At 41.5% G+C, this 284149-nt stretch overlaps 21 protein-coding genes and 1 long non-coding RNA gene across 26 annotated transcripts; 14 read left to right on the top strand and 8 right to left on the bottom strand.

The window, feature by feature from the left end:
- Positions 1-1518: 1518 nt before the first annotated feature.
- Positions 1519-19485, top strand: xirp2b (xin actin binding repeat containing 2b). 2 transcript variants are annotated; one of them, XM_079277690.1, is made up of 9 exons: positions 1519-1656; positions 4476-4637; positions 4935-5063; positions 5709-5798; positions 6077-6134; positions 6237-6325; positions 6890-16352; positions 17674-17804; positions 17960-19485. In XM_079277690.1, the coding sequence occupies exons 3-8, from the start codon at positions 4938-4940 to the stop codon at positions 17763-17765; spliced, it is 9918 nt and encodes a 3305-aa protein (XP_079133816.1). In that variant the 5' UTR covers positions 1519-1656; positions 4476-4637; positions 4935-4937; the 3' UTR covers positions 17766-17804; positions 17960-19485. The 2 variants fall into 2 exon arrangements, with proteins under 2 accessions (XP_079133816.1, XP_079133817.1); XM_079277691.1 differs by lacking the exon at positions 4476-4637 and having other exon boundaries at positions 1576-1656.
- Positions 19486-56985: 37500 nt separating this feature from the next.
- Positions 56986-57981, top strand: b3galt1b (UDP-Gal:betaGlcNAc beta 1,3-galactosyltransferase, polypeptide 1b; the record flags this gene model as incomplete). The annotated part of the gene is made up of 1 exon (XM_079276363.1): positions 56986-57981. Exon 1 carries the CDS (start codon positions 56995-56997, stop codon positions 57979-57981), a length of 987 nt encoding a protein of 328 aa, XP_079132489.1. The 5' UTR covers positions 56986-56994.
- Positions 57982-61526: 3545 nt separating this feature from the next.
- stk39 (serine threonine kinase 39) lies at positions 61527-81267 on the bottom strand (the record flags this gene model as incomplete). The annotated part of the gene is made up of 18 exons (XM_079276630.1): positions 61527-61601; positions 63966-64030; positions 65348-65416; positions 65606-65658; positions 70154-70215; positions 71197-71253; positions 71725-71754; positions 72526-72648; positions 75378-75443; positions 76293-76341; positions 76481-76614; positions 77023-77124; positions 77359-77468; positions 77779-77834; positions 78228-78366; positions 78824-78932; positions 79250-79362; positions 81162-81267. The coding sequence occupies 18 exons, from the start codon at positions 81265-81267 to the stop codon at positions 61527-61529; spliced, it is 1518 nt and encodes a 505-aa protein (XP_079132756.1).
- A 1971-nt stretch (positions 81268-83238) lies between these two features.
- Positions 83239-97450, top strand: cers6 (ceramide synthase 6). Its single transcript, XM_079277532.1, has 11 exons — positions 83239-83483; positions 84625-84730; positions 84844-84974; positions 89155-89212; positions 90352-90402; positions 90523-90615; positions 93337-93465; positions 93763-93869; positions 95120-95276; positions 95408-95431; positions 96568-97450. Exons 1-11 carry the CDS (start codon positions 83314-83316, stop codon positions 96733-96735), a joined length of 1194 nt encoding a protein of 397 aa, XP_079133658.1. The 5' UTR covers positions 83239-83313; the 3' UTR covers positions 96736-97450.
- A 977-nt stretch (positions 97451-98427) lies between these two features.
- Positions 98428-103704, top strand: nostrin (nitric oxide synthase trafficking; the record flags this gene model as incomplete). Its single annotated transcript, XM_079277631.1, has 16 exons — positions 98428-98523; positions 98695-98780; positions 98884-98967; positions 99178-99240; positions 99335-99416; positions 99511-99573; positions 100271-100369; positions 100457-100582; positions 101078-101176; positions 101258-101383; positions 101810-101918; positions 102035-102123; positions 102226-102351; positions 103051-103303; positions 103390-103482; positions 103568-103704. 16 exons carry the CDS (start codon positions 98428-98430, stop codon positions 103702-103704), a joined length of 1731 nt encoding a protein of 576 aa, XP_079133757.1.
- A 708-nt stretch (positions 103705-104412) lies between these two features.
- On the bottom strand, positions 104413-106928 carry spc25 (SPC25 component of NDC80 kinetochore complex). Its single transcript, XM_079277683.1, has 7 exons — positions 106838-106928; positions 106382-106544; positions 106171-106236; positions 105830-105976; positions 105608-105733; positions 105339-105437; positions 104413-104624 (listed from the first exon to the last, which is right to left on the bottom strand). Exons 2-7 carry the CDS (start codon positions 106530-106532, stop codon positions 104500-104502), a joined length of 714 nt encoding a protein of 237 aa, XP_079133809.1. The 5' UTR covers positions 106533-106544; positions 106838-106928; the 3' UTR covers positions 104413-104499.
- Positions 106929-110318: 3390 nt separating this feature from the next.
- abcb11a (ATP-binding cassette, sub-family B (MDR/TAP), member 11a) lies at positions 110319-119114 on the bottom strand (the record flags this gene model as incomplete). Its single annotated transcript, XM_079276629.1, has 25 exons — positions 110319-110519; positions 110634-110780; positions 112002-112208; positions 112302-112499; positions 112600-112756; positions 112882-113123; positions 113215-113418; positions 113541-113702; positions 113811-113915; positions 114005-114169; positions 114263-114359; positions 114462-114528; positions 115171-115360; positions 115469-115639; positions 115753-115956; positions 116050-116175; positions 116283-116393; positions 116511-116624; positions 116732-116906; positions 117013-117137; positions 117455-117626; positions 117715-117848; positions 117956-118040; positions 118115-118356; positions 119055-119114. The coding sequence occupies 25 exons, from the start codon at positions 119112-119114 to the stop codon at positions 110319-110321; spliced, it is 3861 nt and encodes a 1286-aa protein (XP_079132755.1).
- A 6937-nt stretch (positions 119115-126051) lies between these two features.
- LOC306783102 (uncharacterized protein) lies at positions 126052-133337 on the top strand (the record flags this gene model as incomplete). The annotated part of the gene is made up of 10 exons (XM_079276628.1): positions 126052-126150; positions 127441-127770; positions 128465-128723; positions 128821-128984; positions 129450-129664; positions 130941-130976; positions 131120-131450; positions 132407-132665; positions 132854-133017; positions 133111-133337. The coding sequence occupies exons 2-10, from the start codon at positions 127458-127460 to the stop codon at positions 133335-133337; spliced, it is 1968 nt and encodes a 655-aa protein (XP_079132754.1). The 5' UTR covers positions 126052-126150; positions 127441-127457.
- Positions 133338-133774: 437 nt separating this feature from the next.
- lrp2a (low density lipoprotein receptor-related protein 2a) lies at positions 133775-177505 on the bottom strand (the record flags this gene model as incomplete). Its single annotated transcript, XM_079277230.1, has 79 exons — positions 133775-134515; positions 134626-134697; positions 134806-134922; positions 135589-135699; positions 135923-136043; positions 136151-136268; positions 136752-136819; positions 136981-137071; positions 137251-137370; positions 137785-137964; positions 138083-138306; positions 138422-138550; positions 138637-138802; positions 138891-139034; positions 139113-139244; positions 139366-139497; positions 139748-139876; positions 139997-140119; positions 140251-140388; positions 140475-140591; positions 140997-141113; positions 141806-141925; positions 143382-143510; positions 143688-143933; positions 144081-144277; positions 144946-145123; positions 145305-145528; positions 145618-145788; positions 146387-147053; positions 147463-147758; positions 147856-148057; positions 148900-149031; positions 149575-149694; positions 150382-150507; positions 150591-150833; positions 151276-151539; positions 151653-151942; positions 152041-152199; positions 152282-152447; positions 152579-153511; positions 154218-154406; positions 154495-154734; positions 154821-155034; positions 155173-155350; positions 155884-155993; positions 156189-156332; positions 156434-156600; positions 157467-157595; positions 157843-158020; positions 158172-158400; positions 158504-158688; positions 158801-159012; positions 159616-159864; positions 160227-160241; positions 160578-160958; positions 161110-161226; positions 161720-161839; positions 162262-162501; positions 162644-162925; positions 163013-163150; positions 163316-163446; positions 163592-163717; positions 163905-164097; positions 164721-164924; positions 165160-165300; positions 165473-165675; positions 165826-166032; positions 166471-166694; positions 168376-168545; positions 169042-169170; positions 169762-169881; positions 169974-170117; positions 170649-170765; positions 170854-170967; positions 171118-171228; positions 171650-171766; positions 171973-172095; positions 172575-172682; positions 177436-177505. The coding sequence occupies 79 exons, from the start codon at positions 177503-177505 to the stop codon at positions 134348-134350; spliced, it is 14049 nt and encodes a 4682-aa protein (XP_079133356.1). The 3' UTR covers positions 133775-134347.
- Positions 177506-178394: 889 nt separating this feature from the next.
- On the top strand, positions 178395-180592 carry LOC306783100 (coiled-coil domain-containing protein 89; the record flags this gene model as incomplete). Its single annotated transcript, XM_079276626.1, has 7 exons — positions 178395-178448; positions 178917-179310; positions 179795-179869; positions 179950-180086; positions 180166-180242; positions 180322-180421; positions 180515-180592. 7 exons carry the CDS (start codon positions 178395-178397, stop codon positions 180590-180592), a joined length of 915 nt encoding a protein of 304 aa, XP_079132752.1.
- Positions 180593-180786: 194 nt separating this feature from the next.
- On the bottom strand, positions 180787-181654 carry LOC306783443. The gene is made up of 3 exons (XR_013772297.1): positions 181346-181654; positions 181052-181153; positions 180787-180921 (listed from the first exon to the last, which is right to left on the bottom strand). It is a non-coding gene; the product is annotated as an uncharacterized lncRNA (long non-coding RNA).
- Positions 181655-183988: 2334 nt separating this feature from the next.
- On the top strand, positions 183989-202422 carry col28a2a (collagen, type XXVIII, alpha 2a). 2 transcript variants are annotated; one of them, XM_079277086.1, is made up of 36 exons: positions 183989-184266; positions 184482-184628; positions 184840-185414; positions 185796-185816; positions 185940-185999; positions 191502-191555; positions 192512-192556; positions 192643-192669; positions 192758-192802; positions 192928-192972; positions 193319-193372; positions 194556-194624; positions 194743-194811; positions 194954-195022; positions 195604-195672; positions 196044-196112; positions 196220-196288; positions 196592-196660; positions 196749-196820; positions 196978-197046; positions 197135-197206; positions 197454-197522; positions 197675-197743; positions 197986-198054; positions 198153-198221; positions 198305-198373; positions 198562-198630; positions 198830-198898; positions 198974-199054; positions 199154-199189; positions 199275-199311; positions 199785-200342; positions 200468-200784; positions 200897-201152; positions 201490-201681; positions 201763-202422. In XM_079277086.1, exons 2-36 carry the CDS (start codon positions 184493-184495, stop codon positions 201765-201767), a joined length of 3723 nt encoding a protein of 1240 aa, XP_079133212.1. In that variant the 5' UTR covers positions 183989-184266; positions 184482-184492; the 3' UTR covers positions 201768-202422. The 2 variants fall into 2 exon arrangements, with proteins under 2 accessions (XP_079133212.1, XP_079133211.1); XM_079277085.1 differs by having other exon boundaries at positions 201760-202422.
- Positions 202423-203307: 885 nt separating this feature from the next.
- On the top strand, positions 203308-206791 carry bbs5 (Bardet-Biedl syndrome 5). Its single transcript, XM_079277064.1, has 12 exons — positions 203308-203444; positions 203565-203647; positions 203737-203802; positions 203974-204023; positions 204347-204474; positions 204565-204700; positions 205008-205103; positions 205578-205640; positions 205747-205881; positions 206145-206228; positions 206436-206459; positions 206555-206791. The coding sequence occupies exons 1-12, from the start codon at positions 203383-203385 to the stop codon at positions 206654-206656; spliced, it is 1029 nt and encodes a 342-aa protein (XP_079133190.1). The 5' UTR covers positions 203308-203382; the 3' UTR covers positions 206657-206791.
- A 710-nt stretch (positions 206792-207501) lies between these two features.
- On the top strand, positions 207502-210896 carry klhl41a (kelch-like family member 41a). Its single transcript, XM_079276489.1, has 6 exons — positions 207502-208622; positions 208719-208876; positions 208978-209085; positions 209176-209361; positions 209755-209901; positions 210037-210896. Exons 1-6 carry the CDS (start codon positions 207537-207539, stop codon positions 210146-210148), a joined length of 1797 nt encoding a protein of 598 aa, XP_079132615.1. The 5' UTR covers positions 207502-207536; the 3' UTR covers positions 210149-210896.
- Positions 210897-210947: 51 nt separating this feature from the next.
- fastkd1 (FAST kinase domains 1) lies at positions 210948-216315 on the bottom strand. Its single transcript, XM_079276488.1, has 15 exons — positions 216198-216315; positions 215568-216068; positions 215410-215478; positions 214928-215053; positions 214449-214847; positions 214235-214345; positions 213876-214007; positions 213299-213785; positions 213085-213199; positions 212878-213006; positions 212628-212759; positions 212423-212536; positions 211353-211497; positions 211147-211261; positions 210948-211062 (listed from the first exon to the last, which is right to left on the bottom strand). The coding sequence occupies exons 2-15, from the start codon at positions 215912-215914 to the stop codon at positions 210967-210969; spliced, it is 2517 nt and encodes an 838-aa protein (XP_079132614.1). The 5' UTR covers positions 215915-216068; positions 216198-216315; the 3' UTR covers positions 210948-210966.
- A 501-nt stretch (positions 216316-216816) lies between these two features.
- On the top strand, positions 216817-221597 carry ppig (peptidylprolyl isomerase G (cyclophilin G)). The gene is made up of 13 exons (XM_079277046.1): positions 216817-216934; positions 217324-217407; positions 217497-217571; positions 217666-217773; positions 217983-218027; positions 218116-218203; positions 218307-218336; positions 218451-218590; positions 218677-218854; positions 218939-219124; positions 219419-219509; positions 219724-219857; positions 219958-221597. The coding sequence occupies exons 2-13, from the start codon at positions 217347-217349 to the stop codon at positions 220940-220942; spliced, it is 2121 nt and encodes a 706-aa protein (XP_079133172.1). The 5' UTR covers positions 216817-216934; positions 217324-217346; the 3' UTR covers positions 220943-221597.
- A 633-nt stretch (positions 221598-222230) lies between these two features.
- On the bottom strand, positions 222231-224856 carry cfap210 (cilia and flagella associated protein 210; the record flags this gene model as incomplete). The annotated part of the gene is made up of 9 exons (XM_079276625.1): positions 222231-222524; positions 222610-222774; positions 222908-223097; positions 223225-223364; positions 223444-223600; positions 223698-223903; positions 223999-224172; positions 224303-224502; positions 224808-224856. The coding sequence occupies 9 exons, from the start codon at positions 224854-224856 to the stop codon at positions 222231-222233; spliced, it is 1575 nt and encodes a 524-aa protein (XP_079132751.1).
- Positions 224857-225988: 1132 nt separating this feature from the next.
- On the top strand, positions 225989-233306 carry phgdh (phosphoglycerate dehydrogenase). Its single transcript, XM_079277540.1, has 12 exons — positions 225989-226214; positions 227652-227803; positions 227891-227956; positions 228070-228124; positions 228279-228377; positions 228481-228613; positions 228699-228847; positions 228942-229094; positions 231362-231500; positions 231732-231859; positions 231936-232158; positions 232750-233306. The coding sequence occupies exons 1-12, from the start codon at positions 226077-226079 to the stop codon at positions 232902-232904; spliced, it is 1590 nt and encodes a 529-aa protein (XP_079133666.1). The 5' UTR covers positions 225989-226076; the 3' UTR covers positions 232905-233306.
- A 1891-nt stretch (positions 233307-235197) lies between these two features.
- Positions 235198-238646, top strand: klhl23 (kelch-like family member 23). The gene is made up of 4 exons (XM_079276923.1): positions 235198-235299; positions 235412-236638; positions 237717-237869; positions 237947-238646. Exons 1-4 carry the CDS (start codon positions 235290-235292, stop codon positions 238255-238257), a joined length of 1701 nt encoding a protein of 566 aa, XP_079133049.1. The 5' UTR covers positions 235198-235289; the 3' UTR covers positions 238258-238646.
- Positions 238647-239539: 893 nt separating this feature from the next.
- On the top strand, positions 239540-246275 carry ssb (small RNA binding exonuclease protection factor La). Its single transcript, XM_079276720.1, has 12 exons — positions 239540-239643; positions 240580-240910; positions 240998-241101; positions 242887-243061; positions 243522-243629; positions 243724-243827; positions 244751-244822; positions 244906-244948; positions 245032-245172; positions 245259-245445; positions 245535-245657; positions 245734-246275. The coding sequence occupies exons 2-12, from the start codon at positions 240587-240589 to the stop codon at positions 245814-245816; spliced, it is 1464 nt and encodes a 487-aa protein (XP_079132846.1). The 5' UTR covers positions 239540-239643; positions 240580-240586; the 3' UTR covers positions 245817-246275.
- mettl5 (methyltransferase 5, N6-adenosine) lies at positions 245862-248039 on the bottom strand. Its single transcript, XM_079276721.1, has 7 exons — positions 247821-248039; positions 247626-247740; positions 247351-247535; positions 246986-247068; positions 246453-246504; positions 246332-246381; positions 245862-245945 (listed from the first exon to the last, which is right to left on the bottom strand). Exons 1-7 carry the CDS (start codon positions 247918-247920, stop codon positions 245904-245906), a joined length of 627 nt encoding a protein of 208 aa, XP_079132847.1. The 5' UTR covers positions 247921-248039; the 3' UTR covers positions 245862-245903.
- An 869-nt stretch (positions 248040-248908) lies between these two features.
- On the top strand, positions 248909-279346 carry ubr3 (ubiquitin protein ligase E3 component n-recognin 3). 3 transcript variants are annotated; one of them, XM_079277453.1, is made up of 40 exons: positions 248909-249387; positions 250092-250231; positions 250483-250635; positions 250973-251131; positions 251370-251410; positions 251661-251727; positions 251807-251937; positions 252218-252446; positions 252653-252832; positions 253456-253589; positions 253728-253814; positions 253898-253963; positions 254050-254139; positions 254247-254375; positions 254474-254526; positions 254602-254735; positions 255033-255118; positions 255210-255351; positions 255994-256090; positions 256869-257010; positions 257266-257370; positions 257451-257621; positions 258431-258463; positions 259278-259723; positions 260599-260687; positions 263538-263687; positions 264421-264554; positions 265241-265351; positions 265614-265814; positions 266265-266401; positions 268547-268632; positions 271180-271285; positions 272946-273046; positions 274063-274187; positions 275172-275279; positions 275523-275648; positions 275792-275971; positions 276609-276818; positions 276964-277103; positions 277401-279346. In XM_079277453.1, exons 1-40 carry the CDS (start codon positions 248951-248953, stop codon positions 277516-277518), a joined length of 5574 nt encoding a protein of 1857 aa, XP_079133579.1. In that variant the 5' UTR covers positions 248909-248950; the 3' UTR covers positions 277519-279346. The 3 variants fall into 3 exon arrangements, with proteins under 3 accessions (XP_079133579.1, XP_079133580.1, XP_079133581.1); XM_079277454.1 differs by lacking the exon at positions 258431-258463; XM_079277455.1 differs by lacking the exons at positions 271180-271285; positions 272946-273046; positions 274063-274187; ... (4 more) ...; positions 276964-277103; positions 277401-279346 and adding an exon at positions 268894-269008.
- Positions 279347-284149: the final 4803 nt, after the last annotated feature.

Below are 284149 nucleotides of genomic sequence, written 5' to 3'. Positions count from 1 at the left end.
AAAGAGATCAGAGATATTTACATACTGTAGTAGTTAGAGGAGTGAGGTTTACAAATTGACACGATAAGGCTCTCCACCAAACACTGGTGTTGGTTGGCAATGCGCCATTTCTCGGGAGGGAGCGGCCAAGGGTTTAGTGCCTTGCTTAAGGGCATGTTGATGGACGTTATTGAGAAAGCAAAGACAATTTTCTCACCTAGCCTGTCGTCTCTTTGTTATTCATTGCAAATGACTCTCTCTTTGCATGGATGTTATAAATTACCAACATATTCTGTTTTTCCAAACTAGGAGACATTCGGTGTACTTACAGCCAGCGTTGACCAATATTGAATGCCATTTACAGTACTGGTCATGGGTATTTTTTTGTATTTAATGTACTCCAGCATATTGGGCTGAAAATTAAATAATGACTGTTACTACAGTGCCGACTTTCAGATTTGAGTGTGTTGTGTTGTGTAACATTGTAACTTTCCTGCTGAACTCCTGAAAAACTTGCTTCATTTCAAATTAATACAAAATGTGTGAATGTCCAAAAATACTGTATAATGGACTACACTGGAAAAACTACATCCTTCTTATACATTCATTGTTGGTTTTGTTCTTTTAATGGGATTTGTTGAAAATATGAAAATAGAACAACAGCATCCTGTGATGTTCCATTCCACATACAAGCGTTATCATTTATCATTTCTCTTTCCTTTATAAGCTACATTATATTACCTAAGATGGCAAAAGAAATATTTTTTCTGACCGGATTTATTTTCTTGTATGTAAGAGATAGGATAGGATATGAGAGAGAGAGAGAGAGAATTCCTATTTTTCCTTTCCTTTCACCCTCACTGCATGACTTAGCTCTGTTCTGGATCACAGAGGACTGGCTTCAAGCTGAATAAAGCAGGGTCATCATGAAAAGAACATGAGACCTCGAAACACTGACACAAATGTTCAGACTGTTTTTTACATTCTTGGACAGGATCATTTGCATTTCAGTCTAGGGAGGTTTGGTGGGAGCAGCAGAGTGTCTCTTTAAAACAGGTGGTCAATGGAAAATGCAGGTATGAGTTACACATGCTGAGGAAGAACAGGGTTGCGCAGATGCCTTGGCAGACACTGACTACCAGAGTCCGGCTGGCGCCACCGTCTCCAACTGGGCCAACTGTTTAGGTAGTTACAGAAACCGTGAAAATGAGAGATTTTCACAGTATTTGTTGTGGATTTGTACGTGCATAATTTGGCTCATAGTGACAGGCGGTAACAGCTGCTGGAGTATGCAGTGCACTCTGATGAGAGCTGTGATGATGAAACCAGGGTGACCTGATTTATTAGTACACATGCGCCTGCAGAAGGGTCACAGGAAGTATTTCCATGTGGATTTTCTGGGGACTTGACATCAGAGGCATGGGGGTTTCGCTCTCTAAAAAAAACACACTCTAGGCCCATCTTTTGCAAGTGGGCGGAGGGTCTAAAATAAAATCAGCTGCCACTGTCTGCTAGTTGGACAGAGGTGAACACATAGTACTGGAGCTGGTCTCCAACACTGACTGGGGATTTGCTTTTGGCTTGGAACGACCCTGCAGGTTGGGGGTGCAGTGGCCTTCAAGTGGGATTTTTATATGCTGAGCTCATATTTTTACATTTCAACATCCTCCTTACCTGGTAGGTGATGAGATCTCTGAGAGCTGAGTTGAGTGGAACGTTTAAGTGTGAATGTTTGGGCTTTTCAAATGATGTTTTTATGTTAATCATTTTCCAATGCGAAAGCACTAATGCATTTTAAAATCCTTTAATCCTCCTTTAGTATCTGCAGAGAAAAACATGAAAGGCTGGCACTGAATTCTTGATTGTACTCCAAAATCAATTAACATTGTCCTCATGTTGAGTGCACTTCCATTCAAAATACAGAGCAAAATATGAATCTTATGTCAGGCATAAAATATCAAATTAATGATAATTCCCAAATAGATGGAGTTCTGAGCTGTTTGTACCAAGGCCAGTACCTAGTTGTTATGTCACTCTGCTTCATTGTCTCCGGGCAAGCCACGAAATGACAAATACTGCAGAGTAATTACAAAAACAAAACACTAAAAATGATCAAATCAGAAAATCTAAAAGCTTTTAGAAAGGAAAGCTTTGCCCTCCCAGCTTTCCTCTATTTTTCACTGAGAAACACGAGCCTTGATGGTTAAGTTTAAAATAGGCTTGATTTATTTTTGCAAGTACATGGCGCCTGGATTACTTCACTTTCTTGTTATTTGAGCTCTCAGCCCAACCTAACGTGTCATGAGATAGCCTCAGACTGTTGACAGATTTTCTTTGGCAACTTTATAATTTCAGTTCCAACCACAATAAATTACGGTCTATAAGTCCATCTCCTCAAGACCTGAACTTTAATATGCTGCAGTGCAGAATTTTCCACTTGAGTTTCACTGCAAGTCAAGATTTGAAGTATATCTAACTATAATTCTCTCATTTTAAGAGCTGTGTATTACAAACATACTTACCATTCCTGGCTAAAATAGACAGTAGGGGACTGTAGGGGACTGGTAAACTACAAATCCAAATATGCCAAGGGAAAGCAGCTAACAACAGTGCACTATACTAATATTTGTATATATTACTTTTACATGACTTTTTGCCATGCAATTTAGAGAGTAGCATTAACGGGTATCAATTTCAGGTTTCATTATTCAGCTTACTTAATAATAAAATAGCGTATCACCTCCAGCTGTCTGTAGCTCAAAGAACTGATTAAAAAATTGATTTGGTGTTTTTTTGAGTCTGTACTTTATTCAGTTTTCACTACTTTGAAAAAAATGGTATTCAGTGATTAAATCTGTCATTTGCTGCCAGAAATTATATTAAAGATGTCCCCTTTCTAGCAGCTCTGCTGACATTATTCTTGATATTATAGTGACTTTAATATACGAATGGCTTCAAGTGCTAATACAATATGTCGAACTGGCAAACATAGACAAAAGTGTCATCAACTGGCCTGATGGAGATAACACAGTCTAACAGTTGGAAAAGGTAACAACTGACTATCTTTTCAGCAGATTGCAATACCCTGCAGGTCAACAATAATGGTCCTTTCAGTCTGGACTGTTGGCTGATTTTATTCCAGTCATAACTTGTAATGGTTATGCGTAAAATAAAAAGGAAAGATCGGAATGACTGCTAATTCAACTTCCTGTACGATCCTCTAAACCCCATAATACATTTATATGCTGATTATAATCAATCCCTTTATTGACAGAATATGAGACTTTATGTAAATCATCTTAAGTGACCATTTTAAGGGGACATCAAACCATGGGGTACACCGTTAGAGAAGAATTATTTTGGACGAAAGCATCCCTTGTCTCTAAATGCTTCCACTTAAAGTCGGCATGGACGAGACTCACCTCACATCACGGTAAAATAACTGCATTTATAAATAGAATTATACATCCTGTACATCCTGTGAGTAACTGAATGTCAGGAGGCAGCTGTGTTATTGGTTAAAATTGTAAACAACGCCACAAAGACAAAGGGGTCTGACACCCTTATCAGTGCAGTTTAGTTGCATGGGTTTACACCGCTAAGTATGGTATGCTACCTCTTTATAACTGAATGATACTTAAAGGAACAGTGTGTAACATTTAGGGGGATTTATTGGCAGATATTGAATATAATATTCATAACTACGTTTTAATCAGTGTATAATCACCCGAAACTAAGAATTGTTGTGTTTTCCTATCTATCTACCTGGGGGAGCAGGTCCTCTTCCATGTAGTCGGCCATCTTGCACCACCATGCAGCCCAGAAAGGACACTGGCTCTGACGAGTGCCATTCGCGTTTTTACGTTATTTGAAGATAGGGATGCGTTCCGAAATTACTGAAGATCGTAGTATTGACATGCCCCGACATTACTGGTGTTTTTTTATGAGTACTTTTTGATGTTTTGATGTAATATATGTTCACGCTGAAGCTCGCATCTGCTCTTCTCTCTCTGTCGGGCTGAGCTCCTCCAACTACACACACACATACATAGACACAAACACACACTCACAAAGCACGAGCAGAGAGGCAGCTGTGGTGAAGTGAACTAAAGTGAAGGATACTCAAGTTGAGGGCAACTACTACTTGTTACTGTACGTGCAATAAAATATTTGCGAGTAAAAAGTAAATGCTTTATCGATGCATCAACAACAACTTCTCTGCTGGCTGAGACAAAGCAGCCAGGTGCACGGAAGACGGGAGGAGTGACTGATACTGACTGATGTCCATGTTCTTCTTTCTTTATAAACTTTACGATACCGATCCTGACCTGTAGACCACTGTAGTTCTCCAACATGCTTAGGAAGGAAGGGGTGAGCTGAGGGCTATTTAGTTGGTTGCAACCTGTCACAAACCACTCGATAAAACTTACACACTGTTCCTTTAATAACACACTCAAGCATTTTGTTGTAAAGTTGATTGGGTATTTGTGCCATAGCTGCTGGCAGAGCAGGTTGAAACAGGGCAGGGCTTCCTGAAAGAGATATAAACCAGAGGAACCGGATTCACTCTGTGGGCTCAGAGGTCATCCCACTGACCAACTGTAAGGCCGTGTACCAGCCAGCTGTCTCCAAGCAGACACCACCTCCAGCACTGCGGGGTACTTTAGTTTGTGCATGGACATTGTGCATTGTTTCTACTACAGAATACAGAGGAGGGCTGCAGAAAACATATTGTTGGCTGTATTTTGAGAGCTCTCTCACAGTTCCTTATGTAAATCTGAATCCATTACAGCATATTATGAGAGTTTGTGTACGTGAGAGAGCGATCCGCATGTAGCATTAGTTGCATCACGTTTAACGGTGGCCTGTACTGCAGAATAGCCTTATTAAGCACCAGTTTGATTTCTGGGGCATGTAGAAATGGAGGCAGCTAATGATATTTCCTGCTTCATTAGGTCATGGAGGAGTCGGAGGTTTGTTCCCTGCCTGGGGGAGTTGCCAGTGTGAGGAAACAATTTGAGACCCAGGAAACTGCAACATCCTACAATGTAACCCAGTTCCATTTTCATCACAGAACTGTGCAGGTATGCAGAGCACAGTATATTCATTCATGAGGCTAAGAGCATGAAAGAGATGACTGTGGTTAAATGATGGTCACGTTTCTTCTGACCTGAGCCTGTTTCCATCATTTAGCTTTGGAATTGTGTGACTGCGATGGAGAGCTTTGCAAGTAAAATACGAAATTTAGGCTGAAGATTAACACTGAGGCTCTTATTAAATCTTGCACCAATACTAAAGTGTGTGGGTTTAAGTCACAGGCATGACTTGACATTTCTAACAGCTTCCAGGAAAAACTTCAGGGTGCTTTAAATAACACTTATATTGGAGCTCCGTTCAGTCGAGAGAAACTTCACAAAGAAGTGGAAAAGAATGGTATTTTTTATTTTGCTATGGTACAGTGTGAGTGACCAGCTTGATCACAGATCATCATGCCTCCATCTGTGATTAGTCATTTCAATCTGCTGTGAGCAATCTGGTCTAGCATCTTCTCTACATGGTATTCAGTTGTGTAATATTAAGCTGTGGCTGGTGAAGTAAATTGGAGTGGACTAAACTCACATCTGTGGCGGCAGGGGCACTGTGGTGAAGCGAGACTGAGAGATGTATCTGTGTGTTTGCATGCACACATTTTTCACTGTGTTTGACAATCACTGTCTTCATCTTCACAGGAAATGTCCAACTCTGACGTGACAGTGTCAAGCAGCAGCAGGCATGTCGTCCCAGGCAGTCAGCAGCAAGATGTCAACCAAGAAGAGATGGTATTTAACTTTGTCTGTCACTGTTTCTGCAGGCAGAACGAGAAGGCTTTGCTAATGAGAAACACTTTGAGTGCCTTGTTGGTTAAAACTTTGAGTAATTGCAATCAATCACATTTGTGTAATTGATGTTTTTGGGAAGTCTCTGAGAGCTTGGGCTGAGATGAAACAAAAGAAACATGACATTTAATGGAAAACGTGTAGTATTCATAAGTAAATGGAGAATTTCTGTATTTCCTTTTTTATCATCAATATCTTTTTTTTCATTTTTTAATATTTAGGTGTCTTACAGTGACAGTAACGTTGCATCCAGTTTTGAAAACCATCAAAATGAAACAGGTAGGATGTCGTTTGGATATTTTTATTCTCTGCCATATACGCTGTCACATGCCTGACTAATTTAAGGCCTGCCTTTATACTTGGTTCTGTGCTGACTTTTAGAAGAGAAGTTTCCCAGGTACACTACAAAAGAACTGAGGGATCTCTTTGAAAAATCAATAGAAGAGGCTGCTCCACACAAACCAATCAAAGTAAGTATTTCCATTTCACTTGAGCAAAGCAGTATATACTAAGATATGAAAATACATCATGTTTAAGTGAACAGGAGTGGGCCTTGTATAAATTAGATACCATTATATAACATACATGCATCATTTCCTGTGAATCCCTCGTGTGTGAGGGCAATTTGAATCTAGCGGAGGAATGGCGGACTCCAACAATGAAATTTCTAAATAGAGGTAATAACAGAATGTAAATTTACCAAATTGCCACTGCTTAAAATATGCAATCCATGAATAGTATTAATGGGGTTTGACTTCATGAGAATCTTAAGGAGTATAACTTTAACTCATAGATTTATAGATAGATTCGATAAAAGCATTGTAAGAAAGCAATTTATTCAGGTCAATTAATCTTGGATTGACAGGTGTTCTGCTATGTGAGATCATTCATGTTTTATGATCAAATTTCCACAATGTATCAGTAAGTGTTGCAAATGTAGCAATTAGCAAATGTAAAATACATATAACTGTTATGGGTAATGTTATGGATTTATAGTTATTCCCCCGTAATTATTATTTTTGTTCCTTAAAAAGATTGGACGTGATATCAATCGAGCTAAGTGGTCCTCAAATGTGACACAAAACAACACTGTGACTCGTAATGTCTATGAAGCATCCACTAATGAGGCAGCAGAAGACACATTGGCTGAAGTGATGGATTATGAGGACTTTCCGCCCCCACCAGCTGAGGATTGTGACTATCTTCCACCCCCGCCTCCAGAATTACTCGAAATGCCATCAGACAGTGAAGATATTCCGGCATGCCCTTACTCACCCGAGCCTCCAGAACCGACAAACCTCTCCAAATACCCACTCAACAAAGAAGCTTACTGCAAGCAGAGGAGTATGTATGAGCTGAAACGTCTTTACAAGCACATTCATCCTGAGGTTCGTAAGAATATAGAAAAGGAATACTACAGTGATTACACTGAAACTGAGAACAACCAGTTAGAGAACCAGGAGTATGAGGATGATGGTGGCAGTCCCGATGATATCGACGATGAAGACTACATGGAATGGGAGGAGATTCTCCCCGGGGAGGTGCAGGCAATGCGATGGATGTTTGAAAATAAGCCACTGGACACCATTAAGGATGAAACTCCTGACGAGGATGACGAAAACAACAAAATAAGTGAACAGGAAATGATACTTGGAAAAGATGTGAGACGTACAGCTTGGATGTTTGAGACCAAGGCAATGGATGAGCTGAGTTCACACAATATCAACTCAACAGAATATAAAAACAAATTCAACAAATTTGATAAAGGAGATGTCTGTGGTGCAGCGTGGCTGTTTGAAACCCAGACAATGGATACTCTCAATAAAATGCATAAGGAGGAAGATTTAACAAAAGAGATTGTGTTTACAGAGGAGGATGGTAATGCTACTATTTATATGATTGACAATAAGTACATGGAAAGCCTTGGCCATACTGAGACCATTGACGAGAGCCACCTGTTGAGACTGAGGTCAGTGTTAGAGGAAATTCATGGAGAAGTGAAAACTGTTACGAGTACTTTTGACACTCAGTTTAAATGCATCATCATGGGACAATCGAGCCAAATGCTGGAGATTAAGTCCGTGCGAAAAATTGAAAGTGAATTGGAGAACTCCATTGCTTCACGTTGGCTTTTCGATACCCAACCCCTGGACATGACAAACAGAGAATCTACGTCTTTGAAACTTGTTTGTAGTCTTTCCATGGAGGACAGCAATAAGGGAGACTGGGCCAGGTGGTTGTTTGAGATAAAGACATTAGATTCTCTCAATGAGTGGGAAAGCTCAAAAATGGAGAAGAACGACGTTACTGGAGCTGATGTGCGCAAGCACTGCTTAGTGTTTGAAACCCAGCCAATGGATTCTCTGAAGGATGACTCCAATGCGAGACCCCAGTCTATTGAAGAAATTATCGGGGGCAATGTTAGATCTGCGAGGCACTTTTTTGAAAGCAGCCCTCGAGCAGAGAGGAAAACTGACCCCGAGGTCAGAAAACTTCAAAAGGCAACAGTAAATGAAGAAATGAAAGGAGATGTGAGACACCAAAAATGGCGCTTTGAGAGTCAAAATCTAGAGCACATAAGAGAGGAGAAGAAAGAGATTACTCGCACTGTGAATGTTGAGGACGACCTCACACAGGAGGATGGCACAAGCTGCGGGGCAGATGTTCGCAAGAACTGCTGGGTATTTGAGACCAAGCCAATGGATACGTTAAACGATGATTCAAATACTCAGCTACTGACAAAAGAGGACATTATTGCAGGTGATGTGAGATCAGCCAGAAATTATTTTGAAACAGCTCCAGCTGAGGAGTTGAAGGACCTTGCAGAGGTGGGCAAACTGAAAAAAGCTGTCGCTCTTAATGAGGAGAAGGGTGATGTCAGACATCAGAAATGGCGATTTGAAAGCCAACCCCTGGAGCAGATCAGACAAGAAAAGAAAGAAGTCATCCGAACGATTGACCTGGAAGAAATTGATAGAGTTGACGTCTTGAACTACAAACAAATCTTCGAGAGCACAGATTTAAACTGGAGGGATGAATCTCAAAAGATTATCATAGAGGGTGTAACATCCGGTTCTGTAAAAGCAAATACAAACCTGTTTGAGTCTACCTCCCTGTATGCCATGCAAGACAGCTCAGGGCACTTTCATGAGGTGAAAACAGTGCGGCGGGAAGAGGTTGTGAAAGGAGATGTAACAACGTGCAAGTGGATGTTTGAAACCCGACCAATCGACCAGTTTGATGAAAGCATTGATAAATACCAAATTATCAAGGGCATATCGAAACAAGAAATAGAGTCTGGCGATGTGAAAACCGCAAAGTGGTTGTTTGAAACACAGCCTCTAGATGCTATTAAGTACTTCAGCAATATTGAAGATGAAGAGGTTATGGGGACAAAAAGAAATCTGGACCACATGAAGGGTGACGTGAAAACCTGCAAGTGGCTGTTTGAGACAAAACCAATGGACGTCCTTTATGAGAGATCGGAGTTAAAGGGTGAAAATGTATCTGAAGAAATGCAAAAGGGGGATGTCAAAACCTGCACATGGCTTTTTGAGACACAAGCACTCGATACTATCCACGATGAGACAGAGACTATTCTGAAAATGTGCACGGTCAATCAAGAGGACATTAAAGGAAAGGATGTGAGAACAGCTTGTTTTCTCTTTGAGACAGAGAAATTGGAGAACCTTTCTGAGGAGGAGACGGGCTCTTTCAAGTGCGTTACTGAGATAGACATTGCGTCTGGAGACGTGTCCGGGATGAAGTATATTTTTGAAAACCAAACATCCGATATCATGACTTCTACATCTGAGGAAGTAATGCAAAAGCTCAAGACAGTTCAGACTGAGGACATACAAAAAGGAAACGTAGTGAACTGCAAATGGCTCTTTGAAAACCAATCGATAGATACAATACACGATAGCCAAGAGGAATTCATGAGCAGCCGCACAGTGAATGATGTACAAGGAGGAGATGTAGATAAGGGCCGTTTCATTTTTGAGACTTACTCCTTCGATGAAATTCAGGAGACGGACAAAGAGCTGATGAAAATGCGAAAAATTGTCCGCGATGAAGATGAAAGGGGCAATGTGACAAATTACACCATGATGTTTGAAAATCAGCCCCTTTACGCCATTCAGGACAAAGAGGGACTTTACCACGAGGTCACCACCGTCACAAGCCAAGAAGTAACACGAGGAGATGTTGTCGGAACCCGGTGGAAGTTTGAAACCAAGCCCCTTGACGCTATCAAGGACACTGAAGAGGTCTATATAATTAAATCTGTCACACAAGAGGATGTGCAAAAAGGCGATGTCAGCTCTGCGAAGTGGAGATTTGAGACACAACCACTTGACAGGATTTCTGAAGAAACGAAGACTCTCATAAAAACGGTGAATGATATTCAGGGAGGCAATGTTAGGATAAACAAAGATCGTTTTGAGTCTGACGCACTGTCGCAGGAATCTGTTAGAACGGTTAATGTGAGTGAAATACAAAAAGGTGATGTCAGGTCTGCGAAATGGAGATTTGAAACCCAGTCCATTGACAAAATAAGAAGCATGAGCTCTGAAAATCTGATTGAAACGGTTAAAAAAGAGGAGGTTGAAAAGGGAAATGTTAAACATTCAGTCTGGCTCTTTGAGGAAAATCCCCTTGATCACATTAAAGAGGTAGATGAGGACGAAGGTACAACCATCACATCACTAGATATGATTTCCAATGCGGATGTAAAGTCAACAACGTGGTTATTTGAAACAACACCATTTGATGACTTTAACGAGACAAAAGTGGAGAAGACTAAAATTCTGGGCAAGAGTGTCAAAGGAACTCTGGAGGAACTTTATAGTCAGAAAATGGTGAGGTCGAAGGGAATACTCATTGAAGCTGATGAAGTAGGCGACGTTAGGATGGCAAAATACCAGCTAATGAATAAGCAGGCTCCGGAAATTCAACGAGAGGATGTCATCAGGGGAGATCTGCAGACTATTATGATGAACCTGCTTAACAGACAGGAAAGACAGGAGCAGCAGATAGTTATAGATTCAGAAGAGAAGGGTGACATCAGATCTACGGTGCATCAACTATTCAACCAAGAGAGTGACAGCAGTATTGAAAGAGAGGAAATACTACGAGGTGACATTCAGGAAGCTATAAACAATCTTTTTGATGAGAGCGGTTCAGCAAAACATGGAATACTCATCCAGGAGGATGAAAAAGGAGACGTCCAGATGACATTATATTCCCTTCTTAATAAACAAGAGAATGTTAATGTTGAAAAAGAGGACATCGTAAGAGGGGATATAAAGAGTGCTCTGCAAAGACTGTCCAGTTCAGACAAGAAAGATCAGGCAGTAAAGATAAGGATAGACGAGACTGAAAAAGGAAATGTCAACTTTTACTCCACATGCATCGAATCTGGGGCTCTCGACTATCTTAAACAGCTTCACGTAGGATCTGATGAGACTCTGTCTGACAGAGTAGAAAAAGAGAAGATCCTTGGAGGCGACATCAAGGGCACTAAACTCATCCTCGGCCGTAATTCAACGCAAATTGATCGTACAGTGGAGGATGTTATACCTGGTGATGTTCAAAGCACAGTAAAAGTTTTCATGTCAGAGCCAACGCTCTCATTGGAAAGACACCAAACGGAGGAGATAGTCAAAGGCAATTTAAAAGCTGCTTTAAATCTATTGTCTGAATCAGCAAATCAAACGGTTGTTGTAGAGAAAGAGGTGGTGGTGAAAGGCAACATACCGAAAACCCTGCGGTGCCTGGAGAAGGCTCAAGAACGATACAAAGAGGTGGAGAAGCCAGATATCATACGGGGAAATATCAAAGCGGCTCTGAGATCGCTTGAAAAATCATCGACTTCTCGAGTTGAAGCTGTTCTGGAGGATTTAGTTCCTGGAGATGTGAGGGCCACCCTGAAATCTCTGGAGCTGGCAAAGCAAGCGGTAAAGGAAGTCGAAAAGGAGGAAATTGTGAGGGGCGATATTCGCACAGCAATGCAAAGTCTGCACGATGCCTCCAGTGAGAGGAAGACGTGTCAACAGGAAATAGATGTTCAGGGCAACGTCAGAGAAACAATTCAGCTCTTAATGGAGCCTCCGCCTTCACCAAGGATGGAAAGGAGCCCAAGCCTCGAGCGCGACGTAAAGGGTGATGTGAAGATGTCAATTAAGTCATTGTATCAGACGCAGGAGCAATCCCAGCTGGAGAAAGAAGAAGTGATAAAGGGTAATGTTAAAGGCACAATTAAATCGCTGTTGGAAACAGCACAGCGTGAATCTCCCAAAGTCAGACTTGGATCATACAGAAGAGTTCGAGTCAAGCAGAGCCCCCCGGTAAAACACTTAAATGATGATGCAAAAAGGAACATACAAAAGATAAAAACTGCTCATTCAGTTGAGACATCAAAAGAAAAGCACTCCATCTCTAATGACACTGAAATTGTTAGAACAATGTCAAGTTCCGTGGAGCGGTCTGCTCAGCAATCACAAACTGTGGTGGAGCATAAAACGATTATCCAAAATCACGGCATCAAAACATTAAAGACAGAGTTTCGTAATCTAAAGTCGAAGGGAAAGGGAATGAAAAAAGTCGATAAAACCAAAGTAAAAACTGAATCTTACATCCTAAAACCACATGCGCCAGAGCCTGATCTGCCTCTCCCACCTCCACCAGAGACAGACGCTGACCTTCCTCCTCCTCCTCCCAGTGTTTATTCTGACATTGATCGTCTTCCTCCTCCTCCACCACCACTAACCAGTGAGCAGGACTTTCTCCCACCTCCTCCCTCTCAACAGGAACTAGACAGCATGCCAGCACAGGCAATTTATCCCTCACCAGCAAAAGCAACAAAGATGACAGTCAGAAAAGTGAAAGCTCCGGTCTTACACCCGGTCCCAAAGCTGGAGCCTAAAGTGGAATTCAGTAAAACACAGCAGGTGGAGCTCACATCCGAGAAAGTGGTAGAAATCAGCCAAACCAAATCAAAAACAACAACACGTACATCAAAAACAGTTTCATGTGAATTCCCTCCACTGCCTGAGTCACCAAAACGGCTAAAGAAAGTTTACATCGCTCCTGTGAAATTCACCCCTCCACCCTCTCCTCCGCCTTCCATGAGAGGGAAAATGACTAAATTTACCACTCCATTAATAAAAGCAGAAGAAAAGTACCGGAAGCTGGTGGAGGACAACACCCCCCCAACCACTCCAACACCCACTTACATACATGACTCAGTTACCGCTGCTCTTGAAATGCTCTCCACCGTCGATACAGAGCAGTCGAATAACAATGCATCAGAAATCACAAAGGAGAGAGCTGAGAAGAAGGCATTGAGTGTCCATTCAGACTCTCTATCATGTGATTTATCCAAGCATGTCGTAGTTTTAAATACCACCCACAGCAATGTCAGCGCTCGCCATGAGAAAACCTGCACTGATTCAACAGTTATATCTTCTGCCAAACAGGAAATTGTCTCTAATGAGACATCGAAGGTTATCTCTATTCAAAAGACCTCATCAGTATCAGCTGTTAAACAACAGATGCATACGACTACACAGAACTCTATTTATGTTTCCTCCGAGCAGTCTGCTCAGTCTGTCATGGCTGACAAGGTCCAGACCTCGCTGACTGATGTCGCAAAAACTGAAAACATGTTGGCTGAAAGAAAGGATTCTAAAAATCAGAAAACAAAGCGCTCCAACAAGCCCTATGATAAAAACGAAGATGAAATGTATTCTGATAAAAGCCATATAGAAAAGAATGAAAGCAAATCGCAATCTGAGAAAAAAGACAAAAATGTGAAAGAGTCCAGATCACCACCACCAGATAGCAAGAAGAAAACTGATCATTCTCCTACCAAGAGCCAAGAGAAAGTTTCGGATCAGCCAATGCAAACAGGAACGGCAGCTGCCAATACAAATGGAAAAGCAGGTAAATCTAATCAAAAGGGGAAAAAGAACCATAAGCAAGAACAGCAAGTCGAGACAAAAAGGTCCAGTGAGAGTGAGAAACAGAGTGTTTCACAAGATGTCAAGGTGAATGTGAAGGCAGCTGCTGAGGTGAAAGTGATCAGTGAACTTAAAGAAGTTAAAACAGAGTTAAAACAGGGGATTAAGAATGTTACTTCCTCTCCTGCTGCCGCCCCTAAGCCTGCTGTTACGGATAGCATAACTGACAGCCAACCGGAAACTCCAACTCCCGCAAAAAAGAAAAAGAAGTCCAAAAAGTCCAAAGTGGGTGCACAGCCAGGTCAAGGTAAAGAGATTTCCACAGACTCAAAGACAGACATCATATACACCAATACAGCAACGTCTGAAAAATCACACCAAACTCATGAAACAATTGCAATTTCCCAAATTAAAAAAAGTAGAAATGAAGAGCAGATTCAAGTTGACAGAGAAGTCATTACCACAGAAAGCAAATACGATCAAAATTTACAGCAACAAAAAAGAGTTCAAAAGCAAGTGAAGGGATCTCAAAAGAAGAAAGAAGTGACAGCTATTCAGCAGAGCGAAGAGAATCCTCCAGAAGAAAGTCGGGCTGTCCCAATTACAGTGACAGGCAAGTCGGAGCAAAATGAACGGGTAAAGCCCACATCAGGGAAAACAGAAGAATCTCAGAGGCGAGAGGCCCAAGTGTTAATCTCTCACATCACAGAGATACAAAGAGTTTCGGAGAAGACTGATTCTAAATATGTGAAGACTCCGGTCAACACAGTTCCAGATTGGCTGATGAGTCCCGAAAGAAAGTGTGAACTGGAGGAATCTGTGGTGGAAAAAAAAAGAGAAGAAATTCTTTCTCGTGCGAGGAAACTAGCAGAGGCTAAACTAATGCATCTAGAAGATAATGAAACAATGGAGAAGCATGAATGTGAGCCAATATCGGAGAAATCTGTTTCTGCTGGGGCAACGCCAAGAATATCCAAGATCAGTATTGGTTCTGCCAAAATTGAGAAGCAAACAAAGAAGAAGACCTCCCATGAAAGGCGCAAAGAAGAAGTCAGTCAGTGCAAGTCTGTCGACCTGCGGGCTCCCTCTCCGTTGCTGAGGATGCGATCGCCCTCGCCAACGTTTATCACCATTGAATCCACACGAAAAACTGACTCACCCCACAGAGTTACGCCATCACCCACCCTGCTGCATAGGCCACACACACCTCCCACACCACCCCCACGCAGGTGTGACACCCCAACATCATGGCTCACTAGAATCACACCCTCTCCGACTTTTGACAGGGCAGAAAATTTGGCTCGACTCAAAGACACAACAGCCAAACTCTCGCGTGGCGTCACCCCACCACCGCTGCTCCCCCAACAAATCTCAGAGAGCAGATCTGAGATTGTGGAATCGCCTGCGTCTTTCCATCGGCAAATCAAAATTGATTCGAAACTTGTGGAGGCTACAGAGACTATTGCAACAGCAAAGCTTAAAGAAAGTTTATGTAGGGAGGCTCAGTGGGCTGATGTAAATTCTGCACATGTAGAAGAAGATCAAGCTAATATTTTGGACGGTTTGAATGCAAGTGGAATACAAAGTAAGTCCCACATGTCATTTTGTCAAAATGACCCATATCTTATTGATGCTTTTGATATTCCAGAGCCATTATCTCTATCCGTCAAAGAAAAGAGAGAATTTTTTGAAGAAGCACAAAAGGCTGAAATTCACAAGACCTATGTGCGAAAGGAGCCCATTGCTATCCCTGAACGACTGGGTCCAGACATGGAGGACTTAGAGGCAGAAAATGAGAACAAAGAAGACGAGGAGCTTCCCAGGGCGGACCTGTATGGTCTTGTAAACAAATTTGAATCACCAGAAGAGGAATTCTTTATCAGAAAAGAGCTTATCCCACTCACAGAGTGGCTTCACACTGACACTGAAAACATAGATTTTGACAAAGAGAAAGCAAACATCCTGGAACAAGAAATGCCAGCTTTTGACATCCAGGCTATTAAAAATGTTTTTGAACTGGGTGAGCAAAGTTCCTCATTCAGAGAGGAGAAAGAGGATCAGGAGGAGACTGTGTCAAGCCTGAGTGAAACAACAGCAGACACTTCAAAGCGGGAAAGTCCTCAAGAGACACAGAAAGGCTCACGGCGGAGCACCCCTCTCCCTCCTCAGAAAACTGAGGCAGAAATTGGGCCAGCAGAACCATCAGCCTTTTCTGAAACCAAATCAATCACAGAACATTTCTCAGATGTTGATGACTTTGGTAACAACGTCACCGGAATAAGGACAGCTGTCTCTGAGCACTCTGAGAGTGTGTCAACCCAACGGGCTCCTTTTTCCTACGCTGATGCGGTTAAAAAAAAAGCCGCATCAGCAAAGCAAACGGAAACCATCAATGACGATGCCACTGACAAGTTGATGAGCAATTTCCAGAAAACATGGACAGAGAGTGAATCCGTTTTCAAGAGTCTTGGCTACACCATTTCTGAGGAGACAACATCACAAGTTGTGTCACATCAGACGAAGATCGTCTCATCTGGTAAAGACGTATGCAGCATGAAGCAACGTAAACTAATGGCATGGACTATGGATGGATGGGATTTGTTTCAATCAATTCAGTTTGTGGTGTGTTACAAAAGCAGTATTTCTAATCACTGCATTGGATGAATTGCGAAGGCTTTCTATAAAACAAAAAGTGTTTGTAATAGCCAACGACTCTAAGAAGCTACAGCCAAGCTAGCAGTTCTGTGAGGCTCAACATAGGGACAGCAGTGTTTTGAGCCAAATTAGCATGCTAGCATGCTCACAATGGCAATGGTTACAGGCTAATGTTTAGCAGGTAATTATTCTTAGTTTAGGGTGTTCGCATGCTTACATGTACTATTTGGAACTAACCACAAAGTACAGCTGAGGCTGATGGGGATGTCATGACAATCGTACTTGAGGAAAAGTGGAGGGTTCACTGAAGAGATTATAATTCATCCTCTGGGGACCATGAATGTCTGGACCAAATTTCATGTTGGTCCTTCCAATAGCAGTCCTCTGAACACAGCTTCAATAACACATAACAAAATTATCCTTGACAGAAGGTACATCCGTTTTCTGGCGCTTTTAACGACATCTCGTGATCAGTGGAGTTGTTTAAGGATGGTATTTACACTGCCTCTGACATCCAACAGCAACAACAAACCTTGTACAGAAACGATCGTCCTCCCTGTATGACCACCTATCATGTGATGGCAACTCAACCAACTCTATTCACTAATAGACCATGACATTCAATTGAAAGATCTGGGGAAAAAAACAAGCACACCTTTAATGAATGTGTTGAACGTTTTCTGCAGTGCATACAATAAGGATGATGTCAATTTTAAATATAATTGATTAATATAATAGAACTGCAGCCTTTTCAAGAGGCTGTCCATTAGCCGACCAGAATGAAGCCAGCATACAGTGTAATGTTACAGTACAGTACACGCTGGCTGAGGGCTTGCACTCAACCGGATGACACCTTATTTTTCGTGCTCACAAAGTGCAGTTGAGAGATGCATGGAAATCTGTGCATGCATGTAAGTAGGTAGATGAGTGAATACAATAAAATCCTGACTGATACACTGAAGCATTCACTCTCATGACCATTATGAATGTTTTATTCAAACAACTGAATTAACCGTATGAGGTACGCATTTAAATGCATATGTCATATATTTGTTTGCTTTGTACTAACAAGATTAACCATAATAGAAAAATGAAAGAAAAGCCGTTGTTGCATGGTGAGCAAAAAAAGGAAATGCTCTTCACATGGGATGAACGGCGGGGAAAAAAAATCCAATAATTTGTATTCTATCTCTTTCAAACAGGTTCGAGTTCCAAAGTCAGAGCTCTGCACAGTATGTCAGAGGAGAGCTTATCCGATGGATGCTCTGATAGTGGACAAAAAGAAGTACCATAAATCCTGTTTCTGCTGTGAGCACTGTGGAAATAAATTAAGGTAAATATTACATTCATTCAAATCAATGGTCATCATGGGCACGATTAATCACTGCAATATTCATTTGTAAATGCCTTGTTGTTTTAATGGCAGTATAATGTATTATTATTATTCATTATTTATTCTAAAAGAAAAAATGTTCTTTCCTCTTGTAGCTTAGGGAATTCCGTCTCTCTCCATGGACACTTCTACTGTCTACATCATTACAGACAACTCCTCAAATCCAAAGGGAACTACGATAATGGACTTGGGCAGAATCCTCCCGCAGGAAGTGGTGGACCGATCCCCTCGGATGAGAAACTTGAATGGAGATATTCCATGAGCAGCCTAAGTTCAGTAGACAAAACACACAGCGGTGAAAACAATCTGACAAAAATGTGCGATGAAAGCAAACGTCAGAGCAACAAAATATCTGTAGTTTGGCCCCCACAGGTGGATCCCCTGCAGAAAGCCTTTAAAATAGAAGATGACGTTCAGCTAACTAAACCACAGTGGCCCCCTTCTGACAACACGCCCATGTCACCGAAACAACAGCACAGAAAGGCTGTTCCTAAAAGTGTCGTTTGAAATGTAATCACCACCCATCAACTAGACAGATAAGTTAAAGGAACCCAAAGAAGAAGCACAAACGAACGAATGGTTAAATAAGCTGCTGCGAAAGGACTGTCCAATTGGTGCAATTAAGGTTGTGTATGTTTGAAGGGCATGCAGTCAAGGGATTTAAAAAAGGAACATGAAAAGTGAGGACATGAAAGGAAACCGTATATACTTGTAAATGGAGCGTGAACGGGAAAAAAGATTGTAACTGGAATAGTAAGTACGATAGAGATAGACGTGGAGAAAGTGTGGAACGTGGATGTAGACATGGAGCAGTATGCCTTGAAACGACAGGCTTATCTAACGTGTCATTTTTCATTTGTTGTATTTCATCTTTATTTGTCCTGACTTTCAGCATTCACACTAATGTAACAGTTAGTATTTGACACAACGAGATCTCATTTAACTGACAATGTAATTTGTTAGATAAGTTAAACACATTATGGCTAAAAACGGCATCACGACAAGTTTTAAGATCTGAGTGTAATAAAACAATGTTGGTTTCAATCTACATTTCTGGGCGATAATAAGTCAGAGGTTTCGTCACTTTGTAATCAACTGAATGTCTAAACTGTATTCCCACTGCACTTAAAAGGAGCACGGTAAAAAATCCCATATAATTCGGCCCGGTTTCTTTTTCATCCCCTTTGTTTTATTCTAAAATGAATTGGTTTATTGTATAATTCACTCCATTATTTTGCTACTGTATGCCGGTTAATGGAAATAGTTTCAGTCGGTGGACTCTGTTGTATTATTCTGTCCGGCCTTTTGTCTTTCAACATATCAACATTTTTGGATTTGCCTCTTTTTTTAGCACCTGGTGTGCAGACTACTAAAATAATCTTGGAATTATTTTATTTATAACATTGAAAGTATATAATGTAAACAAGTGAATTGGTGATAATCATGTTTGTTTTGGACATTTGTATCCTATTTTGAACAACAAATATTTTGCAATGAAGAATTTTATTTTTTAGATTAGTTATACCTTGCTTTGTACAAGAAAATTCCTGATTCTGTTGTGCTGTCAGGCTGGTTCACTTACTTAATTGCTGATCGAAGGGCAATAAAATATTGAATTTAATTGTTTCATTTGTCTCTTTGAAAGTCTGTTACTCTGTCATCAAAGATGAAGTAGTGTTACAGAGCTTGTCAGGTGTGTGTCTGGTTGAAGCAAGAAGACAGGAGCAGGTCAGCAGATCCCTTTCACACCGTTAGTATAATCTCCGATAGAAGCTGTCTCCACCCTGGAGGGGATTTCCGAGCTCGAACCACAGGTGTTCTTACAGCAGACTATAAACCTTTTCCAAGTGGGGAAAGTTTTGAAATTGAGCATGAAAAAAAGGCAGATGAGGAACAGCTTGAACACGTGTGATGCAGCGGCAGAGGATACAGTGTATGCTCTCATTGAATTTTACAGTCAGTTCTAAAATAAGCTTATGGCCAAATGTGGTTATACTCATCCTCTTACTGCTCCTCAATGTAAACAAGCTTAGCGTACAGTTTGCTGACTTGCACCTATAGCTGTAAGACTATTAATATATATTTGAATTTATATTATACGGTTAGTGTGTTAACATGTGAAGAAGTATATCAAAAGAGAATTGAGGGTCTGAATAAGCTGATATTTTAAACGGTGACACAGATAAGGTTATTGTGCGGTCTAGAGTTTGCCTACAGCTATGACATAAGTGCAAATTAAATTTAGCATACTGACTATTGCACAGTCCACCTACACACTGGGCCAAGATACTGTATGCTTTCCCATTTTAATCATTTTTGAATTGTATTTTTCTATCTTTCTTATTCCTTTTTTTAAAGTATGTATTATTATTATTAGAAATAGCCTTGAAGCACAGTCTTAAGAATATACCACCCTGTATGGAGATATGCACACACGCTTTATGAAGCCCTATTTATGAGAACACAATGTAACATATATGATGAGAACAGACTTGTTTGGCTCATTCCACTATTCTGTGTGTGCATGATTTCCCAGCTGGACAGGACGAGAGCTAAATGTGTGAAACAGTTTGACGGTAAATTCTCGCACAGCGTCAATCTACCTTGCTGCCACTGTCTGCGGGCAGCCCTGGCTTTCGCCCTTTGAGCGGATTGGTCAGGGATCTCTCGGATTACACTCTGATTGGTCGGCTCTGGCTCGACAGGCGATACGTCAGCTCGGTTGCACTAACCATCACGCTTCCTCGTAGAATAACAGTGCTTTAGGATGCTGGAGCGGAGCAGCAGCGTATCATCAGGACCAGAAGTGTGAGTGGGATGAAGACACTGAGTGAGGTAGGCATATCTAGAGCGCTTTCTGTCTTCTAATGGCGTGTGCAATGCAGGTCGAGCTTCACTTATCTTGCGGAATGCAGTGCAATGTGGCGCTTCTACTTTTTTTTCGTAATTTCTGCAATGTTTGTAGATTCGCCTATCCGCAGATAATAATCGGTCCTTCCTCATTTCCTCGTGCTCATCGCGGGTTTTCGAGGGTCCCGGTTATTGTGGGGCTTTGATCTCTGCCTTGCGGTTTTAACCGTCTGGGTCTTTAGCGATGCAGCTACTTTATGCTCAATCCCCGTTGAGCACATACTGATCTCCATCCTATGGAGTGGTCTCGTGTGACACGCGCTGTTACCGCTGCATTTACGGTTAGAAATGCGTAGGTTGTCCAGGACGATGGGAGGTGCAGGTGGCCAAGTTACACTAGCACATCAAACTTTAAACACATATTTTATTCATTTGAATGTCTTTTTTTTTATCATCCCTCTTTTGCAGAGTGCTCGAGTCCTACCTCTTAAATATGATTAATTCACTCGTGTTTCACTCTAACATCTCTCCAACTGCATGTTTATGTGTCCTGACTGCAGTCTGTGCATATGTGTATTTCGGCCCTGAGTGTGTGTTTTTGTGCAAACCCCCCCCCCCAGAGATTGATAAAGTAATTCAAAAAGTAGCCGTGCATTTGGCTTGACTGGGGAATAATAACATATGATTTAAAGAGATAATTTACTGAAGCAAATGTTCATTTCGGTCCTTCCCTAAATTGTTAGCTTGCTAAATATTATTTTTTTATTTTTAACAAACAATGCTCAGAGTCAGACTCGTATGCCCAGTTGCAATATTAGCCCACTAAAACATGGAAAATTAAAAAAGCTGTGACGCTTTCTACGGTGATGATAATGTTTTGTGTATCGATAGAAACTGTGGGAACTTGTTTTGTATCCTTGATTTATTGTGGTACATGAAAATGTACTGTACTTGTACATATACCTTAAGATATGGAAGCCTGGGTTAAAATGTGCATGATCTTAAAGACATTTAAAAGTCACTTTTAGCATATTTTAGTTTATCACATACCCAACATTATTTACTCTTTATCACTATCTGACTCCAGCCATTCTTCCGGTTATTTCATTTACTGTATATGGCAAACAATTTGATGAGATTGTCATGAGCAAGCAATCTAGTGGAGCTTTTTTTTTTTTTTCTTGCTGCCATTACTTGGACATTTTAGATCAATATATAGATCAAACGCAAATCCCCTTCTCCTTTAACCACACGGTGGTTTCCATTACATGTCCATCTGCTGGTACAGCGAGTAACATTCTGTGCCAGACTGCCCGTGCATGTGTCCGGAAGCATCTTTACATTCATTTTGTTTGCTGCAGAGCTTTAGCTAATACTATAACTACAATGTCCGTGTCTGTGTCCTGCTTGCTTCGACTGCTCTCACTAATCACATTTCTGCAAGGTGTAATTAGTCTTGGGAGTCTAAAGCCTTAATCCCTGGTTTAAATACGGGATCTTTGCTTAATCAGTGTTGCTTCCCTTGTTACACTGGGCTTATAATCAGCATTTATTTCGGAGTTTGTTAATTTGTTTTGGATGTAGCTTTTGTTTTGAATTAATGACAGCAGCAAGTGAAACATTATTCTGTACTTATAATGTCATAATGTTACACAATGCATCATGTCCATATAGGTCTATAATGGATATTATATCCAGTCAAGACATCAGTGCAACATTCACTTGAGCATTGGCTTGCTAATAATAGGTTCACATGTGCACAGCTTTGTTTCTTCTGGCAGCTCTTCCTCTTCTCTAAAAGCACAGTCTGACACATTATTTACTTACAAATGTATGACACCTCCAGACCTATTTGAGAATGGCAAAATGCCAGTATGTATGGCAACAACTTCGATAGAACTTCTCCTCTCCACCCTCACAGCCACGCACAAAATGCAGCCGGTATGGAAGCCCATTTTTGCGATTATGAAGAAGAAAAAAAAGAGCCTGTAAGTCATTATAATGAGAAACTGTCTCAAAATAATGAGTTAGCATCTCAAAAGAACGACTTAGTATCTCGAGATAATGACTTAGTATCTCAAAATAATGACAAACGTTGGTATTTTGACTTAAGCTTAACACCACAAAGTACTTCTTCTAATTTTCTGTAATGATCAAATGTAGTAAAATGATGCTACGTTGTTCTAGGGCCTACAAGATATTATCCAGAGTAACGCCAAGGATAGCAGGCACCATGCGGGTGACCGACCATTCTCTGCCAGACGCCTTTACGTTTCTGACACATTTGATTGGCGTTAATCTGGATAATATCGTGTAGGCCAACAACAACACCATTGTTTTACTACATTTTGTCATTTGAACAAGTAGATGCATGATGCCTTCATGAAACTCACATATAATTCTAGCTTAGTGTCGAAAGCGCGACATCTGCTTCCTCTACATCAGCGCTCCGACACCAAAACCATGCTTGCTCTTTTCCGATAGCAATGACAGAAAGCTAGCTAGTGCACGCACTTTGTGGTGGTAGGCCAAAGTCTAAATATTGAGAACGTTTCTCATTCTTGGGAGATTGTCGAGATGGGAGCCGAACAGTAGATTGACCTTTTGGAGCATCCTTTGAGTAGGTGCGACTCGTTGACATTATTTGTAGAAGGTATAGAAACAATTTGAACAGAGCTACAGTTCAGAGTGAGTCCCAGCTTCATACTAAGCTAACATTATATGAACTATGCTTTTTTGGCTTCTCAGGTTGAAGTAAGACAGAGACATGCTACAAAACTGCTAACAAAATCATCTCCACATACTCAAAATAATCATAAAATTGCTATTTGTTCAATTCTAACATGTGCAATAAAAGTCACATGACAGAGTGAGGGAGATGTGTCAATCTAAGCCTGTACAGTACACGCCCCCATCGCCCTGACAAAAGGTTTAATCAGCCAAAATAACTGAAATACATGTGTGATCGTACAGAACCTGTAGCTGTTCATCATTCATGTGAAATGGCAGAGAAGCTATTGTAGACCAGTGGGTAGCTCCAAAAGCTGCTGTGCAGTCCTCAGAAGTTGTACAATTTGGTTGTGCATGTTGAAATTGTATGCATTTGTGAATATGCTGCGATATGACTTTGTGTATTTCCATATTGCAGCATTTCCCGGGTTGTAATGGTCCAGTATCCTTTAATTCCCTAATGTGCAATAAGAGGCACCAGTTTATATGATCTGAGGCTTTTCCCATCAGAATATAGATGGATATGGTTGGCTTATAGACATTAGGGAAATGCTCCGGTGGTAACAGTGCTTGTTTTATGATTTTGTTTAGTGATACGCAGCTGTAGACATGCTGTGTTTTTAATGTTGTAGCTTTGTATCTCATGCAACTAACAATCATTTTCATTATTGATGAATTCAACAATTGTTTTGTCTATTTAATGCTCGGAAATTGTGTAATGTTGTCTTTAAAGTCATAGGTGACATTTTGAATTTCATTTTTTCTTCAGATCAACAATCCAAACTATTATATCGTTGACATAAAATATTCATATTACTACCAGACAGATAAGACAATGGAAAAACACTTCAACAATGAATTGATTCAAGACTGTTCCATGTATGTTGAATAGGATTGTAATTTGCACAGTGTCGGGTCAACATTATCAGTTATCAGAGACACATAGAGGCTCGTTCATATTGATTATCAGATAGTGAGCTTCAGGCAATGTGCAAATAGTTTGTATTGTTTCATCGTAAAATGTGGCGTACAGACAAATTCAAAACCACGTTTTATTTTTAAGGACCCTGCACCGTCGTGTGGGTGGAGGTGGAAGGAAGCAATAGGAGAGGTATGCAGACACAGGGTAGTTGGGGGAGAAGTGGGAAGGACAATTGAAGGGATGAAAGGAAGGATGAGAGGGTGAATGGATATGAATAGGGATGGATGAAGTTGGAAGGTGGCTTAGGCCAGAGAGGATGGGTATAAATAGGCTTGACAGGTGATAGGAAGTGGTCGAGGTGAGGCCTGCTCCTGAAACTAAATAAAAGTCAAACAGATATACAGTGTAGGTCCCGGTTTTGATACTATCTAGATGCAGAATTCAATCTTTGAATGTTGTTTACTACAAGCTGCTTGCTCTTACACTGAAGAACATCTTAAGAGCTTTTCCTCCTGGGAAAATACCCAAAATGGTTCAGAAGTGATGATTAGTCCTCTTGCCAAATGATCAGTTGGCACTAAAACTGTGATATTGTCTTTTCTGTGTCTTGAAGAACGCCAGGCGTACACAGCCTCCTCCCACTTCCTATAAGAGCACTTAAACAGGCTTTCCAGGAATACAAATGTTTTGTTCTTAGTTTCTCAAACTGCTGATCTGTCCAGTTTTCTAAATAGTATTAAGTGGTGTTTTATGATACCTTTAATTGCAAAATGATATGACATAGCCAATGCTTGTTTCATATTTACTCTAGAAATGCAAACATTGCCATGACATTTTCACCAAAACAGCATATTGCAGAAATAGTGAGAATGCATTGAGCTGAACCTCATCGGCAAACACAAAACATAATGTTTTCAAGGTCCTTTCCCACCCTGTAACTATTTTATTTCCTGCATTCAATTAATATATAGCATTTACCTGCTATAAAGTCTTTTGTGCATTCAAATATGCTCCCAGCTTGAATCAGTCCGATCCTCCTACACACATACTGTAATTACTTTTGATTCTTTCTTTTACGTGACTCTGGAGCAGCCTCCAGCTGTAGTGATATTTTTCTTCTCACTTATAAGAATGCAGTGAGGAAGAATAAAAAATAAAGTTAAAACAAAATGCACTACCCATATTTGCAGCAGGCAAACAGGTTTACATTTTAAACAAATACAACAAGTATACTCACAATAGGACACTGTTTTGAGCTTTGTATCTGTTCCCACATTTATGCATTCAGTATTCAGTGACATTGAGTAACAATTGCAGCCCATGACTGTTTTTTCCCTACCTTATCAGAGGGATGAGTGTGAACTGCAGCTTGTTGTAGTTTGACTTGATTTCCAGTGACCAGCAGACCAAACCATTTTATTGCTGTGACAAGCAGCTTTTAACATCGGAACTTCTCCTGCCATGAGCTGCAGGATCGTGTCTCCTTTGATTTTAATTGAAGCGTATACGCATTGTCTTTTCTGCAAGAAAAGCAGAGGAGCATGTATCGCTCTCTTGTTGTGAGTGTGAAGGTAACAGGTGATTATTTTGTAGTATTTCTGACTCCTTTGTGAAAAAGTGTTATTTTGTCTCTAGAATACAGTGTATTCAGACTAAAGCACCTAAATCGATGCTTCTCTTTTATTTTGTTTCATTGAAATTTGTGTAACAGAGTCAAAGAAAAGTGCTATTAGATTTCTGTTTAATTAATTAATTAATGAAATTACATTTTTGGTTAATGCCTTATAGAGGAAATAATATAATAAGACATGACAATGGGAATGCTAATTTTAATACCACTACTACTGTAAAAATAATAATATTTTTCAGACAAAACTTGAAGTCAATATTTATTATTGTCCACTCTGTAACTGCTGCTATATTTGACTCATAGATTTAGGCTGTTTCCTGTCGAGCTGGTACAGTAAGATACTCTGTATTCTAGCATAACAGAGCTGTGTTGTAATCCTTTAACGTAATGCTCTCTGACTGACAGTCTGTCTCACTCAGCTGAGCAACTTTATAGTCAGTAACAGTCTTTGAGCTGAGCCCAAATCTGATTGATTTTCCTCACGCTATTCTGAATGCCTCAAAAACCAACTTGTACATTCTGAGGTAACAAATGGCTCTCTGAGGGAACAATGGGCCAACGCAAAAATCTATGCAGAACTAGAAACATCTTTCTCGACCTTCTGATCAAAAAAACAAAAGGGTAAAAATGTAATCTGATGCAGTGTGTGATTTTTCAAAGTCAGTTCTATTTTGCCAGTAGAGACTATATTCCCTCTGGAGCGCTGAGGGTCTCATTTAAACCCCCACTGAAGTCCCAATGCTGGACACACTGTCCGGCAGCTGAATATGCAATAAGGCACACTGGTATTAGCAAACGTTTTCATTACATGTCACTGGCTTCGGTTTATCCTGCTTCATTTCACAGAGCAGGTTATTGGCGTATTTGTAGCCACATGAAAAATGCCTGTCCTTCTATTTAGTGCCACATGTGTTTGACAAGTAATTGATTCATTAACTTCATGAAAGACATTTAACAGAAATACCATACATTGCCTTTTCCTGTTGTGACAGGTTTGTGCTATTGCCAAAAGGCAAAAGCAAAAAAAAAGCACACAAATTGTTATTAATTTATATTATGTCAGACACCTTTTAGCTGTTTAGCGTGTGTGTGTGTGACGATGAGTATGAAGTTATATCCCTACTATATATCTAACCATCTTGTATAGAAGGAATTCTTTTCAAAGGCTGACCTTTGGGTCATTACATGTTACAGTTATCCCCTCAAGATACTCCTGTCTCTCCTCCCTCAAGGTGCTGTGCATGAAGATAATATCATGTTTTACCTTTCTTTATTTCTGCAAAGTTAAGACAAATGTGAGACCATCTGTGAAGACAAAAAGTGTTAAAAGTGCTAAAATGTGAAAATCACAGGTGCTGTGTACAGTATATGTGCATATTATAAAGCAGGTGCAGAACTTTGTTTTTTAGTTACTGTGCACAATGAATGCAGGACAAAGGACAAAATGTAGCAGGATGTCATGCATAAAGAAGACACACTCATATCAACAACAACAGCAAAATGTTGAACACGTTGTGCTAGTTTACATATTATTGTTCATTTGAGTTGACAAATGTTTTGGGTTGGCCTCAAGAAGAGAGCATGTCTTAAAAACATGCATTTGCATTACAAAAGAGAGTAAGCTCGTGCTTTTCCACATCTATATTTAAAGCTGTGTCATCTAGAGCCAAAAGTGCAAAACAAAACAGATCTGCCCGTAAGAACACAGAGTAGAGCGTGTCAGAGAGAGAATAAGTTTTCTGATGCTAGTAAAACGTGGATTCAGTGTCTTTGTGTGTGTTATGTGTGGCAGTGTTCTGTGTGTTTTGGTCTTTATGGTGACGTTAGTGTCAACATCATTAAGCCAAGCCTCCGTGCTGTGCCCTGCACTATGACTAGTGAGTCAAACGCGTCTTCTGAATCCCTCCCACTTGGTCCAGGGCAGTTATCACAGACAATATGAGGATCGATGCCAGTGATATCAGTGCTCCTTCCCTCTCTCTCTCTCTCTGGGGCACAGAGCATCAGGACAGCATGTGAAGGTGACACTGTACCAGCACCTTGCAGTGCACAGCCTGCCTGGAATTGATATTCCTCAAAATCCCTACAGCCAGTTACTGGAGTGGAGCCTCGCCGGTGACTGCAGAAAACGTGTGAGGCATTGCTCCGTAGGATGACAAGTGCTTCGGTCCTGAAACATATACAGTATGATGTGCTTTAAGTGTAACATCAATTCGAACTTTTGTTGAACAAGTGGATGGGTGTCCTGAATCTATAGAACCCAAAGCACTGGAGCTGTCAGTGCAGCGGCTGCTTGAAAAAGAGCTTTCAGTTGAAACTTGATTGAAATAGAAACATTTTAGCCAAAGGAATCGAGGAGACCTAACTATTCGATCATTCCCCGATGTATTCCTCCAGCGTTTCTTCACTTGTTATTCTGGCGTGCCTGTGAAAAGCTCTCGGGAAGTTGGTATTGCATTTCTTTTGCTTTATAAAAACTTTTTCACCTCATCACCTTAATGTTTCTATTTGATGTTTCTTTTTTTTTTTAGCAATGTGACGACACCTTCAGATTTTCTTAAACAGCATCATTTGCTATTCCGGAGGTATTCTCTTCCTTTAGAGAAGCGAAAAGGTTGACTCCACTGCAACATGCTAGGCAACATCTGTTCAGTGATATGTTGGGAGAGCTCTCCAGTTCGACCTGCTTAATGAGGAAACGTGATTGAAATCAACTGAGACCAGGGATGCTATTGATTTGTTGGGGGGGATATGTGTCTGCGAAAAATGACAAAATGTCGTCCCGTTTGTTGAAGCTATAGGCCTAGGCAGTGAAAGGAACTGAATTAGACCATTTCATTTGATAAAGAAACACTGAAGCACGGAACAAGCTTTTGAAAAAATATGATGGCGGCATTTGATAGAGGAAGATAAATGCACATGGTTTCATCAGTCCATTTGCTGTAGTATCATCGCAAGATTAAAGATCTTGACTGGAAGGCTATTGAAAGCAGAATTCATATTTTCCAAAAAAGTGAGGCTTTTTGTTTTAGCTTAAAGGATCTCTCGTCAAATTAAAATATCTTTTGTAAACAGGATATTTTTTTAAGTCAAATTTAGCTTTGCAGCTATTTGGATTGCTTGACCAGCCTGGGGTCTTAAACTTAAACCGAGAGTCTAGCTGGGTCAAAGTTGTCTGTCAACATCTCAAAAGGTAACATGTTGCTGGAGGAGCATCTTGTCAAACTGGAGCAAAAGATGTGCCCTGTAAAGCAGCGCTTCATGGTAATGTTAACTTGTTATTATCACGATCATCTCCACCAGGAGATCATATACTCGGTCGCGTATGTGCATATCTCGGGGATAGGTATAGCCTTGTCGATTATGCATGATGATTTGAGATCTCAACATATTCAAATATCAAAGTTTGATTTGATAAAATCCTATGACCTGCTAAAAGCATAAACTTAAGTATTGCTGTAAGTCATTGTTATAAGTTGTGACTGAAGCTGTTTCTTCCAGGTATGAATGACATACTTTTACTTTTAACGTTTAAAAAATCCTGTGATATATTTAAACATGTCCTGTCATGTGAGAAGGAATTCTGTAAAATGTTCCGAAGCGTCTTTGTGTAGAAAACTCCTGAATAGGAAAACGTAATGGGCAATGATTAACTGACAGTTCTTCAAAATACTTTTTTTTGTTTCCCCTGTCAAATAGCTTTTAACACCATTTCCTCCAATTGGCCTGAGACGTATTCATGCATTTTTACATTTTAATGTGACGGGTATGTAAATTAATAATTCTTTCATCCGTCAAAGTTATTTTCTGCTGCCTGCAATAAATGACTAGCCTGTCGAGATGTCTTTTTACTTAACATGGATTGGACCAATCTGTAATAACTTACATTAGGGATGCTTTTTTTTTAAACTGTTGTCTCTGAGGTGGAGACAATTCAAGAAGCAATATTCCAGTTAGCTGGTTTAATTGAAAAAAAGATTCAGAGCAATAATATTCTTTCAGTATCCTTTTTTGATCCTGTGCCAGGCATATTAATCTGAACAGGTCCCAGTGTGATCTTAAAGTATGGGTGTAAGAGACACGGTGAGTTTTTTCTCCATTCCTGTGTTTATTCGGCATCACACACTAAATCAGCAGCTATTCTTCGGTTGCAGCAATAGAGGTTACCAGTTCAGGGTATCTGAACTCTGAGGGCATCAAGCCCCAAAAGGAGAGTGCTTTTGATTGCACACGAAGTCCACAATAGAATATAACATACCTTTCTTTCCACACACAATGTAATAATTGTGCATAATGGTGAGTTTTGTTCATCCTCTTAGTTGCAGATAACAGGTTTTGGTGAGGAACATATTTATCATGCTGAGTTGATATTACTATGAGCAGGAGAAACAATTAATGTGGCCTTTTAAGATGCTGCAAAATATTCTCTCTACCTTTTTAGCATCCATTATCTTGATTAACTCAATTTTCTTAATGTTCTGATTTGTGGTGTTTCCTGCCTGTTTGACCTGCTTTGCAAACAAAACAACACGTTTGATGTACAACAGTGGTTCTCAACTGGTCTGGCTGCGGGACCCACCATCACCCCCTAATGACAAGCCGGGACCCACGCCCCAAATTATATATATATATATATAATCATTTATATATATATATATATATATATATATATATATATATATATATATATATATATATATATATATATATATATACCATTTACATCATTATACATATCTATATTCAAGACGTCTAGTAGTAGTAACGTCTCTGTGTAGTAAACTGTCAAATCAAATAAAGAAAGCACACATTATATTTTAACAAATATTATTCTCATTTTTTCAAATTGAACTGGATGGATTATAAATACATAGAAATACATGAACACATGTTCTTCTCATTTCAAGTAAAATAATGGCTGGATTAAAAAATAAATTATGTAATGAAATTCTTTTTAGAAAAAATATTTTCACTGAATCGCCCTGCAGCTTTAAATTCAGTTCATTCAGGGTGAAGTGAAAAATCCACAATATTATATTTTTCTCATCTTCCAAAAAGAGAAAGTAGTGTTGGAATAATTCACCTCTATGAGTCTGTCCAGTCAGAGTCTAATGACTGGTCTCTCTGGACATTTCTCTCTTTTGGAGATCGTCCTATGATTTGACTTTCACAACCCACACCACAAGTGCCGTAAATGCTGGAATAATTCCGCTGCATTTTTTTTTTTTGTCAGGCAAAGGCCCGCGACCCGCTGAAAACGGGTCCGCGACCCACTTTTGGGTCGCGACCCACCAGTTGAGAATCACTGATGTACAACATACCTCCAGTCAGAGACTGCAACGGGCCGCACAGTGCTGCCTCTGTGTTGATAAATCTTGTGCACAACGTGGAAACGTTTTCATTAAATTGAGGCTACAAATTACTATCTTGTGTGCACAAGTTAATCAAAACGTGAGAACGATTTCATTAAAATGAAGAAAAAAAAATGTATCTGGTGCATGCAAATAAAATTGTAAATTGTGGCCTCAATATACATGTCTTGTTTTCTCTATGGCCACTCCCGAGCTCCGTACTGCAGTGAAAGGTTTGATTGAAAATAGATTTTCGGTGAATGGGAAATTTCTTATGGTGCTCTGTTATGATGTAGATGCTTCTGCACAGGGAAGTCGATCGTAATGTAGCATGCAAGTAGTCTGAAAAATGAGCTCTATCGGAGATGATGGACACTTAAATCACAGCACTCTGTATCAAAAGCCAGGACCAGCAGGGCTTTGTATATGTCTGTAGTGGCTGAGCCTGTATTTTAATATAAATTGCACTGGATAAGTTGTTATATATATATATATATATATATATATATATATTTTGAATATAATAAAAACCATGGAATAGTTGTGTATAGTACATTCGTAGGCCACTTTAACAATGGCACTTGCCTGTAATGAGCCCAGCTCTGATGATAATGTGGTGGAAAGAAAACTGCCTTCACCTGCTACAGCTTCCTCATTAGCGTGGCCTTGTCTGTTCCAGAGGTTATGGAGTCATATTGTGTAAGGCAAGTTATGACATGATGTCCTTGAGACCACCATGGAACAAGCTTCCAGACAATCGAGGTCCAGGGAAGGAAAAGCATGTTCTTTACCTTTAGTCGGACTAATGAAAAGCAATAAGTGCACTAACAAAACACCTCAAATAAAACATGGCAAATACACTTTTAAATGGTGTTATTTGGGTTATTTGAACTCAACTTATTCATGGTGGATTTACGAATCTATAATATACGACTGCTTGTTTTCAGCACCACGTGGTATATTAGCATGTCATAACACATTCCATCTCTTGTCAAAATGAACTGGATGTGCACACATCCTTGTTCCATACCATCGTTTCCTGTCAGCGTCACTAATGATGTCTGACGGAGACAGGTTGAAAGATAAAGGTTAATCACTCTGTGTCCAAGTGCTCAAAGACATGAATCCTTTCTGCAGAGCCGTCCTTTGTATTCCAGAAGAGTCCCTGCGGATCCTCGTTTCCCTCTGTAATTGCTTTGTAGAAGGGCAATGTTTCAGGACAAAGTGTAGATGAAGGCTTGTTTTTGGGTGTGTTTGTACTGGCTTCAGCAGAAAAGGCTTTTGCTCACCAGGATGTCAAATTATTTTTTCATGCTCATTAAGTATTTTTGCCACGACAGCCTTATTATGGATTGGATGCCGTCCTTCTCAATAAATAAGCTGTAACATGTCACAAATACAGTTTTTACATTACAAGATACTTTCTCAAGTGTACTAACCGAGTAGTAACCCTGCAGTGTTATCAATCTTGAAATGTACTGAAAAGTAGTCAAGAGCATATCAGATGATATAGAACAATATAGTAGGTTGAAATGAACACAAACACAGCACATGTTTTAAGTTTGTTACATGCAGAGAAAACCTCAGTGAGAAGTTAAAATACTGGTCCTTTAACAGAATATCTTGCTGTTGGGGGACATTTGTGTCTCACTGCCATCCATCAAATATTGTTCCTTCTGCTTTATGTGCTGTGTGATCCAACCAATAATCCCTGTTTCATTAATTATCATAATATTAAGTCTGTGGTGGAACCTTTGTTTTCGTTGAACTGGAAATTATAAGCAAACACTGAAGTAGATGTGGAAGTCACAGATCACTTTGCTAATTCGGAGTACGGAGATTTGTAGTAATAGACTACCGGTACGTACTTCGTCTACTTTGTTTTACTCAGCGAAACGTCATGAGGCTCGACGTTGAGCAATGATACTGACTGTGTTCAGTTCAGTCGTTCATTCAGCTCGTCCAAGCTGTCACGTTCAGCTCTGTACAAAAGTACTTCTGTAGCCTATAAGCACGCGACATAAAATGTAAATAGCTCCACAGCCTGGTAACACTTTTAACGAGGCGGTCACTGACATAGCGTGTCTGAAAATACAGGGGATTGACACTTAAGACCTCCTGAAAGCCTCAACAGCAACATTTTGGTGGGTCTTTGGTAAAATCCCTTGCAATTGTCACTAAAAATATCTTTAAAAAGCTCACTATGCCCAGCAGTTTTTACCATTCAAATTACAAAACATCAATATGAAAACAGAAAAATCCGGTTGTAGTGTTTCCTCTTATACAGCCATTGAATACCAGGTTGTTTCTGGTGAGGCTTTCTTCCATGGCGCTGTTGCAAATGATCAGCAACGCAAATGTTGTGTTGTGTAGTAAACCTGAAAAGCAGTGGGTTCCTGCACAAGGTAAAAAGTTGCACAGCGAAAGACAATTGTGTGTCCGTGGGGTTCCAGTGTGCGTCAGTGCTTCTGTGGCTGTTGGGTTAGAGAGAGAGAGGCGAGCGTGCTGTGTGGATTATGTTGCAGGGCATAGCGTGGTTGTGAGAAGCGTTATTGTTGACGATATTAGCCTTGGTGATGTGTGTGCAAGGCGTGTATAGCCTATAGTGGATTTCCTTGGTTTGCATCCGTAGAATCTTGGAGGCTATATTGCTGATTGAGTCTGTGTCAGACTTCAGCATGACACCGGAGCACTTGGTAGGGGGGACCGCCGGATTGCCCCCGGATATTTTGCACTGTGAATATCCATTGGTAAAGATTTGTTCGTACTTGTACTGAACACCGAAAGTGAAGTTCAGAATTAAGCCATACAATTCTGTTTAAAATTAAAAAAAGAGCTAAGCCTCCATCTTTCTCATGTCTTAGAACAAAGAGTTCACATTAAAGCACCAATTCAGCAGCCCTTAGATAGTGCCTTTTAGGTTTGACTGTGCTTTATTTTTGGAAGCTAGTGGTGAACATAGCGCAACAGCTCCATTGGCCACTGGCCTTTATCCAGAAGCCTCACTTTGCAGCTTACATGGACCACCACTGGCTTTGGGGGAACTTTGATCGACTCGATCAGGGTTTGTATCCTGGGTAAGATTGCTCTATTTGAGCTGGCCCCAGATTGTTTACGCTTTTTTTACTGTAATCGTTTATTTTCTTATTATTTTATGCAGAGTTGTTCTTTATCTTCCTAACCTAGCATTGGATGCACAGTAATGCCGTCTGGGATGAGCTTGTGATTTGGGGATATATAAATAAAATCGACTCAATGTGACTTGCTGCAACACCTTGTTATGTGAACAAGAGAAGCGAGGTAAACAAAGCTGAACTATACAGTGACAGCGCAGCGTGTGTTGAGGGTACAGTCTTGCTCACAGATTTGTTTTTAGACTGCTCTTGGCGGTTTGGCCTTGAAGAAACGTGAATAAACATTCACCCGAAACATAGGCTGTTCTTCTGTCTTTGCCTTTTCTACTCTGATGTTCCAACCTCCAAGTTGGAACAAAACATGATGTGAGATTAAAGGGGGATGTAGTAATACCATCTATTTACAACTGAGGGAACTGACTTTTAGAAAATGCGTCAGCCATCACTCTGGTTTTGATGTTAGAAAGTACCAGAAAATGTTATTATAAATCTTAATGTCACACATTGAAGCACAGAGGAGCCAATATCTTTATATAACATGCCACACATGATCTACTTCCATGATAATACTGCGGCAAATGCTCTCTGAAGCCCCTTGCACTCTCCAATCTGCCTTATTACTGAATTACAGTAAGACTGCCAGGACATAATTACAGACAGTAACTATGACGGATACTCCACAGTTGTAGTTCACTCATCATTGACTGTCTGCGCCAATTAGTATCTGCAAAATGTAACAATGTAGAGCTGTAACATTATAAAGGAATCATGAATGCTTAGTCGTATGATCATAACGTACATCTGGAGAGTACAGGTCAAATTGTGAAATGAATTGATTTGCATAGTAAGAAATAGTAATTTTAAGTTTACGTTTTTTTTAACCACTAAAACAAATTTCTGCTGGATTAATTTTCAAAAACATTGCTTTTTAAAGCTCCATATTCCATTTAGTGATTGCTTTTGGCTTCTAACACCATAAACCTCCCCCTTTTGTGGGGAATAGATTCTTTAAAAAACAAAAGTAAATTTAACAAATTCTGACAATTTGTAATTTTGGTGATCTTCATAAGAAAAAGTCCTCTCAGTGAAATATGTGCAGTGATGTGCTATGGTGTGTCTACATTTATCTTCGTACTGTTTCATAACCGTTTGCTACCTTTAAGTGTTGCAGTCACCCAGTCTTCAGGGCGTATAAGGGTTGGCGGACCACAATAGCGTCCTGATGACCAAGCCGCTGAAAGGAATAGGAGTTTGGAAAATATAACTTATGTGCTTTCTTGCCTAGAGTTACATGTGAAGACAGTGTTGTGCGTAGTTTGCTCATCAAATTCTCTGCAATAAATCGAAAAAGTAATCCCCCCCAAAAATGGCTAACTATTCTTCTCCTTTCTGTCTCTCATCATTCCAGTAAATAAGGGTAAAACAAATGCCCCAAAAGATGTTATGGTAACATGCGATGTTTGGATTGGTGTCCCCCACATTTGTGTTCCCAGCGGGTGGAGGAGATGGACTTTATACTTCCAGTCATGCACAGCAGCTCTGGATAATGGACCGTAGATGAAGCAGTTTGTTACTGAGCTCTCCATGGATGGAGAGGACCACCTAGATCAGCAGGAAGGATTTTCCTTTTGGCACTGATGATCAAACACAAGCAGGCCCTGAGGGAGAGAGTGGCTAATTTTGAGGACATTGGCCTTTCCTTTAAAAAACGTGCCATAAAACAATGTACTGCTGTTCTCCACTGGAGGATTGTTCCCAGAGCTATTGCTACAAGCAGACACATGAAACAGTCTGATCGAGCTGTGGGGGAAGTAGAGCACCAGAGTTTATGGATCGAGTTTGATTCTAGAGCTTTGAACACAAGAGGTGCTAAATTATTTAAAAAAAACAGATATTGTGTCGACTCAAGGTTGTGTGAAGCCAGACCAAGTTTGTGACATGCAAATTGTCAGTTAGTGTTTACAATGCTGTACTAGCGGCAGAAAAAAACATGACAAACATCAACAAGTTACCAGCAACACTCTCTCGCGGCTGTTCGAGCCTGGAATTCACCTAGTGAGTCTACTGCAGCGGAAACTACCACCGAGGCAATTTTGAGGATACTTTGCCAGGTGTTTTTCTGTCTGACACAGTCACAAAACGTTACAGGTGAGTTGAGATAAAAATGAAGGCAGAGATGGTTATGGTCCGAGCAAGGGCGCTGGAAGTAGGGTGGTACGAAGTGGGGAAGCGGCCATTGCAGCAACTCAAACTTTAAGCCCCTGGCCCAATTTGGCCTTGCTGCTGGTGTGTCATCCCATCTCAAGAATGTCTAGTTGTTACTGACCCTGGATTGAGAAGGCAAAGCCCGAATGTGGGAACAGAATGAGCCGGCTGCTCAGGAAAACTGTTTTGACTCAAGTGTGGAAACGCAGCTGCACACAATCCTAATGAACATAAACAGTAACTATAGCAGGTATAGAAGCCTGCTCTTTTCTCTGTTCTCATGGATTGTTCGTTGTGATATAGTTGTGAAATGATTTAACAACATCTAACTGCTAGTCTGAGACAATATTTTTCCTCTCACAGTAATAGTGGGAGTTAGGAGGCAGATTCTCATAATTGTATTCATTGTTGTGGTCTTGCCTTAGCCTTACTCACCCTCAATTTAGCAAACAGTTCATCTTTTCTGTCTTTTTTTTTTGGGGGGGGGGGGGTGCTGTAATTAACTAAGGGAGACAGGCTGGACAGGGACAAATTAAGGATATCACAGAGTTTCCCATTCCAGCCACCTGACACACACTGAGACGGTTCCACGGCATGGCTGGTTATGACCAGGATTTCTGTGGGAACTTTTCCACCGTGGTTCACCCTTCACTAGCCTTGCCGGTCCGAGATTCACAACGGGCGGCTGTGGTTATTATTGAATCATTCGTTAACTCGGTTCTTTTTTATATATAACAGGGTGTCATCTGAGATGCAGTTTTGTGGTTTTGGGACTTGGCAGAGATTTGTTTTCGTGGTTTGTATTTTGTTTTCTGTTATTTTGCATTGACAGTTGTTGCTTCTTTGGTTAATATAGATATGTATTTGTTCTGCTTCTATTTTTTTTTGTTTTCTTTTTTTTGATAACACCAGCATATGTTCTTCCCCTAAGCCTAGACTTCATAGGGACCTAACACTGTGCTTCAAGCTCTTTTTTGAGTTGATACGTGTTTGTTTTCATGTCTAAAACCTTGGTTTAAGATTCATTAGTGGCATTTAATTCTCTTAAGATTCTGAACTTGCTTTTGTCTGTTCTTAGTCTTTGCAGAGTCATCAATTTTGTAGCCAGATTTAAATTCTGGAAAAGTACACACAGCGTCTTTTCTTTTCATTATTATCAGTTGAATATACGCTTAATAATGCACCATTTTCCTGGCCTCAGAGGCTCCGTGTCTCTAGAGGATCTTTACTTCTCTGTGCTCAGGAGTAGAAGAACATTTTAGCCGTCCCTGTGGGTGAGCCAGGCTGTGCAGCCAAACTGCCAAATGAAAACAAATGGCAATGTGTATTTTCAAGTCTTGAGTTTCAATTCCACTGGACAAACAACACAAAGCCGTGCAGAGAAGCAGAAGGTGTCCATGCAGGCTATTGAAAAGGAGTAGAAAGTATGTCACAGTGAGTAATATAATTCGCAAACATGTCTCTCACATGGTTAAGATTCTGGGACTTGACTTTCTGCAGCAAACGAGGGGACACGGCGTTGGGCCTGTTATTTGCTCTTTTCAGCACCAAAGCGACACAAACCAGCAGCATTGTCTTTCATTCCTGACATAAAACCACATTTTCTCTGAACCTGAAGCATTGGCATTTGATGAATGGAGGCTGTTGTTGTGCTGTCTTGGCATGAGTTCTGTGGCCTCTCCCTTTTGAAAAGTAAGAGACTTTCTTCGCTGTGATGGATATAGATTTTCTCTGTTGAGTCAGATCAGACCCAGGTTTTTTAACCTTTCACAGAATTCTCAATGATGTGTTTGTATAGAGCTGACATTTTGGGATGTATGCTTGCTTTCTCATTGAGAGTTAGATGAGCTATACTGTTCAATATTAAGCTTCAGCCAGGAGGTGGTTAATGAAGCTAAGCATAAAGACTGGAAGCAGGGGAAACGGCTTGGCTCGCTCTGCCCAAAGGTAAAAAAAATATCAGATAAGACATAACATGAACTTTAGATCAACTTTTTCTTTAATATTTGAGCCATGCGAGCCACTTCTTCTTCCCAGTCTTTATGCTAGGCTAAGCTTACCTTCAGATGAGCGTAGTATCGATCTTCTCATGTAACCATCAGCAAGAATAGGCGTGTTTCTAAAAATGTCTCGTTAATGTCACTTGTGGTTGCAGGAGGCAGCTGTTTTCAGCAAAAAAAGATCTGTATGCTACCTGTCCAGCACCAAAACAGCCGACAGACAAAGCAAGGTTAACTGCTGACCAAAGTTTGGCATTTAGTCGCTGGTGGAGACCAAAAACAGAGCTAAAAGGAGAGTGAATATTGGACTTATGTTTGCCAAGTGGCCAGAAACGCAACTCTAAATGATAAAGCTGCTCTGTGTCTTTTTCTAAGCTAACGAAAACATTCTTAGTTTTAGGTGAATATACACTGATTAATAAAGCATATAATATAATTAATATCTGCCAATAAACCCCCCTAAATGTAACACACTGTTCCTTTAAGTATTTTTCATGCTGAATCAGGTTTTATCTCAATCACAGTTCCTTGAAACTACCGATTCATTGGGTGGGTCAAAGCATGCAATTTCCATAAAGGGCCTTCAGTGGTTATATCCTTGGAGGCCTTTCACACAATTTACTGTGAATAGCATTTGAAAACAGCTTTTGGCTCAGCACGAGCTTCTTTTTTGATGCTCTGTGTTCTGTCATGTCCTTGGTGCCTTTTACCACACCCAGAAACTTGGTATTATGGTAATTTACTTTCTCTATGTACACACCACTCAGCAGGCTCCCAACCAGAGTGGCTTAGTGGAAGCATATATTTTTACTGTGTGTGCACTTTTGACTTAAAGCAGAATAACTACAATCCTTAACAGCCTTGAGTGCTAAATAGCAGCAGCAGAAGGTTTGTATAAATATTGATTGGGCTGAAAATACAAATAAATAAAGCACACAAAAGTCACCAAGATTAACTCGTGGGTTCTGTCACTTTCAATTTGAGATGAAGGCTTTGTGCACAATTGGGCTTGGACATTTCAGGTGGAAGAAAAAGGAATTGGACATGTGGATTTGATGCAACATATACCACGTCTTCCTCCACTTTTCTTTTCATTCATCATCTCAGGCAACTGTGCCCATTGAACTGAATACATCACCTTGAACAACACTTCAGATGGGGCAAGCCTTTTCTCTGATGATGTGGACATGAATCACTTTGTAGCTGCATCACAGAGAGCAAAGATAGTATTGATTTTACTTGTGTCGCTTGGCATGTTTCTTTTCATGATAGAGGAGACTTACTGCATTTCAGTTATGCCTAGAAATCTAAAATCACGTCTGTTTGTAGCTGTGAATATGTCATTTTTCAGAATGTCCAAGTTAATTTGAATCTTGAATGTCCATTATTCATCGAGTCACTGTAGGGATGCTGTGTGGCCACATGGCCAACTGCTTGAAGTACATGTATTTCTGGGGCAGGGCTGGAATTTGCATCTTCGTCTCGATGGCTACTGCCATCTGTTTGTAAAGAAGAGGTGTATTCATTTAGAACACCTAGCTGGAGAGCATTATTAATAAGGTTTCTGAGTACCTCTTCCTCACCTTCTCTGAGTACCACTTTTGCCTTAACTAGTGCATGTGGAAAATACCTGGTCATTTTAAGTGCATTTATAAACAATGGACTCAGTATGTGGCTAATAGTTCTCAGAATTCCACCTCTGCACTGATTCAAACTGGATCCATTTACTTTCTGAATTGTTTGGGTTTCACAATGGTCTCTTTCATCTCACGTAGCACTGACACGCTGTTTCAGAGCAGTTCCTCTGGAGACACCTGACTGCTGCTGGCTTTCTATAACCTGGACCTGTAATGGGAGCCCGAGAGCTGAACGTTTCCCATGCTCTGCTTTCAGTGTTGCTTGAGTCTCCGAAACAGCCACGCTGGATCTCTGCTTTATGCTTTCACAAATACACAGCCAAGTTGCATGATGCGACCCATACAAATTACAAACACGTACAACATTCACTGCATTATGATATATATGAAAAGTATGCGTTTAGTGCTGATTTATCATCAAAGTGTCCCATTTTTCATTTGATGATCAATGGAGACAAAAGGTCTGAGTCTGTGATAGAGTGACTCACGGTGGTGAACTGTAATTGTGTTTGCTTCATACCCTTAACTTATGTCGTAAATGATCCACCCTGATGAAAAGGGGCTGGAAGCTAAAAGTGGGAGGTTTTTGCTACTGCGATTGGTAAAGGAAGCGTGCTGTTATTTTGGTTCTGTGCATTGACTCTGGTTCCCAACATATGTGAATACATATTTCATGACTGAGCTTTGGGAGTGAGGGAGAGGGAAGGTTGGTGAATGAAAGAGAACCTGCTGTACACACAGAGACAGCATTTTTATCACAAAAGAAACTGATGTATCTTGCATTTTGCATGCAGTGTGATTGTGTTCGTGTGGGTGCAAATGATAATAAAAACACTTTTGTGTGGGTGTTAAGTGTGACATCATGTTTTTCATTCAGTTGTCTGACACCAGTGCAGCGCATCACACGTGTAACTGCGGACAACAGCATGTGTCATGGTGAAGGGCTTTATAAGAAGGATTGGTGTTCTTCTTCACATTCCCAACGGAGCTGAAGGATAATAGGATTCAGACAGAGGTGTCTTTGGGGTTGACGGGGGAGCTGCAGCCTGTCAGAAAGTGACACAAAAGGGCAGATTCCACTGCATAATGATTCATCATTAATGCTGATGTTACCACAGAAGGGAAAGGCTGCGGTGACAGGAGGGTCACGCTTGGCTATTTACATTACCGGTAACTGTGACCATGCATGAAGAACATCTTTCAAGTGCATGAATGGTGCGCCGAGATGAGCAACTCTGCGTGGTGGAAGCTTAATTACTTCCTGTCACGTGCAGGTCCCACAGCTGCTGTTATTCTATCAATACATCAATGCCTGGCTTCATAAACCACACATTTACGGACCCCTATTAAACTGGAGATGACAACCTTATTAGGACCATGTTTGGTAACAATTTTCCCAGTCAACTCGATAAATTACCTTTTGCTTTTACTATTCTCAGCAATCGGCATATAAAACGATTTACAATCATCCACGCAAGGTACAGTATCTGCAGCACTGGTTGAGTTTATCATTAATTATGTTGTTTAACATTAAGAGGAAATGTTACACAGCTGCTTGACAGGCTAAAAACTGTGCTCATACTGAAGCAACTTCTGTGCTATAAACTCCCACCACTATTAACATTTTACTTCATTGGTCCATTAAAATTACTGGATCTTTCAATATATTTGTGAACCAGATGTGTATCAACTGGACAGCTTGGGTTTAGGCTTCGTGTCAGGAAGCATTTCCTTGTGGAAGTGTGTTTGTAGAAATCGCTGCCAGCTCTGGGGTTGATGATGTGCAGCTGATTCTCCCATCTGACCGCTGGCGGAGGGCATCCATTTCATACCCAGTGGAAAATCACATGGTCATTTTGCCACATGAGTTGCCACATGATACAGTCAGTACAGCGTTTCAGCGGCCATCTGGCCAGATAACCTACCCACCCCAAGAGCGGTTGAACGGAGGAGTTGTTGTACATATAATGCATTTAGCGTCCAGCATTACAATGAAATATAGATACCATAGCTCAGAAGGACAAATCTTTTTGGGTCAGGAAAAACTTAAATTGATTGACCCTGGCATTGCTGTGGAGAAGAAAATGCTTTACATTCTGTATTATATCATCTGTTCGGATGAAGCAATCTTTCTTACAATCGAAACAGTTTAAAAACATTAAAGAGTAGTGCAATGGAGGATATCATTAGATCAGGCAGAACCCTGAAGCTGTGCTTGCATTAGCTGATTGGTATCAGCTGCTTCATCCATGCTTTACAATCATTGGCTGCTTGGCTATCAGCTGATTAGTAACATCCAATCTAACTCATGCAGGTGTGCAGTGCAGCCATTATAACGTGACACTTCTCAGTTTCCCCTCCACTGCCCCACCCTACTGCTTATGCGCTTCATATTTGTTTTGTCAATTCAATACGTGTTAATGTTTATGTATGTTTATTGAGGACAGTTTGGTTCTTCCAGCTGAATGCTCATGCTGACTGGAGTCTTTGAAAGCTCCCTAACCTCGTAACCTTTGCTATCGATCAGCGGTTCCCAAACTTTTTAGGCCACGCACCCCCTTCTACATCCCGACCGGGTTCACGCACCCCCAATCCCCCACACCTTAAAAAACAGAAGCAACAGAGCCTATTTATAGCCGCATAGAAATCGGACCAATGAGAGAACAGTTTGCTCGCGCGTGGCGTTTGTTTACAATCTTTAGTCCGCTGTTAAATGTTGCAGTGTGAACACAAACCGAACAAAGGGGAAACTGCAACGTTGTATCATATTAATCCCTGAATCAGAACAAAGCAAACGAACTGAAGGTGTGAGAACGCCCTGAAACACTGCAACAAAGTTTCAATAACTTTCAGTTCCACAATGCGTCACTTTTAAAGAGCAATCAGGGTGGCGACACACGCACAGGCTCAGAGGCAGATTGCATCACATTTCATTTACAATTAACCACACATAGAATGAGAGTGCACTTATTTTTGGCTGTTTTGTAACTCCTCCAATTTGGATATAAACAATGTAAGGGGCTTTTGACTTGCACTGGCATGCTTGGTGTTCAGGTGGCGACGTAAATAAGAGGGCTTCAGACTGTTAGCCAGAACCTCACTGCACACCACGCACTGTGGCTTTGGGCAATCTGCATTGGCAATCCAAGTGAAGCCCAGACACAGATCATTTTCATCATATTTCCTCTTTTTTTCCAGTCTGATGCCCTCTCGTTTCCTCTTTTTTACCTTGACTCCGCGATGGGCCTATGTGCTCCCGCTTTGTCTGTGCTATCCCTTCCTCCTTCCTCCGTCTCATCTTCCTCTGACTCCTGTTCGATTTCTTCTCCCGGTCTCTCTCCAACACACCTCTCCGTTCCTCTCGCCTCCGATTCCTCTCTCTCTCTCTCTCTGTCCCTCTCTCTCTCTCTCTCTCTCTCTCTCTCTCTCTGTCCCTCTCCTATTTTATGACTGATAGCTTCAGATGTCCCACCTGACAGTTTCCCAGATTTTCAGCCAGTTTATCATATTTGCATGAATGTTGCTGAATGAATGAAGTTAGCTGTTAGCTGACGTTAGCTGCACAAACTAGGCTAGCTAGTGTACGTAAAAGACAGTCTGGCGGCAGGAGCGCACCACACTTTGGGAATTCCTGCTACAGATAATCAATACTATACCTTGACATACTGTAAGTGTCTCTGATTAGAATTTCATCTTGAAATGTTAGGTGCTGAGATGATAAATTAAGGAGCTAGCCAGGGTTATCATATTCGAGGAAAATCTGCTTTTACACATCCTGTTGCCTTCACGATGTGTGGTAACATATTGCAGCCTTGCAGTAGCACAAGGAGGCACAGATGTCTATTTATTGTCACATGTTCCATGCACCATACAATGATATATGGCCACTACCAATCTCTCACACACAAGGCAGTCTAAATAAACAAATCTTTACTGTATACTTCAGTTCACCACTGACTTCCTGACTGAAATAAAGGAATGGCCACCATTAGAGAAGGTGGTGTAGTAGTACTTTTACACAATAAAGTTCAGGTAGCCATTTCATTTTTTTGTTTTTTACCACAGACAGATTTATTTTGAGGTTATAGTTGTCAAATATAAATGCTGTGATCATTTTCTTTTTCTGTGTCCAGTTCTATATCCATTCTGAAAGAACACTACATTTAATATTGCAAAGTTAGAAACCCTCAGTCAACTCAGTGTAACAAATTGTGTGAATACAGAGTATATATTTAGTATCATGGCTCTGACCTCCTCACTCCCCACCAGCACATGCCAAGCTCTGCAGAAAAACATTCCTTCAGCAACAATGCACAATATAACTAGAGAGCAGTCTAACGTGAGCAACTTGGAGGCCTCTCCGTAACAACAACAACAACCGTAGGAGAAATGCTATGCAGCATGACACAGCAGGAAAGCATCATATTGCAAATCACGAATCAACAAGAGAAAAATAAGCTTAGCCACTACAATAAATTCAAAATAGCAATGCATATAATAAAATAAACAGCAACACACATGCAGAAATTAGCACCCAGCCAAGGGCCATAGCCCAAATCTAGAACAATGTAATTAAACAGCCAGCAACATTAACGGCATTACATTGCCAATTTGATTTGTGCCAAGCACACAAACAAAAGCAGAGCCAAGACAATAATTGAGCTAACTATCAAAACTTCAGCTTGCATGTTTGAAGCTGGCAGACAATGTGACAAATGGCATCACCAAATACCGGCAGCAGGGAGCGCACCTCAAAACATGTACTGATATTTCCTCCACAGTGCCATCCTGTTCAGAGACATTATTTGGCTGTTGGCAGGTGAGGTTCCTTATGAAATGCTACATGAGCAGCAGCCATGGGAAGCTACTTTAATACCGTAGCTGTAGTGAAGCTATACATGCTATACTCGTCATTAGTTAGGCTACAGTACACTTTGCGAATAGAAGTCTACACTGGAAGCTCCTCAGAGAGAAAGAAGCTTAATAGATTGAAGCCATTTTACTTTGAAAATAACAAACAAATGTGCATAATAATTTAAGCTACCCCACTACCGGTACTTAGTGGAACATTTGCTTGCTACTTTACAACATTAGAAAAGTAGCTACTCTCAAACACGACTGGGAAAATGAACGAGTGGTGAGCTACTCCCCAACCCAGGCAGCAGTTTTAACAAAGCAAAGTTGTGGGCAGAGCATTAACAGCTTAAAGACCCAACCTTATTGTAAAGGATGCTTTATTGCTGCCAGTAGAGTTTGTCATGTGTGAATATATACACTAGCTAACTTGAGCTAACTCAAGTGGCTCCAAGGCTTTACTCCATTTACACAGAAAAGGTTAATCGAACTATAAAGCACAGATTCTCTGTATGTGTGTGTCCTTCGCATATCTCGAGAACTATTCATCTATCTATCACATGACACATTCAATATTATTAAACTTTGAATAAACTGTGAACAGTGCTCTGTGGGGGGCCCTAAAGCTCAGCGGGGGCGGGGCTTTAGGGCTCTGCAGATTGAGTCAAGCATGCCGTCATAGAGGGCTTTTTCAGGCCGCGGCTCATTGACTGCTGGATGCTGGATATACTAACGTTACAACCAAGCGCTTCTTCACTTCCCTGGAGTCAAGCAGCACTGAGCGGTTCTTGACCGAGCTGCAAGCAGCACTTTTCCCGGGACCAAGCAATCGGCCCATGCTGAAAGTGCATGCTGTCCAAACTAGCACGTCCCAAATGACACTGCTTTTGTTCTTCATTTTAATCCATCACACGACATTTAAAATAGTCTTGTTGAATGGACATAAATTCAACACATAAATTCACCACAATCAAAAATATATCTAAAGAAATTTGTATACATGATACTTCAAGGTGCCTCCTGTTGAAAACACCATCCATGACTAATTTGGGTGTTTGTCAAGCTCTGTTTGTCAACCTTGCCCCCCCCCTCACAAGATTTATTTTGTGTTTTTTTGTAGGAGACAGTGAAATTGTAGATTCCTTCATTCAATGGATTCAAGGCAAGGCAAGGCAAGGCAAGGCAAGTTTATTTGTATAGCACATTTCAACAACAAGGTAATTCAAAGTGCTTCACATAAAACCATTAAAAGCATCAAAACATAAGGCAAAAGAAAAGGAGATTTAAAAACAATTAAAGAAACAGTGTAAGAAATACAATTCAGTAGTAAAATTGTAGCAAAAGTAGCAAAATGTTCTGAATTTTGTCAGTAAAAAAGGAGGCAAATTCATTGCATGCCCAGGTGGATTGGAGTTCAGCAGCTACCGACACTGTTCACCATCTGGTTTACTCAGATCATGGCTTTGAGAAAAAGGTTCCTCCTCATCCTTTGCTTCGTCTTTTGATGTCAGATATGCAGTGACAGCCACTATGGAAGTGACCCATAATTCATCTTTCCTCCATCTAGCCTTCATTATTCCTGCAGTAGCTGTTGCATCCTGTTTCATCCAAATGCTGCAAAAAGAAATAGAAATCCTGCAACATGAAACTCTTGTCTGTTCATCTCCTGGTTGCTGTGTTATTTTTAGTGCAAGGCGAAATGTATGGCTTCAAATGTAAATGCAGAAGTCATCAAGACAGATTACTGGTTTAAGGTTGTTTTAAGACTCTATTTGTTGAAATCAGGTTGTTAAGGAGATAAAAGGGATCTGTCGCCTCTCAGTTAGTGACACAGCTTTCCCCTTTGCTCTGCATTGCATATTTCATTCAGCAAAACCCTTTTTGTAGCACAGACCTATGTAAAATCATCTTTGCTTTTTCATACAATTTTCCATTTAATTTTCAGATTACTGATTACTGATTACTTTTGTGCAAAAGAAACATTTTAAGATAGCAAAGTGACAGTTGGGATTCCTTTCAGGTCGGTACAACACATCGATATGGGGATTGCGTCCTTGCAAGACCACCCTGAAGAACCTCTCTTAAAAACACATGTCAAGGCCAATGAGACTTTTTACACACAGGAAGCTTTAAAAGACCCTGCTCAGTCCCTCCTCCTCAATCTATTTGCCCTCCACCTTGCTTAACCTTATTCTTGTCGAACCCTTGCTGAAGATTTAACTATCTTACTGGAGGTGAGCTAGCTCCCTATACCCAAGGTGTCGATATCAAGGCTCGTTCCTGTTACACTTATTCAGCTTTAACCACATTTCCTGCCTCTTAATGGATACTTGATCCGCCTCGTTAACGTGTCTCCACACCTCTTTAGAATTATACCACCTACAAGTAGCTTGCTTAGTATGCTAACTCGCGTAGTGCAATAGCCCTAGAGAAAGAGAAAAAGCTCTCTCAGGGAGACCATACAGATGATGGTTGCCCAGTGTGTCTGCATTGTATATGCAAAATCTGCACTTACCGTAGCTAGTCCGGAGACCTGTGGGCACTAACGTCTACTCTAAAAGCCAACCCTGGAGAGATTGTAACATTCTTGTCGAAGGAAGTTAGGAGGCTCAGCCTCTAGCGGAGATCCTCTGTTGTCCGAAGCCACTGATGTAAGTCACTGAAGTGTTGTACCGAGTGTACAGACCAAAAAGGAACTGGGGGTTATGCACAACACAGGTCAGACCCTCCCAACCTTCCAGCTCGGTGAAGCGCAGTTTAGGAGGAGAGACTGCACTGGGTCTTTTGTAGCCCTGCCTGCAACATTCTCATTGGCCTTGACAGGCATTTTCAGAAAGGTTCTTCAGGTTGATCTAGTGAGACAGTCCTCATACTGATGATGTGTTGCGCCTCATTGGTTATAAGCATACCCCCATAGTTAAATGGCTTCCTGTGATAAGAGGACATGTTTTTCATTTTTATTCATGACTAATTCACAAGCTCATTGAGCCCCTGAGAGACTCCCACACATCAAAGATGCAATAGGTATCCTGTAGCTTGATGAAGTGTTCTTGGCGTTTCTGTCTTTATTTGAGGTTATCTATTGCCTACATTGCTAACTACTTCTAAGGACAGGCACGATGAGGAAACACATGCTCAAATAGGTCAGCAGAGAGACCAATCAGCCACAGTACCATCTGTCCCTCTAATGACTACCTGGCTGCTCTGTGATGTGACACGGTTGGCTGGGGAGGCTCCATAGCAAACATCCTCTCATTAAGTCTCTGCATACCCATCTCTGCACAACTGACTGCCTGCATCTCTAACGCACAGACATATACCATGCGCCTTTATCAATAGTCTGTGCTGCTCGGCCATCCTGTTGCTGCTGAAACAGTACACAATGGGCGGTTAGTGGTGACTGTCAGTCTTTTAAAGCCGGAAAACCACATGCCTGAAACCACTTTTAGTGCATTTGACCAGCATGTAAACAATACTTCTTTGTTTCCACAGTAGAAAGGTATGAGTGAATAATTTCGCTGTTGATAGAGGATATGTCAGGCCTTAGTTGAGCCTGATGTTGTCTGGGAGCCTGTGTGCCATGGCCCGGATAGCCCCGATCCACTTTATCCCCTGGCTGTGTGTTAATGCCAAAAATCCAGGGCACTCTCTGTAACTTTGAACACATCACTCAAAATGGTGCTCTCTTGACATTTGAGAGCTGATATGCATGCAGTTGGCATTTTGTGTAACATAATCTTCTGCATAATAATGTCTTTGCTAGGAGCTCTAGAATCCTCGTCTGTTTCTTTATTTTTCATTATTTGGTGCATGGAGTAACTACCGGTACTTAATCTTAATCAAAGGGTGTCAGTCATTTTCGGGATGGTATTATGATATCACATTGTGTTTTTTATGCTTTTAAATGTCTGCTCTGTTAAGCACTTTGTGATACTACTGTCTGTGAAAAGCGCTATATGAATAAAATTCATTCATTCATTCATTCATTATGCTGTTTGTTGTTAAAGGATAAGGCTGAAGTTACTGTCAGGCACATCCTCCGGGTCTAAAAAGTGAAGCTAACTCGCATTATTTTCAAATAGCCATCAGGGTTGAAAGCAAAGTCTGATTGTATAGAAGTCCATGAGAAAATGACCATACTTACGCTTGATTTATTCCTACAGTAAACATTGTGAACATGAGTTTATGGTATCAATTACTAGTTTTAAGTCTTCTTCAATACAGCATGATGTTCATTTAGTAAATTATGTTACCACATAGAGTTCAATAGATGCAGGGTAAGGGTGTGTCTACCTTGTGATTGACAGGGCGCTGCCGCGGCATTGTCCGGTTTGGAAATTGTATGTGTTTTCGTCTCATAAAAGTTAACTGTGACCTTTTTGATCGGCTAAAAAAGTCTTTATTAACGTACGAAGCTCCACCTTCTTGAGTTATTTCTGGTCAGGGGAGGTTCTACGGTTCTCTATTCTTCTTAATATCGAATATTGCAACCTTATCAATGAATTGATGAAACACTTACTATGCAGCACTTATGCAGTAGAGAGTAAAGAGGAATGGTGGCTGAATATGTTGTACTTGTACTTGCTGTCCCCGCTGCTATTTAATAGCCTACCGTAATATAATAAAAGTAGTTTCAAATTCACTATGGAAACACTGTTCCTTGGTAACAAAGAAACTTGTGTTCAAGAAGGAAAAAAGGTCTGATGTACTGATGTACTATGTAAAGCCATGTACTGCTTTTTTGTTCTTCTTTCATACAACTGTATTTTTTTTTTGTTTGGATTAAGATATTTTTCTGTTCTGGAAGAGACCAGTTCTTCATATACAATGGTCATCATTCATTCTGGTCAGACCTATAAACTCCTGCCAGAGCTCATAGACTCACATATTAATTCCGTCGGCATTAACTTATTGCTCTGGTTAGATGGAGTTCAAAGACAAAAGTCTAATAAATCAGTTGGGCTGCCATCTCTTTGACACGTAATAGCGTTTCCTCTAGCCGCACTTAATCATGAACACGTATGACCGCTTATTTCATGGAGTAACTTCTCAAGACTAATTTGCAAAAAATAAAAAACGAGAGTCAGAAAAACTCTCAACTATGTATATTTCCTTGTCTATTTTTAACAATACTTTGAAAAAACAAATGCAGAGTCTTGAAATGATATAGGTCAAAAGATGAGATAGCATTGTCATCAGTATTTCTTTCTATTTCTGTTCTGTTGGATCAAGGATCAGAGGTTTGCAGTTTGCCCCGTCCTGTTTAATTTAGTGCCTTCGCCTCAGTGATTATGGTCCTTCACATCATATTACTTGGGACAAGATACAGAAACAGACAGCACAGGACTCGATCCAGAGAATACTGAAACTAGACACAGTACAGCCACTAACCCAACGACCGTATCTTCTCTTGTGGGAGAGAGTCACAGCGTTTCTCACTAAAGTTTTTTGTATTAAATACAACAAATAAAATGCTCAATTTCTTGTTGGCTTATTTTTATTTAATGAACATCCCAAAACACAGTCATTATTGAGTTATTCAGGTCCTTAACTACATTCTAACACAATGTACTCTTAATCGTCTCATGTGAAGAAATCAGTAATTATAACACAATCACATCAACGGTCAGATTAATTACTCTATTATCGTCACTTCATTTATTTATTGCTCATTATTTTGTCGTTACTCTGTGCATGCAAATTAACGTTATTGACAATCACAATGTTAAATTGGCAGCCTGTGTGTGGACAGATATCCTTAATGCACTTGCTGTTTTCTGATGTTTGCAGAGATGATCATTGAAACATTGGTTCACAGAGCGGTTTATCTGATTGATGCCGGGTAGTGGACCCCATGGATGTACAACTAATTAACTGTCCCCTTGTAATAGATAGTATTTCTATTGAATCAGCAAAATGCAATGCATTTGCAATCTTGTCGTATATTCTTCAGTTTTTCATTAATTGAGAAATGAATACAAGCTCATTTTGTCGCAAGGCAGATGCTTCCTATAAGGCCGGTAATGGAGAGAAAGGTTGCATTTCAGCTCTCACATATCTTGATGTTTTGTCAGCGCAACGATCCAGTTCTGTGGCATAAAACAGCCATCAAGCCAGCTGTGCGTAATAACGACACATCGCTGGGATACTTTCAAACTGAGCCATGCATTTATACAGATATTTATGAAAGTAGCTCTCCAGAAAGTCATTTTTGCTTACACCAAGTTTCAGAAGTATAGCTCATCACAAATTAAGGAAACGGTTGATGGCTTAAAACTGGCAAGAGGATGTATTTATTATCCTTTTCTGCCCAAGTCATGTACTGAAGGAGCATTTTTATTCTGTGTGCGTCATGCAAGACAGCATGCCTTTGGAGATAGGAACAAAGAATAGTGGGTACTGGGCAGCATCTGTTCAGGGAGAAAGAATGCTGGCATCTTCCCAGCAGGATGCCAGCTTCCTGTTTGTCTGCAGCTCTGCTTTGAACACCTCCTACTCACCCTGGCTCATCGCTAATATTATTGGGCAATACCTGATGGCAGAAAGGTGCAAGCAATCCCCCGTGGTAACCATTGGCTCAGGATCTTTGACTCGACTCTTCATCCTCTAGTCCCCCTGTCACCGTTATTACTCCTCTGGCACCAACCGCCTGCCTGTCATCTTCCAGTCAAACATAGAAATGAATCTTATTGTTCCAGAAGCAGCTAATGATTTATTCACAGACTCTGCTGTGGCCGGGCTTCAAATTAGTTTTAACAGTTTTACCAGCAAGTGTCTGAAGATTCACTTCACATGATGTCTGACCACTTCCAAAACTAGTCACAATGTCTGACCACTTCCAAACTAGACATGTCAGACCACTTCACACTTTTCCTCATACAGCCTTTGTCTACGAGTCACGACGAACCAGTGATGTGTTCGCTATCGCCTCAGCCCGAATAGGTGCACATTCAATGAATAGCATTGTGAAATTAAAACTGACATTGGAAAAAATAAATCATCATAATTCATTTCACAAGTTCGTGTTGTTTAACACTGCGGGTAACCATAGAAACATGGCGAGATAGACCTACAGCAAAGAATGATCGACACAGGACAGAAAGAAAAGGCAAATAATGATATAAATGCAACACTATAGTGATTGATGGATCTAACAGGGCTGTCCCTTAAAGCGATGCCTCATTATTTAGCAGAAGTGTCTCTTTTTCTCAATTGATCTTTGCCATCAGCCATCTGTTGTTTCCAGAACAACAGATCTTACGGTACACAATGGTCTTTCGTAGACAGGATGATGAAAAAGCTTTACAGGCACAGGCTGGTATAGTTTAAAAAAAATGTGTCTTTTCAACTTTTTCATTTGTGTTTTATGATGAGAGTACCAGAAAAATGGCTCATAAACTGCAGAGAGGATCAAGTAAATGTAGTGCGAAGCATCTTTTAATGGATTTGAAAATGTGTGCACGGTCACTTTCTTCTATGTCGATGAAATCTCATCTATCGGCTTACAAATGTGGCTTTTATCAGGGTGCTTGCAAGGGAGATTTAAGACTCTGCCACTTGCTGTGCCACAATTTTCACATCATTTTTCACACGTCTCTGCTATTAGGCAGTCGTGTCATCGGTATTCATATGTCATTCAGTTATATGTTATTGGTAAAAAGAAATCTCAGCTGTGGTTGTAATCCACATTTAGAATTAAAACTCTGAGGGGAGGAGGAACCCCACCTTCATACTGAACACTTTTATTATTATTAAAACAGCATGGTGTGTAGATAAACTGTGAGTAAGATATTAAAATGCAAATCGTGTGTCATCTCTTAAGGTCTGTCATTAGTGTGCTGTGTAATTAAAAGTATAACCAGCATTATTCAAAGAGTGTTGTGTCAAATGAAAGCCACGGTAATTAATTAAAATGTTGAGCTCAGGCTCTCCTCGATACTCCAGCTTTGTATGAACCAGTTAATTCAATCTGGCAATCTATTTGCTCTGAGACATTTTGTTATTGGAAAAACACTTTGGAGACCCGTCTATAGGTCGTGATGGGGCCATGAATCAAAACATGTTTGTTGTGTGCAGAGCAGAGTGTAATAGACCCTTTTTAGAAACCAGTCCGCCAAACAGTCAACCCAGAGGCCTGGAAAAAGAAATGTCATGTCTGATGAATGGCTGTCTTTTGAGCTGTGCTCCCCATACAAGTTTACCTCTTGCTGTATCATAAATCATGATAAATTGGGTCTCCGTTGGAAGTATAGGCTAATTATATCCTTATTTCAGTCCCCTCCCTGTTATGTTGCTGGAGTACGTGTCATGTCCTGAATGTCCAGTGCTCAACAGTTGTGTGTCCATGTTTTATGTGTTACTGTCCTTTCTGACAGTCACCTGCCCCAATCTGGTCCCACAGAGTGGGGAGTTTTTTATGACTGACTCTGTGTGACATCCAGGGTGATGGAGACTGATTAGGATAATAGCTCTGTAAAGGTCTGGCGGCCTGCCTGCAGGCTCCGCTCCATGCTACAGTCATCGAACCACAAGCGAGATCAGCCACATCTCTGCCACAGAGAACCAGAGACACAAACTACAGAACAGAGCTGTGAAAAAGAAAACTGATAGATATTTTAGCGTGTATCCAGCAGGAGATATGTATTATTATTGCAGTTGGTCATTGTTTAATGTCACTTGCAATGCGACACAATCCAATGCGATACAATACAACTTTATTTTCAGCTTACACTGAAATTCACTTAATGAGCTGTTGAACAAAGTGGGGCCCAAAGAGCACGTTTTGGATATGATGACTAATTCTGACAGACGAGATGTTTTGAGTTCATTTCTTTTGAGTCACATCAAGTGGAGAGTTGTGCTAATCATCATCCCTGGTGTTTTGATTTGTTGGTGTTCACTGGATCCTTATTAACTCACCTGCCATCAAAATATGCTTTTCAAAAGTTAATCATCATTGTATTGTTCTAAAACACTGATGCAATTACATGCCTCAGTAGCTGTGACTCCTCTGAAGTTTCTCTTTCTGTTTAAAAGGGAAAAAAAAGCCTTTGATCATATTATTATTGTGATGCTCTAAGAAAATCCACAATCTTTGTGAATGGCAGCTTTTCTGTAGAAAATCTTCACTTTGGCATTTTATCTTTTCGAGGTCAAACGAGGCAGCGGAGCAAAAAGCATAATTGCGTCAGGTCTCTTCTGTTGAGAGCAGGTTGTCGAGCAAAATTCAGCCAGCTTAATAAATCTCTCATAATCAGGACGTCTAGCTCTCTGTCTCTCCCCCTTCCATCTCTCTCTTATATCTTGTTAATATCTCACCAACTGATATATGCTGCCACCCGACTCAAGAGCAAATAGACCCATTTATATCTCTGTCTCACCCATGGAGACAAAAACCACACACAGAAACGTCTGATGTTGAATATAAAGGGATGCACTGAATGATGCACAGTAATCATGGCCGTTATAGTCGCACGGATTAGCGATTCATCATTTGGTTCGATTGATCGGCGCTAAAAAATAAATGACTGCACGGAGATGTAACGCTAGCCTTCTCTCCGAGCCACGGCTCGTCAGTACACGAGTCATTGAAGAGACAAGGCATTATGTCATTTCTCTCACTTCAGGTTTGCTTAGGCACAGAGCATCTGGTCTTAAAATGGAATTCAGAAGAAGCAAAATGTGCTGTCTTCAGCATCAGTCAGAGTCTGGGACAAACTGAGTTGTCTATCTAATCTGGTGGTGAGTCTGTTTGCACATGAGGAACCCAGACCAGCTTAGAAGTGTTTGTTCTGGGAGGTTCTGTCTCATAAATATTCTTTGCTTCATTCTGAAAAGTGAGATTTTAAAGTGACAATGTGGGACATAGTGACTGCTTGCTGCTTGCTGGCCCTGGTTATTGTGTATTTGAACATGTGTACATGTACACACACTGCCTTGTTTTGTGTCGGTTTCTGTTTTCCCCTTGTTATTAACCTCAGAGCAAACAGTCAAACAGGCCTGTTATTCTGTCCTCCCTCTGCCTTACCCTCCTCTGGATTTAGAAACTATTGTCGTCTCCGTGTAAACTGCTGGTAAAGGGAACGATTGTTTGCTTCTCTAAATCCTGTGAGATATTACTGTAACAGCACAAGGGGAGGAGAAGTCTGATATTGTGAGCAAATACTCTCAACATAAGAGTTTTGCTGAAAGACTCCGGTGAAAAGGGAACATAAACTGAGCGCAACAACATTTGTAAGACTCTGTTCTCAAACTGACACCAAATAAATAGTATAGATGTAGTCACAGTGCAAGATGAGAAGGTTTTTTCCTCACAGTTCACGGGCATAAAGTCCACTGCTTCACGTAAGAGATTGCCTTTCTACACAGAAGAAGTCATTGTTTTCAAAGCATGTACTATATTCTCTGATGTTAATGTCATGTCTCTCAGTCTAACAAAGTACCTTGCTTTACAATATGGAACTAATTGCAGTCTATGTTTAAATGGAATTCAAATCATGTCATTACGGCTAAATGTTTCTGCTCAGCCCGGGTTTTCTACTTTCCAGCTTTGAAAATGGAAATGTAGGGTTTCATTACATTACGACCATTCTCCTGTCAAGTGCTTTTTCTGTTCTGGCTTCCCTGAATAAAAAAAAAGCTTCAAAAGCCAGGATACATGATATACATGCTAACATAGTACACTGCTCAGTTACTGCGCAAATGAATGCCATTTCAGTGTCTGTGCCGGAGAACTACTGCTAAAGAAAATAGACATGCCAATTTCTGTCACAGGCAGCCAGTATACAGCAGCGCAGCTTTGAACTGACAGGGAGGGGGGAAAATCCCCCCAGGGGAGAAGTTGATCATGGCATCGTGTTTCCTTTGTGCCACCATATCACACTGTTATGCAGAATGCTGCCTTTGAGCCACAGGCCCGGTTCTAGACTGCTTTTTGAAGGGGGGGGGGGGGGGGGTGGTATCACCAATGTCTAGTGTTAATACGAGTGCCTTTTAGGACTGTAAGCTATAAAGCATACAGTTCCTTATTTTGTATCTCAAACTGTGTCTCAATAGGCTGTGTACGGTGATTTGGACCTTCCACAAGAATATGGAGTAAAGTAGCCAGCTGAGGGGGGTTCAGGGGGCATCTCGGGGCATGCTCTATTGATATACCGGTACTTTGCACCTAAATACTCTCTCCCAGTCACATCACTGGTCTCATAGCTCTGAAACAGCAGTGCCAATCACAGTTAATCGTGACATTCAGAATCAATACTTTCTAAATTGCTTTTGGACTGACAAACAAAAAATTACAATTGTAGGTACTGTGTACACATTCATGTATCAGCTATAATAATCCAATATGTTTTGATACTAAAGCACTCACAGGGGTATGCTTTGGTATGCTTTAACTTTCCTTGAGTAAATACTCTCAATACTTTCTTCTGCATTGTTTCTACAGTACTTCAATACTTTTATATATATATATACATATATATTGAATAAATATATTATGATAGTCAGCATTTCCTTATTTGGTTAACTTATTGCTAAACCTATACATATACAAACATGTAATGTATTTATCTCTCTCTCTTTCAGATGTAAATGGGGAAGAAGAATGTCATCAAGAGAAATTGGATATCCATATGCTGTTAAAGTGCTTTGCATTAAAACACAAACAGCATCACTTCTCTCTGAAGTAATCCATTACTGACAATTAATGTCAAACTGCACGCTGGAGCAGCTTCATGCTGCCTCGCTGGGTGAAACATTGCTAATGGAAAGAAAGCTTTATAAGATCCTGCTGATCAAAACACACCTAAATGCAGCATAATGCCTTCAAAAGTCTCATGTTTATACCTGTTGACTGTGGTCTGCTGGGCGAGCGCTCTGTGGTACCTGAGTATCTCTCGCCCGATGGGCACCTATGTCGGCCACATGTCTGTGCCTATACGCAAGGCTGCGAAACCCCCAAAAAACATCACCTTCACCAACATCCACACCCGCTCCCTTAACCCACATGCCTTTGAATTTGTCATCAATGAGCCGAAGAAGTGCGAAAGTGACGCTCCCTTCCTGGTCATCCTCATTAGCACCACACACAAGGAGTTCGATGCGCGACAGGCCATCCGGGAGACCTGGGGGGATGAGAGCACCTTCGGCGACATCAACATCCTCACCATCTTTCTGCTGGGCAGGAACACAGACCCCGTCCTGAACCAGATGGTGGAGCAGGAGAGCCAGATCTTCCATGACATTGTGGTGGAGGACTTTATTGATTCCTACCACAACCTCACCCTCAAGACCATGATGGGCATGCGCTGGGTGGCTACCTTCTGCCCCAAAGCGCAGTATGTCATGAAGACCGACAGCGACATCTTTGTCAACATGGACAATCTGATCTACAAGCTCCTGAAGCCCACCACCAAGCCAAGGCGGAGATATTTTACTGGCTATGTTATAAACGGTGGTCCCATAAGGGATATGCGCAGTAAGTGGTATATGTCCAGGGACTTGTATCCCGACAGTAGGTACCCGCCTTTCTGCTCGGGCACCGGCTACGTGTTCTCAACGGACGTTGCTGAGCTCATCTTCAAGACTTCATTACACACAAGACTGTTGCACCTGGAGGATGTGTACGTGGGACTGTGTTTGCGTAAGCTGGGTATACACCCCTATCAGAACAGTGGTTTTAATCACTGGAAAATGGCCTACAGTCTCTGCAGGTACAGGCGGGTTATCACCGTGCACCAGATCTCCCCGGAGGAGATGCACCGCATTTGGAACGACATGTCCAGCAAGAAGCACCTGAGATGTTAAGAGACCCAAGGGCCACTGAACAACAACTTCTTTTTCTTTGCCTTTTTCCTCCTTTTCAAATCTCATCACAGTGAGTAATGTAAAAACACTGACGGCTGCTGCAAGTCTCTATTTGATGACAAATGTTTTCATTCGCATCCATCTATGTCTATCTCTGCTGATCATGCATCACGATTGTTAATGAATGCATGAGGCTTGTAAAGCGCGTACTCTCTCACGCATCATCAAAACGTGGCGTTTGTTGCTGAAAAGTCATTTTGTATTCCAGGCACAAAATTTAAGCAGATTATTCCTTCTAAGCATTAAGTCAATCAGTGTGAAGCATTCAGTAGTGTGGCCTGATGGGTAGAGACTGTGTTTGAAAGCAGACAACCTTGGTTCAAGCCCTGCTAAAGTGTCCTTGAGCAAGACACTGGATCTCTACCAGCTGCATGGCTGCTGAGTAAGCACTCTGATGTTCCTGCAAGCTAAAAAGACAATTTCTGTGCAGGAATCAATTAGGCACTAAATTACTATATCACAACTATAATATTATACGAGAGCGCAAACAGTAATCATATCGAACAACGAACCAGGTTGTCTGTGGAGGTAAAACAGACACGCGAGCTGCTCTGCCCTTTTTTCATCTTTATAATAAACACAGTTGAATATATGCAGTATATTACCTCCCAACAGACCAAACCACGATGAAAGTTCATTTGATATTTTTTTTTTGCTAAAAGTGAAACCACGTAGGATGTTCTTTTATTCATGAATTTTGCCTGATGTTTTTGTTTACATACTTTTATAAGTTATAAACTGCCTCTTCTCTCCGATAAAGCCAGATGTATATTTTGTTTTTTTTAGATGCATTCAGTTTTTTTTCTCCTCTTTGACATTTTTTTGTACTTGAGGTAATTGTGTGTGTCAGCTACCAGCTCGTTACTCCAGCTGCTGCTCTTGGTTAATGATTTCTGTATGTCAGCAACTATCGCAGCGCATCGCCTCCTCCATATATCAAGAGAAATACAGTGTCACGTCGTGCAAGTAGGAGTTTAGCTGTAGCTAAGGCCATTACAGACTGGATGTATCAGTGGATGTATCTGGCATATCAGTCATTACTGAAAGCGCTGCTACTGACATCATGGAAAGATTTTGTGCTTCTCAGAAAATGTGGCTTTCATGGTCAAATTTTCATTTCTTTTTTTCAAAGGGTTTTGTAGTATTAAAAGCTAATGTGACATTTACTGTGAAAAGCATCCATCCCTCAAGGGGTTGTTATATATTGTATGTTTTTTATATTAAAAAACAAATAATTAAAGTTACATTACTGCTTTCACTTGTTGCCTGTTTTGAGTTCCCCGTTATACATTTACAGGAGGTTACTTTACGTTTATTGAAGAAGAAGTCAGTGTGTTTGTAATTAAAGAACAGGTTGTTTTGTGGTCACAGAAGGGAGTATTTTAAATTATTTAGCTATTTCAAGCCAAATGCGTAGCTTCTTGAGCAACGGATTTGGCTACAAATCTAAAATTATAGTTTAACAAAAGCATAACTAGAGATGAGGCTTTAAAGTCATCAAACTCACTCTATATCGTTGGTTACACAGTAATATATATCTAAAGTTTGCCAAGTTTGGATAACAAGGATTGTATTAAATTGAGCAATGGTGCATTTCGTTGCTCATGAATTCAACTTCTCATTTGTAACAAGAAAAATATTACTTTTGCTCATAATTATTTTTTCTACATAAAACATCTATTTTATATCATTCCATCCTGGAAGAGGGATCCCTTCTGTGAAGCTCTTCCTGAGGTTTCCTCCCTGTTTATTTCCCTGTTAGAGAGGTTTGTGGGAACGTTTTCCTTAATCGCATGAAAGGTCTAAGGGCAGAGGGTATTGCATCCTCTGCAGATTGTAAAACCCCTTGAAGCAAATTTGTGATATTGGGCCATCTAAAAAAATGTACTTGATTTAAAAGTCCATGCTGTAAAATTGGCAAATGCTGCCGTGAGGAAAATTTAGAGTTGTGCCTTTTATGACCAATATCTCCACGAAATCATAAAAAAATCAACCTCAAAATCATGATATTTGAGTTTTACGGTAGGTGGTATCAAGTTATGACTGAGTATGTTATGACACTGCGAGCAAATAGTAAAAACTCCACACTTTTCTTTTTTAAATAATAGCAATTCTTTATTGTGGCTCTTCGTCAGAAATTTGACATCAGCTGATTATAGAGAGGGAACAGGGGTTATATGCTGAAATGGGACACATACTGTACATAGAAAACACAATCAATTACTTCATAATAAAGAATTAAGTAGAAGTTAATATTTACCATCTCAACACTTAATAAAAAATAATTTAGAGCTGGACTTGTTTGGACAAACAAATGGCTTGTCACCCTTTCAATAGTTGCCTTTTGGTTTCATCTCCAGATGCATTGTCATACAGTACATTTTAGCAACTACTACATTTTGTTTGGGAACAAAGGGTTTTGTAGTGCAGCAGGACAGTGCAAGAAAATTAAACTGACGTATTTCATCTGAATACACGTCAACCAGAGCTGATTACGTGACTGCAGGTTCTGTTGTGTTTCATTTGTCTGATGACAAAAGCACACTAGTTAAACTTGTCTCCAGGGGCTAAGCATCTGCTTGTTGGGTGCACACACGAAGCCCAAAAGTGCATTGTAGCTTGTCTCATTATGTTAAAATACTTGACTCGAACTGAAATGGTAATCAGCAGGTTCAGCTCTTTGTGTACGCTCATTCATTGTCTACTTTCTTAGGCACAGAAAAATTAACAAGGCACCTCTAACATTTTTGAAGCATTAGCACTGTCAAGAGCAGCAAATTAAACACAGTCAGGTCTCTTCTATTTGTTTCCCCTGCACTCTCAAGCACACGGTTCCCTTCTTGTCAGTGTAAAACAGGTCTCGACACAGAAATACAACTCGTTCTCTTTTTAGACATTCATTATGTTGTTGTGAAAATGTGCTTTCCCCCCATGAATTAACTAAATCTTACATTCTGTCAAAGACCCCGGGGAAACTTCACAACTGAGTGCGTTTGTGAGATGCCAGTCAATTTGTTTTCACTATGGCAACAAAACAGCACGAGAAACATCATAAAAATACTTTCTCATGTCAATAAATAATGAGAGCTTCGCTGAACACAAAGGTATGATGTGACGTAAAACAAGTCAAAGAAAAAAATAAATAAAACATTCAAAGCTACATCTCAATCACCTTATGTCACCACCTGAGTACATCTTTAAGTTCCTGGGCTGTCTCCTGATCCCGCTTTGTGCGCTAGGCCGTGGAATGTGTTTAAGGTTAAAGGTCAGGGGACGGTAAGGAGGGAAGTTGGCGCTAAGGAGGTGTAGGTGGGGCGGTGGCCGAGCTTGGGGGTCAGGGATGGTGAAAAGGAGTGAGGGGGGGGGGGGTGTTTTCAGGTTGGGTGCTGGGGAAGATGTTGCAGGAAGTGATGGCGTGTTCCTCAGTCTGTCTGCCCTGAACTGTCTCCCCCACTGTCTCACCTGCTTCAGGCATGAAGAGGGCATCAGCTAACACTTAGCTGTGCAAAGCCGATCAGCTTCACCTCGTCCGGGATCTCCGTGTCGTCGCAGCCCGAAGCCTGCGTGAGGAGGAAGACATGGCGAGGGTCAACGTTGCTAATCAACATCAACAACACGAATCCTGCAAAAGCTCTCGACCCGCTGTGGTGTTACACCCTGGATTCATCAAGGGATTGAAACAACTGCAAGTTAATTACTTCCCAAAATGTGTTTTTTTCAAAAACTCAACAAAGAAACAACAATGAATTGATCCCAACAATGAATTGATCCCACCATCTAATAGTGTGTCTGTATAGCCAAAGCCTGAATAATCAATTATCTCCTGTTCAGTAACATTTTCTAAAAACCAGAGTACCCAGCTGTTTTAGGAACGTACGTATATTTCTATCAAAGTATTTGGAAACTATTATTTTATGAGAAACTATTATTTTATGAGTTATTATTTATAATTGATAACAGTAGAACAATTATTACTTAAAGTAAGTATTGAGAAATGGACTAAAGCGTGGCTGGTTTTGGTCATGAGTATTATTGACAATGACAGAAATATAAAATATTGCAAGCATTATTTTCGAACTATCATTTTTAGGCCGTGCAAACTTTAATGATATCGTTCTAAAAGGTTTTTAAAAATTGCACACTTACAATTGTATAATGTCAGTGAGTGTTTTTTAATGTGGATGGTAACATCTGGCCAAGAGCCAATCTGATGCATTTTAGTGCTATGTCAGCAGAACCTTATCCGGTCACAACATCGCTATTCTGCAGTTGGATTAAATGTGTAAATAAAACATTTTGAAGTTTAAGTGCTTGGATCTCTGCATATCTGTACATTTATATCACTTATCATATATCATCAAACTGTATGTATCATACAAACAATCAATACGTCTACTTTTGGTCAGGGGTTGCTTTTCATGGTTTGAGCTCGTCTCCTTAGTTCCAATGCAGAATTCTTAATGCAATGACATACAATGATATTCAATGTAATAGTGTGTTTCTAACTTTATTGGCTACAGTTTGGGTGAGGTTCTTTCCTGTTTTATGTATTGCATCATCCCTAAACTTACCAGCTGCCAGTGAAAAAGCACACTATTTATTTTACCCACAGTTCAACCTTCCAGCACCTGCATCTCACCCCAATTTCAGGCGGCTTAGATGCTATTCGCAGAGGCAATATTGAAGGCAGTGTGCATTTAGATCTGTCGAAGGAAGTTTTTCTTTCTCATTCAGCTCTCCTCCCGTGGAGAAGCCAGTGTGAATGGGTGGCCTAACACCTGCCTGCCTTTTGCAATTCACACCTGATTGGGAAGAGACACTCCATCTCTGTGGGGGACTGAGAGCTCTGCAGTTGTCTGATCAACATGGAGGGATGTGAAAAACAGGTAGTCTATAGTGACCTCTTCTTCACTTAGGTCATTAAGTTGCTCTCGTGCCACCCACACCATAAAGTGGCCTGCATAAAGTGTCATGAACAGTCCCCGTGGCGAGGGTAATTATTCACACTTCCTGGGTTTTGGGACCCTGTACCTGGAACTCTTGGTTTAGAAAGCCCCAGTTGAGCCGCAGTGAGGTTTTTACAATGTGTGCAGTGGAACAGGGTTAACATATGGAAACGGCAGCCTCACTCTGCCTCTCTAGAGACTGGTCCACCGGCAACACTCACTAGCTGCCGATGAGGCAAACATGGCAGAGAGGTAAAGCACTGTGATCCAAAGCACAGACGTTGTTTGCCCACAATCACAGAAAGGTCAATAAGACAGAATTTACATATTTTTGTAAAATCCAAAAGAATTCACCTTTTTTCCCAAAATAATTGTCATTGTTTTTCTAATAGTCATACAAAGGTGACTTCTTGAAATGGCACATAGGCGACATGCCTATGTCTTTCTCTGTCTGTGCATTTTGAAAAAAGGTGGAGAACATCTTCTCTTCTGCAACGTTAGTACCAGGCAAAGCCACTGTCATCTAAAAAGCTTCTTTTGAAACGGAGTGTGGATGGAGTTATTTTCTTCACCCGATCCGGTAGCTGGGAGTTTTCTTCATAGTCACTTACGTCATGCAAAGCTAATTAAGTTGTTTTATCTAAAATACACCCAAACGCTTGCCTTTTTTGCTGCAAATGATCTGCGTGCTTTACTTTGCTTGGTTGAGTTCTGCTTTTTTTTTGTTTCCGCCTACATAACTTAATTAACAACGCCCCCTCCTATGAATAAGTAACACTAACAAAACATTCTCAAAATAATTTATGAACTGAAAAACATTCAGCAACAGATGTTGGTTCATGCTGAAGCTTTTCTAATAACTCAAACCCTCACATTCCTCACTGAACCTTTCATTAAAAAGCTGTTTATTTCTTGACTTTGTGGACCAGGATGAACCCAGGAGGGTTGTCATCAGCCGTCAATCACTTGGAAACTCACCAGCTTAAAGGTCAATACTTTGTAGGTAGTTGGGTCATCTACAATCTTCTGAAGGTTCGCAGAAACTGTAATGTAGAGGGCGTACGATAACATTATGTTCAAATAGCATCAAACATTTCAGTACATGTTGTAGAACAGAAGAACAGAACTTTAGTGTCACTAATAACACCAGAAGATATTTTAAACCAAATTAATATATATACTGTCTTTAGTACATGGGCTAAAAAAGGATTTGTTAATTCTGGCAAATGTTCACTGAATATGAGATGGATTCTTTTGATATAATATACCAAATAATCATTTTATAGATACTTGCAAATAAGAAGTTATTAAAAAGTAAACAGATACAAGAATATTCTTCCACTTTTGAAACATGTCATGAGCTATTACAATGGAACATTTAAAAATGCAACGGCCACGAGTATACAATCTTACAAGAGAAAGAAGAGACAACAGCTGGGAACACAAATAACAGATGAAGAATGGAAACAGATGTCTAATTAAATTTAAACAAATTCACCAATTCCTTATTTTTGAAGAGAATTTGCTTGGAAAATAAATATGAGATACTTCGTCACGCCAGAAATGATTTATTTTATTATATTAAATATATAAAAAGATTAAGCTTGCAGTGCTGAAAGAACTGTGCGGAAAGTAATACAAATTATTAAACACATTTTGGTTAGATGTCTTTAAGTTCATAGAGGGGTATTTTTTTAACAGAAAAACTCTGTATATGAAGCCAGCGCATATCAGACTAGGACAACTTCCAACTGCTCTTAGTCAAGATGAAAATAATCTGTTAATAATCTTGAGAATTACAGCAATGAAGGAAATGACGAAGAGAAAAAACTAAAATCCCAGATTTAATGAAATTAAAAAAGTAAGATTCAAGAAGTACAAAAAAAAGGGACTCACATAGTAAGGAATATGGAAGGTGTGTTTGAAATAGAGGTGGATTTTAGATGATGGGAAATTATAATTACATCATCAAAATGTATCAGGTTAGTCACCAGTTAGTCACCTCTGCTTATCAGATGGACGGACAAACTATGTTACTAAATATCTAACCACTTCCTGTAATTAGCATGTATGCTCTGGCATGCATACACACATGTATATATGAAGCATCGAGCTGCATATATAAACATCATACTAAAAAAAATATATATGGTATATACAGTATGTGTATATATATATTTATATAAAATATATATCTGATCTGATCATTTCCCATACCATATCTGAGACGCAATGTATACAAAAAAATATTAATTTCTATGTATTTTAGCTATGTCAGGTTATGTGGACAAATGCAATCAAACGCCATGTCATCTCAGTATGGCAACGCAATTCACCAGAATAAAAATGTGTGACATTACCAACTACAACATCAAGCCCGTTGACCAGGCCGGCCGAGATCAGTTCCTGGGAAACGCCTTCAGCCGTGTCTAGTGAGGGAGTAAAATGACAAATATTAGGCCTGCAGCATTCCCCTGAGAAGGTAATTGTGTTAGATATTGAATAAGATACTGTCAAGAGCACAAACACTGCCATTACCGACACAACAATTCACAGTACCTGAAGATGTTATCACAAAGGGAATAGCACAATTAAATCCATATAGGCAGAGCTCTTACCTCGGCCAGGAGTGAATTCAAACCGGATGTCATTGAGCTCCTTCCTAGAGTTCCTGAAAGAAGAGTCAGAAAAGTGTGATTGCACAAGGAGTATCGAAAATGTCAGACATGCATTTTTTTGCCGCTCTGTCTATTAACAGCTGAGTTTTTATGGGTCTCCTGTGGCAGCAAAAAACAAGGAGCAACAGCTGCAGAACATTAGGAAACAACCATGAGACAGGGGCTGAGTGGAGACATGAAAATGACTTATGTGAACTTGCTGAACCTGCATTCAATTATTTTTTGTGGCCACTTGGGGGCAGTGGAAAGAAGCTGTAAACACAACATTGACATACTATCATGAATTGATGTGGGGAACATGCTGCCAACAGTGGTATATTTACTCACCAAGCAGCGATATTAACATTCATTTTGAGTCGTGTTTGTGTTCACCTAACAAATGGCAGTCTAATATTTGCTCTACTTTAGACGCTGTTTTTGGAAAATATAATAATAACTGCCACATTTTTGCTCCCCTATGTACACCTGCCAGTCACAATCTTTGTCTGTGTGTCATTTGGTGCTGGACAGGATTTTATTGGGGGTTTTTTTTGCTAGAAAGGGCACTGATAGGAGCTGTGAGAGTGAACTAAAAGAGTAAATTCACTGGCAAGAAAACCAAATAAATGAGCTGAAAGGCACTAAAATGCTCCGAAGAGATGGTGTCACTACCAGCTACTCCTTTCATGTCACAGTCAGTTTGATTCATTGTTTGAAATAGATGTAAATCACCTTTTTACAATGATTAGGTAAATGAGTTACCACAAAAAGGTAATGGACATTATACTGAAAATGAATTTTTCCTCACGATGTCATTTTAGTTTTTACATAATGCTATAATGTAGCTGCAACTGTGAGGTGGTACGTCATATCCTCAACCCTAGACTGCAGTAAAATGTAAAAAAAAAAAGAAGAAGGCCCGTATTGCTTGATTGCATCAATGAAATGTGCCCTGCAGCCTCTTTGCAGCATCAGTTTGCATTCATTTGCATCACTTGCATTTGAAATCTGTCTTCAGAATTTGTGTGTGACGGGGGAGTAGCCGGGTGCTGATAAATGCAGGACGTGCAGTGCTGCCCAAAAGAAGTGTGGCAGGAGAAGATTAATTCGGTTTGTAGGTTAAATAAATCACACGGCCAGCCCACGACTTTCAGTTGAGATTGGAGCCATAATTCAACACATTCATAAGTAAAGACATATCTGCAATGAGTTTGTTAGTAGAAAGTCTATACAACATGGTGGGAGTGAGAATTTCGTATCAACCTGACTTTTTTTCGAGAGTTGCATTTTGAAAAAGGAAAAAACGGTAAAAAGCAGAGCAGCAGTGGAGCAGATGGACGTCAACAACATTTATTTTTCCAGGAGAAGAAGCGGAGGGTGCACATTGCCAAGGCTGTCAAGGCAACATGTATGTAAATAGGATGGAAATCGTTCCCAAATAAATCACGACTATAATCTGCATCCTTTTTAAATACCACTCTGAAGAGTGAATGTTTCTCTCAACAGCAGTAAAATTAGCATTTCACCCACCAACCCAACATTTTAGTTTTGACCCATTGTGGACTGACTTGCGTTAGTATGTGAGATGACTGGACAATGACAGGTTCATGACAAATCATTTTGAACAAAAAACGTACAGCGTGATCATACTGCCTTCTCACTACCAAACATGTCTGTGCTTTCAGGTGAAGGCTTCAAAACACATTTAATTGGCAAACAATCTTTTAAAATAGTCCCACGTGTACACCAGGTATATGGTTTGTCAATACATCCCAGACATGCATTTGCTGGCTGTCACAGAGGTGGCAGCGGAGCCAACTGGGATTTTCAGGCAGGAAAAATAAATATATATCGCAGAAAAATGCAACACACAGATGCCCTACTGTGTTGATGCACAGCTTTACTCCACACTTCATGTCACACTGACAGAGAGGCACATTTCTTACGCACACTAACAAAACAGCTAAAATAGAGAATCCACTGTTATGACATGAAAAAGTACCTAAATCTCATATCTTAATAGCATATCACATGGCAGAAAGCACATGCAAAGGAATACGTTCAGGCAAGCAATTATATGCACTAATTAGAGATTAAATCCAGGTTTTGCACAGATTAAAAAAAAGTTTTGTTCTTGCAAAAAAACTCTGTGTTGAAACATTAAAAGGGAAAAGGGATGCAACTAACCCTTACTGGTAAAGCTACATTTTAAGGATCAATAATTTCCCTATATTTTCCTTATCATTTCCAAGCATCTTCCTGGAAAGAACCATGGTATTTGTTATTAATTATTGGAAAAAAATCCTCTAGTCTCTCAACGATCTATTTTCTTTGGTGAAAAAAGATATGACAGATGAAACCAGTCAAGACATAAGTAAATGCATTGGGTGACGTGATATCGGAGCCATGTTGTGGTATTTTTTTGTCACCTCTGTATTGTCTTTATTTCTTTCATTACCCATTTTCTTCTCAATTTTGATAATAACTTTACTTATGCTGCGTGAGACAGGGGTTTCCCTTCGTTAGCCGCCCCCAGGCACTGGAGAGGAAGCTGGCTGTCAGAGGTCACATACAGTTAATTAATTCTAACTAATTGCTAGCGGATCCCGAGGGTTTATAGCGAATGAGGGATCATGGACTTGTTATTGTACTAGCAGTGAGATGGCAGCAAGCTGCAAACTTCAGGCTAATGGCTGACATTGCAGGCACCAACCTTTCTCTAAAATTGATGAAGAAGCTATTTTAGGAGCTACTATGACATAATTAAGTCGAGTTCTAGTTACCCTATTTCATAGAAGAACCTTTAGAAAACATGTAAGTGTCACCTCCAGACTGAACTGCTTCGTGAAATCAATTTGCATCTGTGCTATTTTGGCCATTTAAGCTCCAATGACAATGCACCAACAGCAAGCATATTATGCAAGTCTGAACTTCTCCTTCAAACTGCTGACTATACTGTTCTCAGGAGACCTCTGTGCCTTTGTAAAAAAAAAAGAAAGGAAAAAAAGGAAAAAGATTGAATGAGTTCCAAGCTAAATGTTGACAAATATCCAATCATGCTGCTGATCCCCCATTTCCGCTACACAGATGGGATCGTATTACCATAAATTCATGTTAATCAGCTAAACTCCCTCATCAGAAGAGAGCGGAGACAATCCAGCTGTTTATTTTGCTCTCTCAGATGCAATTATCTTTCATGGATTCACTATTTAACATTATGATTTTCCCAATTGGGGTTGATTGGTTGTTTTTTTCCCAACTTACTTATGTGTTCGTTTTATATCTTACCTGACAACTGACAACCTGACCCAGATATTAATCTGTTCAAAAGGTTTTTTGTATCTTGCTGCTACTTCAAATATCATGTGATGTTCTTTCAACTGTATTATTTTTAGTCAAGAGGAATACAAAGCACAATGGGAAAATCCTATCCTATATCATACTGGCGAGCATGTCAAAGAAGAGTGTATATAGTGAAAGGCCATGATAATCCACCAGGGCATATATTAGCCTTTGAAAACCTCATATGTTGAAGAACAAATGTGATCAGGCTTCATGGCTTCACATCTAAGAAGGCATCCGTCACATGTTTGCATCTCTAATACTGAATATTCCATCTGACAGACCAGAGAGATGATCTGACAGCCTAATCCTGGGATTATATTAAATACAGTGAACGCATTTATCTGTAGAAATGAATTCATTTTCCACCCAACTCTGCTTTGACACCTTTTTAAAAACTCATTCTCAAGTTAACAGGATAACAGTATTTCTATTATTTTGTTAAACAGTGAGCTGCCCCCTGTTGCATGCCGGCAGAGTGTGTTTCAGATGTCTGTTCAACCATGAGTGTGCTCTGCGACCAGCTCATCGGAGAAATACAGGCAACGCTATTGTCTGTGTGTTGAACCCCTAAAATGTCCTCTCTCTTTCTCTATCGGTGTGTTTGCATACCTACTAAGCCTTCGTAAGAGAGACGATATAATGTGCATGATATACAGGTATTATATTTCTAACGTGTACACTTGCCTTTCATTCCCTTATTACATATGTTAAAGTAAAAGGGAGCAAAATGTTGTTGTTTTCCAACAGGAAGTGTCCACATTGATCATTCTGAGGCCAAATCACAAGCCTCCACTTTTCCATTCAAATGTATTGGTGAACAGTAACGCCTGGGATACTAAAGCAAGAAGCAACGGGTGCTTTGAAAGAAGGAAAGCAGCTTGTGGAGCACAGCCAGAAAACCAATGGAGTGTACCCCACTCCTCCCTACAACACAACCGGTGAGGCAAAGGGAGATGAAAGGATCCAGATCCCCTCCCTAGCAGGCAAAGATCATTAGGTCTATTAATGGCCTGCATGTTTAGCACAAAGCGAAGTGATGATTCATGCAGAAACATAACAACTAATTTCATGCATTTCAGCTTGTACTCCACAGAAACGGCGAAGATTGCCTTGTGTATCAACCAATGATTGAGAAAACGATCTGAAAACAACAATCTGTCTCACCTTAGCCGGAGCACCATGTTCACAGCACCTTCAATGTAGGGTGTGTTCCCGTACGGTTCCACCTGCACGAGAAAACATCTGATGATGGGGCAGTTTACGTGGCACACTAATGGACGCAGAGATCAGACCAACAAAAACATTTTAAAGAAGCTTTAGGCACAGCTTGTGCTGCATAGAAAGAGGTTCTGGAAGATGAAAATACAGTCAGAACATTCTTTAATGACGGCACACTGTGCCCATGCGGTTTATTTTTCTGGAAAATGTCTCATGTCTGTCGCAGCTGCAGGAAAAGTTGTGTGGGAAAAGAAAAGGAAGAATACATAAGGGACGATAGCGATACCTGGGCTTTGGATATTGGCCAATAACGAGCACCGATCTGATACCAGTGTTGACTTTAACATTGCATTGCTAACTATGTAAAACAAAATGTAACAAATAAATACATAGATACAAATGTACTGAATTGTTATATATGAAGATAATGGTGTCCAATACGGTCAATAATACTCAATCCAGGTAAGTGAGTCAGTATTGGGCTGATATCAGTATTTGTACATCTTTACAATACATAAAGTTGTATGTGTGATAATATATCACCGTTGTGAATACTATATTACTAATTGTCTCTTTGTATGGCAAAGAATGGACTTTAGGGGCAAGGAATGACTGCTGAGTAACTCTCTGACTGGAGAAGAAGATGACGCCTCAAACTGCTTTGGCTTCTTTTCAAGAAAGACGACGGCCTTAGAAAATCGGTTGCAATGGCAGTGAGTCTTTAGACACTGAGTTGGCACAGTCAGGCAGACAGCCATTCACTCGGAGTTACTGGTGCTGAGAGCATCCCTCCAGGAGACCAACATTCATACATGTACACACGCACATATCCTCCTACCGACACGCATGTCAGCCACACACACACACAAGCAAGCACAGCGCAGTATGCACACCCACGGACGTACACACGCACACACACACACAGGCAATCACGGTGGCATCAAGGTTGGTGAATCATGACAAATTAGTGATGCTGCTGAATCCCTCACCTGGGGATGCTGAATAGACAACCCTTCAATAGGGACATTGTTGGCATTCTCCTCATTCTAGGAGGAACATAATGAGATGCATTATTGTGAAAATGCTATTACATCCATGGTAAAAAGAAATTAAAAAAAAAAATATATATATATATATATATATATATACAAATATAATATATATATCTTTAAAACATGTTGGCACAGGAAAGTCATCCCAAAATGATCAATGAGGAGCAATTTGCTGGCTTTGTCAGACTCTAAAACAGGTGCTTGACTGTTTTGATTAAACTGCATAAAAGTGTGTGTGGTGCAATAAACATTCATAATTAAGTTCATTATTCTTACGCAAGCTTCAGCCAAAGTAGGCAATTTAATTGCATTTCCAAAAATACCCTCCTGCCAAGATATCACGTTATACAGCAGCAGAAAGGATACGGCTTATTTGTCTCCTTGACTTTTAACCAAAATGAAAAGCAAAAAGTATTTATATTGCTGGTTGCATTTTAAAATTGGTATATGAGAGAGCTAACTTACATCTTTGGCCTCATCTCTGACCCTTCGTGACTGGAGGGAAAAATCAAACACACATTTAGATTGTTTTATATCACACAGCAATAATAATGACTTATTTCCTTTTTCAGTTTCTCAATGGGCAAAAATCTTGTAATGTACACCTTAGTTTTTATATATATCTGTTTCTCCAGCGTTCAGTCAAAAACTATTTTTCGCTTTTCTTTTTTTCTGAAAGAATAACTACAACTGCTATCATTAGAAACAAGCCTGTGATCGATGCAAAGAAGCTAAAAACACAACCTTGTAAAACGCTATCATCCACAACGTAAATCATCTTAAACTTCATCTTATTTCTGGTAACATGTGATTTGTTGCATCACACATTGAAGCTGGGAATCTCTATCAAAGGGCTCTTTGATCATGGCTGCCTACTTCCTCCTGTCTCAAATCCTTGCAGCTGTCCTCCAGCTCATTACAGCGACCTTATGACGGGCTCTCAGAGATAAGCCATCTGCTCTCCCAAAAAAAACAAAAAAAACCTACTGATCAGGGAGGGAAGGAATGTGCAGGTTCAAAGACAGAGTGGAGGCCACATAACGTACGGGTAACAACACCTTAACGACTCAAAGTCTGAACATCAATGTGCATGTCGCAGCTCTGTTACAATGACAAATGAAGCTGAATCGAACAAATAATCTCGATGATGAATGCTGTGTTGTAAAACTTAATAACACCTGTTCATTTGAAGATGACTATAAGAATCCTGAGTAAATATGAAAGAATATACGCTGCTGCGGCTGGCCTTGGTGGAGTCCCACTCACCCTGCCCTGATTCACCGCGGCCTTGCCCTCCTCACTGCTCTCGTGCAGCTCGTCGTCGCTCCACTCCCAGTCTCCGTCTTCTGTCTTGTGAAGGTGGCCGCTGGAGCCCGGGACTCTCCGCACCTGGAACGTGACACACAGCCAGCACACTTCATGACGTCATTCACAGTTATTAATTGAACACGTATGTACATTGTGGTTTGCCCATGATTCTCGTACAGGCCCTTCAATTTAGAGCCCTGTGATGAGCGGAGAAAAACAACTGGCAACCCGAGCTGCATGTTTGTAACATACGTTTATTTGCAAAGACACATTCAACTCACTGAGCCTGTTTAATAAATCTGACTGCAACATATTGCTGCCGACAAAGAATCTGGCCGGTTTCTCGCTATTACTACATACCAAATGATGCAGTTTTTACAAAAACAATGTCTTGTTATTTCACAAAATCTACAAATACTATTGGAAAAAAAACGTGTAACAAGATAAATGACATTGTAGCCTACATCGGTAAAGCTAAAGTGTTCCGTTAACAAAAAAAGTTTATTTTAAAATAATAAAAAAAATATCTCTAAACAACATAAAACATATTGTAGGTTGTATTTACTGTTGGCTCATTTTCAAAGGTTACTGGTATGAACGTCATCACAACATTGGCGGTATACACTTTGCTGACATACGAAACTGCTCAGTACCACAGTAGAAACCATACAGTTGCTTTAAGTAATTGGATCAGTTTGGCTCAGGTTGGGTACAGCACAATGAGTACAGCATAGTACGAGGAAAAACTCCATAAATCAGAGTCATTGGTAAAGCCTGTGACTTGTTGCAGCACTACAGTCTGGAGGAGTGTGTAAGGCAAGGAACACGTGACTAGTGTAGCAGTATGAGGTAAGATATGAGAACACCAGCTTTGCAGAAAAGACAGCATCTATGTAACTGTAAGGGCCAGGGTATATAAATGCCCCAGCGTTAAACTGAGTGAAAGTTAAAGAAGCACTAACGCTGTGGTACTGTCAGGTTATTTTTCCAAACCAGACATAGAGCCAAGGTTCCCCCAGTCCTTCTCAGGGTCCTTAAGCAGAACAGACACAGATCAATGCACCCAGCAGCCACACGTGATCACCAGACCGACACCAAACACGCAGCTCACAAAACCATCCCACTGTAAAATGTATGAAAACATATTTGAGTGAGAATAGAAACGTTGTTCCGAATGTGAAAGTGTTGATAAATGCTGATATCAGAACAATAACTGATGACAACGGAAGCCCCTTCAGGTAAAATGTCCTGTATTTCAAATCAAGCTTTAAAAGGCTTCCATACAGAACTTAATCAGTATTCCACAATGACCATACACATTTGGACTCAATACCAATCCTTTTATAAGTTCCATCTTTTCATGAAGGAACAAATCATTTATTCAAGCCCACATCGGTTGTAAGCCACAATAAAGACTGTATTGTGGGTGTCAGGGTGCCCTCTGCTGGTTACTCAACTCACATGTACCGAGTTCATAACTTCATATTAAATTACTCTGAACATGATGTTTTTTTACAGTCACATTTCAAATAAGAGGCAATTATAGAGACTATTCCTGAGTTTCTCGCTCCTTTTCATACAAGTATTCATTTCAAATGACTTTGTTGGTGACAGCTGACCGGAGGATCTGTCATCTCCTTTTCATTCAATAATGGAGGAGAAGTTGGGTATCATTTAAAGTGCGGCTATGTATCAGCAGTCTGGCTCTGCAAGCTTTGGGTAATGTTTGCTTCATGAATAAGGTGGATGACTCCGCAGGTCAAATCAGCACAAAACAACAAGGTCAGTGGCTCTGTGGCTCGTACAGTTCATCCACCGAACATATCAAGTGAACCAGACGTTAACCTGGCTGCGTTTGCTGTGCATGCTGCCTATTTTTCACGCAGCAGAATAAAGTGTATTAATAACAGTAAAGCGTTCAGCAACTGTGCATTTCTATTTTGGGCTAAAATGACTCCACAGCATATAAGTTCTACTCCTAACAGTGCATTCGCAAAGCTCCACCGTTTTGGATCCAATCTCTCCAATCCAATTGATTCAGAGACGTAAATACAGTCCAAATTGTGGCAGCTGTAAATACACATAAGTGCCTTTCCATTCATTGTAGTGACTGCTCAATGTGCCTGTAGTTACCGCTTTACCCGTCAACAAACCTCAACAGCATTGTGCCACGCCCACAACAGTTGCCTCCCTCTTTATTGACACCCTGTCCTGTCTGTGCGTAGCATTAACGTCATACACAGTAGGAGCCCTGCTGTCCACCATGCCCTCCATTTACTCCCCCAGCAGTCAGTGAATTTCCACCCCACCACGTGGCCACTCTCGCCTTCCGGCAACGGCCCTCTGATCCCATCCCTGTCCTGGGCATCCAGGCGGAGTGTTATGTGAAGCCAATATCAGCTGTGCCTGAAAACTGAACTTCCTCCCATTACACTGTGACCAGTGGGCAACTGAAGCAAGCAACCTTGACAATAGAGTGCTCCTTTGTTGTTATCTCATGTTATCAATTCATTTGATCCTGTTTGTCTTTTAGTGTGCCACGTACAGAGCGCCGCACTGATGCAAGATGTAAGTGCATCTATGCCGTTTGACTCTCCTGCTGCTGTGGCCCATATTGTTAGATAATCTACACAACAGTTTAGGCACAAAGTGTTTTAAGGTCCTGAAGGAAGTCAAGGGTGCGTAGCTTTGTGTTGACTGTAAATGCGACACTCTGGTGGACTTCAGTCGAGTCCCAGCACTCTGCCGTAATTCGTTCATGTTTAGTCAATAACTGAGTTATTTTACAGGGACTGTTTGTGTAAACATACCTTCTTCGCTCTCTGGGAAATCTTTGGGGCGCGACACAAAAGCTTTTCAATCAAATATTCTTTGTTCTGCAGGAGAAAAATACAAATACAAATCAAAATATCATCATTTAAATGACTGAATTGACAGATTCAATTCATCAAAACCTAATGACGAGTCACAAAAATCTAACGTGTTCTGTTTTGAAGTATATTTTCTCTAAAGTTTGAATGGTGTCTGAACGGTTTTGAAGGTTAAGTTATCTCTTTAAAATGTTCAAAGTTAGACCAGAGGCTAAACCAGGTTGCAGTACTAGATCCTGCTAGATCCTAGACCATACAGATAATTACTCCATTTTGCATTCATGATATTCAGCTTTTGAAAAGCTTTTCATGCCTCTGAACTAGAACATCAGGAAAATGTAAAATCGTTATGTTAAATATTGACGAAGACGTGGACAATAAGTTTACACTACAAGCGACAACAGCAACAAAACGGCCAAGTGTTGCCCGGACGGAACAAAACGGGGTGAAACAAAAGCATATGATTGGTTGACGCCACCAGTAGAGACCAGCTCCACTTTGATTGGCGGCGTCTCACGCCCATCACACGGCGACAAGTGCTGAGGCTCAGTTTATAGTTTCACGTCACCGGCTTCCATTGAAAGTGACCTCTAGATTGCTGTCATGTCGCTCGTAGTGCGAACACGGTAAAATATATAGAACTGAGGGAAAGATTTAAGTTTTGCTTTTACCATCATTATTGCTACAACAGTATATGATGACAAATGCAGTGTCCTTGTACACTTTGTATGCTGTATGATGTATCAAAGTAGGTATAACCTCAACATACAGGGTTAAACCATTGTTGGAGTTGGCATGAGGCCATAAGTGAAATAACAAAACAACAAAACCTTCAAAGATGGATAAAGCAAATACCTTGGCCTTTTGGAACAATTTACACTTCAAAAGCTCTGCGGCCGTCGGCCTAAAGATGGAGCAAAGCACACTGTTGAAAAGACATCACAACACAGCTCTCTCTGAGTGTTAATCGGTGCTTTTGACCACGAGATGCATTCGCTCTCTTCACTGAAATATGTGGTCGATACGCGGAAAGTGGCGCTAACCTTTTGGCAGGATCCTTCTGAAGGCACATAGTTATTAGCTTTCTAAACGATTTGCCGTATCTTTTTAGCATTTCCTTGTCTTCTACTCCCGTCTCTAGAGTGGGCGGATCATTCTGCAGGGTCAGCATTAAAACCTGACAGGACAAAATAAGAAATGGTCAAAAACCGCAGCCCTCGCATGTCAGCAGCAACACAAATAGTGTCGATGAGGAAAATAAAGTCAAAGCAGGAAACTAAAGAAGAAATGTTGCGGAAAGCAAAAGCAACGGCTTCCTTTAAATAACAGGTTGCCTCTTGATTAGTTGCTTAGTTTTTCCAATTTGAGGCAAAAGAAGCACGTCAGAATGTGTCAAGTCTCTCCACGTTTTGTTCTTTGCTGATGATGAAACTTCACAGAAACAAGTTGGTTTCGAGGAAAGTTTAGTGAGCCATGAGTTCTTTCTTCTTTCCTTTGAGAGTGCTGCTGAAAGCTACAAAAATAGCTGTGATCAGGACACCACGCTGATTAAATATCACCTTATAATAACATCCAGAACACTCACCTTCATGGGAGGGTAGCGGTGATAGGGCGCAGAGCCTGTTGCTAACTCTATGGCTGTAATCCCAAAGCTCCATATATCTGCTTTGAAATCATAGCCTCGAACCTGTGGGTGTAGAATTACAATAATCTGTAACATAAAACACACTCGGGCTTCATGTTTGTCGTAACTTCAGTGGTTTATGTGTCAAAATAATTCAACTAATAGCATTACAACAGGAAATGGATTTACGCAAAGCGTAGCAGCAGCAAGCTCAGGCAAACACATCTGGAGTGAGATAAGTTGAAGTGTGTGACGTCACCAGCAGCTGCCTCTTCGTACGGGTAGAGATAGACTCACGTGTTCCATCACCTCCGGCGCCATCCAACATGGCGTGCCGACAAAGGTCTTTCGTACTTTATTTCTGGTCATATCTCCCCCTGTGGCTAGGAATGCGCTTACTCCAAAATCTGAAAATATAGATCAACAACCAACTGATACCTGAATCCAACGGGTATGTCGAAATGAACACGGGCTGCAGTCAAGGCTTTTTTTTTTTTATCCAACATAAAAGAGACAATATATATGTATATAAATTCAAAATTCAATGTCAAACTACCTTCATGTGTACACTAATCTAAAGATGAATCACTTTCCTTATTAGTTCCTAAAATCTGTGAATTCAGTTCCATCTTTTAGGCAGTCGTGCCTTTTAGTTTGATTAACTTAAAGAAGGGTGAGGGTTAACTTAACAACAGGAGTATCACGCGCTCAACACACCTGCAATCTGAACAGATCCGTCTTCTCCGAGTAGTATGTTCCCAGCTTTCACATCCCTGAGGTCAACAAAACACAAACACAGTCAGACAACACAGTCACGTGGAGCAGCATTGATTCTTCCGTTGGTGTAAGCGAGTCCCACCACAGCCCACCACCACCTGGACCTCTGCCCAACGGGCTGACGGGGGCTTAAGCCTGCCGCTCAGTGACCTTGCAATACAGAGAACACAACCACTGCACTGCTTGCCAAGAAATATAATTACCCGATTTTAACTTTAACTTTAGGCATTTGTTTGTTCTCTTATCCAGAGAGTGACAGCATATGTTTATACATTCTTACATTTGTACATTTTCCACTGGGATCGTCGTTGCTAAGTTGTCTTCAAATGAGTTTCTTAATTCTTACAATAAAACTAACAATCAACAAGATGTAATGTTAAAAGTGTTACCGGTGAATCTGCCCATTTCTGTGCAGATAGTCCAGGCCTTCGAGGACTTCTTTTAATATAGAAGCAATTATAGGCTCATCGAGAGCTCGATTTCTGGCCTCTTCTTTGTTTGTGTGCTTAATTATATCCAGCATGGAGCCTAAAAAAGACACCGCAGAGCAACAAAGACATTCAGTTTCTTTTTACAATAACATGCAACCAAGTCTGTGCTGCTGCTTCCTAATAACTTCAATCAAGCCAGTCTGAAAGAAGACTTTTTAAAGATTTAAATCTGATGTTTTTTTTAGGATATATAATGGGAACTAGTGGTTAAATGCTAATTGGACGTCTCTTTTTGATTCTTTTTTGCAAACAAAACTTTTCAACAATCATTTGAATCATAAGTACCTGATGGTAATTAAAGTAGTCAAAAGACAATTAGCACACAGTGAATGGCTGCACCATTTGAGACAAGTATACAGTATAAAGGAGTTATAACACAGACAGCTGTTGTATTGTCATCAGCAGATCAAAGCACAATCATGTGTTATCATCACATTCACTGAGCTTTCATGTATTATCAAGCCAGAGGATAGGATTTGGCAGCAGACGCTTACCTCCACTCAGAAGCTTCATGACTAACCAAAGTTCATCCTTCACCACAAAGGAGGTGTAGTAGGTGACAACATTGGGATGGTTGCACTGGCTCATTGCCTGGATCTCTTTCTATTGTGAGAGAGAAAGAACAGGATGACATGTCAAATGATGTTAAAATGGACAGTGGACTCGTCTTTTAATCACAGCTTGTACTTTGTTTGTAACGATCTAAAAGAAGCCTTAGCAACAGGACCTTTTCCAACGAAGCACACAACCTTGCAGCAAATGATTCAGTACCACAATCTCTGAGGTGTATTAATGAATATCGTGATTCAAACGTACACGGAACAATAATTATACGTATCAGACGAAAAGCAGCAGCACAGCATTCGATAGTAATACGAAAACACCCACTTAGAAAATAAGCCTGTGTTTATTGTACTCACCAATAGCTCATCCATGCTGGTCTGGCATTTTTCCAGGTTTATTCTCTTTATGGCGACGCGCTCCTGTCTGGGGGTACAGAGGGCCGCCTGCACCACAGCTGTGGCACCGCTGCCTGGAATCACAGGCACAACAGAGTCCAGACAAAGTGTTTCGGAGCAAAGAGGGACTCACAGCACGCACAGCTGTAAGCGTACTACCTCTAAACTCTTAAACTCTTGAATTCAGCGTCGCTCTGTGGCTTTCTGGTATTTGTCTGGCCCTCTGTTCCTCGGCTTTCGTGTTTATGTTATGGTATTCATCTTTCATGCGTGCCGGCTGACAATGACACAAGCTGACTTTGAGAGCAGCACTATTTCTTTCTGCAGTGTGACGGGTTGTTTACTTGGCTTATTACAAATCAGGCCACGCTGGGGTATGGGGGAAACCAAGAAGCTGTGATACACAGCATGTTACCTTTCCAACTGTTAGTGGTAGATAAGGTGAGAACACATGAGATCTGACTGCCTAACAGTCGATTATGAGAACAGAGAGGGGGGACAGTCAGCAGCACACAGCTGTGGCGCTACTTCTTATCAGTAATGATATGACACGTTAGCTCATCTGCACTGTGCAGGCCATGTGCCAAAAATATTCAGGCAACTTCCTTTTGTGCCCTTTGAGGACATTTGAGATTTTCATCGTTGGGTTATTTCGAAATGAATATTTCTAAAAATAAGCAAGTTCACGATAAGACTGGAATTGAGCATTCTGTGATTTATGCTGGGACACAATAACTTTTTTAAACTCCAAAAAAAGTTGAATTACAGGAAGAAAATACAGAAGAAAGTACTACAGTAGGCTATATATAACTATTTCATAATCTACAGGCGCAACCACAGTCTCCCAAGTGATAGTGCCAGAAACAACCACAAGGTCAACCCTGATAACAACATGCAGACTGCATATTGTTAAATGGGTTTATTCGAGCATATGGATATAAACCTTAACAAGTGAGTGATCGTGTGTAAATTCACTCTGCCTTTGACCCATGGCTTTTGTGATTGTAAGAGCTTAAACAATAAGTAAATGAATCAATTACAGAAGATTAATTGCCAACAATTAAATAAAAAAAATCATAAAATGTGTTTGTTGCAGCTTCTCCAATGTAAAGACTTGCGTCCTTTCTCTGTTCTGTATGATTGGGAATTAAATATATATTTTTAGACTGTCGGACATAAAAGGCACATTTTTAAGACATCACTCTACGGCTCAGTGAAAATGTGATGGGCATTTTTCACTCTTTTTGAACATTTAACAGACTAAAGTATTCATGTGAAAAATAAACCATGGGGTAATAATAGTTTAATTATACATTTAATTATAGTACAGCCCTGCTAGGAGTCAAGTCTCTCACTTATCTTTTAGGTTTTAAGTTTTAGTGATGTTAAAATAGTTTTACTATTGAACTCACTCGCCATTAAATTAGACATAATTAGACATGTTACATTTGAAACATTGCCCACTTGTCTTGAGTTGATGGGCTATTTAATGCTGTTTAAGTGCCATCACAGACAACCCAAGTGAAATAACACATTGTGCGCTTTACACAGCATCTGTGATGTTACTAATGGCTAAAAGACTGGACACGTGCCATAAACGCGCATCGAGCGGCGGAGATCGCACTGAGTGAAAGAGACATTTACGACCACGTGCAGTAAGCTGCATTTCAACCGATTTGACTTGATCGGGGTCACAAACAGTTGATGTAGACCGCTGCTGTCTGTTCACATCCGCATTGCAAAGCATTGGAGGAGGCTACTGAATATGAAAAAAAAGCCGGTAGGCCCCTCATCTTCATCCACAGCTCACAACCCGCCGCGTAATGCCTTTCCGTGATCATGTACAGCATGCGTCGCATCTCCGGGTACTAACCTATGACTTCCTGCAGCTCGTACGACTCCCTGGTAATTGGCCAGCTGGTTGTCAGCGCTGGTTGCGGGTGGAGGACGGGAGCCGGAGCTTCGCCTTGATCCGCCATGATGAGGATGATTCTGCGCCAGCTAGAAGCCTCTCTCACAGACAAACGGAGAAAGGGAGAGAGAGAGCGAGAGCGAGAGCGAGAGCGAGAGAGAGAGAGCGAGAGAGAGAGAGAGAGAGAGAGAGAGAGAGAGAGAGAGAGAGAGAGAGAGAGAGAGAGAGAGAGAGAGAGTCAAACTTGACCTCACCTCCTCACTACAAATGTCATCTGGCGGCTGCAGCAGAGCGATGAGACACAACCCGGAAAATAACGGATCGTACACATGCGCACACACGCACACTGTAACGTTGCCGCACCAGTGACATGCCAGTTTACTTCACAATGTTATATACAATTTATAATATAATCTTAGGAGACTACCAGGCGATTCAAAGGCACCCTAATTTAAACTAATTCAATTTATTGAATTTATTGAGCAGCTGTTAGATTAAAACACTGCCCCTGGAGTTGATTTATTCATATCAGGTAAAACGACTTGGCAGCTGCTTTGTGTGAGACAGTAATACGTATGTGTGACGATTTCATAATGTCACATGTAGTCAAGACTGCAAGAGACGTTGTCGACACTGGCCAGTAGATGGCGCCACTACCTCGTTATATTGTCTCGTAGTGTGTGACGGTGACTGCGGGACGTCACCACTGCTCCATACTGGACATTTGAGCATACATTGTTGATTGACTCATCGATTGAAAAGTCAATTGGAATATGAATATGTGTTTTCAGAATCAGAACAGTTTATTGACACGGTATGTTGCACATACAAGGAATTTGACATGACGGGCGGTGCATAACATTAAACAATCAATAACAATCAACACAATGCAAAAAGCAGAACCATTTTAAAAATTACAGTAAAATATAAAATAAAGTAAAATATAAAATAAAGTGAAATATAATTTCCCAAATTAACATTTTGGAATGCTATTTGTAATTTGTCTGCCATTATACTGCAGATTATGAATGTACAATTTAGCAGAAAGTGTACTATATTTTATGATAGTATATATTATATTACTCATTAACATTTAGGCAAATTATTATTCCGTGTTATGTGAGGCATGCAGCATATATAAAACAAAAATAATAATATTGTGTATTCTAATGTTTTGTACTGTGCTCGTGGAACATATAGTTGCCAGTTTGCACCAAGCTGAATCGAATGCAGTTTCATATAGCAACTATGCAATAAATCCTACCTTCATGAAGTTATGATATTCAATGTGCGTTAACTGTTTCATGATATTTTGACTGAACGTCAAGGTCATTTTGGAGTATGTAGCTCTGATAAACTGCCTTGTATTGGAAGAAGATATTGGACAAGATATTACACCTCTCTGTAGAATCAATATAGTCCAAGAGCACCACAAACTGTCGCCTCACTGCATATATACCTTTGGTTTTCTTTCTCTGACAAAACATCAGAATACTAGGTCACATTATTTATGAATCGTACTTCCCGGAGGTCAACTACAGGCTGTCAAACTGTCAGTAGGTGGCGTAGTTTGCCACGTCTGGTCTTGTTTGAAGCCCATTTCTAAAGTGTTGCCATATAAATTGCGTTTACATTTCAGTTTTACTGAAAGATTTTTAAAAAAAATGAACGTTTAGTTTGAGTTTGGTAATAATAATTAATTAACGGAGAATTCTCACGTGGTCGGCAGGTCATTGTGCGTTTCCCACGTTAATCTAACAGCAATATGTGTAAAACTATCGAAAACAGAAAAAAAACAAAAAAACATTCAGTCTTCTGCAGTCAGCTCATAAGGGAGACGTGAGTGGGACTCGAAACAAACATGATTTTCTGGCATAACGCACACCGACCGTACTGCATGACATTTCAACGCACCAATCACTTGCTGAGGAGCTGATTGAGTCGACTTCCCTGCACTGGAATAGCTGAGGGGGAAGCGGACGGACGGCGATCTCGAACGGATATCTCAACATCAGCCGAGTCTGCACGGTCAGATCGCCTGTGAGGGACCTCCGGGATACAGCGGGCCGTCGATTTCTCTTTCCACCCGGTCACGGTGTCCTGCTGCAGGGAGATGGCCGGTATTTTGGCGTGGTTTTGGAACGAGAGGTTCTGGCTCCCGCACAATGTAACCTGGGCTGACTTAAAAAACACAGATGAAGCAACGTTCCCGCAAGCGGAGGACCTCTATCTGGCGTGTCCTTTAGCATTCTGCATCTTTATGATCCGGCTGGTTTTCGAAAGGTGAGTCGAAGCACACGCGATAATAACCCAGGTGGCATGTGATCGGGGGTTTGTTGTGTCGATGAAACGCTCCCCGGGGCCGAACGATGCAGCACGCGCCGCTTTCCACGTTTGCCAGTCTGTCATCTAAACAATGGCATCTTATCTGGTTAGCCCACAAATCACCACGGTCGATCACCGTACTTTCTGCAGGCCCCGCAGCATCACGCGCTGTCTTGCATTTGATGCATCTGTCAGAGCACACACAGTGCAGCCAAGTTGTCCATACCTGCCCAAATGCAGTTACTGTCCTCTCAACTTAACCCCCCCCCCCCCCCCCCCCATCTCTACAAAGACGCGTGCTGGACAAAGGCTCTTTTATCCGGGGGGGGGGGGGGGGGGGGGGGGGGCTACTGTTGTGATATGGTGCACGTTGCATCGTCTTATCTGTGACTATTATTGCGCAATCATCAGCACACAGTAAAGCACAGAGCCATGCTAGTCACAACAATGCGTGCATATGTGGGTCAGAAATCTCTTGAGGGAGTAGTGAGTGAGGCCTTTAAATTTCCCCAATAAACTCCTCACGAATGTTCGGTATTTACCCCTGCAAATACAGTGTGTTACAATAAAGTGAAGATGATCTGAAACCGAGAAGGAAACAGCGATAATGTATGAATTAAAAGTGTTAAATCCGTGAGATTAATATATTTCTTGCATATATCGTTTATTTGGCTAGAGTTGCTATTAGCCAAAACAAATGTAATTCATGTGTTTTATCAGAAATTTGCCGACTGCACATGATTTGTTAAATGGCTTATAATGCCAGATGCTTTGTGTCAAAACGACAACAAAGCACACCGCTGTGTCGTTCCCAATTGTTCCTTTTATTCTGCGTGGAAATGTCACCGTTTCAACCAAAAATAGTCTTCCTCAAGACGATCTGTGGAAGACCACTTGTGGTCAAAACATTGTTGAGTAAAAGAAGAATTGGGAGCAAGCAGATACAGATAACCCGTACCCAGCACCTGCAAATGGTTATGCATGTGCTTCCTGTTGATTGGTGTCCCCATCATTAAATATGAACAATTCACATTAAATTAACCTCAAAGAGAATGTCTATGTGTTGATATAGAAGTGCATTATGATATTTTAATTGCAGGTTTATTGCAAGACCATGTGCCATGGGCCTGAAGATCCAAACCAACGGGCCACAAAAAGCACAACCCAACGCTATCCTGGAGAAGGTTTTCACTGCTATAACCAAGGTGGCGCATGTGTTCTCTTCATTCATTTCATTATTTTTAAAGTTTCATCTCATGTGCCACGTTGAAAACTACATCTAAGATATGGAGGTTTTTTTTGTATCTTGTTTCGCCAGCACCCAGATGAGAAGAGATTGGAGGGCCTGTCCAAGCAGCTCGACTGGGATGTGCGGACCATCCAGCGCTGGTTCAGACAACGTCGAAACCAGGAGAAGCCCAGCACTCTCGCCCGATTCTGTGAAAGCATGTAAGGCAAATCCCTTTTAACGGCATACAGTATACCCTTACTTGGCTGAAAGCAAGTTGGTGGATATAAAGTTGCACAGACCTTTAAATTGCCTGAGGTAGTGAAGATGATATCTGCTTTATTGATGTCATTTGTAGAATGACTATTGTTGGTTACAGTTGCAAGTGAAACAGGTTTAAATAGGCGGCGTGACGGGGGTAAAAGCAGGCATGATGTTCAGAGAAGTTTCATGTTTCTGCAAGTTCATTTTCATATTGGTTGGAAATGAACATAACCACCACAGCTGCTTAGAATCATTTACAAAAACAGCATGTTTTACTCAATGGTGGCAGTAATGTAAAGCTGACATTTGGGTCATTATCTTAATTGATTCATCTACAAAATGTGGAAAATTGGTGTTAAAATGGCCATTACAATTCCTGAGTGACGTCTCTATATTGCTTAGTTTGTATCACCAACACTCCAAACCCCGAAGATTTTCATGACACAATGTTACAACAAGAGAAAAGCAGCAAGTCCTCACATTTTAGAAACTGGAATCAGTGAATGTTTCAGTCATTTTTGCTTGAAAAATGACTGAAACAATAAATCAATTATCAAAGTGGCCGATTGACGAGCCAATTAATCTTCCAGTCGTTTCAGCTCTATGGACAAACGGAAGCGTGAACTCCGGTATGGTCCTTTAACATCCGTTATGATGGTACTTCAGCTCCGGTTAACTGTATCTTTTATGGCTTATCGTAACTTGGATGCTGGTGCGGCTGTGGGATAACAGTGAAATGTGTCCCAGTGCGAACCAACAAACGCACTCACGCTGTAACGGAGGACTGGCTAATCTGCAGGAGAGCATTTGCCATCAAAGGGGATTGTAGTTACTTCGCAGTGTGATGTTAAAAGGCCAACAAACGAGTGGGGCTGTCAGCGCAGAGTCATGTCTGACACCAGAAGAGCCAATCCGTCAGTTTGAGACACAGGGAGCCTCACATCCTCCGCTCCGCCTGAGGCTGCTGTTCACTCAGGAGAACACTGCTAACTGATAGAACCACTGCACTGCAATTACAACCTCACAGACGAGTCTGTGAAGACAGACCTGCTTTCTTACACACCAGAAGAGCCTGAGCGTGTCCTCCTCTGTAATATGTGTGTGAGCTCTTTGAGTGTACTTAGCTGCAAGTCAATCTGTTTAAGCAGCAACTGTAGCAAAGCTGTTATCTGCCCGCAGCTTAATTGACTGCGGAGACGATATTGGGCTTTGCAATAGTTTGGCCAGGTTGTCCGTCTCAGTGCAACTCTCCAAACGGGGCCGACGTCGGTCCTTCCAGCAGTGATTGCGCTCTAATTAGGGCCTCGTGCACAGCTGTTGCAGACCGACAGCATTGTTTGTCCGTCGGTCGTCAGGACGGCTGATCTGTTGTCTCTTCTTTTCATTATGCAAACAGAGAGTATGTAGCAGACACATTTGGTCTGGAAATAATGAAGACTCTTCATCGAGTTTGTTTCCCAGCGATTGTTGCTGCGTCTCTTTTTCCGAGATATACAGCAAATAAACATTCCAACAAGTTCACACAGGGCATTTCTGTGACAAGATTTGACGTTACTAAATATATTTTCTATTTTTAAGCTGTAGTGCCTATCTTTGGCTTCAGTTGATGTTTGATGTATGATAAAGTGGAATGGTTTTCAATGTTTTTGGAGTAATCTTTTAGTTCTAGTTTTATTTCCTGTTTGCTAAGAGTGAGATGAGAAGATTGATTACGACCTTTTCTTGGACTGTTTCACTTCCTGCAGTCGTATCATCACTGTGAGGTTGCCAACGCAATCAGCTGAGACTCAGAAAGTCACAACACACAAGTGAGGTCGCACTATTACTGCGACCTCTTCATTTGCCATTCCTCTTCTTTACTCTCATCATATACAAAATGAAAGTAAAAAACCGGAAACATGCTATTTGTACCAACCTCATTGTTGCTCTTCAAATTATCAATATGTTGGTGTTTGATTTTCATTACTGTCAACAAACACACCTCCCCAGAAGCAGCTCTCGGTAGACACCAAGCCAACAAGTAATTAGCATGTTTGTGCTCAGCAGATGGTTAGAGGACAGCTCAGAGATGAGCCATTAACATGTGTTCTTGAGAGAGGAAAGCCACACCATGTTTTTCCTTAAATTAGTTGCGGCCTTTTAGAAGCACATTAAAATAGCTGTCTGTTAACACCCCTTTTTCTTTTACGCAATTTAAAATGACGAGCCTTGTAATCGAAACCAAATTAGACAAATACACAAAAGGTGGAAGGGCCAACTATTACTGCCTGAAGGGTGAAGGAGGTGTTGCTGCTGATTTAACAGCAGAGAGGGAATATATATCGAGGCGTTTACGCAACTGAAGTTTGATCAAAAGCATCAGCTTAGTGACTAATTGTTATGTTTAACCATCCAAATGCAAACGGTTGCAGCCAGCTGGTGCTCGGACTACCCACCTGAAGAAGTGAGATGGAATTAAAGGAGCCAGCATGACCTCCTTTTTATTTATTTTTAATACACTCAGAATGAAGCCAGCCTCATTATTGAGTTTTTGATCAAATCACAGTTGGTCCCCTCCCCCCCCTACAATCTTTCCTTTGCCTGAAGCGATGCTTTTTCCAAACAGGTATGTTTTAATTGAATAGCGATCACTGAATCTGTCCTAGTTTAAACGCACTGTCTCATCGGATATCGTGAACGATTCATTAATGTATCATCAAGCTACTGAAAGGATGGCGTTATGTACCATAACACATTGCATAAGCCCTCTCTCACTGTGCCTTATAAACTACAATTTGTAAGTTGTTTACAGGACAAGTTCATCATAACACGTGAACATAATTCTGTTAACCACAGTTACAATCCAGCACTAATGAATTTAAACGAGTAATTGGCAAGTTTCCGCTGCATCATGTGCAGAAAATAAACAGCAGTTCACTTTAGGATGATTAAATGCGGAACATTTTAATTTCCCCACCGCCAATGTTTATCAGCACTGTATCTAAAAAAAGAAAGATAACTCACAATGCTAAAGAAAAAAACCATCTGTGCCTGGCTTCAGAGAAAATAGAAACTATTCTCTGGAAGCACTCGTGAGCATTGTGATTGTACATATATATATATATATATATAGCAGTGATTCAACAGGACTTGAAAAAGGAGTCCTGTTGAAGTCCTGTTGCAGGCTTGATGAGCCAGTTGCCATGCAACAGTCTTAACCGTGTGCCAGGTAGACTTGTCCAATTAATTTGGTTTTACAATTATGTCGATCAAGCACGAAAAAGCAGTTTAATGACGGCTTCCACGGGCCTTGTGTTAACATGCTTCAATTTTCTCGAGTGTTTAATTTAAGAGTTACACTGAATATCTTGAACGAACATCAAACGGCTCTCTGGTGGATGTTCCTGCACTGAGAAGCTGGTTTATCCTGCTCTCATGTCGTGTTGGGAGGCTGTGGATGTGAAAATGTGTTTGATATGAGGTCCGATAGCACAACCACACGGCAAAACCTCTGAAGTATGCAAAACCTTATCCGACATGAGGTTATACAGCCTCTGTCACAGCCATGAGCGTCTTCAGCTGTATATTTTACTTCATGAAGTCATTGCACTGAATTACAAAGTGTATGTTTCCTAGAATATATGCTATATATATATATATATATATATATATAACGCATTCCCATTTTCAGTGACTCACCCCTGACTGCAGATGTGGGGAAGTGAGAGAGTCTCACACCCCCCTTCACATTTCTGATTATAGCCATGAGAGCCACAGAGTGAACTTCAGTGTGCTACACCTATAGGGACAAAGCTGCATAAGGAGTATACAGAACAAGTTCATGAACACGGCTCCTGGTAATGTTCATATTTTGGGATATATTACATTGTGCTTTTCTCTTTAATTGACTAAGAAATCGAATTGGAAAAGAGAAAGGAAAAAAAATGGTTGAATAAAAAGACATACTGCTCAGTTAAGCTAGTGTCTTGAACACTTGGAATTTCATGGTATAGGGTTCCTTCCCATTTAGCCTTTGGCCCACTAAAAACCACTACCCTGATGACCAAAAACAAAAAGACTGCAAAAGTCTTTGGTACAGATAAATGTTGAGCATTTTGAGCTTCATATTCATTTTATTTCTTCATTTGTGTCTTTCAGGTGGAGATTTACATTCTATCTATACATATTTACTTATGGAGTACGTTTCCTTAAAAAGGTAAGTTTTCCTTAGAGACAAAATGAGCAGCAGCTTGCTGTTATGACAGCTTTGCTGTTAGTATGAGTCACTGAGGGTTGAATCCATTTCCGACAGCACATTTGGAAGCATGGAAATCTTGTGGTTTCTGGCATAGTTAGTGCCTAGTTATACGACTGACAAGTAAAATTGATGTTCTGAGGTAAGGGACTCATTTTAAAAGGGCTATTTGTAATAAAGCCTAAAGCAAACAGGGTTCATTAATAATGGATTTTACAAGGAAAAGGGGAAGTAGTTCAATTCAAGCAGTCTCGATATAACAGCTCTCCTTGTTTATAAAGTGTAATCCGCACTTGAGGAAATTCAGAAATTGTGCTCATTTTGTCCAATGTGCCAGCTAAATATTCCTAAAATAAGTGACTGAGATATATTCATCTATTTCATTCATATATTCATGAAAATGAATGCATCTATATTCATTCTACAAAGCAATAATTGAGATATCAGAGTAGGGAGAAGTCTCTCGAAGACACGAGTTGCACGACGAGGCACTTAAAAAAAGTAGTTCTTTCCCCGGCAATTCCTGCAGCAGACCCCGGCCTCTGTGGGATGTATTAATAGAGCAGGTCTGGAGAAGAGTGCAGGAGACATAAACTCAGTGTCCCCGAGTCAGTCACAGTGATGGGTCACTGTTTGCGTATACAAAGTTGTTATGTATCACAGTTACCGTTGCTCGTGTCGTACTGATGCCGTTATGGCATCACTCTGGACTTTACATGGGAATGAACCCTTTTGGGTCCCTTTTTAATTCAGCGTCCCTTTTATCAAATCTATTTTAACAGCCATTCGGTATTTTCAAACCCCTTTGATTTTATTCAGAATCCATCAAGGGAATTATTCATTTTTTCAGAGTTCACATTGATATTCATGTGTTAGATCTGAAATTACATCTTGAGTTGAACTCCAACAGTGTGTGTGGGAGCAGCGTAACACTGCATTCATATTGTAGTTAATGGAGCTTGCTCTTTCTAGGTTTTATTCAAATACAACATATGAGATTTGTCACGGATCGAACAACAACGTTGTGCCCGGAGTATTGACTGAAATATTTATCGGTTAAAAAGTATTCATTTTTGAGGTACTAATTTCGTTTTCTGCAGACTGCATGGCTTTGGAACACTAAAGAGTGCTGGTACAACTACCCTTACCAGGTAAAAGTATTGAATGCACCCATCCTCAGTGATCACCATACGACAAGATGGCTTGCATTACCAAAACGAATCACTTCTCAAATACTTATTTTACCTTTTTGCTTTTTTTTGTTCATGCAGCCGCTGACTGTGGACATCCATTATTACTATATACTGGAGCTGTCTTTCTACCTGTCCTTAATCTTTTCCCAATTCACAGACATCAGGAGGAAGGTAAGAGTGACTGCAAGTCACACCAAGACATACATCACATATCTCCAATAACCGGGATCATTGAATGTTGTCTTTGATAGATCGACTGTAAGGCAAAAAGTGACACTTTCTGTCGCTATTTTGTCTTGAAAAAAAATAACTTTCTGTTCCGTTTATGCCGTTGTAAGTAGTTCTGTCACAGAAAATACGTTATATTTACCTCACAATCTATTTTCTTACTGCCATTACTCTGTAAGGTTCGTCTATTTGCTTGTGATCATTTGCGTTCCGCCTCAGTGTATTCTCACTGATGTGTGAAATCACAAAATATGGGCGAAAAGGATGAACACTTTTTCAAACATTCAGAAATCGCCTCTGTCAAACCTCAAACTTTCCCCACCTATTAGTGTAGTTTGTTTTTGTTTGATGTTATGGAAGCTTTTGTGTAACCACAGCACGTAAAGCAAATACTTTTATAATCTGTTAGGTGGTGTCGTACAATACTCAGATATCACACAGAAGTATAAAGAATAGATCAACTTACATGGTTTTTTCTTTGAGTAACAACTTATTTCAAGTTAAGACCGTGATTTATATACATAATTATATCAGACGAGAATTAATCCCGATAGCAGTAGCAATAGGAAAATGTCTAGTTTTATAACACATTCATGCATACTCCACAATCAACACACATACCATAACACAAGTATTTACATGTCATTGACAGCACTGCGTTCTTTCATGTATTAACCATTGAAACATACTTCCAGCAAGCTACTGCAGGTGACATTTACTTTACGTTCATGATTTCAAACCAAAATATTAACTTCTACTGCGTTCACATGATGCACTTTGTACTATAAATACAGTTTAAAGGGTCCAACTTGGTGAGGATGGGTTTGTAAGAACTGAGAACCGCTTGTTCAACCATTATTCAACCCACTTTCATCTTCTTCTTTTTTTGTTATGAAAATGGCTACACTTTTGGTTCATTGAGTGTCATCTGCATGCTATCCGGCCATGATCTTACCCCCGTCTGCAGTCCATCCCCAGCTCCGCCCTCTCCACAAACACACTGCACTCGCAGCAGCCCCCATGATTCCATGCTGTGTATGCCGTCACTCTGTCATCTCTCTGTTGACTGTTGGCATGTTGTCTGTTTTTGTTTCTCCTTTCAGTTTTTTCATGCACAGTACTGCACTGAGGAGGTCCTCTGCATCCCCTGCCAATTCCAGTATGTTCTCCCCGCACACTCTTGCCTTGCTTTCATTCTGTATCTTGCGTCGTTATTCTTCCTTCTCATCTTCATTGTCATGCTGTCTCCATTTCGGACTGGTTCTGGTTGCTTTGAGCCGAGTCATTTCTTCAGATGTGCTCGAGGAATGTTTCCCCATGCCACTCGTCTGCATTGTTCGTCACCTGGAGGTTCATTCGAGGCTATCCCAAACCTAATGGCTCCACCAAGACAGGACCAGAGCCACACTGTCATATAGTTTCACTTTAATTACAGCTACAGCAATGTAATTGCTTTAAGTCATGGTGAGCTGAGATGATCTTCCTTCCTGCTTGATTTTGATTTCACAGAGACGTCTCTAAGTACAGTACTTGAGTATTTCATGCTGCTTTATACTTCTATTCCATCGCAGTTCAGAGGGAAATATATACTTTTCACTCCAATACATTGATTTAACATCTATAGTCACTAGTTACTTGAAACTAGTGACTATAGATGTCAGATAAATTAACAATAAATTAAGATTTTAGATATAAAACATATAAGCTTATAAAATATGATGCATTGCTAGAGATTAAAATGCCCCACAGTATAGAATCATTAAAAAGTAGCTTCTCCTTGACCAGCTACAACAGTAAACTCCTGTTTTTTTTGTATTTATGCATCAGTCATAAGGGTCTAAAGACATGATATATAATAATAGTCACAGGGGCATTTTTTCTGCATTGGGTACTTTTGATACTTTTTTAGTACATTTGGTTAATACTACGTACCGAGTATTGAGTGTGGACTGGTAGCTTTAGAGGTGCTAGTTCACCTCCATGGCACTGCCTATCACCATGGGCATCCCCATCACTCTAACATCTCTCCAACTGCATGGCTATGGGTCCTGTACGTATTTTGGCCCTATGTGTGGAGTGAAAACATTTCTTTTACCTCCGGGGATTTATGAAGCCATTATTTGTGGGCTATATTGTAGTTTGACACAAGATAAACCAAAAGCAACACATTCAGTAGATGAACACGTATTTCAACCACGCGTTTGCATCGATGTGCACGAATGCTCGGACGCTGAAGCCGCACTTGCTGTGTTTGTTCGTGTAAGCGATGATGAATGATTGCCTTGTCATAACTTTTTATATCCTTTCAATAGCGTTGTCAATCACAGTGGCATATGACGAACACAGCTCACCAAGACAGAGGTTTTATTTGGGAAGATGTCGATCCACACAGCAATCGCATGTGCAGCTACTGACTTGGGCAAAGCACACCTCAATTTCATGAATAATGGCAGTTTTGAAAATAGGTACCATTGTGTTGCACAGTAGTTCCAAATATTCAGTCGTCAGTCGGGGCCTTTTGTGAAATACAGACGTATTACAAAATGTTCTTTATTTCTGCAAAAGACACAAAGCTATTGTATGTACCTCATGCAGTGACTCAAACTGCTGTGAGGCAGTACTTTCCCTAGTTGTGTGACTTCTCCTTGGCAACTGTGTCCCCAGGACTTCCTGATCATGTTCCTGCACCATGTTGCAACAATCTCCCTCATCACCTTTTCCTACGTGAACAACATGGCACGTGTGGGAACTCTGGTCATGTGTCTCCATGACGCAGCCGACGTGCTGATCGAGGTGGGGATGGGCGAGAGAATAAAAGGCTGTGGATGGAAAAGAATGGCAAGGCCAAGATGGTTGGGTGTGTGGGTGGAGTGTTTGGAGTGTCCATGCTCAGCGATCCATCTTTATCTAAATTGAACTACAGTCGTCCATTATAAAAAAATGATGTCAGATGGTATCGTACAGGCACAGTGCATGTTGAATATACTCTTTGTTGGAAACGAGAGCTTTTTATTTATTCTATTGACCGAGATATGTTAAGTAGTTGCTAGCATGATAAGATTAATGATTGTTTCTTTTTTTTCTATCAAGGCTGCCAAGATGGCCAACTATGCCAAATGTCAGATATTGTGCAACCTCTTGTTTGCAATGTTTGCAATTCTCTTCGTAAGTTCCAGGCTGGGAGTTTATCCTGTCTGGTAAGTGTTATCCTCTTTCTTATATACTATAATTAGCATCCTTCTAAAGGCTGACTTAACTGAAGCAGTGTTAGCCTTTAGTCATTTGTATACAAAACATTACATGAAGACAGCCAAGGACTTAAAAACCTTCAGCGGCAGATGCCTAAGAGATGCTCTGCACATTTTGACACACCATCCCTGACAATGCATGCCAATGCCATGAAGATCTCAGATCTTGTTTTTATTACTTTCTCCACAAGCATTCGTAGTTCACACACCTCTCTGTGAATTTTGTTGCTAAGTAATAGTTACTATGGATACAGCAGCTTTAACCGTTCAAAAGCTCAACAAATGAAAAGCAGTATGTTATGGTGATTGCTTTGTCATTGAAAACAGCGTCGAGCGTTTCATCTGATTATTAAAACATCAAAGGTTTCTGTTACCCATAAGGATCTTTTATCATTTTGAGGTGTTGCTATATTCAAGTTGTAGCCGTTTATAAAGACCCTTCCTGATTGTATTTGCCCGAGATACCACAAATATATTTGTGTCCTTGACAGCACAGTACAGCAGTCTTCTTGTTGTATTATCAGCAGTATTATCACAGCTTTAGTTTGAGTCGGGCAGCTCCAGTTGTCTGCTCATTGATACTTTATCAGCACAAAAAAATATATATTTCAGTGATCTAGATGCAAGTTTGTCGTCTTTAATAATTATTCTGAAGAAAGCATTTGTGAACAACACAGTCTGTACAGCATTGTAAGACAGTTTGCTTTTTTTAAGCTCTCCACCTTTGTTTCACTGTAATATAACGATCCCACATCACATTTTAGTCAACCCCCACCACGTCAGTTTTAAAGTCATTACTGTAAAGCTGTTGCCATGGCTTCAGTATCTGGAGGATGATTCACAGACTTTTCTCGGGGATATATTTCACACCAATCCTTGAAGTTTTGATTGCATGCTATGTGAAGCCAGGTAACTGCTTTTTCATTACATTACATTAAGGTTTATCGAGTGTACATATATTGGACTATAACCAAAATGCTTTTTCAAAGACACACATCTGTTGCTGCCACAAATACATGATTAAATGGCCTCTGTTCCATGAAAGACGAGGAGCTGGAGCAGAGCCCGCCGCATTTCTTTTCACTTGCTTGGTCATACAAGAATCCCCCCACAAAGAGAGAGAGAGAGTGCTTTTACCCCTTTTATTTTCTAATGAAACAAGTCAAGTTACTTATCGCCCTCTCCCTCTGTTATGGAAGGATATTAAATACCACCTTCTTCGAGAGTTGGGAGATCGTAGGGCCCTACCCGTCCTGGTGGGTCTTCAACCTTCTTCTGATCCTGCTGCAGCTTCTTCACTCCTTCTGGTCCTACCTCATAGTGAAGACCGCGTGCCGAGCCATCTCCAAAGGAAAGGTGAGTCGCTGCACTCTGCATAATGGGGTGTTTTTCTGCTAGTACACATATAGATGCTGTGGAGTGTTCTCAATAGCCACTTTTGACTTTTCCTTTTTATTCTCTATGTGCGCTAACCTCCATCCTTCAAGGTGGGAAAATGGAATCCGTTGCATGTAAGTAGCCTGAAAGGGGAACATTTCAATCTAAGTGGTGTGCTTAGTTTAATTACATGCCTTTAGCAGCCATGTAATCATTTGCATTCATCTTGATGATCCTGGTTGTCAATCAACCTTAACCTAATCAATGCATATTTAGCTATGCACGATAGCTCCGGGTATGGCAACATTAGTCCTTTGGTCGATCTACCACTTCAGTCCAGACTGATACATCTCAACCCTTGTGTGAATTGCCCCAAAATATTTAGATTCCCAGAAAATGAATGCCATGATGTTTCCTCTGGCGCCACCATTTTTGGCTTTCAGTGAAATATCCCAGCAGCTATATCATCGACTTCTATCGAATGTTGCACAAACAATCACGGGCCCCCTCAGGATGAATTTAAATAACTTCGGTGATCGTCAGATTTTTCATCATCAGGTCAAAATGGCCAGCAAAACTATTGGCATTCCCATCAGCCTCATGCTAATTAGCTAACATTAGCCTCACAGAGCTGTTGGCATGGCTGTAGACTCTTCTATCTCATCATTACCATTAGTTGCAGCTCTTCAGTATTCCTGCAATTATTTTGTCAATTTATTTGGAAAACCATATTCCATTGATGAATCTACACTTGGCCTGTTTTAATTATATAATGTCGATGCAAATATATATTAGTTGATCGACAAAAACTAACATATATTTGGTAATTGATTCATCATTAATAAGGTAAAAGCATTCACTGGTCCCAGCTTGTCAAATGGGACGGTTTTATGCTTTTCTCTGTTTGATATCATTGTGAATTTAATCTCTATAGGTTTTGGACTGTTAGTCGGACAAAACAAGGTTAGCTTCTGTAAAATTGCGATGTGCATTTCCCATTATTTTCGGACATTTTACATACTAAATAGTGAAACATCAATCGGAAAAACAATGGGGAGATTAGCCAAAATAATGTCATGTTCCGAGGTCTCTGCAAAAAAGATTGTAAAGCTTTTTTTCAACCTATTTTCTGATATTGATTGGCAGAACCGCTCCCGGTTTGTCACAAAAGCCCATTTGTGTCACCAACGCGCATGGCTGCCACAGATAATGACCCAGATGAGAATTTTAATGAGAAAAATGTAATCTCCAACCATCCGTCTCAATGCAGGTGTCAAAAGATGACCGCAGCGACATCGAATCCAGCTCCGATGAGGATGACAGCCCCCCGCCCAATCACAAGCACCACAGCAGCAGCAGCAGCAGCACCAACGGGACCAACAAAAATCACGGGACCAACGGCTACCTGACGGGGGCCCCGTATCCCGACGAACACTGACTAACACGGGAGCCATGCTACAGACACCATACGTGTGCGTGTGTGTGTGTGTGTGTGTGTGTGTGCGTGCGTGTGTATGGTCGAGACATGAACATCGCCTGTCTGGTACTGGAAATTCTTGATCGATTTATGTGAATGCAGTTTTGTTATCAATTTGATTCTTTACTAATTTCCATGCGCAATTTCTTCTCTTCATCTATATATTTGCATTGAACTGCACTCAGTGAAATATCAAAGCACTCCTATCGGTACAACCCACTCTGTTTGGCCAACAGATGAAAGCATTCCACTTTATGGCGTAAGCGTGCTACTTTAACATACAGTAGTCTGGCATACTGGGGGTGAGTTTTTTTTTCTTATGTTTGCATCTTTCTATGTTATTTATTTTTGTTGTTTGCAGATGGTGAGACGTCTTTTTTTACATTGATGTCAGAGTTAAAGAGATAATAACACAGCTGGTTTTTTCACGCCACACATTATGACGAGTATTAGCAAAATACTGAAGACTGGGTTTACTTTTAATGCTACACCCCCAAAGATATGCCAAAATGTGTGAGGTTTACTCACATTTTAAAACACATTCTCCACTCAAACTGTATATGAGATGTCAATGACAGTGTTATGTTTGTGCATCAGATATGGCTAGATGCTGTATTCCATATTAAAGCATTTTGTTAAGTATTCTGGTACATTTCCGGTCAGCATTTCATGAAAGGCCATTTGTCCTCTTAGGAGGCGGACATGAGATGTTTGAGTTATTCAATAAAAAAACATGACAATTGCAAATGTGTGTGGGTCTGTTCAATAAGAGAAGCCTAATCAGCAAAAAAAAAACTAGTTATCAAACCGTGGCTGTGAATTTTAATTTTATAAAGAAAATCATTTTGGCATAAATAATGACTTGAGATTTAATAATATGCATTGATTTATAATGAATAAACATTAAGATATGACGAGTCGCATAAGGAGTCAGAACAGGAACAGAGCCATCGTTATTGGTTTTAGTGACTAATCATTTTTATATATTAAAGGAATTACATGACTGATTGTATGTGAAAGGGGCCGCTCATAGTGACGAACCCAAAGAGAATTATCCTCGACTCTACTGTTCCCCTTTGATCGTTTTAATGTATTTCAGCTTGTTTCGTTTTTCATGTTTATTGTTTTCGTTCAGTCTGCAGCTATCATAATGTTGTCTTCATAAAGTGAGACTGAATATTGGACATATATTCATCATGTCAACTGCAAATGAATGCAGTTTTTCTCCATGTCAGCTGGTTGTGGGAATTGGCAAATGTTTGCTCACAAGATTTGCATCTCAACGTCAAGGGTGATAAATGTCAATGTTGTGTTTACACCTTGGTTTTGCTGCTTCCAAATAACCAAATAAGCATCGTTATTGCTGGTTTAATGAGGCACAAGGAAGCCTTTTACCTATATGTATAGCTGTTTGGGGCCAGTTAGTGAGGCCTATTCTTTTCAACATGAAATAATAAAGCAACTTTTGTTTTGTTTGGAACTTGTATTAGTTAGCAGTGAATGACAGATAAGCGCCTGCATTCACCTTTGTATTGTGTTTGTATTCCCTTTATATCTGCAGCAGACTGACTTGCCATGATGCTTGAGTTTATATTTGTTTTTTTTTCCCTCTCACTGGAATTTTCCTTTGTATTGGGCTCAGGTGATTTCCGCATGAGTGACTTTGGGAGGAGGTGGGTCAAAGTTCCAGGTACAAAGTCAACAAACAGCCACAGTCTTACAATGAAGGATCCTATCAGCACCTGCTCTGTGAGTATTTCTTTGAAAAATCCACTTCTTCTTGTTCCACAATACTTCTGGAAGGCACTGGGGTAAAATATAAGACTTGAATGTGCATTTGATTCGCAACTAACTTTGTATGGGTTTGAACTCCGTGGATTCAGGCCATTATTCCTTCATAGAGCCTTCTCTGTCTTTCAGTACAACCAACTCTATCAAAATGTGAAACAATTTTCAAAAACCGGGGAGTACTTCTGCAAAGAACTTATGACAGTTTTTCAGCAAAGGTAGGTTCAGTACAGTTGTGGCCGTCAGACTAACTATTAATGTCGGCAGGAGTTATTGTTTGACTCAGTTATTGTCTCTCGCTGCAACCTCTTCCTGTTTTAGGGCTGAGCTGGAACTTACTTATGCCAAAGGACTACAAAAACTTGCTGGCAAACTCATCAGGGCCTCCAAAGGAATGTCAAATAAGTAAGAGAGACACGGTGCTGAGTTTTGAATTGGCTCTGTCTTTTGCCTGTTTTGTGTTCCACATGACCTCTTCCTGCCAAGTGGTGTACAGAAATAATGGCATCATGGGAAATAATATGCACCTAGCAAGTTAAATGTGATCAAAACACAGGCAGTTGGCAGGCTTATGAGCCTACAGCGCTAACCTTTTCATGCTGGCTCCCCACTCAGTACCACCTACAGTGCCTGGTGTCACGTGTCAGATGAGATGTACTCGAGAGCAGATGCCCACAGGTAGTTGTCAACCCGAGTTCACCTCATAACTGTGCCTGTCCACCGATTAAACCAAAGACGTGGAGTTAAATAAGGTGTGTTGTTCTCATTTCAGATCATTGGGAAATGCATTTCAGCAAGAAGCAATCCTGGAAATACGACAAGTCTTAGACGAGCACAATAAGAGGAAGAGACCTGTATGGAATGATTTCTTTATCTTTGTATCAGGCTATTTGTGTGTTGAAAGCTTCCTGTCATAACGTGCCTCTGACCTTTTCTGTGCTTCGATAGCTTGACAATGCCATTGAAAGAACTGGAAAATGTGTGACGACTAATTGGAGCGAGCAACTCAAGGTAAAGAAGGAAAAAAACATGTAGCAGAAATATGAATCAGTTAGATATGTATTATCCTACTGCTGATCCATAAATACTTAATTCATAAGGTTTGTGTGACGATCAATGTTATGCAAAATATAGTGAAACCTTTGATGTATAATACTGTAGATGCATGTAATGCTAGGTTGACAATGCATCATGATGTGTTGAAACAGTTACAAGCTCTTAAAAGTAAAATCACAATACTGTTGCATGACAGGTTATGAAGCCTTACAGGCCTCTTGGTACTGTTAAGGAAGTATTATGACGGCACCATGATGCTTATATGACTTCATCACATGTTATGCACAATGTGTAAATTATGAAACACCGAGGTTTACAGCAACTATAACACCACAGTGTGAATGTGTTGTTTTGCATTATGTAACTGTTACAGATGAGGGATTTATAGAAAGCTCTATTGTTATTCATACAGAGCAACATATATGTCTATTTCAATTTACATGAAGTATCTAAAATGTGCAATAATTGAATAAATGGAATAAAAGACTGACAGAAATATAAATAAAGAGATATTGATCATATAAATAATCCAGCAGGCATCCATTTAATGGACTATACACCTTGCCACTAATGACATTTAGAATTTCCCAATATGATTTGTTATATCACTGATATGTTAACGTGGATTCTTGTCTTTCCTCGTCTAAAACAGGTAAAGAAGAAATTGCTTGGATTAACAAGAGAGCATGAGGCTTTGTTCAACTTTGTTGAGAACAACCGGCAAATGTGCACGGAAAAAGAAAAACAAAAGGTTCCGTATATGTTGACCAATCTACAGCTCTATTTATTAAAAGCTGCTAGGAAGCTTGCGAAATTGTTGTCCTGCTCTTGACTACAGATGCTGAACAGGCTGACTAAGTCTGCAGAGCTGCAGGCGCGGGTGGACGAGGAGTACTTTAATGTCAACATGGAGGGTCATCGGATGAGGCTCAAGTGGGAAAACACACTGAAAAACTGCTACCAGGTGCGGAAAAAAATAAATGCTCTCCTGATTCTCGCACTGTAGGCGTTTAGTTGTTCTGCTTATCCAGAGTGCCTTTTTGTGAGTGAACAGGTAGGTTTAGTGTCTTGCTCAATGACACCTCATTTGTGAGAAGAGCTGAACCAGTGAGCTTTTGGTTGCAGAAAAAGCTCTACAAGCAAGGCAAGGCAGGTTTATTTGTAGAGCACATTTCAACAACAAGGTAATTCAAAGTGCTTCACATAAAACCATTAAAAGCATCAAAACACAAGGCAAAAGAAAAGGAGATTTAAAAACAATTAAGAACATTCATTGCATTAAAACATTTTTAAACAGTGTGAGAAATAAAATACAGTAGTAAAATTCAGAAATGCAGGAAATTGATTAATATAGGAATTGAATGTGGTTCAATTAAAGGCAGCAGCAAACGGAATATAAAGCAGTATGTCAGTTGTCTGTAGACAAGGCATCACGGTGCTACTTCTGCTTTTTTTTCAGATCATACAGGAGGTGGAGAAACAGCGGGTTGAAGTTCTTTGCAACATTTTGAGTAGATACAACCTCCACATGTCCAGCTTTGGGCAGACCCTCAAACATGTAAAGACACCCTGACCCCCATCCTGCTCAATGTTCACAGAATCATCGATGGATGTTATAACTTATATCTGCCACTTCCAGGGCCAGAGACAGATGGAGCAGACGGTCCAAAGGGTGGACATGGATAAAGACATACAAACCCTGGTGAAGGAAAACAGCATCACAGCTGAAGACCACAAAGCTGAGTTTTTGATGGCTGATTATTTTGTAAGTCTGAAATGTTTAGCTCTGAGAAAGCTTGTCTGCAGGCCACAGACTCACCCAGTCATCTCTGCAGGGGGTGTCCTTCTGATGGGGGGCCCAGTTTGCAAGCCACAGAAATGTATTTATCATTTTCTGACAGGGCCTGACATGAAGGTTTTAGTGTGCTCTTATAGATATATATATTACTGCTTTTAACATTATGTTGTGTTATGAATTGTTTTATGTATTTGTCAGGTTGTTCTCAGGTCTCACTTGAAAACGTGATATTAACCTAATCCCAATGGATATGAATGTGCAGTGCCGTAGTGACAACAGCATGTTTCAATGTCCAGGAAATGATCACAGTCCACATGACCTTGTAGCTTTGGCTCAGTGGTAAGATGTAGACCATCAGTTGCTGACGCGTGATCTGTGTTCTGGATGCCTCAGGAGGAGGACAGCAAATCACTGATGGCCAAAGGCCGAAGAAAAGAGGCCATAAAGCTCAAACTGCAGCGTCTGGAGGACAGTATTACAAAAACAAAGAAAGACCGTGAAGGCGAGTTGAGCACATGATCCCGGAATCGTTTTTTAGTAAAGCTTAGTGATTCATGGACAGCACCGCGGGAGGACATTCATTTTGTTTCTAAGTCACCTTCAACATTGTCGTTGCAGGAATTGAAAAACTGATGAGAACATATTCTGAAAATCCATCTTTTTCAAACCAAAAGAACCTCGAGGAAACTGAACTGCAGATTGATGAGGTAAGCAGGTGTACAGCGTGTCGAGTGGATGGATATTTACTTTCAATTGATCATAAATTAGATTTGCTGTAGCCTTCACTCACGCCACCTTGTTACTTGTAGAGTACTCTAAAGCTGGATCTCCTTGACGCCACTCGCTACAAACTCTCTGCATCACTGTCTGAATTAGAGGGCAAACCCAAGACCTTTCACCGATTTAGTGAAAGCATTGTGAAATGGAAAGACAAGGTAAGACTACATGCATCACTTTCAAGACATGAAGGTATGTTCTGGAGTAGTGGTTAAGCGTAACAGCATTTAAGAGGATATATTGGCAGCAATGGAATATATAATATGAACAATCAATAAAGCATTAAAAGCAGACCAATTGAAACCACAGTGACATACATGATTGGAATAATGGACAGACGATGTGAGAAAGAGTATTTGACTTTTCTTAAAAGGATAGTGTGAAAGGTGTTTTGCTAATTGTGAAACAGCCTTTTATACTTCATATGTCATGTGATCATGCAAGAATAGCTGGATTAAAAAACAGCTGTGTGGGAGACTTTGATTATATTTAAAGATACAGGTATAAGACTGATTCCCAAGACCACCTAAAAGTGTTTTAAATCGTTAAAAGTACGATCATCTCATACTTTTACTTACACAACATGGATATGGTTCTTATTTTGTATGCAACACATTGTATTCCTTTTAGTAAGTTTGCATTCGTACTACAACCACCGGTTGTTGAGGCTTGATCTTGAATATAGTCGATACAGCCCACCATCACAAGTTGACCTCAAAGGGCTTTAACGATCTGTACAGCATACAATAACCTCTATATTTAGACGTGTTCATATTAGCTAAAGTATGTGCAGAAGTACCTCCAGTTAGGAACCACAACTATTGCATTTTATGTAAGAAACTATGCTTCTGTTTAAGGACTGCGAGCACAGCGTTGTTCAACTGACTCGTCCAGTCAAACTCAGGAGGACCCCGTTCAGATCCCGACAATCCCTGAGAGCCTCCATCATTTACAAAGGGCCTGTTCAGTTTGAGGCACAGCTCAAGTCCGCGGAGGCTTCGCCGCCGAGTGCCAACGACCAAGTCCCTTCACCAGCTACAACACATGAAACTGTAGAGGGCGGCAGGACTGTTAATGGATACCTGCCTCACAATGATGACGAAGAACAAGGTAGTACTACAAAGATTTATTTCAATTCAGCACATTTGGAATTTCATCCTGAAATTAAAGCAATGAAAAATATCAACATCGAACAGCTCAAGTAACACCGGAGCTGTGCAGTATCGGGAAATGCAAGGCCCTGTACAGTTACACACCTGGACAGGACGATGAGCTGACTTTGAAAGAAGGTAAGTGGCAACTCAAGGGCAGAATATCTTAGACAGTAGAGGTTTATCAATGATCTAATGAAAGGACTGGATTTCTGTGTCACAGGAGATCTTCTAGACATTTACGGAAAGGAAGAGAACGGTTGGTGGTTTGGCAAACTTCACGGGAAGAAAGGCCATTTCCCTTCAACCTATGTTGAGGAGCTGCCTGTGTTGAGCAGCGTCAAATCATCCGATGCCTGACGGACACAACTAATCTACAACTACATAGAACTCACCCTCAATCAAAAAGATTCAGTCATAAAGAGCCGAACATGTAATGACAACTGGACGCCTCATACAAACTAGAACATGTTTGTACGGACTGATGATATCCATGGCTTTAAAATGTTAATAAAAACAAAAGCATTGAGTTTAATAAATGCTCCTCTGTCAGGATCTATGATGTTCTCACTGCTCTCTAGAGATATTTTGTAGTGCAGTTAGAACTAAAGTCTTTTAATTCCAATATTGTGTTTTTCATTATTTATGCCACATTGTGTACAGATGAACTACTATAGTGAACATGTATTTTAATAGATTAATATGATTTACACAAGTAAAAAAAAAAGCCCCGCTAAATAAAACTAAACTTATCCCCACCCGCTTTAAACTGAGTAATGACTTGAGAAAATAAATGAAAACTGTTTACCTCATATGTGAATGATCAATTAATACTTTAACATTTACTTCTGGACATCTACAGTAAACTGGTGAGCCTTTCAGGACTTAGAGACCCCAGAACACCTGTTGTCTCGAGGCCAAACTCCAAAGTTTCAACCAATGCCAATTAGCAGTATCCAATGAACTGTAATACCACCATGCTCAATAATGACAGGACATTTCTGCATAAAATAAACACCAGTGTTGATATATTAATTACATTTTCTTTATTCATTCTTATAAGCATTTTCCATTATCCTCCCTCCAAATTCACAGAGGACCCCCCCGCCCTTTCAAAATCACTGCATGGCATTTTATTCTCCCATTCATTCTATTTTAGCAGCGAGCCTGAGAGATAAACTTATTCCTGACGTTTGCCAGGAATGCTGCCAAGTTATTGGTCTCCTGAAGCCGGCTTTCCAAGACTGGCAAACACTCAAGCGCGGGGTCACTGGACACAACTGTGGAAAATGAAAAACGTAATTATAGAAGCCATTTACAATAGAGGATAAAACTGGTGATATTCTATTTGTATTATTGTCAATAAATACCATGAAAAGACCAAAAACTGTGAAGGACTCTCAATACTTTAAAACGGTCAGTGGAACTGCCATGATTACTTCATAATTAAAACTTTAATATTCAAAATATATAGTTTATTTCTAAATAATTTCCCAAATCAGCTGGGTAATGTAGTTTTAGGTAAAATCTTAGTCAAACAGGAGTACACACTGCCTTTGTTAGGGACTAGAAATGCTACATTTGTAAGTTGTAGATTAAGACACATCTGGTGCTCCAGTGTGTATCTATAGCATCGAGGCAGTGCATACAGGATTCAATCCATAATAAACTACAGTGGTCGTGTTCATGGGAAGGAACACATCAGCCAGTGCAACACATTTATATGATTTTAATCGTTTTTGGATAATAGTGGAGCACTATGACACAGAGAAATGTTAAGACATACGAGGCTTTGGCTACACAGGAGATACTTGAGTGTATGATCAGTTAATTGTTGTTTTGGTTTTCTTATGGCATTAGTGACAATAAGACAAATATAGAATATTGTGAGCAACATCGTTTCAGTGAAGGCAAAGTCATAGTTTCATTCAACTGCATTAAATGATGCTATTACAGAAGAGTTTTCTGATATACAGTATGTGTGCGGAACTTACTCTGGTACGATAAGTCCTCTTTAATCCCCATTGTGACGACATAGGCGCTCTCCTGCTCCGACCGGTTGATATTTCGGAAAACAAACTGCAGCTTTTCCCCTTTACAACGACAACAAACACATTCTGTAGGATCTGAAGTCATAGTTACTTCAATTAAAGAGAGTCAAGTCATTACCTGAGACAAAATACAATTATGTGTATTAATTGCTATTAATTCATATTTAGAAAAGCAAAAAGATACTGAATACAAATATTCATGTTTGGCATACCTTTAGCCAATTGTGTTTTGCCGAGGATTGTTCGCATCTCCATCCCTAAATGGTCTTGAAAGACTGCTCTGGATTTCTGGAGATTCCTCAGTCTGTTTTTGTTTGCCTTGTTTTGAGACTGTATTACTGAAAAGCGAAAGGTGCACGGGTCAGTTACTAAATGTTACTCACAAATGAATGTGTGATCTACGCCATTCATTTTATTTTGAAATACAAACGTACACTCCTTTCTCTTAGCTTGTTCCTCTTTAAGTTTCTCTATCTTCTGGATGGTGTCATCTTTCTGCATTTCCTTCTGCTGATTCTCAGATATCATTTCAGAAACAGCATGCTGTTTCCCTTTCAATGACGCCTTTTTCTGTACCAAGTCTGAGGACAAAAATACACTCACATAAAACAATGAAGCTGCATTACAACTTGTTGTTCCATCTGTTTGTATCGGATAATGAGGAATTATTCAGCACATGAAAATTATGGAAAATAAAATCTTGATCAATAACTTGTAAACATAGAAACACACTGATGGCAAGCATGTAAGGCCCATATGCAATGCATAAACTCACCTCTTTTGAATATCTGTATTGTCTCAAACAGCATCTCATCATCCTTACATTTCTTTAAACACATATCTGTACAAAAGGAAAAAACGTTGTGTAACTATATACTGTATGAAGTATGAGTGTAAACATTACTGCCTATATTTGATTTGAATATAGACCCCGGGAACAAGGCAACAACTACTTTGGGTCCCAATAAACAATGTCTCAAACATACCAAGTGCAGACTTCACAAATTGTTTGTGGGACTGGCCCAGCTCTGTAGTCATGTCGGTGATCTGCCCGTATGTCGTAAGATGTGTATTGTGGATCTCCTCCATAGCACTAATGAACCCGTCACTCGTTTTTTTATCGGTGATGGACGTCATGATGTTCACAATCTGCAATAAAACAGATAGCACAATGCTAATCCTGTAGCTACATGCAACAACAAAAACATTACTCTCAGCTTGCATTGCACTTATGCAATATAATATATATTTTATAGTACTTTATGTTGAGGTTGAAGCTGAGAAATAAATACAAACGTTAACGGTTAACGTTAGCCCTAGCGTGCCCAACATTCGCGTTACTTCTCGTTAGCTACGCAGGAAATTAAGTCAATGGACTTTTACAAATTGATATCGGATTAGCTAACAGATTACGTAGATGTGGATGACATTGCGGTACTCACATGTTTCAATGGACGGCCGTTGATCTTTGTGAGTTAATGTCTTACTACTGAACCAGTCGTTATTTTCAAATATCCGCGGTCTGCATACAGGAGGCGGGGAAAGAACACCGGAAATGACGTTTATGTATCTTCTTCTTTTCTTGTTTTAATGGTGGTTGGCACAAAGAACTATTTTCGCCATCTAGCGAAAATAGTTTTAAACTACAATAGACCTTTACTAAATAAAATCATATTAATAAAATATTTAAAAAATAGTTGCTGACTAAACTAACGTTAGGTGTGTATTGAAGTCTATGCTTGTGTGACCACGGGCGACGACAAGGCTCTGGTTGGGATTTTGTATTTACCGTGCACTGCACCGTTAATACCGGCTCAAACCACTCAAAAGCCCACAGATTATCTTTTAGGGTACATGTGGCGGTGAATGACTTACTGAGACAAAGGATTACCCCAAGATTAAAACATTTATTACAACAAACAATTTAATATTAAAAGACAATAAAAATGTATACATCTAATATACCTGTGAGATAGGTTATAATAGAGGCAAAACCATGTAAAACAAAACCAAGCAACGCATAACCATGCAAAACAAAACCAAGCAAAACAAAACCACGAATACAACTAAATTGACAAGTTAAACAAAACAGCAGTGGCAGTCAACATCTCCTGCCTGCTCACTGCACAACACCCATCTGGAGGGCTTGACGGGGAAGTGGGAGTCTCTTTGGAGCTGGACCTAGAGTAAAATAAGACACGGGTGAAACCCACGGCAAATATGTCTCACTTACAAAGCTAAAGTTCACACCTACCGAGAGCCTGGAGTTCCGAGAAAGGGAAAAATGCACCCAATGGTATGGCTATTTATGGTGGAACAAACAAATTGGGAACCAGGAAGTGGGAGGGGCTAAGGCATATCCAGCTCCACAGTAGCCCAGGAGGGACATTTCATTGCCGGCTACACTTGCATTACTCGGATTTCATGTGTTTTTATGCACCATCCAAAATCCCTGACAGTAATGTAGTGTGCCTGTGTAAATGTAATAGGCCAGGCTGAACACCCATACACAATGTGCAAGTCCTCTTTGTTTACCTTTTTTTTATTTAGCGCCTCCGAGCTTGCATTTCAAGGCTCGTATAAAGGTGATATGTCCATGAATGAATGTATGAATGTTTAGTACTGTGCACTATTGCAGGTCAATTTTTTTTTCTTCTTTCGCCTACAAATCAGTAAATAACACTTTTTACAATTTAGAGTTTTTTATTTCGTAACTCATTTCCTGCAAAACATTTAAATATAGCCAAGGGCACCTTGGAGTTCCCACAATACAACTTTTATCTTTATTGAGAAATTATACCACCTTGTGGTGAAACTGAGGAAGTTTGAGTGGGCCCAAAATACCCAACATCAAGTTCAGAATACTGAAGCCTACAAGCTTTCATAACACCAATTTTGAATGTCCAAGTACTCTGACATAGATGACTGTGCTTTTTAAATGGGACAAAAAACATGACGATAGATCCGCTGAACTGTGGATGTCAGATGGACTGTGTTTTGCAGTATTATGGAAAGTCCATTTTGTTGCTTCACTGAGAAAGAGAATATAAATGAGGCTGAAGGGATCAAGGGATCTCTTCTAGTGTGTACAATGGCTAATATGTAACAACTATAAAAGCAATGGTCTGTAAAACTTCTAAAGGCTTCGCAGCTTGTAAACAGCTTTTGTAACATCTCTTAAAATGTGGAGCTCTCACGACTTGGGAACACATTATTTTATATCGTGTGGGCTCAAACTGAATAGCTTGCAGTTGTTGCCATCGCTCTGTTGAATGATTTATACCAGGTTGAGATATAAAGCTATCCCCGGTGTAGAAGGGGTTCATGGAGAAGCAGCTGGGTCACTCAGGCACACAGAAAGGGAATGGATTTAGCCTACAGCCGTGGGGTGCTCGTTATACAGCCCCTCCAAAACAACTGCAGGGAATACCATGACTTCCTCAACTGCATGTCAACTCTGGGAGACCCTCGAAATATTTTCTCTGTTTATTTCCCTCTCTGGTTCCATCTCATCTCATAATGTGGGCACCAAGAAGATATGGGCGACTGTTATCGGTGACTGGTTCAGTCTTGTTTTCAAATGGTAAGCCAACACTATATCTAATATTCAAACTTTCAGAGCTTTTTTTTAAATTATAGATTTGAATCTGATACTTATTTTTCATGATTCTGTTTGGGCAGCGACCTTATTGGTGGGTTGTGTGTCTGTGAAAAGGCCTGAAGGGATACTACCACATCAGTAGAGCACTAATGGAGCCTCACCCTGATTCTCATTAAATTACAACTTTAGTCTTGCAATATTGCTCAGTTGGGATATTATGACAAAAATCTGAAAGTAATACAGAATGCATGAGAGCCCTACTGTTGTAATTGTAACTTGGCACTTGAATTTGGTGTTTTCCTTGAGATAGATGAAGACATTTCCACCAAATTGATGCATACAATGCTAAGTTATGTTTCTTTATTTGAACAGGGACAATGCACACATGAACCTTATTGAAAATAAGGACAAATATAACGTAACAGGTTTTAGCATATTGCTATTTTCAGCCCATATAGTCCCTGGGCAGGAAGGTAGAATAGTGAAACTGTAAGAAAAATTAGACATTAAAAAAATATTTGACATTAAAAGGGCACAAAAATACCCCTAAACAGACACAATTACATCAAAGGAGTCTCAAATACAGAACCATGGTAGTCAATAAAGGTATACACACACACACACACACGCAATTCTATAGTCTATTTAACAAACTAATGTTAGAGTCGATAAAGGGTAGGCTGCTGATTGGTCCTAGGACAAATACTCAGACACACAGATGTTTCTTCAAGCTCGGCTTAGCAAGTACCCTTCGCATTTAGAACAGTTGCCTCATTTACCAGACCTCGGGAATTATCCAAAATGATACTGTATGTCCGATGTGTTGTTGAACTGACACAGACGCATATTACTTGAAGCCGAGCAAGATGGATTTTAGTGTGATCTGTCATCCCGCGATTCCCTCGCGATCTTGTGATATGGAGATATGGAGATATTCCAGATGCTGTGCAAGGTAAAAAAAAACACATAACTCTGCAAATGAAAGGGTTTATTTCAACCAAACCACAAAGTTTTAACGAATTGGTGATTATTGGAACAGTGAAAAGATTAACATAGACGGTTGTAATGACTATTTAGTTTCTGTCGAGTTTGAATGAAGTTTTACGATGATCGGACAAGTAAAAACACAATTTGAAGATGAAGTCAATTTATTTGGACTAATATGGAAAGGTATGCATCGATTGAAATGTTGTCTTTGAAAGCTATTTTAAAGGAGAGGTATGACGGCATTGCATGATGCACAAATGTAAAATTATACATATATATATATATTCTTATACATTTCATCATATGCTCATCATAACCTATGTGTCTGCAGGCGTCTAGCTGATAGGAGCGCCTGTTGTGACCAATTTATAATAGGCGCCCCTCTTGGCCATGAGATTATCATGAGTGTCTTGCTCTATGACGACTCCATTAGACATCACTGCTATGATGTCAGCATTCTGGATTGTAGACAGCCGGTGAGCGATGGTTATGCAGGTTCGTCCTTTTCTCGCCTCATCCAGAGCTGACTGGACAATCTAACGGGAAAACAGAGCTTTGTCAGGATTGTTATATCGTAAAAAGATACACCTGTACAAAGGAATACCTCGCTCTATGTTCATGTTGTTTGGGGGTGTTTTTAAATGCATTACCTGTTCACTCTCTGTGTCCAGGGCAGAGGTAGCTTCATCAAGTAGCAGGACCTTGGGGTTTCTGACGATGGCCCGGGCAATGGCGATGCGTTGTTTTTGTCCTCTTGACAGCTGGGAGCCCTGGGCACCAACCTGGGTCTCATATTTCTTTAAATTCGTAAATGTATTGAGAGAAGGAGAGAAAGCGAAAGGTCACAAAGTCAACAATGCTGTAAACCTGTACCATTTCAGACATGGAAGGAGCAGTGTGTAGGATTTAGGGGGATCTATTGGCAGAAATGTAATATAATATGAATTATTGTTTTCATTGGTGTATGATCACTTGAAACTAAGAATCGCTGTGTTTGTAAGCTTAGAATGAGCCCTTCGTATCTACATAGGGAGCGTGTCCTCTTTCAAGGAGTCTGCCATGTCGCACCACCATGTTTCTACAGCAACCCAGAACAGACAAACCGAACACATGGCTCTAGAGAGGGCCTTTAGCTTTTTTACGTTACCTGAAGGCTGAGCAGAGGGGTATTCAGTTCGTTGCAAGTTGAGATTTAAATGTAATTCTTGAACATGGAAACAGCAGTTGAAAAAACATCCTCACTACTATTTAGTATCTGTTCTGGAGTTTTCATATCACGTGCTCTTCCTCAGCAGATGGAGTTTGCCCAGTTGCTCAACTGATCATCTCGACAAACTCAATCAGATGCAGAAGATCATGTGACACCTAAGGACAGAGAGTTTAAACTAAATAGGGCAAACATAGGCTAATATGCATCTCTTTGAGATGTGCCAAAAAGGTGAGAAGTTAAGGTGTCTCTCCTTACTGGGAGAACACCCTTTTTACAATATTGTTATATACTGTACATGAAGTATATTTAAGTTCTTTCCCATGGGGAGTTCAAAGGCTTTCACCCACAGGAGCCTATCATTGAAGTGTTCCTTCTCAAGCCATATAGAAAGGCAGGTACCTAATCTAGATACCAATTAAAAAAAATCAAATTAAGTCAAAACTATGAAGTATTTATTCTCCTTTATAGCTGCAGTTTTTGGAGCAACTTAAAATGAGAATGCTCTCTGTATTAATGCAGCATATAATTCATATCACAGTCAAATTAGCTACCAACAAAACCACAATATGCTGTATGTGCTTGTGTGTTGTTTGCAGGTCAACCTAATTGGGAACACCTGGCCAGTGTTCTTAATCTTTTTAACCCCCGCCTGCCCAGACGCCAGTGTCGTCAGTCCGTCCTCACCAACCTGTTGTTTCTTTGTTGCTTTGATATACTTTAATACATTTAAGATTGTTACTGCAAACTAACAACCAGGATTTGTAATGGCAATGTATGCAAAGTTGTGTCCTTAAGTGTTTCCACTCACATCTGGTAGCGTCATCACAAAGTCGTGAAGGTAGGCTTTCTTTGCAGCCTCAACAGTCGCTTCCATGCTGACACTGCATGTGTTATCTCCATACTGAATATTCTCCGCTATGCTGCAGTCAAACAAGACTGGCTCCTGGGACACTATGCCAATCTGAGATCGTAGGAAGGGCACATTGACTCTATGAGATGGGCGACCATCAATCAACTGAAAATAAAAAAGATTACATATTTAAGACGTTGGCATCGATTAAACTCACTTTGTGATCCATGAAATTAACTTCTAAATCAGTGTACATACCACTCTCCCTTCATCAGGGTCATAGAACCTTTCCAACAGTTGAACACTTGTGCTCTTCCCACAGCCGCTGTTCCCAACAAACGCCAAAGTCTGACCAGGCTTCACAGACACAACCAGGCCGTTCAACACCTGGACATCTGGCCGAGTTGGATAGGTGAAGTTGCAATTGAGGAACTCTATTTTACCTCTGAAGTCATCCTAAAGATGGATACCATAGGCTTAATCATTTGAAAGTAACATCGTGGCAGAGTGACATCCCATTGGGTATTATTCGGTCTTATTTATGAAATCAACCAACCCATTTCTCTCCATCTGCGTGGCTTATGTTGATTTTAGGAACTCGGTCCAACAGTTTGAAAAGCCGAGCAGCAGCAATTTTGGCTTTGGCATAATCTGGAGTGAAGGAGGAAGCTTTGCCCAGTGCTGTCCCACTGGTTACTACAGCTGTAATCACTCTGGAGGAACACCATACAAGCACTGGGTTGATGTTTGGTAATCACATCACAACACATAAAAAAAGATTTCAATATGGGATCTGAAAAAGACAGATTTTCTCATTGAAAGAAACAATTTTACCAACCTGAAAACAATCATGTATTGCAACCCCTCAGACATAACCAGATGGCCTCCATATCTAAACGAAGCAGCATATGCCATGAAGATGACACACTGGGAAAAACCGAAACAAAGCCCGTAGATGTTGGCTCTCTTCCTCTCAAATTTAAATGGAAGAACAAGTTTCTGCTCATATAATTCCACAAATGAGCTCTCTTTGGCCAAGCCTGCAATGGTCCTGATGTTGGCAAGAGCCTCACTGGAAACCTGCGGGAGAAATTTAAGATTTTATATCTTTAGCTTTCTCAGAGAAATGTATATCAATGGGCCTAGATAGCAAATGCTCTTTGGAGCTTACCTGACCTGCTGCTTCCATGGCTTTGTTGTCTTCATTTGCAAAACCTGTCAGCATTTTAGCTTGGAACACACCACACAGCCCGATGAGTGGCAGGAAGCACAAAATTACTAAAGTTAACTTCCAACTGAAGTATATAGCAATGATGAAAGACGCTCCAATGCTGGTCAATGAGCTCACGATCATGCCAATCTGAGATCCTGTTGCCTGAAAAAGCAATACCAGCCCCAAAATAATGCTGTAAATTACTGTACAATACCAAACCTATATCGTTAATATGTTATAAACAATGTGAAATAAGCATACAGGCCTTTAAATATGTAACTTACCCCCTTCACCATTGATGCATCAGTGGCCAGTCTAGTGGTCAGAGCTCCAGGGCTGTTTTTGGGGTCATCAAACCAACCGATCTCCTGTCTCAACATGGCCTGGAAGCCTAATTTTCTTAAACGGCGGGTCAGCAGCTCTCCAGACTTGGCAAAAGCATATCCCTTAAAACATTAAATCAGAGTCAGTCTACATGTATGTATTATATCAAATTGACAATGAGATTATGTACTCTAAAATGACTTAATAATTCAGCAAATTGTGACGCAAACCTGCAAAAACTGGGAGAAGAAACTAATCACAGCCACAATGCAAAACAGAATACACATCTCGTTGATCTGTTTCGTCTGTTCGTTCAAGTCACTAATCGCGAACGTCTGCAAATACAAAGATCATATGAGTCATTTGCACTTCAGCAAACTACATCAGCTTGTAAAAAAGAATATATGAAATACGCAACCCCCACCCCAAGAATTTGGCTGAACAGGATAGCATAGATGGGGTTGACAGAGCCATTGAAAGCAGCTCCCACCGAGCCCAGCAGCATGTAGGGCCATTCTGGTTGGTTGTATTTGAGGATACGTTGTACTGGGGCAGGCTCAACATGTTCGTCTGTCTCGTCCTCACACGTCTGTTAAACAATACGCACTGCAGCTATTCATTTCCACAAGACAGTTAGAGATAAAGTAAATGTATTACACGGCATAAAAGAAAACCTCAGTACATTTTCTGTTGTGAACTGCTTGTCCGAAAGGATCGTGAGGCTGTCTGTTAATGTGCCATTTGACAATTTGCTTTGAGATCTCAGCCGACAAGACCACCTACAGGAGTGATATTGAGAACATCAGATTATTATTTTTTTATGACTATTTTATACTGTATTTTGTCTCATTGGATCTTTTTGAGCTGGATTTTTACATTACCTTTTACTGGATGTGCGGCTCCCCACTTTTAGATCAAAGTCTTCCTCGAGAGCGTCCCTATTCTCATCTGGAAGTTAAAAAAAAGCAATACAGCTTTAATACAAGTTTTGAAGCTTCTGTTTTCCTTTAACATAAACAGGAAGAACCTTTCTAGGATTGCCCACTAACTCCTGCCGACTGCTGAGGGCTTTGAAATGTGCTGTTTGAAACAATCTCTTGTGATACTGGGAGGAATGTGTGGGTACAGGGAGACAGGATTAAAGTCCCATAGAGCGGCAACAGCTGATAACGCCGCCTGACCGACGGTGTCAACACAGTTAGCGTAACACCACCCTCCGGTTCCCTCTCAGGTTAACACTGTTAGCTCTGTCAGGAGCATTATTTATGCTGTTAGCACTGTTAACGTCGGGCCGCCAATTCAGGCGTCACCATGTTGAGAGCCGTGTAGAGGCAATAGATACGCTTTGACTTTGGAAATTGAGCACCTTTTAGAGATTATAAGCAACAATAGCAACCGCTCTGTCTCTCCAGCAAACTAACTATATTTGAGTTTTGGACATAAGATAGACATAAGATAGAAATATGTCACTGTTTTCTGGAATTTTATACATAGAAAGATCCAAAATTTAAAATCCACAGATGAATCTATAAGGACCAGTAGTTGCATGCAACCCTACTGTAATGATGAGCAGCCCTAAATACATCTTACCTTTAGTTGTGTTGGATGTGCCTTGAGTCTGCAGGGTGACCAGAGTGAAGAAGACACCTTGCCTTTCTATGAGCTCACTTTGTGTTCCCCTCTCCACAGCCCGTCCATGGTCAAATCCAATAATGACATCTGCATTTCTAATTGTGGAAAGACGATGGGCTATAGAGATTGTTGTCCTGCCCATGCACACCTGCACAAATACCAGCTATTAGGGTAATTCCACAAAACAGGATGTGTTGCTGAAGTTCATGGTCAAAGTGCACTCAATGATGTAGTCTATGGACAGAAAGTGGCTCACCTTGTCCAGTGCCTTCTGGACCACAGCCTCACTCTCATTGTCTAACGCAGATGTGGCCATATCTAGCAGCAGGATCCTGGGGTTTCGGATCAGAGCTCGAGCGATAGCAATCCTCTGCTTCTGTCCTCCACTCAACTGTCCTCCACCTTCTCCCACCAGAGTATGAAATGTCTGGTGGGAGAAGTAGCAACATGTTAATGTTAGGCTGCCCAAATTCACATATTTGACTGTGAAACTGTATGCACTGTAATTATTCTGTATCATATTTAAATACGTAAGTGTACCTGTGGCAGATCCATGATAAAATCATAGGCATTAGCCTCTTTTGTCGCCTGGATGATGTCTGCCATGGTTACTCCAGGTCGACCAAACTGGATGTTGTCTGCAATGGTTGTAGCAAACAGCGTTGGCTCCTGCTCTACAATACCAATGAGAGATCGGAGCCACTGGACGTTTAAAGTGCGAATGTCATGGCCGTCCAAAGTCACCTGAGAACGACAATTAAATATGTGACATTACACCGAAGCCTTCAACTTCTCCAGCGATATCCTGTGTGTCTGTGCAGTTGCTCAGATTGTTACCATTCCTTCCTTTGGGTCATAAAACCTTTGGAGGAGCTGGATTGTGGTGCTCTTCCCAGATCCACTTGGTCCCACAAAAGCAACGGTTTCTCCTGCGTTGATCTGCATGCTCAGATCATTTAAAATCTGAAAAAAAAGTCGTTTGCTCTTAAGGACTAGTGACCCTTAAGGACTCTTTGTGAGTTACATTTTTGAAACGGGAAAAATTGACACAAAGAAATGTGTTAATGTACCTTAACTTCAGGCCGGGATGGGTAGTAGAAAGTGACATTATGGAACTCAATGTCACCTTTTACTTTGTCTAATTTGTGACCTTCTTTTGAGAAACAATCAATTTCTGGTTCCTGTGAGCATAACAGAACAGAATGTTATTTTACATTGAAGGTTATTTCTCTTCAAATGTTCTGTTTCAAATCTGTATTATATCTGCAATAAAGTCTTGAGTAGCATTCAGATTTTACCCGGTCAAGCGTGTCAAAGATGTTTTTCGCTGCAGCACAACCACAAACGAATGTCTCCAGGCAGGGTGAGGCCTGGCCCAGGTTAATGGCTGCCATGAGTACTCCAAAGAACACCTGGAAAGAAACATAGCAGCTTCATGGTGAAACAAAGGCCTGACTTTCAAACACTCATATTATATGATGTAGAGTATCAGAAGTTGAATTAATTCATTTTCACATACCTGAATAAGAGCACCAGGAGACAGCTCCTTGGTGTCTATGACCAACTTAGATCCATACCAAAAGGCCAAAGCGAAACACAATAAAACGATGCACCACATGTATCCTTGAAAAACGCCCACGATCGTGCCCTTTTTCACTCCCCAGATCTGAGCTTCTGCAAGGTTTCTGTCATATCTGTACAAATGTCACATTTCAGTTTAATTCAGACTCATGGGGTTATGGCTCATCATCATTTGCAAAGCAGAACAACTTCTTGTGATCTTACAAAATTACGAAATACCTCTCAGTTTCTTTTTCCTCCCCACCGAACGCTGCTACTGTCCTGATGGATGACAGGACCTCGTCAGCCACCGCCCCTGCCTTTGCATAGGACGTTAGCTCTCGTCCTGTCAGCCTGGCCACAGCCTTCAGCAACAAGAATTACACAAAAACATTAGAAAGCATATTTAAAAGGTGCAATCCGAAGATCTCCAAAACAATTTTCTATGGCGGCACCGATGCCGATAAGCGGTCGATCTCACTTCCCAGAGATCTCAACAGTGGGCCATCGGCTCAATCACCATCGCGTTACCTCATTCGGCGATAGATAGGGGCTTAGCAGACATTTATTCGTATGATAATCTTCAAGATGATTACATTTTTTTGTGACATATGATACCACACACTGTAGCAATGTACTCCCTTCCAGTACTAAGAAATCATTGTTTGATTCACAACTTTACCATGGCCATTAGTGCAGCAGCTATGCCAATCAGCGGGCTCACTGATATGACCACCAAAGTCAGCTTCCATCCACCAATGAATCCAACCATGAAGCCAAACACGAACGTAGAGATCCTCTCGATGAAGATAGACACCTGGTCCGCGATGGCATTGTTGATCTTGTTGACATCACTGTAAAGGAACAGAGAGACTATTCTGTATGAAACACTCTCCCAGCTATGAATTGATAAGAGCCTGATCTTTAAGAGCCCCAACTCACTCTGACATCCTTGTGTTCAGTTCACCGACAGAGTTGCAGTCAAACCATCCGATCTCCATTTGCATTACTTTTCTGAAATAAGTCTTTCTCATTTTATCAATTTGTCTTGCAGCTGCTGACATCCAGAAGAAAATCTACGGTGAACAAAGTTATTTTTGTGAGAGATGTGCAACAATGGCATGAGTCATACTTTCTTAAGATGGTTTTAAAATTGAGCCTGAATATGGCAATAAATACATACCTGAAAATAACTAACAAACATAACTCCTAATCCAATCCCAACATAGTAATATGCAAACATGGTCATCTCTGCTTCAATATCCACCCTGCAGAGAGAATAAATGAGTAACAGCCGCATTTCAACTGCAACAACAATCACATGAACAGTCTAACAACTTACCCGCAGTAGACAGAGCTGTTTTCAGCTGTTTCATATATGGAGCCATTTTTCCAATAGATAGTGTGGTTGTTGCATGTCCTATTTTCATCTTTCAGTGCTTGCACCTCAATCTCATAAGACACAAATGTGTTTGTCATCCTGCTATATACCAGAAGCATGAGAGGTGAAGCTGCACCGTGTATGATGGCACACAAACCCCCTACTACCATCATCAAGGTGTCTTTGCAAGTGGCAAAGCGAAACTGCAAAAACAAATTTGAATTCAATTTGCAACCCATTTTGTTTTAATATTTAGTATTGATGATCAAATCAAAGAAGAGGTAAATAACAGTGGTGTAGAGGGGTACATAAATGACTCCGATCCTTTACATAATTAAAAGAATCAATGCAACAATGTGAAATAGTCCATCACGAGTAAAGGTCTGACAAACTAAATCCTACTTATGTAAAGGTACATGAGTAATATAAGCTGTCAAGTACATGATTATTATAACAAGTTGAAGTTCCAAAGTACTCCTTCTGTAGGAAAATGCCCTCTGTAACGGATAACATAACATTTTAACAGCTTATAGCATGTTTTTATGTTAAATCTTAATATGTTAACCAGTAACAAAGGCAGAAAGAAAATATAGTGGAATAGAGATACTCAAGTAGCTCAACATTGATACACAGGACTGATGTAAATATCTTCATCAAGCTAAAAACCCACCTTTATAGATTACATCTCAACAACCTTGCTAGCACTGAACAGGCTTTTAGTTATCCGTGTGAAAGCGATACCCTCCCCATTTTGGGGATAGCTCGTGGTCCTACGTTGTGTAAAAGCACCTATTTTGTCCCTTGGGACAAAAGTGTCATATGAATGTAAAGTAATGTAAAATATACTGAGTTACTTTCTACCACTGTTTGAGAACAAAAGGCGCAAAAACACAGTATTTACCAGCTGAAAGTATCCAACACTCAGAGTATTTTCTTTTTTCTTCTCATCTCTGTAACACATGTACATTAAAGTAACAATAACATGCAGGCAACGTGTTCTGAAACATAGTTTATTGTGTGTGAGATGTCAATCAATACAAACTTACCCATTCTCAGTGTCTGCTAGAAAAAGAAGTAAAGCTATATTCAGTTACCTATTGTTACTTGCTTTTTTTATAGAACTCTATTATTGTGTCTGTTCTTTTGCAATGAAAATAGATCACTTACCTCTTTTATCTGTTGTTGTTGTGAATTTGATTGATTTCTTCATGTTTGCTCCCCCGACTTAGGCAGGTGTCCTCACTATAACAGATATATAGATATATATACGTGTGTACATATATATAAATGGATGTTAATCAATTGGATTGTCATCATATATGAAACTGCTCACTATAAGGTATGTTGACGAACAGGGTCATGATTTCTGCGAAGAGTCATTCCAGTTTTTCAAAATGTATGTTTTATTTGGCACTTTGCGCTCCACAAGCCAGGTGCTATTTATTCCCATTATGTTGGAGAGAAAGCTGACATCTCCATAGCAGATATCTCCCAAACTAGGCAACTCACAGCAAAACAATCTATATTGATAAATAGCACTACAAGTAAGAGGAAAAATACATATTTTTGATTTTTGGGGAACTGTCCCTTTAAAACCCTCCTGTTACCTTTGGGTCAATTTGACCCAATCAATTTTTAACATCTCCAAATAAATGATTGACATCATTTGTTTTGCTTCATATTTAATGACTTTTCCTGTGGGGAATGGGGACAACTGGGTAAACATTAAATGAACATGATAATATGTTTTCAATGTCCTGGACGCATTCTGTACGCATCGGTGTTCTCTGGGGTCAATTTGACCCCAGGCTGTTTTAGTTGTATAAAACATATAACAAATATCAACATTTCACACACATTGAAACATGGTATAAATGGCAGAACATGGCATTATACGAGCTGACAGAATAAACGTTCGACTTGAACTACATCATTCCAATCATTTTTATTGTTTAAATAAATAAATAAATACATTTTTAACACTACTCTATTTCATTGTATATACTGTGCATTTTTGTTTTATCTTATATATTCTATATTCTGATATTTAATTTGTCATACTCTGTTATTCTGTTGTATATATTGTGCATTTTTTTTAAACTTAATATTTTGGTTACTCTGTTACTTTGCTTTTTGGTGTGTCTTGCTGCTGTAACATACAAATATAGCACCATTCGTATGATTTTATGATACCAATGATTGTAGCGTTAACATGTTAGCCTATAGCCTGTATGTATTTCTTACAGTTTTTTTTTTTTTTTCTTTATGTTTTAATGCAATGAATGTTCTGAATTGTTTTTAAATCTCCTTTTCTTTTTCCTTATGTTTTGATGCTTTTAATGGTTTTATGTGAAGCACTTTGAATTATCTTGTTGTTGAAATGTGCTATACAAATAAACTTGCCTTGCCTATGGAGTACTGCAGCATGGACCCACAGAAAACATAAACACGTGTGTCAGTCAGTGTTGGAGATTGTCTTTACGGGCTGTCGTTGTAGCCCAATGTCATAAAATGTGTTTTTAGGCCACTTCACACGTAGAATAAACGACAGAAAGCGAGAGGAGCCGTACACAGTTTAAATGGGGAGGAAAACAAAGCGATGTACAAATAAGAAGACGGTCAAAACATTGTTGTTTGGCATACAGCAATATACAAACATCCCAGTGAGCATCTTGCCATTGAAATGACATTTAAAAAATGATTGTGGTCAATGGTGAAAAGACGTTTAAAATTGGTTTAAAAGTGAATCTTGTTGTGTTACTATGACTAAGTATTTAATTGCTACATGATTTACTGTGAGCATGAAGTTTAAAATACAGTGATGTGTAAAGGACATTTAAAAGTGGTTCAGAAGTGTTTGATACACTTTATTCAATTACTGTACACAGACAAAAACAGCAAATATAGGAGGAGAATCCTGGTTGAGCATGAACACAATGTAGCACTTTATGGTAGAGGAAAAGCAAAACATACCTGGACTTGTCACCGAATGTCTCTTCAGGAATCCGCCAGCACCACTGAGGCTCATCAGAGTAAATTGCTGTCTTAACTATTTTCAGGTAACCTCTGCACCTCACTTCCCATTATCTCCTCCTCCATTCGACTGATAAGAGTTCGTATTGTGACAGTTACTACCTTTGTAAGGCAAAATCCATCCACAAAAACCAAGTAAGTGTTCATTGACTGCTCTTCGTCAAATCATTGTGTCTTCAAAAACAAACAGTGGAATTTAAAAAATGTGTTATTTACTAATTAAACATCCCTTGGTGTAAGCATGTTTAATTATAATAGTGATAGTAAAAACAAGTTAAATGACTGTAAGGCCATTCGTTATTGGCAGGTGCTGTCTCAAAACAAGGCAAGACAAGTTTATTTGTAGAGCACATTTCAACAACAAGGTAATTCAAAGTGCTTCACATAAAACCACTAAAAGCATCAAAACATAAGGCAAAAGAAAAGGAGATCGGGCAAATCGGTTTGTACTTTGTAATCATTTCACCTGTTAATTTAGTTTTTCAGAAAGTTGCTCGAGATGTTATGAATCATTATTTGATCTATCATCCTTTTGTCTTTGTCCATAACATTAAAACGACCCAACTGTGTGGAATTTCCATATTTCAAAGTTAAGTATTGGTACATGATGTCTTCTAGTAATCCAGCGGCTGTTCGGGGGGTTAATGCCCGCTGGGACACGAAGAGAACCTGCTCGGAATTTGCTCCTTCTTTACAGCCGGTTATTGTTCACAACACAGGTGATTGATAACTAAGACCTCATTATCTGTCCAATGTTTGTTGTGAGGCCAAAGTATGAGTGGATCAGTTACTTTGAGCGTGTGTGTGTGTGTGTGTGTGTGTGGCTGCTACAGAGCAGCAAAGAAGGGAGGAGGGGGCTGTGTAGGTGAGGAATCAGAATCAGAATCAGAACCTTTTATTGCCATTGTATGTTAAACATACAGCAGAGACGGGATGATAGTGTTGAAGGCAGAGCTGAAGTCCACAAACAGGATCCTGGCGTAGGTTCCTGGGGAGTCCAGATGCTGGAGGGTGAAGTGAAGGGCCAAGTTGACTGTTCGTCTACAGACCTGTTGGCTCTGTAGGCGAACTGCAGGGGGTCCAGGAGTGGGTCGGTGAGGGTTTTTAGGTGGGACAGGACAAGGCGCTCAAAAGACTTCATGACCACAGAGGTCAGGGCGACGGGCCTGTAGTCACTAAGTCCTGTGATCCTTGTTTTTTTAGGGACAGGGATGATGGTGGAGACCTTGAAGCAGGCTGTTACGTGGCATGTCTCCAGGGAGGTGTTGAAAATGTCTGTAAACACCGGAGACAGCTGATCAGCTCAATACTTCAGGGTGGAGGGGGAGACCAAGTCTGGGCCGGCTGCTTTGCGGGGATTCTGTTTTTTAAATAGCCTATTTACATCTCCGTCCTGAATCGAGAGAGTCGTCACTGGGGGTGGGAGGGGCGCTGGAATGGGTGGTACAGAGGCATGGGCCCCTGCTGAGCTGGGGGAGGGGGGGCTGGTGGTCTGTTGTTGGTTGATGGGGCTGTGGGGGATGGAGTCAGGACTGTCCCATTGTCTTTGAAAGCGACAGTCGTACTCACTCAGCTCGTCTGCCAGGTCGTTCATGGAGTGGGGGGTTTTAGGCTTATAATTGGTAATCTGTCTGAGACCTCTCCAGACAGAAGCAGAGTCGTTGGCTGAGAGCTGATGTTGCAGTTTCTCCGAGTAAAGTCGTTAAGCATTAAAACGACCCAACTGTGTGGAATTTCCATATTTCAAAGTTAAGTATTACTCCATGATGTCTTCTAGTAATCCAGCGTATGTTCGGGGGGTCAATGCCCGCTGGGACACGAAGAGAGCCTGCTCGGAATTTGCTCCTTCTTTACAGCCGGTTATTATTCACAACACAGGTGATTGATAAATAAGACCTCATTATCTTTCCAATGTTTGTTGTGAGGCCAAAGTATGAGTGGATCAGTTACTTCAGTTTATTTTCCCATTCCAACCCCTTCACAGGCAGAGACATATCAATGACCTCATCTGGTTGTTTGATACGTAATCTGGGGATGCCGACCTAAAGTTTTCTCTAAAGGTATTCTTAATATTTTAACATTGGAACTACAGAATTCTTAAGACATTCTTTAAGAAAAAAATGAACAAATGTAAATAGCTTTCTATAGCGCCTTTCTAGTCTTCCGACCACTCAAAGCGCTTTAACGCTACATGTCATTCACCCATTCACACCCTGACAGCGGGGGCTACCGTGCAAGGTGCCACCTGCCCATCAGGATTAACTAACAGCCAACGGGACCGATGTATGGTTAAGTGCCTTGCCCAAGGACACTTTGACATGGACTGGAGGAGCTGGGGATCAAACAGCCGATCTTTCTGATCTTCTCTAACGCTGAGCCTCAGCTGCCCAATGTGAATTTGTTCTGGTGGAATAATCAAGAATCCAGCAATCCAGATGAAATATCTCAATTCAACAGAGCAGTCTGACTCTGGGCCTCCCCTCAGACAAAGCTTTTAAATGTAAGAAGGCGCTCCGTAGGCTGTTCTATGTGATCTTCTTTTGATAACTGATGTAATGATTCATGAAATATATGTCTTACTTCTATTCACTGAGCCAGTCCTAGCATTTGGTGTTCCAGTTTACTTTTTAACTGTCAGCGTGTGTGTGTGTGTGTGTGTGTGTGTGTGTGTGTGTGTGTGTGTGTGTGTGTGTGTGTGTGTGTGTGTGTGTGTGTGTGTGTGTGTGTGTGTGTGTGTGTGTGTGTGTGTGTGTGTGTGTGTGTGTGGCGGAGGGGGCTGTGTAGGTGAGGAGAGGTGAGAGTGCCTGACAGGAAACAACAAACAAAAAAATGTCTATTTCCTGACGGCAATAGTTATTTTGACGTGTAAATCCTTTGATCATTATCTCTGTGCCACTGTCTCTGCATCCCCTTCTTTTGAGACTGTCTCTCTGCTCCAGTATGCTTTGATTGTGCCGATAAAAAGTGATGCAATGGTGTTGTCAGTAATTTTGTGGTTTCAACTTCCAATGAAAATCAGCGCACAGGCACTTCCTTAATCTTTGTCTCATCCAGAGACCAGGTTCCCAAACAGGTTTCTATGTCTGTAAGTCGGCCTGAGGGGGAAACTACCATATCAGCGGAGCAGTAACTTTGACCTAATGCACTGCAGACTATAAGGTCTTGAACGATTATGACTTTATTCTCATTCAATTACGACTTTATTCTCTTAATATCAGGAAAACACAAAAAGGTTGATCTACAGGAGAATAAATATTTGAAAGCAACACAAAAATTGTCACTTGGCGCCTGAATCTTGTATTTCCTTTAAATAAATAAAGACATTTTCACTATAAATTGATGCAGAAAAGATACTAATTGATACGAAAAAGGACTAATGAAATGTTTGACGCTCAAATTTTCCCTCTTTTGGTTTCAAAGCGTCCTGTCGTGTATTAGCTTGCAGGAGAAGCTTTCTGCCACAAACCATGATCTTTAACTAAACCAAGTCGGTTTGTTGCCTGAACCTCAGGAGATTTCTGGCAAAAGGGGCCTTCTGGCAAAAAACTTCTCCCGTGTGCAGCACACTTAAAATACTCACAATGTTATGCGCACAATTTGGAAACAAAAAAATATATTATATTTAATGTATTTACATATATTTCGAACAAATCTCAGGCAAGTAATTGGCCATCCAGTAGCTGAATCGTACGCTTATTGGATCTACAAGGCCTCATTTGTTCCGACTGTCGTCGTTTAGTGAGCCAACCCAGTAACGCAGCACAAACAGCAGAGAGAGTCAATGTGGCACAACATTGTGTAGAGTCAGGATGATTTCACATCTAACTTGGTGAATTGTTGGTTTTGCGGGAACCGGTTGAGCCTCTCACGGACGACATCCAGGTGGGCGACAGAGTGACTCTTGCATCATCTTCTCCTTAAACTACTGCTGCTGGAACTGAGATTTTCTCCAGGAGCAGAGTATGCTGCCTTGTGAGCAGGAAACAAAGCCAGACCGGAACACTGCAACATTTGGAGAACCGGATCGACCATGAAAAGATGACAAACTGACACAAGGAGAGGGAGGTACTTGAAATAAATACACAAGGAACTAATAATCAAAGGCAGGTGTGGCAAAAACAGCGTCAGTCAGGGTCAAGTGTCGAGGGAACTGAAAAATGGAGGGGTGGAGCAGAAGAGCTATCTATCTATCTGTCTATCTATCTATCAATCAATCAATCAATCAATCAATCAATCAATCAATCTATCTATCTATCTATCTGTCTATCTATCTATCTATCTATCTATCTATCTATCTGTCTATCTATCTATCAATCAATCAATCAATCAATCAATCTATCTATCTGTCTATCTATCTATCTATCTATCTATCTATCTATCTATCTATCTATCTATCTGTCTATCTATCTATCTATCTATCTATCTATCTATCTATCTATCTATCTATCTATCTATCTATCTATCTATCTATCTATCTATCTATCTATCTATCTATCTGTCTATCTATCTATCTATCTATCTATCTATCTATCTATCTATCTATCTATCTATCTATCTATCTACCTATCTATCTATCTATCTATCTATCTATCTATCTATCTATCTATCTATCTATCTATCTGTCTATCTGTCTATCTATCTATCTATCTATCTATCTATCTATCTATCTATCTATCTATCTATCTATCTATCTATCTATCTATCTATCTATCTATCTATCTATCTATCTATCTATCTGTAAGTAGGAAGGAATGACATTATCATGCAGTCTCCAGTAGATGGCGATCTCAGACCATCATTTCCGTGAAAAAGAAGGCGGAGGACAGCTGAGTTCCCCGGAAGTTCATTTAAATAAATGAAGTGGGGAAACAAAAACAAAAACTCTTTGCCCCTCTCCACCGTCTCTCACCTGGAGATTCGCGTCCTGCTGCTCGACCCTGCGACACTGTTCAGAAAATATACACGTAAGTTTCTTGTTTTTCTTTCAACTCTTTAATTAAAGACACGTTCAACTCGTTAAACCTGAAACTACAACCGCCAGTCGTCTGGCTCTCTGTCCACATGGTGAACTGTTCCAATATGTAACATTTCAATTGGGAATAATTGCTCCAGAAAGTTATTAGGAAGCAGTTTCTTTTAATCGATTGATCGATTTTTTTTGTAAAAAATACCAAACATTCCCACATTCCAGTGAGGATTTTGCTGCTTTTCTTGTAAGTAAACTGAATATCTTTGAGTTTTGCACTATCCGTCAAAAAAAATAAATAAAAATGTAAAGAGCATATTTCCCTGTTTAATGACCTGTATCAATCATTGAGAGTCAGTTAGTTGCAGCCAGAATACAATATTCAGTCTCAGTTGATCTGGCTAATTTGTCAAAAGTCAGTCAAATCTTGCCTCTGCATTTACATTTAGCCTAAATTGTGTGTTTAGTATTATTAAAGTAATTTAAAGATGTCAGCTTGGGCTTTGGGGAAAATGTAATGGCCAATAGTTCATATTCTGTATCATTTGAGGACTAAATCTAAAAAAAAAAAAAAAAATAGCCTTTAGGTTAGTGGGGCATCGCGTAAGGTGCAATGCTGACAGAGGACTCATCGCACAACAATGTGCCTTCATGTTGAGCAACACGTGCATTCCTCGATGCATTTCAATCCGCCGACAGAAAGACAGGTTTTTCCACGGCTCGGTTTCATGCTCCATTCAGTAGAAAGGCGAGGTTGACATTGTTCAGATGGTTTCAGTTTGAGATCATAATGGTAGTGTTTGTAAGTGTAGGACTTTTGTAAACTGTCAACTGTTTGATCAAATATGAGATTGAAAATGTATTCCTGACCCCGCAAACAGCAGCTGATATCCCAATCTCTAATAGAGTATGCCCAGTTGTCGTTGAATTTAGGATGTTTACATTTATCTGACTCCATTTCATCTTAAAAATTACGATTCTAATCAATCAGATTACGTAACGACTACACAAACTCCATCTGCTGAAGAACACTGATGGTTAAAAGCTCCAAAAAAAAGCAACTACCGTACGTCGACCTCATTGGGAGATTGTTTTGTCAACTAAAATGTGCCACAGTACTGGAGGTCTAACTGAGAAATAAGAACACAACAAGAAGGCGTTTTGTCACAACTATCTCATCGTATCACATATCAGTCTATTTGTAAATGTTTAATTTCATTTGAAACCAGTATATCATTATGCATGGCCACAGTGTTACTGCAAGGTATCTATCATGTAACTCTGACAGTCTGGTTTTTAGAAATAATGTTCCTGTATGTCGTCGGACTGGTAGCACCCTGGCTGGTCTACCGCTGGTACAAGGAAAGGAAGCGAGTGCCCAACAAAGAAGATAAATATGTCTACATCACTGGCTGTGACACTGGGTTCGGTAATCTCCTCGCGAGACGCATGCACACGCTGGGCTTCCATGTAATTGCGGGTTGTTACACTGAGAAGGGCGAGGATGAGCTGAAGACGTTCGCCTCCGACAGACTAGAGACCTTTCACCTGGATGTCACCGACTCGGAGAGTGTCCGCAAAACGGCAGCTTTCATCGAGACTCTGGTTGGACAGAAGGGTGAGTGGCTTTGAGGTACTCGTTGTTGTTTTTTTTACTGTCACATTTAATGTCTGTTTATCTCACAGGTATTGTGTTAATCTCAGAGTTAACAGCATTTGTAGGATTTCAGGTGAATCAACATATGTTGTTCAAAAATACATATTTTCCTCTTACCTGTTTACAACAAATGTTTGTACTAGAAGGATTACACCATTGACAACAGCATTATGTCTCTGACTCATGCCTGCCATATTGATGATACATTTTAATCTAAATATATTACAGATAATGGCCTTTTGACTACTGTCAATGGCGTTTCACAACTCGATAAAAGCGTTCGTTCTTGACAGACTTTGACTCCTCTGTCCCTGTTTAAACCCACTCTGTCAAAGCGTAATGTTGATTTTTACCTTCATGAGACTTCTGAGATCTTGAGTTTTCAGAATGAATTTGAGGTAAAAGGCGGGGATGCAGTTATCAAAACCAGGGGTCATGTGAAACTTCTTCTTGTCTTCTATGATAGTGAAATTAATATTTTAGAGGAATCCACAGAGCTCACAACAAGGTCTGTGTCACTCACTCTAAATCAATCTAGATTGATAGATATCACTACAGGTAAGAGGAAAACGCATGCATTTATGATTTTTGGGGTGAACTGTCCCTTTTTTAACACTCATCTCTTTGTGTTTATTGACTTTTTGTGCCGCTCCAGGCCTGTGGGCCGTCGTGAACAATGCTGGAGTCGCTCTGCCGTCCGGTCCCACTGACTGGCTCACTATAGACGACTACAAGGACATGCTCGCTGTCAACCTGTGCGGCTTAATCGACGTGACGCTGAGCGTCCTCCCTCTCATCAAGAAGGCCAGAGGCAGAGTGGTGAACGTCGCCAGTGTGTTCGGGCGATGCAGCCCGTTCGGCGGGCCGTACTGCGTGTCGAAGTTTGGAGTGGAGTCCTTCAATGACAGTCTGCGGTGAGAGAAGATGCAACCTTTTCCGTGCTGTAGCCACATTGTTGTTCTCACAAGTGTCTTCGCAACTTACAGCAAGTTTCCCTCCTTTCTGTTTCAGTATAAACATGGCAGCATTTGGAGTCAAGGTTGCATGCATCGAGCCAGGCTTCTTCAGAACAAATGTGACCGACGTAGACTTGATGCAAAATAGCCTGAGGAAGCTCTGGGACAGATTACCTCAGAGTCAGAAGGATGAATATGGACCTGGATACTTGAAAGCATGTGAGTTACTCCACCGTGGTAATAAATCATATCTTTTTTTTTTAAATTATTTCTACAGGTCAAGATATCACTGAACAATTCGCATAGATGAGAGGAGATGATTTTGTCGAATGCTGCCCAATCGTGATCTGTGATCCTTAATAAAAAATCCTTAATAGATATAAATGATTGTGTTTTTATATACATTATGTACATTTTAAGGTAGGATACCAAGTAGGGCTGTCCTCGACCAAAGAAATTCTTAGTCCACAAACACTGTCAAAGACGGATATTGAGTTCAATAATGAATAAGCGATTTAATTTTAAGCTTCTGAGTAGTAGTTTATAATAGATACGTATATTTAGTGTCAAATGACACAGCTGTCTTTTAGAAAGGAAATTATTAGGAACTAGGAACAACAGACCAGTAAAATAAAGTGTTTTCCTGAATATAAACGTAATGTGTCTGAACTGGTTCTCTTTCAGCGATCGACCTGTTGAATCGAAGGTTCAGGTTGCTGACAGACAGTAATCTGATGAAGGTGGTCGGCTGCATGGAGCACGCCGTCTCTGCCGTGCACCCTCGTACCCGCTACTCTGCCGGATGGGACGCAAAGTTCTTCTGGTTGCCTGTGTCCTACATGCCAACTTGCATCATGGATAGACTTTTTCGTAGAAACGTCCCAGATTTAATGCCAATAGTACCTGCAATGTAGCTTCTGTCAAATCAGTTGTGGGGAAGAAAATAAATTGGGCTGATTTGCATCACCTACGTGGCTTTCATTTTTTTTTCTTTGACCACAGTCAATGGCCTTTTCTTAAGTTGTATGATTGTCTTAATCAGTGTCACGACTCAAACCAACTTCACGCTTTTCTTCTTGATGGACTTTGACTCCTCTGCCTCTGTTTGAACCCGCTCTTCAAAGACACAATGTTGATTTCATTGCAGCATCAAATACAGGGAACAGTCTGTCACCTTTGGGCTGTGTTGTTGTGTTGTCAGAGTGAATGTGAGGTAAAAGGGGAATGCGGTTATCAAAACCTAGTTGTGTCTTACACAACCCAGCGTGTGTGACATGTTTATCCGTGCTGTTCAGTCCACTATGGACCTTGACACTGCAGACGCCCAGGGAACAGTCGTCACACTCTGACACAACTTGAATGAGAACGGATCTTCGCGTTCAGTTATTCTTCGACGAAGAACTAGCCATGGTAGGTTTGCATTATTATGCTACACAATTTGAATCTGATAATTGGGTTTGATGCTAATTAGGAGCAAACTAACTGAATCTGGATATAAACTGTATTTTTGTTTATTTGTGTGACTTAAAATATTTTTTTTTACACAAACCAGCATATTGAGACAAGATGCCATCTGCTGGTTGAGTGAAAAATGTATTACGTTAAAGGATCAGTTCACCAAAACCAAAATAAACTAATCTTACCTCTTGTGGTGTTTAGCTACATGCAGATAGGCTTGGTTTAATCTGATCTCCACTGCTGAGACTCGGTACAATAGAGGTGAATGGGGTTTTGTTTGTGGAAATACAAAGCTACACAAACAAAATTCTGTTAATCTCTTCTGTGACAATATATCATAGTGGTAGAGGAAGTATTCAAATCCTTTCCTGAAGTCAAAGTTGTAACCGCAATGCAAAATGCCTTTTGTTTTTACTTATTTGTAAAATAATCCACAATGACATTTTCTCTCATATCGGCATAGAAAATATAGATACTATCGGTCCATTACGTCCATGGTCAGATTAACCCACTAGATGGCGCTAGAGCAGACGAGCTGTGGTTACAAAACATTTATTTAGGACATTTTGATCTATGAGTTTGAAAGCATTTTCTTATTATGTGAAAGTGTGTGTGTTCAAGGTAAATGGGGGGGGTTGAATTGCTCTTGAATGTTTTATGTCTATCTTAGTGATGCATATCCCCCTTAAAATATAGATCTCAACTTTCTCCCCTCAGGTGTGGACTGACAATCTGACGACATATTTATTAGAGGTCAATTGATTTATCTCTGTTCACACTTTATGTATGAATGCTTCTATTTTCACCATTCATAATAACCTTTTAAGGGGAATGTGTAGGATATTTGGAAGGAGAAATGAGGCATTAAAGTCAAAGCTGTGGATTTTGTGTTTTAGGTAATCCAGTGCCACCTGGCTGTAACCTGTGCTTTACTGCTGCTCATTCTCGCGGTCATCCGCTGGTTCATCAGAGATTCCCACAAAGTGGATGGCTTCAACCAGAAGCACGTGTTCATCACCGGCTGTGACAGCGGCTTCGGGAACCTGCTGGCCAGGCAGCTGGATGGAAAAGGCCTCCACGTCGTGGCTGCGTGTCTCACAGAGAAAGGCGCAGCCGATTTGGCCGCATTGGCCTCCCCCAGACTGAAGACCCTCCTGCTGAATGTTACAGACAGCGCGAGCATCGGGAGGGCGGTGGAGTTTGTGAGCAAAGAGGTCGGAGCGCGAGGTGAGGCCGGGCGGACAGCAGCGGGGGGTTCACACAGATAGGGTGCCAGTCAGAGGGAGGCACTGGGAGAGATAAAGGCAACCTGGACCATCCCATCATCAACCCATCCTCCTCCTACTAGATAGGGAGAAAATACTTACCTCATCGTCTTTTTTTAAAAGCCAGGAACACAGTAATGCTTCTCCAAACATTAATTTGAACTACAGTTTTATAAAAAAAATGATTGAAAAAGGGTGAGCGTCAACTTTTTAGAATCTTTTTAGACTTTATTAGAATTAGTGAACATGTCTGGTCAGTCTCTGTAGTAGTGGACATAACTCATAAACACAGTATACAGTATATACTCTCCATAGTACTATAGTACTGGATGGCACTAATCGGTGTTGAAATGATATAACTATAGTTATATCATTTCAACACCGATTAGTGCCATCCACCATAATTTCCTCTTAATAGAACACGGTATCACTTTTCAGAATCAGATTTGACCAAAAAGTACATCTGGAGAGGATTTGTTTTTATAAGATTAAACATAGAAACAAATATGAATGCATTCAAACATAATTACTGCATGTGAAATAAGTCAAAAAATGGGAATTCTGTGGAATTCCCATTAATACAAATACAACAATGTGCTTAATGTGTTCAATGTTGATGTGCAAAGATAGGAATTAGTGCAGCACAATTAGTGGTTTGGATAAAATTCTCAGAACAGAAATATCAGTAGTGTGCACATGTGTGCAATGTGAAGAATACAGGGAGCTCAAGGCCTTACTTCGCCTTTAATTCAGACATTTGCAAAGTAATGAGAATCAATAATGCCAGTTGCTAACTGTAAATGCATTTCTTGTACTTGTGAGGACAATACATCAAAACATTGTCTTGTATCAACTTCAGAGCAATACAGATGAGAAGTGGATGTCTGCTGGTGAAGTTCAGGCCTCTATTCTCTGCAGGTCTCTGGGGTCTGGTGAACAACGCTGGCAGGTCCGTACCCATCGGTCCAACCGAATGGATGAAGTTGGAGGATTTCACAAAGGTTCTGGATGTAAATTTGATTGGAGTTATTGAGGTGACGCTCCAGTTTCTGCCTCTGCTGAAAAAGGCCCAGGGCAGGGTGGTAAATGTGGCCAGTGTTCTGGGCAGACTGTCTCTCACTGGTGGAGGATACTGCCTGTCAAAATGGGGAGTGGAAGCCTTCTCCGACAGCCTCAGGTAGTGGGAAGACGACAGATTTATCACACATTCTCTTCGAATAGGAAATACTGTAAGGGTGTTATTAGAAACAAAACAAACCTGTGTGTTCAGCATGCAATCGTTCCTTCATTCCTTCACATGCTGATCTCATTGAAAAGCTTTCCAGCTGCACAAAGGAAACACATTGTTTTGCTTCTTCTGCCCAGGAGGGACATGCATCACTTCGGCATCAAAGTGAGCATTATCGAGCCGGGCTTCTTCAAAACCGCTGTTACCAGACCGGATCTTATCGAAGCTGACCTGAGGAGGCTGTGGACCCGCCTCCCTCAAGAGGTCAAAGACTCCTATGGAAAGACATACTTTGATGACTGTGAGTGGAAGTGAAGTTGATGACATTCAGCAACAAATTGTTTAAAATGAAAAAGGATGAACGACTCCTCTGCTTTGTTTTTTTCTCCGTCAGATGTGAAAGCTCAGGGCTTCTCCATGGGCATCTTGTGCAGTGCAGATCTCTCCAAGGTGACCAGGTGTATGGAGCATGCGCTGACAGCTCGCTTCCCACGCACACGTTATGGTGCAGGTTGGGATGCCAAGTTCTTTTGGATTCCTCTGTCGTACCTCCCTTCATTTGTGTCAGACTTTGTTACCAACATGTTTCTTCCTTCACCGAAGGACCAAAGGAATGTCTAACAGGCAGCTAAACGCAACAGTATGACAGATAGTTTCCTGAAAGTGCTGAAATAAAATATACTGTGACAAGATTTTCAAAAAAAAAAAAAGATTCAAGACACGTGTTACAAAATAGGAAATTTATTAATTTCATCTCTCAGCAGCAGCAATTTGAACCATATGGGCAAGTTGTGAATGATCACACAGTTTTTATTGGGCTCATTATGATACAAATAAATCATTCTGTAAAGTTAAGAATTCATTCACCGTGTTTATAAAACGACCGTCTACCCCTGCATCCACAGGTCATGTGTTGCTCCAAACTATTTTGGCCATTGTTCCAATATCATCACTAAAAAAATGATCATTTTGATTCAAATTCATCAGAAGCCAGGGAACACAATGAGTCTGATTAAGTACAATAAGTATGCCTCACACACATTGTTTTTACTGGAGCACATATCTTTGAAAAATGTGATGGCATAAGTTATAATCCAATTATTTTTGTCTTGCTTTAGTTTAGTTTGCAGCCCTGAAATGAGGTATATAAACATGAAAGATGAAATAAATACATCTTCAGTTTTGTTCAGTGGCAAAACAAATATCACTGCTGAACAGAGTTCTCTGATAACCTTCAATCATATGAGTACTGTACATTCAGAATGCAGCTCACTTTTTATCTGTGTTATTGTGTTTATGTTGAACTATAGGATCTATTTCAAAGGTATTTTCTGACAAAATTTTACTGTTCAAATTTACAAATATACAATTTATTTATCAACATTTCTATCAGCAGCTTCAGTGCAAAGATATACATATTGTACATCAGAATAAAGAAAACATTTACATGAGAATTGGCATAATAAATGTCAGAAGGCATAGTCACATGAGACTTTTATCTTCATTCTACAGAAATGTATTTCTCTTTCCTAAAACAATTTGAGTTTTTTGTACACAGGCTGCATAAAAAAATAAATTCTGTGCAAAGTGTGTTTCTTTTTTTTTTCCGATTCCCGCCTGTGAGAGAGGGGTTATACGTCGCTGTCCTCTTTCACGAGGTTGACTGTGTCTTTGAAACTGTCCTCGGTTGGCGAAAAGGTGCTCGGACGACTCGTCTTCTGAGGTTTGGCGGGTGGGACAAACGGAGAGGGCTCGGGGGCAGAAGAGTCCCCAGTGCGTCCTACAGGCTTTTCATCCATCTGTAAAACAATTCAGAGGGTCAACAAGCTGAAAGAACACCTGTACTTTCTGTTTTGTAACTTTATGTCTTAGAAACGTTCTCCATTGAGACTACTGTGTCCAAACTTACCTCTGAATATGAAGGGTTTTCAAATGTGGTGCTTGGCTTTAATTTCTGCTTGAATAAGCTCCACTTTGACTCCTGCAAACAGACACAAACATTGAGGTGATATCACACCAAACATTAGCAAAAATAATATTTTAGCTTACATGGTTTTATATGCACACATACTGTATTTGAGAGAGTCACCTGCACAGGTTTGGTGCTGACAGAAGATGTGTTCACAATGCCCACACTCGGATCTCTGCGATACGCCGGGTTTACAAACTTGTCCTCCAACTGTTCACCACTCACATTTACAGTCACCTGTTAAGATTTAGGTTGTCATGTCAATTTCCTCAGTCCTGATGATTGATTTAATTGGTTTAACTAATGACATTTTCTTTCATTTTCAATGGTTAATAAAATAATCAGGAGGCAGGCGCACACACACACATAAATTCTCTGCAGGTGCTGGATAACAATTATACGCAAAAAAAAGACCCGAAAATACCTGCGTTGTTGCACATTTTTCTGTTATTGTACATGGACATGACAATGTTTTTGTCCAAGGACCTAAAGAAGCTGTCATGGCCATGTACAATAACAAAAACATTTTTCATCATTCGGCAATGACAAGGATCTACTGGCCAGAAAACACATCCATACATATTATTCCTATCACTTAAGGTACATCTGTAAAATTAAAATTTTGATCTTGAAAACAAAAATACCCATAGCATTACAAATCAAAGCCCTCATTGTCTTAGCTTCAGCAGAAATCCACCATCACAGTTGCCACTTTGAGATGTTCTGCTCACAAACAATATAACCGCTGTGTGATTACACTACAATGAAATACAAAATGAAGTGCATTTTGATTTTAGAAAGATGTTATTATGGACCATGAGTCAACTGCTGGAAGACTATGTGGTGTTAATGTCATGTAACTCCATCTGGGAAATTAAACAAATCATTCAGTCACTGTTGTACCTGTGTGGCATAAATGACAGCAGGATCACCCGACACTCCAGGAGCTGTTGCGTATAACGGGTTCTCAAATGTGATTGGCGGCCTCCCAGCTTCCATGGCAAAGTTATCGTCCTATGAGGATATTATATTGATAAGATTGCTTTTTACATTCACTAAAACACACCATGAACTGTTTTTAAACCACTGCTTACACAAGCAGTTCTAGAGACAATTAAAGTTGTCAATAAATACCACATGAAGCATTAAGTTGTTAATAAAAAGTGCTGACAGTAACACACACTTTCAGGGACTTGGGGAAATATTAACTGCTAATGAGCACCCTTCCAAGACTTACCATCTGCATGGCTGTGTCAATGAATGACACTCCAATGTGTGATGGTCCAAGGTCAACATTATCACCAGAGCGAAACGTGACACCATTCCCTGTGTCACCGGACTTAACCAGGCTGCTGAGGCTGGACAAAAGCAAAACACTTTGATCTTAATTCTGCGTGCATCAACTTTAGCAGAGTTGTTATTCAGAAGTGAAAAACAGAGCGAGAAAAAAAAACAGCCACCTTACCTGGGTAGTTTGGGCATGGAGGGGATGAAAGATCCTGTTCGTTTGTAGTTGAGGAAAACCCCGACAGCCAAGCCTCCAGTGATGAGGATGATGATAACCGCCAGAAGAACAGCCACGGCTAAAGAAAAAGGTATGCATGTTAGACCCCTGCAATAAGGCGTTGATCATAAAAATGCCGACTGTAATAACATTTTGTCAACTAGTCCTTTTCAGTTCATGTTCTTTGGCTGACCCATTTGTTTGCTAAACCATTACAAAAGTTGAACAGTGATCAATTATAGTATTACTTGGCTATTTATTAAGCAAATGTATGCGTTTGTTCAGTAAACATCTTCATCAAATGCTGAGGCCGACTGTTTTTGTTGGCCATGAGTAGCTTTGTGTGAATTCATCACATTTGGCCTTGATCTGCTCCAGTGAAGATTATGAATTAGTCACTGTGCAGCAGCTCCCACATGTCAACCACTGCATGTGTGATGGACTCCCACAGGTTTTGGTTGGAAGAATTTGTTTGGACAACTCTTTAAGTTAAAGGAGAAAAGAATTCACTTCCATGAGAATAAATAAATAAATAAAAGCTTATATGGGCGAATTACAGTACCTGTTCCTGCTGGGGCACCCCTGGACTTCCCCATCTCACAGTAGCTGCCCACATAACCGTATGGACATCTGCAGAAAGGCATGATAAACAGAACATTCCTACTTGGGAAAACAACACCTTGAAGCGTATTTCAAAGAAGTGGAATAGCACAAATATCAGGCATTTCTGGATATGACAGATGGAGAATTGATCAATCACTGGTGTGAATGGCACCAACAGCTAAACTCACTTGCACTTGGGCAGGTCGCCTTCATCAGTGTAGCAGGTTCCACCATTCATGCATCTACATGCAGCGGGCATTACAACGGGTGCCTCAATGGCTGCAGGAGCAAAAGCCAGGCATACACAGAATCAACAACAACAACAAAACAGTATCACAGGAACACACAGGAGCAGGCAGGCACATGTGAAGAATGGATTTTTACGAATGCAAAATGAGATGCAACACAACAGCTATCACAAGAGTGCAGGCAGCAGATGCACTCAGGCGTTTGCTTACCTGCATCACATTCATTGGAGTCAAACTGCACCAGAGAGGACCCTTGAGGGCAGGCGCAGGTGTATCCACCAGGCCGGAGGAGACAGAGGTGACTGCACACATTCTTACAAGGGTTGGGTACTGAAGAGGTAGGAGCACAAAGAATAATACTGTTCGATATTGCTCAGAGCAGAGATTATATCATTGAATTTCATTTTTATTCAGATTTTAAGACATGTGTCGGCCCGGACACACATGGAAGGAAAGGTTGTTTGTCTCAATAAAGCTTTCCTTGTTACATAAAGATACAATATATACATATAATTTCAAAACATAACTGTTGATTGCCATTCTCTCTTCTTTTCTAAAAAAAGAAAAGCGGTCAACATGTTTTTTTGTATTCATAATTCTTCATTTTTACAATGTGACGTACTGAGAACCTTTTTTTCCTTACGTCTGACAAGCCTTTTTGCAGGTCACTACATTCTCTGAGTGTTAAGGAAATAATCCTACTGTAAACATTCTCTCTTTATATGAATCCCTCTGTGATCTGACCTGACTGGTTGTGTCGTTGCTCCTGGTAAATGCGGACTTGAGTCAGCCAGGGGTTGATGGTTAGAACTTTGACTTTATGTCCTTTCCCAAACTTGTTAGTCTTCCACACTTCACCTTTCTCTTTTGTCGTCCAGTACACATGCCCCTCAAACACATCCAGACTGTAAGGATGGTCAATGTCTGAAACGGAGAAAACACAACACTTTAAATCGCCTCCACTAATATTTAAATAAAATACTTGATAAAACACCATAAAACTGTTTTTTTTCCCCTGCAGACTGGCTGTCAGTGTTCTGACCTCCTGATATGACGATCTTCCTGTCTGTGCCATCGGGCTTCATGGACTCAATTATGTTTTCTTTGGAGTCACACCAGTAGATCCTGTTTCCATTCAGACAGTCCTGAGCCAGCCCAGTAGGCCAGCCCAGGTCCTCCTCCTTCACCAGCACCTCTCTGTGCTGACCGTCCATCCACGCTGATTCTATTCTGGGTTTCCTGCCCCAGTCTGTCCAGTACATCATCCTGTCAACACAGAAATAATCAGAGACAAAACATTATTTTTGGTCTGGATACAAATCCTCCTCAGACTGTACAAAGGAATTAAGGATGCAAACATCGTCTTTTCCTTGCTTCATACCCAAGTGATGGATTGACAATAATAGCAGCTGGCTGGTCCAGGTCTGCGTGGATCAACCACTTCCTGTACCGCCCATCTAGCTTGGCCACTTCAATTCGATTGGTTCCTGAATCTGTCCAGTAAATGTGCCTGTAAGGTGACAAATACATACTGAGCAACTGTACACAATTTAGAGCAACCTCTGCAATGGTTAAGTCATAATGTTGGTGAATTACCTGCCAACCCAGTCCACGGCAATGCCGTCAGGATTAGCGATGTATCTCAGGTTCAGATCCACCTCTTTCACTGGGTTGTTGCCGTAATCGTTAAATGTGGTCATGTAGGCACGTTTGATGGAGCCGAACTGAGATCCCCGACCCAGAACTGTCCAGTACACAACACCTACAGATACACCAGGGGATAAAGGTTACCCACACCTTTATATTCACTGCAGCCAACAACAGAAACATTAAAAGGTTTACAGTCTTACTGAGTCCTTGGCCCTCTGGATCCCATAGGTAGTCCAAGGCTTGGATGTGCTCAGCGTTGTCCACGTAGTCTGAATACTGCTGAGAGGACAGGTTGAAACGACGGATGCGGACGTTGTCTGGCAACAGCAGCACTGGTGGGTTTCCTGTACAGAAATGAACACACTAATAAAAGAGAACATTTGTAAAGAATTTTCTTCTACGTGTGAATGCCGAGCTCTTACCCTGGGCAGCGCACTCTGTCCCGTGCGGCTCACCAAAGGAGAGAAAACCTTCAGCGCAAAAACACTCGTAGCTGCCCTTTGTGTTCTTGCACTCTTGAGGACACGTGTCGTACACCTCACACTCATTCACATCTGTATCCAAAAGCAGAGGAGATTAAAAAAGAGAAAAACTAAAATAAACTGAATGTAGAAAACAACTTCTGTGTCAGTGTTTAAATGAATTGAGGAAATGACTAATTGATGTGACGTTTACCTTCACAATTGTGTTTTTCTGTCATTCTGGGCTGAAAGCCGTGTCTGCACGAACAGAGGATGCCTCCCTGCGTCAGGTCAGTACAGTTGTGTTCACAGATGTTGTCACTGCACGTGTGCCCGCTGCCATGGTCTGACAGGAGCAAATACAAAAACACACTGATTGTCAAACTAGACACTCACGAAGGTAACAGTTTAGTACCGACAGTATGTCATTTAGTCAATTTGAAGTCAAATAAAATGTCCGAAGAGGCTCATTGCATTAAGGTCATGGTGGTGGTACTGAATCAATCCACTATGAAATATGTCCATTTGTCCATCCACGAGTTTTCACATTACAATTCATCATCATTACTAATATGCTCTTTTTTTAATGTACTCACGGCAGCCCAGCTCATCAGACTGGTCTCCACAGTCATCATAATCATCACAGGCGTACTGCAGAGGGATGCATTGTCCGTTGCTGCATTTGTACTCATCATCTGAACAGGGTCCATGAGTGGGACTTTGGCCTAGATATAAAGAAACATATCGACTCAAGAGATGCTGTAGATGCATGTTCAAAAAAAACAACACATGACATCCGATTGAGAATATAAACGAGACCATCAGCTACTAACTATTAAACTCACAGTTTTCCTGTTTCTCGTCAGAGCCATCACCACAGTCATCGACGGAGTTACACAGCTCGTGGCTGTAGATGCAGCGGTTGTTGTCACAGCGGAAACGGAACAGAGCCTCACACTGGATTTCCACTGTGGACGAACAGAATGTCTCAAGAAAACCTCAGAGCAAGAATTCAACACATTCACTTCAAAAATAGTGAGCCAATATTGAGTTTGGTTTTGTGAGTGCTTCACTTGTGACCGTTTCTGTTACTTCTTACAGCAGAGGTGAAGCTCCTCGTCCGAATCATCTCCACAGTCATTGTCTCCGTCACATTTCCAATGAGGCTGGACGCATACGTGGTTCTTGCACTCAAAGAGGAACGGGGGGCAGTATGTGCCGTTGGGATAGCGGGTCGCTGCAAGTCAGGAATACAAAAAAACAATGATTAACTAACTCTCATCAAAGAGTGCACAGCAACAACATTCAATGCAGGACACTTACGACAAGACGTCTCATCTGTGAAGTCCAGACAGTCGGCGTTGCCATCGCATTTGAAGCGCTCAGCGATACAGTGTCCACTGCCACACTGGAAGTATCCGGGATGACAAGTCCGCAACTCTGCAACACAGTCAAAGCAGCACACATTGAAGCATTACATCACATAGAAATATGCACCACTCATGGAAAGGGGAGCACTAGTCATGACAACAGTAAATACACACTGAGCATGTCGAATAAAAGTCTCACAACACCTAAAATCCCCACGTTTCTATATTCCTACGTGGGAAATACTCTACTAGAATAACTTCTAGATATGTGATGCTCAGTTATCTTCCTCTGTGTTCTACCAGCACTGGAAGGAAGAAATCCCTCAGTTGTAGCAATGAATAAACTATCATTGAATACTTCACTATTGGTGGTCCTGTCTGTTTGTGCTTCAAAAGGTGAAGTTTTAGTGCTTCTTTGTTTAGTGCAGCCCTCCGTTACTCACAAACAGCCAGCCAACAAAGAGCCTCCACTTACCACAGTCCCTTTCATCAGAGTTGTCCTCGCAGTCGTTGTCATGGTCACAGACCCAACGGTCGGGAATGCAGCGCAGATTTTCACAACGAAACTCGCTCTCTGTGCACGAGCGTGGAGCTGAGGGAAACCGTGAAAACAGAAAGTGTGGAATCAATCACGTGCAGACTTAATTATTTAATTATATTTCCACTCCACAGACACGCAGTCTGTTATTTTTCTATAAATTATGACCAAAAAAACCCACCTTGACACACTCACACAAGCAGCACATGTGCAGCCGTTACTCTGCAGTGAGCTCATGGGTTCACTGGAGACAAACTCTCCTGGCATCAGCAGCACAGCAACAAGGGGAGCGGCACCACCATGATTTAACCCCAGTCACTGTTGCTCCTTTGAAAAGCTACATTATCTCTATTAACTGGCATGTTCTCAGACATGTTTAAATTCTCCAGGGCAAAGGGTGACGGACTCCTCCACTCCCTCTCTCTCACACGCTGAGGACAGCCTGTTGCTCTTGCAGCTGATAAGACTACCTCTCTCCGCACTCAAGCAGAAGTGTCGAGCCTCTCACAAAACCTCCCCGCTGTCAGATAAAAAATGACAGCAGGACTATTCTTTAACATCAACACTCTTTTTTCATTTGGACAATTCACAGGAGCTGAGCTAAAATCCCCTGTTAAACCTACTTAAAAGACACTTAAGTGACATCAAAACAATGAACCCAGTCTTTTTTCACTGGTCACACCTTCGTCGGTACTCAAAAGCAACTTAATGATGTAACTTTATCAGTGACAGTGAGCAGCACTCACTGCAGCTGCGTTCATCGGAGTTGTCCCCGCAGTCGTCCTCCCCGTCACAACTCCATCTCAGCGGGATGCAGCGGTGGTTGTCACAGCGGAAGTCTCCGTTTGGATTACAGGTCACTTCATCTGGGAATGGAGCAGGTACATGAAACTGATCATCGTTGAGTATAACTCTTCTCCTCGCTCTGCCAAAGAGCCAAAAGAACGGTCTTTATACGTTATATTCTATGCATTTGTATTTCGGGGACGAGGATGAGATTTGATTTTATAAACTCAAACAGGTATATGCAGCTAGTACTGAAGATATTAAGCCCAGGTATAACACGATGCCACATGGAAATATTTGAAAGAAACAACACAATTAGGAGCATCAAATGTAATTGCCTCATTTAAATGTGTTGGATGCACTGTCTTTTAGGAAGTATAAATTTGTGCAAGATTAATTTATATAGCACATTTCATACCCACGCAAAAACACAATATGCTTCAAACAAGTCAAAACTTGACACAAAGATTTTAAAATAACCAAATTTAGATGTTCTGAAAAATGACAGTGAGGGATGAATCAAATGTACTTTGTTGCCAGTTTATTAGGTGCACCTTTTGAATTATACTGTGTGAAACTAATATTCTAATATTAAGTCTACCGTCATTGCTTACAAACGCGGTGAACAAAATATTTGGCACACCTCTCAGTATGACATATTGCAGTTCAGGATCACTACAAACTTGAAAATATGATGCTCCAGTAGATCACCTGATAAATAAGAGCAGCACATTATCACTGAAAAATATTTAGCCTATTGAGTCATGATGAAAATGTCAGTTTGAAATGAAAGGCATCTTGTTTTTTAATTAAACTGTAATAGTCATAGAGGGAGAAGAGCAGCGTTCCGAAGACAGATGGGTGAACTCTATCCATGCTCGTGTGTGTCGGTAGAGGATAAGACTGCAGGAGATGAGAAGCACAGACGGGAGAGGAGTGGAGGGGAGCTGGTCTGAGCCGTCTCTAACACACAATACTGGGGGTCAAAGATAGCGCCGCGTTAGCTAGTCCTGCCCTCCTAGCCCTCCACCTGGCCCATCTGCTGCATTCTTACAGGAAGATTAGCACTGATCTCCCGTCCTGCGCTGGCATGGCACTAATGGAGTCAGGGCCTCCGATAAGAGGCGGGAGGGCCACGGCAAGGGTGTTTGAATCGTAGCAAAGTACAAAGAGACTCGTGTGAACCCTGCCCCCACGCAAGGACAGAGCAACAACACACACACGCATATATGTAGACCCATACCACTGGACAGCTCATAAATCTGTGGTGCTCTGGGAGAAGCAAATGGTGGGGGAGGGTGAGTGGTGAGACCCTCTCCATCAGCACCTCCCACTACCTCACTGTGCAATGTTCCACAGGAGGCTGAGGTGTCGGCTAATTGCCCTTCACTCAGTAAATGTGATAAATAATAAACTGAAGCTTTAACATAAAGTTTTTGGGGCATATTCAATACTAATAACAAACAGTCTTCAAATCAGCGCCATGATGTAAACAGGACCTCAGTTCTGTCTCAAGGATGGTCGTCACAGACTCACCACAGCCCTGCTCATCACTGTGGTCTCTGCAGTCGTTGTTGCCATTGCAAACAGACCACAGTGGCACACAGCGGTAGTTGGTCTTGCAGTCAAACTCGGTGTGGTTGTCACATCGATGTTCTGGTCCCACTGTGGGAAAAAAAACACCACAGTTATCAAGTAAAGGAGACAAAAGACTGGTGCACTTTTTTGAACATCAAGCTTAAAAAAAACGTTCTAATCTGATGCAACTCAGATTCAGATTGAGTACTTGTAAAGAAAGACCCATTAGTAGTGAAAAAAAAAACAAAGGTAGAAGAAACTTACTGCACTCCTCCAACGGTTCATCAGAGTTGTCACCACAATCATCATCAACATCACATTTCCAGCTCTGGGGAATGCAGCGTCCATTTCGGCACTTGAACTGTCCAGGGCGGCAAGTCCTGGTGGAGCAGTGGGCAGGCTCCTCGTCAGACTGATCCCCACAATCGTCCTCGCCGTCACACTGCCATGACTCGGGTATGCACCGCTTATTTGCACACTGCCACTGGTGGGTTTCACACTGGTGTGTAGCTAGTGGAAAGACAAGTCCATCAATTGACCCAAACAAGTTTTTACATGAAGTCCTGAGAAACAGCGACTGGCTTAAAAGAAAACATGACATTTTGGAGAAATGAATAATTGCTATTAAAATGAGTAGGTTAAGAGAACACAACCCACCACACAGCACAGGGTCTTCATCTGAGCCATCGTGGCAGTCCTGGTTGCTGTCACACAGAAAGTGTGTACTAGTGCAGTTTCCGTCGTTGCACTGAAACTGGCCGAGCCTGCAGTGACGAGCCGGGCAAGTGGAAGGCTCGTCTGAGCCGTCTCTGCAGTCCCTCTGACCATCACATTTCCACCAGATAGGAATACATCTGCAGAGGTAGGGCAACAAATGTTCTGCGTGTTGCCCAAATTTTTTTTCATGTAACTCCAAAACTGATTATATCAACAACTACTTATAACTCCATGAAAGGCTGCAAAAATGTCAGTGGTTGTAAAAAGTAAACTTGTAAGTATTAACGTCGATAAATCCCTAATTCGGTATTACTACATCATTTTTATACACAGCTATAATTATATAAAAGACAGTAAAACTACGGAAGGATTTTGATGGATTATATTATGAAAACAAACAGCAGGGAGCGCAGTTTTCCATTGTAAAGAGAGCAAACAGAGCTTTACTGTATATTTCCTTTTGAAATTATAGATGATGAATGGAGCAAGGGTACAGCCTCTGTAAATATTGCTACCAGGATTTTCTTCTTATTCAGTAAAGGAAAAGAGAATAAAATACACAAGGTAGTGGCAGGATGAAAGTAGCACAAGCCTTTTTGTGATAAAAGCGTAACTTTAAGAAATCTGGTCTCAAGTTTGAGCTTTAATACGAACAAAACTCCTGGCATGAGATAGCAACAAATTTCAACAGTGGTTTAATTTGGATTGTGCCAATAATGTATTACGGTCAGTTCAACAACGTTATACTGATATTTAAAATGCTGTACATCAAATAAAAAGACCACAAGAAGAACATTTGACAAACCGTTCATTGTTAGCACATCTGTACTGGGTGCTGCTGCACATGGGAAGGCATCGGGTCACACCTCCAATTTGGACAGTCAGGAAATGGTCGGGGCACTCACAGGTGTGGTCCCGCCCCGCATGACGGATCAGGCACAGGTGAGAGCAGCCTCCATTGTTCACAGCACAAGGATTGTTTACTGTCAGAGGAAGAGCCACAGTCGGTCAAGTAATCTCAATTCACCACAGCTTGGCAAATAGAGGCCAGGTATTGTTCTGCTGGTGGTCAACGCCCTGTATTCAAATCAACTTAAGGAGGACGTGTCGAGATAATAAACAACTGAAAGCTCTTGAACGCAAGACTCTGACGTTTTGACTCACCAATAGGCTGTCTGTAAGGATGACACACGTGGATGTCAAACGGTCTGTGAGTGGTGTTAACCAGGGCCTGTCGCCCAGAGCCGTCGTATTTGTTGCCTCTCTCCACTGAGCGCGTGTTCCAGTCAGTCCAGTACACAAAGTCCTCGAACACAGTCAGGGCAAACGGGTGAGACAAAACTCCATCATACACCGTGTGTCTGTGTTGACCATCCAAGTCTGAGTATCTGACAAAAGAAATGAAAGAGTTACAAGTCTCACTGCAATCACTGTGGGCAAGAAACAGTGTGATCACTTTCTGACAAAGTGTACCTACTCTATGTAACTGAGGTGAGCGTCAGACCAGTAGAGCATGTCGTTAGTGTAGTCGATGGTGATCCCGTTGGGCCACTCTATCTTGGTGGTGATGATAGCTGCTTTGTTGGTTCCATCCATTCCAACACGACCTATAAAGGCTTTGTCTCCCCAGTCCGTCCAGTATACAAATCTAACAGGAAGCCAAGAGAAGGACTTTAGATGACATCTACATATATCTGAAGAAGAGTGCATTTATACTTCCAAACAAAAGCGTTTCAATCACTTTACTTAGAATGAGAAAGATACAGATTGATACAGTGGTTTTTTTAGAAACTGATAGATCATGTATACTATTTTTGATCACTTTCTGACATGGAAATTTGGTAAGATAAAAGCAGGCTAATATGACAGTGGCAATAACATGAAAATATTTGCCGTAAACAATGTATTAATGAATGCTTACTGAAATAAACTGTTTCAAAGATTCTGTCCATTCTGCCTGTATTACCCTAAAATAAGTAAAAAACTAAAGGAAAGCAGTGCCAATAAAAAATAACAATACTAAAATGTAGTCAAGACAAAAAAGATCAAATATGCATAATTATTCTGCCTTTAAAACATTTAGTTATGCAATTTACTGCACTGCAATTTCTTTGAGACAACCCACCAGAAGCTGTTACCAACATATTGTGATAAGCAATAATTGCAGCCCAGCCAATAATATTGCCCTGCTGATATATTGGTCGGGCTCAATCATTAGACTTAATTCCTCCTTGCTGCCGACTCACCCATATTTGGGATGCAACACAATGGCTCTGGGGTTTTCAAAGCAGTAGGTGTTGTTGTCATCAACGCAGTGTTCAGCCAGCTTCTTCACGAATCGACCGTCCAGTTCAGACACTTTGAGACAGTCCAAGAAGCTGTCCACCCAGTAGAGTTTCCTGGCTATCCAGTCAACTGCGAGGCCCTCCCCATGCAGAACTCCATTGACTACCACCTCCCTGTTAGTGCCAGTGAAGGACATCCTCTCAATCACTCTGCGGCTCACATCAATCCAGTAAAGACGCCTTTCGACTCGGTCAAAGTCCAAGGCCACCACACTGGTCAGGCCCTGCAGGATCAGAGAGTAGGCCTGTCCGTCCGTTGACAGGTTCCTGAGGTAATAGCGGTTGCTGAAGATGAGGTAGGGCGAGATGTCACTGTTCTGACGGCAGCTGTGGCCGTCCGGCTCTCGGAGGAATCCTGGGGCACACTTGCACATGTAGGAGCCGACGGTGTTCTCGCAGACCTGGCTGCACACGCTCGGTGTCTCTGTACACTCATTGATGTCGTCACACGTTTTGCTGTCAGACATGAGGCGGTAGCCGGAGCGACAGGTGCAGATGAAGCTGGTGGCTGTGTCGGTGCAGTCGTGATCACAGTGATGGATGGACGGTTCCGTGCACTCATTGACACCTGCATACAGAAGAAGCGTCATCAAAAGAATTACTGAAAAAGTTGTCGGCAAAGAAAACTATTTTGTGCAGTCTAATCTAACCAATGAGAAAGAAAAACATATATGAAATATATAAATCAAAATCACAGTATTTTAATGTGATTCTAATCCCAAGTCTGTGTACTGATAATGCTATATCCAGTATCTACAGAAGAAATAGAACATCCTTTGTCATTTGCTATACATTCATTTGTATTCGCACAATTGTCATATAATTTGGTTGTTGACTATTTGTGGTTGTATTTCTCTCGCCTCCAGCACTTCTTTGACATCTCCCCTGGAGGCAAACACTGAAAAAACTGAAAGGTTCAAAACATTTTATCGATGGCACAATTTCTTGTGCTATTTTCAACATCTCTTTGCACTCACCGCATCCCTTCTCATCGCTGTTGTCAGAGCAGTCATCGCTCCTGTCGCACACCTGCCTCAGGGGGATACAGTGTCCGTTGTCGCATCTGAACTCTCCGGGGGGGCAGGTGGGTGCTGGTGTGTGGCACATGTGCTCCAGCTCATCGGACTCATCCCCACAGTCATTGTCGCCGTCGCAGACAAAGTCATGAGACACGCAGCGGCCGTTCTGGCAGGTGAACTGGTGTTGCTGACACGGCTGGTAGGTGCAGCTCTGCTCGTCACTGCTGTCGCCGCAGTCATTACGGCGATCGCACCTGATTTTAGATGACAGGCCGCAAAGGATGAACTCAAATTGCCAGACAGACTGATGATGTAATTAATGATATTTGAAAAGAGTTTTGTTTTTCTAACCTGTAGGAGTTGCGTATGCAGAGCCCATTGCTACAGCTGAACTCGTTGATGCCACAGGATCGGCGTGAACAGTTTTGATGTTCATCTAATGCATCTGCACAGTCTGCGTCTCCATCACACACCCAGTCACGTGGGATACATTTCCGCTGAGGTGGTTGGTTGTTCACACAGGTAAACTCTGCACTTGAACATGTGCGATTGCCTGGAATGAAAAAAGAAAAAAATCAGGCAGGGGGATTTACAAGAAGCACAATAATGAGAAGTCGACTTTCTTTACTCGACTCGTCTCGGTCTTTAGTCGATGACTTAGTTCCAAGAAAAGTATGAACACATCCCTGGAATACGCAAAACTTGAAGTGGTGCTTTTGTGTGATTCTTTGTGGAAAGAAAGTCTACAGATCTGTCGATTAAATCAACAGATTTGTGTTAGTCGACGAAGAATTTCTTTGCTTGAGGACAGCCCTAGTGACGACCCAATGTCAACCTGCATTTTTGCCAATCCAAACATTCCAAACTGTATTTCAAAACAAGCAGCCATGACTTCAAATTCTTTATCCATCTAATGAGATCGATCCACATTGTTTGAAGTGAGTCTCCTACAGAGGCTCAGGCAGTGCTGAAGTCTTTAGCTTCAGGCATGTTATTGTTGGAGCACACATTGGTGAGACATAAGAGTCCTGATCCACCCTGAGCCAGGAAGCCAGAGAAAAGAGACATGCACAAAGTAACGAGTGAGGCAGGAGAAATCAGGAATGTCAACTCCTTAGATTGGAGACCTTCTACAGGAGACTAAGATGCCGGGGCACTGACTGCCAGTGTCTCCCACACAACACTCCCCCAGTGGTGTGCATCCTAATCCATCAGCATCCTGAATAACGAGAGGATGAGGGAGGCAGGATGGGGGCAAAGTGGAGAAGAGATGGGGAACAAGAGGACAGGCTACAAAGGAGAGGAGATGAAGAAGTAGGAAGCTGCAGAAAAGGATGAGGACAAAGAGAAAGGAAGAAGTGGAAGGAGAGAAAGTGGTAATGAAAGGATGCATACCACAGTCATGCCTCTGGTCTTCGTCACTCATGTCGCCACAGTCATTGTCCCCATCACAGATCCAGGATGAGGCAATGCACCTGCCATCATCGCAGCGAAACTGATCTGTGTTGCAGGTTCTGACCAGTGTGGCTGCAGAGACAAATCATATGACATTAAACTGTAGATAACGCCGCACAAGATTGTGTTTCAATGTATTCTGCCAAATTATTAACCCTTTTTTTAAATGTTTGTGATTTGTAATTATCTCAGGTACTTCCCCCACTGCTTTCACGCAAGGCACAATACAACACTGGCAAAGCTTTCAAAAATAGTCATGGCAACTCTACATTCCCATGCATGGTGAGCTATCTAAACAAAAGCCAACGTGAGGCTCTGTAACCCCTGGTGGACAAAGGGAGGGGGAGGTGCTGTTTGTCAGAGGACACTGAGGGGCGTCACCACAGAGGAATGCGGCACACAATAGGAGGCCTGGCTGACCACATCATCAACAAAGAAATACACCACTGACTCGCACTCTCCGCTACATCACTCACAGCACTCTCTCACACCAGCACACAGATGCAGATTGGCGGACGGACACACAATAACCGAGCAGCTGATAATGGGGATGGCGGCAGACACACAAAAGCCAACAGGCCCACTTTGGGGGTGAGAGCGATGTGCGACACTCACTGCAGGAGAGGGGTTCATCAGAGCCGTCAGCGCAGTCAGCCCCTCCATCACAGTACCAGTGGGCGGGGATGCAGCGACCGCTGGAGCAACGGAACTCGCTCTGGGAACATGTGGATGCCGCTATGTAGAGGACGTGGAAAGGCATGAAATCACTTGGAGGACTTGTCAGTGTGGGAATCTTAATATGCTGATGAGTGGGGGTGGGGTAAAGAGTGATCTGTTTCTGACTCTTTTATAATCATCTGTCTCGCAATTTTAGGTAGATTAAAATCCTGTTTTACCCAGACTGAGCAGATACATTATCTGCAACATCATACTCAAAATGATACTGAAAGATTTCTATTTCACCGGTTTGTGGAAGTGTTTTTCAATTCTAACTGAATTGTTTTCTGTAAAACTCTTTCAGTTTCGTAAAAGTGATTGTGAGGCAGTAAAGGTGATTGTGAGGGGGTCTATGATCAATGCCAGTCATTGAACCTACTGTATAAGGCCGTTTCCAAAATCCCTCCCTATTTACTACCGAGTGCATTGTATTTACTTTCAGCTATTTTGTCTAAGTGTGACATTTATGCACTCAAACACAATGGAACAGAATAATAGCATAGGAGTACCCTTTAAAAGCCTCACAATGCAATGCCCTCACCAACGATAGATGAGAGTGAAAATTACAGTTCATTTATTAAAGGCCTGTGAAAAAGGCCGAGTCAGACTATAACTAGATGAAACTTGTACATTAAACAGTGATATTAACAAACTGAAAAAAAAAGCAAAAAATTGTTATAATCCTAAAACTGCTGCCGAGCTCACCACAGTGGGTAGGGCTCTCATCGCTCATATCCCCACAGTCGTTGTCTCCGTCACACAGGTATGACCGTGGGATGCAGATGTTGGTAGACTGACATTTCGTGTGCTCTGGCTGGCAGGTTCTCTCCGCTGAAATAATCAGAAGTTAGAATTAATAACCACTTTGATTTGAACATCTACCTCTGTTTCTGTGGAAAACGTAGGATACTCACGGCAGTTTTGTTCATCCGAGGTGCCGTTGTCATAGCAGTTGTTGATGCCATTGCATACATAGTCCTTTGCAACGCAGCGGCCATTGTTACAGGTGAACTCCGTGTTGGGGTCACACGGTCTGAATAAACAGCCCACCTCATCACTGTTGTCTCCGCAGTCGTCATAGTGGTCACAGCGGTAGTGGTAGGGCACACATCGCCCATTGCCACAGGTAAACACTGTGGGCTCACAGGTGTGGAAGGCTGCCAATCACAGTCAAGAACACGTTAGAGCTCTGGCCAATGGGGAGGCCTGAATACACATGCAGTGGAAGCTTATTTTACCTGACAAGGCAATAAAGGAAGACAGCAGCTGTGGTACTGCATGCAAAGATATAAGGACATTGATTCATTTGTTGGTGTTCATTTGTTTTAATAGGAATTAGCTGCATGTTAATGGAAACTTAATCATGAAGTGAATGCATACACACCAACATAGTTGAAGGCAGGTTTAGGTCCTAAGAAAGAATTGTGTTAAAGCAGAAACACATACGTTGTTAGTATTAGTGAGGGTAGAAGATAAAGAATTGCATTTAAAAGAGAGGAGAGGTGTTATTCACTCATGCTGGAGGTGTAAGGGCTCTATGAGGATCGCTACGGCTAATAATCAGTTAATTCTAGATCATTTAAGATAATTCAATAATACATAAGTGAGGAAGAAATGAAGTAAAGAATAAAATGAATACAAGCTCTTTGAAGAACATCCTACCACAGACTCTCTCCAACTCGTCGCTGCCGTCTCCACAGTCATTGTCATTGTCACATTTCCACTGGGCACGAATACAGCGGCCATTCATACAGGTAAACTGGCCTGACTGGCAGCGGGTCCCATTATCAGGGATACAGTGCTTGTTTTCAGCCAGGTACCAGCGGCCCTCTGAGGGACACTGACACTCAGCTCCATTGGGTCCTAACAAGATACAATTGCATTGAAATGTTTATACAATTAGTTGGGGTTTGCAATTACTGCACTAAAAGAATATTATGCTGGAAAACAAAGGGACAGTATGAAACTGCGGGTACCTGGTGTGCAGATGTGGCTGCAGCCTCCATTAAACTGCTGACATGGACTATCACACTGCTGCTGTTTCCTGCTGGCCAGAACATGGACGTCCATTGGCCGAGATGGAAGGTTTTGAATCATGATCCTCTGGTCAGACCCGTCATGCTTGTTGGCCCGATAGATGCTGCGTGTGTTCCAGTCAGTCCAATAGATGAACTGGCCAAACATAGTCATAGCAAAGGGATAGATGGCTGTGCCGACGATGACCTCCCGATTGGACCCGGAGAGAGAGGACCGCTCAATCTTCTGTCTGATGGCCGAGCAAAAATAATGATAATAGCAGTAGTTTGACAAGGTGATTGTATATTTTTTGTATATATTTCAACAATGTTATTTTTAAGATCTTACAAGCTGGCATCTGCCCAATAGAGTCTTTCTTCTTGATAGTCCAGGGTCAGTCCGTTGGGCCACACGAGACTGCTGTTCACAATCTCTGTTCTGAAGTTTCCACCCAAAGTTGCTCGCTCAATCTTTGCATGGGTACCCCAGTCTGTCCAATACATGTATCTGTGTGACAAGAAAGGATTTTTTTCCTTTTAGTTCAGTTTCAACTAATGAACAAAGAGATTGTTTGTTGTGTTAGTCTTACCCCCTGCAGGGATCCAACATGATGGCCCTTGGCCTGGACACATGGGCAACAATAGTCTTTTGAGAGCCGTCCACAGACATCGAGCTGATGCTCTGGTTGACGTAGTCACTGTAGTAGATTCTTTTGTTTATCCAATCATAAGCAATGCCATCAGGAGCCCCGAGATCTGTCCAAAAACAGGGACGAAAGCAACATCAGCAATACCACTGGTGTCAAATCCTACATCCATAATAGATTAAAAGGTAATTAAAGAGGAATATATAAAAGTGTATGATGTAGTGTAATTGCAAAACCTACCTGGAGCCACCACTGTAGGAGCTGAGGTGGGAGAGGACAGGCTGATGTAGCTGATCTTGCTCGCTCCTGCGCCTGAGCTCTGCGTGAAGTAGATCCTCCTGTCTGTGAGGTCAAAATCCAGTGCCACAGATGTACGTGGCACATTGACCACTGGGAAGGGCAATGCATGGTCATCGGGGTCAAGGCGCAAGCTGCGCACAGTGCTCTCAGTTGTGTAGATGAGATAATCATCCCTTGACACCACACAGCTCTCGTTATCTGCTGCAAGATTACCAAAGGCGCAGCTGCATTTTCTGTTCTGGCTACCAGTGCCAGAACCTGGATAGGCGAAGCAGAAGTGGGCACAGCCTCCATTCGCCTCTTTGCAGGGGTTGTGGTTCAGCTCCTGGGTAGTGGTGGGCTGGGTGCGCTGGTCAAAGATGGTCACGTCCCTCAGCATGTTGACGTTGTCTCTGATGACGGCAGGCTGCTCCGTGCTGCCAGGCAGTTTGCTTGCTTGGAGCACCTTCTTGAGGTTTCTGTCCACCCAAATGATACTACTCTCAAACACTGCGATTCCATAAGGAGTTGGGTAGCGACTGCCGTACCGGATGATCTCTGTCTCCCCTCCTTGAGGGTTGACTCGGGCAATCATATCCAGAGAGTCGTCCACCCAGTAGACGTAGCCAGTTTGCCAGTCCAGAGCGAGACCTCGTGGAGTAATAATCCCAGATGACACTAGAATTGTGCGATTGGTGCCGTCCAAGAGTGCTCGCTCAATTTTGGGGTTCTGACCATAATCAGCCCAGAACAAGTATCTGTTTCTGGGGTCCACCACGATGTGGCGTGGCATGTCCACCTGGGTCTTCAGCAGCACTCTGCGGAAAGTGGTGTTTAGGCGGAGCACCTCCACATATGTCTCAGTTAGGAAGGCGTTGGTGAAATACAGGTTCCCTGAGGAAAGATACCCAGCGTTTAAATTAGCATCATAAGTCTTGAGAGCATGAGGTCATCAGTCACAAACTGCTAAGTATGATAGTTCACAATTCAAGTGTTAATATTAAATGTTACTGGCTGACATTATGATGGTGTTATTGATACACATCAGACTTTCTGTTATGCCTTCACTAATAGTGATGCAATTATGAATGAGTAACAAGGAAACAGATTGTCCTGCCTGCAGTGGTGTTTTGTTGTTTTTTTCCAAAACTAGTTAACTAAATCGTCTTTCCTGTCACCTGTCTGGGACTGATCTCCTTGTTCTGAGTCCAGCATTATGATAAAGCTTCTAAACTTTACCTCTACAGGGCAGTCCGCTGCCTGAAGCCTGTGTCATACATCAAGTTCAAATGAGGCTGTCATGCAATCAACAGTCTATATTACATTCTACAATATAAGGGTAAGATGCTTTGATGTTGGTTAACTTTAAATAGAACCAAAACCTCCATAACAAGTGACAGACTTCTACCTTTGTTCAAAGTGTTGTGGAATTACTTCACATGGATACAAATACATGATTTATGTGGAAATTAGAGAGGCACTGAATGGATGCATGACAAAGATCCTAAAATAAAATTGAAGTGCCCTGATTTAATTGCACACTAGTTACATTATGCGATTATGAAAACAAACACATTTGGGAGCTGGCACAACAGCATACCTGCAGCCCAGTCTACAGCAATGCCTCGTATCCCATTGCGTCCTATTCCAGATGTTACTACACTGTGTAATCCTGAGCCATCTGGCTTGATCCGCCTGACCCCGTTTTGTATCGCCACAGTGCTGCTGAAGTCACACCAGTAGATGAAACCAGACGCCATGTGTACGTCAACGTGTAAAGCATTACGGCCTGCAGGAGGAGAACCCAGTCATTAGAGGCCATTGTTGTAACTTCAAACACAATTTTTATTTGCAGATAATTGATGAGAATCACTGACCTCTCCCAGCCACAGGCACCATGGCCTCAGAGTGGTCTGTCCCTTCCAGACTGAAGCCTTTGATTGCAGACAGAGTGGAGATGACGACATAGGACTGGTAGGGAGCGCAGGTGCTGTTGTCAGCATTAAGTTTAAAACCCGTGGCACACGCACAGGTAAACAGACCCTGTGTCCGAGGCAGGCAGAGTTGCTCACACACTCCCATATTGTTGGTGCAGCCATTGGATGTACCTGCAGAGGCTGAGTTTGTGGAGAGAATACAGTGTGATGTACAGAAACACAGGCAGCAGTGAATGAGGATGGTGGTGTCTCCTTGTGTTACTCACTCTCCCGATAATGCACTTTCAGAACTCTGAGTCCAGAAACGTTGTCTCGCAGCACAACCCTGTTGGCACCCGTGGACTTATCCACGCGCTCTATGACCTCAAAATTGCGGTCAGTGAAGTAGAGGTAGTTTTGATAGACAGCCACACCCCAGGGGTGAGACAGGCCTGTCACTATGGTGATGCGGTTACTCCCATCTGGATCCCCACGCTCAATCTGTGGAGATCACATGCCAGACAGGCAGTTAAATGTGGAATGTTAATTATGTACAAATACCAAGCGCATATCATATTACGTTTGTGAGAAGCATATAGAATGAACAAATTGTAGAGAGCTAACAGAGTGAAGACCCACCATGCCAGTGCTTGTAACAGCCCAGTACAGCTTGTTCTCTTGGATGTCCACAGTGAGGAACTCAATGTGATCGAGGTTGTTGGTGAACAAGGTGACAGGGTTTAAGCCGTCCATGTCTGCAGACGCCACCTTGGCAGGGATGCCGGTCTCTGTTCCCTGGTCTGTCCAGTACAGTTTGCTGAGAAGACATTCAAGAATGGAGGTAAGGTTTTGTGTCTCAGACATTTATAATTTGGTCATAGATCTCTATGCGTAATACTTTTTGATAGCAGTACATATATTTCATAGTCAAACCACTGAGATACAAATTAACGCTGTTGAGTGAAAATCTTTCATCTCAAAATGATGAACGTTTCAGAAACTCCGAATACCAGCCTTGCATACAGTTGTTGAATTAAAGGACACTTTCTGAGTTCAGGCACTGGATTATCAACGCTTTTAGAAAATGTCCTCAACCTACAGAGGACCAGATCATAATCAGAGCTTCAATGTTTTCACATTGGAGTGAAAAGCGATGGTTTAGAAATGTCCTTATTGTTTCTTAATTGTACTCTATTGTACATTGCCGGGGTTTGAGTGTGCAGTGTGGTGTTCAGTAACATTGCTTTGAGTTCTGTCTGGAGGCAGTGCAGATGGTGATGAGGAGACTGCTGGAGCTCAGTAGCTTTGGGGATGAGTGGCCGTGCCAGATCTGTGTTAAATGGGGCTTACCCACGTGCTGGGTCCACTGCGATGCCAACGGGACTGCCAGCACCAGTTGGGGAGCCGTTATTTGTGATTAGAGTTTTCCTGTACTGTACCTCCCCTCTCAACTTCAAAACCTGGCCGAACACAAACACAAACAGGTGCAATTATTGTACGGCATCGCTGTGTTGTGACACTGCCCTTAGTCACACTTATTTTCTGTTTTCCTAGTACAAGTGCAATCACAAAAGAATATATATTTATCTGAGTGAAAATTAAAGTCAGTGACGGTGAAAACAACTACAACAGGACATAGTTAATATTTGTCTTACCTCAATAGACTGTGTAGCTGGATTGGTGTAGTACAGGTTCTCTGTTATCCAGTCCAAGGCCAGGCCGACTGGGGAGCCAAGGATGGCAGCCGGGGCAAACTCTGTCCTGTTAGTACCATCTGACTTCACCCTGTGGATCTCACCCTGGTGGACAAAAGAAGACACAAAAAGTTAACCACAATCTCAAAGTTGTCTTTGGAGGACAACTAAGTTCTGAACTGAACAGTGACAGGACAGTAACTCACCGGGTGCTCCACCCAGTAGATGCTCTGTTCGTTGTCATCAAAGTCAACATCATAGCCATTCTGAAGCCCAGCGATCGGGACCATAGCATCGTTACTCTTGTCATCTGGGTTCAAGGAAATGCCATAGATGACGCTGTCTCTTACAACCACCAGGAAAGGATCCTCAACTGCATGTAAAAACAAAATGCAAAAGCAGTGAATAAACAGTGACAACAAAATACATTTACAAACCGCTGTTCCTACAGTAAAACAGAAAAACATTCATTGTGACAGAATACTCATACCCTAGATATTTTCCTCAAGGCTGTGAATTTCCTAGTACTTTAAAAGTTACATAACAAATTCAAAAACAAAGCTATGAAACCATGTTTCCTGGATATGGATTTAGCCCATAGTAATCCAAAACTACAAGTTGCTTTCAGTGTATAAAAACCTGGTGCAAAATAGGAATCCTGAGCTAACAGGCTTTTATCTATAAAGAGGATTGACTGGTAAAAGTTGTCTCTACAATCTGATTTGCTTTGTCATCGGTGATTAGAATCGACAAATGGCTGTGGGGCATTTTCATTCTTGGGTAATTGTTGGCCTCAGGGGGAGAATGTGTTCTGCTTGGCTTGAATGGGCTGAAACATGAGATGAGTTAAGCTGTTGACCTAAGGGGGACTCCTTGGACTTTGAATTAAAGATCCCTTGTCTCCTTAAGACCTTGAAAGACATGTTCATATGATTCTTAATATTTATGACTGGAACAGCAGTTTACAAGAGAATCTAAATGGAAGACTGTTGACAAGGACCTCGATCTATAATACGAATAGTGTTTTCCAAGATTTCTCTTCTTACCTTCATTGAGATCCTGAAAATTAAGCATGCCAAAGCTATCATTTCCACAATAACAGGTTTGCTATTTACAACAATAACCACAGCTAAGATGAATACCATATGAGTACATCAACTTGTCAACTGCATCTGACCCAACTTCCTTTTTCATCAAACTGAGTGATGAGTGTTTTCCTCCATTTGGCAGGATGCATACCTCTGGTGCAGGCGATTTGGTCTGCTGCCAGTGTCCAGCCTGAGGGGCAGGCACACGAGTAGTACCTCGGTCCCACAGCAGAAAGCAGACAGATATGAGAACAGGGACTCCCCAAGCAGTGATTTTCACCTAAGAATTGTCAAACCACACATGCACACACAAACACACATGCATACCCACAAAGAGTCAGCAAAATGATCTTCACAGGTTGTCTTGGATTGTTGTTAAATGTAATGACAAAAACAATATGCTGCATATTAGCAACATTATCAATGTGCAAGAACTACCAAACCAATTCAGGAGGCAAACGCAATGGTCAACATCAGCTAATACTGATGCAACAAAGATTTGCTGATATAAAATATCGTTGCCTTACCTGCAGGCTGCCTGGTTGGGTGTACTGCCACCAGACCCATGGGCTGAGGGAGGTTGAAAAGCATCACTGTCTGGTTCTCCCCGTGCCACTTATGGGCTCGCATCACACGGTTGATGTATCTGTCGGTCCAATACACAAAATCCTCAAAAATGGTAATTGCGTGGGGATGTTGCAGTACCTTTTCACAGAGAGTAGCAAAAGAAAAAAAAAAGTGTCTTTCACATGCTAGTTCAAAAGGAAATTGAATTTGCTCTGTTCAGTTTGAAATTATCGACATGAATCAGATTTCTAAAAATAATTCAGAAGACGTGTCCTCCTCGTACACTCACCAGGTCACTGGCCAGGACTTGCTTCCTGTTGTTGCCATTATAATCGCAGAAGTCAATGAAATCCAAGTAGGCATCAGCAAAGTACAACAAATTGTTTGGGTAGTCTATGGTTAGACCGTTGGGCCAGTACAGCTTTTTGTTTATGATAACAGTCCTCAGTTTCCCATCCATGCTGGCCCTCTCAATGCGGGGGTTCCTCCCCCAGTCGGTCCAGAACATCAGGTGAGCACTGCAGAAACAAAGACACGTCTTTTAACACCATCTGCTTTAAACGAAAAGTGACGATAACATCCAAGACATACAGATTTAAAACAAACTTGTTTCTAACTGACCTGTCCCTTGGGTCCAGCACCAGGCCTCGGGGGTTGGTGACATTTTCACTGACTAAAACAGTGCGGTGGGTGCCCGCCAGTGTAGACACTTCAATAGTCTCCAAGACATAGTCAGTCCAGTAGAGGTTCCTGCCCACCCAGTCCACAGCAAGGCTCTCCGTTACCGTCACTCCACTGTCAAATACCTGTCCACAAGAGACTCATTCTTAGTTCAATATGTCGACTGATCAAACAGTTAAACCACGTGTAACCCTGAGTAGTAAGTCGGTGGTGACAAACAGGAACAAAACAACTCACCACAGTTCTGTCACTGCCATTTTTGTTCGCGCTCCAGATTCTGTCCTGGCTTGTGTCGGACCAGTACACGCGGTCAGTGGCCGAGTCAAAATCTAGGGCCACAATGTTGCGTCCATCTCGAACCAGTGAGCGGACCACATTGGGCTGAGTGGTTATGTCATCTTGCACAATCTGATTTCGACTGGCCACCAGCAAGAAAGCCTGACGAGAATCTGAAAACAGACATCAAATCTCCGTTACCTGTTTTTCATGTCCGTTATCATGCTAATGTGAGCACTTATCAGGTCGTGCATGTCAACCACAGCTATGTGACAGGCCTGTTGAATAGACCCTACTCAAATGGCAATCCTAAGGGAATGCACTCTTGTCCAAATAATGACCTATTGTCCTGCAAAGTCTTTCAGCAGGTTATCTGTGTGGAAGAGGAGCTCATGTCAGGCACACTCCCAATAAACAGCCCATTGTTGGTGATTATGTCCTAATTACACCTGTGTGGGCCAGTGAGCGACATATATGTTATTTGTCTTATCTGAAGAAATCAGATCAGCAAGGAGAGGGAGAAGAAAGACGGTGTGTCTCAGTCTCGCAGTCCGGTGGCCGAGCTCCCCCGTTATCGCAGCCCATTCCTGCCCAACAGCCTGCACAGCGGAGACAAATGTGCTGTATAGCCACCATCTTGACAACCATGTCACTGTTGGACTGATGATCGGCCTGTTTCCTATTTACTGCATTATGAAATTATAGGTCCTTATTTATAACAACCAGGGGAGCAATATGTTCCATGCACAGAAGGTTTAAGCCACATCCCTCCTCACCTGAGGCCTTGCAGGTACGCTGGTCTGCTTCGAGAGTGTAACCATCCTGGCAGTGGCAGCGGAAAGAGCCCCTCTCATTGAAGCAGTGCTGGCTGCATAGTCCATGGGGATTACACTCATCTACATCCTCACAGGTTTTGGAGTCATTGCTCAGTTGATAACCCACGGGGCATGAGCACTGGGCCCCAAACGGCCCTTGGATACAACCGTGGGTGCAGCCAGCATTGTTGTCAGAACAGCTCTCCTGATCTGAGTTGAAAGAAAATTTAGAAACAAAAATCAAACCAAGTTAATGATTACTCATGCAACACAAATACAAAATACCAAATTATGCAATTAATATACATGTTCCAATGGTAATTAGTAACAACAAAGCACTAACCACTTCAGTAAACCTCTTTAGAAGTGCTACTCAGAGCCATAACAATTTTTAATGCACAAGGATTTATACATTCACCACATACACTCTACTAACAACATTTTTGGCCTCGATTACATTGTGAAACAAATCTATGAGTATTAAAAAAAAGGCAATAAAGATACTGTGTTTGTTGAAAATGAATCAAAACTACTTGCAGCATTTCTACCAATGATTGAGAGTTTGTTCCTACCTGGCAAAGGCTCGTCTGAAAGTAGTGAAAAAGGCAAGAAAGGAAAATCACAGATCATTTTCAGGTTAATACAGGTCAAATCACACACATGCATGATTTTAACTCAAGGATCCAAAGACAAACGGATAACATTCAACACATTGTTTCTGTGAAATGAAGCCCTTGTTTCGAGAGTACTAGAGGAAAATGTCAAATTAAACTGAATCAATGGAGAGTTTGATCCTGTTCGTCATGTCATGTGACAATTAAATTGAATTTGAGGATGCCAGCAAACTTAATAAAACAATCAAGTACGTCTGAAAGAAAAAGAACACGTTCCAGGTTGACTAAGAATGCAGAGATCAGACTTACTGCAGAGAGGAGACTCGTCCGCACCATTGGGGCAGTCGGGAGTGTTGTCACAAACCGTGGTGAGGTTGATGCACAAACTGTGGCCTGGACACTGCCACTGCCAGCTCGGACATCGCAATGGCGGTATGGGACAGTCTCTTTCATCGCTCATGTCCCTGCAGTCGTTGTCCCCATCACAAAGCCAGCTAAGTAACACACAGTTTCCATTGTCACAGCGGAAGAGCGAGGAGGGGCAGGTGCGAGGTGGACAGACATGGTGTTCATCGCTGCCGTCCTCGCAGTCTGGATGACCATCACACTCCCAGGTAGACGGTACACAGCTCCCATCTGACTGACACTGGAACTCGCTTTCATGGTGGCACATCCCTGGGGGCCTTGTAGCTGAGATTTATTAGGAAACACCACAAACAGCATGACAGAAAAGTCCAAAATTAGAGAAAAATGAAATATATTAGCAACCTTGCACAGCATTATGCATGACTGAGTAATGCTTCAGTAATACAATGACCAAAGGCACTTTTTAAATACTTACGACAGCCTTGCTCATCTGAGCGATCGCTGCAATCAAAGACTCCATCACAGCGGTAGTAGGAGTTGATACACTGGTGACCACTGGAGCACTTGAACTCATACACAGTGCAGTTGTAAACTGAAAACAATCCAGTTGAGTATGTTAAACCTGATATTCAACATTTCTGCAGTTTTGTATGTATGCTAAGCTCAAGTGTTGTGCAACTCAAGTAATGAGATCAATAAACTAAGAGGCTTAGCAAATACTGCTTGAATTTTACAGAGCATTTAATTGACCTCTACAACTTCTTGAGCATGTTTAGCTCGTGCAAACAGGGTGTTGCTGAATGAATGCATGAATGACTGAACAAATGAATTCATTCCTTCTTGGGAAATGCCAGATAAAGTTCCAATTCATAAAATCTTACAATTAGGTCCGAAGTAGTGATCATGAGACCTGACTGAAATAGATCTGATAAGCAACTTCATTAGTTATATAAATACCAGCTGGATGAAATTGAATCGATTTTATCACACACTTGCGTAAAAAGAGTTGATCTTTTATAAGGACCAGATGAGATTAGCGATTATGAGGATGTTCAGGGAAAACTGTAATCCAGAAAGATACTCACTGCATCCCTGCTCGTCCGCCCCATCCACACAGTCCCTGTCCCCATCACAGACATAGTTGGGATCTATGCAACGGTGGTCAGGACACTGAAACTGTCCTGGATTGCATGTGCCTCTCAGATCTGTCGACACAAATTGTTAAACATTATGAGTCTACAAACATTATTTTGTTTTGAATAACCCATTTTTGTATTTGAGGCAGAGGTGGGGAATTCAAAATGATCCTGGATAGACTGAGAGGCATCAAAAAAAAAATACTTAGTAAGTTAGTTAGTTCTCCAGTAGCCTATTGACCAGCTTTCATCTCTAAGTTTTTATAATTAAGGCTATATATGTAGGTTAATTGAACCCCTTCTTTAAAATATGTGCATTAATGTGTTCTCCAACATATTTGCTTGTAGTTTGCGTCCTGAAATAAAGTCCTGCCACTGTAATGAATGTGGGCTGTTTGTCGTATTTCTGCCTATTCTGTGTTTAGAACAAAACCAGTCCCCAAGCAAAGCCCATCCTTTTTTCAATTGGTAGCCTCTACAGGGATACTCACGGCAGTCCGCTTCATCTGAACTGTCCCCGCAGTCATTATCCGTGTCACAGCGCCAGGTATGTGGGATGCAGCGGTGGTTGGCACAGGTAAACTGATTGGCAGGGCACGTTCCAGGCATCCGTGTCGGGCAGTTGTACTCATCGCTGTTATCAAAACAGTCATTGTGGCCATCACAGCGCCAGCCTGCAGGCACGCAGTGCTTATTGGCACACGTGAATGCAGAGGGGGAGCAAGTGGTGTCTGAAAAAAGAAATGAGGATCCTGATTGAAATATTGTAACATTAAAATGAACAAAATGAAACAAATATTAAGCAAAACAAGTTTTTACTCTGGTCAGGGCGGGCGAGTATTGTAGACTAGATTTACAAAAAAAAAGCATTACTGTTAATTCCACAGTCGACTTCGTCACTGTTGTCGTGGCAGTCGTCAACACCGTCGCATCTGTAGCTGTTTGGGACACATTTGCTGTTGCCGCAGGAGAAGGAATTGGCTCCGCACTGCAGTGTCGGGGGCTCATTGGAAGGGTCTTCCACACACGCCTGGTGGTTGGGCAACAGCTTCATGCCATACGGACAGCCACACACCCTCTGTGAGTCTGGGGCTGGAAAGCAGAAGTGGCTGCAGTCTCCATTCGGATTTGTCTGCCTGTTGCAGAGGTTGGAGCCTGAGATGGAGAGTGGAGCGTAATTACCAGGAATATGACTGACAAGTGTGAGCCTTGGCTACGCATGCAGAGAATAAAGCTACTGACCAATCTGAGAGTTGGAATTGAAAGACTTGACATGCATGATGTGGCTGATTCCTCTTCTGATAATGACCATTTCCCCACCATCGGTCTTGCGCACACGTACGATGCCACCCAGGCGCCAGTCAGTGAAATATGCATAGCCTTCGAGGGGGATAGGAGCAACAGAGCAAGACCTCAGTTCGTTTATCTTTCATCACCTCCTGGTAACAGTAATTGCTCTTTTGACATGACCCTCGTTAAAGCAAGAATGGTAAACCGCAGCTCAAGTCAATGCCAGTGAGATTGAGATATGCCAGGAGTTATTACCTTCAAAAATGGTGAGACCAAACGGGTGGGAGATCTGGGTTATGCGGTCCAAAGAAATCCTGTTCCGTCCATCAAAATTGCTGTGCTCAATTTTGTCAAAGAAGGCATCCACCCAATACAGACGCATTGAGCTGGGCGGAGATCAGAGTAGAGAGCGAGAGATTACAATGATCAGCATCAACCATAATTTACAGTTAAAACAATTATAAATGACATCAATGTCAAGGTGAAACAGTGTATCGTGGAACTGTTTGAGCTATCAGATGTTTGACTCACCTCCAGTCAATAGCGAGTCCATTTGGCCAGCCAAGAGTAGTGCTTACAATAGACAGGGCATGTGACCCGTCACCCCAGGCCCTCATGATCTTCGCTGGCCGGTACCAGTCAGTCCAAAAAATATACCTGTCCAAATTAAATAAACATCAATCATCAATGTCATATGTCATTAAAAAATGCACTACTGAATTCCTACAAACCTCAAGTGTTTTTTTTGTAGTTTATAGTTTTATATAGAATATAACAAATACAGATATTTGCTTAAAAGGACAACATTCACAAAAATATGATTCTACAGTTTATATTGGTTTACCCAATGGGAGGATGCACCACGATGGCACGAGGGTTGTTGAGGTTTTGTATGATGGCTCTCCTGGACTTATCGGCAAGCTTCATTACAGATATGCTCCTGTATCGCGGGTCAGTCCAGTAGAGGTTTTTTGAAATCCAGTCGTAAGCCAGGTCCTCCACTCCATCCACTCTGTTGGCTGCCAGTACCTCCCTGCCTGTGCGGATCAAAGCAGTCAGACCACCGTTTAACACAGAGGTGAAAGAGGAACACTTTAAATAAATAAGCTGTCAGCTTGCATTTTCCCCATGTGGACCGGACAGAAAACAACTAGAGCAGATCCAAAAACAACATCACTGATCAGAGCAGTGGTGTTTCTTTTATTTTGTGTGTGGTGTGACTGCTCGTGGACATGAGGGACTACTTTCTACAGCTTAGGTGATAGTTTTGAAATGAAATATCAGAACTGCTTGGTAAAACATTCTTGATTAGTCTGTCCTTCTCATTTTCAGGTCATTAGTTTCAAAGGTAAGTTCATTATATGATCCATTTTCCACTGTCCACACTCCCGTCCACTCCCTCCCCCATAGTACCAGTCGGCCCCATCAGGCACTCCCTTAACTCCCTGTATAAGCCTGGCTGAATCACATGGTGGAGATCTCTGCAAGGACAGAAATTCTCCAATGATATAAGCACAGAGAAAACACTGAAAACATATTAGCTGCTGATAGCTTTCACACAAGACCATGTCTTTCTTTGTGTTATTATGAACTTGTTATGCTGTGAATATGTACAGGCTATTCTGAACAGTTCAGGTAGATCAACCAACAAGATGCTCACCGGTCCCATCCACTTTTTGTTTATAAATAATATCTTTGGCTGTGTCTGAGAAGAAGATGGCATCGTCTTCAGCACTAAAATCCACCCCGACAAAGTAGGAAGGTGATCCAGTGATGGGCAGGATGATGTCCTCCTGAGACGAGAGGTTAAAGGGGATCCCTCTCACGGCCAGCTGGCTGGAGAACAGCAGAAACTGCCTCACAGCTGAAGATAGGAAATCAGAAGACCATTTGAAACTAGTTATTCATGCCAAAGATATTCAGCCCCACAAAAACATCATGACACAAAAGAAAGGGTTAAATGAGATGAAGCCACTCTGGGTTGCCGTAAAGATGTGGTCCGAGTGAACCATTACATCTTAAGGAAACCGTAAAAGGAAACATCCTGAGATCTGTTCAAGAAACAAATCTTTGCAGTCATACGAAAAATGTTCTCTTACCAAAACATCGCTTGCCATCGGCATGTAGGTCGTAGCCCATGCGACATTTGCAGCGGTAACCCAGTCCTCCATTGTCACTCCTGTGACTCAGAACACAGATCTGCTCACATCCACCTCTGTCTACACTACAAGGGTTTGGCACTGGAGACAAACATAGAACAAATTCCTTTAGCTGGCAAGGTTATATGAAATTGATTACAGATCCAGATTTTCTTCAATTATAGCTATTTATGGTCTTCTTTTAGAAACACTAGCAGTTACATGATAGATAAATTGACATTATACTGTTAATTTGTCTCATTGAGGGACTTACCATATGGCTGTTTCAACTGATGTATCACTGCAACTCCGTGTGGAGCCTGTGATGTACTGTAAACAACTTGAGGACTTCTGTCAGTGAACTTGTTGGCTTTTATCACGGCCATCTTGGTCCAGTCCGTGAAATAGACATTGTGCTCAAACATACTGATGCCAAATGGGTGTGGGATCACAGCACCTCCGTGAACCACTGTTTTTCTATTGAGAAAGAAATGTTGAGAACATTGATTTATTACAACATAAATGCATGGACCTTTCTACTTGTTTATTTCATGGGGTTTTGTTTCTGTTTCTAAATTACCTATGAATGCCGTGTTATTTTTGAGGGATAACACATGACATATTTACCTATGAAGACCATCATATGTTGCAGTTTCAATGTAGTCATAGCGACTGTCCACCCAGTAGACGCGCTTGGCTTCAATGTCTAGTGTGATACCAGCTGGCCAGCCCAGTTTACTGCCAATGATCCCATAACGGTTGGAGCCGTCCATAAAGGCACGCTCCAGTCCTGGTTGTCCATTCAACGCCTCCCAATCTGAGAAGAACATATACCTGTGAAAGGAGGTTAAATGTTTAATCTGCCAGTTGTCTCTGAGGTGGGATCGTCACACGAGTACAGCTGGGACCACAGAAATAACACCACATGTATTCCCTTCACAAAGATCTAGGAGACTTTTCTTTTGTCAATTAAGTCCAGCATCACATCATGTCTCCAGCTGGGTGGCTGTGCATCTCCCCAAAGAGCTGTACATTCATTGAAGATAAGCAATTTATCTGCAGCCACCTGGCTCTCCTCCCCCCTTGAACGATACTATTGGATTACAATGAGGGTCATCACTTACATTGCTCCTCACTAATCCACCCAGGGCAATCTGCTAATCTCATACACACACCCCATTATTCCATGCCAATGGAACGCGACAGATACTGTATGTGGAGTTCGGGAATGGGTTGATTGATGAATGGGTGGAAACTAGGAGATGTGCTTACCCGACAGTGGGGTCCACCGCCAGCCCTCTAGGGTTTCCAAGGTTTTCAGTGATGAGTGTGACCCGGTTACTTCCATCAAAGTCCACCATGTCAATCCTGTTGACGCTGGACTCCACCACATACAGTTTATTGTTCACCCAATCCACCGCCAGGTTCTCAGGGTAGTCAACTGATACATTTAAAACCACCTGCATATTGGAACCGTCCATATCCACGGAAAACACCTGTAGACAAAAGACGGCATTGTTGTCAAGAAATTAGCTCGTAGGTGGTCACTGCTTCAAGAAACCAAGGGAAGTTATTAAAAAAGAAGTCCACATTTTTGTGTATCTTTATACAATACTCACATGCCTGGAGAACATTGAAAGTACATTGAAAGTGTTATTATCTCATCTGAATCTATTGCTCGCTCACATGCACGAAAACGCACTAAAGGTCAACAAAACAAGGAGAAGCTCGTATAACAACAGACACAGAGGGAGAGCAACTCCATTCTCTGCTCAGGTAGACTTTACGTCACAATATCTTTACAATTGAAGTGATGGGAGACAAAATCCCCATTCCTTGTTCCGAGTAAAAATTACTTCGAAAATGTAGCTTTAGCAGGCTTCAGGCTTCAGCAGTCTGAGTCACAAATCAAGTGGGCATCATTCAAACGCTTCAACGGACAGTGCTTCCTTGTTGAGCCACTGCAAAGGGACAGTAATGTATATTTTGCACTAAAAGGATTGCAACTTTGGAATACAGCCACTTGATTTTTCTCTCTCAGTCTGCTGAAACCTCATATAGCTGTGATTGAACTTTGGAATCAATTTTTACACATAACATCGACCTTTTTCCCCCAAGAACTTAAATTGAAACTTCTTTAAGAGGGGATCCCTGTATGGCTATGAACAGGAGAAACAACTACAGCGAATATAAACTATTTCACTGAACATATAGGAATGTGAGTATTGTGTTAAGATAGACCGTCACAGGGATCAACGTAAAGCTAACATTGAGAAACGCATCTTACGCAGTGAAAAGACAGAGAGAGATTATTTGTTTGCCTCTCTGAAGATTCTGTCTTGTTACATATCTGTGTAGCCTGTAACGTCTCTACCGTACTCGAACCGATACTATGATGGCACTAGTTTCTCGGAGTGGAAACCTTGGCACCATGCAGCTGGCTAGGGGGGTATTGCTCTTAGCAGCTCTGCCTCTTTTGAAACAAGATCCATATGTCTAAAAAAGCAGGATTTTCTACTGACCTGTTTAAGGAGAAACTGAAGATGTGGAAATAGCCTGATAGTTTAACCTTTCTGGTTGCATTCACATGCCCTGTTTGTGCTCTCCCTACTTGTAATCTGACATGCTGCCATGGAGGCAGGTGATATCCACAGATGCCCAGTCAGAGATATGTCCTTGCCTTTCAGCCCAGTGGCTGCAGTTCAAACCATTAAGGAGCCAAAAGCACAGGCTAACAAAGACTTTTTAGCGTGCCAAAGAATGCATATAGATGGACAGTGCCTCTGAAAACAAATACAGCATGATTACTTCAAACAAGATCGAGTTACAAAAATTGCACCCTGGTATGTGAACATCATACCAGCCTATCGGACAGGTTTCAAGATTAGGCCATTTGGATTCCATTCCACATCTACTTCCCTTAATTATGACCCAGCTGCAAAGGAGCCAACAGCTATCCCATTATTATAGTATCAACATTGCTGATATTTTACAGGATAACTGAAAGAATTTCATTCTGCAGCTCAAGTCTATCTCAAGTATTTCCTCAAACAAAACAGAGGTCCATTCCTGTGATCTCTTACCCTGGCATAACACTATTCATCCAGGTAACGCTCTAAGAAAAACACTGAAGTAAATAAGTACATATAACATGAATAATTAGACTTAAAGAAATACCTTATTCTGAATGGTATCAGTCCAGAATATCCTATGGAGATTATAATGGAAGTCCACTCCCACTGCAACCCCTCTGTTCTGTGAATGAACCAAAGTGCGCAGACTGTTGCCGTGGATGTCTCCTATTAGCAGGTCTCTGCCATTAGAAAATACTAAGGAAGGGACTCCAGCTGCAGTACAAACAAGGGACAAACAAAATTTAACAAGTTAGGAAACACAACATAAAGAAGTCATTTGAAAATGTCCAGTTAGAAAGCAGAGCCTCATTTGTATTGAAGCAAAAATCTATTTAGTTGTAGGCATGCGCAACTAAAATATCAGTGGAAATTTACAGAATGTGGCGCATTAATTCAAAACCCTGACTGAAGTATTTTCTAGCCACTATCCTTACACACTCCTCCCACTAAAGCTAAAAGGCAGAGAGGTCAGCCTCTCAGTCAACACTCTTTCTAGGTTCCACAAAGGCAAGAGAGTAACTAAAACAGCATTCGGTACGCAACAATGCACCAGAAAGAAGTGCAGACGCCCAGTGAAGCAGCCACAGTGGTTGGCAAACAGGAAAGGGGGTGACGCTAATGGGAGTCATTTAGATGGATCATTCACACATTCAAAATCTGAGCATGGTGGAAGAGAATCTGTTCAAACAAGAGAGGAAACGACACTCACTTGAGGCGTCAGCTCTGCAGTGTCTGTGCTGCTCCAGGATGTAGCCCTCTCGACAGCTGCAGCGATGGGAGCCTATGCGGTCCTCACACAGCTGGTCACATACGCCCCACATCGAGCAGTCGTCAAAGTCTTCAGGATTCAGTGAAAAACACAGCAGATGACGATTAAACACCAATATGTTTTGCTTGAGTCAAATTGCACTTATATTATATTCTAAGACAACAACATAGAGCTGTAAAGAGGTGTGAATCAACAAAACCTTTATTTTTTATCCTTCCTGTCATGTCTTTTAAATTCAGCTGTGAGTCCAAAGTGCGTGCTGTACTTCTGAGTCCAAATAAAAACAGCCGATGTTACGTGCACGTCTAGACCTTGCAAACTTAAGTTGAGTCTGGCTCTGGCCAGAGAAAGACTCGAGAGCCATGTGTTTACATGCAGCAAACATTATTTGGGTAAAGCTTTTTCTGTGTACTTCTGGTTTTCTGTGTTTAAGTACGTCGGTTGTCACGAGCATTGATATGATGTGTTCGCGAAAAAAACAGACCACATAAAAATGGTTTCCAGTGGATAGCACTGAAAAGGTACTGCTGAGCCTTTACCTTAGTTTGTCTTGCTTTTGTTATCATTGTTATCTCATTTGTTGAGCAAAAACATTGAACATCCCAGCTTATTATAAGATCATTGTACCAATGTAATGTAAAGGCAATGAAGGATAAATACCTATGCATAAGCGACTGTTGTTGCTGCTGACAATGTATCCAGAAGGACAAGAGCAGATCCCTCCATCAGGGGAGGCGTGACAGCGATGCTCACAGCTTAGAGAGGCACATCTCCAGATACCTGGACACAGAAACCACATGAGTGAATGAATATAGTTTTGGGGATATTAGATATCCTAATGTGAACTTGAAACACGTTGTCTTGGTACTAACTGCAGTTGCGCCCAGCAGTGCTGTTAGTTTCATCTTCTCCCTCGGGGCAGTGAGCTGTTCCATCACACAGCTGATCAATGGGGATACACAGGCCAGAGGATGGACAGGGCCATTCTCCTGGGTAACACTCCCGCGGTACATTTTCTGCAGAAAAAACAATTCATCTTTATCCGTGCAGGCTTACACATAGAAAAGGGAAAACACAACAGCAGATAGTTCTAGTGGGCAAGGTATGTATTGATAGGCCGCCTTATCTCAACAGGAATGTGCTGCTGATCTGAAGAAAGTTGTGACTAGGACTCTTATTGTCAGGGAAATTACTGTCACTTTAAATCGACACAGGGGAGTGGAGCTTTGAGGGGGTCACATGGGGGCTCAGAGGGCTTCTGCAGCCCATCCTCTAAAAACACACACTCTTCCCAGCCGTGTGGAGGAATTCTAAAGCCCTTTGGGGGGCTGCGTGATCTTGTGCCACAAAGAGGCATTTGAATAACACACTTAAAGGAGCACTGACATAGCGTCTTGCTAGCCCGAACAAACCATGGAGACTGGAGATGAAGCAGGTTCACACAGAGAGCTTGAGTCGTTACACATTCTAGAGTTCTTTAAACATTAATATTTCTGGACCCTACGGCAACAAATAACATGATTTATGACAACTGGTTATATACCTACCACAGCCTTTTTCATCTGCGTCGTCCTCACAGTCATCCTCTCCATCACAAACCCAGACTTGGTGTATACAGCGGCCACTAGGGCAGGTGAAGTAGTTCCCTCTACATGTAGGATATGCTGCCGGTGAAGTGGAGAATATCAGTGCAGAGAAAAGATCAGGCACATTTATCTGGATTAAGATGGTAGAAAGACAGAGGCTACATACTGCAGTTTAGCTCATCACTTCGGTCTCCACAGTCATCATCATGGTCACAGACGTAGCGTTGAGGAACACACACTCCGTTGTGACACGGGAACAGACCCGTGTTGCAGTGCTGTGCTAAAGAAAACACAACAGAAGAAGACAAAGATATCGATTTGGTGATGATGGCAGGCTATGGATGCTCTTGCTTTTTCGGTGCACTTTATGAGAGACTCAACAATGGCTTCCACGTGAACAGTTTATCACAAAAAAAAAAAGACTTCTTACTGCAATTTGCCTCATCAGAGCCATCCCGGCAGTCAGGTATCTGGTCACATCTCTGGGTCTGGTTGTAGCAGGCCCCATTAGCACACCTCAGCTGTGTGCACTCAGGGTAATCTGAAAGATGAAATCATCATCAGGGCCACGCTCAGCGCTCAAATCCCCCTGACAACTGTGCTCGTTTCAGCTTTTAAAACGTGAAAAGCTCGGTGAATGGGAAGGATAAGAGACGAAAATTTAACACCACCACCATAACAGCAGCAGTCGCCGCAGCATTCTTTATGCCATTGTGAGATTACCGCAGTGTGTAGTGCTGTGAGTTTACCATGTCGGCACAATAATAGCATAGCAGCTGAACTTCAGCTTGACTAATCCACCAAGGAATCTGCAATCAACCTCTGACAACAAGTAGCATATTGTGGCCCATTCTGTCAGTCAGCGAGCCTCTTAATCTTAACAAATTGATTAAAATGCCACAGGAGCCTGAAATGCAAAAAAAAATGTATAAAAAAAGGAAACCACCCCGGAGAAGACTTACGGCAGTCTCTCTCATCAGAGCCATCTGAGCAGTCTGCCAGACGGTCACATCGGTATTCTCCTGGGATGCATGCCCCGTTACTACAGCTGAACTGCACACTGGTGCACGTCCTTCCAGCTGGGGACGGATTGGAGAGTGACATAGAAAGGTTTCATTCACATCGTTTTTATATGCACCTATCTTGTACTTAACGGGCATCTAATTCATGAACTTCTTTTGGCAGATATATATCTTAAAGATCTTATTCTTCAAAATTGAATGTGAACAATACCATGGATATTTTCCGCCCCTGAAGAATTGCTAATATTGTAAAATGTACTTACTGCAGTGGCGCCTCTCGTCTGATCCATCCTCACAGTCCTCCTCATCATCACACACCCACATAACAGGGATACACTCGCCGTCACTCAAACATGTGAAATGGCTGTCGTCACATGTTACCTGAGCTGTGGGAATACACACAGACCATTTCATTATTTACAGTTGACCGTAATCCAGCAGTAGAAAGCTACGAGGTGCATTTGCTCAAGTACAGCACACAAGTAGAATCTTGAAGTTACTCGTGCATTACTTAAGTGTTTTCATGCTATGCTAGTATAAACTTCTGCTCCACTAAATGTATGCAGAAACAAATTGTAGGCTATTTTATATTTGACACAATTTTACAGCACTTCAATTATTAGTTACCTCGAAGATTAAGATGTTATACAAAACATAAAATCAAGCTTGTAAAATATGATGGATGCACTGTTGTAGATTAAATGAAAGATCATTTACTGAATTGAATTTAAGAAAATGACCTGAGTAAGTCTTCCACCACTGCTGTAATTCCGTTTGGAATGACATATCCAAGAAGCATTATACCAAATATCCTAATCTCTCAGGTGCCATGTTGGCCTACAGTGCAATATAATGAGAAACTCACGGCAGTCGTGTTCATCAGAGTCATCCACACAGTCTGATGTGCCGTCACAGTGCCAGTCACCCGGTATACATCGACCTGTCGCACAGCTGAACTGCCCCAACTCACATCCTAAACACAATTAAGATGTGACATGATTCAGTGCTCGATTTCAAGCTTTTTCTTACATGCAATAAGAACTTTTATCCACAGTTATCCATCAATGTGTTGCCATTTTATTGTTGCTTGCAATAAACTTATTATTGCTGTCACTGTTATTACTCCTATTCAATTATGTCCAAAAAGTGTCATTCTGCACATCTTGGCTTCTTGAGACAAAAAGTAATGACAAAAAAGATAATTGATCAATTCTTAAATACTCGACATTTACTTTATTTTTTTAAAACAGGGCGTAAGGATGCCTTCCCCTGATGAAGCATTTTGTTAACAACATTGACAAGCCTTGGAGACAAGCGTGCCAGCCATCCCCTGACAGTTACACAATCTCCACCGCACTCATCCCGAGCCTCCTTTTGATGTTCCCGCTGAGTGGCATCTGTAGAGATAAGGTACCACCACTCTACCTTCCCTGACGTTTTCCAGAAGAGATTGATTCAGGCAGCATAGTTCAGTGGCAGAGCACTCCATCAGACCCGTGCAATTCTGATTGTCTCTCTGACAGCCTTGATTTATGGTGCGTGCTGTTCCTGTCCAGTCTGAAACGTAATTGGGATAAATAGTGGTACTGGGTGGTACCGCAACCATTTCAACCCAAATTCTTCGTGAGAAGAGCTTTGAGGTGGTGATTGGTGGTGCTTGCTGGTGGTCTATCTCTGTCCTGTCTTATCCAGCATTTTGGAAACATTCTTCCTTCTTAATAAAATAGCTGCTTACAGCTACACAACATATTGGGGTTAGTTCGCTCAAATTAAATCCTGAAGTACACCATAGCTATAGCTCTACTATTCCACTATGACAGCTTGAAGTTACAAAACTTACAAGGAATTACAGACTAATGCAGTGACAAAACAAATGTGTGGCTGTATACCTGGGCACAAAATATTATGTCTTAAGGGTAAACTACCAAAAACGAATTGTCTACAAACCTGCAGCCTATTGGCTGAGGAGGTGTATCATCTCCTTTATGTAATGCCTGTAGTAGTGCACTAAAAGACACATACGCTCCAATCAAGAATCCTTGTCTCAGACTAATTAGCCAGCAAATCACCAAACTGTTTTACAACCAACCCAGCAAAACAAGCTGCATATTTAACTCCTTCAGTAGCTTTCCAGAAGGCACAACTCTTTTTTTCCTGCTCAGTTTACTAATGATAAAATTGCTCGCAACTTGCTCAAAGGGAGCCTTTGTTGCAAGGCAGTGATCCCAGAGGTTTCAGCATCATCTATAGCATGACAGCAGGATTGCATACAGTACGCAAACTACTCAGAGATGCGGCTCTATTGAACAAAAATACAATATTTCTCTCCACAATGACAGGTGGAATCAATACATTAAAGTCTTGAATGTCCAGACAATACTATTACCACAGGAAAACAAAGTTTGTGTCATCAAAGTGTAAAAATATGTAACAATAAAATAAAATGAATTAATTAATTAGCTAAACAAATGAATGAAATAGCACTATCGACTGTAAATCCGCTTTGGAAAAGATCAAGATGGTTATAGCTGCCATGCATTCAGACCTAGGTTGATAACTTAAAACCACGTATGTCAAGGAGAAACCAATCTGCTGGAGGCTTTCAAATGCAGCCAGTGTTTCCTGACAGTATTACTTCTGGGAAAGGTGACAGATACACTGAGGCTGAACCTTTCAACAACACTGTTTTTTGCGAGGGTTCTTCTTACATTCTGAAAAGAACGTCTTCTTTGTAACTTTTCCTTAATCCTCAAATGTCTATGTATCCATCCTGACAAAGTCACAATTTCACAGTATCAAATAAATATCAGAGAAGATAAAAGCCAGGGTAAATGGTGCAAATCTGCTGTTGTGAAGGTTTAATCTGAGACTGAAGATAAGGGCTTTTTTTTATTATTAGTTTCTTGTTTAAGTGTTTTCATGTGATTTAATGTTTTCCTTTTCCTTCTTTCTAGACTTGTCTTTCCTAATTAGTAACTTAAACTCACTATCCATGCAGGAAGATAAGGACGCCCTACTATTGCCCAACAAAGAAGACTAGTAGAGGAATTTTCATTAGAATGAAGCCTGTCATAGGCCTTAAGCCCCACTGTGAAATTACAATAGCACAAAAAGAGGTGCCAGCAGGGATGCAAACTCATAACTGGAAGTGTCACCCTAAAATAACACTCAGCAGAAAGGAGAGTACAGTAAGGCTTACTTCCTGCGATAAGGTAAAACAAAAGTGGAACATAAGCTCCCCTTTCATGGCCACCCATTAAGAAAACACCTGTTCACAACCACTGAAACATCTCTTTCTTGTCACGTGGGGCGGCTGAAAGCTTTCACGCCGGCTTGTTTTGGCGCGGCGCTCCACACTCGCTGAATGTGTGTGGAGAAAAGTGGAGAAAAAAAACTAGCTGCTGGCAGCATGAAACAGCCATGCTATCAGGGCGAAGTGCTGCTGCCTATTTCATATGGAAATCAATGCAGCAGAATGCAGTCAATTGCCAAACAAGTGACTTCGGCTCTTACGGCTACACACAAAACAGTGAAAAAAAAGCGGAGGGGCCTTGGCAGTGGGAGCAGAAGGGAGGAATAAATAGAGTGTGGAATAAAGCCTCGGTCTGCTTACAATTGAGGAATACGCAACATGATTTTTGATACGTGCCTTGACAAGAGCATGAGTGAAAAGAATCATAAATTAAGTTGTCACCATGCAACGCGACAGCCAGTTCAACATCTTATTTTTCCCATATGTACAGCGAGTCACAGTTGTTTACTGGAGGCTAAACTCCATCTTCGATGCGTCTGTAACCTAGACAGAGGAAGCTGCAGGACATGAAAGGATTTGCTCTCGATTTGTGCCAACTGTGTTCCTGTTTCTAACGCAGTGTAACTGTTGCACCAGGATTTACCAGGAAGAAGCTGGCATGCTTGAGGTTTAGCTTACATGTGCAGGCCAAGTTTGTGTGTATCTTGAAAAGTTTGGACTCAACAGTCATTCGAGACTCAAACTAAAGATAGGTGTGATCAAACAAGACGGTCCAGCCTGACCTAAATAGTAACGGAACAAACATGTTTTAATTATTCTGTTTGATGGTGATAGCAATAACAACACCATTAAAGTTATTACTGTGCAGTTAATATGTTGTTAAGATGACACTAGCAAATGATTAATGCGAGAAAACAACTTAATCTAGTGACAAATATGTCTGGAACAGCATAAAATGGCAGAGGATAGTTAACAAACCAGCACTTTGAAATCAACACATTAACTATTAATGCTAGTGTCAGCATTCTGCAGCAGAATATCAAGCCCAAGAGCTGGATAATGTGTTACAGAAGGTCATGGAAGAAACAAGTATCAAACTAAAGGATTTTTGTGGCGGATCAAGCAGAGATTAGGGAAAGTATCCTGTCCCCTAAAACGACATGAATAAAGTGACACATCTTTCGGTCTGATCCTCACACCAGAAGCACTTGATATGTACAACATGGAATGGATATTAAAAATCCAGGTCAAAGATAAATGACTTTTTGAATTGTATTAAAACAGTCTACGTCATTGTCTGTTAATCACAACACATCCAAGCTAATGATCACCGTGAACGTGCTGACAAAGTACTGAGAGTCTGCCGTTTTAGTCCAGTCATCATTTTGTACACCTGATTTGTCATCAGCAAATGTTAGCTACAAGTATAGGCCGACTACGACGGCTGTAATTCCAAGGAAATGCCAAGTGAATTTTTTAAAATGCTACAGTCTCACTGTCATGTTGTCTTTGGCCATAGACAGTCTAGCTTTTCTGTTTCTGTGAGTCTTTTAGCCAGTGAGGAAATAAGTCCAGCATATTTTAAAAGAAAGAGAAAGAAAGACAGAACCATGACCTTACTCTTGGTACAGTTTTTACTGAACTGGTTCCATTCTGCAGCAGCTGCAGTGTAATTAGTTGCTTGATTCACACTAAGGAGCTTACATACTAAGGGTTGAGCAAAAAGAAAGCAGATTACAATTTGAGAAGTAGGATCTAGCAGGGCTACGAACACGAGAGACAAACACATACAGCTGTCACGTACAAAAAAAAAACAGCATGTGAGCACTTTGTCTGTCTCCGTCTATAACATGAGAAAATGAAGCTCTTCCTCAAGCTGGAATCAAATTCGAATCGAGTGGGTTTGCGGCGTAAAAATCTGCTCCACTGAATGAGATTTGCACCAGAAGCTTTCAGTCCTCGCAGATTGTCTGTAAGTCACATGCTCTTTTATGTTACCTAGCAACAGTACAGCTCAGGCAAAAGTTCCTCAAGAGAACTTCCAATCTGTCTGAGGGAGGCTTTGTGCTCAACCTTTAAAGTAATACTATGTGGTTAAACGTTTAGCACTCGAGCCAGAATAACATTACCTATAGTGGCCACACTTTAGAGGCACTGGAGGTGATTGTGTAGTTCCATTATAATCATCATCAGGGTTATTCCCATGTGTTTTGGTTAAATCATCCCGTTTGAGTGTTGCTAATCTAATGGTTACTTTGCTGATAGTAAATACAGGAGCATATTAATTCAGCAATAATTAAATTCCCCCTGCACAGTGTGTGGTTTGTTTTTGATGAGTAACAAGTGCACTGAGTGAATCACGTAGTAGTACAACAACTCTGCAGGTCCTCAATAAATCATTCAGCTGACAGCCTGTTGGGGGGGGGGGGGGAATAAGAAGAAGGGTAGAAGGAACAACAATCTCACGACTTACTTTCAGAGTGGCACCATCTAACACAGCACATGAAGACGAGAAAGAGTTGAAGTAGCAGTGCTCTCCACATTCTGGCTGGTCCGTCCAGCTCCGCTGTGCAGATGGAGGAGCTGTAGGGACTGTGGGGCTGGGATGCTGTTGCTTTCTTCTGTCTGTCTTTCTTGGCCCGTTAGTTGATGAAAAGGGGCGTGCACAAAGGCCGGGACAGAGTTACATACGGGACAGACCGCTCCCCCTGCAGCCTCGGCCCTCCGGATAAGTCCCTCTGGCCCTGGAATCTGCATAATGCCATGCAGGTCCGACTTGCCCCGAGTGCCAGTGATTTTTCACTCACAGCGGGCTATTACCACTGTGTGTTTTCGCTCAGTGCCGAATTAGGAGGCTGCATTGGGGTGTTTGAGAGGAAAATAATGATGATGGGAGTTATACAAACATTAAACAACGAAACGCTTTGAATTACGGTGTCCTAAAGGCCCAGACGAGTCACCGTAATCGCAATGTATCTAGTCCGAGTCAGGTTGTTCGATGTTGTAGACACACTTCCCAACATCAAGCTTAATATACCCTTAATATATAGATAGACCGATAGTTACTTTAATAATCCCACGAGGGGAAATTGTTTTCGCTACAGCAGCAATTATAGGCTACAGGTAAAAATAACAGGGTCAAAATCCTAAATATAATATAATGTATGCATCATAAATAGATGAAAGTGCCAGAAATGCTCATCAATAACAGGTACGCTGGGCACATTATTGGCCCCGTAGGAATATTTCCCAATCGATTTTGTGAATAAAACAATTCGTTTTAAGAACCTAAATCGCACCGCACAATTCTCAAAAAGTATGACAAAAAGTCAACCAGTAAATTAACCAACGTTAGATGACAAAAGAAATGTGCCAACGTGAAACAGGATCCAAGCAACACGAGAAATCTAACGTTATTTCACTCATTCCGCCATGCTTTATTTCCCCAGATGGTCCCACACGAATCAGAAGCCCAACACCGCCATCGTGCGGCCGAGCATGGATGGGCACGCGCGTTACACCTGCCGCCGTTCCTGAATCACGATGCTGCCATTGGCAACCGAGCAACGCAAACTTGTGGAGAAATGTGAGAACCGAATCCCTGAGCAGAAAATATTTTTTAAAAAACGGTTAGAAGCTCTCCCTCCATTTGTAAGTTTACTCGTTATGGCAACTCCACAGAGGAATGTAGAAAACTTCACCAAGATGGAGGGCAACACGACGGAGATGTGTAAAAGTTATCGATGACAACTGAACTGTACATATTTATACATGAGCTTATTTTAGGTGTTTTGGCGTGCGTGCCACATAATAAATTGCAGGTACAGAGTCATCATTACATCGTTTTTCTTTGAGTGTAAAATGTCTCCTTCAGTTCATATCTTGATCTCAATTTTCTGAGATGTATCATCTTATTAACTGTTTTCACATATTGCTTTTCTCCCTTGTTCTCAGCTTATGGACAGTATTCGGAAGTCCCTGCAACTTGGCAGCCTTTCTGCGGAGGATGCAACGGCGACAGGGATGCTGCGATCCAGATTAGATGAACAGTCAATTCTAATTTGCATGTTGAAGCAGAGAGCAGATAAGGAGCTTCTTAGATGTCAAGCCCTGCAGCAACTCAATGCAGACCTGGAGGGCAGAGGAACAGACCGCCAGAAGGAACTGGACGGGGAAAGAAAGAAAGCAAATCTGTTAGAGAAGAGGTTTATGGATTTAGCGGCCAACAACCAAGCGATCATTGTATTCATGGATGACTACAAAAAGCAGAACGCCCAGTTAAAGCTGGAAAACAAACAGCTGCAGTCCGAGAATGAAACACTTTTCTCCCAAAAATTACACGACCAATGTAAATGACCTGATTCTGGGTCAGGGTTTCGTACGTTGCAGAATTACTATTGCAACAACACATCATCAGTAGGGTAAAACTAACCTGTCTCACGACGGTCTAATCCCAGCTCACGTTCCCTATTAGTGGGTGAACAATCCAACGCTTGGTGAATTCTGCTTCGCAATGATACAATGAAAACTGAAGCAAGAAATCAAACAGCTGACAGAGAAATACAGGAATAAGGAAAAGGAATATCGGTGAGAAGAAAAACGAGTCATTCAGTGGTCGACTCACAGAAAATTAATCAACGGCAATTTGAACATCTTTTAATCTCATGTATCCAGTAAAATTGCCAACATTCCCTGGTTTCAGCTTTTTAAAATGTGAGCATGAACTGTTTTATTCGAAATTGAATACCGTTGCTGTATTTTTCATCCATCATTAAGAGAGAAATTATCCGGATGCCAGTCAAAACTCCTGGAACAAACAACTCAGCATCAAGCCAAAGACGCATCGCTACTTGATGATCAACATGATGCTCGGCAACAACAGAGAGAGGCTGTAGAGATGTGCAACGGTGAGTCAACGTTGTATCATTCTATGAAATGCAACAAAGTACAAGCACTTGTAAACTTGTGGCCTTCTCTCCACAATCAGACCTCAAGACGAAGCTACAAGAGGAGGAAGAAGAGCATGCTTTGAAGAAAGTCAACTTGAGCGAAAGCATAACAAGCCTCGCCAAAGAGAGGGACAAATTACTGCATCTGTCTATGGAGAGAGGGAAAGTAATACAGGTGATTGAAAAGAGTATTTGTTGTCCTCACTGAAATCAAAGCTCTGCACAGATGAGCCAACTGTTGCTCTCAAATACAGGAGAAACAAGAGGAAATTCAGCAACTGGAGACCAAATGGAAACAAGAGAAAAAAGCCCGGGCCGAGGCAGAGGACAGGTAAGTTGTGCCTCAACAACACACTCCTGAAGGATAATAAGTATTTGTCCATGACTTTATGTCCCTGGCCTTACCTCAGGTTTGAACAGGAAGCAGAAGCTGTTCATGCAGAAGTTAAAGTGAAGTTGATCCAGTCTGCTCTGGATGAATCCAAGTCAAAATACAGAAAGCTGAAAGAGGTTTGCTGAAATCTGCAACGTTGGAATGTGTGATCGTCTGTGGCCCATGAAGGGCTGACAACATGCTTCACATATCTGCCATTATTTTTACAGGATTTTGAAGCCCTCAGCAACAACCTTCTTCTACGAGAAAGAGAGTTAAATAAGAAGCTTCGCCACATGATGGGCTAAACTTTAGCATGAAGGAAGTGTTGTTTTCTCACCAATGTTTTCATTTAAAAAACTATTTTCACCTCCAGTTTGCTCAGTGCCAACGATGAAAATAAAGAAAAACTGCAACAAAAATATATATATATTACAATGTTATTTTTAATATTGTGTTCACCTTTCCAAAGAAATGGAACCACAACATAACATACTTGACACTGTACAAATGTGTATCTAATAAATCCTTACAGGCACGTCACTTAAGAAAGCTCCTCTGCCTGTTTCTCAGTCTTTTGGTTTTCTTCTTCAATGGGACCCACCATGTAGAAAGCTTGCTCTGGCATCATATTCACCTCGAAGAGTAAAAAGAATAACCATGACCATCAAATATCCATTTAGTTTATCTCATTCAGAAACGGTTTGCATGAATTATCAGGTAAAAGACATCGGCAAGCAATGAAAAATCTATTTGGCATTGCATACCTCTGACCCGGGCTGGGGTGAACCTAAAGATGTTGTCAATAAAGAGAAGTACGTCCTGTCCCGGCTCATTCATTTGACCGTACACCAGGGCTACCTGAGAACCTGAAGACAAGAATCACCCGGAGAGTTTAGCATGAGTTTATACTGAGCAAGAGATCTCCATGAATCCATCACAACTGATAAACTACATGTTCTGAAGTATCCCGAGTAAGGAGAGCGAAATATTGTTTCAACAAATCTGTTGACAAGAGAAATATAGAATAACTCCAGCATCATGATCATCTCGACACTTACAGACGCCTCTCGTCAATGGGTTCTCTAATGACATTCATGATCCTGCCCGAGGTCTCAGTGCCCACAGGGAAGGGGGGCTCCGGTGTCCAGAACCTTTTAACCGCGGACCAGACCCTCTGTGCCATCCATGGCGATCGGCCCCGCTGTGTTTTGCACCTGAAGAAGACCATGAAGAGAAACCCTTTAAATGTCATAACAGACATCCAAACACATGCCCCAGTACCCATTCGGCACACTCCAGGGCATTGAGAATAGGAGGCAGGCCCTCAACAAACTGGACATCCACCACAGCACCAATCACAGCCACTATCCGGCTGTAACCCCTACCTGAAAGCACAATGACAGAAAAAAAGAAAATGACAATTAATGCCAACATATTATACGTGACTTATGACAGCAGCAACTCAAATGTCACAGGGACCCCAAAATCAAAAATACACACATTTCCGTTTACCTGTAGTGCCATTTATCAATCTAGATAGTTGACTATAACATGGCTTGTGGTGCTCAAAGCGCCAAAAACAAAATGCATTTGAATAACTCTACAGCAATGTCCCTTTCCAGAAATCATGACCCTGTTACTCAAAATAATCCATAGACCTTGTGAGTAGTTTCATGGAGGAAATAAAGCAGACATCTCAATCGCGGATATCTCCAAAACTAGACTACTCATCTTATTTTATATATTTTGAATCATCTTAAATCTACAAAGCATAAACAAAACGTATAACACTGCAGAACCGTCCCACAGCACGCAACATGGTTAAGATGGCTGAAGTGGAATGTACCTATTGTTTGTACACACACACACAGCTGTGAGCGATCTTGCGCCGCTCAACCAAACGGGCTGTCTGAGCATGCGCATGCGCGGTCCGTCGTTTTCTAATAACTTCATTTACAGAAAGAGGGCAGCACAAACCCACCGAGGATCCCCGCAATTTCTCCTTCTGTTGTTTCCCTCGTGCTGCATTATGATTCAGAATTAGTGTTCATTTATTTAAGGAATATTTACATTGTCATGAATTTGGTAAGAAAATATTGTGGATTTTATACCAGCATATTCTACCCTTCTGTTACAGGACCACAGTGTGTAGTTTCGTGTTTTCTAACCCCCGTCTCTCCTGCAATATTGTCACACAACTTCTCATGTGGCATACTCTCCAACGTTTTATGATCATAATTCATATGAGGATTTTAAATGTGAAAAATGACGTTCCAAAAAATGTAAAGTATGCCCAAAAGCAGGTTGTTTTTAAAGCATAAGAACTTGGTAACCTGGTCATTCAGCTAGAAGTCAGTTTTATTGAAAAAGACAGGTTTACACACCGCTCTAAGCTTCTGTAATTACCAGTATCACAAGCAGAATGGGGAACATAAACAAAAGCATTCAGTCAGTGATAAACGCTCATGAAAGAGAACCTATATTCACAATAATCTTCACAATTTACAAATGTCGTTGCAGCATATAGGAACACTATGAATGGATGTCGGTCATCATATAGAGCAAAGAGACAGGGTGGATTTTGCCAAGCCATCATTCAGTGCAACATTCCTTTTGTGTCAGAGAGTCTCCTCTAATTACGTCTTGCCTGGAGCTTTTGCAATACAAAGCCTGTTCACCTCAAGCGCCGCATGCAGCCATGAATCCTCAGCCAGTCTGCATAGGATCGGCCCCATTTAAACCACACCACTGAAAGGTCAGCTCCATAACAAATGGTCAGATGGTCATCTTTTAGGGTCTGGAAGGTGAAATGCCACCTAGTTAAGCTATATTGCATGTCACTCGCCTACGGGTTGCAACTCCCTTTTCACAAAAGAATAATTCAAAGAAACACATCACAATATCGCCAAAAAAAAGGTAAATAGTGCGTTAAAGTTAGTTGAGGTTTCTATTGATATTGTGATTGACTGTTTTTTAATTAAAACACCAGGATTTAATTCACACATTGTTCTGCTCTGGTTGTTACTGCTTCGTGATTTTAGAATTACAAATCTGCCCTTTAACCCTTTTTCCTCAGGCAGGGCGGTTTTGGTCATTTAAAGTCCATGGCGCAGTCCAAAGGTGACCAGGCCTTTGCCATTTGCTCCTTTAAACTTTACCCCAACCCCCCCTACCTTTGGAATTTCTGCTGGCATCAATGCCACTTTTTATATCACCTCTTAAAAAACGCTTTTAACCGCAATATATTGTTGCAATTTTGTTTAAGTGCTGTTGGTAAATGAATTATAGTTTAAATCCCAATTTATTTTAGGTAGTACAATATGTAAACCACTTTGGTGTGTCATTTTTACCTCTTTAGTTAAGATTCCATTAAAGTTTTTTTTTTTTTGCCAACGATGAAGATCTTGGGTCGATTATAATAACAAAAGAAAAATCATACCCTGTAACTAAAATGGCAATCTGGTTTGAATTGACATCAAACACTATTACTAAGCTTGTTTACAAGATTACTTTAGATGTAAAGTAAGGTTAAACAGGTAAAACGGTTCCGTAACTTTTCAACAACATGACAAATACACAATATCACAACTATAATTCTGTGGTATGAAAGAATTAGCTAACCCCTCGACGAATACATCTACAGTTGATTGTACTTGCAGAGACGAAACATTTCAGCAAACTCACAATGTTGCTTCACTGCTGCAAACGGATCTCAGCTCCCCTGCCCTGAGGGCAGAGCAGGAATCCTGGCAAGGCTCAGTGGGATCTGGTCTGTCGGTGCCTTCTTATAAAGGAGGAGTGAGTGTCTCAGGGTCTCTCACTCTGCTCTACAGGATGACTGACACTGCTGCTGCTGTTCAATCAATGAGCTAAGTGGAGCTCACTGTGCGCTGCGGTCCAGCTGTTCCAGCTCCCTTCGTCAAGTCTGCATTTTGGGCTGCGCTTGAAATAGGACACTGGAATACTATTTCCAAAAGAGGTTGGACTATGAGTTGATGTAGCCCACATTTACAACAATTGAGTATTTTATAGTTTGACTTTCAACATCAATCAACTGTTTTACTGTTTACATTTAACTTAGCAGTTAAATATATAGATGCACAAACTTTTTCACTCTGATTCTTTTGCAGAAACAACTTTTATGGACAGTGAAATTGATTGATTTTGATTTGTTGTTGCTACTTTTCACCATAGTTGGGAGAAGGATGTTCCTCTCCTCCACATTGGTGCTGCTGGTCACAGCACTGACCAGCGTCTGGGCCCAAGACTCGTACGAAATGAGGAAAATTAGCAAGAAATCCAGGGCCAAACACCTGGCTGCAAATATTGATGACGGACAAGGTAAGACACTAAATGTAACATGAATAAAAAATACTTCATTCCAATCGATTGTCTTTTTGATGCAGGAAATCCAACATCATGTTGCTACAGTATTATGTTCATATCTTACTTAGATTGTACTAATCTGCTGTTTCCACCTGAAGTCAAATCAAAATGTATGTCACTTAATCAGAGCACCTAAACACCTTCATCCTGTTCTGTGTGCACACAGCCATCCTAGATGAGGACTGTAGCTTGGAGCTAACCTTCCTGTTGGACAGCTCTGAGAGCGCCAAGGACAACCATGAGCAGGAAAAGCAGTTCACCATGAACATGGTGGACAGACTCCAAGGGGTACAGCTGCAGACCGGCCGCAGCTTGAGCTTAAAGGTGGCTCTGCTGCAGTACAGCAGTCACGTTATCACAGAGCAAACCTTCAGAGACTGGAGGGGCACAGAAAACTTTAAGGCCCTCATCGCTCCCATCATCTACATCGGGCACGGCACCTACACCACCTACGCCATCACCAACATGACCAAGATCTACCTGGAGGAATCCAGCCCCAGCAGCATCAAAGTAGCCCTGCTGCTTACAGATGGTATTTCCCACCCAAGGAACCCTGACCTTTTCTCTGCTGTCGCTGATGCCAAGAACCAGGGCATCAAATTCTTCACTTTGGGCATCACTTGGGCAGCCAACGATCCAGCCAATTTAGCCCAGCTTCGTGTAATCGCCAGCTCCCCAGCTTCCCACTTCCTCCATAATTTACAGGACGAAGACATTGTTGAAAAAATCGTCACTGAGATTGTGAGTATGATACCTTTCTTACCGCAGGCGCCACTGAGAAGAAAAGCGATGTATTTGCTTTGACTAGGGATCTATTCAGAGTTGACACACCGACATGCTTGTTCAGGTATTCGTATAGAGATGGAATGATGAAAATGCTCTGGAGAAACAAAGGAAAGAATATCTTTGACAGCTCTGGATTGTAAGCTTTTTACACAGCTTTAGAAAAATACTGTTTGACATCTGCATGAGCACATCCCCTAAGATTCCCAGAATGTATCACGTGACTTGCATTATTACTCTGTTACTGGCTGTACCTTGACACTTTCAGGAACGTTATTTGTCTTTCTTCTGTCAAGTTTCAAGTGTATTGCTTGAATTCAAATGTTGTTTTCTTTGCAGACTGGCATTACCAATGAAGGAGTAAGTATTACTACAATTAGTCAGCTCATAGGGAATCTTTTGAAATGTAATAATGTGTAATTAGGCTAGAGTGTGAATAATTACATTCATAACGGATTAGCAAATCTGTCTCTTTATCTGCAGTGCCCTCTGGCTCAGAGATGTGCTTGTGAGAAAGGAGAGAGGGGACAAAACGGGCCTGCGGTGAGTATTTAGCTTCAAACTTTTCAAAAATATTCCACAAGCAAAGAGCAGTTGCCTTTTGAAGTGTCACAAGTCAGAAGAAAGGATTCCTGAAATCTCGTGCAGAGAGATTTAACATGATCCTGATAGTTTAGGAAAGGTAATTGTGCAAGTTTTGAACAATCAGGATAATTGCATGCTTATTTCTCCTCCGTATAGCTTGTAGGCATTCGCACAAGTAGTGGATAGGTGGTCCTGTCCAACATTCTAAAAGCAAATCTCTGGCAACAGGCAAAGGAGATCACAGACTGTGGTCTGCTATTCCCACGGAAATATGTTTGCTGTGCCCTGTCTCAGCCAAATATTAAGATGTGCCCCATGGAAACAAGAGGCACCGCTTTTAAAACTCCACTCCCTATACAAGTGGACCTTTGTCCACCATAAATCTCCCATACTACGACCCATACTGCCACAGACAGAAACACTGTGATAGAAGGACTGCAGTGTGAAACACCAGATATTACACATCATTTCTGTGTGACGCTAAGAAGAAGATCATCCCATCCGCTCTAGACACCCACTCACTCTAACAATGAGCGACGGTAGTGTCACTCTTTCCAGCAACCCGGTGAGATAATCATGACGCTGACAGACAGCTGCATGGCCGTTAACCAGGTGCTTTCTCCTCAGAGAGATTCTTCAAATTCTTACACTCAGAAAAAGAGGCTCTCATAATTGCTCTCATTACTTTAATGGGCACAAACTAGTGATTTCTGGTGGATAGCAATTGACACACGCTGTCCAGGTGCAGCTCAAGACAATGACCCCTGGCCTTGTGGACAAGACACCTCATGCCCACCTATCGCTTCAACTGTCATACAGCCCTCACATCCATGAGCACATACAACACACATTCAGACATCAGCCCGGAGACGAACAAAATATGTTTACTTTGCATTGACATGGTCAAGATGACCTTTATTTTCGTGTTATTCAGGCAACTTAAAGTGATTATTTAAGATATAAGATAATATATACGCTTTTGTTGCACAGGGAAATAGTTGCATCACACTACACACACGAGTGGGACATCATAGAACTGTAAATCTTTAAAATAATAAAAGACATGTTATGGGAAAATATGTCATGGTCTTATGCTTTAGGATTGAAGAATGTAAGTCTTTAAAAGTGCAGGCACAAAACCTATTTGAGTAGATGATTCTATCAGTTTTGCATCCAGGTGTCTTGTTATTTGTTATCTGTTATCTTGTTATCTGTTTTCCTGTGCATTGTTTCTGTCTTCAAAGACGGCGACACACAGGTCTAGATTACGGTACTTCCTGATGAGCATCAGCTGAAGAGCATGACCCTCTGTATGTATATGTGATATGTGATGGTAAAACAGGCTTATTCAGACTCTGTATTTCTTGTATCTGAACTCTTTGATTGGGTCACAGTGACCCAATCAAGGGAAGCAGTATAAAGGTCCATGTATCTGACTATGTTGTGAGAGCACCTCTAACAGATGACGGCGATGTGTCTGTGGGACTGTGCTCTCTTTGCTTGCAAGACATGCATCTGACTGTGTTATTCAGAGCACCTCCTGCAGATGACGTGATGTGTCTGTGGGACAGTGTTCTCTTTGCTTGCAAGCAAATAAATTGACTATTACAACCTTGATCGTTCATCCAGACTCTGTTTCATTTGACATTGATTTGTTAACACTGTAACACTCTTCTCCCGACTTTTCATAGAAATATTCCACAACAATTTGGCGTTGTCGGCAGGATTCGCTGTCTGTCTGTCGGAGCTCCAGAAGGACTGACCGGGGGAGAGGCCTCTCCCGGGAATCCACAACTGTAGTTTCCTGTCTTATACCTCATTGGCCGAGAGAGAGAGAACCGGCAGACCTGAGGGAGTTTCTGATTGACGGCACGCGAATCCAACGAAAAAGAATTAATTTCTACAATATCGGGTAAGAAAGTTAAAATTCCAATTGTAAAAGTAATGGTAAAATTATACTAAGGTCATATGATTTAACAGACACAGATGAATGGTCAAGTAGTCATTTTTTATTTTTTATTATTTGGGTAACAATTGTTTTTGACGTTCGTGGTTTCGTTTTACGAATGTGGTTCATGTAAACTCCCTTTTTCATGTTCTGGCATCTCACTATTTGCACGCTTTTACGTAGAAGACAGGATTGTGTTATACGGTGATCGTAGACACAGATCGCTTGACTACAGATATAGGTTTGTTGTAAGACCGTTGTTATGCGCTAAATACGTGAATTCTACTAAAGCAATTGATAGAATAAGATTCGTGCGCCAATACGTGAATTCTATACTGATAGAATAAGATCGTGATAAATAACTAACGTGAACTTCAAATAACATTTGAAATAAGAATCGTGGTTTTCCACAACATAACGTGAGTTTCAAATAGGTTTGAAATAAGAATCGTGATTTTCCACAACATAACGTGAGTTTCAAACGAGGTTTTTTGCAAAAAGTTTTCCTTCGAGAGAATAAACATACGCTGTATGGTGACGACTGTACTGTAAAGGTAACGTTAACGTATCCACGCCTGAAAGATGGGTGGGAAAAGTAGTAAAAGCGCAGCGCCCTCGGGCCCAATAATTGATATGATGCGACAGAAATATGGAAACTGGTGTTTAGAATGCCTCACGTACTGGTCAAAGGAGTTTGGTTTTCCTGAAAACGGCTGATTGAGCGCCGCGAAGCTCAAAATGTTAAGAGGGGATTTAGAAGGTAAATTGAAACAGATTAAATGTATGAAGAAAGACCGAGTCAAAGACTTAGAAATAAAAAGGTGAAGCAGATACAAATAAGTTGATGTCCAAGAGGAATGCAGGGGGACACACAGACACCATGCTCGCTCGCAGCAGCTGAAAGAGGAGACACACACACAGACACACAGACACACACACAGACACACACACACACACAGACACACACACAGACACACACACACACGGAGGCACGCACACACAGAAACACAGAGATCTAAGAATTGTATCTCTGCATGAGACAACGTCTAACATTTACTGCTGAACTTTCGGCAGCTGTTTTGTTTTGTTTGTTTTGTTGATTTTTAGTCCTTGGTCCTGGTCTGGGGATTCCGCTTCCTGCTGTATGCTCCCCAGCCACAAACAACTTGAACGACACCCACCACTCAACACGTCGAGGATGAAGAAGACGAACGAGACTCGTCAAAATCTACAGCTCTGACTGAACTTTGTAAGAAGGCTTTCCGCCATCCATAAGCCTGGAGAACATCACACAAGAGAGTTGTGTGACATGCAGCATGCTGAACATGAGGATCAGTTCAACAACGGACAACAGAGAAGTTTCGTCAGCACAGATGCAAGCATGCCCAGCTGATAATGTATCAGGGCATGAGAGGAAGCTGAAAGAGACTTTGAGACTTTGACACACACCAACTGAAGACTTTGTGTGCCATACATGTGGCAGCTTGAACATTGAGGAACAGATGCTCACGCTCCATGAACAAGGAGTGGTGGGAGGGCTCGACAATCAGCCATCAGGGGGGGTGCAGCAGGGACCGGAGTGAGACCAGAGCTGGACCAACGACCCGCACACAAATACAACACAGAGGTTTGTAAAGGGGGAGGATTCCACATGTTTCCACATGTTTCCACATGGTACAAGCCCAGGACGGGTGTGAAGGACATGTCTGACTGGCAGCAAGTCAGACTCAATTCACTGACTTCAGCAATATAGAGGATCCTGGTAATGTGCAGAAACAAAGATGAAGAGCCCCTCTCGACACGTGTTTATGCCAACAAACACAAGAAAAGGAGAACGCACAACAAAGATGAAGAGCAACCACGACCAGCGCAACAACACGACTTTTGACTCAGACAATGACAACTCAACGACGCATAACTGTACCAGACGCACCGCAAAAATAAAAAAAACTTGAAACATGATCTCTCAGCTATTCACCAAACAGCTGACTATGTATTGTCATGTGGCTACTAACGACCAACAACTTGACCTGTTTCCTATTACTGACTATGCGGACGACTTTGACAGCGACACTGATTCCTTTGATGATTTTGATGCGCAGGTCTAAAAAACAGTTTTTGATTTCTGTCTTTTTATTCTTTTGTGTTAATTGAATTATATTGCCTGCTACATTTATGGGATCTTTTATCTCACAAGAACTGTTTTCCTTCAGATATTTCAAGTGATGTATTTTCAAATCATACTTTTGGGTTATACTACTGTTGTTATTGAAATGTCCTTATAACATATTTTTACTATATTGTGTGATTACTATGTAATCAAAGAGTGGAATGTTATGGGAAAATATGTCATGGTCTTATGCTTTAGGATTGAAGAATGTAAGTCTTTAAAAGTGCAGGCACAAAACCTATTTGAGTAGATGATTCTATCAGTTTTGCATCCAGGTGTCTTGTTATTTGTTATCTGTTATCTTGTTATCTGTTTTCCTGTGCATTGTTTCTGTCTTCAAAGACGGCGACACACAGGTCTAGATTACGGTACTTCCTGATGAGCATCAGCTGAAGAGCATGACCCTCTGTATGTATATGTGATATGTGATGGTAAAACAGGCTTATTCAGACTCTGTATTTCTTGTATCTGAACTCTTTGATTGGGTCACAGTGACCCAATCAAGGGAAGCAGTATAAAGGTCCATGTATCTGACTATGTTGTGAGAGCACCTCTAACAGATGACGGCGATGTGTCTGTGGGACTGTGCTCTCTTTGCTTGCAAGACATGCATCTGACTGTGTTATTCAGAGCACCTCCTGCAGATGACGTGATGTGTCTGTGGGACAGTGTTCTCTTTGCTTGCAAGCAAATAAATTGACTATTACAACCTTGATCGTTCATCCAGACTCTGTTTCATTTGACATTGATTTGTTAACACTGTAACACTCTTCTCCCGACTTTTCATAGAAATATTCCACAACAGACAACAGCTTCAATTGATAAAACCAGGTGTCAAACCAAATTAAAAGTAACCAAATCGCAATATCTTAGTGCCCAAATAAAGTCATTGTATTTTAGCCTGTATTTTGGCCTGCAGGCAACAACACGACTTCAGGGTTTTGGAATGTATGTTGGGTCATTCAGTATCTTCTGTGCCACCCTGAACACAGATTGTTCATGAAGACTGAAGAGAGGGATGTTCTTTTCCCCCGATGGTCTGAATGGCCGTTTGAGACGTGCAGGCTTAGACTTTTGTGCTGACAGGTTACCATTCATACTTGTATGCCATATCGAATTACACGCTCTTGAATTCTTTGATAGAACAAAATCACGAGTTCACTATTCACACCACAGAGTTCAAGCCTTCTAAAATAGAGACATCCTCTGTTGTAGCCTAGAACAAAGGTGTTCAACATATACATGCCATGTGAGCAAACTCCCAATGTGGACACCAAGAGGAGAGCACAACGTCCGTGAAAGAAACGAATCAACTTAACCCTGACTTTGTTTCATTCTCCAGGGGAAAAAAGGTCGCTCCGGAGACGATGGAGCCCCTGGGCTTAAAGGGCTAAAGGTGTGTGCTTTTTGACGGTCATGTGGACGACGAATGTCTTAGCTGTCGAGCCCCTTCAGGTGTTATATAATACTTCCAGAGTTCTCCACATCTAAATTATATGTTAACATTTTGGAAAAAGTTGTCAGGCTTCCTGAACTGGGTCATCCAATGTCTGTTAAGTTCTTCTTAAAAATAAAAAATAAAATGTATGTTCATAATAGTAATAGACTCATATGAAAACTAGGACAGGTTAATTATTATATATGATTATCATTTAGCGTTATATATTCGTAATTTGTAACATATGTAAATTTGTATTGTAGATGAATATTTAGATTTGACTTTTAAGTGTACATACTGCACAAATGTCAGATATGTATATTTACATGCTTTTATTTCTTTGCATATTGGCTGTTGTACACAATTTATGTGTGAGCCTCGGCAGCCTGTATTAGCCTTCCTTCACCGGCTACCAATCAAATGTAGGATTGTTTTTAAGATCCTTTCATTTGTTTTTTCAATTCTGCATATTGTGGAACCCATTTCTGAGCACCTTCGCTACTATTCCACCTCCATACTTCTAATCTAACAGTGATCCAGCATTTGCCATTATTGCATCAAGAGTATTTAATAGTCACACCCCTTCTTTTGGCATTTTTTGAGTCTTTAAGGATATGATTATTGAATTATGAATGATCATAAAAAGCTAATTTATTCAACATCAGCTTATTATTTATCTCAAATCCATTTATGTTTGGGGCTTATTTGTACACAATGTGTTTTCATTATATTAATGTTGATGTTACAGTAGGAGAAAGATGTTTCATTTTTTCATGTCTTTCATTTTTACTTAATCTGTGAATACCTGCAAATTCAGACTTTATAATTTATTCTGTGTTACGGTATTTTACTTTACAGTGGCTGTCACTTGTATTCACTGTAATAATGAGTCGGTGTACTTTCTGTCACATCAGGGTGAAGCGGGACTAAGTGGTCTACCCGGGCGTGAGGGTGCTGAGGTAACTATTTATGACCAAAATTAAGAAAATATTCATTACTGTCTCGGTAGTTTGGTAACACAAATCATTTCATACATTTTTTAAAGGGAAAACCAGGTTACAAAGGAGAGATGGTATGTGATCTAGATTAATGACAATGATAATATTTAATATTTTGTTGGAGATATGCAAGCCGATGCAATACTTGTAATTACTACACAGGGTGAGAGGGGTGAGTGTGGCACTCCAGGAATCAAAGGAGACAAGGTACAACCGCACTGTTGACACTACACATACTGAACATTATATATTATATATCCAGTTTGATCATTCATACTTGCATACTGTGTATGATCTTATGGCCTTTCTCTTCCCTGTGTGGTGTGCTTCAGGGTCCTGAGGGTCCAATTGGAACAAGAGGACTTAGAGGTCTGCAGGTCAGTAATATTTTAGTCGTTCAATATGCGATGCATGCGTTCATAATGACTGTTTCTAATAGTTAACACACTACATTGATTTGGACAAAAAGACAAAAGAGAGAACAGATGTTTTTACTTTAGATATCTGTACTCAAGTGATGGCATGCCATTCTGCGTATTATTAAGTATTCATTGGACTGATGTTTGTGTTAATACATTCTCAAATCAAAGGAAAATCCCCTTTTTAAAAAAGAAAATAGCTGCAGAAATCACCAGGTCATTGGAAACACACATGCACACACATATTCTGGTGTTTCTGGATATTTCTTCATTTATGTCTGTATTGTTTGATGTTTCTGCCCAGGGCTTACCAGGACCACAGGGAGACATTGGACCCGAGGGCATTCAGGGAAAGCAGGTCAGCCCCCTTTTCTGAACAACTTTTACTTGCCTCATCGTGCACATCTGCATTTCCTTTTATGATTCGTTCAAACTAGAGGTCGGAGATTTACCGCCGTGGTCTTTACTGTGCGGCACAGAGGCCTGTTTGTCAAGTAATAAACCCCTGTGTGAATACTTGGCAATCTGCCAAATCTTCCCCATCATTACTGTTATTTACCAGAACGAGGACGAGCTCTCAGCAACATATTTCACTCCGGGTTCTTCAGTGTTCTCCTTGTATCCTGTTTCTAAATACAGACTAGGAAGTGCCTCCAGCATTGTTAACATCTCCAACAAGACCTGCAGTTAATAACATACAAGGAAAGTCAATGTTTGCTCGGTGGCTCGCCATGTGAAGACATGTATAGGAAGCATCTGCAAAGATTACCAGGACTCTTGGTGGTCCCTATGTTGCATCATTTGTGTATATATTTCTCAAAAGGCTCTACACACAATATGTGAAATCCTTAGTGTGCCTCTCCCTTCACAGTCCTCACAATCAAATTAGCATGACATGAATAACATGAATGATAACTCATTAAACAAATCATTCAGATTAAATTGAAATGCAGTAAAATGGTACATATGAACTATTATATTCTGTTAAAACAAGATCAAATAATTACATTACAGCTCTTTATGTCAGGCTCTACGTTTTTGTTTTCACCTTCGTTTTGGTAAAGTTATCTAAAGCCCAAGCTAATTTTGTAATCGAGCCAAACTTTGATGTAGTAAAGAGCCTCCAGCAGTTCTTTGTTGATTTGAGACACTGTCGTTTCGGGTTTTGTTGACCTTTGAGACACTACTGGAGCTTAAATTTAGCTTCTATTTGTCCTGACCTGCAAGAAGAGATCAAATATCTCGCCCACTACACAAAGGATTTACAGCAGCATGTTACCTGCATGCATGTGTGTATACAATCAAATGCAGTTTGGAGTTAGGTAGTGCTTTTCAGGGGTGCAACATAGTGTTTAAATAAACAACAAATGAACGACATCAAAGGTTTAAATACAGAGGCAACAAAAGATTCTAAAAAAACAAAAGCAATGTCAAATGACATACGAAACTAATGGTTTAGGACTCATTTCCTTTTGCTGTATTGATACATTTTTAAGCTCCTATCCACACTGATGTTATTAAGTGTTATTTTGTCATCACAGGGTGAACGTGGCCCACCTGGCTCTTCAGGAATTCAGGGGGAAACTGGTGTTGGACTTGCTGGATCAAAAGTAAATGATGCTATGGATTATCCTCAGAATGTTGTTCTTGTACTTTGTTGTTGTTTGTTTGATATCTGATATTCTTTCAGTTCATTTTATTAAATTAAGTTACTTTATAAATCTGCAGGGTGACATGGGATTCCAGGGCCGACTAGGTCCTCCCGGTCCTCATGGAGTGGGTGAACCCGGCCTTCCTGTAAGTTCAGAGGTGTTCAATGTTTTTGTGTGTGTGATCATATTTGTTTCAGTCGCAAATGGGATCTGTTGAGACAGCACAAAGGTACTTTGACCTGAGCACTGCTTGGGTGACACATTGTGCACTCTGGCTTTGTTTACAGGGACCTCAAGGACCACAAGGTGTTCAAGGGGGAAAAGGACCCCATGGTGAGGGGTTTCCTGGAACAAAGGTATTAACAGGCTCTGCTAACTTGTTGTGATGCACACAGCTGGAACACGCTCGTTGGATTGTGATGTTATTGGAGTCGGCATCTGTCAGTGTGTTTGGTATTGTTTTATTTTAAAATTGTCATGTCATAATTCTGATATTATTGAAGATATCTGTTGTTAACCAAGCGTTAGCCTTGTGTTTATTATTATGTTATCTGAATCATAAGATCTCAGCGTTAAAATAAGCCCCAAAAAAAATCAAAAACGTTTTGCACCACCACCAAACCATGGCAACAACAACAAGCATGTCCCAGCCGTGTGCATTACTTTTCATTGTCCCATAGAAACTAAATGTATTGTCAAATTGATGTTTTCTAAATGCTATGCATGTGCCGTCAAATCGGTGATGTTTCTTCATTTGCAGTTAGCTTTGAACTCTCAGAGCCACGTAAAATAACTTTGTATCAATCACGAGCGGATGACAGGAGCCAACATGCTCTTTTTCCGCACTCTTTGCTGACAACAATGCAGACCTGGCTGTGACCCAAAGGCATGTGGCAGCGATGTAACTGACAGAAATAACCTGGTTTTTATTCCACAGGGAGAACGGGGGCTCACTGGACCGAGGGGGCCAAGGGGACAGCAGGGTGCAGGAATCAAAGGAGAAAGGGTGGGTTATAAATATACAAAGAGAAAATACAAAGAGAAAATACTGCAAACACTCAAGTTAACACAACAAAGGCTCTTTGGGAGGGAGCACAAATGTCAAGATGGCATCTTGGAGCACTTGGACTGTGTTAGGTGATTCTTGGACTGTTAGCGCTACCTGTTGAACACTGGAACACATTTGTGATTTACGATTCTGCTATACTTGAAAGGTTCATTTTTGTAGTATTCATGTGATTTATGAATAATCTGAACTCTTTTTCCTAAAAATGGAAGGAGGTGTTACTAATGACGGACTAGATGTTCATTAAATATGTAACGCATGCACACATATGTTACTTTTGTATTAAACTGACGATGGTGTTTCATTTCCAGGGTGGCTTGGGACTTCCAGGTTTTCCAGGGCCATCTGGACTGGTGGGAGCAGGCATGCAGGGAGAGAAGGTCAGCAAAATATCTTCATCTATATTTTCACAATGTCACACTGACATACCAGGACATAGATTAGGACACTCTGCAAGGAAAGCGTTTTAATCTTTATTACTGCTCAGGGAGTCGAGGGCCCAAGAGGTCCACCAGGAGTCAGAGGACATCCAGGTGAAGGTTTACCTGGACCAAAGGTTTGTTAAAACAACTACTGCAAATCAAATGTGTACGCGGTGATGTTTTTCAGTATTTAGGGTGGTTTCTAAAGTTATTGTACTGCTGATGTCATATAAAATCAGATAAAATGTCATAAAGATATAACATCCAGTTTGTTATTGTTTACAGGACATACAGGTTTATATGTTGTACATTATCAAAGATAAGCTGTGAAGCCGAACAATGAACTGGACAAACAACATACAAAGCAAGTGCAAAACTGGCAGGTGTGTTGCACTTTTCTCATAATGACCCACGCTGTCATGCTCTTTCTGTTCTAGGGAGACCAAGGTTTACCGGGAGAGCAGGGAGCCACAGGAGAGCGAGGCTTTGGTGAGCCTGGTTCAAAGGTAAACAAGTTACTTTGTTTATGGCCTATGTTGAGTGCTAATGTACCGAATCCATCGAATATCAAATAATACCATTCTACTGTTACAGGGGGAGCTTGGAGCCTCTGGGTTGGGTGGCGTGCCTGGTCTTCCAGGAGAGGATGGAGCTCCAGGGCAGAAGGTAAAGTACATTCAAAGTACATTATGCCAACTCTGTGGAAAACTTCCCCTCTACCTTCCTTTCCTTTGGCCATGAGTTTTCAATAAAAACATAGATTAGATCGATTTTTGCCACAGCTGAGTGACTGCTTCTGCCCCATCTACCTTCCCTCTCCTAGGGGGAGGCTAGTTTACCTGGTTTAAGAGGTCCTGAGGGAGCACAAGGAATTGGCACTCCAGGAGAGAAGGTGTGATTTAGATACATATCTGTGTGTTTGTCAGAATTTATTTAACAACAAATATGAATCAGGTAATGTGTGCTGTAATCCCTCCCAGGGTGACCAGGGTTCGAGGGGCATCCGTGGGTTTCATGGGCCTCCTGGGATCTCAGGACCCTCTGGACCAAAGGTAAGAGTTAATGAACAAGTAGGCCTATTTTATTGTGGTGTGATATCTTCTGTGATGAAGGAGTATCAGCAGCCTCTCTCTATTTATTCTATGATGAATACGTTGCTGTGGGGGATATATGCCACAACCAACCCAACCTTTGAGTAGAGCCAAAAAACAAGTTCTCTGAATGTTGTTGGCAGCACACGTATTGTTGCATACAAATGTGAATTGGATCTTAAGTCTCTTGCCAAATCTCACCTTGCAGGGTGAACGTGGGATATCAGGCCAACAGGGCATGCCGGGACAGCCAGGACGGTCCATATCAGGTCCAAAGGTAAATAAATAAAAAACTCATCATCAAACTGTCTCTTCACACAGATCTTGGCACTGAGGTAGACAGGTAGCAGGCAGCCAGAAGAGCTGCCAGATAGAGTCCAATGTGATGTAATGTTTCAAAATTCAACACTGTGACTTTATTGTCTCCAGGGTGATGTAGGCTCTGCTGGTCCCGCTGGTCCTGTTGGAGAAACAGGCCATGGATTACCTGGTCCAAAGGTACTGTAAACACTGACATGTTTGTAGAGCATTTGTTTGGTGGGAATGTTGGAAGCACCTCTACCCATTCATTTTACAATTTTCCTTTTCCTTTGCCTGGGCTCTTTGCTGTGTCATCATCTCTCTCCCCGGCCTTTCCTGTTTCTCTTTCTCTCTTAATATATATACAATTATAACAAAGTTGCCTTTATTGTTCTAATCAGCATAATGATGGTCTTCATCGCTACATTTTGTATAAACAGGGCGATCGTGGCCATTCGGGTTCAACAGGTTCAGTTGGTCCAAAAGGCCAAGGCATCCCCGGCCCTGTGGTTCGTATCATCAACATTCTGCACAAAAACTTCTGCAACCAGTTAATTAATGTTGTTCAAGCTGGAACGCTCTGAACTCATTTCTGTACATATTTTAGGGTCCTCCAGGCATGCCAGGATTACCAGGCGAGTCGGGTCCAGAAGGAGTAGGAATTCCTGGTCCCAAGGTTTGTGTCTACATGTTTTTAGGTTTGTTGTGTTTTTGCATGTGTGTGTATACTAATAGTGCATTTGATAATGTCTATTTCAGGGGGATGTTGGCTTTAGGGGATTGACAGGTTTGCCCGGCCCACCTGGAACGGGCTTACAAGGACCACCTGTAAGAAAATTAAGCTCACAAACTGCTCAAATTACAATCAATATTCAAATCGGAATAGCCAATAACTACACATTTGACAATATATGAGGTTAGAAGTTGCCCTATGCCTATTTACTATGTGCAAGGTTGCAGGTTGTTGTTTTTTTCATAAAGAAGTTGTCTGATTACTTTTAAACATTTGTTTTAAGGGTACTGTTGGGAGGACAGGACCTGTTGGTCCAGCTGGACCTTCAGGAGAAGGTATTCAAGGCCCGAAGGTAACTGTTATCATTGTTTTACATAAGCACTGTCTTTCAAGCACATACCAAGCTCTTTATTGTCAATGTACTTATTTGGTGCTGACATGTTACGGATCTGCTGAACAAACTAGCTGCAGGACAAAACATGATAATTTGCGATCTAGCGAGAGTGTGGAAAGCTTCCGTATGATTCAATAAATCTAAAATCTAATTTCAGGGTGAGTCAGGATCTCAAGGTATGACTGGGCCTAGAGGGCCTCAAGGAGATGGATTTCCTGGAGCTAAGGTAAGAGATTTACTCATAACATTTGATTGATATATGATGGTCTCTGTCTGATCTATTACAATTGCCTTGTTGCAGGGTGATCGTGGATCACAGGGTGAAAGGGGAACGAAAGGTATAAAAGGTGACATGGGTGATCATGGAGTCCCTGGTGAAGCAGTAAGAAAAGTCGATCTTATTCCTCACTTCCTGTGAATAATCAATGTGAAATCTCAATGGAACGAACTAATGTTGTTTTAAAATGTTCTCCAATCCCAGGGAAGGTCAGGAGCAAAAGGAGAACAAGGCCTCACAGTAAGTTCATCAATTCAACTAATGTTTGAACATTCAACAAATTACAGTGATTTTGTACAAATACAAGTATTCTTACATTTTTCAGAGAGAGGACATTATTAAGCTGATCAAAGAAATCTGTGGTAAGACTTCAAGTCAGTTTGTTGGTTTCACCGTTAATAAGTAGCTGGTATCTAAAGGGAACACGTGGAAATGTAAGATGTGCAAAGAGATCTGATATATCTATTAGCAGAGGTACTATGAACTGACAAGTGACATGAATGTAGAGCCAAATTATGAAAAGGTAAGGAGTTAAATTGTCAAATGTGGTTGTTTTGGTTCAGAATCTGACGGAATAATTGTAAAAAATAGCAGTAATAATTGCTGCGCACTCGGTAAAACTGTCCACACATATTCTAACTTTATCAAAATGTTAGAAAATAGTTGCCCATACACATCCAGCAGACTTGGAGCAACATTTGCATGAATTTGGATTCATGTTCATGACAACCTGACCAATAGAAGTCTAATATTCACTCTCTTTTGGCTCCGTTTTGATCTCCACCAACTCCAGAGGAAAATATCTTGAGCTGCTGATGTGTTTTATTTTTCTCAGGATGTGGCATCAAGTGCAAAGAGCGGCCAATGGAGCTTGTGTTCGTCATTGACAGTTCAGAGAGTGTCGGCCCAGAGAACTTTGAAATCGTCAAGGACTTTGTCACCAGGTTGGTCGACCGCACCACAGTTGGACGCAACACCACCAGAATTGGACTGGTCCTCTACAGTCTGAATGTCCATTTGGAGTTCAACTTGGTTCGCTACATGAGCAAACAAGACGTTAAGCAGGCAATCAGAAAAATGCTGTACATGGGTGAGGGCACCTACACTGGCACCGCCATCAGAAAGGCGACTCAGGAGGGTTTCGTCAGCGCTCGGCCCGGAGTCAGGAAAGTAGCCATCGTCATCACCGATGGTCAAACTGACAAACGAGAGCCTGTCAAACTTGAAATAGCTGTGAGGGAAGCTCACGCTGCAAACATTGAGATGTACGCCCTGGGGATTGTCAACTCTTCTGATCCTACGCAGACTGAGTTCCTGCAAGAACTCAACCTCATTGCCTCAGACCCCGACAGCGAACACATGTACCTTATTGATGACTTCAATACTCTACCAGGTGATAATCACAGTAAATGTTGTAAATACCATGCCTTCAGTGTATTCATTAAAATGTATGCCGATAAATACTTTAGGCTGAGCGGTTGTTGAGTACCTAACTGATTTCGAAATGTCTTTTTTCAGCACTGGAGTCTAAACTCGTCAGCCAATTCTGTGAAGATGAAAATGGCGCCCTCATTTACAATCGCATTACAAATGGACACTGGAACGGCAACAATGGCCATGGGCATGGTATTAATGGAAACAATGGAAATGGGGAGAGAACCAATGGATATAATGGCTATGGCAATAATGGTTATGGTTATGGAAATAATGGATATGGGAAAACCGAAAATGGTCACAATTACCAAGAGGAAATTCAAAATCAGAGACGCACCAACAGCCGAGGGCGAGGAGACACTTTCGCACTGCCCATCAGTGCTGGTCCTCTTCCAATTCAGGTCTGAAAATTAATTTAGCATTGTCTTAATTGAAGTATACTTTTGTCATTTTCTTCATTGATGGTGCAGAATGAATCACAACAGTGACAGAGTTTATGTTGTCTTACTCCAGGTGGTGGAAGACGATGAAGGTGAAGATTTAGACATAAGAGCCCAAGTGCGGGTTGGTAATACTGTAGCTAGTGCACCTGTAGTTAACAAAACAAAATCTTTATCGTTTGTGAGAGAAAGTTCCGTCTCCGATGAGGCCGTCTTATCTACCTCGACATCTATACCCTCATCTGCAACATCTGTGTCAACACTGGACTCAGTTTCATCTTTAAACTCTAATCGGTTGCAGCCAGTGGTGAGCCCAGTCCTGTCTAAAGGTAAGTATTGCACTCCTGCTCAACAGGCCCTTTTCACAGAGGTCCTTTTGACGTATAAGAGTCGGAAAAGCGCAGGTATTCATAATATTCATGAAGGCTGAATTGTATTTAGCTGCTTTGGTTTCAGGGTCCTGCTGTTGTGCATGCTGACTCATTGTCACGCCTCACTGGGATACTTCAATAGAACAGAGCCATCATTAATGTTATTAGTAACACCTGTGATTTTCCTGCTATACTTCATATACGTCAAAATATCTGCTGTGAAAAAGGCTTATTCTCATTGAGGGCATAATAAACATTCTTTTGAAATGCATCTCACAGAGCATTTCTTTTTCAGAGTCCCGCGTTCTTGATCCTCGCTGTGACCTTAACTTGGACCAAGGCACCTGCCGAAACTATGACATCCACTGGTACTATGACAAGCAGGCCAATTCCTGTGCACAGTTTTGGTACGGAGGCTGCGGTGGAAATGGCAACCGTTACGAAACAGAGGATGAATGCAAGAAGACTTGCGTTCTATTCAGAACAGGTAACTTTTGTAGATTTTTAACAGCAAATGTGCACATTTTGTTCATATTGTCTGAATGTTGTACTGTCTTGTCCCCAGCAGGATAAAAGGAGAAGAGGCCATCAGAAAGTGGACTTTAATACTCTACAATTAATATTCGTTGTTGTTTTTTTGTGATGCATTATGTCTCTTTGTTTCAGAAAATAATTGTATGCACTTTTTGAAAACCTTTGTCCTCACACAAATGCATTTTTGATAAAAGAGCAAAACAGTGCTAAAAAGTCATGATGAACTTAATCAAATCCTGAAATACTGTTGACATGTTGCTGTTTCAACCAAATGAATGACATTTACTTCTAGAAAACAGACTTTATTACCTCAGTGAAACCAGAAGAAATCCTTTATTCAGGGTTTGCCTGTTCTGGGTTTCAAATGACAAATTCATAAATTTTATTCCAATTTAAAATGAACCTGTATATCATTCTAATACTTCTGAACATACCTTGTGTTGAAATAATTTACTAATATGCTGAGAATTTCTGTGTGGATTATGTTTGTTGTTATTACAATTGTGTTTGTCTTGGCTATAACTGGCAGCTGTAATAGAGGGCGAATTCTCTCCGGCCACTGCTTTCAGAGGTCTACTGCGATCGTATGATGAAGAGTGAGGCTTTCTGCAATCCATCCATTAATGGTCTGTCTATTTGGGCAGTGTGTGTATATCTGAATACATGTTTTATATGTTTTTTAATAATAAAATGTAAAATTATTTTGGTTTGCCCTTTTTTGTGTGTCTATTAAGGAAAATAACCATTTTTATTTTTATTATTATCCATTATAATCAGTGTCATCTGATATCAATGAATTGAATGACGGAAATGACCTAAATATAACTTTAAAACTAATTTATTTTCTTTTTAATGTAAAGCATATAGAGTTTCCCTCTTGCACATGAATTGTGCTATATACATTAAGTATGTCTTATCTTTCTCTGTCCATATGATTTTAGCACCTTAATTGCTAGGTCTTTCTAGCATGCCTGCCTTTATTGGAGCATTCGATTTAATAGTTTCCACTCCAGTCTAATGGCCTTTTCACAAAGCAAAGGCCATATTAAACTTATTAAAGGTAACAAACATGTCTCTATTCTATAAACATTTTTGCCCATCTGTTTTGTAACACTCAGGGGCTCTGAAACTTGACATAATTGGCTGACCTTTTCACAGCTGACATTCTGTAGGAAAAACACAGTGTACAAAATAATTTCATGAGAACAGAATTATATTTATCAGCTTTTGTGTATGATGGCTAACTGTCACATTGTATGGCTTATTGATACACTTGAATAGCACAGAGCCATTGTTAATGTTAGTTATTAAAACAATGTCTGCTGTGAGAAGGCCTATTGTCAAGACTATTAAATATTAATATGAAATAAATAGATGTAATTGATACATTTTGTGATTTGTAAGCTTGTTCATAGTGTACAAGTTAGTGTTTTAAATATAGGTCACCGTCTGGCCGTATAAACAACATGTTGACACAATTTGTGAGATCGGCAACAGGTCCACAATATTGTCCTCTTTGCTTTCCGTCTGTTGCCACGGTGATTATGACGCTAGAGAGGCTTCGGATTAGCCAGTCTACAGCTAGCTAGCGAGCGAACGCTAGTTAGCTAGTAAACGTAAATAAACTAAGCCGAGGGGGTTATTACTTGCAGTCATGGCGTCTGTTTTAGATGCTCTCTGGGAGGACAGAGACGTTAGATTCGACATAACAGCACAGTAAGTTAATTCACTCAAATATAATGATTTCACCATCGTGCAAAGTAGCTAGCTAGTTAGCTCAGTTACGCTAATTGTTAACGTCAGATACAGTAATCTGTCATTCCATCCCGTACACAGGCAGATGAAAACCCGTCCAGGAGAAGCACTGATAGACTGTCTGGACTCCATCGAAGACACGAAAGGAAACAACGGAGATCGAGGTCGTGAAGAATATTGGAGTTCAAAACTATCTGTGCATCCTTGTGTGTGCTGCTCAACTAATATGTGATCATGTCCGATATATTTACAGGACGAGTGTTGGTAACAAACCTGAGAATCATTTGGCATTCTTTGGCCCTGCCAAGAGTCAATCTGTGTGAGTACACCTTTAGGATTCAATTGTATTTATTCATAGTTTGACTCTGTTTCCACTAGTTGAATATGTCTCTTGAATTAGATTCAATTATGTGTGTCATATGTGTTTGAATTATTGAGCACTACAAGTAATGTTGAATGCTTTACTAAATGCAAATATTTTTTTCCCCAGCTGTGGGTTACAACTCCATCATTAACATCACAACAAGGATAGCTAACTCAGTAAGTAAACCGTTTCTTTATACATATGGCTAATCATTGTTTTAATATTATCTTATTAGTTCAAGTCCAGTGTATTTGACCATAATCGTTTTGTATTTCCTTATACACATCACGTATACTTTTTATATTATCGGCACTGAACAAATATTCGATTGCCTCAAACTCTGTGTCTGCGTGTGTGTTGAGTCTTTTTATTCATCAATTTATTTAGAGTTAAAGTTATTTAGCAATATTGTTTCGACATTGAAGTGTGCAAAGTGAATATTAAATGAAAAACTTAGCAAAAAAACATGCTAATTAATTAATTGAATGCTATTCTCTAGAAATTGAGAGGCCAAACTGAAGCGCTCTACATCTTGACAAAGTCCAACAACACAAGATTTGAGTTCATTTTCACCAATGTGGTTCCAGGAAGTCCACGGCTCTTTACTTCTGTTATTGCTGTCCACAGGTAAAACAATGCTGATGGGTAAAATCCTCTGATAACATTCTACATAAGACGCATGTCACACTAAATACTTTTGTTTTTCTTTTGGTACAGGGCCTATGAGACATCTAAAATGTACAGGGACCTCAAATTGCGAGCCGCTCTCATTCAAAATAAGCAGCTGAGACTGTTGCCCCGCGAGCAAGTGTATGATAAAATTAATGGAGTTTGGAATTTATCCAGTGATCAGGTACGGCTGCTTCAAGCATGTCTGTCAAAAATGTTTTTCATCAATTTAGCCTTTTCCAGTTTCCGTCAGTTTTTTTTGAGTACACACATATTACTCAGACTAACACTAAACTACTGTAGCTCTACAACGTTGAAATGTTACATTTCATAGCCCAAATGTATTAGGTTGGAATACTTTCTATTGTCATTTTAACCATGTTGTCAAGAGTCTGAAACTAATACTGGACGCGTACTCTTTAAATTCATTGTGATAACTGGAGATCATTTGTTTGCAATATGTCTAACTGAGTTAATTTTCTTTCTTTCAGGGTAACCTTGGAACCTTCTTTATCACCAATGTTCGGATCGTGTGGCATGCTAATATGAACGAGAGCTTCAATGTCAGCATTCCTTACCTTCAGATTGTAAGTAATAAACTAAATAATATCACCTATCTGACCTCACTTTCCACCTGACTTGATTTTCCTTTTTCTCCTGTTGCTAATTCAGGTATCAAAATGTTTTGAACGTCAGATGCTGTAATGTAAATAATAGTATTTGTAACTTGGGCTTGTCCCTGAAATGATTATGTCCCAGCCCTCTTTACATAATGTCCTAACAAACACACAGCAGGAGGCATGAGGTGCCTTTGTGATTTTTATATCCTGTTGTAGTTAATGCATGATACGTTTGTTTAGTGACTCAGCTCGGCAGCTCTGAGCCACTGCAGCTCTTTTTGTATCAACAGATGTGTTTTGTTCCACTTCGGCCATAGGTAGACACCACTGTACCCTTGCACATGGTCTTCAATGAGTTCTCTTGTTTCTGTTGTAAAATCATGTGTTGTTTCTCTTTGGATTGTGTATTTATTTTCATTTCTTTTATCTTTTCCCCTCAAGTGGTCCATCAGGATAAGAGACTCAAAGTTTGGCTTGGCTTTGGTGATAGAGAGTTCACGCCAGGTAAAAATGGTTTGAGTCACAATCAACTAAACTGATCACAATATAACGATTTAATACTTGTAATAATATAAGTGTGAGTAATAGACAAATATACTTTGGTTTCTAGAGTGGTGGCTATGTGCTGGGCTTTAAGATCGACCCTGTGGATAAGCTTCAAGACGCACTTAAGGAAATCAACTCATTGCACAAGGTGTACTCTGCCAACCCCATCTTTGGAGTGGACTATGAAATGGAAGAAAAGGTAAACATCTGATCATAATATTAGAATCAATGACCCTGAACACCTCAACAGTACAACATCAAAGCACGTCACAAAGGGTAAGCTGTTAAAGCTAGAAATAAACCAACTGTGGAATACTCTACATGTCTGTTTTTGAATTACTGTGTCATTGTCGCAGCAGATTTGTTCTATCAACATTCCCATACATTGTTCTGCATGCTCCTTTGTCACCAGTTCAGCTGATCGTGTTGTCATAGCGCTGTTTGTCCTAACAATGATTTCAGCCCCAGCCGTTGGAAGAGCTGACAGTAGAAGAGCCTCTCGATGACGTGGAAATTGAGCCCGACGAGCAGACTGACGCTTTCACTGTGAGTTACACTCATCGCCCCTCTGGGAGTCAAAGGTTTAGTTTTCAGACCCTCAGAATAGCTGCCTGCTAATGCCCTTCAGCTTCATGAACAAACATGAATTTATGTTGCCTAGTGCTCATAGACAACAATTACCTCTCATCACAGACAACACGTCCCACTTTCTTTTTATTAAATGTGTGACTTGTGTGTGTTGCTCGCCCACAGGCTTACTTTGCTGATGGAAATAAGGTAAAGTCTCTCAATGAGTTTAATCACCAGCTATAATTGTACACCGGTAGTATGTCGTGTTTAACTCTTTTTATTTGTTTACTGATGTTCCAAAGCAACAAGACCGTGAGCCACTTTTCTCTGAGGAGCTGGGCCTCGCCGTTGAGAAGCTGAAGGACGGCTTCACGCTTCAAGGACTGTGGGAAGTCATGAGCTGAAATAATGTGAAACATATTTATTTATCAGGTTTTAAAAGTTGTACAGTTGATGTATTGTTTTTTTCATTAAAAAACAAATATTACATGTAGGGTATATTTTATACAACAGTTTCTCGTAATGGCTGGAATGTGACAAACAATGCAGTCTTAAAGTTAATAAATGCATTTAAATAGATATTGAAGAGTCATTTTCTTACCTTATGCAGTAGCTTTTTACTGTCTCTCACACACAGTTCATTTGTATGTGGAAATAACACAATGATCTCGGGCTAAATACATAACTGCACAAGGTGCTGAAGTATTTTAAAAATCTGAAAAGAGGACAAACTGTCACCTCCTGTGGTAGCAGCTGTTCACTGACCCTTTCTTCTTGTTAGATAATAACTCCCCTGTGGATGTGTCACGAACAAATACCGATCACTGCAGTGAACTGGTCATTACTATCAGTGAACCGTGACTCACTCCACATGTAGATGTCTCCAGAATACACAGAAGCCATATCTGTGAACACATAAAGAGCTGGAACAAAATAGTCCTGCCATTATCTTCACGTGTTTTGCTGTGTTTCTCTAAAGTTATGTATTTTACCTTATTAGATAGACAAGTGAAAATGAACTTAAAAGATCATAGGTTATTTCAGTGGCCATACAACAATGCTATTATGAATCACTAGGGTGACAAGGCTCCGCAGTTGTTTTTACTCTATGACAGCTGTGTGAGCTCTCCTATTGGGCCAACTTGAATTCTTCATGCATGCGGTGGCTGGCTATATTTAGAGGGGGATCGGTTATATTAAAGTGGCTTCAGACCTGGTCAGCCTATAGTTCTCTGTCTTCACCAGCCGGGACAGTCTGTCGGGAACACTTCCTGTCCTAAAAGAATGGATCCCGAAAGCATGAGGGAAGACCTCCGTCTGTTTCAGAGCACTCTGCTGCAGGACGGACTCAAAGAGCTCCTGAATGAGAACAAGTTAATTGATTGTGTCCTAAAGGTTGGAGACAGAAGCATCCCCTGCCATCGCCTCATCCTGTCCGCTTGCAGTCCTTATTTCCGGGAGCTGTGCTTCTTAGAAGATGGCAAGGAAAAGGATACAATGGAGGTTGTTCTGGAGAACATGGATCCCAATGTGATGGAGGCGATCGTAAATTACATGTACTCAGCAGAGATTGACATCAATGACAACAACGTGCAGGATATTTTGGCCGCTGCCAACCGCTTCGAGATCCCCTCGGTGTTCACGGTTTGTGTGAATTATCTCCAGAAGGGGCTGACAAAGAAGAACTGCCTTGCCATCTACAGGCTGGGACTGATGCTGAACAGCGCCAGACTGGCATTGGCAGCTCGAGATCACATTGCAGATCGGTTTGAGACCGTAGCCAAGGACGAGGATTTCTTAGAGCTCACTCCGCCTGAACTCTTTGCCATTATTGGAGCAGACGCACTGAATGTAGACAAAGAGGAAGCGGTCTTTGAGACCCTCATGAGGTGGATCAGAAAAGACAAAGAGAAGCGCGCGAAATCCTTAGAAGAGGCCTTTGAGTGCGTTCGCTTCCGTTTACTCCCAGAGAAGTACTTCAAGGAGAAGGTGGAGAAGGATGACCTCATTAAGACCGATCCTGAGCTTCTTAAAAAAATCAAAGTCATTAAGGAAGCCTTTGCGGGAAAGCTGCCCGAGAGAAAGAAGGCAGAAGATGGTGAGGAAGGAGAGGAGGGAAAGTTGCCCGGCTATCTGAATGACACGCGCAGATATGGCATGTATGCCAAAGACATGGTCCTGATGATCAATGACACTGCTAGCGTGGCTTACGACACCCAGGAGAATGAATGCTTTCTTGTGGCAATGGCAGAGCAGATCCCCCGAAACCACGTGAGTGTGGTATCGAAGAACAACATCCTGTACGTGTTGGGAGGACTGTTTGTAGATGATGAGGACAAGGAAAACCCGTTGCAGTGTTACTTCTACCAGGTATAAAGAATATATTTACATTGCCGATGTGCTGGAAGCAATCAGAAGTATTTCCCTCTTTTGGTTTCTCGAAATAACCTAAAATGTGTCTTTCAGTTGGACAGTCTCACTTCTGAATGGTTCGCTCTGCCGCCCATGCCCTCCCCCAGGTGCTTGTTTGCTGTGGGGGAATGTGAAAATCTTCTCTTTGCTGTCGCAGGAAAAGATTTACAGTCCAATGAGTCTCACGACACTGTTATGTGCTATGACACTGAGTAAGTTCAGCACACCAACCGTTTTGGATATGCTCGTCCACTAGATTTGTCTCATTTAAAAGCTATTTACTGTTTAAATGGTGTCTATCTGCCCTTTTTAGAAAAATGAAGTGGTCTCAAGCTAAAAAGTTGCCCTTGAATATCCACGGCCACTGCGTGGTGTCTGAGAACGGGCTGGTGTACTGTATTGGAGGAAAAACGGATGACAAGTAAGATTTAAATGCCAAAACATCATATTAAGTCAGAATATGATTTTCAAATTACATTAACACACAATCATGTCTGTCTCACCGGTAAAGTAAAGCAACCAATAAGATGTTTGCATACAACCACAAGAGATCAGAGTGGAAGGAGGTGGCCTCCATGAAAACACCCAGATCCATGTTCGGGGCAGTTATCCACAACGGGAAGATTGTTGTCGCTGGAGGAGTCAATGAGGAAGGCCTCACAGCTGCATGTGAAACTTATGACTTTGGAGCCAACAAGTACGTGCTTTTATTATGACTGCTTATAAAAAATTGTTTAAAAAAAATAAAATAAAAAAATATATATACCGGTATGCCCCTCAAAGTGTTGTGCATGGCTTAATATTTTCTGATACCTATTTTGGTATACCAATTATTATTCCTCAAAATAAAGCTCGAACATTGGTAATTTGCGGGATTTGTTTTAACAAATCACACAATAATGCTTGACACTGCAGGTTATTGCCCATTAATAGATATATGCATGTTCTTATGTACAATTATAACAGTGAAAATGTTGGAAGTTGTGAATCAATTCAGGATGATAGAAGATACATTATGTTTTTTTTAAATATTCTTTTAATAGTAGGTCTGAGTACAAACAGTAATACAGCTGAGTGCCCCTTGTTGTAGGTGGTCACCCTTCACAGAGATGCCCCAGGAGAGGAGCTCGGTCAACCTGGTGAGCTGCGGAGGGCAGCTGTACACTCTGGGAGGCTTTGTCGTGGTGGTGAACGAGAACAAAGAGTGTGAACCCAGTGAAACCATCGACATTTGGCAGTATGTGCTACTTTTGTTGCATTATATCTATACAGCTGTTAGGAAACAATGTCATCTTGCTCACTTTCTTTTACAATAGCTCTCCTCGTACTCCCAACAGTGTATTATAATGACATGTCTTCACGGTCTCCCCAGGTATGAAGATGAGAAGAAACAGTGGACTGGTATCATCAAAGAGATGCGTTATGCAGCCGGTGCTTCCTGTGTGACCATGCGTCTGAATGCAGCCCGAATGCCCAAACTGTGAGGAGCAGTCCAGGGACAGACAAGGCCCTTTAGCTTTACTGCTGTAGGCAAACTATTATGTACATGCTCGTATTTAGTGGCTTGTGGTTGTAATTTAACATTTTAACGCAACACGTCACCTTTGCCTGTTCTGAGTGGTTTAATGAAATGTATCATGGTTTTAATTGGCTTTTTTCCTGTCATTTGGGCCAGACCTAATTGTTGATTCTGATCGACTAAAAAAACATCACTTTCACTTATTAAAATGCATTATTACTGTTGAAGGATGGCAAAGAAGTTCATGTTTTTTTTCTGTGAATCTGGAAATGTTCCTTTTCCAGTGAATAACAAGTACCTTGTGTCTCTTCTGTATGAACATATCATCTCATACAGGCTCACACTCATTATTCAAGACCAGAAATATTGTACCCATGTGCACAATCATGAATAATCTAATCTTAAACATTTGAAGACAAAGCTTTTGTTGTTGTATGAGTAAAGTAATGTCCAAAGATGTGTTACTTGCTGTACAATGCTCACCAAGATGTAGCATATTATTTGCAAGCAAAGTGCATGACAGCCAAAAATGTACATTTTCTGTTGTTTGAGCAATACCCTATTAATGTTGGATATTCATTTTACTTAAAATATGTATTTCAATAGAAAAGCACATAATACACAATCTCACTTAACATGAATGAGGTAGAGTCATGTAAGAGGAGCACTTGACATATAGAAACATACTGTTTTCAAAACTCTGTTCAGTCGGAAAATAAAAAAATAATAAAATGTCAAAGTGTCAAATGCAACATTACTTCCATTGTTCAACAAATAAGGCCTTCAAGAAGAGAGCTCCCGAAATATGTTCTTCTTTAGATATTCCTTCCAGGCATCTGGTGTCGAAAGCTCCATAGAGTTCCATTCAAAGTGAGGGATCTGTAAAAGTGTCACTGACATTTAATATGATTCAGTGTAGGAGATGTACAACAGCACATGCAATGTTCAATGACGTCTTCCCACCTGAACCACGCGGTATCCCAGGATTTCAAGGTGTCTCTTTCTCATCAGGGCTTCACCTTTCGTGTGTGGAGAGTTCTTGCAGAAGGACTTTGAATCAAGAAAGTCCACAGCAACTCTTGAGCGATGAGTAAAAACAGGACGTCAAACACATTTCATTTGTGAGTGGTCCACTTATTATTAACACGGTTGGTATAATGTGTCCGTACCGCTGAGCTCCAGGTGGCAGCACATCCCTGATGTTCTCCACTGAGCTTTTCCCCCAGTGAACCTGTCCTCTGTCTGAGATCTGCAGCGTGCTGGGCTCGCTGTAGGGCAGCGGCTGCAGCTGTTTGTCCAGTGTGCATTCAAAGTCTGAAAAGGCAAACATGGTCACGTGACACTTCTGTCCTTAGAGCAGTGGTTCTCAACTGGTCTGGTCTGGACCCACCATCACCCCTTAATGACAAGCCGGGACCCACGACCCAAATTATATATATATATGTCATTAATCATTTATATATACCATTTACATCATTATACCTATATTCAAGACGTCTAGTAGTAGTAACGTCTCTGTGTAGTAAACTGTCAAATCAAATAAAGAAAGCACACATTATATTTTAGCAAATATTATTCTCATTTTTCAAATTTAACTGGATGGATTATAAATACATGAATACATGTTCTTCTCATTTCAAGTAAAATAACAGCTGGATTAAAAAATAAATTACGTGATGAAATTCAATTTAGAAAAAATATTTTCACTGAATTGCCCTGCAGCTTTAAATTCAGTCCATTCAGGGTGAAGTGAAAAATCCACAATATTATATTTTTCTCATCTTCCAAAAAGAGAAAGTAGTGTTGGAAGAATTCACCTCTATGAGTCTGTCCAGTCAGAGTCTAATGACTCTGGTCTCTCTGGACATTTCTCTCTTTTGGAGATCGTCCTATGATTTGACTTTCACAACCCACACCACAAGTGCCGTAAATGCTGGAATAATTCCGCTGCATAAAAAATGCCCTTCAAAATAAAATCACAATTTATTTATTTTTTGGTCAGGCAAAGGCCCGCGACCCACTGAAAACGGGTCCGCGACCCACTTTTGGGTCGCGACCCACCAGTTGAGAATCACTGCCTTTTCTCTTTTGGGGGCGAGCATAAATTGACTTGATGCATTGCAAGTACAGGGTACTACCCTTCATATGAGCTTCTCTTTCCATCAGGTGCAAAGAATAGATAAGGTGTGATAAAATATCAAATCAATGTTTAATACAGAGATTTCCCAATATTACTCACCAACAGTGTAAAAATACGGAGTGCCGACTGCTACTCGGACACAGTCGATGCCTCCGAGAACTTCCCCCAGCATTCTGTGGATTTGCTGTTGCACAGGACTGACAGTGCCATTCCCTGGAAAAAATATAATTTTGACAGGACAGATTTGTTTGAATTTTGAACAATCAACCGAATTAATAACTCATTCCTTGTTGCTTCTTTTTACCTTTCTTTTGCAACTGCTGGCAGTAGCGCTCATGAAACCACGGCACCTGGAACTCAGGACACTCGAGACACACGGCGCGATTGAGCTCCATGAGGCGCAGTCTGGTCCGCATGTTGAGGGTGTCGGGTAGAGCTGGAAGAGGAGAGGACAACCGCTACATTGGTTCTGTTCAGGTGTGAAGTGCTTACATCTCACGGGGAATACTTTTGCTACCGATGCATACAAAAGCAATTATGTTTCAAACACACACTTTCTAATTGGGCATCCAGCTTTCCCAGAAAGTCGATGCTGAAGATCTCTCTGACGAGTTCCTCGGGGAAACAGTCGGCCACCGACAAAGTGTACGCCAGGAGAACTAGCAGATGTGGGTCAAAGGAGCCTACAAACACAAAGACCGGTGTTAGTGTACGCTTGAAATAAATAAATAAAAAGTAAACAAACATGTAAACTGACTTACTGATATGAGGAATGACGCGCTGAATGCAAACATCGTACAACTCGTCTGCTTGTACTGGATCATAATTCATGACAGAGAACGGTAGCAGGGTGGCATATATTGCAGAGTGGTGAATCTGAAAAAATGACACAGAAAAAGTACAGTTCATGTTTTATAAGTATTATATATATGTATTTACTGCAGACTTAACATATCACGATGTCTCTCAGGCCACCTTGTTAATGTCTTCAATAGCCACGCTGGCGATGCGGTCCATCAGGGGAGGGCAGAGGTGATTTATTCGGGTTAAGAAGAGGGACAACTCAGGCACATTGGTCCAGTTTATCTGGTCCCTCATCCTCTTCAGCGTGACCATCGTCTCTTCCAGCAGCATTTCCTCAAACCACTCTCCCGAGATGTACTTGAGCTCCTCCAGCACCAAGTCCAGCCGGTCGGCCGTTTGCAGCCTCTCGTGCCCGCAGCGGTTCAGGGTCTGCAGCAGACGGACGTACTTGCTGGGAGTGTTGTGGCGGTAGGACTGATCGTTACGCATCCACTTGGCGACGGCATGAGAAATGGTGTTGAGGTCGTTGAGGTTGCACTGGGCCACCACCGAATCCACCCGTGCGATCACGCCCTCGTCAAGCCGCGGGCTGGGCAGCATGGCCAGAACACGGGTCAGCATGGTCACTTCGTACGGGTAGACGCTGCGCTGCAAAAAGCTGCGAGATAAAAGTGTAACCGGTCGACATTTTATTCAATCAGAGAGTGAAGCAGAGAATGTCCTCCTTAGCTTAAAAATAAACACTTACTTGACCAAAATTTTCCGTAGTTTCGTGAAGAGTCCGGGGTTCAGGTATTGCATCAGAAAAAGGGCTTGCGTGATTCTGGCCACCTCCACCGGCTTGTAGACGTGAAGATTCCTTTGGATCACTGATGTAATTCTGGAAAGTAATTTAGTAAGAAATACATTTAAATTATATTTCTATACATCGGTGGTGAACACTCACAACACTATGATTTTGTCATTCCTGAACTGAATTTTCTAATTACTTTTCTGCTGAAATGTATGGCAATACTAATATATCTCCGCAATAACTTGAGATTGGCAGATATATTGGCTCAGCTTCTTCAGCTTTGCAGTTGTTATATGGCAGAGATATGAACTCACTTGTTCAATAAGCTAAGATTCCTGCTCTGAGTCTCTTCTAGAGCTTCGACTACTGCCAGAGCCTGAAATGCACTGAGCTCGTCCGCCAACAAGAGGGCAGTGTTTTCCAGCCTGACAAAGGATGAAACCACATAAGAGACATGAGAAACTCAAGAACTGCTGTCAAGAGTAAAGATTTCCACTTATGGATCACGCCAGTGACAATGATACGAACCCATCTTTGATCTCCTGACTGGCCATCGGCGCCAGAGCGACAAAAAGTTTGGTGAAGGAGAAGGGATCGGTGCTTGAATCAATCAGCTCTGTCAGTCGTTGTTTGACGGCCAGCCTGAAGTCACAGTTGTTGAACTGCAGGGACTGATACAGCCCCATGATGATGCCGATATTCTCTGCGTCCAGTTTGGGAAGGTTGCTCAAGATGATCCCGTTGCACTTCTCCAGCAGAGGCCGGGAACTGTGCTTGATGTTGCGCAGGAATTGCACCACTCTCCTCGGGTTGTTATAATTTGAGGGATCCATGGTTTCTAGGAGATCGTCTGCCCTGCTAATGAGGGCGTCCCGAAGCCGGGGCGACACCAGGGACGACACGCTAATCATCAGCGTCGTTAGGATCCTGGGAAAGACAATCAGAGTGTCAATACACAATATGAGGTACTTTGTATGTAATTTGATCCTTTCTGTCTCCTGACCAACCTGGCATCATCAATGGAAGACAACCTCTGATCCACAATACTGGTGATGTGGCCCATTAGAGGACTGTGTTGAAGGTGCTGATCACTTAAACAGACGGAGAACTTGGATAGCGACGCCAGTGGAAATCTGCAAAAATCCACGTTTGTGTAACATCTCATTAGTGCTGAAACAATCAGACAATTTATCCAACAATTTTGATAGCAAATCATCTCTTTTGTAACTAATAAAGAAAGAAATGTGCTGATTTCAGCTTCTCTGATGTAGAGATCTGTTGCTTTTCTCTATTTTATATCATTGTATATTTTATATCTGGGTTAAGGATTGTTGGTTGGAACAAGAAAGTTTTTTCCCAATTTGCCATTATTGTGGGGCATTTTATAGACTTTGCAATTACTTGATTGATTGAAAAAATACTTACAATATCATTAAATAATGAAAACGATAATTGGCATCAGCTCAAAAACAATGTAATGCAATCATACCTGTCTATTCTGAGCCATGCTTCTGAAACCAACTGCTGAACAAGGGAGTCGTGTTGATCCACATTCAACCTAAAAGATGGACAATAATACAGCATGTTATAATCACTATATTATGACATCAAAACATAACACTTGAACGTGGTTGTGTCTATATCTACCTGAGGAAACTGTAAAGCATGTCGACCAACATTAAATCGTCCATCAGAGCAATTTTGTTCTCCGCCAAAACCCGGAGAGTCAAGAACTGCGGGTGGCTCTTGATGAACTCCATGGTCCTGAGCAACTGTGGCTTCTCTTTCTGGAACTGCCACAGCATCCCAACAGCCTTGCCGACATGGTCCACCGTGAGCTTGGCTTTGTTCTTGCCCACCACATCAAACACCTGGTCCTCAGCCGAGCAAACCCGCAGCTGCTCCAGAACCTGGTCTCGGTTCACAGGCCCCCCATTAAGGAGCCGCCGAAGGAAGGAATTCACAAAGCGGACCCGAAACATCACCGCAGACATCGGCTCAAATTTTAAGTATACACTGGGGTCTTCATTGCACCAACACAGTGAGCACTGTGCAGCTCAATGTCAAAAACCAACAGGTAACCTCAGCCAGCTGAGATCACAAAACTACAGATTGGAGGCAGGTTATGGTAGGGGCTCCTTCTGGGACCTGAAGACAAAAACACACACACACAAAAGAAACCCATTACGATATTTAAAGAAATATCACGATGTCTTAAATGATGTTGCAATTTACATCGTATGCCAGTTATACGTGAGCTCAGTGTGACATGCTGACCTCGGGTTTCATCTCGCAGACAGCCCCATCCTGATACTTGTGTAACTTTCCTTTAATGTAACGTTGAGTAACAGTGAAGTAAGCTCCCAGTAGCTACGATCAGTTTGCTAACGCGGTATTCACGTGCATGGAGAAAAGATCACATAAAACCGCTGACAGCGCCAGATTACCACTAGTCGCTGGATTCTAATATGTATTTCTTTAGATTATAGAGAATCAAACTGTGTGTATTTAACACAAATGCAATACGACATTAAAATCACTCATTCAAAGTCAGCATCGGGTCAGCATGGGCGCTACAATGTTTCACTTCCGCAGCTATTGACACGGGGTTGAAAATGCCATGGGTTTTGTCTTTCAGGCAGCAGGCAACCAGTTGCCTTGTGGAGTTCGTTTGCGTTTTGATAGTAAACGAAAATATAGAAACACCATCATTTTGACGTGATCTTTCTGTATTTTCGATTAAACGATAAAGCAAACTAACCAAACGCACACGGACTGGATGACCAGCAGCCTGTGACAAAGTTGTACCTGACAGGTGATGTTCAGGGCAAAAATACACTGGCTCCTTCATAGTTACGTGCCCGGCTGCGTTCACTGGCGCACGACTCTTGAAATACATTGACGTCCGTCTCGCGCCATCTTTAGAAAACAGTGAACCCAAGACTGAATGAAAGTTCATTTTCGTCGTTTGTGAGAGCAGCTCGCCGTATGGAGTGATACCGTTCTGTTTCCAGGTGATGATATGTCGCATTCGCCACGTCTTGGTGATATATGTGTATAGTTAATATGTCGAAATTGCACGGTACACGTCAAGTAGAACAATCCCTCTGCATGTCGTCTGACTGAGGCTAGTTGAACGTGCTAATGCTAACACCGGGCCTACCGTTATGGTGACAGTGTGTGTACGGCTAACATTAGCCAACGTTAGCTTAGCTGTGTTTATAACCCATCTGTCGTCGTAGCAGTGTCGAAGACGTTTATAGTTGATCGATTGTAAGAATAATTAACAGCTTAATGATTTGTTTGCATGTAAAGAGGTCGTTCAGCTCCTCAGACCCTATAGGTGTGCAGGATTGTGGGTAATGCTAAGCTAAAGTGTCACTTCTGTATTTCTCACCTTCAGGCGTTTGATCAGTAGACGTGATCATGGGGATCAAAGTTCAGCGCACTCGGTGCTTTCTTGACATTGGCATCAGTAACGTGCTCGGTAAGAAAGACATCTCAATTTATACATATAAAATACATCCTGATACACGATGAAGAAAACTAATAACTAACGATGCTCTTTTCTCACAGTTGGCAGAGTTGTGGTTGAATTGTTTTCAGATGTCTGTCCCAAAACATGTGAAAACTTCAGATGCCTTTGCACAGGTAAATACTGACATGTATCTACAAAAAAATGCCAGAAAACATTTTTACTTTCTTGCACGGTGTCATGTTGATAACTGACTGTGGTTTCATTCAGGTGAAAAAGGCGTTGGCAAAGGAACTATGAAGCCCCTGCACTACAAAGGATGTCTGTTCCATCGAGTCGTAAAAGACTTCATGATTCAAGGAGGAGACTTCAGCGAAGGTGAGTTAATAAAGTTTGAATGTAAAGAAGTCAAATCTCTCTGTTAATAGAATGAAAGGGCTGTACGTGTTTTACCTTCTACACACCTATGGCGTCACGTCGGCACCTAAAGAACGCATCAACAAAACTTATCATCAACCTAACTGAATCTATTTGAATAACCAGCAATCTGCACAAGTTTTATAACTTCTATTCCTTCTCTGACATAGGTAATGGAAAAGGAGGAGAATCCATCTATGGAGGCTTTTTTGAAGGTAAAGAGGCCACTATCAGAGCTGTCAGTTGTTCGCCAAACCGACGTTGGCTTCAAGATGGCAGTACAATCTTCTCCTTTTCCCCCAGATGAAAGCTTCGCTGTTAAACACAACAAGGACTACCTGCTCTCTATGGCCAATAGGGGCAAAGATACCAATGGATCACAGTTTTTCATGTAAGCACTATTCTTATATATTATTGATGCATTATTAGTTCATTCTGTCCTTTAAACATATTAATGACCTTTTTTCTTGCTTTGGCCTGCTTCACCACTTCAGAACAACAAAACCTTCACCACATCTGGATGGGTAAGTGCTGCTTAATTGGTCTGAAACTCTGCTTGATTGCATCGTGCACGATACACACGGTACGTTTCACTTGCATCAACATAGCTGATGCTCAACACCACTGTGTTTCCTCAGTGTCCATGTGGTTTTTGGTCATGTGATTTCTGGCCAAGAGGTTGTTCAAACCATGGAGAACCAGAAAACGGATCCCAATAGCAGACCGTATGCTGATGTGAAAGTCTTGAACTGTGGAGAGCTCATCCCTAAATCTAAAGGTTTGTTTGAAGCATTTTCAGCACTTCCAAAATACATTTTAGACTTTGTGAAGCAGCGCTCCTAACAGATTCTTGACTGTTTGCAGCAAAGAAAGATGAAAAAAAGAAAGCGCGAGCCTCTTCCAGTTCCAGCAGTAGCTCCAGCGACTCTGAGAGCTCCTCACAGTCCTCTGATTCTGCGGAATCGGAGAAGGAATCAAAGAAGAGGAAAAAGAAGGTGAAAAAGCTAAAGAAGAAACAGAAGAAGAAGAAGGAAAAGAAAAGGTACCTAATTTATTTCTCACATGTTCACTTTCTGCAGTGTGCAGTACACTAGTGTCTTTATTCTGAGATGCAATGCTTTCCCAGGTCAGAGGCTGAAAGTGCTGAAGAGAAGGAACAAGAAGAGTTGGTTACATCTACTGTGCGTCCTGAGGACATTCCACCCATCCCAGAGAATCGCTTCCTCATGAGGAGGAGTCCCCAGGCGGTCCAGAAGCCAAAGGAGGAGGCTGAAAAGGCTCAGCCGAGTAAAGAGGAGAGGCCCAGAGAGCGGTAAGAGCCTTTTCATATTAGGTATGCTTCGAATGACCCCCGCCTCATCGCTCAGCTTTCAAATTATAGTTGTTCTGTTCCCGACTACGCTTGTTTATGTTGCTACAGTTGCATATAGTTTTCGGGTGCAAAAATGGCTGAACACACTGTACACAAGCTGCTCACACATTTCCCGCCAGGTGTGTCATGAGAACATTTGGATGCGAATGTTAACCTGCTGTTCATTGGTGGACTGACCCGTCTAAAATTTCATGCTTTGTTTTTTTTCTTTCCCCTGTCCCTCCCTCTCTCTAGTGCTGGCACAACATATAATTCTCAGTCATCGTATCACAGAAGACTGGTGATGACACGATCCGGGAGGAAGATAAAAGGCAGGGGTCCGAGGGTAGGCGCACGTTAATGTGAAGTGCTCAACTAACATCTGCTTTGTCACAATTTATATTATGACTAATGAGATTGGAATATGTCGTGTTGCTTTAATAAGGCACTAACACAATTCATATAACCAAAAAATGCAGTTTTGTAAGATTCCTGTCTTGACCCGTGTAAGTTCCAGTGTGTTTAGAAACTGATTTGTTGTTGTTTTTCCCCCCAACCAGCGCTATCGGACTCCGTCTCGTTCAAGGTCCAGAGATGGTTTTCGGCACAGTGAAACCCCCCCACACTGGCGTCAGGAGATGCAGCGTCAGAGGATGAGGCCTGTCACCGGAGAGCGCTGGATTAAGGGTGACAAGTAAGATAACCTCACTTTGACTTATTAAAGAGTATGTATTGTCATGTAGTTCCATAGTGTTGATCTGCGGTGTGAAGTTTACGCTGCACTTCTTTAACAGAGGGGACATGAATGAGGCCAAGGACGAGGCCGCCAAAGCTCCAAGAAGAGAGAGGCGAACCTCGGACACAAAGCAGGAACGCAAAGCTGAGGGTAAAAAAGACACGAAAACTCGGTCGCATAGATCCAAAAGCAAAGAGGACGACACTGTTGAGAAGCAGAGCAAACACAAGGCTAAGAAAAGAGATAAATATCAAAGCCGCAGCAAGAGCAGAGAAAAGAGTAGGAGGTCAAAAAGCAGGGAGAAGGGTCACAAGCACAAAAGTGATGAGAGGAAAGGCCGCTCAAAGAGCAAAGACAAAAATGATAACAAGAAAGAAAAGGAGTCCGAGTCTGATCACAGTAAAGATAGAAATAAGGGTCATGAGTCTGACAAAAAGCAGAAAGAGGACACCAAAGGAAGAAATGGTGAGAGAACGAGGACAAAGTCACAAAGCAAGGAAAAACCAACTGTAAAAGATGGCCACAGATCAAGTAGCAGGGACAGGAGCAGAGCGGCAGGGTCCAAAGACGAGGAAGAAAAACGGGGAAAAGAGCGAGAGAGGGGCAGAGAACGCAGCAGGAGTCAGGAAAGACGACGCAACGATGAAAGGGAGAATAGGAAGCGAGGGACGTCCAGGGATAAGGAACGTAGAACAAGAAGTCCAGACAGAAATAAGTCGAGAGACTCCCACAGAGGCAGGCGCTCCAGAAGCAAGAGTAGCAAGAGAGACCGCAGCAAAGATCGGTCCTCTCGTAGGAGGGACAGGGAGTCTGCCAACCAGAGGAGGAGGCGACGAAGCAGCAGCAGCTCAGACAGCGACAGAGACGACAAAAGGAAGGGTCGGAAGAGTCCAGATTCCAAGCGCAGAGAAGCAAACCGTACCTCCAGATCCAAAGACGGAAGAAGCCCGGCCAAACCCAGACCAGATAGTACAAAGGGCCGAGACCGGAACAGCAGCAAGAGGAATAAAAGCAGCTCCAGCTCAAGCTCCGACAGCGACTGAGCCTGTGGCGACGTCCTAATAGAATAGATTTTACCCCAACTACATATCTAGTATGCAGCATCAGCTTTCCATCTAGAGTGGGACTTATCCACATTCCTCATTCAGTGCGTAAAATCCCACTAACATGATTGGTCAAAAGTCATTTTTTTAAATACAGTTAAGAACTATGTGAATACCACTCACACACACAATGGCAGACTGCAGCATCGTGCGAGCTGTGGACACTGAATGGATTGTGAATTTGTCCCCCATTGAATCCATCACACTGTTGACGTGTCGCTGAAGCTACACAGCCATTCTGAGGAAGGATTTGTTTCAATGTTATTTAATGCAGGTTTTTGGGGATAAAGACTCTAAGTTGGGCAAATGTCTAATTGTCAAGTTATTTTTTACATCAATCAATCTGGACGAGAACACTTAATTTCTTGCATGCTTACCCCCCCCCCCCCCCGCTCTCATTGTTTGATGGAATGTGTACATCCACTACTTTATTTTTGGATGTCCATGCTCTTGTACTGTAATCCTATTTGTTAACCGGTTTTAAAATACCTCTTTGTTTTTGTTTTTTATAGAAAAAAATAAATGTAGAACTCTACTGCCCTGTAGGATCAATTAAAAGGTTCAACTTTGATTTTAATAAACTGTTTTAATAGTCCATATTTTTAGCCCAGACCGGTCATCTTCTCTGCTCTGGGTGGTTGATACACATTATTTTGTTGTGTGATTCTTTTGAAACGACTGCATCTGTGTCATTAATCTCACTGTAGCTCTCTACAGCATGTATGGAGTGTAGCGCACTCTGACTAGAACATATTACATTATGTACCTAATGAACACTTGTAAAACATGTCCATAGTCACTCCATATCTACTATATAGTGTCAGCATGATGCACCATATCTTGCTCTCCCAATTCTCAACAAAGGGACAGATGTCGTTTTTTGGGGCAGCTTCGTGCCGTTAATAGTGAGAACGACATTCTGTAAAGGAACCGGAGATATTGTATTTTGTGGACGTTCCCTTTAACACGTAGGCCACCAGGATACCCCATGGATGAGATTATAATCCCGCAATGCTTATTATTTTCCAAATATGAAAACCATGCAGCTGCAATATGACTATTCATGAATCCCACTTGTGGTGCCAATTAATTATTCACTCATACAACACCATTGGTTGTCTGTTATAAACGGAGTAGTGAATGAGAGTGATTTCAGACGCAGCCTCTGTCAGCACATCTTAAGGACTTTATTAAACCTTTGAAACCAGAATAGTCAGCCTGGAGTGACCTATAACTGTGTAAACCCAAGCCTCTGCTTTGCCTCTTGAAAATCTTTGGCCTCGTTTAACTTCTTAATGTTCCTGGTGGAACCAGAGGCGTCCTGAACGAGGGGGCTAGGCCCGACTCCTCGTGCGGCTTTGCAAAGTGGGAAGACGTTCCGCTGAGCCTCCGCCGCCGCTCTGATCATGTGCTGTGAATACTGCTGGAACTGGTTTTCCTCTTCAGCGATGAGCTCTGCATTCGTCACTTCAAACTCGCGTTCCTCTCTTCTCAGCTGCTGATGCCTGGCACTTTTATCAGCCTATATTTGAAGGATGACATGATAAATGTCAGACAAGGACCAAAACATTTTTCCAATGATTGTGGCGGAGACAGTCAACATTTACCATTTGTGTGGCATTGAAGTATCGTAGTTTTCTTCCATTGTCTTTCATCCTCTGAGCCTTCACTTGTTGTTTCTCAGAAAATATTCGGTCGGCCTCTTTCTTGGCCTGAAGTGTGTCTCGGGTGTCCTGTTCTGTCGATTTGTCCCTCTGCTCCTTTTCTTGTCTCTGATGAAACACAGCTTGTGTTTACAGGTGTGGGAACATTTTGTGAGCTGCAAATGGAATCTCAGGCAAAAATCCCTGCAGCTCGAGCCGGCGACGGTAACATCGTGTCGTGCAGCATCTGGACCTGTCTTACCATGAGTTCTCTGTGCTCAGCTATCGACTCCAACGTCTTAGCCTTCTTCTCCCTCTTCTCGCGCTGCTGTCGGGCCTTATTTGCGTCCTGCTCAGCAACAGCCTTTGCGATCCCCTGCTCCTCTCTGTCGGTTTGACCCTGTAGGACGGGCAGCTTGTTCGTGATCTTCTCTATGTGCGTTTGTGCCTCTCTGAGGAATGAAAACACAAAGATGATACACCAGAGGTCCGCTGTATGTTCGAGATGTGAGGACCGATGACCGGTTGTACTAGAAGCTAGGTGCGAAGGTTGATGTTTATTGTTCAGCTGGGCCTTACCTGACCAGTTCTTTTTCTTTGTCTTCCTGCAACTTCATCATTTTTTGCTTTGCAGAGAGAAAAAGTTTTCTTTGCTCCTCTTCAGCCTCCTGTTTTTGTGCATCTGCCGCTTTTCTGAGGTCCCTATTGGTGATATGTTCCTGTAAATGACAGAGTACACAGTATGAGTATGTACAGTGGTACACTTGTAGCAATTAGCCCTCACTGTTGAGGCCCTACCTTGTGAGCGTGCATGAGGTCTCTCCTCAGCTTTGCTTGTCTTTCTTCCTCCGTCCTTTGCTCCCACCGGTGGAGCTCTTGAAGGCGTTGGGTTTCCTCTCCGTCCTTCGTGTTCTCTATCTTCTGACGCTCTCTCACGAGCTCACTTTCCTTGACCCTAGAGAGAAGGAATCATAATCTCACATCTCTGATTCTCATTTGAAATCATCTGCAGCGTGTTCAACGCTGCTTGTTGGGTGAGGCGGGAGACTTACTGTTTCTTCAGTTCTTCTGCAACAGCCCGTATCCCGAGCTTTTTCTGAAGGGCTTTCTCCTGCTCCTGCCTCGAGGCTTCAGCGTCTCTGGTCTTTGTCGCATCCAGGAATTCTTTGTCGACGTCTTCAGAGGCATGTTTGATGCTTTGCTTCAGTTCAATCTGTGCCTCCCTTTCCTTCAGCACCTCTGTCAGTAAGAACGCACCCTGTGGAAGTAGCAATAATCATTCATTGTGCCGAAACATCAACATATATAGAGCCAAACATGTACATGTGACGATCATTGTAAAGCGATACCGACATGTAATCCTTTGACGCGGTCTGTTTGATAGAAGATCTGACTTTGGGCTTTTTCAATGGCCTCTTTCTGCTGCTGCTCCTGATATTCGGTCTCTTCTTTCTCAGCCAGTTTCCTTTTCTCCTCCTCAATCTCCTCCCGGATCTTCTTTGCCTCCATTCTTTGTTTTATTTGACGCTTTGATAAATGTAAAAAACATAAAGCGTGTTCACCTTTTGCACGGTTCTTTAGACCAGAACATTGTGCTTTTCATTGCGCAACTTTACATCTAAATTTAATAAAACGAATAAAATCTGAGGCAACTTACAGCGATGGTGTTGGGCCACAGTTTCACCGCCTCTTGTGATTGCAAATGCAAGGCCTGCCTCTGTTTTGCTGCCTCTCTCATCCTCTCCTTGTCTTTATCAACCTGGTTCGATTCATCTTGAATCCTCAGCCACTCACTCTTGGTTAAGACGGTGACTTGTCGGCGGTCTGGTGGCTGGATCATCCTGCTGCATTCCTCAGCTGAAGACCCTATTCAACAAAGAAGAAGAGGAAAGTACTTTGAGAAGACACGTTTATTTAAGGGGACTTTGTGTCATTAGGGTAGTTGAGGACTAAATGCTTTTCTCCAGAATATTATAGGATGCATATTTATTTCTTCCATGTTGGAAGTTCACTCCTACAGCCACTCTTATATTGTTCTGAACTTTGTGTACGTTAACGTTGCAGTCACCATTAAAGACTTGCATTATTGTCTATTAGCCATGACAGCTAACATTAGCTTAGCTACCGTCAGTAAAGGTTACTAAAAACTCGTTAGCTCTCACCTCTCTGACTGGAGCCTCTTCGTCGGCCATACTGAACCACCGAGGCCATTTGTATTCGGTATGTATTACCTGGTAATATTCAATTTAAAAGGACTATTTTAACTGAAACGGCTGGCGAAGTTTTAACTCTTTCTAGGTTACATACAGCTGTGCTAGGGTGCGCATTTGTTGTGTTGTATCCAGGCAACACTTGAGCCAATCCGAAGCATTTCCGCCTATGAACGACAGGTGGCGCTGCTTGTCCCACACTTTTGGAATAATTGGAATTGGATAAGGTGACGCCTTACCGGGTCTCTGTATAGTGACAAAAATTGCAAAATTAGATTCATATGACTGTTATCCCAGTACGTGAACTAAGATTCTGGTTTGAATAGTCAGGTGATGAACAGCATCTGTGAGAAACAATAGACTTGCCTGATCTGCTTTTAAATGAAGCAATGAACAATTTTAAGTTATTCTTTGGAATATTAAAATGATTTAAACAAAACCACCCACTATATATTTCATTTCAATAGCTTGATGTGAACCAACATAGTTTATGGTGAGTATATCTCTCGTATGGTATCATGTTAGCATAACATTAACAGTTGCATATGGTGTCCAAAAGAATTACAGGATATGGTTATTTTTATTTGTCAAAGGTACTTGACTTTACTTAAGTATTTACATTGTATGCCTCTTAATACTTTTATTCCATTGCACTTCAGATACATATTGGTGTTCTATTCAAGTACACACAGCTATAATCAACACATAATAAACATATGAGTGTGAACAGTATGATGTATTGCTATAGGGAAACTACATATACAGTCAGTAAAACACATTAAAATGCAGTTTGCATGTTAATGCACAAGTAATAATAATCCACTATTATATTAAATAATAACATAACACTGAAAGGGTCCATTCCCTGCATAATGAATACTTATATTTTTTTATATATTGTGTAATTTTACTAAAGAAACATTTTTGAATGCCTGCGGTGTGTAACGTTACTTGTGATCTTGCTATTTATTGCTACATCTGAGCACTTCTGCTACCTGATGACCTGACATCAAGCTGGTCTCCAGTACCTCCTTTTACAGCTACGTCACAGGGGGAGCTGCACGAGAGGCGGGTTCACTTTGAAAGGGGCAGTCTTAAATCTGATAAAAAAACATTAAAAACCGGCAGAGGGAGAAGCGACTCCCCGTGTTCATCAACTCACGGACGCAACACACCACCAGTTACGCACTGACCAGTAGCCCGGTGAGAAATCCCCAAAAAATGGCCCCTATCTCCATCAAGACCGTTTTAATCAGTGAGAGCGTTGACCCTCGCTGCAAGACGATTCTGGAGGAAAATGGCATCCGAGTTACAGAAAAGCCGAATATGAAGAATGATGAATTAATGGCGCAGATTAAGGTAAAGTTGCCACTCTGGTGTTGCGTAACGCCTTTCACATGCACGACGTGTCGTTTTTGTTTCTAGTACGCAATCGTTTTGAAATCATGACAAAGAAAAAAGCAAGCATCATTTTGAAGGCTCGTGTGTTTTTTGCAGCTGTGCTTGTCTCGGGGGTAGAATCAAGTAGCGTCTGTTTTATTTTTTTATGCAAAGTTTAATGTAAGGAGTGTGTGTGTGTGCATGTTTTTAGGTTACGTACTGTCACCATTCCTCTGAGCCCGACACGTATTTGTTGGGTTCAAATGTGACATGGATTTTACATGGAGTACCGCCCCCCAGGAAGCTGATGCAACTCATCCCTGACTTTACTGGGTATCCCATCTCTTCTTTTCTCTGCGTGCCACCATGCAGCACATTGGCAGCTATTATCAACTTAATGCAGAGGCTGTGCATGCAGCACAATCAAACATTTGCATTTGTGCATGTTCTATTTGTCGGATTAGGAAAAATGGGTTGCAGTGGAAATGTATGCATACTAACTCAAAGGATTGTGTTTTAAAGTGGAATCATGACTGGACAAAAAGCTCTGTTAGACCCTGGGGCTGAAAATGAGCTCTTTTTAGCCACACTGAACTCATTTAGACAGTTTCTTTTTTATTACTGCATCTTATGAGTTCATTTGTCTTGGTGTTTAGTAAGTGCACACAAAAAAAGTCTATCAGCATTATTAGTCGAGGCTGCAACTGGACCTGAAATAGCTGATCACAAATACAGGAAACATGACAAAAAGAAGCATTTGCACCATAATAAAAGTCAGAAAGGGTAAGATGTGTGAGGGACAATCGTCACACTCGAACAAGCTGACATGTTACCATAATTACAAAAAGATCTTATGTATGTATGTATGTATGTATGTATGTATGCCATAACATCACTCGCACAGATCAGGAGATCGCTTTGTTAGCAGCTCATGATCGAGCTATTGAGTTTATGCGCACACACAAAAAAACCACACGCGCATCTGCTATCACAAAGGCCTTTGGGTTCGTCCATTTGCTTTCACAGCACATTGTCCAGCACTGGAAGCGGACCAAGAGCCTCCTTTTCAGGCGGTCTCAGTCCGGTTGTTTCATGTGCACCAGCTTTGGCTCGACAGTTTTCACATTAGCCCAAACAAGCGCCACTAACGAGGAAAGACTGGTTTGGTGAAAAAGCCCTCTTAGCTTGCGTAGACACACATTTATTTAACTATGTATACTTTAACTGAAACATTTGAAAGTATAAAAACAGTTTGTATTGTGCCATAGTGGTAGAAATGACCAAAGTACTACATAGTAATTGACAACCAGGGAAGGTAATTTACCCCTTTACATGGTTGGTAATCTAGCCATGAGTAGGTTAATCACAGATCTAAAACACCACGAGATCAACCCAATGATTGTCTCCCCCTGCTAGGACTACGATGGCCTTGTGGTGAGATCTGCAACGAAGGTAACTGCCGATGTCATCAATGCTGCTGACACTCTGAAAATCATTGGGCGAGCTGGAACTGGCGTCGACAATGTGGATGTTGATGCTGCCACCAAAAAGGGTATTATCGTCATGAAGTAAGTTTCCAGTCTGTGCACAAATTTGATCAGTTTCAATATAATGTACTGTCCATTAACTGGAGACACTGTTTCTCTTTTCTCCAGCACACCAAGCGGTAACACGATCAGCGCCGCCGAGCTGACGTGTGCTCTGATGATGAGCCTCTCGAGGTGAGATGAGCAATTGTCAACATGCAGGGTTTTTTTTTTTTTTATTATTATTTTTTTTTTAAACTTTCATTGAAGTACTGTACAAATGTCAATTCATTTCATTCTGTTTCCAGAAATGTGCCTCAAGCCGCCATGTCGATGAAACAAGGGAACTGGGATCGCAAAAAGGTGAAAGGAGATTTTTAGTTTTGAAACGACCGTGTTTGCGGTTGACACACAAAGCGATCACTGCCGCATGGTCGGCTCCGTCGTTCAGCCAATCGTCGCTAATCGGGTGCGACACTTGGACGGGGGGTCATAGTTTTTGGTTCTATTTTTGCAGTTCATGGGTGCAGAGCTGTATGGCAAAGTGCTCGGAATAGTTGGACTTGGAAGAATAGGAAAGGAGGTCTCCTCAAGAATGCAATCATTTGGCATGAGGGTAAGTAAAGAGATTCGACGTTTCTCAGTGCTTAGTCACACTTTGATAATTCAATTGAACAAACACGGCAATATAGGTCTGTTTTTCCTCTATCACTGTGTAGACGATCGGCTATGATCCAATCACTCCGACTGAGGTGTCTGCCAGCTGGGGGGTCGAGCAGATGTCTCTGGAGCAGCTGTGGCCCCAGTGTGACTACATTACTGTCCACACTCCCCTGATGCCCTCTACTGTTGGTGAGTTTCACATATAGCCATCATCAACTGTCCCGAAAACAAGTTGTGGGATTTCTTTTCCCAACTGTCAATTTTTCTGTCCAAGGTCTGCTCAATGATGAGACGTTTGCGAAATGCAAGAAGGGAGTGAAGGTTGTGAACTGTGCACGAGGGGGGATCATTGATGAGGATGCTCTCCTCAGAGCTCTGGAGTCCGGACAGTGCGGAGGAGCAGGGCTCGACGTCTTTGTTGAGGCAAGATCATTGGAGCAAGTACACATTTCTTTGATCACTATTAATAGAGTTTCAGCAGCCTACGTCTTACTTTGTGTTTTCTGTTCGGCCACAGGAGCCTCCTAAGAACCGCTCATTGATCGAGCATCCTAATGTCGTCAGCTGTCCTCACCTGGGAGCCAGTACGAAGGAGGCTCAGGCTCGCTGTGGGGAGGACATCGCTCTGCAGATTGTGGACATGGTGAAGGGCAAGAGTCTGGTTGGAGCTGTAAGTTCTACTCTGTTTTTGTTTTTTTAATACCTTTTAAACCAAATAATTTGTCACTTGTTGAGATTTGTCGTTGCGAAACTTATTACTGGGGAACTTCAGTCATGTTGTGCTGCGCTTCCATAAAGTTGGGGAGACTCGCGAGATACAGATTAAAAAGAAAAAAAATCAATTCACCCGTTTATAACTCAAGCTTTCTGTCTAAAAGTTGCTATCTTTAAGCACAAGCCGCAGAGAACGTTGTGCAACTGTTTGCACTGGCTGAGTTGTCGATCGGAGTCCAAGCTTTTCTTAACGTTACTTCAATGATAAGGTTTGAAGGATTCGATTGTTTTCTTTTGGTGCAACATGTCAGGTGACCTCTCTTCTGTGTCAGCAGCATCATGCAGGAAGCTAACCATTGTCTCGCCGTTCCACAATTATAATGCAAAGCAAAAAAGGAGTGCATGCAGTTTGATGCACTTGGTTTCTTAATTTACTTTTTTTTTTTTAATTGTATGACATTGAAAGAGCAAATTTGTATTCGCTTACTTATTTGTTGATTCTAAGTTAAAAACAAGATAAATGGAGAAACAATTATTTCCACAAATGTAAACACTGCTTCAGTTCTCGTAGACTGCTAGCTTTCTTTACCTTCCTGTTTGAAAGTTATTACTTAATATTTTGGAAAATTAGATACGTGCAGATACTTGAGACATCTACCAAAGTAATCTCATCTTCAAAGTAGCCTTTTACTTTTACCGTCATGCACTAGTCTAGTTTATGCTTTGGGAAATAATGCACAATTCAGGCATCTTAACGTTAGAATTGCATTGTGAATACATTCCTGTGTCAAATCCTATATTCACTCAAGTTTGTGTTTGGAAATGCGTTGTCAACGATGTATATTGGACTCAGCGTGGATTACCATGTGTGTCATACCGTGTGACCACTATGTACTAATACTACGTAATTCCAGTCAAATTACTCTTAACGGGAGTTTTCATGATTTTGATCAGCTACCTCTGTTTCAGGATGTTAGTAGGTTAAAATCCTCAGGTATGAAGTTGGAATATATATCGCCACAAGTTCCATGAGTAGCAGTTCCAGGAGCTTTCTGTCATAACACACGATCTGAAGTTTGCCAAGTTGTCATGGATTTGTAGATGTAAGGTTTTCTCATCCATGGTGGCTTGAGTTTGACTGAAAGTCCACTCTTTACCTTGGAAACGGCAGCAGCTGGCAAAACAACCTCAATCACAACACACCATCTTCTAGGATTGTGTGACGTGGTCAAAAAGATTGAACACTAAATTGTCCTTGTGATTGTTTTTGCCTCCTGCTGTTTTTTTAGGGCGAGAATAAGCTTTTGATGAAAACATAAAGTTCAATTCAATTTATTTTTGTGTAGCCCAAAATCACAAATTACAAATTTGCCTCAGAGGGATTTACAATATGTACACATTTGACATCCTCTTGTCCCAGAACCCTCACATCAGAACAGGAAAAACTCCCAAAAAACCCTTTAACGGGGAGGAAAGAGGAAGAAACCTGTGGGAGAGCAATAGAGGAGGGATCCCTCTCCCAGGATGGACAGACGTGCAATGATGTCATGTGTAGAACAGGACAGTGAATTACAACACATTCAATGTAATTACAGCACATTCAATGTATGACACAACCACGACAGGAGGCAACACCTGGTCCAGGTAAACCCGGATACACAGGAACCTGTGAGGCGAGAAAGCACAGAGACTCTGGTGAATTAAACATATATCAGGGTTTACAGCTGTTTCTAAGGTTACTCTATTTGTGGAAAGATCGGTCGAGGGCAGGAGATTATTAATGTTCTCTCTAATAATTATAATCTTATCATTAAAGAAGTTCATGAAGTCATTGCTACTGAGGTCTATAGGGATACTCGGCACAACAGAGCTGTGACTCTCTGTCAGCCTGGCTACAGTGCTGAAGAGGAACCTGGGGTTGTTCTTATTTTTCTCTATTAACGATGAGTAATAAGCTGCTCTGGCATTACGGAGGGCCTTCTTATATGTCTTAAGACTGTCTCGCCAGAGTACCCGAGATTCTTCCAAGTTAGTGGAACGCCATGTTCTTTCAAGTTTTTGCGATGTTTGCTTTAATTTGCGGGTTTCAGGGTTATACCATGGAGCGAACCTCCTTTGAATGTGTACATACACATTTGGTTGACTGAGCCTGATTCACATCTCTGAATTCAAGGTCTGAAAGTAGACAAGACACCATCACCAGGAAAAATCTTTTTTCTGTAGGTAAATGCACCGGTTCTGGTCAGCACGTTCTCCCAGGATGCTCACCAGCTGATCAAACTTGGAGAAGCTGTCGGAGCTGTGCTGCAGTCCTGCACTTCTTCAAAGAAGCCATTCAAATGTGTCCAAATCACGACTCAAGGTAAAACTGCTGTCTAAACTACTGGTCTAACCAACCGGAGGGGCTTGTATAATAGGAAGATAGTGTCGTAACGGTTTTCCGCTCCCCCTGGTGGTGTGATTGGGGAAAGCACTGTTGTAGTGTGAAGATGCACTTTTTGCTTCAGTTTTTCCAAAATCAACATTTTTAATTTATAATGTGTCACTTGCTTGTGGTGGTAGTTGACTCTATGTGCTGTTTTCTTCAAACCAGGGGATTGCATGAAGTCCTCCACTGGTTACATGACTTCATCAGTACTGGTTGGACTGCTGAACCATGAATCTGGCTGTTGCCCGAACCTCATCAATGTACTGAGCCTGGCCAAGGAGTCTGGGATCACGGTAAAACATGGATCTCATTCCTGCAAAATGCCGCGTGACAAAAACGAAAGATAATGTTTTCATGTCGACTCTTCAGGTAAAGCAGACCCACTGTGCGTCTGACGGGGCCGCCAGTGGAGTGTGTAAGGTGGAGATCGGGGCCGACGGCTGCAGCTTCAAAGCCAGTGGTTCAGTTCGAGGTGGCATGCCGGTGCTGCTGGAGCTGAGCGACAGTGTGTTCAGACAGCCGGTCTCTCTCACTGGGAATCTGCTGTTCTTCAAGGCCTCCGCTAGTCCGCAGCTCCTCTCCTCAGTGGCTGGTAAGAAACAGAAATTAAAAAATGATGCGTTGACGTTCGGGGAAAATAATCTTATAACACTGAAGTTGTTAGAATCAGGAGAAAACTGATGGCTACAGCTAGTTGGTCTCCGCAGTAACACTCAGGATGGCTCTTAGGCTGGGCGAACATATTTGTGACATGTCAAGTAATCATAGGAAGTTTCACTTCAACATTCTTTGCGCTTTCATGAAGTAGTCTTTACTGTTTGAGACATTTTCTGGCAGTTTTTGGACACTGACATATTTGTCCATATAAGTACATCAGAGCAATGTTGTTGTTTTTTAAGGTGAGGTTAAATGCATAAAATTCAACCATTCCTGTTTCTGAGTATTTGTCACATCATTTCATGGACAATGAATACTGTTTAATCATCAGCGTGTATGTATGTTTGTTTAACGTGCCCTTAACTTTGAGTTTTGATGAAGATACTTTTCAAACAGTTGTTTTTTGACTTCAGACTTTCAATTTGGATGCAAGCTGGTACTGAGTTGTGACTTCTAAGGACATAAAAACAGTTTTTCTTGCTTTCAAATCACACCTATTTTCTCTTGTCGATTGCTCTTTGTTTAGGACTTCTGGCCTTGGAGGGAGTGGAGATCGAGTCCTTCAGTGCTCCCGCAGAGCGCTCTGGGGATCTGTGGTATTGTGTGGGGGTGTCCTCTCTCCCGACAGACCTCGGTGCCTTGAAGCCTTTGGTGAAGGAGGCCGCACAGCTCACCATTTAGATGACGGCAGCGCTGCTATCTGTACATCTTCAAGAGTGTCTAATACACTTGATCCCTCTTGGTCTTAGCGTTTACAACTAACAACTTACAAGTTGATCATTTGCAGTTCAATTCTTGTATTTTGATAACATTCCAGTGTTTAGGTGAATTTGAAATTCACTCTCATGTGCTGTTTGACCTTTATAAAGCAGAGGTGTAGAATAAAGAACACTTACTAAATCACTGTAGGAACAATTGTATTGTGTTTTTATTTAGTGAACTTCACACTTTTTGTTGTATTTTAAAGGGGAGGTATTCCACCAAGTTGCCAGTGTAGTAAGCTCACATGTACAGTTTAATTCAATCCAATACAGCAGCCTACAATGTAACTTCTAATAAAACTAAAGTTTAAAATAAAAGTCATATTATCAACATATGTTCTTGTAATCTATGGTTAAGGCAGAAGTTTATAGTATTGGATCACTTTGCATTGTGCAGGGGTACATGATATCTCGTAAAAGCTCGTCAAATACGATTCATCTCCAGTAAAACTACCCAACAGCAGTGGTTGGTGGTATCTAAGTATATTTACACTCATTCAGAGGGTAATATTGTACTTTTCAGACCACTACATTTCATTTTTTTAACATATGTTGCTAGTTACTTTCCAGGTTTAGAGTAATAATACTGAATATAATCAACAAATGCATTATTTATTATTGTGGTTGAAGATGACTTTATTGATCCCTTGGTGGAATTCACAACATATAGTACGGTATACAGTATATTGAAAAATAAGCCAAACTTTACCATCTGCAACACTTAAGTGTAATGTATACATCTTAATACATCAATAATTATGATTCAACAATGTCATAGAAGTTATTCTGAAATGGGCCAGTCTGCATAATCACTACATTTACATATTGTATCTAAAGTATATGCTATCCTAGTACTTTTAAAATTATAACTTATTTGTGAAAGAGTATTTCTACACTGTTGTATTGCTACTAGGCTGCTCTGAGTACTTCTTCCATCATTGCCCAACAGTATAAAGTACCTTAGACCTAGTACAACATGGACCACCAACATCAACAATTTGTAAAATACTGTCCGAAAGTCTCTAAAATGGACATATTCGTTAAAACGACTGACATTTAGATACAGGTAATTCTTTTTGTGATAAGTTGCCTAATTGACTCAAGTTCTGTACTATAGTACAAATTTGAGGTGGTTGTACTTTACCTGAGTCTTTTCTTTTCATGCCACTTTCTACTCCACTACATTAAAGAGTGCCGTATTCAAACATGAAAATCTTATGAAAGAAAACATAAATATAGTAAAATGAATAGCTCTTAAGGTAGCCACAGTGTGTAACGTTTGCTTTGATTGTTGGTGCAGCACCTTGCCTTCAACAGTTCCTGGATGTGCGTGACCACTCTGCATTGTTTGAGCTAATAAAAGGAAAAAAAGTAATAAACTATTTTGATAGTTTGTCATTTTTAATGTAATACACATTTGCTGCTTTTAATGACAGCATTTCTTTAAATTCAGTTTTTTCTGATGTTTTTACAAAACAAGCAATCCATTTAATGGAGAAAATAATCATTAGTTGCAGTTGAACACCACTTCAACCAACTACAGTAAAACCCTGCTTTTACATTAATGCATGAATAATAATCTAATTATATAAGAGTCACAGGGGACATTTTCGGCAAAGTTGGCCTTTTACTTTTAATACTTTATACTTTTACTTAAAGGAACAGTGTGTAGCATTTAGGGGGATCTATTGTCAGAAATGTAAACCATTAAGTATTTAGTTTTCTTTAGTGTTTAATCGCCTGAAAATAAGACTAGTTGTGCTTTCGTTGTGTGAGAACTCCTGCAGGAGTGCATCTCGTGCACTGTGCTGTTAATCCCGGTTAGGATTAGGTAAAGCCTTGACCACACTGAAAGTGGGTTCAAAACCATGGCAACGACAAGAATGAGGCAAAACACGGATTGTGAACAGTGCAATGGCTTCTTTCTAGTGCGCTGCTGAAGGCGACGCTCATTTGTATAAGATTTGTATTCTCTTATTGGCGCTTCTCCGCCAATACTGTTCCTCACGAGACTGGATTGAGGTTATATTTAGGCTCGCGGAGAAAACAGCGTGTTGGGTGATTCCGCTGAATGGTTGCTTGGTTTTTGTCAAGGACCTGCTGGTGGAGAATTGCTGCAGAAGCGGGGAGGAGGAGGGCGAGGGGGGGATGGCCGCTGCACATCAATACCAAAATAGGATAGAGCTGCCCGCGACAGTCCTGCACGAGCTAAATTGAGGTCCGTGTGTTGCTGTTTTTGAAGAGGAGCGTTCAAAGAGAGGACGCACTGTCAAGCGTTCAACAACACCGGGACAATCGTGGAAATATGATGAGAGGTAATGTAGCCTTCTATTGATGAATACAAAGGTAAACACAGCTATTGGCACCGCGGTGTTCGTAGGTTGTGTCACATGGAGCACTGACACGTTTGCATGTGTTCTCCCATAGATACTATGTCACTTAAGCAAGCTGACATTTACGCATACGACTTCTGTGACGGCGACCACCCCGCGGAGCTCCTGGACGCCCTGAGGCATTTCTACATCGGTGGCCTGTTCACCGACGTGGCTCTGCAATGTGGCGACTCCGGGCAGGTGTTCCACTGCCACAAGGCGCTGCTGTCAGCCCGCAGCTCCTATTTCAAAGTCATGTTCACGGCCGACATGAGGGAGAGGTCGAACGGCGTCGTCAAGCTCACCGGCGTGGACTGCGGGGTCCTGAGCGCGCTGGTGAACTACGTGTACACCGCTCAGCTGAGCATCACGCAGGGGAACGTGCAGAGCCTGCTGGAGGCCGCCGACCTGCTGCAGTTCGTCTCTGTGAAGCGAGCGTGCGAGGAGTTTCTCGTGCGCCTCCTGGATGTGGACAACTGCTTGGGGATGCACGCTTTTGCCGAGCTGCACCTGTGCGCCGGCCTGGAGAGGGAGGCCCGCAGGGTGATGCTGAGCCGGTTCACGGAGCTCATCCAGCAGGAGGAGTTCCTGGAGCTGGATCTCGGGAAGGTGAGATCGGTGTTGGCTGCTCAGAACCTCACCGTGCAGAGGGGCGAGGTGTTGATAGATGCCGTAGCCAAGTGGGTGACCCATGACTTGGATAATCGCGTTCACTGTTCTGCAGAGTTGCTGCACTCCATCCATCTGGACCTTGATGAGATGTACTTCAAGGCTACTTTAGAGGTGCACAGACAACGCTTGCCGAGCAGTGAAGACATTTTAAAATCAGTGATCGTTCAGGCGTTAAGGTCCAGTGCAGACGTGTCCGCAAGCAGAAAAATGTCTTCCAGCATGTATGTCATCGGTGGATATTACTGGCACCCTCTTTGTGAGGTTCACATCTGGGATCCCATCAGCAACACCTGGGTGCAAGGAAAAGACATGCCTGACCACTCGAGAGAGAGCTACAGCGTCAGTTTACTTGGAGCAAATATCTATGTGACCGGTGGTTACAGGACAAACACTGTCGAGGCTCTGGACACGGTTTCGGTTTATAACTGTGACTATGATGAATGGACCGAGGGCTGCCCCATGATCACAGCGAGATACTACCATTGCTCTGTGGCGTTGCATGGCTGTGTTTATGCCATCGGAGGATACAGAGGAGGAGCTCCAGAGCAAGAGACAGAATGTTATGATCCCTTGAAAAAGAAATGGTCCCCTTTGGCCAAAATGATCCAAGGTATGCAAAGATTTTAAGTGATGTCTTCTGTGAATCAATGAATTTAAGATAAAGAAGAAAGAATACATCACTGTTGACAATCTCTCTACGCTATGAGTTTAACAGCTGTTCAATCACATCACATGATCTTCCTTTTTCATTCTTCTATCTGCTGACAGAGATCATGTGTGATTGAAAGCTCCTGAACAGCTTGGATGACATTTTTTGGAAGATTGTTTTTTCTTCTCACCTGCTGATTTAGGTCAAGAATGACCATTGGACCTCAATAAATTTATTCTTCACACAAGTTCCACTTCTTTCTGAGCTTTCAGCCACATCCTGAATCATCTCCTGAACCTAGATATAGCTGAAATCCACGAAATAAATTGAGAAGAGGAAATTGAATGAAAAATAATGCATGTTTTCACATTTTATACAATTTAAAACTGCACTAATCCATATTTTCGCATTAACTCTGGATCAGATGACGACTGAAATTGGTCGCTCCATATTGACAAACCCACAAAGCATTGTTCACCTCAGATCTACGGATCATTTTTAGCTCATTGTTTTGGTTTGATGGCCCACAATTGTATAGTTCAATCCCACTGCTGACATCAACGGCAGCTGATTCTGTGTCTCTTTCCAGGCAGCAGCAGGGTGAACAGGTTGTGGCTGCGGTGGGTTTTGTCTTGTATTATCCTTTGAGCGCTCTTCTATATCACTGATGCTCCGTAGACGGGTGCCAATGATCTTCTGGGCGGTTTTAATCACCCGCTGTAGAGCCCTCCTGTCCTGTGCCAGTTTGCAATGTTTGCAGTCAGGATGCTTTCTATTGCGCCTCTGTAAAAGTTGACAAGAACTTGGCACAGGAAATTAGCTTTCTTTGCCAGGATGGAGATATGTATGATGACCATGTTGTTTGTGATGCTGATTCCTAGGAAAGCCTTTAACTTGCTCCACCTGAGCTCCATTGATGTAAAATGATAAGGCGCTTCCTCCAAATGGTCAAAAAATAAATGAATGCAGTGTTTAAGTCATTTACATTTATAGACGTGAGTGATTGATCAAATACTTATAACCTCTGTTTCCTTTGAAGGTGTAGGAAATGCCACTGCCTGCGTGATGGGAGATCAAATCTATGTGACCGGAGGTCACTATGGGTACAGAGGAAACTGCACCTATGAAAAAATCCAAGTCTACAAGCCAGATGTCAATGAGTGGAGTATCATTACAATAAGTCCTCATCCAGGTACGAGAAAAACAGGAAGGGATAGGAATGAATATATGCTGAATACTGTATTCTGATTTGAAATCCTCTGTTTTCAGAGTACGGGCTGTGTTCTGTGTCTCTCAACAACAAGCTGTATTTGGTGGGTGGACAGACGACTGTCGCAGACTGCTACGACATAGAGAGAGACGAATGGAGACCAATATCAGTGATGAAGGAGAGGCGGATGGAGTGTGGGGCGGTGGTGATTAATGGTTGTATTTATGTAACAGGGGGATACTCCTACTCAAAAGGGACTTATCTGCAGACCATTGAGAAATACGACCCTGAGCTGGACTCTTGGGAGATTGTGGGGACTCTTCCAAGCCCAGCCAGATCGCATGGAAGTGTTTGTGTTTACAGTGTTTAGTGTCAAACCCTCATCACATCATTTTGTGCCAAAATGGATCAGATTGTGAACTGTACTCTGTCAAAGTCTGCAAATGTCAGATACTATCACACATGTCGAGTTAGCCCAGTATAGCGGCTGTTAATAGAGAGCTACCCATTTGCCAAAGTGTGAATATAATAACAAGCATTTCACTTAAACTCAGGGGCTTCATCATTGGCACTTTACTTTTGAGTATTTCTGTTTTTATAGATGAAAGAAAAGACTGAAAAGAGAAAAAAGATTACTGTATATGAGTATTATTCAAATCCACTTCATATATATATATATGCAAAACCCATCTCACTGATGTACGACTCCAAATAATAATTTCCCTTTATTAATAGAAATGTACTGTTACTTGATTTAATAAATCACACTACCAGTATGATGTGATTTCTGCCTGAATTCATAGTGAGCTCCATATAAGGTACATTGGACTATATACGTTTTATCACATTGTTTCTAAACAGTCACTGTGAGATTTATGTTTGGCTCCATCCTAGACGGTCAGCTTTTATATAACAATTGATATAAGTTATAGTGTAGAGGCAAGGCAAATGCAGAGCAATTTTTGTAAAGGCAATTAAAGGTGCTTTACAATATAACAAATCTAATATTACAAAATTATAATTTGGGATCATAAGAGAACACAGGCGCGCTTGATTGCTTGCTTCAAAAAGAGAACGGGAATGTGTTTGTTTCCCGAAAACAAATTCACAAAAAAGTCTCTTTAATTTCTTTTAAATCTTTAATTTATTTTCAACTAATGGAGTGAGAAAACTGCTCACACATGTCGGCTTGAAGCTTTGATCAGAGCATACAACAGCAGACTCTTTTTTTCCATTGGGCATCAATCAACACTAAAATAATTTCACCTTTACACCTGTGACCACTGGTGAAAGAAGTACTCAAATATTTCAGTAAAAGTGGCAATACCACAGTGTAAAAAAACCCACATCTGTTTCAAGTAAAAGCCATGCATTCACAATTTGAAAAGTACAAAAAGTACATCAAAATATACAATAAAAATAAAAAGTTACATTTTAAAAATAAAATACAACAATTAAAACGGTATCTGTACAATGACATACAAATAAAACAATAGCTAAATATTAAATGGTAGCACATGTTTTGACATCATCGCTGTAGTTATATCGACACAGCGACACCTCGATGCTGTGACCGCCATCACACGGATATCATGATAAGTGTAACTGTCTACAGCTGCTCAGAGTAGCGCGGGGACGACCTCTTTTTGGTCCTCGGTGTGTTCCGTAGCACGCAGTCTCACAACGTGCGAGAAGAGAAGTGAAGACTTTTGGTTTTGAACGGCTAAAAGTGCTGCTAGAGGAGACTCAACGAATCGTAAGTATAACTTTTCGAGGAAGAGTGAGAGGGCGTTTATGATATATGTCCTTTGAAATGTTCTGTAGGTTTATACAATAACCGTAACGTTAGGCATTCTCGTCTTGCATGTTTGAGCAGCATGCTTTTGCTAGTATGGAGTTACGCCGAATGTAGTGACTAATAAACCATTACGTACTAAAGTATTTTGCGGCTAACTAACGTTAAGTGTCCCAATAAATAAAACACGTACTTTCACCGTTGCTGGACTTAATAAGCTGGGTGATTTAGCTTTCCGTGTGCTAACTACGGTACGAACACAGCGTGGCCGGTATACAGCTGCAGCAGATAAATTAAGCTAAGCTAGCATGTTAGCAGCAACATTGCATCAGGACAAACGAAAACTTTCTGTTCATGCAAAGTATATGCTAACTTTCACATGTCGTTTGTTTTAAACTGGCTTCTTTGACTTCAGTTACAGGGTTCAATATATAAAACCAGCTTGTTTTTCCTGCTATTAAGGTTTCACCAATTATAAATGGATTAATCAACGCTACATAATAACAACACACGGTTAACCATAGAGAAGAGCTGCTGTTGCTGGTTATGGCCAGGTTCATCGTTCAGAGCTGTTTCGTGCAATATAAGTTTGAGTCATTCAAAGCAAAAAGAGAAAAACCCTCGTGGTGTTGCAAACAATATGCAACATTTTGAAAATATCTACACAGCTGTGTTCTCCAATAAAATGGTGAATTTTTTTGGATGTGTTCAAAATCTTGAACACAAACTCATTAAAGGATTTTGAGGCAGTGATTTAAAAACTACGGAAGATCAACAACTGATGGAATAGACTAATGTGGATAGAAATTGTTGATTTGGTTTCCTAAGATATACTAGTTTTATCATCACATAATCCTCATATTTTCCTAATTGTTTCAATTACTGTTTTCTACACAGAACAATCATGGCAGAAAAAAAGGAAGAAATGTCTCCAGTTAAGAAGGACGAAATGTCTCCAGTTAAGAAGGACGAAATGTCTCCAGTTAAGAAGGACGAAATGTCTCCAGTTAAGAAGGACGAAATGTCTCCAGTTAAGAAGGACGAAATGTCTCCAGTTAAGAAGGACGAAATGTCTCCAGTTAAGAAGGACAAAATGTCTCCAGTTAAGAAGGACGAAATGTCTCCAGTTAAGAAGGACGAAATGTCTCCAGTTAAGAAGGACGGAATGTCTCCAGTTAAGAAGGACGGAATGTCTCCAATTGAGGAGAAAGTGGCACGACAAATAGAGGTATTCTGATTGTATCATATATTTTTGTTAAATTCCCTTTTTTTTTTTTAATTCAGCCCTAAGAGTGTCTCTCATTCCCACATCTAGTACTACTTCGGGGATCACAATCTTCCAAGAGACAAGTTTCTCAAAGAACAACTGCAACTCGATGATGGCTGGGTGACTTTGGAGACGATGCTGAAATTCAACAGGTTTGTTATCTCAGTCTTCATCGCATTCTCTGCTGTAAAACTACTTCTCATGTTTATCTGATTCATTCACTAAAAGATATCCTTTGTAGGGATGAGTGTTAGGATTTTATCGATACTACTCATCGGTTTGATTCCTTATCGATACTCTTATTGGTTCTTTTGGATTATATTGTGTGAAAAAAAAGACAATATGTGATTAGCTTTAATTTATTAGACTGCTCTTATTAGCGAATGTGACCAGCAGTGGACGAGGACGGCTGCGTGCCAAACAGCCGTGAACTAATTTATGCAGATTTATCTGATCCTTGTCCAAATGTTTTGTAAATTGCTGGTATTGCCTCCCTTACTTGTGAGTGTTTTATTGCATTTGTGGCGAGAGTTATCAACATCTACTGGAGTAAAATGTAGCCACACTTTTGCTCTTTTTATCTCTCTGCCGTGATGTGTGTCTCACGCTGTACTGAGCCGGAGCCGGAGTGTGTGTCAGAGTAAAGCACGACTCCGCCCCTCGTGTAAAGACAGAGGTTTGTCGCGCTGCCTTTTTACACAGATCTCACTCCTTAACTTCTAAAGTGCCGCTAGCAAAACCGTTAACTCCGGACTTTATCAGTACTGTGTTCCTTGGCATAAGCTTAACACAGGTTGTGTGGTTTGAGTGACCTGGGAGGACATTTTGTAATGAATAAATTCATGTCTTTAAACGCATAAATTAAAATTGCCTTTTTCTCTTGGATAGAGAATACAGCAAAGCCTGTTGTGCATCAATTTGTTGCTTACATTACTCACCTTGTACAATCGAGTAATAGTCATTCATAAATCTTTTTTAAACATTGTCCTTACTTCCACTGCAGTAGTGCTCCAGCATTAAACTGTCTGCTCAGCATGGCTCCTGACATTTGAGCACAGGAATCCAGTTATTTAACCTGATGCCACAAGGAAATGCAGCAAATTAATAAATTCAGCTGACTGATGCGACATGATCTGTCTTTGCTTCAGTGCAATGCCCATCTAGTCCAATGCTTCACCGTTCTCTGGAAGTTGTAGCTGTCTTTGCGTTTTGAGACAAACATGCATGAGCACGATGGCGCTGTCTCTGCGGGGAGTGTGGGAGATACTGAATCCTAAAAGTAATCCACTCAAGACTAATGTAGAGCAAGTGTATTTGTTATTGTGGAAAACAACTGTCACTGACCAAAATGTCATATCTATCTCTATCTATCGCGCTCTAAAAACACTACACTATAAACACAAGCCAAATGATGGTTAACTTCTCAAAGGCTGTGGCAAATGTGTTTGCGACGTACTTTTGTTTTTTACAGCGGAAGAGGAATTGTTTGGTTTCACATCCCTGAATGGGGTCACGTCTGCGCTTCCATAACAACATAGGGCAACATCAACTGAAAACGCGAGACAGACAGTGATGACTGAACAGTTTGTGGAGTTTGTATGACCTACGACCTTTGACAAGCAGGGCGCGATTAGCACGTGACCTCACCCTGTCCCTAGACTCGTCACAAAGAGAGGCACACCTGCATGAACAAAGTGACATTTTGCTGAATTCAAGAGGTATTCATGCCGGGCCATTAGAATTAGAGACTCTCTTACTGACAACAAAATCCAACTGATTAAAGTCTATATATTTGGAGTTTTATGTAGACAGAAGTTGGTGTGAGTCAGCACTTTAACTTTTAATCAAGCCTAATTACCTGAAAGAGCAGTGTAGTAGTAATTCAGTTGCCTTTTTATTCCCCCTTTGAAATCAGAGTGTTTGTGTTCTCGTTCCAGACTGAAGTCTCTAACTACAGAAACCAGCGTTATCGTTGCCGCTCTCCAGAAATCAAAGACTGGAATCCTGGAAATGAGCGAAGACAAGACCAAAGTCAGGAGGGCTCCAAACAAACCCCTCCCAGAAGTCAATGACGACTACAAAGACGCTCTTAAACACAAATCCGTGTACATGGTACGCTTTTAAATTCCATGCACACATTTATTTTTGTAGTTTGTCGCTTAAAGTCAGTACATTTAGCTCAAATTAATGTATTATACAAAAGTTCTGTGATATATATTCTACTTTCATGAAGGTTATAATGTTCAGTTTCTGTGGAAACTGTTTTAGAGATTTGGTTCAACTGATTGTTTTCGGAGGCTGTAGTTTGTAGCCCTGTTGAACAGAGGTGTTCCTGACGCTGATTGATATAAATAGGACCTAATGATGGGAACACCACTCTCAAACTGTTTAAATTATAACCTTCATGACGGTAGAATATATTGCAGGACTGCTTTGGCTAAGAGTACAGAATAAACTATATTTACCTTATATAAAACTATAGATCAATTTACATCAATATAAATGTACATTTTACATTCCATTCTGATTTAATACTGATGTTTTACCTGCGTTTTAATCTTTTCTCATCTAGAAAGGTTTTCCTCTGGAAACCTCCCTCGATGAGGTTCAGGAGTGGCTGAGTGAGAAAGGCAACATAGAAAACATTCAAATGAGGAGAACCCTGCAAAGGCAGTTCAAGGTAAATTACATTATTATGTAACTATTCCGATTGTATGCTTTTCCAAGGAATTTGGGGAGATTTTTCTCATTACTTGAATTGTATTATTTTATAGGGATCAGTGTTCGTCTGTTTCGACACAGAAGAGTCATCGAAGCAGTTCCTCGAACGTTCAGACATCAAATCGTTCAAAGACAATGACATGATTGTGTTATCGCGGTACGTTTCTTGCTTTAAAATGTATCTAAAGTAGACGAATACTGAGTCGGCACAAGATCTGATGGATGATGAAATGTGGTAGTGCCATACTTTCAAAGATGTGAATGCGGAATTACTCTCTCTCTGTGTGTGCGTGGGGGGCACCTGTATATAGGCCGCACCTGCTGATTTTTAAAAGAAAAAAGAATTTGTACATGGATAAGCCGCACTGGTCTATAAGCCGCAGGTGTCCCTGTTGAATGGCAAGATGCTTTTAACAGGACTAAAGTTGTCTTCTTCTCTGAACATCATAACATGTCGCTAGCTTCTAAGCTAATTTTAACATTACCGCCAATGGGGAAATGCTAACTGTGATTAGCATTAGCGAATATAATATATCTTCGTACATCTTTTCATGCAGACATACTTACAGACTAAGGTCTCTCAAGGCTACCAAACAGAAGAAGTAAAACGAAGCAGCGTGTCTTATTCGAATCTAACAGCAACGAGGCAATAACTGTTGTTGCTCGTAGCTTCTGAATACCGTAGCTGTTGTGCTAGCAGCTAGCAGAGCTACGAGCAGTTATTGCCTCGTTGCTTTTAGATTCTAATGAGAAGACGCGCTGCTTCGTTTTACTTCTTCAGTTTGGTAGCCTTGAGAGACCTTAGTCTGTAATGCAATTATGACTGCATGAAAAGAAGTACGAAGATATATTATATATTCGCTAACGCTAATCGCGGTTAGCATTTCCCCATTGGCGGTAATGTTAAAATTAGCTTAGAAGCTAACGAGTGGGACATGTACTGTTAAAAGCATCTTGCCGTTAACCCTTTTTTGTTAACAGTCCTAGTGAGAGGTAGGTCAAAGGTACTTAATCCATATTGTAGCTTATAGTCCGAAAAGTACGGTACTTATAATCTTGTCATTGCTGTTCTACTTGCAGAGAAGACTACCATGCAAAGAAAGCAGAAGAGAGAAAACTGTTCAAAGCAGAGTCGAAAGCAAAAGCTAAACAGTGAGTACACAAGCAATACCTCACTGTCCCAAAACATCCGTTCTTTGAAAATGACTGACCATCCTCTCCCAAAAACTATTTAGGGACAAGGACCAACAGCAGAAAAACGCAGAAGACAAAGAAATGGTGAGCTCCTCCTGAGTGCTAATCAGCTTTGCACTCTGATGGGCTCTGGTCACAGGAATAACAATGTGCCGTTTGTGTTGCAGGGTCTGCTTTTGGATGAACAGATGGGATGCTTGTTGAAGTTTTCAGGAGAGCTTGAAGACGTTTCCAGAGAGGACTTCCATGAACTGTTCTCCGGCCATGGAAAGATTAAGTGGGTTAATTTTACAAGAGGGGCCAAAGAGGTAAGGAAACTCTACAACTCAAGTCTGGCACTCGGGGGTGCAAAGATGAAATGTCGTTTAAATGAAATGTTTTTACTTTCAACAAGGGCACCCTCCTGTTCGACGGGGCCGCAAAGGCAGCGTTCGATAAAGCCAAAGAGGCAAACGGAGGGGAATTGAAAATCAAGAACAACAGTGTTAACTGGCAAGTGTTAGAGGGCGATGACGAGAAAGATGAACTGAAGAACATCATCGACGCTCAACAAGAATCATACAACAGGTCCAAAAACAGAGGTAAAACTTAACAGCTGATCTGGAACAACTTGTAAATCACCCATAATTGAATCCATGGTTTTGTATTAATGTGTAGTTTGTGTTCAAAGCTAGCAGAGGACGATCGGGAGGCAGAGGAAGAGGCCGGAGGGGAGGAAGAGGTGGCAGAGATCAAGGCAGAAGTCAGTACAAGGGCAAGAAGATGAAATTCGAGAGCGATGATGAGGACGAAAGTAAGTTGAGCATCTTTCGGAGCTTCAAAACTGTTTCACTCGTGCATTGCTTATATTGGATCTACTTTTCCTCCAGAACCTGTAGTCCCAAAGAGAGAGCGGGAAGAAGACGCTATTGGTCCGGCAGCAAAGGTTCCCAAAACTGAAAACGGGTCTTAGTCACATGGTCACACTCAGAAGTTTTGTGAAAAGATTTATTATTAACAGTGAAAATGCAGAGGCAACAAAAATCCATTCCAGTGAGTTTCAGGCTTTGGAGAATCGTATGAAGTCCACCTGGATGTCGACCTAGAGAACAATTTGCAAAGCGTAGTCAGTTTTCAGCTTTTTAAGTCCCTTTATATTGTGCCTCTCACATTATTTGTGTGCCTATATTTCTCTTCTTAAGATGTTTTTGATTTTATTATTCAACATAAATCTGCACTTTGACAACAATGTAATTACACCTGAACATTCAGTGGGTTTCGTAAGACCTGTGTGACATCTAGGATTTGTGCCATTATGTTTTTCTTTTTAGATTACCTACAGTGAATATCATGAGAAAATCTGCTTTGCTATTTCTTTCTTTTTTTTAAGTTTGCATTTGTGAATAGCAAATAAAACACAAATGAATCTGTCTGTGGTAGTGTTTTTTTGTTTTTTTTTAATTAAGCCTTGACACAAAGATAGCTTACCGATTTCTTTTTGTGAAACTTGTACGATGCTGGCAAGTCGTATCTTAGTTCTGTGAAGAGAGTACGTAGTCAGTGTTTGAATATTTCAGTTCCAGAGTGCTGTGTACTCTAGTATTCTTACCTGCTATTACTTCAATCTTCATTCCCCAGTCATTGGCCTTCTTTTGAATGTGCTGTAATCACATGAGGATTTAAACATGCATTCCAGTCTTCACACTACAGATGAGTCAGTTATATAAATGAGGAGCTAAGATTTGACTTTGCTTAACTTCAGGCTTGGAAGTAGAGCTGCAACAAGTAGTCTAATTTAATCGATTGACCGAAAAATAAACTTTTGATTATCTTTGTTTTAGTATTTTTTTTTTTTCATGCAGAAATTGTGGGAAAATGTTACTTTATGCCTCTTAAATTAGAGATTTTCCATTTTATCAGATTAAACTGAATATCTGGGTTGTGGATTGACAACCAGACATTTAAGACAATCACCTTGGACTTTGAGGAATTGTTCACTATTTTCAAACATTTTATAGACTCAAAAATTTATCTAGAAGTTAATAGATAGTGAAAACAAGCGTAAATTGTAATCAAACCTGGCTTGGACTCTCCCCGACAGCTCCATCTAATATGACAGTGCTGTGGATGCTGAACACTCACCGCTCGTGTTGATGTCTTATGGAGTGAATACACTGCTGTCTTTGCCATCGTTAAAGCGGCCCACAAGAACTTCATGTCCATGCCTTGAACAAAGAATACAAAATATATAATAACATACATGTAACTCAATAGGGCTACACTTATTTAAAGGGGTACTCAAAGATCAGTATACATGTCAGACTGAACTACTCAGCCTGTGAAAACTTGTTAAATGTCTTGTGGCTTTGAAGAGAGCCGTCTAATGCCATGTTCATGGAGATACCCTGATTAAAGTCTCCAGCCTCTGCTGGACCGATTTGGGAGTCCCCTAATGTTATAGAAGCACAGTACTAAATCACCCGAGTAGCCCATTAAACTGTACTCACCCTGGTTGTGTTTTGTCCCAAATGGTGGATTCATTATTACAGTGTCAAACTTTTTGGCATAAACATCAGCCTCCAGAGAACACAGGTCACATTGGACCAGATCCACGTTAGAAATCTCAAATTCCTCTGCGTTTCTCCTGAATATGTCCAGTGCGTCGTTGTCAATGTCGAAGCCGACGCACAAACTGAATAAGAGAGAGAGAATGAATCAAATGAGGAATTAAGCTAAAATGTTGATATGATGAAAACAATGCTGGATGGTCGGATACTCTCACCCTGCGTTCAGCATCGCAGCCCCGATGCTAAGGACTCCACAGCCACATCCCAGATCAGCCACTAGTTTACCCTCAATGTCATCAAACGTGCTCTGGATCGTATACAGCATGCATGCTGTGTGGGTAACAGAAAGTCAATGAGAGCAATGTGAGCTATCAACAAACTCCAATAATAAGCACACGTTGTCACCTCACCAGCTATATGGGGACTGGTCGGGTATTGCTCAAGAAGGATTTTTGGCTCTTCAAACGTGTCCACTTGCTGTAAACGACTCTCTAACTCTTTTAGCTTCATTACTAGCGACTGTAATATCCTAAACCTATGTGCAGCCGGTGTGATAACACTGGTAAGTAGTTCGAACGGTTATTCTTCGGCTATTACCGCTGTAAGTGTGTATTTAATGCATATTTGAAGACGACTTCCGGAAGAATGTGTGCAATGTGCATCAACCAAAACATTCCGACTTTGATCCTTGAAACCGTGATGGTAGTTCCTCCAAGATGTTTGTTTTATGAAATACATTTATTCGTATGCGACGTTTCAAATAAGGTATTTCAGTTCATTAAAATACAACTGATAACAAGATTTCTGAAAAAAAGAACTAATAAATAATGATAAAAAAAGTGAAATACAATTTATGTACAACATCAATAAAGTGTTTTATAAAAGTGTAACATAGGGGGATTAATTCATAACAATTGAATTGCACTAGTGCACTGTTTTTCAGTCATCAAACTATTTTAGAGTATGAGATATTTTATTACAATACAACTGATAAGAAAAAAAACCCATCATAATCTAAAATAAAATAAAAAATACTATTTACATCATCAAAAATTATATGTAATAAAAACAAATTATAACAACAATACATGATACAAGCGAAATACAGTGTATGTACAACATGAAACAGTGAAGTTTCTTCTAAAAGTGTAACATAGGGGGTTATTTCATTTGGTAATTTAATTGATAATGTATCTACTAAATGCTTGGCCCTCTCCGCACAGCCCTGTGTTGCATGAATGCACTGACATGGTGTTTCATCAGTCTGATGTTCGAGGCGGACCGTCTATTCGTTACCTAGAAACAGGAAAACTAAACAGCACGCATGACTGTGCATGAACCGAGCTGGTTAAGCAAGGCAGACGCCTCGATTCTGCTCGATCAAATACTTAAATTAGATTCCTGTGAGTCATCGCTGCACACTGCGCGGAGGGGTGAACTCGTCAGCCAGCGACCACGTTAACGATTCATACCGCGAGAAAGCCCGAGAACATGGAAACAAGACAACAAAAATAAATTTGTGGACAACAAGCCAGTGTGCATGATGGCGGCGTCCCTACTTCTGCGCCGGGACAAGAAAGCAACGGCCGCCCACTTGAAGGCAGACTTGAATCGGGCTGACAATATCTCCGGGGTCCGACAGCTCCAGGAGCTGCTGGACACTGTGCTAAATCCCGAAACACCGGCGGCGGACACCGAGGCGCTGGACTGGTGTAAATGTCTCATTGCAGGAGGCGAAGGTTTCGAGGAGTTCTGCAAAACCGTCCGGTCCTACGACAACGCGACTCTGTGCGGCTTGGTGTGGACGGCGAACTTCGTGGCGTATCGATGCCGGACCTGCGGCATCTCCCCGTGCATGTCGCTGTGTGCCGAGTGTTTCAACAACGGAGACCACACGGGCCATGATTTCAACATGTTCAGGAGCCAGGCTGGCGGGGCCTGTGACTGTGGAGACAGTAACGTCATGCGAGAGAGTGGGTAAGTCCGAGCTAACGCTAGCTGCTAGCTTAGCTAGGTAGGGTAGGCTAACTCAACGGCCGGTATTGTTTTGACAGTTCTTAGCTCACTTAGCTAATGCTAGTTCCTGATCTGCGTAGTCTGTTTAGCTTCAATACAATATCGTAGTGTGGCATGAGTGTTTGCTGTTATCAATTTAGTCAATATATCCACATTACTGATGATTATTTACAGCACCAATAATCAACCCTACAATATTGTTGCATTATCGATATAGAGGTAAAACATATTGCGATATTTCATTTTCTCCATATTACCCAGCCCTATTGCTGAAACAGATACATTAAAGTCATAGCTATTATTGTTGTTGTTATTCTTGATTATACCATAGTGTATAATCGTAGCTTAGATAAAATATTGCAAGACTGAGGCAAAATATTTTATTTCTGTCATTCATATCATCATATTGTTATCAATAACCCAAATTCTTACCCTGCAATGCTCACATAATCATTTTTAAACCTCAACCCAATCGAATATTCAACTAAACAAATAAAAGGTAAAAATCTAATTGTATTATAATGCAACCTTCTTGTTTGGCAGGACCAGTATGGAGCCTCTACTGGAATGATAATATAATTAAAACAGGATGAGAGAGAGAGAAGAAGGCCGCTATGATCTTTATTAGAGGTCTGGAACATCAACGTTTGTTTTTTTTCTTCCAGGTTTTGCAGACGGCATCGGTTGAGAACCGGGGAGAATGTCCCCTCAATACCTCGAGACCTTCTCTTGATGTCAGAGATGGTTCTTCCTCACTTCATCCTCTGTATCATACAGTATCTGAGAGACGGATACGTTGAACCAGGTGAAGACACTCATGACAGTCTTCTCTTTGGGGCGATTTTTTACTTTGGCCCTCTAACCATCCTGAACAAATGACGTAACCATGAAAAACGACTTTGATATTTTCTATATGATGTGGATCTCCTGTTGCATATCGAGTGCAAAACAGATATTGCTGTGCAAGCGGGATATGCGTATTACTCAACTGTTCGCATCCAAAATGATGTTCACAAAGTACCGAGTCTGATCACATCTCTTATCTTGCTTTGCCAGACACCTCGACTGAACGAGATCTGCAGAAGGTCCTGCAGCAGCTGGAACCTCAGATCTCCTTCCTGGAGGAGCTCACCAAGATGGGAGGTGCAATGAGGACTGTCCTGACAAAGATCTTGACCAATCAGCAAACATTCAAGGAGTTGAGCATGGGTAAATATATCCATACTGGAGTTTGTGTTGGACCAATTAGCATTGCCATGGCACCGACTTTTAGTGGTTTCTTTCGTTCTCATTTTAGGGTATTTTTCTTTAAAACTTGAAAAACCTGCCTATTCCAGAATGTATACCCTTTTTTATTGTTAAAATATAAAGAGTTTTTTTTGGTCTGCTATATATATATATATATATATATATATATATATATATATGAATCCAGGTGTCCTTTACTTCGATTCAGCATATTTGGTTGCGATCAAGTTTTCTTTCCTTTTGATATTTTCACTTAAAACAATTGTTGCGTTTTCTGCTTTGTGTCACTGTTTTCCAGGCCAAGAGGAGAATTTGTACGCTAAAAAGAACTATGACAAGTATCTGTCAGCCTTGCAGAATTCAGGTCTGGTGTCTGTGGAGGAAAAAGCCCAAGCTGCTGCTACAGCTGATGTCACAGTGGGTGCTGAAGGGGGTGCAGGAGCAATGGTCCTATTGGGTGAGATAAACATTACCTTTTGATATGGAACGTATTCTTAATAACCATCTGTCAGCCGTTGGACGTTTTAAGGAATCAGACGGTGTGTCATAGCATATTTTAACACATGTTGAATATTTGTGTTTGAACAAATTCAGTTTTGCGTGTTGTGATATCTCGGGCAACTGTATGTGTTTGTTTAGTGGCTGAAGATGCTGCTAATGGCTACTTGGCTCAATGTTTTTCTTGGTTTTCTCAGGAACCACCGCACCAGAGAGCCCAGATGAGTCGAGTAAAGAGGTGCGTGCCAGCATCACGCATAGAATAGCTTACTCATTGTAACCAGTTTGTACTTAAATCTAGTTACAAAAGATCATCCCTGCGTTTTTTTATTAATAGATGAATAATTTTGTGTTATACAGACAATATATTTCTTAAATCGGTTGATATTTGGGCATTTTATTGAAACTTTCATAGCTAAATGATGAATCAATTACCAATTTGATATGACATTATGCAAAGTAACTAAAACATTTCTTCTCCCTCTCAGGAGGACCAAGATGGAGGACAGTCTGTTGGACGGAGGAAGCGGGTGAAGCTGAGCAGCAGTACCAAAGGTAAATGTAAAGAATGTATAATGCCCAAGTACATGTTCCACGAAACGTCCATCTTACCGTGTGCCTTTTCTGCCCTCAGACCCGTGTATTGTTGAATCTCTGAAACACAAGTGCTTTCTAGAGGAGTTGCTGTTTTGGACAATAAAATACGAGTTTCCTCAGAAGATGGTCACTTTCCTACTAAACATGTTGCCAGATCAAGATTACAAGGTATTTTCTCTCTCTTACTTACCTTCATTTGCAGAAATGCAAGTCTTTTATCACTTTTAGATGCACGTCTGGCCTTCTGTTGTAACAAAAATGTCTTTGCATGTCATGACATAGACTCAGGTAACTGAAACGATGCTTGTCATGTATGTATGTATGTATGTATGTAAGTATATGTATATGTATGTATATGTATATGTGAAAGCAAATTTAATCTTTTTTTTAAAGCGACAGCATCATCACAGTAAGCCTTAATATGGGCTTTTCTTTTCCTCTCTGGCAGATCACATTTACAAAAACATTTGTTCAGCATTATGCGTTCATCATGAAAACACTGATGAAAAGCCACGAGTCAGACACCATGTCCAACCGCATTGTACATATTAGTGTGCAGCTGTTCAGCAACGAGGAGCTGGCTCGACACGTGACGGAGGAGTGTCATTTGCTGGACATCATGGTCACGGTCCTCCTCTACATGATGGAGAGTTGCCTTATTAAAAGTGAACTTCAGGGTAAGTTGTCTAAATGTGTCAGACGTCTAATCGCAGACAAAATTGTTGCCCTGTAGTACAGCCAGGTGTTGAGTCATGTAACGTGCAAGTGTATTGTCTTTCTCCACATAGTTGTCCCTTTTTCTTTTTGATTTTAAATGACTAAATACAAAGTGAGCCGAAATGAACTTCCTGTCTGTTTTCTTGTCTCTTGGTTCTTCCTTTAGATGAGGAGAACAGTCGCCATGTTGTGGTGAACTGCAGTGAAGCTCTGTTGAAGAACAACACCTACTGGCCGTTAGTTAGTGATTTTATTAACATCCTCTCTCACCAAAGTGTAGCAAAAAAGTTCCTCGAGGACCATTCATTGTTGATGCTGTGGATGAGTTTCGTGTCATTTTTCCAAGGTAAGTCATGGTCACATCAATTTGTTGCCCGTGCACCAATTTTGGAAAACATTTCCACAATAAATAGGAACTTTGAATGCAGAACCAAGCATCTAGTACTGCTACTCTAGTTGCCCTGCTGTATATCTGGGACTAACGGTCATGAAGCAGGTGTTGCTCTTGGAGCCCAAAGCATCCTCTCCATGAGGTCAAACACAACACCTGACTTAAACTTTCTGTATCAGCAGTATGCTTCGTCAGGCAGAGACAGACCTCACTCAATGACTGTGTCACTGAATTAGGATTGTAGTCAGTGCTGCTCTCTCGCCGTGTCTGCTCTACCGCCACGTCCCTAAAAATATCACTCACCCTTTTCGAAGTGGGCTGGAGTATCCTCTTGCTGACTTAATGTGCAGTGTCACTATTACATCGTATGCATGTCTGCAGCACTGCTCCTGCTTTAAATTCCTGTGTTTAATAGAGATTTATTTGGCTTTCATCAGATGCATTTGATTTCTAAGAATAGATTTGCTAAAATAGCAACACAGGCATTTTAATATGTGCATGATCAAAGAAGTATATTCAGGGCTCTATGTAACGTGTGGTGACCGTCTCACATTCTAAACCATTCCCTGCTGTGATAGGTATGAACCTGAATAAGCGGGAGTTGACTGAACATGTGGAATTTGAGTCTCAAACGTACTATGCAGCGTTTGCAGCAGAGCTCGAGGCCTGTGCGCAACCAATGTGGGGCCTCTTGACACACTGCAAAGTCAAAGTAAGTCCGTCTTTACACTCGGACTCCTCTCACACACATCTCCTGTGTGCACTCCTGAGGAATGATCAATGGAACACATCCTGGCACTTCCTGTCTGACCTCCGTATCGGGGGTTTAACATAAATTGTCTGTTAACAGGAGACGCAGGAATATAGTAAAACGGTGGTACGCTACTGCTTGGAGACCCTGCAGATCTGGTTAGATTCCATTGGCTTTATTGACGAGGTATGTTCAAACAGCCAAACCACTGCGTTTACAAGCCAGGCCTTCTCCCCACCCGTTTCTCATGGCGCTTAAATCTCTTGCAGCCCGCTCCAAATCAAGTGACATTTCACCTGCCACTGCACCGGTACTATGCCATGTTCCTCAGCAAGGTATGTCAGAAGCGCTTACCTCTTAAGACATAATTCTATAGTATTTACTTGTGTGTTTTTCAAGATAATTGTTTAAAAATTCTCAGGCTGTAAAGTGCCAAGGCCTGGACCTGGATAGCCTCCTGCCTGACCAAGAGATGCTGATGAAGATAATGGTGCATCCGCTCCAAATCCAGGTAGAACACTCGGCCCATCCACAGATATGTGGTTGTTATTCATTTCTATAGTCTCTGCCAAGTCTGTAGCCACATGTTAACTAAAATGTCGCCATGTATGGCTGTAGGCGTCCCTGTCAGAGATCCACAGCAACATGTGGGTCAGGAATGGTCTGCAGATCAAGGGACAGGCCATGACCTACGTGCAATCCCACTTCTGCAACTCCATGATCGACCCAGACATCTATCTGCTCCAGGTGTGTATTCCTTTATCACAGGAAACTATCGGTGTCACTCGTATACCGTTTTAACAATAATCATTATGTTCCTATTTTAATTTCTTTTTCTTTTACAGGTTTGTGCATCAAGACTAGATCCTGACTACTTTATCTCAAGCGTTTTTGAGAGGTAAGCGTACACTCTTACACGTGCATTCATGTAATGTTTTACAACTTTAATGCAACGCCGGCTTCTGTCGCACAGGTTCAAAGTGGTCGACCTGTTGACCATGGCGTCCCAGCATCAGAACGCCGTGTTGGACTCTGAGCAGGAGAGGCCGATGCTTGAAGGAGCGCTGACCTTCTTGGTCATATTGACGAGCCTTCGTGTTCATTTGGGTAAGTGGTGCAACAGAGGATGCACACAGTCTACAGAGAGTAAGAGGAGGAAATTAACAAACCGCTTACAATGTAATGAAACAAGCCTAAGTGAGCCTTTATAATAAAACAAGCCTCTGGTGAAATAAAGCAGCATTATTTTAAAGGAACTGTGGTCACAGGCAGACTGTGACTTCAACGGACTAAAAGACACAACAAGCTATTTGCTTAAACTCCTCCAGACTTTGAGTTCTGCTAATTGGCATTTGATTGATGGCTATGATCTTTATCGGTTTGTCTTCTACTTCTCACTAACAGGGATGACGGATGATGAGATCCTTCGGGGTGAAATGGTCTCGCAGCTGTGTATGAATGACCGTACACACAGCGCGCTGTTAGACCTCGTATCCTTCAATCCAATGATGTTAAAGAGAAGTTACCGGTATACTCGGTCAGCCACGGCAATTTTGTTTTTCCTTAAGCGTGTTTTCTTAGATTCCTGAGAATCCCAACCCAAAGAGTGGTATTGTTCCGGGGAGTTGTAGTTTCGAGGAGATGCTCTCTGCTGTGGCTGACTTCAAAGCACCGGTGTTCGAGCCTGGAGGCTCTATGCAGCAGGGCATGTACACACCAAAAGGTAGGAAGGCATGATTTATGAACAGTCCATTGTAGCAATGTCCCAGAAGTGTCTCGTGTTGGTTATGCTAGAACATCCTCTGGACACATTGTATTGGGATGCCGATTTCCGTGTCGGTAACACAAACGAAGAGAACAAGGATGTTTTTGAGCAGCGTTGTGCCGCACAGATGCCGAGGCTGAAGTAGCACTCTGTAGTTCTTCGTCATACCAAGTACATCACTGTCCCGTCACAGTGAGTCACATTTTGCAGCTACGCCCCAGAGACGGAGAACATCAGTAACAACTGTGGGCGATTTTCACAATAGATACCGAACTCTGATAGGTAGGGATAATGTAGAAAACCTGCAAATGTTCCCGCCCTAATTTGCCATAGGAACCCTGTTCTAGATAGATATGCACATATCTTACAAAACCAACCCAAGAGGGAATAGAAATAATGTGTATTATTACTTTGGATTCTAATTTATGAATATAAATGAGTCCAAATGATAAAAATTAGCCCTGAAATCTTTGAGCATTATGTCATCAGTCCTCAGCAGACCACTTGGGGGCAGCCTTACACCACTCGCATGGAGAAAGTGAATCAATGTCACTTCGTACCAGAGGTTACAAAACATTTCTCTCCCTTTTCCATAACCAGCGGAGGTGTGGGAGAAGGAGTTTGACCCCATCATGGTCGTTCTCAGAACGGTCTATCGGCGTGACGTCCAGTCAGCAATGGACAGATACTCTGCATTGTAAGTCAACACTGTTGTCATCCCTGACCAAAGCAACCTGCATCATGCTCGGTTCAGTGTCGTAGTTTCTCCCCCCCCATGAGGGGACGTGATAAGAAAGGGTCGGGTCTACCGGGTGCTCAAGTTGGTTCCAATTAGATGGCTGTTGAGAAAAATCAATATTTCAGTCTAAATTGTAATAGAATTGAGAGTCTTTCTTGTTTTGATTGTGGTACAGACATACAAACGTGTCCACGGAGGTGAAGGAGACACCTTGGGGTTAATTTTCTTCACGGTCGTCGGAACGTGTGAAGCCGCTAATTATAACGACGGGTCTCTCACTGAGAGCGCCTGTGTTTTGAAGTAGAAGTTGGGAAGATAACCTTTTTATAATGGGATTTTAGGCCTTTCTTTGCTGTAGCTTTAAAGTAGTTAATTGTATTTCGCTAACATAGATTACATTTGGCTTTTCTAGGCCTTCTAAACCAGATGAAACAAAGGCATATTTCTCCTTGAAACATATTGAAGCTGCCATTGCCACCGTCAGAGTCTGATACCAGCCTCATGTTGCTCATTCGCACTGTGTGACTATGATGGATTGCCTGTCAGGCTGGCCGTAGTTTTATATAAAAATGATCCCATCGTCGCTGATGTAGTGCGCGACTGTTTCATAGACTAAAATCTTTTGTACAGTGAATTACTCTGACCAATATAAGGTGTCACTTCATTAAACTCTTTCTGTGTGTTACTCGGTTATTCCTCTGATCTTTCCTTTCTCGTTGATGATTATGTCACCTAGCTTAAAACAGTCCGGCATGCACACCGGCAACCCATGGCCACCTTACAAGGAGAGGACCGCTCTGCATCCGTGTTACAAAGGCCTAATCAGGCTGTTGCACTGCAAGACGCTGCACATCGTGATATTCACTCTCCTGTACAAGGTGAACCTTTTTCTTTTTACGACTATTCATGTGGTATAACACGGGGCTGATTCTGCATCTCAATGAACTCCATGAGCTAAATTAGAAGTGCTTCTGTTCGCCATATTTAATTGGTGCGCCTGTAATATCACTTGGCAATGATACACAGGCGTAATGTAGAAAGAAAAGGAGAGTATGAACTCTTGTTTGATCGTAGCAACAGTGGTGAGGGGGATGATATTTGTCTGCTTTTAAGTATAAACCTCATTTTTCTAGATCTGGATGGATCATTCAAACATGTCAGAGCATGTGATGTGCATGGTGCTGTACCTGATCGAGCTGGGCTTGGACAACCAGGTTCAAGACAACAAGGAGGATGAGGTGAGTTATTGATTTCTGAGTGACAACCAAGCTTCTCACTATCCAGACTTCTAGTGTCTTACGGGATCTTACGCTTCCAGGAGCCTTGCATTGAGGAGCACTGCCATGACAGCTGGTTCCCTGGCACAAACCTGCTCTCCAATCTGCATCACGTCATCAACTTTGTGAGGGTTCGGGTTCCTGAAACGGCCCCTGAAGTGAAGCGAGAGGCCCCTCCTAGCACCAGCACTGAAGCGTCTTCTTATGGCCAGGTAATGGGGTAGCTCTGTGAGCTGAGCTTGATTACACTGCCATTTGGTTACAGTGTGACGTCACTGTAATTAAAAGCAACTGGCAGGTAAACCTCTGGTGACTATACTGACTGCCAGTTTGTTATTTACTGGATGGCTCCTCTCAGTTCAAATGGTAGTGAATTAAACCAGCGGGTGGGCAAGAAAGCTGAACTTCTATATGCGCAAGACGCAGACGTTTTTCTGAGGAGATTCAAACTAAAAGGCCAATGATTATTGGAGCACAATATAGATTCATTATCGCTCATTTCACATGGCATGTAGTGGCCGAATCTAATTAGAAAATGTGCTGTAATGTCTTTCACAGCTTTTAGAGGCTGTGGAAATATATATTTTGCTCCACCTTGCTGTTTGATTATCAGCTGATGGGGACTAAACATTAGACCTGCTGCGTCATCTGCATCTCGCACTTTCATTACATTCTAAGGAGTTTCACCGCCATTGCTGCTACGTCACAGGAAGCCCTCCAGGCAGGTTTGGGGTCGCATCCCCTGGTCCAACATCCCATTTTTTACAGACTTTTAAGATGGATAACCATGAACATCTGGAACAAATATTCATGGTCCCTATGGGATACATCCTAGTTACTTTAGTGCTCCCCTTTCTTTTTCATGCTCAATGTTCGCACATTACATTTTGTCACATTTCCTTTGCGCTTGCTCTGCCATGCATATGGTTTATGTATCATCTTTAGTCGTTTGTTTGGTCCCTTCATGTTCCTCTTTCATATCATTCCTATTGTTGTTCATTTTGCTGCACTTGCTCTACAGACCTCCAGACGTCTTTCAGGGAATTGGAGAGAGGTAGCTATCCATTAATCCATAAATGGGCTGACGGCTTCGATGCCACCTGCAGCCGTGTTTGTCAACTTTTCTTTTATCGGAATTATGAAAGTGTGTGTGTGCGTGTGCGTGTGAAAAAAAAAAAAAAAAAGGCTGCGCTTCAGCAGTTTCCCTCCCTCCTGACTGCTGAAACTAATTACATGTGAGATGCAGGTTTGAGTAACTGCTTTTTAACCGCATGGCAGTATGATTGATGTTTCCTTGACTGGGCTGTATTATATATTTCTATTGAACGGTGCAGCTCAGGTCCTTTCTGTCAGGTCAGGTCAGGTCATGGCTGTCCTCCAGAAGGCTTGTGTGTGCCCATCACGATGACTTGAGTTCTCTGCAGGAATACGGTTGCTATCGGCAAAGTTATTTGTGGTCAGCTAAAATCCTATAACGAGCGTTTCATTTTGTGTGTATTGTGCTCGTCTGACTATGGTAATGAATCGGCCCTCCAATCCATCAAAGTCCATCAGTGATGTCATTTTAGGAGATTGTGCTCAGAGACGCGGCACCCAGATGCAGGTGGAATAAAGGGATGCTGGTCACAGGAGTTTTCTCTTTTTATCCGTCTGCATGTTTTGCTGATATGAAGTCGGCCTGATACTTGCAACGTTATGTGCTGTGATGAATTCTGTTAGCGTGGGACATCATTTATCTCTGTGCCACATGTGTTTTACAGTGTGTCCATATAGCGTTAATCAAAGGGCATGGCATTAACACTGCCGTTCTCATGATGTTGTAAGGCGTTTCACACAAAAACATCTCTGCTGTTCTGTGCGTTTCCTAGAACCTGCGTGAAGCTCAGGTGTTCAGCCTCGTAGCGGAGCGGAGGAGGAAGTTCCAGGAGATCATCAACCGCAGCAACACCGAAGCCACCCAGGTTGTGAGGCCCAAGAGCTCCTCGACGCGCTGGGTCCCACCGGGCACACCCCCGCAGCTGGTGACGGAGATCCTGGAGATCCGGGAGAGCATGCTGTCCCTGCTCATCAAGCTCCACCAGAAGTTGTTGTCCAAGCAAAACTCCCTGTCCGAAACGTGGCTGGAGGACATGGACACGAGCCGCCACACTCACGGAGACGGTACCACGGCCATCGAGCGCATCCTCACCAAGGCGGCCGCGCGCAGCTGCCAGATCAAGCGTAGCATCCAGGACATTTGTGGAAAGGTGTGTCCTCCTGTGCCACCGAAGAAGAACAGTCCCGCTGACAAGAAAACCATGGATAAGGAAGAGAGGTAACATAATCGCACACAGCTTCATGCTGCTTATTAATATCGCTCATTATTTCTTCGCTGTAGTTGAGAAACAAATATTCTTTATATTACCAGCAACCAGTGGCCGCAGCAGCAGCACAGATTATACTTCTTTTTAAGCCAAATTTACTGAATTTAAATGTATTTGGGAAGACGTCAAAAGGTTTTTTTTTTTTTCTGACTCTCCTCTCCACATTCACCCACTAGTCCGTGTCTCCCATTTCCCTCCTCTAACGATGATGGAACGGCCTATAACGGTTTAATAATTGTCTGCTTTTGGGGGTCGGCTTCACCCCACAGACAAAAGGTAAAGTGCTGTTTCCAAGGCAACCGTCAGGCAGCAGTGCGGTCAGTGGCAGCGAGAAGCCGCCACCGCCCATTCCTCACGCGGGCTGCTGCCGCCCCTGAAGCCATCAGTGAAGATTATTGAGCTGTGAAGTTCCTGTCAGCATTTGTTTATGTCCTCTTATTAGGGACTTAATTTACAGTCCGCTCTCAGCCTGGAAGCCTGCAGAGCTACGGCTCAACCCGCCGTATTAGTTCAATAATCAGCCTTTCCAACTTTTACAACACGGCCTCGTTAAAAATCGGACACCTGCTGTGTGACTATAACGGTGTCCACAGCTACATGGAAGCATCTGTTGCACATGCTGCGGGGGAAAGTATTGAATTCCTTTTAAAAGAATATCACGAGGAGAATTCAAAGGATGTAAAAGATCTCTGCAGACACAGAGACGCCGCTAGTGTGTCATGAGTGTTGATTTAGAGAGATTATTTTTGTATGACTGTACCTTGTATGTAAATTAGTATTCAGTTGGTTTTAGACTCAAGTTAAACACTGCATATTCTTCTTTCAGACGTCGGAGAGCAAGAGAGAGACAACAGAAGCTGCTCGCTGAATTTGCCTCCAGACAGAAGAGTTTCATGGAAACAGCCATGGATGTTGGTAAGAAAGAGATTTGTTGCCTCAGTTTTATGGTCTTAGAGCTTTAAACTATTAACACATCAGCCACTGAAAATATTCAGTTAGTAAAGAGGACCCTATCATGGCCGGATGCTCTGCAGAACAAGAAAGCAGCAGCAAATGTGCTCCCACAGGCTTTACTTGGCACACTCGCAGTAACTAGTTGTAAATCAAAGCGCAGTATTCGCTCTACTGTCTCGAGCTTATTGCTGTTCAGCTGAACAGGCGAGCCAAGAATCGTGAATGTATTTTTTTGAGTTCCTAACTAGTCGTTGCATCGTTAACACGAGCGTAAATAGGGTGAGGTGAGAGTGTGGTGAAGGTGCTTAACAACGGCACCTAAACGTCTCATTTGTGTCTGATCCAGTGAGTTTTAAAACATGCATATGATTCATTTTTATTTATTTTTTGTTGATTAGTTTAGTTCTAGTGAAATGAACTCATTCCTCTGGGCGGTGTTTTATTGACTGCTGGCCTCCTCCTTCGTACAATTACGCAAACTAACTTGCTAATCTGCACTTTGCACATATCCTGTTCTGGATATTGACGCCGTCAGGACCGAGTACAGCTGCAACAACCTCTATGATAGACCGTGCTTCTCATCCTGGGTTGGTTCTGAGGTGAACAGGACCTTATAACGCATAAAACACACAGCGACACTTTTTAGTTTGAAGGACATCTTGCTACTGTAGCTTTAGAAGAACAGTACAGTTGGCTGAAATAAACTTTGCTGTACATTTTCATTGGGGCAAGGTGACAGTGGGCCGAGCCTCTGCAGGCCTGTTCGGAGGAAATGAAAGCCGAGCGCTCCTGTGGGAGTGTTGGGTGGCCGTTGGCTGAGGGCACATAGGATCAAAGCGCTAATAGTGGTCTGGACTCCGAGGGCCCACCATGACACATCATTGTTAGTGAATGAATAATGGCTGCTGTGATCATGCGGACCATTCCGTCCGGACTGTATTGTGACCTCCTGCTGAGCAGTAACTTTGTCTTCAAACTCACTGCTCGCTTTGCGTCATGTACCGAAGTAAGATTTAAATGGGAAGACAACAAGTTAAATCAAGTGAATGTGAGATGTTTGCAGATTTAAAAAAAACAACTTTAAATTATATTTAGGGTATTAGGAACTTCTGTTCTAATGTTAATCTTAGCTTCACATGTGGTGATCTACAGAAACAAACCTGACGGGAGGATGTGTGCACCTGCATGGAACCTCTGACCCATGCGTACAGCAGTTTGGGGACTGTGTAAACTGTCGACACGGGTGGTGAATTGAAGCCAGAATGCAGAATTAATAACAATATCAAACATTAATTATAGATCCGTGTTATCGTAAACATTCCAGCCAGCTATTGCCGTAACCATTCCATGAGCACCTTTCAATTGTAAAAGTTATCAGGCAACTCAAATTCTAAATCAATCATATTTAATGTAATTATATAATAGAAATTATGAAATATAATGTTGGATATGTATAATTATTAGTTTATATTTATTATAAAGGTAATCAATCTAATGACCTGAAAACATTGCCCGTCATTAATTAGTTTTAGTTTTATTCACCATTTTCCATCATCATCATCAGATACTTCTAAAATTAAATATTTCCTTCCCAATAAAATGGAGGTGAATGGATCTTCTTATGTTGTACTTATAGAAATAAATGTGTCTTTCCCAAAACAGTGTCTCTGTCACTCAGAATAATCAACAGCGCTCACTGAGTTTTAATTGCACCTGCTGTCTGCCGAAGTAGTCCCCAGTGTAACGCGGACGCGCTAACTAGAAAGAGCTGTTGCAGTTGAAATTTTTAAACATCATATTTCAGAGTGTCAGTGCCACACACCAAATTCCATTCACCTGTATTGTATTGGGGTGGAGGCAGAAATCTCCAAGATGGATCTGTCTCAACCTGAACAAGTTATCCCAAACCAATCTGCAAGGAGACGGTCATCCTTTAACCTGAGCAACGGTCCTCGAGAACAGGCTGACAGAAGACGAATGACTCTGTTAGCATACAATACCTTTTTAAGAGAGTTCACAAATGTATACTGTAGGAAGCATAACACAGCAGCACACCAGCAGTTAGTGTGTCCTTGTTGCCGTACCTTTTCGTGGGGGTCTGGGGGGGGGGGGGGGTGACTCCGTTTAGTGGGATGTCCCGGGGCTAAAGCTGTGGTGTTGTTGACATCTAATGCATCTTTCATTTCCCCAGGAACACGGTGACCTCTCTTGAGAACATATTCTTCCAGAAAGCAATAAATCTATTTCCGACACAGCTTGACATTTGTCCCCAATATTTACTCCTCAGGTTGAACACGGTTCTTAACATTTAGAAGTAATTTCACATGTTTAATTCCTAGTGCTGTGCCAATCAGGCAGATGTAGGGGGTGGCCAGGAGTGAGTTTATGTCTGTTCCCAGTGTTGATCAATGTAACGTGCTACATCCTTCTTCCCTTGACTGCCTGTAGTGAGGAAACCACCCACAGGAATTATGAAACGCACCAAAATATCAGTCGGAAGTGTTTTCTTAGAATTGGTTATTTTCAGTGTAAATTCGAAAGGAGCAGTGTTGTGTAACTGAATGTTGTGTTGGCCTGGTATGTGGCCTTTCAGACCGCATTACCTCTCGAGTGTTTCTCACACAGCTGGATGCTTTAATGTGTACAGATCGTTGAATAACTTCTCAGTTTCCCCTCAAAATTGTTTTCTCCATGATTTAGTAATAATTTAATTCAACTGTTGCAGTTCATCCCGTTTTCACGTTATAACCTTTGAACATTTTTAAGGAGACGCTTTTGCGACCTTATGATTTGTACTTGTGTGTGTGCTAGAATCCCCTGACACTGAGGCAGCCATGGACCTGGGAGGGTCTGAAGTGATGGAGTCTGAGGTTCTGTATGACTGCGTGATCTGTGGCCAAAGCGGACCGTCCACCGAGGATAGACCCACCGGCCTGGTAGTTCTCCTCCAAGCATCCTCAGGTACAGCATCTCCCAGCATCCTCCCCTTTCATTCTCACATGGTGAAATTAATAACCTACACAGGACACATTCCTTTAATGGTTTGGAGTACAACTTAACATCATTATATCATTATAGAAGGTTCACTCTTTTCCATTCATGTGGACAGAGGATCACTCGCTGGCATCCAAATAAATGGAATGTCTGATTAGTAATTAGTCACCTTAAACGGTTCAGAAGACCTGAACGTCAGAAAACTCATCAAATCTGCCACCAGTGACCAACAGTGAGTCCATAGCAGCATACGATTACATCGTCCTTTTTGGTGACCAGACACCATCATTTATTTTGCTTTCGTGGTTGTTGAATGCCAGATTGTGTCTGATTTATCAGTCATTGTTCACGCTGAAAGGCAGGCTACTGAAAGGTAACGGTAAAGCATACCGCAGGGCAGAAACAATAAGTCGACTGATGGAAGGTAAATGAACCGCCCTTCTTTTATTGATGATCAATTCATTGTTTCAAGTTATTTATCAACATATAAAAATCCCAGACATTCACTGGATCCAGCTTTTCAGTTTTCACAGCTGCTGCTGTGTGAAGATTGATTGTTTTATATTGTTGTTAATTGAATATCCTTGACTGTCTGTCTCTAAACGCTTCGCTCAACTAGAGACTGAAGATAATCTCTGAATAAATTAGACAGATTTATCATCATCATAATTCATAACTGACATCTGTGATTGTCTTTCAGTGCTCGGACACCGCTGCCAAAGCAAAGAGGCTAAGAAGCTACCGACTAGCGACGAAGAGCACATCTACGCTGCGGACACGTGCGGAGTGGCTCATGATGTCCGGCTCACGCTCATGCAAAGCTTCTTCAAAGACGTACGTGTCTCAGAAAATATTGGCAACTTTATGCAGGAGAGGAATGGGCTGAATGTACATTTGTGTGTGTTCAATAACTGCTTAAACAGCTCTTATAACAGTCTTTCATCCTGGATTTCTTGAGAATAAGTTTAAACTGCAAGTCAGCAATGTGTGCATCAGCTGACGTCCCTAAGAGACTGAAGGATGTCAGATGGTCCTTTTTTATAGACTGCATTTCTTAAATGCTAGTGGTAGTTACATTATAGGACAGCTAACACGCAACATCCCTTTAAAGACGGTATTGTTGTGTGACAAACGGTAGAATACAAATGCGTATACCAGTAGGCAGCAAACAAATTCAAAAGTCATCACTAAAAAGTTTCATTGAAAATTGCTTGGACCGAGCTGCTTTCATTTGTTTCTCATTGTGTATCGATTAGCTTGCAATAAAAGTCCAAAGCAGAAAATGATGACGCGAGTTGAATTGGATTTGATGTAATAAAAAGTCTAATTGGCCGTTAAAGGATGCTTGTGTGAACATACCGCATCAATGGGGTGTTCATCTTAGGTAGGTAATTCAAACTTTTAAAAAGTCGATTTATTGATCAGCACCACGATGTAAACAAAAGGTCCACGGGGTTGAATGTTTGAAGACGTATTTGCATGCTCTAATTGACGTGATTTTTCTCATGTGGATTCTGCAGAGCTCCTGTCTGCAGTCTGTGTCGATAGGTTGGGACGGGGGCGTCTACGTTCAGACCTGTGGACACACTCTGCATATCGATTGCCACAAGTCATACATGGAGTCTCTGAGGGTGAGAGAGAACCCGACCTTATGAAATGATTCGTCATCTCATTACAGTAGTTGTTTGACAGAAAATTCATCAATGACAATTGATTAATTATTGAAGTCAAGTGAATACACCAAACTGATTAGAGCTACTTACACATGGGAGGTTTCTTACTCATCTGTTTGTTGTGATAAAAAATTGAATACCTTGTTCAGTCTTGCGTTTCCTGTTCGAATTTTTCGTTTAGATTGCGACGGTCACATTTAACGTTCCTGTGTCTTTACAGAATGACCAGGTCCTCCAGGGTTTCTCCGTTGACAAGGGTGAGTTTACGTGCCCGCTGTGTCGACAGTTTGCCAACAGTGTTCTTCCCTGCCGCCCCGGGCGGGGCACAGAGGCTGGTGCCTGGCACACGCCCACAAACAAGAAGACCTTTGTGCTCGTCAAGGAGGTGCAAGATCTTCAGGAGAAACGTGGCCCTTTCACGGTGAGCTTTACAATAAATACCCCGTATTTTAACTCTACTGTCAACTCATTACCAATAAGTGGCAACATACGACTGCCTATTTCAAATTGTCGGGTGTGTTGAGATGGAAACAGGACTGTTCTGTACATGATTGAATGCTTCTGTGTTACACTGTATGCAGTGTCTTTTGTGAGGAAGATAGTTATTACATTTTGATGCTATCAGCTCATTTTATCGAATGTACGAAACTGCCTTTGGAGGGGATAAAGAACAAGAAAAAGGAAGGAAAGATAAAGTGTGACTCGTTCCCTGCTATTGGATGTGTTTGATAACTCTGTTTGACAGAAGGTTGTGGACGAAGCTCTAATTCAGTGTTTCCTACATAATGCATTTTCTTGTGCCAGTAAGTCCAAATGTTTCAAAGGATTCAAGAAAGGATTTTGACTTTATTTTCATTTTTCTGTATTTTAGACAGAATCCAACTTGAGTAAAGAGATGGAGCTGGTTATCAAAGACATCAAGAACACCACCCAGAAGAAGTACATGGACTACGGCAAGAACCCCGACGCCTCCGGCAATGACTTCCTCTTCATGTACTCTGTGGCAAGGTGAGGACAGAGTTTCACTGAGTGTACATGGGACTCAGCTCATGGAAGAATCAGAAACGGTTTTATCTCCAAGTAGCTCTGCACACACTCAGAATGTGTCTTTGTGTTTTGGTGCATAACAATAAAGACAGTGGAAATGATAAAGAAAGTATGACACAATATAACAAATACGTAAATATATATCTCGGGACCCTTCTTAACGAGGATTATGTAGATTTGACACTACATGTAATTCACAACTTCTTATTCTTGGAGGTGATGATGGGCATGTAATCACTCAAGTGAGGTTATGATTTTCATAAATATCCAGTTATATCGAGACTGACTAATTCCACGCACCTGGAGTTTATCAAAGAACATCCGGACTTGGTCATATTGGGTTGTCTCTTAGCGAGTCTTCCTCTTTGTGCACCACCTCACACAGTTTCACACACATCTGACTGTTCCTCGGCTTCTCTCTTAATGCCACTTCCTCGGCTTGAATAGCGATGATCGGCCGAGCAAGGAGACAGTAGGCTCCTCTCTCATCGTCACAGTCGTGCTTTGTCAGCATATTAATCCAGAGAGGCGCCTTGACATGGAACGGAAATTCAATACGGCAGTTGTTGCGCAGCACTCGCACTAAATATAGTGATCGCTTTGCATTTCACACTCGTCCGGTGGTCTGTGACGGTGTCGTCTTTTCTTCGTACTACCGCTGCGTCGGTCCTGGAAGTGTTGCAAGAACGGCAGCCGTCTGAAGTAGCATTAGCAGCTCTGTCGTTACAGGCTGCAGTAAGATGGTATTGACTCTCGCTCTATCTTCACTCATTAGGTCTGACTTGAGTATGGATTTAGTTATTATGGACAGCTGATCTTTGAAGTGGTCCTTCACACAGCTCTTTTATATTACATTTTTGTGGAGCGTCTTGGGGTGAGCCTAAGACACATGCTGTATGATGTAACTGCGATGTCACCCCCCCCCCCCCCCCCCCCACCCGAAAAGGCCAAAAACATGATCTTGAAAACTAATTACAGTCCTTTCTCGGGTATATGCATCTTCTCAACAAGCTGGTCTCAGATCAGAGAATTGACTGGTTCACCTCGGGGTCTCTCACTTCTCACCCCTCCCATTCCAAAAAACTCTGCCCTTCCAGGAGCACAACCATCAAGACCTTTTTGCCCACCCAACGCTGTGGTTCCCTCAGCCCTGAACAGAAAGATCCCCTAAGTGTGTCTGGGAGCCTGTTGGCGCTCTGAAGTTCAATGAACAGCGCAAATTGCCTGAGGAGTGGAAAATTCCTTTGTCACAGGGGCACTCTTATCAGCAAAAGCCAGATGGCGCTTCACCATGGCTGCATTATCTATGTGAAATTGCTTTTTTTTTTTCTCCCAGGAAGCCCGAGGATTTGCCCCCGCCTCCCTGGCCCATAGAAAAAAATGGCCGTTGGCGAGATGAAAACGGGCCCAGATCAGTCTTATTTTAATAATACCTATCGGCTTCCTCCATCTATGTACTTTGTGAGAGCTTTTAGTTTATTTTTTCACTGTTTTGGTGTTGGGGAATTAAGATTCAGGAGTGAAATGTGGTTGGATATGCATGGGAAATGCACATTGGGGATTATGCATGAACTGTGGTTGGAGCAGCTTTTATGCTAATGGTTCAGCTCGTGTAAAATCAGTCTGGGGAAAGCTGTCATTTACTTGATACGGAATTGCTGCTTCAAAACAGCAAATGGCTCGACGAGGCAGCGTCTTTCATCTTCCGAATCAAACTGGTAAAATGTCAGTCTACGTAACCAAACGCTGAATATGATGACACTCAGCCATTTATCGCAATACAGCCACTCTCACTCACACACACTCTGCTTTAATGGCTGTCTGGGGTGAACGTGGGTTCTAAACTGTCCCTGGCCGGCTAGTGTTTGAACCCCACCTTTACTGATCAGGAACTGTACGACATTAATATAACTTTTTTGCAAACATGTGGAAATCTTTTTTGACATGGGGTTGGTTAGTGATCGGCAAATGATCACTTTAAGTTATGCTATACTTTTTTAGAGGTATACGTGAATATTATGGTAGGGTTGGTTTGTCTGTGTGTATTTTACATTATGCACTTGTGGAACTGTTGTCCTAACACAAGTCACGGCTCTGTCTCCTCAGGACCAACCTGGAGTTGGAACTTGTGCACCGGGGAGGAAACTTGTGTTCTGGAGGGGCCAGTGCATCCGCCAAACGCTCGTGTCTCAGTGAGTAGCTACTCGTAAACCTCTTAATCTTTCATATCTCACAATACTTTCCCTCCTCTGAGTCTTATGTGTTTGCTAATATGCAATGTGTTAAGTCTGATGTGTTGGTTCAAGGGGAATACCTTTTTTGGTCCCTTTCTTTTTAATTCCTGCAGATTTTTTGACTGTTTTGACTTTTCTGTTAGTTTTCACTGCTGTTTGAATAAAATGGTATTTTAATGCTGTGCTATGTCAGATGTTTATGTTGCCATGTTCTCGCAGGTTGCGGCATCGTTTCCCATGAGCCTCTCTGTAATAACGTGTCTCGACTGGAGCTCAAACTTTTTATTCTGTGTAACCGCTGAACCATTAAAAGAAACAAACAAATGGTCGATTAGCAACGGCGGGCAAGGATAGATGCTGTCCCAGGTGAGCTGTTGGCAGCTAAATGAAGCAGACAAATGGGTCAAGTGCTGTTTTAGTTGATTGTGTCACAGTTGACAAGGGCATGTGCCAAACATCAGCCTCTACCAAAATGTATTATATTGACGTATTCAATATTTGTGGATATGAACGCGTCAGAAATAAGTTAGTTGTACAAACTACACCCCATTTTGTGTTTGTTTAATTAATTGTCCTGCCAGATTCGGGCTGCTGCACTGAAATGGCCTGTCATCCTTGAGTGGCTGAAAAGAGATTTCACATTGGAAGCTTGCCATTTCTGAACTACATTAACCACGTAGCCATGCTGACGGCCAAATTCACTCGGTTGCAGTACATTGGCGTTCGCGCTTCTTCGGCAAATGGCTTTGAAGGGAAAATGGCAGACGTGTGCTAACTGAGAGCTCATGGGGCTCCTAAGCCTGTTTCCCCAGAAGGCACTGTTTCAGTTCCACTGATGAGGATACGATGGACCGCGGGGCAAGCTGCCTGCAATTCCCTTGAAATGGGCTAAATCCACTCTGGAGAGTCAGCCTCCAAATAGCACGTCCTTGGTTTACTTAACTGCAAACATTTGAATTAATCTCGGGGACTCTGTGGCTGCTACTGTGTGGGGAGTTAAAGGGCATGCTGAACACGTTGGTCTCAGTACTTGGTGAGTGCCGACAGCTGTATTTGTATTATTTAACCCCCTTATTTGTTGTGTGGTTGATAAGATGGTACACGTAGACCACTGTATGATCATATGCCCCGAGAGGACCCATGCAGCCGTCAAATACCTGCCGCAGAAAGTGAACAAACACCTGAATGCAGTTTTAGCTTTCAGTGGAAAGGTGTATGATGGTGATATACGTTCCTAAACATTAACTAGAGGACAGGCCTTTCTCGTGGAAGACCATTTAGAAAGCACAGGTTTAAATAGTTAAATGAAAGGCTGTTGAACTCGCAGTGAAGGACTTTTAATGCCCCCTGCTTTGCTTTGCTATCTTTTCTTTGTGTCCAAGTGTCTTACAGTTGCCTCACTAGTGGAGGAAACACTCTTTATTGTTTGCTTCATAGCAACTTTGTCAAAGCAGACTTGTAACGTTTTATAAAATGTTTTCACACCAGACCGTTCCAACAACATGTAACATTTTAACTGTACATCAAGCCTTATTTCCAGGTCCGTTTGTGACGTTGAACTTGACGCACCGGAGGAAAAAAACCATAAAGGCAAACTCATCGATACTGGCAATGGGAATCTATTTATAGCATTCACTTTTTACAAAACAGGCTATTTTAATTGGCTTGGAAAACAAACGAGCCGTAGTGAGGACAAATGGGATGCAACAAAGGACACGTTTGCTTTCCTCGTGTCGTGTCTTTCTTTGCCTGTGGAGGGCAGTGTTGCTCCAGGTATCGACCGCCCACAAAAGTCAAATTGCTTCGCTGCATTACAGCATCATAATTCCCTGTAAAACAAAATCAAATAGGATTAGTGTTGCTTATTGAAAAGGAGTTAATTTAGTGGAGCCGGTTCATATGGGATTTATATCTATTGCTCTTTTAATTTTTGTCTTTTAGAGGCCTTGGATTGAGTTCATAATTGGAATACATTGGTTAATTTTTTAATAAGAAAGACAAGAACATGTTTTCACTTTTAATTGTTTTTATTACTTAACATCTGAAACGACTTCCTGCCTTCTGCCCATGTTGTGGTTTGCTGTGATGTCATAGATCTTCTACTTGTAACAGGTTTGCTCTGGACAAAGACAATTGAGGTTGTGAAATGTCCTGCTATTAAAAGCTAGTGTTTACACAAGTGTGTGTGTGTGCATATGCGCGCAGGGGGTCTCTCCTCATGTTCCATTAGTTTCACAATGAACAGGTGCGACCTGACCAAAGAGTTGCTCAAGGCTATCGAGCGCTACCATGCGTCCATCTGGCCTGACCTGTTTTCTATCTGAGCCAAACCATTAGCCTGCAGTCGGTTCACGTCAGCTGCTTCCATCATTTGATCAGCGCTGGTTGCTGGTGGAGCGTGACAACGGACACTGAGATAAACACACACGTTCTGGCTTTGTTCCTGTCGGACCTTGTCAGGAACGTGACGATGATATGTCTTTGTGTTTGGTGTTGTTTTTGCAGATCAGCTGTTCCATGTGCTGGCCATGCACATGCGTCTGTACAACATCGATTCAGCCTACAACCCCTGGACTAAGCTGACTCAGGTTTTACAAGCCCGAGAGGCAGAGTGAGTGACTTCCTCCATAAAGAACCTCTGCTAACTGAAGATCTATAGATCTGTTCATGCGTTTGTCATACCCTCTCCCACGTCTCTAATGTCCCCTCACACTTTCCTTCCTCACATAAACATGCAATCAAAGAGCCACTTTGTCCACTCTAAACGCCACCGTTTCGTCCTGCCCCCCCCCCCCCCCAACAGCCCTTTCCTCCACACAAAGAGGAGCTAAAAACAGCAAAGGGACCATTTGTGGTTTCCATAGATACCAATAATTGCTGCATCTGGCAAATTACCGGGCACTCCGCAGAGAGCCAAACGACCCCGTCAAATGCACTGTACTGAGAACAGTCGCAGCACAACACCGCCGCCATACCAGCACGGCGTCTCGGCTCCCAGCTGTCCACCGTCGACAGAAACCCGCATTTAACAAAACACAAAAGACACGGTTTCTACCTCGCACACTTCTTCTTTTTCTGTCTTGAATCACTGCTGTATGTCTGCACATGTTTCATGCACAAACGTGTTGGGTTGTCAGGATTGATGGTGTGAGTTAAAAAAAATAGATAAATTAAATAATAAAAAAACATCTCCTGGCAGCACTTAACAATACAAGATGCGCTTGAGCAACCTTTCCTCCCTGTTGGTGTTGTAAGACAGCTTCTGTTCCGATTGAAGTGCTCACAGCCATACAGGATGCTCAGAGGAGCCATTTGCTGTTTAAAAATACTCTGATAGGGTTTCAGGAGGGAGCACTGTCACTGACACCCTGAGGCAGTCAACCGGATCTCGCCTAGTTAAATAGGACAAAGAGAAATGTTCCTATATGGATCCAAACATTGCTCCAGCCTTATTTCTGTTGGATAAACCAACGAGGTATGTGTCAAGGTTTTCTTACAGTGTGCAAATCTAGTTTGTGTGCGGTGGTGTTAGCAGGGTGGAACACGCTGTCCTCTCAGGCTTTCCTCCAATGCACAGTGGAATTAACTGGTGAGTGCTTCGGTAATGGAAGAGTATTATTCTTTCACTGCAGTTCCTCTCATTCAAAGCCCCCCCGAGGCCTTTCTAGAGTAGAGTAGAGTAGAGTGGAGTGGAGATTGGAGCCTCACTAAATTGTCAACAGAACAAGACGACATTTAAATGGAGAGGGCACACAATGCGAACATGTAACCAGGGCTGCATTAAGGAAGTTGTTTGGGGGAATGCAAGGAACGGGCCTTTTCATACAATGTGTGTTCAGCTAATATAAAACGCCAAGACCTTTTGCTCGCATATCTTTTTTAAAAGTCCTTTTCAGACATGCAATACATCGCCGCCTTCATCGGGAATTTAAAGGGATGGCTTTTTAGGATTCAGACATGAATGTTTCTTTCTTCACACAATGGGACATTCACAGAAAGAGACGATGCTCACAGGATGTTTGAGAGAGCGGCGGAGTAAACCGACATGTTATATTATCACATTAGCGTAACGAGGTGCATGTCTGAAAGGGGCTTGTGGAAAAAGTAGCACAGCCAATACTAACCATATTTACACTGGGTGTGTAATAAAGAGAAATCACAATTTGCGTGTCCTTATTTGTTTTACTTAGGAATAACTGTGTATTTCTTGTTTCTGTCCCCATCACAATAGCCATGTGACTGATTGAAAGCTCTTTTGTATTGTGTTGCAGTGGCTTTGAAGACGAGAGGCCCGAGGTACCCATGCTGTTCCGGGACATCCCGTCCCTCCTGATCATCTTTGTGCTAACAATGCCACAGCCTCTGCGGAAAGGTACGCTTCCTATGTCTGCATCACGACGCTACGAGAGAGCAGGGAGCGTCTCGGCGGCTGCTCCACAAGGGCAGCCCCATTATCTGTAGTAATCAGCGCTGAGTGCTGGAAAGAAGCATTTCACGTCTCTTATCTGTGCTCCTGTTGCCGTTATTTGGCCGTGAGGATCGGAGAGACGTGACCCTGGTGATGGGAGGGCTGCGCCTCCTTCGTGTGCCCTTCGTCTATGGCTTGCCGCCTCATCTCCTCCATGTTGGTACTTCACTAGAAAAGGCGGCGGGCCACCCCGAAAGACCTGCTCCAAACGCACCGAGGTCTCTTTAAACGAGAGAAGTGTCGCTGCAGGACAGATCGTTTCATTGATGACTGAAATAGTTTGGCCGATGGAGCGAGGGCGATTTGGAATAATTGGTGAAAGTGACTTAAATGGAAAGTGTAGCTTTGGGTTGAAACAAAGGATTGTTTGTCAGATTGTTCTCAAGATGGTGGTGTTTCACAGCACATAGCATATCATTGTTGCAGGCTCTCTCTCTCTTTTCTTTTTTGAGAAATAGAGCAGTTGAGGTCCTTTGCACTGAATTGCTACAAAGGGATCGGCTCCTTTTCTTAGTTCCACCTTTTTAATTGTGTGTACCGGTACTTAGTTGTCGTGAGCAGAACAGTGGAGCTGTCAGCAGCTCTTTGCTGTAGAAGACAACAAATGGCTCTTTTTGTACTTTTAAGCCAAACTTAAATATCCTTCAGCCTACATTTTCCACCTGAAACGCTCTGCTAATTATGCTGCACTTATCCACTGTTAAGTGAGGCGCTCTATGCAACACTGTGAAATACAAAGGCCCTGTGAATAGCTGCCAGCCTTCTTTTTTTCATGCTTTTAAAATTCACACATTGAAGTAATGTTTTGCGTTAATCCATAACACATTAATTCATCTGTGTAAATTGTGCTTCTCCACTTCTGTGTTTGGTTCCCCGTGTCTTGGTCTGCATAATTAGTGCCACCTTCTCTCCCTGTGCAGAGCACTTCACCTGTGTGGTGAAGATGCTGTACAACCTGCAGTTCGCCCAGGCTCTGGCTGCACTCTCGACCAAGTTCAGCCCGGAAGAACGGCAGGGCTGGAGCACATCTGGAGCACTCAAGAAGGTAAACGTGAGCCTGAGACATGCTGGTGCGAGAACGTATTCCACTTATTTTTCCAGTGTAACTCAGAAAATGTTGTCATAAGAAGGTCATGCTGTAAAGATAATGGCACAGCACTTAAAACAGAATAGAACCTTTCAGAGCCGCTGTAATAGCTCTCTGTGCAGTTTCAACCCTGCTGGTCAACATTTTCAACGCCTACTTGTATCTATAACGGTAAATCCTTGCGTATGACTTCGTATTGAGATGAATCGAGCCCCTTTCGGTTTCATTTCCGTGAGTTCCACTGTCGATCCTCGTTATCTTGAAAAGTGCGATTGCTGGAGAGCGTTTCATTAATTGGCTATCCGTCTTCAGTCTATTAAATCTGTATTAGTGAGTAGCTGACTTGAATGTCAAAAGACAAATGGCTGGAACCCTCTTTAGGGTGTTTCCATCCATAATGGAGGTTTGGATTAGTATCTTCCGACTACATTGTCATCAACAGCAGTCCAGGCATTCACAAGCTGCCATTAAGATGGATTTCAAATCCACAATGAGGACGGCATCCATATTTGGTGGAACGCCGTTGTAATTAAATCGAAGTAGTTAAAGAAGATGCGGTCTGAACAAAGGTCAGAGCCTGGAGGGAGGAAATCCATGGACTTGAAATTCCTCTCCTATAAATTTATGACAAAGTACAGCAGACGAGATAAGACCGCTGTTTTATATTCTACCACCTCCAGCCTGATAAATGCGTGCAGCCTTTCCTCCATATAACATACTTGCCAAAACCTCTTTATTGTTATCAGAACACGCATTCAGTAATATATATATATATATATATATATATATATATATATACACACACACACACACACAATACTTCGGTTTAACGCTCTTCCCCCCCCCCCCGATTTAAGATCAAACCCGAAATGTATATGTTAAAGTGTGAATCTTTTAAAATGTTTGATTTCATATCGTCAATGCTTTTGTTTTCTGCCACAGACCGATGCGAATGCCGAGACGTCGTTCGAAGCGCTGCTCAGTCACGTTATCGATGAGCTGTCCGAGGACAAGAGTGTCTACAAGGTGAAAACTGAAGAGACATCGATGGTGAGGCACTAAAATGACTGTTATGTGCTTCAGAACGTAACTGCCTTCAAGGTGGTGCTCCCTATCCCCTCATTCTTGTCGTTGCTCTTTTTCATTTTCTTTGAAACAATGAAATGGCCATTACCGTGAGAAACGGGGGTCTAATGTCTCCACTAATCTCCGGGGGAGATATATATATCACGGTGTTGTCAGCAGGCTGTTGGCTGGTTATTGATCAAGTGCTGCTGTTATTCCCCTCCCCAGCTGAGCTCCAGTGTGTGGTCTCCGCAGTCTATCGAGTTCAGCCTTCAGCAGTTCTGTCTGCCCTTCTTGCGACTCTCGTGCCTCCTGCAGCATCACCTCTACGGAGACAGCCTAACTGGCTGCCCGGTATGTTTTACAATAGAAATCATCCAACCTGCTGAAGCTTACCCTACCGTTGTATCCTTGCAGCAAGAGAGCGGTCAACGGTTCTACTCATCTTCTCTCCATTGACCTCACCAGCTGCTTTCTTTTTGTGTTTGTGTCCTCAGGAGGAGGAGGAGTTCACCTCCTTGGCTGCGTGTTTGGAGCTCTTACCCTCGGCCCCTCAGCCTTCCAACATCGTGCACAGTGCCTCGTGTCTGAATTGGGCGGTCAGCGCCTTTGGCTTGGTGACACAGTGGTGCGCTGAGGTCACGGGGCTCACTCAGATGCAGGCAGAGCAGTCATTGGTATGTGTGTGAAGTGGATTTCATTGTGCTGTACGGGTTTGAATTCAGAAAATCTCAGCATGTAGTCGAATGAGAATTTGGAGTTTTCAAAGAAAGTGTGAATTCTCTCTCTCTCTCTCTCTCTCTCTCTCTCTCTCTGTGCAATTAAATATGCAAACCATGTATTTAGAACTTGATGTGCTGTGAACGATTCATGTGCCTCAAGTGCTATTGACACGTTGAAATGAGTTTCAACCTTGGTTGATAAGGTCCATAGCTGTGAAGAGTCTCTGAGGAGAACTAGCCATGTGTCTTATTCCCCTCGTCCGCCACTATTTCAGTATCCTTGAACGTTGTTCATCATTTTGTGAAAATGTAGAGTGTCTTGCATGTCAATTAAGGATGCCAAAACTTAACAAAGGACGTTATTTATTATTACATTTTAGAGCCGAAGGACGTCGTAAAAAGTTGGCAAATTAATTTTTATTCGGGCTGACGGCAAGAAAATGCTTTAGAAGATGTATCTCTTGTGAGCAGCCAGTATCTTTATTTGAGAGTTTGGGGTTTGAAGATAAAATGTATTGACTGCAGTGCGCAGTGTATTTCTGGCCTGATTTCAGTGTATTTGACGTACTTCTGTATTTCTTCTCCTCTGAAGACATTGCTTGTCCAGGAACCTCAGTGGACAGCCCCCCGCCTTCTCCAGCTGCCCGACAACTACAATATCATCTTCCAGTACTATCACAGGAAGGCCTGCACCGCCTGCAAGAAGGTGCCAAAAGACCCCGCCCTCTGCCTCGTTTGCGGCGCCTTCGTCTGCCTCAAAGGCGTGTGCTGCAAACAGCAGGGTATCTGTGAATGTGTGTTGGTAAGTTCCTCGGTGCTTCAAAATCACGGCCAACACAACCTAATTTACAGGTTTAACAAATTCCTAATGTTATACCTCATTGCAAGATTAATTTACATATCTGTTAGACAGTGTCGTGATGGTTTTTAATCATTTCTTTTGACAGCACTCCCAACATTGTGGCGCAGCTACAGGCATCTTTCTACTGATTAATGCCTCAGTCATCATCATCATCCGTGGACATCGTTTCTGCCTGTGGGGTTCTGTTTACCTTGATGCCCACGGAGAGGAGGACCGGGATTTACGGTACGGCTCATCTCACACACACACACACACGCAGTGTTATGCAGTTCACGTTATACAGGTAAACCATTTTCAGAATTCTGTACCGTTCTTTGTGCATTGCATTGTGGGACAATATTTATTCTAACATCGTGATTACAAACAGAACAGTGAAGTAGAAACACACAGTTTTCTCAAAATCTTCTTAGAATTGGGATCGAGTATGAAATTGGGGCACATTTCTTTTTTTAAATACTTGTTGCTGCAAATAAAACCCAGTTCTCACACTTGTTTCCCCCCCCCCCTCCGGCTTCTCTCCAGCCGTGGCAAGCCGCTCTTCTTATGTGAGGAGAGGTATCGAGTGTTGGAGCAGCAGTGGGGTTCACACACCTTCGATCACATCAATAAGCGTTGGGGGCCTCACTATAATGGACTCTAAGATCTTCCAAAGTCCACTGAAAACAGCAACCCGTGACGGAGAAGTTTTTTTCTTTCTTTTTTTCTGGCTTATGCGTCTTCCTCGATCAAAATATTCGAGGACTCTTAACGTGATAAACACAAACATCCCAGTGAGGGTATTGCTGCCACAGCCTTGGTTTATGTGAAGTTTGGTGTACAATCATACCTAAAGATCAACACGTGTGTGTGTTTAAGTGATTTTTTTTTGTGTGGTTTTCAACAGGGAAAAACAGAATTCGGTAAGATCAAAGTGAAAAGCACAACTTTGCCCAGAAATTCAATTGGTGTGGAACATATTTATTCGGGTTAAAAATAAAAAAATAGTCAAATGCTGATTGTCCCTGCAAAGTTTGATTACTTTTTGCACCATTTACGATGATGTTAAATGCATATCCCTTTTTATTTATCGAAATGTGCTCTGCTGTGCTGGCATGAGTTTCGGGCTCCTGACCAGCGTAGCGATGTTATTGCAATGTGCACTCATTATCTGCTGACATGTGAGGGTAGGCAGGACAAGTCCACCCGTCAACACACGAGAGTTTTTTTGCAAACAAGCGAAGGCTCTTTTTATGGGTCGAGTTGCAATCCATCCTCAGGAATTTCTTTTGTTTGCTGTTTAAAATACGTTTTTAGATATTTAAATAAATGCTGCTGCTCATTGTTTAAGTAAGTAGTTTTAACTTTTGTGAAGATTTTTTTTTTTTTCTAAGGTTGTGCTTTGTTTATGGAAGATTGCTTGGAATGTTGACTCAAACTCACTTTAATGTTTAAGGGAGGTCTGCGGTCACCTCACTACAGATCTCGGTGTCGCGCGCCATCGCGCAGCGCTTTCTCTTCCTGGTTGGTTCTGAAGAAGAAACTCGAACACGGCTAAAGCGACAAACCTGTCAATGAGTGATCGATTCCTTGTCATCACGCCACAAAACGCCACAAGCCAAAAGAATTTAAGTAGCATACATTCTTAAGAGAGAAAAAAGTCATTGCACTGATGTGGTGTCCTGCTGCGCTGGCAAAACTGAACACCGCGACAGCAGAAATGTTTTATTGGCTTCTGTCAAAGGTTTTCTCCAGAAACTCTTTTGAAATTCAGTGACATTCAAGTTGCTTTTGAGAAGAAATGTCAATACTCTTCACCCGTCTGTGATGACAAAATACATTTTCCCTTTTTATGCTCTTGATTGTCGAGTCCCAGCTGCAGTACGGAGCGTTTGTTGTGATGACATCCCTTACTCATGCGTCATCTAGCTGTGATTTATAGTCTCATTCCAACATAACAAGATTATCAGATTTGAGTACACTGTGCATGACGTCCTTTTTAAAGCCACCATTCGTTAAGTTAGCTACTTGATTTTTTTGATTATCATCTTCTTCGTTTTCTTGAAGAGGAAATTGATCCAGCTGTGCCTGCAACGGTGTTTTTTGAGTGATAAACAGCACGCTGCTGATATCAATGACGTCTGATTTTTAAATGCTCGGCCGCCTTGTGCGGCATCGAGGGATCTTTAAGGAACAAGTTAACGCCTGAAAAATCTTCCTCTTGAATTCATGCATTCTGCTTTTGTGTTTACTGAGTTTCTCCTCTCCTTTATTTTTGCAGTACCCACTTTGTAAATGACTGCAACCAAATAGCCAATGAGTAATGGGTGTAAATTGTAACTGAAAGCTCTTGTGTGTTCTCCTGTATGAATGAGGAGAGAATACAGTACATTACTGTAGGTGCTGACTCAAACTTTCTGAGTTTGACCAGAAGGTATGACTTGGGACATTTAATGCAAAATGTAACATATGTGAATAAAATATAAACACACTGATTTGTGTCTTTTTGTTTTCTGATGCCAATTTTTCTTTTCAATCATTCTTTATCTACACATGACGGTGTAATTTCTGTGAAATCTGACTGACGAGCACTCGATGGACAAGAGGGGAAACATGATTTCGTGCCACTGCTGTCATCTTCGCTGCATACAGCTCAAATATTACGTTCTGTAATGACCTTTCTCTGGTCGTAATGCACTGCTGTGGTGAGTAAATGTGTCTGGTTGGATACAGACATCCACCTCCAAACTGTGTCCACCAGGGGTCTCAGTTCACTGGAGCTCATCAGATTATAACATCCACAGAAGAATCCTGTGACCTTTGTGAAAGTATAATGGGACTTGATACAAGAATACAGCTAGTTTCCAAAGCTGCTAGATATTTAAATGCAACTGAGCAGATGCAACACTCCTGAGATCACGGAATTATGTTCAGTGTGTGATAGTTGTAAGTGGGTTGGTCTTTTTCAGAGAAGACTGCAGGTAAAATAAAACTTGGAAGAAATCATAAAAGTATTCAGAGGTGACTGTACTGTGGATTCAGAGCACCAGAAAGACCTTTCAATGCCACGTGACTGAGCATGCTTTGAGGAAAATTGGGTGGAAGTTTCATAAACACGGGAGGCCCTCTGGTTAATGAGCAATGGCCACACAAAGCCTCTCTTTTCTGCCAACTCGGCTAAAAGAAAGGGGGAAAAAAAGAGTATTGACCAGCTGAGGAATTGTATCCGGGTTGAACCACCGAGAATGTTTGACAATGTTCCTGCAGAGAGGTGCTGCGAGCATCACCGGACATTTCCTCAGGTAGGGACACTGCCGCCCCACACACCATGAACAGACCATTGAAGTTGATATTGGTCAGGTCAGAGCTTCCGGTCTGCAGAACAACATGCTCAGATGTCTATACTGTTAATAATTAAAATCCCCTCGCTGAGTAAACTGGGAAATCAGTTCGGACATGTTGCTATGGACGGTAAGCTGCACGTATAGAGTTGTTAGTTAAAGCCAGTAACAGTAAGGTTTATGTACAACTGTCCACAGCGTTGGCTGCGTTGACCCCGATACACAAAGATGGATCCAAGACTGAGCAGTGATCCGCTGATGTGTGAACCACTTTCCCCTGTCTTGCAGATTTTAGAGATGGAAATCCGGAGGCTGCGTACTCGAGGTAGGAGTCGTTTTCCCATCATGCAGAAAATGCACTTGCCTACACTGTCAACTGGATTGATGGTGCCACTTCACCTATTAAAATATGCATACAGTGGTGTTCATAAACAGTATGAACTGCTTTGTTTTACAAATCCAACTTTTAAAAACCTCAAATAGTTGCAAACCAGAAAAGAGAAATAATGAGAAAGAAAATACGAATTGGTCTGGAGGGTCACAGACTTATGACAGTATTTAACAATTGCTTTGGCTCAGTTTTTCCCGATACAGGATATCATTACATTTGCAAAACTGAAGACAAAATGCCATCTTTCCAAAGTAGTATTGACCTCAAAATCTCAGGTGAAGTCATCCGTATCAAATATGATAATACATTGCATATCAACAGTCAACTTATCATGACAAACGCAATTAGAGAAGGACTGCTATTCATCCAAAAGTCTGTATCTCAAATGATGTTGGAAAATACATTTTTAGATGCTATTTAAAATTCTCGAGGATGCTGCATTGGTCAATATATAGATATTGAATTCTACAGTCAAACTTTACAGAAAGCCTTACGTTTATGAAGGCAAAATGATTGTTATTGTATTTCACTGTATTATTACAGTTATTACAGTTATTAAATTATTACTGTTATTAAAATAAGGGCAGTCTGTTGAATCTGTACACGTAGTAATATGATATGAGGTGGTGGTATTCAGAGACTGAGCATCTGATTTGGTGTTTACTTTAGAATATTGTATTTTGAAGAAAGAATAAGAAGTTTTTTGGATTGAGTTATAATTCTCAGTTTTGTTGGAGTGATGCCGCAGTTTGGTGATACAAATACACATTTCTAGAAATAACATACTTTTTTTTTTGTATTTACACAAACAGTATTTACTTTAACCGTGATGTTGGCTTGTTGTTAACTACTAGATTGATGGTTTGTGTATTCAAAGTTTTCATTTGGAGATTGTTAAGTATGCAGGTGGACTGCTGCGTTTAGGTGACTTAAACCACAAAAGAACAAAAGTCTTTGTTTGTGGTCGTGTGAGGCTTTGGTCCATCGTGAGAAAAGGGGCACAGTGCTTCCAGGCTGGCTCGTGGCTAGTGGAGGTTTACTGCAAAGCCTCCTCACATCCCCTTAAAAGGGATGATATATTTTCTCTCCACAGACTTACCAAAGGGTTTACCAAGTGGAGTTCCCGCAAGGCTTCACCAGAGAGGGTAGGATTGTGCGAGTTTGATGGAAGCAGAAAATTAGATTAGTCACTTTTACTTTGCACTTTGTTTCATGGTGACAAAGACGGCGCCTGTGCTGCAGCTGTTCACATCATCTGAAGCTATTATCACCTCCAACAATCACGGAAACTCAGAATTATGCAGATGTGCCGTAAATGCAAATGTTGGGGGGGGGGGGGGCATATTATTATGCACAAGAAGCGTCTGCATTTACTATCACCACAAAGCAACACTTAACCAAACACATATCACAGTAGTAGTTTGATGATGATGCATTTTTTCTTTTCTTCATCCTTTCACTGTGTCACAGAGAAGCTCTTGAACAGCAGACACGATATCCCTTTTTCAGGTACGCTGACAGTCTGGTAAACAAAGGGAAACCTGAGCGCTGCCATTGAGGACCTGCGGTGTCCTGTTCTGCAGCAGCAATGATGTGCCTCCTGTCCATTTAAGAGAACAGCATTTGGGTTTTCTCTTTGTTTTCTGACAACGAGACAGAAAATGTCTTTGTGGATGAGAACTAAAGTTGAGTAAATCTGATTCATTTGGGAACAACACATCAAAAAAAGAGTGCTCTGATGCTAGCAACTCTGTCAAGACTCAAACAGAAGTCAAGAAAAAAATGAAGAAGCATGTCTTGCTCTCAATTCATTTAGTTCGTGACCCCTTTAAAGCGTTGCTGTGTCTCCTTGCTACCTTTCTTCACAGGCTGCACGATGTATACAGGTTATAACCAGGTCTAGAGGAGTATCCCCTTCATGGATGAAACAAAAGAATGAAGAAATAAGAACTTTCTGCAGCAGATATATGTCTTCCCCCGTTAGATCAATCCTGTGACCCACATGTTTGGCACAACTGCTCTACTTCATTGTCAATATATAGCAGGAGAGCCTTTCGCGTGTAACAAAACAAAAAACATAACTGTTTTTTTTTGCACTTATTTGCATTTATGTGACAAGGAGGGGCTTAGGGTGAGAAGGCTTGAGATCTTTTTGGCCTCCAAAGGAGGCGTGATAGAAAAAGTAGATGTGAAAATTTGAGCATTTTTTATGTGTCAAGTTCTGACAATATTAAAGCTATTTCCAGCTGCTGTGACCCCCTAATGATCCCCGGGGCTTTAAACTCATGGCAACAGCAACATCCAGTGTTGTGGTTTATCTTGGAGAATAATGTCTCGATTGTTGTCGCTGTGTGTGAGCGAGGCTCTGCTTTGTTCGATATAGATATATTGATTAGGATGCCCGATTGTTATGATATTGTAAACTCCTATGATGGGTTAATATTGGAGTTCTGGATTTATATTTGACTTCATGGACAGGTTGTCTAGTGGAATCCTTTGCACTTTGCACATTTGCTTATTACATTGGTTTACAATAAATTAAGACAAAGCTTTGATATGAAGTGGAAACAAGCTTGATGTGTAAATAACATCATGTACAGAAGGGGAGACGGACATGTCATGTGACCTATCACGAGCTTCCTGGTAACCCGTGTGCAACCTGAGAGGCTTCATATCAGCCACCATTATGAGTGGAGACATCTGCCACCTGAATATTTCACAGTGCTGCAGATCAGGTTGCAGATTACTGGTGAATTATTGATCCCCATAGATTAGCATGAATTACATGGCAGCGTGTTGGTGTGCGGGAGAGACAAACACTTTCACAGAAGCAGGTATGTGTGACTCCTGGCTCGTGATCTGAGCTTTATTGATCTTTGACAATTTAAGTGAATATTTTTTGGGGGGTTGCAGACTATGAATGAAATGTCTTGTTTTTTAAATTGTTGTTCAAGCAGCAGGTGAGATTATTTGTGCTGTGTAACCTAAAGTTATGCTTGACTGGTGCACAATCTGCTGTTAAAGTAGCTGTTGTTGTGTTGTTGGGTTTTAACAGCTTCTTGCTTGTTTGAATGCTCTTGCAGAACAAGATGTGCATTATTCGACATTAGCCTCTGATTGTTGTTTTAGTCAATTATTCTCATATGATCTGCAGCGGCACATCTGAGGCTTAAATTTACGTGTTTAAGTGTTTATGACAAAAAGCTGCTGTGGAGGAACACGAGCCGTCTGTGAAAAGTTGGTGACGGCCTCTCGCCAACAGGTGATCTGGCGATGCGTTCACGGCATCGTGTAGAACAGGTTAGACACATGTTACACACCAGGACGACAGTTATAAACGGCGAGTAAACAGTTTTGGCTCGTGTTGATTAATAAGGCAGCCGTGATGCATTATTCACAGGCAGTTTAAGATGGCCGATTAACTTCAATGCATCAATGATGGATTATTAGACTGAAGATGAAGCCAGACTTGTTGCAAAGTGATTCAGTATTTGCTCTGTGTGTAATTATTATTTATCTATGTGTCATAAAAAAAAAACCGCGCAATTACAAAAGATACTTTG

Source organism: Melanostigma gelatinosum, assembly GCF_949748355.1.
Source record: "Melanostigma gelatinosum genome assembly, chromosome: 10".
Classification (NCBI taxonomy): domain Eukaryota; kingdom Metazoa; phylum Chordata; class Actinopteri; order Perciformes; family Zoarcidae; genus Melanostigma; species Melanostigma gelatinosum.
Note: the sequence above shows the minus strand (reverse complement) of the source record. Positions and strands in the feature narration are given on the sequence as shown.

Excerpts from the sequence above, each read along its gene's own strand:
- xirp2b (XM_079277690.1), top strand. The coding sequence starts at position 4,938 with ATGGAGGAGTCGGAGGTTTGTTCCCTGCCTGGGGGAGTTGCCAGTGTG. Across the intron at positions 5,064-5,708 it reads TTCATCACAGAACTGTGCAG|GAAATGTCCAACTCTGACGT; the intron begins GTATGCAGAGCA and ends TCATCTTCACAG. Across the intron at positions 16,353-17,673 it reads GACGAAGATCGTCTCATCTG|GTTCGAGTTCCAAAGTCAGA; the intron begins GTAAAGACGTAT and ends TCTTTCAAACAG.
- cers6 (XM_079277532.1), top strand. The coding sequence starts at position 83,314 with ATGGCCGGTATTTTGGCGTGGTTTTGGAACGAGAGGTTCTGGCTCCCG. Across the intron at positions 93,466-93,762 it reads CAGCCGACGTGCTGATCGAG|GCTGCCAAGATGGCCAACTA; the intron begins GTGGGGATGGGC and ends TTTTCTATCAAG. Across the intron at positions 95,432-96,567 it reads GAAAATGGAATCCGTTGCAT|GTGTCAAAAGATGACCGCAG; the intron begins GTAAGTAGCCTG and ends GTCTCAATGCAG.
- spc25 (XM_079277683.1), bottom strand. The coding sequence starts at position 106,532 with ATGACGTCCATCACCGATAAAAAAACGAGTGACGGGTTCATTAGTGCT. Across the intron at positions 106,237-106,381 it reads ATTTGTGAAGTCTGCACTTG|ATATGTGTTTAAAGAAATGT; the intron begins GTATGTTTGAGA and ends CCTTTTGTACAG. Across the intron at positions 105,734-105,829 it reads ACAAGCTAAGAGAAAGGAGT|TAATACAGTCTCAAAACAAG; the intron begins GTACGTTTGTAT and ends TTCGCTTTTCAG.
- col28a2a (XM_079277085.1), top strand. The coding sequence starts at position 184,493 with ATGTTCCTCTCCTCCACATTGGTGCTGCTGGTCACAGCACTGACCAGC. Across the intron at positions 192,803-192,927 it reads CAGGAATCAAAGGAGACAAG|GGTCCTGAGGGTCCAATTGG; the intron begins GTACAACCGCAC and ends GGTGTGCTTCAG. Across the intron at positions 201,153-201,489 it reads GAGCCCAGTCCTGTCTAAAG|AGTCCCGCGTTCTTGATCCT; the intron begins GTAAGTATTGCA and ends TTTCTTTTTCAG.
- bbs5 (XM_079277064.1), top strand. The coding sequence starts at position 203,383 with ATGGCGTCTGTTTTAGATGCTCTCTGGGAGGACAGAGACGTTAGATTC. Across the intron at positions 204,475-204,564 it reads TCTGTTATTGCTGTCCACAG|GGCCTATGAGACATCTAAAA; the intron begins GTAAAACAATGC and ends CTTTTGGTACAG. Across the intron at positions 205,641-205,746 it reads TGATAGAGAGTTCACGCCAG|AGTGGTGGCTATGTGCTGGG; the intron begins GTAAAAATGGTT and ends TTTGGTTTCTAG.
- klhl41a (XM_079276489.1), top strand. The coding sequence starts at position 207,537 with ATGGATCCCGAAAGCATGAGGGAAGACCTCCGTCTGTTTCAGAGCACT. Across the intron at positions 208,877-208,977 it reads GTTATGTGCTATGACACTGA|AAAAATGAAGTGGTCTCAAG; the intron begins GTAAGTTCAGCA and ends TGCCCTTTTTAG. Across the intron at positions 209,086-209,175 it reads GGAGGAAAAACGGATGACAA|TAAAGCAACCAATAAGATGT; the intron begins GTAAGATTTAAA and ends TCACCGGTAAAG.
- fastkd1 (XM_079276488.1), bottom strand. The coding sequence starts at position 215,914 with ATGTCTGCGGTGATGTTTCGGGTCCGCTTTGTGAATTCCTTCCTTCGG. Across the intron at positions 213,200-213,298 it reads CTATTGAAGACATTAACAAG|ATTCACCACTCTGCAATATA; the intron begins GTGGCCTGAGAG and ends TCATTTTTTCAG. Across the intron at positions 212,537-212,627 it reads CCAGCAGTTGCAAAAGAAAG|GGAATGGCACTGTCAGTCCT; the intron begins GTAAAAAGAAGC and ends TATTTTTTCCAG.
- ppig (XM_079277046.1), top strand. The coding sequence starts at position 217,347 with ATGGGGATCAAAGTTCAGCGCACTCGGTGCTTTCTTGACATTGGCATC. Across the intron at positions 218,204-218,306 it reads AATGGATCACAGTTTTTCAT|AACAACAAAACCTTCACCAC; the intron begins GTAAGCACTATT and ends TCACCACTTCAG. Across the intron at positions 219,125-219,418 it reads GAGGAGAGGCCCAGAGAGCG|TGCTGGCACAACATATAATT; the intron begins GTAAGAGCCTTT and ends CCCTCTCTCTAG.
- phgdh (XM_079277540.1), top strand. The coding sequence starts at position 226,077 with ATGGCCCCTATCTCCATCAAGACCGTTTTAATCAGTGAGAGCGTTGAC. Across the intron at positions 228,848-228,941 it reads GGCTCGACGTCTTTGTTGAG|GAGCCTCCTAAGAACCGCTC; the intron begins GCAAGATCATTG and ends GTTCGGCCACAG. Across the intron at positions 229,095-231,361 it reads GCAAGAGTCTGGTTGGAGCT|GTAAATGCACCGGTTCTGGT; the intron begins GTAAGTTCTACT and ends TTTTTTCTGTAG.
- klhl23 (XM_079276923.1), top strand. Across the intron at positions 236,639-237,716 it reads TTTGGCCAAAATGATCCAAG|GTGTAGGAAATGCCACTGCC; the intron begins GTATGCAAAGAT and ends TTTCCTTTGAAG. Across the intron at positions 237,870-237,946 it reads TACAATAAGTCCTCATCCAG|AGTACGGGCTGTGTTCTGTG; the intron begins GTACGAGAAAAA and ends CTCTGTTTTCAG.
- ssb (XM_079276720.1), top strand. The coding sequence starts at position 240,587 with ATGGCAGAAAAAAAGGAAGAAATGTCTCCAGTTAAGAAGGACGAAATG. Across the intron at positions 244,949-245,031 it reads ACGCAGAAGACAAAGAAATG|GGTCTGCTTTTGGATGAACA; the intron begins GTGAGCTCCTCC and ends TTTGTGTTGCAG. Across the intron at positions 245,173-245,258 it reads TTACAAGAGGGGCCAAAGAG|GGCACCCTCCTGTTCGACGG; the intron begins GTAAGGAAACTC and ends ACTTTCAACAAG.
- mettl5 (XM_079276721.1), bottom strand. The coding sequence starts at position 247,920 with ATGAAGCTAAAAGAGTTAGAGAGTCGTTTACAGCAAGTGGACACGTTT. Across the intron at positions 247,536-247,625 it reads GCTGCGATGCTGAACGCAGG|TTTGTGCGTCGGCTTCGACA; the intron begins GTGAGAGTATCC and ends TCTCTTATTCAG. Across the intron at positions 247,069-247,350 it reads TGGGACAAAACACAACCAGG|GCATGGACATGAAGTTCTTG; the intron begins GTGAGTACAGTT and ends TCTTTGTTCAAG.
- ubr3 (XM_079277453.1), top strand. The coding sequence starts at position 248,951 with ATGATGGCGGCGTCCCTACTTCTGCGCCGGGACAAGAAAGCAACGGCC. Across the intron at positions 251,938-252,217 it reads TGCCAGATCAAGATTACAAG|ATCACATTTACAAAAACATT; the intron begins GTATTTTCTCTC and ends CCTCTCTGGCAG. Across the intron at positions 275,649-275,791 it reads ACAGCCTAACTGGCTGCCCG|GAGGAGGAGGAGTTCACCTC; the intron begins GTATGTTTTACA and ends TTGTGTCCTCAG.